The sequence below is a fragment of the Oncorhynchus keta genome, chromosome 3, assembly GCF_023373465.1.
Source record: "Oncorhynchus keta strain PuntledgeMale-10-30-2019 chromosome 3, Oket_V2, whole genome shotgun sequence".
NCBI lineage: Eukaryota > Metazoa > Chordata > Actinopteri > Salmoniformes > Salmonidae > Oncorhynchus > Oncorhynchus keta.
The window spans coordinates 12,325,634-12,575,042 of record NC_068423.1 but is presented as its reverse complement, the minus strand read 5'-3'; the positions used below and the strand labels follow the sequence as shown (position 1 = coordinate 12,575,042).

The window sequence follows — 249,409 nt, the reverse complement described above, 5'->3', positions numbered from 1 at the left end:
AAGTTTTAAGTCCCTCGGCGTACACATCACGGACAAACTGAAATGGTCCACCCGAACAGACAGTGTGGTGAAGAAGGTGCAACAGCGCCCCTTCAACCTCAGAAGGCTGAAGAAATTTGGTTTGTCACCCAAAACCCTACAGATGCACAATTGAGAGCATCCTGTCGGGCTGCATCACTGCCGGGTACGGCAACTGCACCGCCCATAACCGCAGGGCTCTCCAGAGGGTGGTGTGGTCTGCACAACGGATCTCTGGGGGCAAACTACCTGCCCTCCAGTACACCTACAGCACCCGATGTCACAGAAAGGCTAAAAAGATAATCAAGGACAACAACCACCTGAGCCACTACCTGTTCACTCCACGACCATCCAGAAGGCTAGGTCAGTACAGGTGCATCAAAGCTGGGACCGAGAGACTGAAAAAAAGCTTCTATCTCAGGGAGGCTGCTGCCTACATACAGACTTGAAATCATTTGCCACATTAATAAATGGATCACTAGTCACTTTAATAATGCCACTTTAATAATGATTACATATTTTGCATTACTGATCGCATATGTATATACTGTATTTTATACCATCTACTGCATCTTGCCTATGCTGCTCGGTCATTGCTCATCCATATATTTATATGTGTATATTCTTATTCCATTCCTTTACTTAGATTTGTGTGTATTAGGTAGTTGTTGTGGCATTATTAGATTACTTGTAAGATATTACTGCACTGTCGGAACTAGAAGCACAAGCATTTCGCTACACTCGCAATAACATCTGCTGACCATGTGTATGTGACCAATCAAATTTGATTTGATTCAACTTAAGTTTTTGCCGCAGGTTTGCAGGGATTATATGAAAGGCTTCTTGTACATCTGAAATCTATGGATACTGGTTAACTGCTGAGCAATTTATTCTGTGGGGAAATGCAATGGCAAGCAGAACTGCAAAGTTAATGAAGAAGATCTGTGTGTGTGTGTGTGTGTGTGTGTGTGTGTGTGTGTGTGTGTGTGTGTGTGTGTGTGTGTGTGTGTGTGTGTGTGTGTGTGTGTGTGTGTGTGTGTGTGTGTGTGTGTGTGTGTGTGTGTACACGGTACTGTGTCTATAGGTGGGTCGTTCCATGAAATAAGTGCCTTTTTTCGGTGCTGTTTTTTAAGTAGAATTTGTGAACAAATATTGGATTTTAAAATGCTGTATTATTAAATGAAGTGCCCATTAATATAAACCATATGGACATTTCAATAAATCTGATTTGTAATATGAATAAGGACTTGCTAAAGTGCCAAAATTCATCATTTTGACATGTCCTTCTGTGCATCCTCTGTGACTTCTAGGAATATTTAAACCCACTTAACCCTGCATTTCTTCAAGTTTTTGCCATCATTGTGAACCCGTAGCTATTTTTTGTTGCTGTTGACAAAGCCATTTCTGAAGATTATTATTTATTTTATTAGTGCTTCATTTTATCGTCAAAAAAACCCTAGACCTAATGTTTAGGTCAACCCTGTTACGTGAACTGAACTCTCGTTTTAATATGGTGAAACTATTCCTTAATTAAAAACAAATGTAAAGAGACACTGAACAACTTATAGTCAAATCATAGTGTAAAAGCAGGTGAGCTGGTTCTACTCATTTTGGCCATTTTATGGTGGGAAACTGAGTTGGTAGAACATAACATGTCAACTCGGTTAACCATATATGGACAGTCTAGAAATGTTTTAACAATTTCATTGTTTTAACAATGTCAATGTTTTAGTGGAGCTTGCATTCAATTGCCCCTCCCTGCTGACACAACAAGCATCCATTCCCCCTGTCACAAGGGGATTTTTAGGTGATGAAGTCGTCAACCCTGTTATGGTCAACCCTGTTCCTTTATTAGGCACTTAGTAACCTCCTAAAATGGGAAAATGTGTTTTTTTAGTTGATTATGACAGAATGTTAAAATAAGCTGAAAGAAAATACATTTTTCTACCAAGTTACACTACTTATTGTTGGAAAAACCAAGGTATGTAGGAGGTGAGGAGGACAATAACATTGGGAATACAGTGATACAGTTGCATTGTGACAGAGCAAGAGCAAGAGCAAGAGAGAGGAGCCTGGTGGAAGAACCCAGGGAAAGTTGCAACCTGGTCTCAGAGCATTTCGTATCATTCTGTGTGTAAATCCAAGACACTCCATTCTGTATGATATGTTATGTTTCGTATGGTATGTAGTAATTTGTGGATGTCCATCATCCATTGCGTATGATATGTTGTGAATACAATTTGAATGATATGTTACGAATTGCAATTCGTACAAATGTTGCAAATTGCAAATTCGTACAATATGTTATGAATTTGCGAAACTTATGATATGTTATGAATTACAATTTCTTTTTGCTAACGTTAGCTAGGTACATAGACGCAGAAAGTAGGGGTACTGAGGGCGCTGCAGCCTGAAAAATCTGAAATTTAAAAAATATTGTAAAACAATATGTATTAAATATATATATATATATATTTTTTTTTATTCCAGAAAACTAGTGCACTGGGCCTTTACTTGGATAGCAAACCGATATAGACATCTGTCGCATCTCAGCTTTGGCAAAAAAGATAGTTGTATAATTAAGAACAGTATCTTGCAATATTCAATATTTGGAATTGTAAGAAAAGAACAAAACCCTGTCCTCAAACATTTACATCAAAATGTGCAACGTTATGGGCAAAGACACAAAACATCCACATCAAATAACATGGAAAACAGCCACTTTTTATGCAGTATTAATTTGACATCCTTACAAACCACTTAATGTAAATGTACATTACCGTATTGTACATAGGTTGTTCATCTAGGTTTGTACCTGTAGACTTTCCATCGCCATTAAAAAAAGCAACGCACAATACAGTAATTGAGCACATTGATACATCAAGTGGTACTTGCAATGGTACTTGCAATGCTAGGGTTGTGGGTTTGATTCCCACAGGAGACCAGTACAAAAATGTATGCACACAATACTGTACGTTTCTCTAGATAAGTTGCATTTGCAAAATATTTAAAGAAACTGAAAAACATATATCAAGCAAATATTGGTATATTCCACAAGTATTATCAGATTAACTATTTTGTACAGGTAATCTGGTAAACACTCAAATATATTTAGTTTAAAATATTTCACAAAAGTAGTGCACTGGGCCTTTACTAGTCCTGTATTAGTGGACCAATATAGATGCTTTCAGCACGGGCAACACCCCCACCCCCACCCCCAAACTACTTCCCAGTGCTATGGCTACGTGGCTAACGTTAGCTAGGCTAGGGGTTAGGTTAGGGGTTAGGGTTAAGGTTAGATTTAAGGTTACAAGTTAGGTTTAAAGGGTTAAGGCTAGTTGAAGGGTTAGCTAAAAGGATTAAGGTTAAGGTTACGGTTAAGGTTAGGGTTAGCTAACAGGCTGAGTAGTTGTAAAGTTACTAAAGTTGTCTGTGACGTTTGCATTATACGCCCACCCATCCAGTCCTTTCGTTTTTGCCTAAAGTAACCTTCTGTCTTATGTAACCCTACCAAACGTAACATATCATACTAATTTAAGTGTCTTGGATTGACATTTATTTATACACTATGTTATGTCTAGTCTATGAGATCAGGCTGGGCGAACGTGCTTCATAAAGTGCAACAAATGAAGACAGATACTTTCAGCTGGCTGTAGTAGTAGGGGAAAGAGGCATTTGACAGTGGTCCTGGAATGGTCATGTAGCCTTCTCCCCTAAGGCAGCTGCAGTAGTGAGCAGTCTCTGCAGTATAATTCATCATCATCAGCATACATCATCATACATTATGTGAAATATTGTGTATCTACTAGGCCTCTCTACATGCTAAGTTATAGCAAGACCTCATCTGATGTAGAACTAATTCAATATTCCATGTAGACTAGTAATGTCTGTAATGTATGTTGACAATAGAAATTTGACAATCACAGAAACTCATGCCACTCACTGTGGCAATTTCTGAAAATGCAGTTGTCAAATGTTACACAGGTATTTCTCACTAAATTAAACAATTATGTGTATCTACACAGATTTAATACAAAATATTTCATGTCAATATTTTCTGCTTCAAAATACTCTATTATATTGAGTAGATATTATAAACTCTCAATTAGCCTGGCCTGCCTGATACAGACATCCGGATGGTAAAAGTATTCATTTACATTCTCCTCACGTAGCTCACAATCAATATGCCACAGTCGTCAATCACACATAACTTTTCCACGTAAGACCAAAACTTAATACCAATGTGTATGACTAAAATATGCAATTCGATAAAAAAAAGAATGGTGAAAGATAGATACAGTTAAATTACAGCAACGTCGACGACACTTCACGACCTTTTTTAGAGGTTGCACATTTTACAGGTACACCACGAAAACATGGTTCAATGAATGTCCCGAGCGTCAAGTTATTCGTAATTGATATTAGTCATTGATATTTTTGAGTAGAAGGCTACTTTTCACATTTGATATTTCACATATTAACAATAACAATGACTTGCACAGGAACGTGACGTCCTGTTGATTAATTACATGCGAAGGTGTAAAACATGACACTTGCTGGACACTTACCGGGACATTTGGAAGGCTAAACGTTGCAGAAGGACAGCACGGTATCGGTGAGTCGGTCTGACGGCATGTTACTGTAGCATAGCCCACGGATGGGCGATGGGTAGCCTATTACACCAGCGTACTGCAGGCAACACGCTGTTATTGGCATGCAGACGCTGTTATCCGCATACAGACGAGCTCATCTTCGAGCTGATCGTCGAGCTTCCCAAGTCGAGTCCCATCAGGTATGGGGTCGTCAGGTTGAAATAGACGTGACCTGAAATAGATACGCAAAGGCGATGGTATGTGGTTCTGAAATGGACAGCTCCTTCAGGTTTTTTTTAATGGGAAGGAAAGATGCTGGAAGAGCAGGGTTCCCCAACTGGTGGCCCGCATGCCGAATTTGGTCAGTGGGTAAAAAAAATTGGGGGAAATAACCCAGCTAGCACATTTGGTTCCTTATACGTTTTTGTTGTCCCATTGGTTCTGGGAATGAAGCCATGAGTTTCCTGACAGGTAAAATTCAATGTTTTTTTAAACGTTCTGAGAATGAAAGTGAAAATTCCTGCCTCTTCTGGGAAAATTATTTTATAGGTTGCAGGGAGGTTCTATTGTTCTGTTTTACTATGGTTCCCAAAAAGTTTTCCAGGGAGGTTTTTATTAAAGATGCACTATGCAGAAATCGCTCTGCCATTTCCTGTTTGCAAAAATTCTCATTGTTTGCCTAATTTCAGTTTGTGATAAAACAAGAAAGTATAGTGTAGGGAATCATTATACCATCTAAACCACTGTGAAAAATATTTTCCATAACCAAACACACCACCAGGATGGAGCTACCATGCCATGTTTTTTTTTAACTGATACAAAGCTGCTCATTTTAGTCTACTCCAACAGGTTCCATTTCAAAGGAAACAAACACTGTTAAGATCAGGTGTGGCCAATTAGTACACACGTGAACACACTTAACAAGATAGAGGATAGAGGAAGTTTTGTTGATGCTAAGAATGGAATGTACAGTTGAAGTCGGAAGTTTACATACACCTTTGCTAAATACATTTAAACTCAGTTTTTCACAATCCCTGATGTTTATTCTGAGTAAAAAGTCCCTGTCTTAGGCCAGTTAGGATCACCACTTTATTTTAAGAATGTGAAATGTCAGAATAATAGTAGAGAGAATAATTGTTTTCAGCTTTTATTTCTTTCATCACATTCCCAGTGGGTCAGAAGTTTACATACACTCTCTTAGTATTTGGTAGCAGTGCCTTGAAATTGTTTAACATGGGTCAAACGTTTTGGCTAGCCTTCCACAAGCTTCCCACAATAAGTTGGGTGAATTTTGTCCAATTCCTCGTGACAGAGCTGGTGTAACTGAGTCAGGTTTGTAGGCCTCCTTGCTTGCACATGTTTTTTCAGTTCTGCCCACAGATTGTCTATAGGATTGAGGTCAGGGCTTTGTGATGGCCACTCCAATAACTTGACTTTGTTGTCCTTAAGCCATTTTGCCACAACTTTGGAAGTATGCTTGGGGTCATTGTTCATTTGAAAGACCCATTTGCGACCAAGCTTTAACTTCCTGACTGATGTCTTGAGATGTTGCTTCAATATATCCACATAATTTTCCTACCTCATGATGCCATCTATTTTGTGAAGTGCACCAGTCCCTCCTGCAGCAAGGCACCCCCCACAACATGATGCTGCCAGCCCCATGCTTCATGGTTGGGATGGTGTTCTTCAGCTTGCAAGCATCCCCCTTTTTCCTCCAAACATAACAATGGTCATTATGGCCAAACAATTCTATTTTTGTTTCATCAGACCAGAGGAAATTTCTCCAAAAAGTACGATCTTTGTCCCCATGTGCAGTTGCAAACCATGGTCTGGCTTTTTTTATGGCGGTTTTGGAGCAGTGGCTTGTTCCTTGCTGAGCGGCCTTTCAGGTTATGTTGATATAGGACTCGTTTTACTGTGGATATAGATTATTTTGTACTTGTTTCCTCCAGCATCTTCACAAGGTCCTTTGCTGTTCTTCTGTGATTGATTTGCACTTTTCGCACCAAAGTACGTTCATCTCTAGGAGACAGAACGCGTCTCCTTCCTGAGCGGTATGACGGCTGCGTGGTCCCATGGTATTTATACATGCGTACTATTGTTTGTACAGATGAACGTGGTACCTTCAGGTGTTTGGAAATTTCTCCCATGGATGAACCAGACTCTTTGAGGTCCACAATCTTTTTTCTGAGGTTTTTGCTGATTTCTTTTGATTTTCCCATGATGTCAAGCAAAGGCACTGATTTTGAAGGTAGGCTTTGAAATACATCCACAGGTACACCTCCAATTGACTCAAATGGTGTCAATTAGCCTATCAGAAGCTTCAAAAGCCATGACATAATTTTTTGAATTTTCCAAGCTATTTAAAGGCACAGTCAACTTAGTGTATGTAAACTTCTGACCCACTGGAATTGTGATACAGTGAATTATAAGTGAAATAATCTGTCTGTAAACAATTGTTGGAAAAATGAATTGTGTCATGCACAAAGTAGATGTCCTAACTGACTTGCCAAAACTATAGTTTGTTAACAAGACATTTGTGGAGTGGTTGAAAAATGAGTTTTAATGACTCCAACATAAGTGTATGTAACCATGTTTGAACTTTTACGTACTGAAATACCAATAATATAATGTTATTTTGTCAAGTTCCTTAAATGTGGTGAGAATGTTCCAAAGCCAAGCAACTATCCCGCACCACTCTCAGAACGTTGTGGGAAGGTTGTGTGCAAAATATATGTGTGATCGTATACAACTGTAAGCAAGGTTTGAAATTATGATGTTTTAGTCAAGTATTATATCTGTTTGGGCTTCTTGCGGTCAATTTGCAGTCTATAATTAAGTTCCGTCCCCCTGACCATCCCCTCAAGAAATTGTCCCTCTGTTGAATCTAGTTGACGATCCCAGCAGTAGAGCATCTACTGCAACATTCAGTAGGATCATCTATCCTTCCAGACTAGATCACGCTCACACCATATCACACCCTCCCTACCTCGAGCCTATGCTCAGTCACTGCAGCCAAGACTGTTATTAGTTTGCAGGTATGACAAATTATTCAGGTGTTGTGCGGAGGGGATCAGTGAACAGTAGACTCGCTAGACTACAGCATGATGTCATTTGATGGCAATGCTGTTGGCAAAGATTTGTCTGACACTGAGAGACTGGGGATATTCTGGGACTCACAGGCTTTATCCAAACCACTGATAAGGGGATGTCACATAGATGTACAGATGTAGGATCTTAATTTGATTACTATTTTACTGCTGAGAATTGTTTTCCTGCACAGGTAATGCAAAATTCTAGTGTATTCGAGGTTTAACAAGGCTTCTATAGTTTGTAATTTCCACTTAAAAATGACAGACTTGATTTTCCCTAACGAAAAATGTATAAACCCCTACAATTTTTTTTACATTAAATATAATCCACACAATAATTCACATTTCATGTTGCTGCATGATTTTTTCCCCTGCTGTAGCAAACTGGTTCAAATTAAGATCCTACATATGTATGACATGATTTTGCTTATGGGTACAATAGGTGTTACTCATATTTCTATTGATTTACACAACATACTCCTGGATGAAAACCTGAGATAAGCAAAATATGTATTTGAATTTCATATAGACTTTCTATGGAAAGTTCCTGATGAGAGTGTGGCAGCAAAGGTCTGCTCCATGTAGAAGTCAAAAGAGCAACCCACTTTCAAAATGAGCACCTCCCTTTGGCCTCCACCACAACAACAATATCTGGTATATTTGGTATACAAGTAAACAAATCATCAATATCAAATCAGCCTCAGACAACTAAATGTTGGTGAATATGCACTGATGGTGGTACTGCCTGTCTCACCTCTGACACACACACACACACACACACACACACACACACACACACACACACACACACACACACACACACACACACACACACACACACACACACACACACACACACGCACACTCACACACACACACACACACACACACACACACACACACACACACACACACACACACACACACACACACACACACACACACACACACACACACACACACACACACACACACACACACACACACACACACACACACACACACACACACACCTCGATATAGGTATTTTTGAAAATTATGGACGTGACAGGCAACTGCAAATAATGGAATGCTGCTTCACTGGTTTCCCTGGTAATGAGTGACCGACCCATCTCTGCAAGGCGATGCAGGTAAGGAATTGGTTAAAAAAATAAAAAAATAAAAACGCTGTAATTACAGTAATACATTCTACTGAAAAATATAATAATTGACACCAAGTTGAAACTGGTGTGTTAGTGTTGGGATAGAAGAAAATGTGCACTGCGCAGGTGGATCATCATGTCCCCAGGTAACTGAGCAGTAACTCTCACTGTCTCGGTCAGTGTGTGGCACTGCTTACCGCCACCCGTTTGCTTCAGGGGATAATGTAATAAGTAAACCAAAGGGCAGGGAGGTTGGTTGAGAGCAGAGAGACTCATGCCAGCAGCCCTGGCGCCATGCCTGGTAAAAAGCACACCACGAGGCCTTGTTCTAACTTTCACATCCTGTTCTTCACTTTGTCCTCAAACGAACAATATTCGTTCTATTCCATGAGAACTCCTCTGTGGAATGTGCATCTAGGTTATTTCTAAAATTGTTTTTAATTAATTTGGGATGACATCTGTCTGCTGTTGTTGTACTGTTAGTGTAAGTGATTTATTTATTATGCTTTGTTTTATGTGTTTAATTCTTGAGTTATAACATAATGTATCTGCAGACACATTATCCCACACTACCCTAACACAGTGGTACCCAACCAGGGGTACTAGGACCCCTGGGGGTACTTGGCCTATCCACGTGGGGTACTTGAGAAGAGTCATGAGACCATAGTCCTACTGGTAAAATGCACATGAGGGGGTACTTCAGGGGTACTCCGGGCAGAGATAAATTCAGTTGGTGGTACAATAACTGAAAAAGGTTGGGAACCACTGCCCTAGCACGTCTTAGTTTTGTCCAGAAGATGGCATCATTCTCCTACCAGTAGGTTATTAGCCAGTCTTCTAAACATGGGTTGGTGAATGTGACCGAACTCAAATTCCCACAGCATTATTGGATAAACTGTTGGCCACATCTTCTGGCTACATCATTCTGGTTGAACATGTATTATGTCAATTGTGTGGGAATACTTTAAAGCTTTTACAATTACAATTTTAGTGATTTAGCAGAAGCTCTCATCCAGAGCAATTTACAGTTAGTGCATTCATCTTAAGATAGCTAGGTGGGACACACATATCACAGTCATAGTAAGTACATTTTTCTTCAATAAAGTAGCTATCAGAATAGTCAGAGTGTGAACAAAGTCAAGTGCGAGTATTAGTTCACAAATGAGGGGTAGCCATGGGGGAGTCGGGTGCTGTGGGATTATTTAAGATACTCTTTGAAGAGGTAGGGTCTCAGATGTTTTCGGGAGATGGGCTAGGACTCTGCTGTCCTAGCTTCAGGGGGAAGCTCGTTCCACAATTGGGGTGCCATGACAGAGAAGAGCTTGGACTTGGCTGATTGGGAGCTGCCCTCCCATAGGTGTTGGGGTGTTGGGTTTGAGCATAGCCTGAAGGTAGGGAGGGGCAGTTCCTCTTGCTGTTCTGCTGTAGTGGATGCAAGCTTAGACTGGAAATAATGATTCAGTAATCCCTATCAGTGGTGGACTGGAACTGGGACTGGGGAGCAAGGCGCAGCCAATCAGAATGAGTTTTCATCCCCACAAAAGGCTTCATTCGAAACAGAAATACTCCTCAGTTTCATCATCTGTCTGGGTGGCTGGTCTCAGATGATCCCGCAGATGAAGAAGCCGGATGTGGTGGTCTTGGGCTGGTGTGGTTACATGTGGTCTGGTTGGACATACTGCCAAATTCTCAAAAATTATGTTGGAGGCAGTTTATTGTAGAGAAATTAACATTACATTATCTGGCAACAGAGATATGGTCTACCTCATCTTTTCTAACCAGCTGGAGATACAACTCACAACTCACCACTATAACTGGGCCTCTGCTCTAGCCATTATGTTCACCTCCCTGTTATGCTGTCTATCTGTCTCAGCATCTTCTCTGCTGTCACTCTGTGCTTCTTGTCTGTCTGTCTGTCTGTCTGTCTGTCTGTCTGTCTGTCTGTCTGTCTGTCTGTCTGTCTGTCTTATTCTCCGGTGGAATGTTTTTAGAATGTGGTTGCAACTGTCGGTTACCTTGTCGCACAGACATGAAAAAAGTTGAAAGTCTCTGCGACTGTTGCAAGGTTTGTTGTCATGGTTATCGGACTGCCACAGCAACCAGACCAAATCCTTCTGTGACAAGATGATGTAGGAGTTCTAAAAGTCTCTGATAGAATTATCTACTTTTATTTTGCTGCACTGTGGCGGTAAGCTATTTTCTGTAAGCTTGCATTAACTTGTAAATAATAATGTTGTTGTGGATTTATTTTCCTGTAATAATTCATAAAAAGTAACTAAAGTTAAGATGTTGTCAGCTATACTCATTATTTGAACTGGCTAGCCAGCTAGCTAGCTCGCTAACAAGGTAGCAACAAACCAAAAGATTGTTTCGAAAATTGCTTTTAGTTGCCTGGCTTGCTAGGTTGACATTTGCTAAATTCATTTTTAAACAGATGGGTTTATTGGTGTTAAAATACAAAAGAATGCTATTTGGAGCTGATGCCACGCAGAGGATGTCGTTTTGTGTACCTTTTCCTAGCGACGACGACAAGTTTGATGTCAGGCGACAATAGAATGTTCATGATGTCTCTACGACAATCGACTGTAAAACCAGCCTTTATGCTATATTGCAAATAAGTGTGTGGTGTGTGTGTTTCCCTGAATCAACACCTACCCTAAGTGCTAATTACTACAGGATTCCAGACTAACATTTTCCCCTGGTGTCACTGGTGCCTCTAACTTTTACTGTTGGGGGCACTAGTCCATGATTTGGTGATTTGGTTGGACCCAATTCATGAGTAATCATCTTATAAAGTAATTCATAGTGATTTATTAAGAAGTGTAGTAATAACTCTGCTGAGGTATTAAAGAAATTGTCACGCCCTAGCCTTAGTTATCTTTGTTTTCTTTATTATTTTGGTTAGGCCAGGGTGTGATATGGGTGATTTATGCATTTTGTCTTGTCTAGGGGTTTTTGTAGATTTATGGGGTTGTGTTCAGTGTCTAGTTAAGTCTATGGTTGCCTAGATTGGTCCTCAATCAGAGGCAGGTGTTTATTGTTGTCTCTGATTGGGAACCATATTTAGGCAGCCATATTCTTTGGGTATTTTGTGGGTGATTGTTTCCTGTCTTTGTGTTTACTGCACCAGATAGGGCTGTTTCGGTTTTCACGTTTTGTAGTTTGTTCATAGTTGAGTTTTCTTATTAAAGAACCATGAACTATAAAATAAAAAAAACGTGACAGAAATAAGTTGTTTCATCTAACACGCCCAAGCAGGAATGCATGACTCAAGATATTTTGGATGTTCAACCTAATCCAGTGCTTGACATGAATTTTGGGTTGACAATTAAACTATAGTTGCTATATTATATAGTCTAAATAGGACTCCAGAATTTTCAATAGACATGAATTGCATACATCTTTATATGCACTAACTAATATAATAACCAAATTAATTTGGTGTTCAACACCGAAAAAAATGGAAACTCAAAACCCATTAACTAGATCGCTAACTCTAAATATAATACCCACTGCTAGTAGCCATGTATTCAACCTACAATAAATGTAATGTCCTAAAAAAAACTGCAGTTGTAGACTACTATCTATGAGACCTATAAGCCTATGCCCTCGCAATGGCCGGTTCGCATATCGCTCATGTGCCGCTCCATATCCACATCAAATAGTTGGTTGTAAAATAATTGCTATTAAGCTGAATATGGAAAGTTGAGAAATAAACATTTTACCAACAGAAAGCTGAGATCCTCCTCTCTTCAACAGGGACAAGGAGACGAAGCTTCCAAAACTGTGTTTTTCTTCCAAAGCTGTGCAATTGCATTTTGAAATGTTATATGTTCAGAATGCATTTCTGCTCTCTCATCACAGCAGCAGCCCCCTCAAAATATGATATTTTGAGTGAGGTGACAATGTAGAATGTGCTCTTTCTACTTTTATAGGCAACCTTTCAGTTTTTTTACGATCTATGATCGTGGCTGTCTAACTGATGAAGGCAGCAAAGGCTGCTCAGAGGAGGACGGCTCATAATAATGGCTGGAACGGCGCGGATGGAATGGCATCAAGCACATAGAAACCATGTGTTTGATGTACTTGATACCATTCCACTCATTCTCTCCAGCTATTACCACGAGCCCGTTCTCCCCAATTAACTTTGGGCTAGGCCCCTTTTTTCTCAATTTCCGCCTGAATGACGTGCCCAAAGTAAACTGCCTGTTGCTCAGGCCCTGAAGCCAGGATATGCATATAATTGGTACTATCGGAAAGAAAACACTTAGAGTTTTGTAGAAATGTTAAAATAATGTAGGAGAATATAACACAATAGATATGGTAGGAGAAAGTCCAAAGAAAAACCAACTGGAATATTTGTTTTTTGAGAGACCATCTTAGAATGGCAAGTATAAGGTCATACTGAAAATTAGCCCTGGATGCAATTCCTATGGCTTCCACAGGGTGTCAGCAATCTATGTTCAAGGTTTCAGGCTTGAAGAACGAATAAGAAATATCAGTTTTAGTCCAGGGACACAGTCTTGGAAATTCGTGTTTGCACGCGCCATGAAGACAGGATGCACCCGCTAAAATCGATTTTCAGATTCCTTCCTCGAGTGGATTACTCAATTCGATGGCGCCAACTAAACAGACTTTTTGGGATATAAAGAACGATTTTATCTAACAAATGACACTACATGTTATATCTGAGACCCTTTGGATAACAAATCAGTGGAAATTTTTCAAAAAGGAAGTGAATATTTAATCACTATTTGAGAATTTATGAAACCTGTGCCGGTGGAAAAATATTTTGATGTGGGGGCACCGTCCTCAAACAATCGCATGGCATGTTTTTGCTGTAATAGCTACTGTAAATCGGACAGAGCAGTTAGATTAACAAGAATTTAAGCTTTCAACCGATATAAGACACTTATATGTACCTACATGTCTAATATCCATCATTTTTATGATTATTTATTTGAATTGCGCGCCCTCCAGCTTCCCCCGGAAGTTGTCCCGCTAGCAGGACGCCTAGCCCTAAAAGTTTTACGGTGCCACAAACCTCCTGTGGAGTCGGAGCAGGTCTCTTTGCTAATGCCGCGTTTGACTTTGAATGTGAGTTTGAACACCGGGATGGTCCATCTTTGTAGCAGGGACAGTCGTTGCCCACGGATCAGCCAAAGGCTCTTTATACGTAGATTAGTATATTTAAAAAAATGACCAGGCCAAAATATTTTTGGGTGTGTCAATTTCAACCAGCCCACTCCCCCCAAACATATTTCCGGCCCATCTGGCATTTGCCAGAATTGCCAGATGGCCAATCTGCCCCTGATCAATATGCTGATTTTCTTTTTCTTACTCATATTTAAAAATGACTCAGCACCCTTTTACTCAAATCAGGGAGTACTTACAGATTGGAATATGTGGGACATAGTTTGACTACACAAACCTTGCAGGTGCTGCTGATAAGACACCATTGTATTCAATGGTTTATTTGTCTTTGATTAGGTGTGAACAGAATTGTACATGCACTTTTGAAATGCAACAGAATTTCAATTTGGTGCATAGGTGCAAACTATCAACAGATGGCATGGCAAACGTCCCCACATTTGAATGTGTATTTCTGTTATATTATGCAGTGATAAAATGACAGGCCTGGGCATATTGATTTTGTAATAATTATTCAGTAATCCCTATGCACCATTTTACTCAAATCAAGGACTAAATGCAAATTGGGATATGCAGGACATAGTATGATTACACAAACCCTGCAGGTGCTGCTGATAAGTCACCATTGTAATTAATGCATTGGTCTCTGTGGGCAATTAGTAGGCAGTGTAATTTCTATAGAACTACCTTTGACAATAGTTGCCAAGTGTATGCAGTTCTTGACAGTTCATTCAATGTTTATTAATAGTGCATAACTGATAATATAACTAACTATTCCCTGTCTGACTGGCCAACGCATCCCTAGAGGGGACTCAATATGTTTGGCATAGGGTAGCCTACTTTCAGACAGGTAGGTCGTTGTGTGTGAATGAAACATGTGAACAATTTGGCCTATGTTTCAATCATGAGGCAAATCCTAGTTATTTATTGACCATCATCCAGTCGAGAGCACCACGAGAGCACGACTAGACGTCTGATTCAAGCTCCGCCTTCTCTCCTTCCATCACTTTACGTTTCAGTCCGTGAGACAGAGGGGACGTGCCATACACATAGACATTATAACAAGGCCAAACAGTCACCGGGACGTGCTCGCGCTCGGCCACCGTGCGTGAGTGACAGTCGGGAAGTACATCTGAAACTGAGAGAATTCAGTTGCAATCTGTTGGTTTGTTAAATTAATTGTGGGCTTTTTAAGCAGTTTGATGAATGTTAAAAGGGTGAAAACATAGACCAGGAGTTTTAACGGGAAGAAACGGACATTGTTACGAAAATGAACGAGACAGAGAACATCCCACTTGCAGAATACGATTTCGAAAGAAAATTCGATGAAAAGGGGGCTCTCGAATGGATGCAAGAAAACTGGTAAGTAGACTACCAATTCAACCAAACACATCTAGATAAAAGAGAAGCCTAGCTAGCCTACGTGGTCTAAAGCCGGCGAATTCTCCCCCCGTCGCCGCCAATGTTGGCTGAGCTCTCATCCACACACAATGTCATTATTTAGCCTACACGCCATGCAGGCACATTTTTTTATTGCCCACATTCGTCAATTTGATTCCTAACGGTCGCTTACTTTTTCCATTCATAGGCTACCGAAGAGTGCATACAATGTGTTGTGTGGGTTTTGATTATGCTACAAAGTAACGTATAGTCAATAATGTATACATAAGGCTACTACAGATATAAGTATCTTTGAGGATACTGTACAGGGGGAGACTGGGACAAGAATTCGACCCTGGCATTTTACTAGACTACATCACTGGGTGTGCCACCAACTCACCACCAACCATGCACACACAACCCATCAGGACAAATACACTCTACTACACTCTGACCCTACAAACCCTACTTAGACACATGTAGTAATGCTAACACATAACATTGGCGGTGCAGTACAGCGTTTCTCAGCTATTTCTGTTCCAGTGACTGGCGGGACATGCTTATAAAAGCCCAGCTAATGACTTAGGTCATAGTTGCTATATTATACTTTCAAAATATGACTAATTTCCAGATTTGTTTGTGGTCAATAGAGATGAATTACATACATCTTTATGTGCACTAACTAATATCATTGGCTAATTAATTTGGGGCTCAACACCTGAGGAAATGGAAACACAAAACACATGAACTAGATTAATATGATACCCACTGCTAATAGCCATGGATTCATCCATTAGAAATAACATTGATACCTACAGAAAGCTGAAGCCCTCCTCTCTTTGACAGGGACAAGGGGACGAAGCATCCGAAGCTGTGTTTTCCCCCACAATTGCGTCTTGAAATGTTATACGATCAGAACACATTTTTCTCTCTAGCGCACAGGAAAGAGGATAGTGGCTAGCTTATTACAGCAGCAGGCCCCAGTGAAACAGGGGCAGGGCAGACACTTTCATTACAGGAATCATGAGGATAATTGTTTGACCAAATCATGGTTTTAGCCACCCCAAAAAAGGAAGCTGAAATTGTAGAATGTGCTCTTTCTACTTTATAGGCACTGTTTCCATTTTTTGTTTTACAATCCATGAGCTTGGCTATCTAACTGATGAGTTGGAACAGTTCTCTTTGCTGATGCCACATTTTACTTTGAATATGAGTTTGAGTGACCTCAGCTCAGCCTGTCAGAAAAACGGGCTGGCCCATCTGGGTATGGGTGCAGGCCGTTGCCCACTGATCAGCCAAAGGCTCATTATAGATTAATATAATAGAGAAATTGCTCAATCTTTTAAAAATAACATAGGCTGCAGGCCATGCCCCAAAAAAGTATAATATATGCACACTACCGTTCAAAAGTTTGGGGTCACTTCAGAAGATAGTTCTTTGTTTCTGGCCATTTTGAGCCTGTAATTGAACCCACAAATGCTGATGCTCCAGATACTCAACTAGTCTAAAGAAGGCCAGTTTGATTACTTCTTTAATTAGAACAACAGTTTTCAGCTGTGCTAACATAATTGCAAAAGGCTTTTCTAATGATCAATTAGCCTTTTAAAATTATAAACTTGGATTAGCTAACACAATTCGCCATTGGAACACAGGAGTGATGGTTGCTGATAATGGGCCTATGTAGATTTCCATGACAAATCTGTCATTTCCAGCTACAATAGTCATTTACAACATTAACAATGTCTACACTCTATTTCTGATCAATTTGATGTTATTTTAATAGACCAAATATGTGCTTTTCTTTCAAAAACAAGGACATTTCTAAGTGACCTCAAACTTTTGAACGGTAGTGTATATATTTTTTGTGTGTGTGTCAATTTCGACCAGCCCACCCAACGAGAAAATGGTCCAGCCCACCTGGCATTTGCCAGAATTGCCAGATGGCCCTGCTACTGTAAATTGATATACTTATTATTGTTCTCCCGCCCATTTTCAGATGTCATTGAGGATGCGACTGTCTGAACTACAGTTTTCATGTGCATGGTGTGTTGATAACCGGCTATGTTTTATGAACGTTAAAACAACCTTCGATCCATCGCATGATGCGGAAGCCATCCCTTTCAACGCCTACAGTACATTGGACGCTTTCCTCTGCCCAGGTGTTGCTGATGCATGCCTAACCTAACGTAGCAGGCGGAAAATAAGCTAGATCCCCCTACAGAAGGTTCTCTTCTGCACTGTTCAACCAATCCAGTAAATGTGGAGGAGGAGTTAAGATGGGAGTGTCTCCTTGTTAACGTCCAAAAGCAGAAGTCTCTTTACTAGCTGTCTTTTCATTTCCCCTGATAAACATAACAACCAGTTGTTAGGGACTCGGCATGGCTAACACATGCCAGATCTTACAACGCCTGGATAGGTATCAGATAATTGTGGTCCTTCTGTAGCTCAGTTGGTAGAGCATGGCGCTTGTAACGCCAGGGTAGTGGGTTCGCTTCCCGGGACCACCCATACGTAGAATGTATGCACACATGACTGTAAGTCGCTTTGGATAAAAGCGTCTGCTAAATGGCATATATTATTATTATATTATTATTATATTATTATATTATATTATTATATTATATTATTATTATAGATAACCACGTCATATGTTATCGCAATCTGGTGCCCGAAAGCACATTTTATGACATGGCACGTAACCATTGGTTGATGAATGCAACGTCTGAGCAGGGGAACACGACCAATGGGCGAGTTCCACAGCGAAAGGCAAGGTGACGCAACAACCTATGGTTCTGGCCACGTCATCGACTGTGTCATCAACTGAGAAATTGCTATAACATATCATGTGGTCAGCTGGTACTTTCGAGTAACTATCTGGGCGTTGTTAGATCTGTCAGGCGTCAGCAAAGTCTAAGCATAGGAACGCGGCCATCGGTACTACAATATGACGGGAAACTCGATGCATAGCCTGTCATACTGCTGTTCACTTCAGTTTGTGTAACATGTACATGCAGTCACATGCAATGAATGATTACTAAATATCAAATGTGATGATTACTGTTAAATACATAGGTGTAAATACATTATAGGATATCAATAGGCCTACATTTTGTAACTGTTTTAATATCATATTTATATTTAATATAACCCAAAGGCATGTCACTTCTCCCCATCAAATTAGTATAGGTCTCAAGTGTTTCTCTTTGTGTCCAATGGAAATGTGTATGGAAAAAGGGAGTAATTTGTCTGTGGATACCATATCACTAAGGAAACTTAGAGACCTAGTAAGACCGCATTCTTGCACAGACTTACTCTGGCTCCTTGTTTGCATTTTCTGACTGAGAGACAGTGTTGTGTTTCAGTTTCAGTGGCAAGCAAGCTGTCAAATGTGTATTGTAAAAGTCCAGGGGTGTATTCAAGAAACGTTTTGCTGCTGCACAACTCTAAAACAGAACGAAACGGGGAAGGACCTATCTGAATTTGTCCAATAGGAACTCTTGTTTTGCTCTGTCTGCTTCCGTTTCATTCTTAAACGGTAAACCGTTTCCCGTAGTGAATACACCCCTGTAGATGTGCAGTGCTGGCCAAGTAAATTCACCCTGTTTCACCCTGCCCATGCATTCCTCAGATCGCGCTGATGTGTGTAGGCTACAGCAAAGCATCAAGGGGAGGAGCCAGAGAAGCTTAAAACCACAACTAGTGCAGCACAGGGAAACCAATGCTTTGATTGCATGTGACATCGAGGCCTACGACTGTAATTAATGGGCTAGACTTCTGCTTTCTGGGAACATTTGCTCCCACATGACTCCCCCCTTTCTCTCTTTCGAGGAGTAAAAGATGGTGGCCCACACATTGTATTTGTCCTGAGTCCTTCACCTCAAAAGGATACAATGACTGCTTCTTGTCGCTTCATTATCTCTCTCTCCCTCGGTATTGGCCATCACACATTCCCTCGCTGTAATGCATAGACACAGTGGTGTTATTGCTCTTAATGCTTCCCTATAGAATACTTCATCAGTCTAATGACAGTCTCATCCTCCCTTTGGGACAGACAGAGAATGACCACTGAAGCCCTACTGTATTTAGCGATGTATATAGCCCTACTAAACTGGGTCAAACAACAACATCTTCCTAGTCTAATATGCTCTGCCAATCTGGATTGGTCATCTGGTCTGTCCTCAAAGTAAACCCCCTCTGCAGTACACACATCATCGCTTTTTAGTATTCAGCCCTTTTCGACCTCAATTGAACTTTTTGGTAAAAACAAATTGTCCAGTCAGTGATCTGTCTAGTATTCTTACTGCAACCCGCTCCCATCTGTTTTCACATAGCCTCACAGTTGATTTTAGATCGGAGTGATGTTTACTCAATCTAATTGCCTCAATACCCACGGGCTGCAGTAGTAGAAGTTCTGGTCAGTATGTCAACATCTCAGCTCGGTTAGTCCTCGGCTCCATGACTACGAATGGGGATGGGGACTGTAAAATAGCGCCTTGGCATGGATGGACAGAAGTTGGAGTGGTCTACAGGCCATGTCACTGCCATGTGCCCAGTGGACCAGCCCAATCCTGATCTCTGTAATCTTTTTGAATAGTATGAATTTAAATACAGTTGAAGTCGGAAGTTTACATACACTTAGGTTGGAGTTATTAAAAGTTGATTTTCAACCACTCCACACATTTCTTGAGGACATCTACTTTGTAAATGACACAAGTATTTTTTCCAACCATTGTTTGCAGACAGATTATTTCACTTATAATTCACTGTATCACATGTCCAGTGGGTCAGACGTTTACATACACTAAGTTGACTGGGCCTTTAAACAGCTTGGGAAATTCCAGAAAATGATGTCATGGCTATAGAAGCTTCTGATAGGCTAATTGACATAATTTGAGTCAATTGGAGGTGTACCTGTGGATGTTTTTCAAGGCCTACCTTCAAACTCAGTGTCTCTTTGCTTGACATCATGGGAAAATCAAAAGAAATCAGCCAAGACCTTTTTTTTTTTTTTTATCATTGGGAGCAATTCCCAAACGCCTGAAGGTACCACGTTCATCTGTACAAACAACAGTATGCATGGGACCACGCAGTACCATGGGACCACGCAGCTATCATACTGCTCAGGAAGGAGACTCGTTCTGTCTCCTAGAGATTAACGTACTTTGATGCGAAAAGTGCAAATTAATCCCAGAACAACAGCAAAGGATCTTGTGAAGATGCTGGAGGAAACAGGTAAAAAGGTATCTATATCCACAGTAAAACGAGTCCCATATTGACATAACCTAACCCGGGAGGCAAAGTTAAACAATTTAAAAGCAATGTTACCAAATACTAATTGAGTGTATGTAAACCTCTGACCCACTGGGAATGTAATGAAAGAAATTAAAGCTGAAATAAATAATTCTCTCTAATATTATTCTGACAGTTCACATTATTAAAATAAAGTGGTGATCCCAACTGACCTAAAACAGGAAATTGTGAAACACCTTAGCCAAATACATTTAAACTCAGTTTATGTAAACTTCCGACTTCAACTGTCGATGATTGAGTTTAGCCAAATACATTTAAACTCAGTTTATGTAAACTTCCGACTTCAACTGTCGATGATTGAGTTTAGCTTAGCTCGCCTCGTGGCTTGCTGTGTACATTCAGCGTACTGACACCAGGCAAAAGGTACTAGAAATGTCAACTGCAGTGCCAATCCCAAAAGTCTGCTAAAGACTGACTCATCCATTCACAATGATCATTGATCACATACAGGCATTGTTGGAGTTTAAACTCGATTAAAGCTTGTTTGCATTTCCACCCTGCTCTCATCTAAATCATGACCTACACTGGTAGTTACAGTAATCACTTGTGAACTGGTTCGTGACATGTTTTTAATATTTTCTCCTTAATAGGAGCAAGTCCTTTATGTTCTGTGGGCTGTATGCTGCGATCATCTTCGGGGGCCAACACTTCATGAGAGAGAGGCCCAAGCTAAACCTGCGTCGACCCCTCGTCCTCTGGTCACTCAGTCTGGCCATCTTCAGGTGAGTGACACACTGACCCCTGTGTTTCAGTATATCACTTTATGTGTTTTTTTTTAGGCATCATCAAACCAATCAATCATTGTGATTGAAGCTCTTTCTGAACGTTGGTGGTGGATAGCCTCGTTATCCTCCCTCATCCTTGCAAACCTCAGCAAGGGAAATGTTGTCCACAAAAATGTTTGTATATATACTCCATTTTTCAGGACCCTGTCTTTCAAAGATAATTCGTAAAAATCCAAATATCTTCACAGATCTTCATTGTAAAGGGTTTAAACACTGTTTCCCATGCTTGTTCAATGAACCATAACCAGTTAGTGAACATGCACCTGTGGAACGGTCGTTAGGACACTAACAGATTACAGGCGGTAGGCAATTAAGGTAACAGTTATGAAAACTTAGGACACTAAAAGAGGCACCACCACTGAAAGATCTCCCATGGGGTTTTTGAATGTGCCTAGGCATACTGCAATAGGCATGAGGACTGCAGATACCAATGATGATGTTGGTGTTAGTTACCATAGATCATGTATTGAGACAGGAGGACCAATGATGATGTTGGTGTTAGTTAACAACACCTAGATCATGTATTGAACATCAACCTACAGGTACCAAGATGAAAACAACTGTTGGTGTTACACCAGGTAGTTCCATCAGTGATAGACTGTCCACAATAGGCTAGAGAGGCAATTGAGGGCTGATGTTGTTGTATTAGGTAGTCCTACCATTGATACTGCCTATTGGCACAAACCCACCGTAGCTGGACCAGATGGACTGGCAAAATACTTTTTTAGTACAGTTACCAGTGATACTGTATTGATAGGTAAAGACCTAAACTACATTCCATGTATCTATGTTGGTGTTACTTACCATAGATACAGTGTAATTGATAGGGTTAAATTGAAAAATAGCTGAACTTGATAGGTAGTTACCAATGATGATGTTGGTGATTAGGTAGTTACCATTGAGGACGGTTGATTGAAGGTAATGAATTCCAATGATGATGTTGGCTTTAATGGATTTCACCTTAGATAATGTATTGAAAGGTTCTTACTCTTTGAAATGACTGCTCAACTTGTTGACTTACCAATGCAGATTGTTGGCTAGGTTAGGAATGCAGTTTACAACATTTAACGTGGCGTTACTGTAGCTTTGACATTGGTTTTTAACATCGTTAAACTAAACATGATGATTTTGGTTTTTACCATAGATAATGTATTGATTTCGTATGTTACCATTGATACTCCCTATTGAAGCCCTTAACCAACAATGCTTCAACAAGTTAAGTAAAAACTAAGAAAATGTTTGAAAATAAAATAGTTAAACAGCAGCAGTAAAATAACTGGAGGCTGAGACAGGAGGGGTCAGAGTCAATGTGGCCCCATCCGGTTAGTCACCCCGGTAATTTAGGTAATATGTACATGTAGGTCCAGTTAAAATAACTATGCATAGATAATAAACAGACTAGCAGCAGTGTAAATCTTAGCCACTTTGATTAGCTGTTCAGGGGTCTTATGGCTTGGGGGTAGAATTGATACTGTATCCTGACTTGGTAGCTACCAATGGTGATGTTGCCGCACGGAAGCAGATAGATAAGTCTATGACTAGGTGGTTACCTTTGATGATTTTGGGCCTTCCTCTGACACCACCTGGTATAGATGTCCTGGATGGCAGGAAGTTGGCCAGTGATGATGTTGGTGTTAGTTACCCTCTGAGTGCCTTGTGGTAGAGGCCGGTAGTGCCATTCTAATGATGATGTCAGAATGTCTTGATGGTGCAGCTGTGAACCTTTTGAGGATCTGAGGTAAATCTTTTCAGTCTCCTGAGGGTGTTAGGCTTTGTCATGCCCTAGATCTGTCATTAGACTGCTGAACAATTAATAAAATCACCACTGGACAATTTACCATTGATACCCCCCCTCTTTGTACACTGCTGCTACCAATGTTTATTATCTATTAGTCACTTCACCCCTACCTACATGTATTGACCTCAACCAACCTGTAACCCCGCAATGACCTGGTACCTGTTGCCGTGTCTATATAGCCTCGTTATTGTTATTCTTATTGTAGTTACTTTTAATTATGACTTTTGGTATTAGTCTACTTAGAAATATTTTTTTAAACTCTTACCAATGACTGATGTTGGTGTAACCTCCTGAATACCACTATTTTTATGTTTGGAAAAATAACGTTCCCAATGATGATTTTGGTATGCTAGAATATGCATATAATTGACAGATTATTGATAGAAAACACTCTAAAGTTCCCAAAACTGTCAAACTGTTGTCTGTTAGTTACCAGGAGTCATACTGTTTTAGGTGTGCCAATGATGATCATCATCATCCGTGCCCATGATCTGCTGAGCCAGCTAGTTAATCCAATCACAGATGTTGGTTTAACCTGCCCATTGATACTGCTGCTGGCTGGAGGTAACGTTACCAATGAAACACTTCATGTGTTCTACCACATGGGGTTTTTAAAAGTAGGCTACTGGCCTGCAATAGATAGGTAGTTACCAATGATGATGTTGGTATTAGGTAGTTACCATTGATGTATTGATAGGTAGTTACCATTGATGTATTGATAGGTAGTTACCAATGATGATGTTGGTGTTAGTTACCATAGATCATGTATTGATAAGTAGTTACCAATGATGATGTTGGTGTTAGGTAGTCACCATAGATAATGTATAGATAGGTAGTGACCAATGATGATGTTGGTATTAGGTAGTTACCATTGATACTGTATTGATAGGTAGTTACCAATGATGATGTTGGTGTTAGTTACCATAGATAATGTATTGATAGGTAGTTACCAATGATGATGTTGGTGTTTGGTAATTACCATAGATAATGTATAGATAGGTAGTTACCAATGATGATGTTGGTGTTAGGTAGATACCATAGATAATGTATAGATAGGTAGTTACCAATGATGATGTTGGTGTTAGGTAGTCACCATAGATAATGTATAGATGGGTAGTTACCAATGATGATGTTGGTGTTAGGTAGATACCATAGATAATGTATAGATAGGTAGTTACCAATGATGATGTTGGTATTAGGTAGTTACCATTGATACTGTATTGATAGGTAGTTACCATTGATGTATTGATAGGTAGTTACCAATGATGATGTTGGTATTAGGTAGTTACCATTCAAATCAAATCAAATTTATTTATATAGCCCTTCGTACATCAGCTGATATCTCAAAGTGCTGTACAGAAACCCAGCCTAAAACCCCAAACAGCAAACAATGCAGGTGTAAAAGCACGGTGGCTAGGAAAAACTCCCTAGAAAGGCCAAAACCTAGGAAGAAACCTAGAGAGGAACCGGGCTATGTGGGGTGTCCTCTTCTGGCTGTGCCGGGTAGAGATTATAACAGAACATGACCAAGATGTTCAAATGTTCATAAATGACCAGCATGGTCGAATAATAATAAGGCAGAACAGTTGAAACTGGAGCAGCAGCAGTCAGGTGGAATGGGGACAGCAAGGAGCCATCATGTCAGGTAGTCCTGGGGCACGGTCCTAGGACATGGTCCAGTCCTCTTCTGGCTGTGCCGGGTGGAGATTATAACAGAACGCCCAAATGTTCATAAATGACCAGCATGGTTGAAAATAGTAAGGCTGAAACTGAGCAGCAGCATGGCCAGGTGGACTGGGGACAGCAAGGAGTCATCATGTCAGGTAGTCCTGGGACATGGTCCTGGGGGCCAGTTGAAACTGGAGCAGCAGCATGGCCAGGTGGACTGGGGACAGCAGGAGTCATCATGAGGTAGTCCTGGGGCATGGTCCTGGGGCTCAGGTCCTCCGAGAAGAAAAGAAAGAGAAGGAGAGAATTAGAGAACGCACACTTAGATTCACACAGGACACTGAATAGGACAGGAGAAGTACTCCAGATATAACAAACTGACCCTAGCCCCCCGACACATAAACTACTGCAGCATAAATACTGGAGGCTGAGACAGGAGGGGTCAGGAGACACTGTGGCCCCATCCGAGGACACCCCCGGACAGGGCCAAACAGGAAGGATATAACCCCACCCACTTTGCCAAAGCACAGCCCCCACACCACTAGAGGGATATCTTCAACCACCAACTTACCATCCTGAGACAAGGCCGAGTTTAGCCCACAAAGATCTCCGCCACGGAGATACCATTGATGTATTGATAGGTAGTTACCAATGATGATGTTGGTATTAGGTAGTTACCATTGATGTATTGATAGGTAGTTGCCAATGATGATGTTGGTATTAGGTAGTTACCATTGATAATGTATTGATAGGTAGTTACCAATGATGTTGGTATTAGGTAGTTACCATTGATAATGTATTGATAGGTAGTTACCAATGATGTTGGTATTAGGTAGTTACCATTGATGTATTGATAGGTAGTTACCAATGATGATGTTGGTGTTAGTTACCATAGATAATGTATAGATAGGTAGTTACCAATGATGATGTTGGTATTAGGTAGTTACCATTGATACTGTATTGATAGGTAGTTACCAATGATGATGTTGGTGTTAGTTAGATCATACCATGATGATGTTGGTGTTAGTTACCATTGATGTATTGATAGGTAGTTACCAATGATGATGTTGGTGTTAGTTACCATTGATGTATTGATGTTGATGATGTTTGTGTTAGTTACCATTGATACTGTATTGATAGGTAGTTACCAATGATGATGTTGGTGTTAGTTACCATTGATGTATTGATAGGTAGTTACCAATGATGATGTTGGTGTTAGTTACCATAGATAATGTATAGATAGGTAGTTACCAATGATGATGTTGGTATTAGGTAGTTACCATTGATACTGTATTGATAGGTAGTTACCAATGATGATGTTGGTGTTAGTTACCATAGATCATGTATTGATAGGTAGTTACCAATGATGATGTTGGTGTTAGTTACCATTGATGTATTGATAGGTAGTTACCAATGATGATGTTGGTGTTAGTTACCATTGATGTATTGATAGGTAGTTACCAATGATGATGTTTGTGTTAGTTACCATTGATACTGTATTGATAGGTAGTTACCAATGATGATGTTGGTGTTAGTTACCATTGATGTATTGATAGGTAGTTACCAATGATGATGTTGGTGTTAGTTACCATAGATAATGTATTGATAGGTAGTTACCAATGATGATGTTTGTGTTAGTTACCATTGATACTGTATTGATAGGTAGTTACCAATGATGATGTTGGTGTTAGGTAGTTACCATAGATAATGTATAGGTAGGTAGTTACCATTGATAAGATAGTTATAGGTAATGAATTACCACGTCTGACACCAACTGACACTGACAGGTACCAACACACTCTTGAACAGCTTCTATCCCCAAGCAATACGACTGATAAATACCTAGCAAAATAGCTACACGGACCGAGTTTACCTTGTATCTTTATTGACCTTTTATTTCAGTATTTACACTGTCTCTATGCACACTCACAGGGCCCTACACACTCACAGGGCCCTACACACTCACAGGGCCCTACACACTCACAGGGCCCTACACACTCACAGGGCCCTACACACTCACAGGGCCCTACACACTCACAGGGCCCTACACACTCGGTCACTCAAACACACACACAAACACTCACGCCATCATTTTCTCACTCACACATAATATGCACATACATTTATACTGACACACATCCGCACACACCCTCTCACACACCCTCTCACATGCAAGCTGCTGCTACTCTGTTTATCTTATATCCTGTTGCCTCGTCACCTTACCCCTATACATATCTACCTCCATCACTCCAGTATCCTTGCACAGTACTGTAAATATGGTATTGGAACTGACTTTTTAAATATTTCCTGTATATTGTCTGCTTACCTACTTACTTTATTGTGTATTTCATATTTCTTATTCTGGGGACATCCAGCTGGAGATGTGACCCACTGATATGTCTTATCTCGTTTGTCTTGGTTTCAGATTTCGAGCGCCATGGCAACCGCAACAGTGACCGTTCATATAGTTGAGAGCTATATCACTTTGCATCATGGCACCGCAAAGCTGACAGTATAAAATATAGTTGAGCGACGTATTTTGCATTACATTATGACAACCACAAAGCTCACAGTTCAGGTGTATCGTATAGCAGCAAGATAAAAATATGAGCTGAATTCGTGTACAAAAATACTTACTTATAGTCAACTCTAATCGACCATGGGCATTATACTTGTGTTGAAGTTTTTTCCTATACCAATTACTTGAATACAACAGTGAATTCCCTATAGTTAGACTGAGCAAATCAAATACACTTTTATTTTATCCCATGCGCCGAATACAACAGGTATACAATGAATACAACCTTACCTTGAAATGCTAGCCCTTAACCAACAATGCAGTTCAAGAAATAGTGCTAAGAAAATATTTACTAAATATACTAAAGTAAATTTTTTAAATAAAAAGTAACACAATAAAATAACAATACCGAGGCTATATACAGGGGTTATCGGTACCTAGTCAATGTGTGGGGGATACATGTTAGTTGAGGTAGTTTGTACATGTAAGTAAAGTGACTATGCACAGATAATAAATAGAGAGTATCAGCAGTGTTAAATCTAAGGGGGGGAGTCCATGTAAATAGTCTGTGTAGCCATTTGATTCATTGTTCAGCAGTCTGATGGCTTGGGGGTAGAAGCTGTTAATAAGGAGCCTTTTGGACCTAGATTTGGCGCTCCGGTACTGCTTGCTGTGCGGTAGCAGAGAGAACAGTCTATGATTTGGGTGACTGAAGACTTTGACGATTTTTAAGGCCTTCGTCTGACACCGCTTAGTAAATACAGTTGAAGTCGGACGTTTACATACACTTAGGTTGGAGTCATTAAAACTCGTTTTTCAACCACTCCACAAATTTCTGGTTATAGTTTTGGCAAGTCGGTTCGGACATCTACTTTGTGCAATGACACAAGTAATTTTTCCAACAATTGTTTACAGACAGATTATTTCACTTATGTACTTATTTCACTGTATACAATTCCAGTGGGTCAGAAGTTTACATACACTAAATTGTCTGTGCCTTTAAACAGCTTGGAAAATTCCAGAAAATTAAGTCATGGCTTTAGAAGCTTCTGATAGGATAATTGACATAATTTGAGTCAACTGGAGGTGTACCTGTGGATGTATTTCAAGGCCTACCTTCAAACTCAGTGCCTCTTTGCTTGACATCATGGGAAAATCAAAAGAAATCAAAAGAAGTCTGGTTCATCATTGGGAGCAATTTCTAAATGCCTGAAGGTACCACGTTCATCTGTACAAACAATAGTACGCAAGTATAAACACCATGGGACCACGCATCCATCATACCGCTCAGGAAGGAGACGGGTTCTGTCTCCAAGAGATGAACATACTTTGGTGCAAAAAGTGCAAATCAATCCCAGAAGAACAGCAAAGGACCTTGTGAAGATGCTGGAGGAAACAGGTACAAAGTATCAATATCCACAGTAAAACGAGTCCTATATCGACATAACCTGAAAGGCCGCTCAGCAAGGAAGAAGCCACTGCTCCAAAACCGTCATAAAAAAGCCAGACTACGGTTTGCAACTGAACATGGGGACAAATATCGTACTTTTTGGAGAAATGTCCTCTGGTCTGATGAAACAAAAATAGAACTGTTTGGCCATAATGACCATTGTTATATTTGGAGGAAAAGGGGGAGGCTTGCAAGCTGAAGAACACCATCCCAACCGTGAAGCATGGGGGTGGAAGCATCATGTTGTGGGGGTGCTTTGCTGCAGGAGGGACTGGTGCACTTCACAAAATAGCTGGCATCATGAGGAAGGGAAATGATGTGGATATATTGAAGCAACATCTCAAGACATCAGTCAGGAAGTTAAACCTTGGTCGCAAATGGGTCTTCCAAATGGACAATGACCCCAAGCATACTTCCAAAGTTGTGGAAAATGGCTTTAAGGACAACAAAGCCAAGGTATTGGAGTGGCCATCACAAAGCCCTGACCTCAATCCCATAGAAAATCTGTGGGCAGAACTGAAAAAGCGTGTGCGAGCAAGGAGGCCTACAAACCTGACTCAGTTACACCAGCTTTGTCAGGAGCAATGGGCCAAAATTCACCCAACTTATTGTGGGACGCTTGTGGAAGGCTCCCCGAAATGTTTGACCCAAGTTAAACAATTTAAAGACAATGCTACCGAATACTAATTGAGTGTATGTAAACTTCTGACCCACTGGGAATGTGATGAAAGAAATAAAAGCTGAAATAAATAATTCTCTCTACTGTTATTCTGACATTTCACATTCTTAAAATAAAGTGGTGATCCTAACTGACCTAAGACAGGGAATTGTTACTTGGGTTAAATGTTAGGAATTGTAAAAAACTTGAGTTTAAATGTAATTGGCTAAGGTGTATGTAAACTTCCAACTTCAACTGTAGGTCCTGGATTGCAGGAAGCTTGGCCCCAGTGATGTACTGGGCCTTACGCACTACCCTCTGTAGTGCCATATAGTCAGTTGCCATACCAGGCGGTGATGCACTTGACACTATCTCTTTAGTAAATCTATGTGCTTCATTCCACAGTATCATCGGAGCGGTCAGAACCGGTTGGTACATGATCCATGTCCTCAACAAAAGTGGTTTTAAGCAGTCGGTGTGTGACACCAGCTTCTACAGCGCCCCTGTCAGCAAGTTCTGGGCCTACGCCTTCGTCCTGAGCAAGGCCCCAGAGCTGGGTAAGGAATGTCCCAAATAGGGTCCCGTTCTGAATGCTTCAGATAGATATATGTCATGTGGAACAGACATACTTTGTCATGCAGTGTAGAATAATCAGCTCGCCTCGAGCTGATCTATACAAGACAATTCTATATACTCATTGTGACCCTGGCCCACGAATGGGAGAGATGGAGGGGGTTGTAATTGGTCAATTATGTCAGAGGGCAAATCAGAGAGAAGGAGGCTGGTGCAGGACAAAAAAACAAACTTGAAACAATTTGTCTATTTATGTGATTCCGGAAGCACTTGGAAGTTTCTAGTGCACTTACATTGATCAGCGGCCTATTACCTCAAGGGCTATGTGACTGCAAGGTGATGCCATTTCCCCTCCCAGAGCAGTAATCTAGTCACTTATGCCTATCTGTCAGTCAAACAGGGGATGCAAAAGCGCTGGTAAATGGACAGAGATTCTGACTGACAGGAAGGACATGCTCGCGTTCTAGAATGGGACCGATGTTCAGTATATTAAGCCCGTATAGTTTGGACTGTACAGGGTGTGCGGTTTGAGTGTATTGGTGTGTGTCAGGATGTTGTTGTATGCTTCCTAATATTGTGTGTGTGTGTGTGTGTGTGCAGGTGCAGTGCTTTACTGTACTTTTTGAGGACCACAAACAGTCATCCCATCTTTCCAGGTCATTTTTGGAAGTGAGGTCCAAATATCCATTCCTCACAATGTTTGTCTTCTACTGTGTGTAGTCACTAGTGTTTGAGAGAGAGTGAAAGTGATCAAACATCAGAGTATAACTAAGTGATTTCTCCCTGCCTCCCTCCCTCCCTCCCTCAGGTGACACGGTGTTCATCGTGCTCCGTAAGCAGCGCCTCATCTTCCTCCATTGGTACCACCACATCACAGTGCTGGTCTACTCCTGGTACTCCTACAAGGACCAGGTGGCAGGCGGCGGCTGGTTCATGACCATGAACTACCTGGTCCACTCCCTCATGTACACCTACTACGCTGCCCGGGCTGCGGGCTACCGGGTGCCGCGACCCTGCGCCATGGTCATCACGGCCACCCAGATCATGCAGATGATGATGGGGCTTGCTGTCTTAGGCTTGGTCTACCACTGGATGCACGAAGTGCGCTGTCCCTCCTACATGCCCAACATCGCCTGGGGCTCGCTCATGTACCTCAGCTACCTGGTCCTGTTCGCCTCGTTCTTCTACAAGTCCTACCTCAAGGGCGCCACTTACAAGGTTGGCAAGGGATCCAAGGCCGAGTAGGGGCCGGATTCGTCAGAGGCAAGTTGCACACTGGGCAAGTCACATTAGAGTGTGTGCCTAATTGAGAAGAATATCGACGTTGTGCCATGATGCGAGTCACAACTGGTTTTAATGGTTGCTGGGTCCACGGCAATTGTGACAAGCCATTTTTTTCCCCCACCCACGACTTTGTATAGTTGTAGCTTATCTAACGAACTAGAACCATGGATTACATGACAATAGAATGGTCGTTGAGAGTGGACCGGGGAACCAGTGCATGGTCAACACAGTTTAATATACTATGATCCATGGATGAAAGGGAGTAGACAGATAGAGAGAGGGAGGTCAGTTTGTTTTTGACTAATGTACTACTCGCTTCATTTTGATTTCTTGGCTTCGTTAATCAATCTCTTTGACCAGCTGCTTCAGTCAGAGTCCAGTGAAAAACGACCATATGTGGCCTGAGGCGTCTCCAAGGGCAGTTTACAACCGCGTTTGCAGTCTGCACGGTCATTGAATTTGACAGTCACAGGTGTTCATTCATACAGAAAGACAGACTCCTTTTGAAATCTGGTGCTTTTTAGACCAGCACTGAGAATTCTCTCACTAACTTATAGGAAGTATATTGAAGTGATGATAAAAAGGCATGAATGAAGGATAATTTTTCTGTTTTAGTTGTAGGGAATTTTCTGGGAATGGGTGGGAGGAGATGAGCGCACTGAAGGGATTGACACCCAGAACAATGTGTCCATTGTAAATACTATATCTTAAGAATGTATTTATTTTCTTAAAATATCAAGTCTCTGGTGGTACTTAGTGTACCAGGAAATAGTGTGACTCACTAAGTTCTGCCTGTCTTAAATTGTGCATTTGGAGTTTTGCACTTTTGTATTTTAAACAGTTTTCTTTACATCACAACAATGCACTATATTGTTTTTTGTTTTTTTAAAGTCTTTCTACAGCTGTTCATTAAAGAAAGGGAAGTCCCCTGGCACCACATTGCTTCTTAAAGGGAAAGGTCATGGAGGTTCTTTGCTTCTTAAAGGGAAGGTCATGAAGGTTATCATAATGTCTGTGTGATAAGAGTTGCATTGTCATGTAAGAACTATTTGAGTCTAAGAGGTCAACTTTTTTGATTTTCACATTTGATAGATATTCCTTTACTACATGGTAGAAGAAAATATCCATATTGTTATATACCAGTATGAAAGCCAAGGATAGCAGGATAGGTTATAACGTTACACAAAAAGACACATTCCTTTTTCTTTCCTCCTATTTTAAATATGACCACCGGTGTAGATTGGATAGGGGCTCAGGTCAAGACAGCGAAATAGTTTTTGTTGTTGTCTAGAAATCTAGTAGATGCAGAAAGTAGTGTCTTGTAAGCACACCTAACCACTCGTGAGTTTTAACCCTTGGCAGCTTGTGTGTGTCTTCCTTTATGTTTATTATAGAGCTGTACTGTAATATCTCCCTCCTACCCATAATCCTAGAGCCATACTGGTGTGAGCACATGTTCTTTAATGTATGTTTGTATCACACTGAGAGTAGTTACCACAGGGACTCTTTTGAAGGGTAATGGTAACTACTAACACTTGCCTAACACTTGCCTTCATAAGCCCTACTTATAACCCCCATAACCCAAGCTGTGACTTCAAGTGTCATAGATCTCATACTCTATCTGTGAGTTTATTAGCTTCCAACACAAAGTGAGGCAGTCTAGCCTTTACACAACTGGTAGTCGCCAAATGTCTTAAAGGGGAATTTCAAAATTGTTCAACTTCATATCTATAATTTCCAGCACTAATCCAACATCATGCATCATCTGGTGTGCATCGTGTGATTTTTAACTAAGCAGTAGGCAATGCCTACTCATCATTGGTTGAAATCACACCAGATGATGCCATTGGAAAAACGTACCTTCCTTCATCTTTTTGACTACAAAACATAGAAACATACCATTTTCACGTATGTTGATGTTGGGATAGTGCTGAATGTGAAGTTGACATTTTTTTTCAATCATTTCCTTGAAATAGTGCTTCTAATCCTATTATAATGTTGTGTTTTATGAAGGAGTTACACTGCCCTTATGTAATACGCATCATATGACTCTGTAACACCTGATGCTGGAGCAGGGACATACTGTACTACCATTATTATAGACTAGTCCAATGAGCTTAGCAGTGTTTAGAAGTGTGAATATTTTTTTAAGGCCGTACTAAATCTGCAAAGTACATTTCTTTCACTTGGCTGTTGTTGTGTCAATAATGCTGATATTATGATCATGATGTGATATTATAAATATTGTCCACCCTCCACCTTGAAGCCGACGGTTGCATTTTAGTTGTAAAATATCACAACGATAAAACACAGGGTATGAACTCAGTTTCTAATACATTGATTCGTGTGCCAAATGATGCTTCTGCAGATTTCTACTCTGTTAGGTAAATGTGAGCAGAGTTATTGTTTGTGTATTGTCTTTGCTGATGCAGAGTGTAAGAAAACATGCTTATGCATCCCTGTGAGTATGCTGTCTAGTACGTAACTGATATGGAAGGGCAAAAAGCAACTGTCTTAAGGGCTTTAATGTTTAAATGTGCAGATTTTAAATGTCAAAACAATAAATTCATGTCTGTTTTGAAAGACTTGTTTCATTCTTGCTGAAATCTGAAATACATCTGTGCGTCTTTGTTAGATGCATATGCACATGTACAGTCAGATCCAAAAGGATTGGCACCTTTGAGAAAGATGAGCCAAAAAGACGGTGTAAAATTAATTCTACAAATACTGAGCTACAGGTAAAAGGAAACACTTGAGTAAATGAGGGATATAAAGTATATTGAAAGCAGGTGCTTCCACACAGGTGTGGTTCCTGAGTTAATTAAACAATTAACATCCCATCATGCTTAGGGTCATGTATAAAAATTCACAGTTGCCCATTATTTTGGCTACCATGGCTAGAAGAATAGATCTCAGTGACTTTGAAAGAGGGGTCACAAAGGAGCATAGGGGGTTTAAAGTGTGTGTGTGTGTCTCAGTCATCAGATCTCAACCCAATTGAACACTTATGGGAGATTCTGGGATGGCAACAGACAGTGTTTTCCACCACCATCAACAAAACACCAAATTATGAAATTTCTTGTGTAAGAATGATGTCACATCCATCCAATAGCGTTCCAGACACTTCTATGCCAAGGTGTATTGAAGTAGTTCTTGCTCATGGTGTTACTGGAATGCCCACCCTAGTCACACCCTGGCCTAACCAAAATAGAGAATAAAAACCTCTATGGCCAGGGCGTGACTAGGGTGGGCATTCTAGTTTCTTTATTTCTATGTTTTCTATTTCTTTGTTTTTGGCCGAGTGTGGTTCCCAATCAGAGGCACCTGTCTATCGTTGTCTCTGATTGGGAATCATACTTAGGTAGCCTTTTTCCCACCTGTGTTTTGTGGGTAGTTGTTTTCTGTTTCATGTCATTATCTGACAGAAATGGTCTCTTTTTTTTCACTTTGTTATTTTGTTTGTGTTTTTTTGGTAACTAAATAATCATGAACACTTTCCACGCTGTGCTTTGGTCCACTCCTTCCGACGACAGGTGTGACATGGTGACCTAACGTGCTATTAAGACACTCTACAGTATGTTGGATGTTTCCTTTATTTGACAGTTACCTGTATATTGTATTCTCAAAAACATTATTTTATACTAAAAAATAGATATTGTTTAACAGGTAATCTTTTTTTCTCTCAAATATGTTAAATTGACTGCACCCCTGTTTTCAATACTTTTCAATACCTCACCTTGTGAGGATAACGGCACTGAGCCTTTTTCTCAAATGTTTTATGAGATTGGAGAACACATGGGGAGGGATCTTAGACCATTTTTCCAGATCCTTGATATCCTTTGTCTGCGCTTCTGGACTGCCCTCTTCAATTCAAGTCTGGATACAGATGGCCGTTGCAAAATGTTGATTTGGTGGTCAATTAACCATTTCTTTGTGGATTTTAATTGTCTTGTTGGAAGATACACTTGCGGCCAAGGTTTTGGGCTAACATGTAAAGGTACTGGGTAAAGTTCATGATGCAGTTGACCTTAACAAGGGCCCCAGGACCAGTGGAAGCAAAATAGCCCCATAATATCAAAGATCCACCAGCATATTTTACAGTAGGTATGGGGTTATTTTCTCTAATGCTGATGATAGCCTCTTGGGAGTGAACAAGATGGTAGCCAAGCTGGCAGAGCTGCTGATATCTGCTGCTACCAAAACAGAAAATGCAAATGAAGTTGTTCCAAATCCCTGACACAGAGGGAACATCACTCAGATACAATTCCTGAGTGAGACCGGTCCAGTTGTTTCTTACTGAGGAATTCTCACAATGGCTTACCTAACAACATTTCATGTGACACCCCAAAACGCTACACAAAGCACAAAACTGCAAAGGCTGCTCCTCTCAAAAACTTCAGGGAAGCTTATTACTACCAGATCCTCTGTGTGCCTGGGTTTACTGTGACATGTCCTACAGCACTTTGTCTGTTACTTTCTGGCTTCTTCCATGTAATCCAAACTGTCTAATTCCTCATCACCCTTGGATTTGAGTTTCTTTACAGGAAGATGGGATTCATGATGTGATTAAAGTCCAGCTGAGTAGTTACTGCCCTCCTGTGGAAACAATGGGATTAGTCTTCCATTATAATAGTCTGGTCTATGCCATGGAGAGGGGTCAAAAGGGGACTTTGGGATGAATCGGAGGATACTATATGAAAGGGAGGAGATACATTACGTGGATACATCATGCGATTATGAGATTCTGTTTATGACTTTCAGTACAAACAATAGCAGCTTTCCATGCTAGTCATTACATTTCAGTCCACAGAAGCTTCTGGAGGATTTAAACTGTGTAGAATCCTTACTGTACAATACGTTTAGCAAGTAGGGTAGTGGGCCTGTAGCTGCACACAGTCAGAGTGACATACTCTATTGTAGGCCTACACTCTAGATCAACATTCATCATGTATTTATTGAATTAATTAAGTTTATTTTCATAATCATTTAGGCCTACATTACCAAGCAGTGCACAAAAAAGTATTAAATCAAAATGAGTCAATATGAATTTAATTGGCATTGACTTCCTGTCTGTGGCAGCACTGCGCATACACCCTTTTTGTGGGTCTCCTTAGATAACAAAAGACAGGTGTCAACCACAGACAGGTGTGCGCGCAAAGTGAGAATGCAACATTGGTATCCCAATAATAATGTATATAATTATTTTATTTTAAAAATGTTACTATACTGAACAAAAATTTAAACACAACATGTAGTGGTCCCATGTTTCACAAGCTGAAATAAAAGATCCCACACAAAAAATGTATTACTCTCCAATTTTGTGCACAAATTTGTTTACATCCCTGTTAGTGAGCATTTCTCCTTTGCCAAGACAATCCATCCGCTTTACAGGTGTGGCATTTCAAGAAGGTGATCCAACGTTGTTTTAGAGAATTTGGCAGCATGTCCAACCAGCCTCACAACCGCAGACCACGTGTAACCACTCCAGCCCAGGACCTCCACATCCGGCTTCTTCACCTGCGGGATCGTCTGAGACCAGCCACTCAGACAGCTGATGAAACTGAGGAGTGTTTCTGTCTATAATAAAGCCCTTTTGTGGGGAAAAACTCATTCTGGCTGCACCCCTGCCCAGTCATTTGAAATTCATAGATTAGGGCACAATGAATTTATTCAATTGACTGATTTCCTTACATGAACTGTAGGTCAGTAAAAGTTTATACTGTTACATGTTGAGTTGATATTTTTGTTCAGTATGCATTGGCATCCATGTTTGATTTAGGTAGAGGGTAGCATCTGAAAACGGGATTTAGGCCTAATACATTCTTCTTGTGCACTGCTTGGAACTGTCCACCGATTATGGATAGCCCCCTAGGGCTAGGGCCTTGGCTACCTTCTGACATGGGAACGTGTGCTAAAGAGGTAGGCCCAGCCAGTCATTTTAGCGTAATATGTCGACGAGATCTAATGTTTGGGCAAGGGATAGCTTCAGGACGGCATCTAAGGGATTCTGTTGGGACATTAATTTGGCCTGGTACAAATCATTCCAATGTCCCAACAGAATCCCGTAGTTGTGGTGGCCCTGAAGTTAGGCAATGGGCACATGGACTAAAAATGGCATAAAACATGTCTTAGGCCTACACACTTAGAAAAGAGAGTTCCAAATGGGTTCCTCAGTTGTCCCCATAGGAGAACCCTTTTTGGTTTCAGGTAGAACCCTTTTGGGGTCCATGTAGAACCCTCTGTAGAAAATGTTCTAATTGGGCTCCACCTGCAACAAAAAAGGGTTCATCAAAGGATTCTCCTGTGGGGACAGCCGAATAAACCTTTAAGCTTTTGTATACCCCCCCCCACACACACCCCTAAGAGTGTATACACAAAACTGTCTGTAAGATGTCTAACCTTCTTCTGACTCTTCAGTCATCTCTCTTTCATGGCTAGACTACTCTGAATTTTGTGTTCTGTTGTCTCCTGATCTTTCATTTCTTTTAAAAAAGTGTTTAAATGCAGCGCGGTGCTCACGCGGCCATATTCAATCAAGCGTGTTAGTTAACCACCGTGCACGTGAGTTACCGCCGCTGCCGCGTGAGCCCCCACAGTCACACTGTATTGTATTTACCCGCGAAACACCACTGCACCAAACTCATTCAAGAAAAATGAATAGAAAAGAAAACGACATAAACCGCTATTCTCGGGTGGCAGGTCTGTTGTAGTGCTCTGCGGACTAAGTAAAAGCATTGAATGCAGTTGTGACAACGATTCTCAGAACTAGTGGCGATCCAAGAACTTCACCTCATCTCACAACAGCAACGAGTCATCTGTAGATGTGCTTATAAACAAAGCCACATATCAGTGACTTATGAAGAGCATGTACAGAGCTTTTAATTAATGATGAACGGACATTTTGCATCTTTACGACAAGCAAGTAGGTAGAGTACCACTCTCTGACGTCCGAGAATGATGATAGTCTCACACACACCACACGCACGTTTACTCTTGTTTATTTATCTTATCGCACTATTTTGATAGGTTTGAATAACTGCATCTGTTTTTACAATGGCATATGTGGAGATTGCATGGGAGAGAGACACTTTATTGTAGTATTGTAGTGAGGCAGTATTTGGAAAAACAAGAGTACAGCACATTTAGAAATAGAGAAGAAAATAACAAAAATATGTCGCAGATCACTGATAAGCTACTGGGATGTGTTGTCTTGTCATTTTATTCTTTTTTTCTCCCTTCAAAAAGCTCTCCTTCGTGGGAGGAGTTAGGTGCAACAGCTGGCTCTCTTTACATACTTTTTCGCAGCAGAGACAGACACATCTCCCGAAGCAAAAAAAAAAAGGCGGACGAATGAACAGCAGCATTAAATCTGATCTTGCCTCTATTTAACACAGGAATTGTATATGATTTGCTTCGAAACACGTTAAGCAAACGACCAGAGAAGAAATCTACACTTCTGGAAAATGTTCTGGGACATATCTTTTTCCGGATTTGGGAGAACTAGCTACAGATCTTGAACGATTTCCTAGAAAGGTGCAAAGCTATGATGGAAACTCCGTCTGCCCTTGCCCTCCTACTGTACGCTACCTTTATCCATACGTCTATGTTATTACGTTATAATGCAATAACCATAATACACGTGTTTCATTACAGATTCTTAATCAGTCCTGATGTTTGCTATGGAAGGCATGCCTGTTATGGACTGCCTGAAGGACTTCAATCACTGAAGTTGAAGAGGGAGAGAGAAGTGGATTTATCCCATTTTTTCATCGGGAGGTACAGGTACCTAGTGGACCACATAGACCAAAGTGATCAACATGTCTATTTGGGTGATCATACCCATCAGCCTTCCTGTCCTCACCATCACTGGGATATGGGTTGTGTAAGTATAACTTAACTAAGAAGTACAAGTAAAAGTGTTCTGTTGTTTTTTTCTTCGGATCTCAACAAGACAAGTATTGTATTGTGTATTCTTGAGGAACCCCAGTCAGATTTCCCTATTGTGTTGTGAGTATATATAGAGGGTAGGGTATGCTGTCCCAAGGTCTTCCACAATGTGCATAACTGCAGATTGTACCAAATTGTCACCTTTGATACAGTTACAATTTTACAAGACTGAAACCTTAGTGATCTTCGGTCAAGTTGTCTGTAAAGACAAAGAAAAAAACATGGAACTACACCTGAGACTGTTTGAAAGACTGTGTCGAAAAAAGTAGGAACTTCGTTGAGTTCGAGAAGCCTTAAGTTAAATTAAGTTCAGCTGAAAAATAAGGTGATGGAAAGCCAACATTTCTCTCTATTGCCATGGATTACTTGCTGACTGATATGAATCAAACATCTAAATTCAAGCGAATCCTGTTGGGCCTCCCCATCCCTCTATTCAGCTAGTGTCTTAATTGCACTCCTGCCACAAAAGTGTTAATTACCCTTTACATTGAAACAACTGGCAATAAAGGCAGCCTGTATGGATGAAATGAGCTAGAAGACCTGTTATTATGGGTTGATTTACCCTTTGGCATCTGTCTGTGGGTTGGATTGAGGTAGTCAGATGGTATCAGGTTCCCTTGACTGTCATTTTAGAGATGGTTATTGCGAAATATTCATTGGGGATTTATCAGGCCTCTTGAGAATCTATTCCCCCTGCATATTACAAATGTAGTTTGTGAGAAAAGGCAATGCAAAAGCCAAGAAGATGGCCAAAAAAGAGTGAGAGGGACAGCTGAGTTGGAGATTGAGTGGAAGAGTAAGGAAAGGGATAATAGGTTAAAGAAAGGGAGGGTAAATCAATAAAAAGGCTGTGTACCGTCTCACGTGTTAGCGCCAGCTGTGTGTGACTGGTGTTCAGGCGGAGGGGATGCCTGGGCTTGCTGTGATCACTGCTACAGTGGAATGCACCGCCAGAGGGCCAGAGCAGTAGAGACCCATACCTCTTATTTAACCTTTATTTTACCAGGTTAGTCTCATTGAGACTAGACATCTCTTTTACAAGAGAGACCTCCTGAACATAATATTAGTTCCAGGGAAGTCTCAGAATAGTCATGAGTCAAGCACACCAAGGGCGGACTGGCCATCTGGCATTTTGGGAAAATGCCAGATGAACTGGTCCATTTTTATCCCAGTGGGCCTATGTAACTCTGATTTTTCGCGTGCAAAATGATCATTGTTTGGCTAATAATGGAGGCCTCAAGGGGGAAAAATTGCCTGTGTGGAGGACTCAACTAAAAAAAATGGGCCAGTGTGTCAGAAATGCCAGGACTGATTTCTGGTCCCAGTCTGCTCCTGAAGCAAACTCTGGTCGAGAGACTAACCTAGTTCTAATCTAGAGGCTCTTTCTTGAACCTCCTCTTTCAATTGTACTGTACAGTAGTAACCCCACATCTCACTTTATCTATCGCATTATTGAGCGGAGCTGAAAGGCTTGATGTTATACAATAGTTTGGTATCACAAAGATAGTAGAACTCTACCTGTAAGACACTTCACCAGACGCGCTCTTCAACTAAACTGGAACAGATCAACTGCAGGACGGAGCTTTTCCTCTGCTATGGTTGGCCTGCTGAACATTTGACAATGAACATGTATTTATGTTTGTATTGCCATTTTCATTTTTATTTTATGTAAGTTGAACTCATAATTCAGCACGTTGCTGTCATTTGTACAATGTTCCGTTAAAAAAACAACAGCACACATAAAAACATTCTCTCTCTCAGAGGAGATTTGTGCTGTGTAGCCTCACACACAGGAGTTGTCACACGTTAGTTGTCTGCTCAGAGAGCTTCTGAGATAGATAGGATACATTATGTTTGTCTGCTACCTTATCTGGCAAAGCCACCATGCTTGGGAAGATCATGTGTTTGGACATCTCCTCTCACCTGCCCGTCTTAAGATAAGAAGTTGTTATCCTCGAAAAGTGCTGAGTGACTGGTTACACTTGATGGAATCCCCCCCCAAAACACACAGACACAAACATCTACACCACAGGCAATAGATACAATAGTTTTGAACAAATACATATAAAATCTTTACAGAATGTCCTAGTTATTTTTTCCCAGGGACCCAGTGGAGTATCAGGTTATACTTGTGAGGTGTGTGGCTTTGCCAGCACTCTCTAGTGCTCCTTGAAATGAAAGAGTGTTTTTGTTGAGGTCATTAAACTCTGGGAATTTCACAGAAGCGCTAGATAACACAACTCTCTAGCTAACTGTTGACTTCAGGTCCTTGCAAATGAGAGAGCGACTCTACAGTAAACCCCTGGATGAGGCCAAGGTCCACAGGCACACCAAATAGAATGGACATTGCAACCCAGCCAAGTCAAGAATGTCACCTCTCAGATCTAGGATCAGATAACCCAAGCCCAAATCGAGGACAAATAATATCTGACCCTGTACCAGCAGTTAGGTGCAACTTCTATCAACTCAGAATTGGGGACTGTGTGTTGCACACAGTCCGATTATTCGTCTGTCACCATTAGATAACCCTTTTTGGTTCCAGGTAGTAACTTTTTGGGGATTCAGATTGAGTCCTTTTGGGTTCCATGGAGATCCCTCCGTGGAAAGGGTTCCTCATGGAACCCTAAAGGGTTATTCTACCTGGACCCAAAAGGGTTCTTTCTACCTGGAACTTTTTAGTTTCTAGATACTGTAGGACCTTTTTTTTCTTCTAAAATTACAGCATAAAGGCTTCCTTGTATTCCAAAGGGTGCAGAGAGATCTCAGGTATGCAGGCTGCAATGAGTTTCCATGAGAGATGAGGCACACCCATTTTTTCATACACATTTTAGGTCGGTTACTGTTTATGTCCACCCTCAACCCTCTCTCTCTCTCTCTCTCTCTCTCTCTCTCTCCAGTGTGAAAAAACATAGTACATTCTACTGTACTGTACTGTACCTTATGGAACCCCTGTATCGTGGGCGCTCAATTTTTCTTCACAACCACTATCAAAAGTTTCCCTGTCTCTCCTGTCTGAGACTGCGATAGTAACCCTGCTTGGCAACCCCTGGCCAGGCTGTTTCCAGACCTGCTGTTTCATAGACACTTAACACCTGCCTGCCTGTGGGTTTATGGGTCTACTATTGCCGTACGTAACCCAGAGACCTACACTATAGTATGTTTAGCTTGGGCACAACATGAGTCCTTTGTCAAAAAGGGTCGTGTATTTACTGTCGGAGAGATGTCTTCAGAGAAGGTCTTATAAAGATTTAATCTGAGTAACTAAGTTAAGCACAACAGAAGTATGCTATTCAATGTGATGTGATGTGTGATCATTAGGGTCCCAAGTTTTCCTAACCAATTATATAGGGAGTTATTACTGGTTAGGCCACATGGCCTCAGCCAATGAGTTTTTTGTTTGTTTTGTTTTGTTATATTTGTTTGCTCACCTAAGCGGAGGAGGTATCGATAGGCATGACCTAAGCATTGCCGCATTATCATCCCCTGCAATCAATAGATATTGAATAGAGGTTCTCAAACGGTATGGTGAAACCTTTAAACGTCTGTTGCTGTGTCAGCATGTTTTTTTGGGGGTGATCCTCTATGTGATCTCATCAGAACCCAGTGCCCCATCAGTGTCAGACTATTATGCAACTCTGTTTTGCGTACATTATGATAGCGAGTGTCCAAGAGAACACCGCGTGATCTGATCCTGATATGTAGTGGTTGACACCCAATGTTCTCACTTCAGTAGCCTATTGTCCACCGTCAGATAAGAGACTGCTGCCCCGAGGGCTGAACTCTCTGGAGTCGTGGTCGTGTTGTGTTTGGAGCCGGTTAGCGGTTGACAGATAACCTTCAGAGAAAGAGGAATTCATAGTGCAGACCCAGTTTGCTACAGTCAAAGGATGTCCACAAGACATGTACAATTAGACCACTTGGCCATGGAGGTGGCTGTGCACTAATTCATGCTGTACCCAGCAAACTGGGTCTGGAAACTCGAAACTATGACCCTAATTAATATGTTAATTCATATGTTATTAAGTGACAAAGGCATCGGAACCACCAACTGATGAGTCTGCAGAACCGTTGTGGGGTTCATAGCGTTGGGATGTATCTATTGCATGAAACGAAGATTAACATCTAGTTTTGTATTAAGGCTAGTGCAATTACACTCCTAGATTTTTTTGCTATTCTACTCGTTCTGAGCACTCTAACTTGTACCTTGTCGTTCTATTGACTATGTAACACTTGGATAAAAACGTGTCTCTATTTTATTTTCAGATATGCCATGGCCCTCTACAACCAGCATGTCTGCCCCGTGGATAACTGGTACTGTACTTTATGATCAACTCTCTAATGATAATGTTGACTCACCCATAATCAGTGTCATTATCTATAGCAGAAAGGGGAAAGGGGGATACCTTGTAAGTTATACAACTGGATTCATTCAACTGAAATGCGTGAGCTCACCACATGTCATCCACAACCAAGAGAACTGATACTCTTTCAGTTGATGTCATTTTTTTGGGGCTCGGTGATAGAGAAGGATCCCAGTGTGGCACACCACGTCATTTCAACATGGATAATTGGGTAATATTTGGTTGAGACGTTGATCAATGAGATTAAAACCTATTCACCCACTCAAAGGAAAAAAGTCTGTAGAATTTCCATCCAACCATTTAAAAGCACAGCACAGTTCAAATGGGAATACATTGTCAGATATTGTGTTTATTTGGTTGAATTGGTTGAATTTGTGAACCCGTTAATAGGCTATTTATTGTATTTCAAAAGTTCTATTGAATTGTGTTTGGTTGTCAACGCAAACAAATGTCAACATTTGAAGGAGGTGTATCTTCTGCTTGGATAGTTCCACTGTCCCACTAACTTAGTCTGCTTTTTATTCCAGTTAGTCTACAAATGAAAAATTGATATGTTGGATTCACGTCTCCATTTCAACCAAACATCTAAGTTAAAGAATAGTACTAAATCAAACTTTAAATGCACTTTCAATCAAGTTTGATTTGATTTAGTCCTATGTGACAGGATGCTCTCGATTGTGCATCGGTAGAAGTTTGTGAGTGTTTTTGGTGACAAGCCGAATTTCTTCAGCCTCCTGGGGTCCTCCCTGTAGGCCGTCTCGTCGTTGTTGGTAATCAAGCCTACTACTGTGGTGTCGTCCGCAAACTTGATGATTGAGTTAGAGGCGTGCATGGCCACGTAGTCGTGGGTGAACAGGGAGTACAGGAGAGGGCTCAGAACGCACCCTTGTGGGGCCCCAGTGTTGAGGATCAGCGGGGTGAAGATGTTGTTACCTACCCTCACCACCTGGGGGCGGCCCGTCAGGAAGTCCAGTACCCAGTTGCACAGGGCGGGGTCGAAACCCAGGGTCTCGAGCTTAATGACGAGTTTGGAGAGTACTATGGTGTTAAATGCTGAGCTGTAGTCGATGAACAGCATTCTCACATAGGTATTCCTCTTGTCCAGATGGATTAGGGCAGTGTGCAGTGTGGTTGCGATTGCGCCGTCTGTGGACTTATTGGGGCGGTAAGCAAATTGGTGTGGGTCTAGGGTGTCAGGTAGGGTGGAGGTGATATGGTCCTTGACTAGTCTCTCAAAGCACTTCATGATGACGGAAGTGAGTGCTACGGGGCGGTAGTCATTTAGCTTAGTTACCTTTGCTTTCTTGGGAACAGGAACAATGGTGGCCCTCTTGAAGCATGTGGGAACAGCAGACTGGGATAAGGATGATCAGACTGGGAAAAGGGTTGATGTTAATCCACGTAGATATACGTTGATATTTGGTTGCGTTGTCAACCAAAAATAATTCAATATCACAAAATATCATTACATTTCAAATCAACTAGAGCTTTAAACTCTAGGCCTACGTGTTGTCTATTTCCTGGGTTGAATTGAAACGATAGTTGTTGATGACTTTGTATGTGCTATATAGGCGTAAATAGCATAATTTATGAAATGAGTGACAAAGTATGGTCACATTTCATTTGTTCTGTTTAACCTACCCTTTTGAAATCAACAGTGAATCTATTTACTTTATAAGTGGAGACCTCTCAACAATCATTCTCACAATAGCACAATGTTACTAGTAACTGACGAATATCAAATCAAATCAAATTTTATTTGTCACATACACATGGTTAGCAGATGTTAATGCGAGTGTAGCTAAATGCTTGTGCTTCTAGTTCCGACAATGCAGTAATAACCAACAAGTAATCTAGCTAACAATTCCAAAACTACTACCTTATAGACACAAGTGTAAGGGGATAAAGAATATGTACATAAAGATATATGAATGAGTGATGGTACAGAGCGGCATAGGCAAGATACAGTAGATGGTATTGAGTACAGTATATACATATGAGATGAGTATGTAAACAAAGTGGCATAGTTAAAGTGGCTAGTGATACATGTATTACATAAAGATGCAGTAGATGATATAGAGTACAGTATATACGTATACCCTACATTATTCATCTCATATGTATACGCATATACTGTACTCTATATCATCTACTGCATCTTTATGTAATACATGTATCACTAGCCACTTTAAACAATGCTACCGAATATAATGTTTACATACCCTACATTATTCATCTCATATGTATGTAAACATTATATTCGGTAGCATTGTTTAAAGTGGCTAGTGATATATTTTACATAATTTCCCATCAATTCACATTATTAAAGTGGCTGGAGTTGAGTCAGTGTGTTGGCAGCAGCCACTCAATGTTAGTGGTGACTGTTTAACAGTCTGATGGCCTTGAGATAGAAGCTGTTTTTCAGTCTCTCGGTCCCAGCTTTGATGCACCTGTACTGACCTCGCCTTCTGGATGATAGCGGGGTGAACAGGCAGTGGCTCGGGTGGTTGTTGTCCTTGATGATCTTTATGGTCTTCCTGTGACATCGAGTGGTGTAGGTGTCCTGGAGGGCAGGTAGTTTGCCCCCGGTGATGCGTTGTGCAGACCTCACTACCCTCTGGAGAGCCTTACGGTTGTGGGCGGAGCAGTTGCCGTACCAGGCGATGATACAGCCCGACAGGATGCTCTCGATTGTGCATCTGTAGAAGTTTGTGAGTGCTTTTGGTGACAAGCCAAATTTCTTCAGCCTCCTGAGGTTGAAGAGGCGCTGCTGCGCCTTCTTCACGATGCTGTCTGTGTGGGTGGACCAATTCAGTTTGTCTGTGATGTGTACGCCGAGGAACTTAAAACTTACTACCCTCTCCACTACTGTTCCATCGATGTGGATAGGGGGGGTGTTCCGTCTGCTGTTTCCTGAAGTCCACAATCATCTCCTTAGTTTTGTTGACGTTGAGTGTGAGGTTATTTTCCGTTGTTGGTAATCAAGCCTACCACTGTTGTGTCGTCTGCAAACTTGATGATTGAGTTGGAGGCGTGCGTGGCCACGCAGTCGTGGGTGAACAGGGAGTACAGGAGAGGGCTCAGAACGCACCCTTGTGGGGCCCCAGTGTTGAGGATCAGCAGGGTGGAGATGTTGTTGCCTACCCTCACCACCTGGGGGCGGCCCGTTAGGAAGTGCAGTACCCAGTTGCACAGGGCGGGGTCGAGACCCAGGGTCTTGAGCTTGATGACGAGCTTGGAGGGCACTATGGTGTTAAATGCCGAGCTGTAGTCGGTGAACAGCATTCTCACATAGGTATTCCTCTTGTCCAGATGGGTTAGGGCAGTGTGCAGTGTGGTTGAGATTGCATCGTCTGTGGACCTATTTGGGCGGTAAGCAAATTGGAGTGGGTCTAGGGTGTCAGGTAGGGTGGAGGTGATATGGTCCTTGACTAGTCTCTCAAAGCACTTCATGATGACGGAAGTGAGTACTACGGGGCGGTAGTCGTTTAGCTCAGTTACCTTAGCTTTCTTGGGAACAGGAACAATGGTGGCCCTCTTGAAGCAATTGGGAACAACAGACTATCATACAGTAGCTAAGCAGGGCTGGGCTTGGTTTAAACCTTGGATGGGAGACCTAAAGGTAGCTGTAGATAGATCCATTTTCCAAACGTTGAAGATCAGTCGTTGTTTTAGGTTTGTCTATGTTGAAATTTGGTTACGATTATGACATAATCCTGTGGTTGAAATGTCACCCTCAAAAGACTCGCATAACAACAGTTGATTACTTTTTTCAAATTCAATGTATTTTCCACATAGATTCCACGTTGCAATACGTTGACAATTTACGTTGAAACAACGTTGATTCAATCAGTTTGTGCCTAGTGGGATAACGGTTGCCCAAACTTTAACTGTTGTGTCGTCACTGATTTGGTTTGTTATTGAAAATTGATTTATTTGTAAAGGTGATAACCCCAGAAAAGGTATTGTTGTTATCCTCGCAGGCTTGTAGGGTATGATGTTACGGCATAGTTTGTATCTACATGGATAAACATCACACTAGGTACATGATGTGTTCAGCAGGTCCTAAACACACCATGAATCAAATCAAAATCAAATTATATTTGTCACATGCGCCGAATACAACAGGTGTAGACTTAACCATGAAATCCTTACGACCCCTTCCCAACGACGCAGAGTTAAAAATGAATAATTAAATCAAACTAAAAATAGTAACATTAGAGGAATAAAATACTCAAGAATGGCGTTATATACAGGAAGTACCAGTACAAGATCAATGAGCAGGGGGTCGAGATATTTGAGGTAGATACAGTTGAAGTCGGAAGTTTACAATCACCTTAGACAAATACATTTAAACTCAGTTTTTCACAATTCCTGACATTTAATCCTAGTAAAAATTCCCCGTATTAGGTCAGTTAGGATCACCACTTTATTTTAAGAATGTGAAATGTCAGAATAATAGTAGAGAGAATGATTTATTTCAGCTTTTATTTCTTTCATCACATTCCCAGTGGGTCAGAAGTTTACATACACTCAATTATTATTTGGTAGCATTGCCTTCTTGCCTCCTTGCTAGCACACACTTTTTCAGTTCTGCCCACACATTTTCTCTAGGATTGAGGTCAGGGGTTTGTGATGGCCTCTCCAATACCTTGACTTTGTTGTCCTTAAGCCATTTTGCCACAACTTTGGAAGTATCCTTGTGAGTCATTGTCCATTTGGAAGACCCATTTGCGACCAAGTTTTAACTTCCTGACTGATGTCTTGAGATGTTGCTTCAATATATCCACATCATTTTCCTACCTCATGATGCCATCTATTTTGTGAAGTGCACCAGTCCCTCCTGCAGCAAAGCACCCCCACAACAATGTGCTGCCACCCCTGTGCTTCACAGTTGGGATGGTGTTCTTCGGCTTGCAAGCCTCCCCCTTTTTCGTCCAAACATAACAATGGTCATTATGGCCAAACAGTTCTATTTTTGTTTCACCAGACCAGAGGACATTTCTCCAAAAAGTACGATCTTTGTCCAGTTGCAAACCGTAGTCTGGCTTTTTTATGGCGGTTTTGGATTATGTCAATCGCCTGTTTAAAGGCACAGTCAACTTAGTGTATGTAAACTTCTGACCCACTGGCATTTTAATACAGTGAATTATAAGTGAAATAATCTGTCTGTAAACAACTGTTGGGAAAATTACATGTGTCATGAACGTAGCAGATGTCCAAACCGACTTGCCAAAACTATAGTTTGTTAATAAGACATTTGTGGAGTGGTTGAAAAACGAGTTTTAAGGACTCCAACATAAGTGTATGTAAACTTCTGACTTCAACTGTACGTGAAGGCAGGGTAAAGTGACTAGGCACCTAGATAGATAATAATAGGAGTAAAATAAAAACAGAGTAGGAGCAGCATATGATGAGTGTGTGTGTAGGTCTGTTTGTGTTTTGTCGGTATGCGTGTGTGTTTTATGTGTGCATATGTAGTGAATGTGTGTTGGTTTGTGTGGGAGTGTCAGTGTAATGTGTGTGAGTGAGTGTGTATGTAGTGTGCATATAATCTTGTGAGTGTGCATAGAATCACTGCAAGATAAGGTCAGTACAGATAGTTTGGTTAACCTTTTAATGAACTATTTAGCAGTCTTATGGCTTGGGGGTAGAAGCTGTCTCGGAGAGAGAGCCGTCTTGGTCTGAGAGCCGATGCGGTATTGTTTTCTGGACAGTAGCAGAGTGAACAGTTTATGACTGGGGTGGCAGGAGTCTTTCGCAATTCTTCGGACCTTCCTCTGACACCACCTGATCTAGAGTTCCTGGATTGCAGGGAGTGATTTACTGGGTTGTCCTCACCACCCTCTGTAGCGCTTTGTGGTCGAGGATGGTGCAATACCAAACGGTGATGCAATACTGTATGTCAAGATGCTCTTGATGGTGCAGCTGTAGAACTTTTGAGGATCTGAGGGCCCATGACAAATCTTTTCAGCCTCTTAGGGGGGAAGAAGCGCTGTCGTGTCCTCTTCACGACTGTGCATGTGTTTGGACAAGATATAATTGTACTGGAGGGGATGGCCGCCATTTTATGGGCTCCTGACCAATTGTGCTATTTTGTGTGTGTTTTTGTGCTGTTTTTAATTTTTTTTGTAGATAATGTTTCCGCCATCTTTTTCTATGATGAAAAAGAGCGTCTGGACATCAGAACAGTGATAACTCACCTCAAACTGGACGAGGATTTTTTATTTAATAAGTTGGACACTAAGGATATACTGCCCTTCCCGGACCAGGCCCAAATCCCCATCATTCGTATGAAGAGGAGACGCCATTACAGAGGTCGAAGAGCTGGATGCCTGGCGAGACTGCGTAGGCGAGTGGTTAATCTGCCTTTACCCTCTGTTCTACAGGCGAACGCTGGAGAATAAACTGGATGAGCCCCGTTCAAGACTATCCTATCAAAGGGATATTCAAAATTGTAATATCCTATGTTTCACAGAGTCGTGGCTGAACAAGGACATGGACAATATACATTTGGCTGGGTTTTCCGTGCCTTCGGCAAGACAGAACAGCAGCCACTGGTAAGATCGTAGGCGGTGGTGTGCGTCTCTTTGTCAACAACAACTGGTGCACGATCTTTAATATTAAGGTTTTGCTCGCCTGAGTTAGTGTACCTCCTGATAAACTGTAGACCATATTATTTACCAAGAGAGTTTTCATCTATATTCTTTGTAGAGGTCTATTTACCACCACAACCAGATGCTGGCACTAAGACCGCACTCAATGAGCTGTATAAGACCATAAGCAAACAAGAAGGTGCTAATCCAGAAACTGCGCTCTTAGTAGCCAGAGACTTTAATGCAGGACAACTGAAATCCGTTTTACCTCATTAAATTTTTTTTTTTATATGGATCACCTTTACTCCCCACAGAGACATGTACAAAGCTCTCTCTTGTCCTCCATTTGGCAAATCTGACAATACCTATCCTCTATTCTATTCTGTCCTCCTGATTCCTGTTTAGAAGCGAAAACTCAAACAGGAAGTACCAATGACGCCCTCAATACGGAAGTGGTCCGATGAAGCAGATGCTAAGCTACTGGACTCTTTCGCTAGCACAGACTATATGTTCCGGGATTCCTCCATTGACATTGAGGAGTACACCCCATCAGTCACTGGCTTCATAAATAAGTGCATCGACGACAACGTCCCCACAGTGAACGTAAGTACATATCCCAACCAGAAGCCATGGATTACAGGCAGCCTCCGCACTGAGCTAAAGGCTAGAGCTGCCGCTTTCAAGGAGCGGGACACTAATCTATCTCATAAAAAAATCCCGCTTACGTCCTCCGATGAACTACCAAACAAGCAAAGCATCAATACAGGACTAAGATCAAATCCTACTACACCGGCTCTGACGCTCGTCGGATGTGGCAGGGCTTGCAAACTATCGAGCTACCCAGTGACGCAAGCCTACCATATGAGCTAAATGTCTTCTATGAACACTACAGCTCCATCAATGCGGATGGGGGTGTGCTCTACCTTCTTTCTCCTGTAGTCTATGATCAGCTCCTTAGTCTTACTGACATTGAGGGAGAGGTTGTTGTCCTGGCACCACACTGCTAAGTCTATGACCTCCTCCCTGTAGGCTGTCTCATCGCCGTCGGTGATCAGGCCTACCCCCGTTGTGTCATCAGAAAACTTGATGGTGTTCAAGTCGTGCATGGCCAAGTAGTTGTGGAGAACAGGGAGTACAGGAGGGAACTAGGCACACACCCCCGAGGGGCCCCCTTATTGTGGGTCAGCGTGGCGGAGGTGTTGTTGCCTACCCTCATCACCTGGGCTCGGTCGTCAGGAAGTCCAGGATTCACTTGCAGTGGGAGATGTTCTGTTCTAGGGTCCCCAGCTTGGTGTTGAGCTTGGAGTGGACTATAGTGGTGAACGCTGAGCTGTAGTCTATGAACAGCATTCTCACATAGTTATTTATCCTCTTGTCCAGGTGGGAGAAGGCAGTGTGAAGTGCACTTGAGTTTTCATCAGCTGTGGATCTGTTGACGCGGTATAAAAATTGGAGTGGGTCCAAGGTGTCTGGGATGATGGTGTTTATATGTGGCATGACCAGCCTTTTCAAAGCACTTCATAATTACAGGTGTGAGTGCTTCAGGGCAATAGTATTTTAGGCAGGTTAGCTTGGAGTTCTTGGGAACAGGGACAATGGTGATGAACTTGAAACATGTTGGGATTACAGACTGGGACAAGGATATACATTTAGAGTCTAGACACATGCCACTTGATCTGTGCCTGCTTTGAGAATGCACCCTGGTATTCCATCTTGCCCGGCGGCCTTGCGAGTGTGAACCTGTTTAAACGTTTTACTCATATCGGCCATGGAGAAAGAGAACACACAGTCGTCTGGACCAGCAGGGGCTTTCACGCAAGACCCCGTATTGTATTCCTCGAAGCGAGCTTAAGAGGCATTTAGCTTGTTGAGGAGTTCTTCATCACTGGGAATCTCACGTCTGGGTTTCCCTTTGTAATCTGTTGACGTCTGCTAGCCCTGCCTCATACGATAACCGTTGAAGCAGGTTTAATACGATTCCACCTTCCTCCTATATTGTCATTTTGCTTGTTTGATGTCTCGTTGGAGGTCATAGCGGGCTTTCTTGTATGCACCATATCTGTGTCTCGTTCCTTGTAAGCTGAGCATGGATATTGCCAAGCATGGATATTGTCTGTAATCCAAGGTTTTTGATTTGTATATGTTCGATGAAGCCTGTGACTGATGTGGTAAACTCCTCAATGTTATTGGATGAATCCCGGAACATATTCCAGTCTGTACTAGCAAAACAGTCTTGTAGCCTTGCGTCTGCTTCATCGGAAGCAGGAGTATAGAGTCGTGGTCAGATTAGCCGAAAGGAGAACGAGGGAGGGCCTGTGTTTCTGTGTGTAGAATTAAGTAAACTAGTGGCGCAGGAGATGTGATGATAAAGTGACGTAGAATGTTTTTAAGTCTCCCCATGCGGACACAGGGGACCATTATGTTATTTCGGCCAAAAGTGCCACACACAGTTGTAGACTTCCACTCAAGACAATCAGAAGCAATTTCAGTAATTCTATCATCTTTATCAAAACCCCAAAATTCCTGCAAACTGATTTTGAATGGTTATGAACCAGCTCTTGCAAAAGGGCAAGAGAAACCGTACCTTCTCAACAAGTCTGCTTGTTCAACATTAATTCGGGAGAAATTTGATAATTTATGGCTGGCTCGTTTCACAAGAGGGAATAGTCCATCTTTTCTCAGCCTACATCAACAAGGCCCCTCTCTAGACTTCCTGAGCCCGACTGCCTTATTCAAACATAGTGAGGCATGAGAGAAACTGGGTGAGGGAGAAATGGAGAGAGGAGGGAGATGGAGACAAATTTGGAGAACATAGAGAGAAATAATATGGGAGAGGGGAGAAACGAGAGCATGTGGAGAGAGAGAGAGGAGTAATGGGTTAATTATGGGAAAGCAGGGATGGGAAGCAACGTTTTGGGGAAAGGCAATAGCATGCAAATTCTTTTAGGAGTGGGAGAATTACTTCTGTGGTATGTGTGAAGTAAACAGGGATTAAACATGCCAGGGTGCTACATTAATTCCAAGCTATTCCCACAAGCAGCAAGCTAAAACAAACAACTATTCCAAACCCATACCTGCACTATACCTGGACTATACCTGGACATACCACTATACCTGGACTATACCTGGACTATACCTGGACATACCACTATACCTGGACATTTGACTGTAAGGAGCATTCTACTGACAGTCCTTAATCAGGGAATTCCAATCAAAGTTCATTGGTCGCGTACACAGTTTAGTGGATGTTATAGCGGGTGCGGTGAAATGCTTAAGTAGCGAGTTCTTAACAATCCAATAAGATGCCAAACAAGTACACAAATAATCACTTTAAAATGTTTTCGATGGGCCTCTCGGGTGACGCAGTGGTTAAGGGCGCTGTACCGCAGCGCCAGCTGCGCCATCACCTGCAACCGGGAGGTCCGTGGGGCGACGCACAATTGGCCTAGCGTCGTCCGGGTTAGGGACGGTTTGGCCGGTAGGGATATCCTTGTCTCATCGTGCACCAGCGAAATAAATTAAATTTGTATAAATATTCTAGAAATCATACAAGATAAAGTGTACTCTGATCAGTAGACAGACACATGTAATACAACAGTACCTGCCTCAGTACCTGCGTCAATGTTCTTCAAAGCACCCATCAACAAATACAGTCATCCATCAAGTGGGAGGCTGCCTCAGCTGGCTCATCTGGCTCCCATGCTCCCATCCCATGTCATGCCTCAGCCGGGTTGTCAGGCTCCCATGCTCCCATGTCATGCCTCAGCCGGGTTGTCAGGCTCCCATGCCTCAGCCGGCTCATCACGCTCACATCCCAAGTCATGCCTCAGACGGCTCGTCAGGCTCCCACGCCTCAGCCGGCTCGTCAGGCTCCCACACCTCAGCAGGATCGTCAGGCTCCCATGCCTCAACCGACTCGTCAGACTCCCATGTCTCAGCCGGCCCGTCAGGCTTGCCCAGGTGGGACGGGGGTACTGTCACGCCTGCTCCCGCTCGCTCAAGGGCGCCAGACTCACCATCATTACGTGCACCAGCGCGTCTTTGGATTCACCTGGACTCCATTACTTTATTGATTGCCCTTGTCAGTTATTTATTAAATGTTCACTCCCTGTACTTGCTTCTCGTCTCCCAGTGTCTGTCCTCACAATAGTGTTATGCGAGATGTGTTTACTTTAGTAGTGGTGGGTGTTCGGTGGGGACGCATTCTGATCAAGACTTTGCATGTGTCGAAGCATAACTAATGAGTGACTTTATGTTCTCATCTCACCTCACAAAGGTCACACAGTCCATTCAGGATAGCCACCTGTCTTATGCGGATTATGCAATAGTTCCATCTGCAAATATGCCTTAATAAGGAACAATTATACAAACAATTATTATATTATAAACAATTCCCTCAGAAAAGTTATCCACTGGGCACAGATGTCAGTTCAACGTCTAGTTTTGATTTACATTTGGTTGAGTTGTCAACTAACATGAATTTAACGTGAAATCAACAAAAAAAGTTGGGTGAAAAAAAGTCTAAATTCCCTTACGTTGATTACTTTTTGCAAATCCAATTAGTTTTCCTTGTTGATGCAACTTCATCAAATTGTATTATTTTGTTGAAATGACATGGAAACAACGTTGATTCACCTAGTTTTTGCCCAGTGGGTAAAGTATGTTCCATTTGATAGCAAAAGTGTAAAGTAAAGGTCTATGTTTTTTTCTTTCATCCAGGCTGTATAATCAGTCGTGTGAGGAGAAGCTGTCTCTACAGAGGGGTCCTGAGCTGTGCTGTACCCTGGACAATGTCCCACTCATCAGGTCAGTACCGTATTAGACTGTCTGTACTAGAGGTCGACCGATTATGATTTTTCAATACCGATACCGATTATTGGAGGCCCAAAAAGGCAGCTACCGATTAATCGGCCGATTATTATTTTATTTTTTTAACGTTTGTAATAATGACAATTACAATACTGAATTAACACTTATTTTAACTTAATATAAAACATCAATAAAATCAATTTAGCCTCAAATAAATAATGAAACATGTTCAATTTGGTTTAAATAATGCAAAAACAAAGTGTTGGAGAAGAAAGTAATATGTGCCATGTAAAAAAGCTAACGTTTAAGTTCCTTGCTCAGAACATGAGAACATATGAAAGTTGGTGGTTCCTTTTAACATGAGACTTCAATATTCCAAGGTAAGAGGTTTTAGGTTCTAGTTAATATAGTATTTATAGGACTATTTCTCTCTATACCATTTGTATTTCATATATCTTTGACTACTGGATGTTCTTATAGGCACTATAGTATTGCCAGTGTAACAATATAGCTTCCGTCCCCCTCCTCGCCCCTACCTGGGCTCGAACCAGGAACACATCGACAACAGCCACACCCGAAGCATCGTTACCCATCGCTCCACAAAAGCCACGGCACTTGCAGCTCAAGGTGAATAACTACTCTAAATCTAAAAGCGAGTGACGTTTGAAACAGTATTAGCGCACACCCAGCTAACTAGCTACCCATTTCACATTGGTTACACCAGCCATTAGGCTGATAGGCTTGAAGTCATAAACAGCGCTGTGCTTGCGAAGAGTTGCTGGCAAAACGCACCAAAGTGCTGTTTGAATGAATGATTACGGGCCTGCTGCTGCTTAGTCAGACTGCTCTATCAAATCAGACTTAATTATAACATAATGACACACAGAAATACGAGCCTTTGGTCATTAATATGATCGAATCCGGAAACTATCATTTTGAAAACAAAGAGTTTATTATTTCAGTGAAATACGGAACCGTTCGGTATTTTATCTATGGGTGGCATCCCTAAGTCTAAATATTCTTGTTACATTGCACAACCTTCAATGTATGTCATAATTATGTAAAATTCTGGCAAATTAGTTCGCAATGAGCCAGGCAGCCCAAACTGTTGCATATACCCTGACTCTGCGTGCAATGAACGCAAGAGAAATGACACAATTTCACCTGGTTAATATTGCCTGCTGAACTGGATTAGTAGTTATAACTAGTGATTATGATTGATTGTTTTTTATAAGATAAGTTTAATGCTAGCTAGCAATTTACCTTGGCTTCTACTGCATTCGCGTAACAGGCAGCCTACTCGTGGAGTGCAATGGTTAGACCGTTGGACTAGTTAACTCTGCGGTTGCAAGATTGGAACCCTGAGCTGACAAGGTCAAAATCTGTCATTCTGCCCCTGAACAAGGCAGTTAACCCACAGTTCCTAGGCAGTCATTGAAAATAAGAATGTGTTCTTAACTGACTTGCCTAGTTAAATAAAAGGTATAAAAAAATATTTAAAAATAATCTGAAATCGGCGAATACCGATTTCCGATTGTTATGAAAACTTGAAAATCGGCCCTAATTAATCGTCCATTCCGATTAATCGGTTGACCTCTAGTCTGTACCATGCTGTACTGTTTCATTCATATTTACCTCCGCACACTAACAGAAGCCTACACTGCATATGTACACAGTACCAGTAAACAACTATGCTACACTATATACAATTTGCCCTGTGAGTTGAGCTGCATGTTGTTTGGTTGAGGTCGAGGTCATCCATTGTGTTTAAACGAATGATCAATGCATCTGCCATTTACCATTACAGAAAGCAAGCGCATGGTGTACATGAAGTGAATGTACATAACAGGCAGCAAGGAGAGCAAGGTCTTCATGGCCTGTTGCTGCTGTCATTAAATATCCCCTATTGTCTTTTTCATCTTTCTGTTTTCCTTCTTATGTAGCCTGGGTTTCACTAGTCTGGCTAACACCTAACTCTCAAAGTCCTCCTGACGTCAGAGTCTGGGATGGCTATTTGATGTTGTCGGCACAAAGTGTCAATGACGAAGGGGGCTGTGCTTTTACTGGTTTGCTCTCTGTGTTTTCCTCAATCAAACACGCACAGCAAAACACAGACCTCGAGCACCGCCCCCCTTCCATTACAACTGTTAGATTTTAAAATTCAAACAAAGAGAGGTCTAAAATATTTGAGAGAGCCAATCAAACCCGCCGCACAATTTCTGAGCGAATATTGCATGAACAAACGGACTCCTTTCCAGACTAGTGTGTTCACAGCTCTCCCTGCGCCGTGAGTCACGTGGGTCGCGTCTGCCAGGCTAAGTTTTCACCCCCTTCATCTACAGAATAACAGGAATATGTCTACACAACACACAGCTTGTCCTTGGCTGTGTGGTTTGTGTGTGTGTGTTTGTTAATTGTGTGCACACACTTACTGGCCTGGCACTGGCAGGAAGTGAAACATTTTGTTTTGTGGATCCTCTGTGAGCCTTTGAAACGTCACAATGGTGACAAGACAAATGTCAACAAGAAGTGTTATGCTTGATGTCGACTAGTCACTTTGTATGTGTGATCTTTTATGAAGGCTTTAGTCTGTGGGTGGGTGACTGGGTTTCTGTGCACTGGTCACGGGTTTTGTACTGTGAAATGTTTTGACCTGTGTGTGGGAAAGTGAGATCTTTTTTTTCCCATGTTCGGATTCTCTCAATGATCTACACATGCTCCTTGATCCATGCATGTTTTCCTCAATAACCTCTCATCTGCACGGATCTGAAAACACAGGATAGGTGAATGCAATGCGGTGGACACCTACGGGGACTTTTACATATACAGTTGAAGTCTGACGTTGACATACACTTAGGTTGGAGTCAATAAAACTCGTTTTTCAACCACTCTACAAATTGATTTTTAACAAACTATAGTTTTGGCAAGTCGGTTAGGACATCTACTTTGTGCATGACACAAGTAATTTTTCCAACAATTGTTTACAGACAGATTATTTCACTTATAATTCACTGTATCACAATTCCAGTGGGTCAGAAGTTGACTGTGCCTTTAAACAGCTCGGAAAATTCCAGAAAATGATGTCATGACTTTAGAAGCTTCTGATAGGCTAATTGACATCATTTGAGTCAATTGGAGGTGTACCTGTGGATGTATCTCAAGACCTACCTTCAAACTCAGTGCCTCTTTGCTTGACATCATGAGAAAATCAAAAGAAATCAGCCAAGGCCCCAGAAAAAAATTGTAGACCTCCATAAGTCTGGTTCAATTTCCAAACTCCTGAAGGTACCACGTTCATCTGTACAAACAATAGTACGCAAGTATAAACAACCTGAGACCATGCAGCCGTCATACTGCTCAGGAAGGAGACGCGTTCTGTCTCCTAGAGAAGAACGTACTTTGTTTGCGAAAAGTGCAAATCAATCCCAGAACAACAGCAAAGGACCTTGTGAAGATGCTGGAGGAAACAGGTACAAAAGTATCTATATCCACAGTAAAACGAGTCCTATATCGACATAACCTGAAAGGCCGCTCAGCGAGGAAGAAACCACTGCTCCAAAACCGCCATAAAAAAGCCAGACTACGGTTTGAAACTGCACATGGGGACAAAGATCGTACTTTTTGGAGAAGTGTCCTCTGGTCTGATGAAACAAAAATAGAACTGCTTGGCCATAATGACCATTGTTATATATGGAGGAAAAAGAGGGAGGCTTGCAAGCCGAAGAACACCATCCCAACCGTGAAGCACGGGGTGGCAGCATCATGTTGTGGAGGTGCTTTGCTGCAGGAGGGACTGGTGCACTTCACAAAATATATGGCATCATGAGGCAGGAAAATTATATGGATATATTGAAGCAGCATCTCAAGACATCAGTCAGGAAGTTAAAGCTTGGTTGCAAATGGCTCTTCCAAATCGACAATGACCCCAAGCATACTTCCAAAGTTGTGGCAAAATGGTTTAAGGAAAACAAAGTCAAGGTTTTGTAGTGGCCATCGCAAAGCCCTGACCTCAATCCTATAGAACATTCGTGGGCAGAACTGAAAAAGCGTGTGTGAGCAAGGAGGCCTACAAACCTGACTCAGTCACACCAGCTCTGTCAGGAGCAATGGGCCAAAATTCACCCAATTTATTATGGGAAGCTTGTGGACGGCTACCCGAAACGTTTGACCCAAGCTAAACAATTTAAAGGCAATGCTACCAAATACTAATTGAGTGTATGTAAACTTCTGACCCACTGGGAATGTGATGAAAGGAATAAAAGCTGGAATAAATAATTATTTCAAATATTATTCTGACATTTCACATTTTTTAAATAAAGTGGTGATCCTAACTGGCCTAAGACAGGGAATTTTTACTCTGATTAAATGTCAGGAATTGTGAAACTGAGTTTAAATGTATTTGGCTAAGGTGTATGTAAATTTCCGACTTCAACTGTAAGTGCAGACTACGGAAAGAAGAGAAGGAACGAGTTTGAGAGTTTGATTTGATTATTTAGGATCCTTATTAGCCAAAGCCAATGGAGACAGCTAGTCTTACAGGGGTCCAACACATAACGAAAAAGACATTACAGACTAAAGACTTTAAAATGTACATACATTTAAAAACATTAACATGTTTGTGTGTGTGTGTGTGTGTGTGTGTGTGTGTGTGTGTGTGTGTGTGTGTGTGTGTGTGTGTGTGTGTGTGTGTGTGTGTGTGTGTGTGTGTGTGTGTGTGTGTGTGTCTATCAGTTACATCAGTTACACATACGTGTCAGTACATACACACCACAAGTAGGTCACATGTGGGAGAGGCGTTGTGTATGTTTTTTTGGAAACCAGATTTGCTGTTCACTTGCGGCTTTATTGCATGGAAGGGTGCCACAGAAGGAGGGAGGAATCAGTTGTAGTACTGAGGGTACTGAAATGCAGCCAATATTACCAGCTGTGTGGTCGAGCTTGGCTTCCAGAGAATCTGCTCACCATGTTACCCATCTACATGAAGTTGGTCTGTTGCTTTTGCCAAGGGAAACATGGCCGGGTCTATTTCAGTACCGCAGAGTTCAGACACTAACTGATCCCTCCCTCCCTCTGTTTTCATTGCAGTAAGTGTGGCACCCTTCCCCCTGAGAGTTGCTTCTTCAGCCTCATCTGCAGTACCGGATCCTTCATGGGTATGTACCAGTGAAACTCATGTTTCTTTTGAATAGGAAGGGTGATGCATCATAGGTCCATTATCAGCATGTGGTGTCGTCATCTTAATGCAACTCTTGTGTCAGATTTCAAAAAATCTTTACAGCGGAAGCACACCATGGAATAATCTGAGTACAACGCTCAGCGACCAAAACAAACCATACGGATACACGCCATGTTGTGGAGTAAACAGAAGTCAGAAATAGCATTATAAATATTCACTTACCTTTGATGATCTTCATCGGAATGCACACCCAGGAATCCCAGTTCCACAATAAATGTTTGTTTGTTTGAGCGTTTAGTTCACAAATCCAAAATCACAAGGCGCAGGCACTTAGTTCAGACGACAGTTCCATTACAGTTCGTAGAAACATGTCAAACGATGTATAGAATCAATCTTTAGGATGTTTTTATCATAAATCTGCAATAATATTCCGACCGAAAAGGAACAGAGCTCATGCTCACGGCCGCGCGCGAGACTTAGCTCATGGCATTCTGCCAGACACCTGACTCAAACAGCTTTTATTCGCTCCCCCTTCACAGTAGAAGCCTGAAACAAGGTAACTAAAGGCTGTTGACATCTAGTGGAAGCCTTAGGAAGTGCAATCGGACCAAATTTTACACTATATATTGGATAGGCAAAGGCTTGAAAACCTACACACCTCAGATTTCCCACTTCCTGGTTGGATTTTTCAGGTTTTTGCCTGCCATATGAGTTCTGTTATAGTCACAGACATCATTCAAATAGTTTTAGAAACATCAGAGTGTTTTCTATCCTAATCTACTAATGATATGCATATCTTAGCTTCTGGGCATGAGTAGCAGGCAGTTTACTCTGGGCACCTTATTCATCCAAGCTGCTCAATACTGCCCCCCAGGCATAAGAAGTTAATGCACTGACGGCACTGAGACCAGATAAAATGATTTGGTGGCAAAATGGCGGCAAATTGTTCGAGTTTGGATTACGATGCAGATCGATGACTACTCTGTTAGCTATCCACTCACTCATAGTCATACCCAGTACACTGTACATAACTGTCAGGGATGTCTGTAGTTCTGTCATCCTCTTTCACTGTAAAAGTAAAATAGTTTGTCTCACTGGGCATCCCTAAATGTAGTTGTTTAAGCTAGATAGTTTGTGTTTATGTATTGATATGTAGGCTACGTGTGCCTTTTTAAAATGTAGTTCTGATGTAGTTCTTGATGTAGCTCTGTCCTTGAGCTGTTCTTGTCTATTAATGTTCTGTATTCATGTTTTGTGTGGACTCCAGGAAGAGTAGCTGCTGCTTTTTGCAACAGCTAATGGGGATCCTAATAGAATATCAAAAATACCAAAAGCTCCAGGTCGATGTTTTTCCAGCTGTGGCTGTGAATCTAACAAGGTCTCTGTTCCACAAACAGAAGTCTATGCCCCCCATGCCCCCCCCCGCCCCTTTTACTCCACCCCCTGAAAGGATAACTTTCTGTGTGTGTGTCCCACTCCGACACCACATGAACTAACCGCAGCAGCCCGATCACGGGCAATTACAGCAGTGCTGTTTCTCTGCCACAACCTCTTGAAACCAGCTATTTTGGTTGTTTTGTTTGTGCTTCAAAGCCAATCATGGACGCAGAGTGTACTGGCTTTTTTGGAATATTCATCCTTAGAAACCTTAACTGTCAAGGAATGTTCCCTATAAGGACTGCATTGGAGACCTAAAAAACTATGATTAGCTTATTATACCCTGTTCAAATGGTCTCTTTTCAGATTGATTTATGTGCCAAAATGTTTGCCAAAGGGCATACAGTATGAACATGGATATATCACATATCTGGATCCATTACAGTGCATGTACAGTATTTGCAATTGTATAATTTGTTCTGTCCTTACCAGTTTGAAGTTAGAACAAAGTTAGAATGGACAGGTTTTGAAGTGATTATTACATAACAGTCTTATCAAACAGTGCATTTTAATACCCCCCACGGTTCAGTTTGTTTGAACAGGGCTCTCTTATGTCGGGGAGCGGTTAGAGGCACTGCTTGGGGGATTGAATGCAACACAAAGTGCTAGCGATCACGTACTCAAACACGTGAACAAAGCACACCACCAGAAGCCACAAAGGGATGGCGCGTTTTTGTTTGAGCACACACACTGCGAGAGCGTTTACTTAACTCTGGCGCTTGGTGTGGAGTTGCGATGAGAAGAATGGTAACGTCTGAAACCCCGGCCACAAAGTAGATCCCTCACTGTGTCCTAACTAGTGAATTTGCTAAAGAATCACTAGCAAACAGGGATTTTTTATTGCATTATCTGCTGTATTATCACTGTATTGACAACACGCACGTCAAAACACTCGCTTGGTGGTGAGATGGACACCAGATGTGAACCCATTTCCATCCAATGGATTTTTGGGAGAACAGTTTGCTGCTCTTGGAAGTGCTGCACGGCTGCAGCGAAGCCTTCACTGGCCAGTTTGGTACAGAGCCATTAGGAATCTGCACACAACTTGGTTTCCAGTTCTTAACAACTCGGCAGAGACGGCACTTCTTGGCATAGTGTTATGCACATTCTATCTGCTTTTCCATCTTGCAACTCAATATCCAAGAGTGGACTACTCCCTACTCTGCAAGAGGTACATGTAGAGTGTTGTTTCTTGTTGATTCCATGCTCTGGCAGATTTTATAGTGAGCCGTCACCAGATGAGTGGTTCTGTCTGCTTGATAGATAGGTGAAAATAAAAATGTTTGTTTTGTTTCTCCTCCTCCCTCCCTCAGTGATTTTGATAGGGCTGCTGCGGTATGCCCACGTCATAGAGAAGCACCAGAACTGTGTCCTTAACACTGCCGGCCTTTCCACTGGCTGGATCTGTGCTGCAGGACTCATTATGGTGGGCAACTTCCAGGTAAGAACAGAACTGACGTCACTCCCACAGTGGAGCATCTCTGTCACTAAATGGCTCTTGTGAAGTGTTTGAAGAAGGTGGAATGTGCTCAACTCTTAGAGGCCTGTGTTCAGGTTCTACCACTATGTAGGCTGTGTAGGCTACTGGTGTGGTCGATAGTAACAAGATGCAACTCCACATTTCTTAACTAAGGCAGCAAGTCCATTGTTTGTATGATTGCATAAGATTTCACTACTGTATTACATAAATTTAAAATAACTGATCACTATCTTAGCCTGTGGGATTTTCACTACATCCGGACATTGTAATTCACAATGACTTTATTGAAACCGTGCTAGTTGTTTGATGTTCCCAGTAAGTCCTCAAAAACAGGGAAATTGTCCTCTGTGGGTGCTCTGTAGTCTGTCGAAAACATTCACCTTGACAGCTAGTTAATCCAAGTGCAGGTTGATGAGCAGCAATTGAAAGACCACTGAGAGATCACTGTTTTGTAGGTGGGTGCCATGGCAAACCAAGGTCTCCTTGGCCTCTTTCTAAGATAGGGAAACAACCTTCTCTTCAACATCACATGCTGATTCTGTCAAATATCCGTAGACGTCTGTTTTCTTTGAACCAATGCCCATCTTTCTGGTGCGAAGCGCACCACTAAACCATTCCACTTCAAGTTGTGATTTACTGGGAGGGTTTGGCCGGTAGGGAAATCCTTGTCTCATCGCGCACCAGCGACTCCTGTGGCGGGCCAGGCGCAGTGCGCGCTAACTAATGTTGCCAGGTGCACGGTGTTTCCTCCGACACATGGGTTGTGTTAAGAAGCAGTGCGGCTTGGTTGGGTTGTGTATCGGAGGACGCATGACTTTCAACCTTCGTCTCTCCCGAGCCCGTACGGGAGTTGTAGCGATGAGACAAGATAGTAGCTACTAAAACAATTGGATACCACGAAATTGGGGAGAAAAAAGGGGTAAAATTCACACACACACAAAAATAAAAAAGTTGTGATTTACTGATTGTAGAATGACAGAGGGGAGGAAAAAATGAATGTTCCGCCTACTATCTTCCAAATATTTAAAGACAGTGCCTTCAGAAAGTATTTAGACCCCTTGATTTTTTCCACATTCTTTTTGCCCACTTAACCCAGAAGCCACCTGCACAAATGTGTCGGAGGAAACACCATACACCTTGCGCCCGTGTCAGCGTGCACTGCACCCAGCCTGCCACAGGGGTCACTAGTACGCGATGGAACAAGGACATCCCTGCCAGCTAAACCCTCCCCTAACCCAGACGACGCTGGGCCAATTTTACGCCACCCCATGGGTCTCCCGGTCGCAGCTCGCAGCCCACAGAGCCTGGACTCAAACCCAGAAACTCTAGTGGCATAAAATAATTAAAATAAGGCTGAAACATAACACACTGTGGAAAAAGTTGACCTCCCAAGTTGGGAACCACCAAGACTCTTCCTAGAGCTGGCCGCCCAGCCAAACTGAGCAATCGGGGGAGAAGGGCCTTGGTCAGGGAGGTGACCAAGAACCCGAATGTCTCTCCGACAGAGCTCTAGAGTTCCTCTGTGGAGATGGGAGAACCTTCCAGAAGGACAGCCATCTCTGCAGCACTCCACCAATAATGCTTTTATGGTAGAATGTCCAGACGGAAGCCACTCCTCAGTAAAGGGCACATGACAGCCCACACAAAGGACTCTCAGACCATGAGAAACAAGATTCTCTGGTCTGTTGAAACCAAGATTGGCCAAATGCCAAGGTTCAAGTCTGGAGGAAACCTGGCACCATCCCTACGTTGAAGCATGGTGGTGGCAGCATCATGCTGCGGGGATGTTTTTCAGCGGCAGGGACTGGGAGACTAGTCAGGATCGAGGGAAAGATGAACGGAGCAAAGTACAGAGAGATCCTTGATAAAAACCTGCTCCAGAGCGCTCAAGACCTCAGACTGGGGCGAAGGTTACCCTTCCAACAGGACAACGACCCTAAGCACACAGCCAAGACAATGCAGGAGTTGTTTCGGGACAAGTCTCTGAATGTCCTTGAGTGGCCCAGCCAGAGCCTGGTCATGAACCCGATGAAACATCTCTAGAGAGACCTGATAATAGCTGTGCAACGCCACTCCCCATCCAACCTGACAGAGCTTGAGAGGATCTGCAGAGAATAATGGGAGAAACTCCCCAATACAGGTGTGCCAAGCTTGTAGCGTCAAACCCAAGAAGACTCAATGCTATTATCGCTGCCTAAGGTGCTTCAACAAAGTACTGAGTAAAGGGTCTGAATACTTATGTAAATGTTCATATTTCTGTTTTTACATTTTTATAAATTAGCAAACTTTTCTAGAATCCCGGTTTTGTTTTGTTATTATGGGTGTGTAGATTGAGGGAATATTTTTTTTAATCAATTTTAGAATAAGGCTGTAACGTAACAAAATGTGGAAAAAGTCAAGGGGTCTCAATACTTTCCGAAGGCACTGTATGCACTAGATGACTGAGAGGGGCACTGTTTTGAAGCCACTGCACCTCAATCTTGGCACTCCACTAATGTAAAAAAAATATGATATTCTATTACAGACACCATAATGCATACTTTTAATTTATATTATGTGAGCTAAGTTTTAATGTTACTGTCCCCGCTAAAACAAAAAAATACTTAAACTTATAATTTTGTTATTGAAATAATGTGGAATTCCATTAATTTCTATTCATGGTTTGCCCCTCCATGACTCTGCCACTTCGTTGCCCTTATAAGGACGCTGCAGCCGTATTGATGCTTTATTTTACTTTACTATTTATATTTTTGACAACTTTTACTTTTACTTCACTTTACATTCCTAAAGAAAATGATGTGCTTTTTACCCCATACATTTTCCCTGACACCCAAAAGTACTCGTTACATTTTGTATGCTTAGCAGGACAGAAAATGGTCAAATTCACACACTTATCAAGAGAGCATCCCTACTGCCTCTGATCTGGCAGACTCCCTAAACACAAATGCTTTGTTTTTAAACGATGTCTGAGTGTTGGATTGTGACCCTGGCTATCCATAAATAAATCAAACAAGAACATTGTGTCATCTGGTTTGCTTAATATAAGGAATTTTTAATTGTTCATACTTTTACTTTTACTTTTGATAGTTGTATATTTAAAACCAAATACGTTTAGACTTTTATTCAAGTAGTATTTTACTGGGTGACTCACTTTTACTTGAGTCATTTTCTACTAACGTATTTACTTTTACTCAAGTATGAGAATGTAGTACTTTTAACACCACTGTTCCCTAATGCCTGCAGCTCTAGCCCTGTGCACTCTGGGTACTCCACAGCCTGGCTGTGGGTGCGGTCTCGTTCAGTAACACATTGTGTTCTTTCAACGCATCTGATCTCAATCTCCCCCACAGGCAATCATCTCTTTGTAGGCCTTCCAAACACATCCCTCCTGATCATTTCTAGGCAGGCCTCTAGAAAGGCCTTTCGTAAGGTCTTGCAAACAGGAGGTTTTGGCAAGCTGCTGTGTTCCTACACTCAATAAGCTTCTGAAGGTCAATCTGAGGACTTGGACTCTTGTGACGGGAGGGAGCTGTCCCTATACTGCCTAGTGCCCTGAGGAAGAGGACCATCCCTTGGAAAAAGAGGCCCATCCCACGTGGCTAGGGCAACCGAACATGGGAGCATATATTGCAGTGAACATAGTCTTCTGGAGTTTTCTTGCTCCTCAAACTACTGGCCAATAGCCAGACAGTGTACACTACTGTACCTTCTTTTAAGCCACAATGTCTGCCTTTTGTGGCCATGAAGTAATACAGACATTCTAAATGCAGATTTAGATAGGAGAGTTTATTTTCATCACAATCACACTCTGTTCCCAGAGTTCTGAGGTTTTGTACATGTGCTGATTGCGATGGATAGAAGAGTGACTGGTCGACAGTGTTCGGGATTTCCTTATTTGAGCTGTTCTTGCCATAATATGGACTTGGTCTTTTACCAAATAGGGCTATCTTCTGTATATCAACCCTACCTTGTCACAACAACTGATTGGCTCAAATGCATTAAGTAGGAAAGAAATTCAATGAAATAACTTTTAACAAGGCACACCTATTAGTTTAAATGCATTCCAGGTGACTACCTCATGAAGCTGGTTGAGAGAATGCCAAGTGTGCAAAACTGTCATCAAGGCAAAGGGTGGCTACTTTGAAGAATCGAAAATCAAAAATATTTTTAGATTGGTTTAACTTTTTTGGGGTTACTACATAATTCCATGTGTTATTTCATAGTTGTGATGTCTTCACTATTATTCTACAATGTAGAGAAGTCAAAATAAATAATTATTGAGATAAAAACAGCTACATTGGACCTTTAACTGACAGTATTTTTGTGTGGGCATGTGCAGACAGGTCAGCAATGACAGCTCTCAAAAAAAACTTGTTTGTGAAATCAACACCTTTTCACCACACTTGGGGTATATTCAGCTGGTCAGTCTTTGTCAGAGCGGGTGTTCTTAATATGTTGTATATTCAGTGTCATTTATATGCCACTACGACTCCAGTTTGGACAATTGCTGTCCCAATTGTTGCACAATTATCTCAGAGTTATACATGTGTCTGTGTGTGTGTGTATCGGGTGTGTGATGGTGTAACAGGGAAATCCATGTGTGTTTACAAGCCATAGGGGGCCAGGTAGGGATGAGGGGTCATAGGCCAGCCTTCCGGCAGTGCCTAAAATGTGCTGTGTCTGTATATATTTGTCTTCACACTTCTGTGTCCCACCAGCCCTGGTTGTGTGTGTATTCCTCCTCTTCTTGCTGGGTCCTGATTGGCCTGTAGACTCTCCTCCCCGGCCACGAGGGAGGAGCCCTTCGCATATACAATGAACAGTGTGTGCGTGTGTAAATTACAGTCCTCACCATATGCATTTGGATAGTAAAGCTAACATTTTTATTTTGTCTCTCTACTTCAGCATTTTGGATTTTAGATAACATGATTAATATGAGTTGAAAAGAAAGAATGTCATCTTTTATTTGAGGGTTTTTCATTACATATCTGTTTAACCATTTAGAAATGAAAGCACTTTATGTATCTAGTCCCCCCATTTGAAGAAATCCTAAGTATTTTGACAAATTCACTTATAGCATATTGAAGTAGTCAAACATTTAGTATTTTGTCTAGTATTTGGTGTCTTGCGACTCTTCAAACTTGTTTTCCTTTTGTTTTGACTATGTTTTGGGTATTGCTCAATAGTAACTGTATGGTGAAAGATGTTGGGTGTCATTTTGGAGTCACTTTGTAAGTGAGGATAGAAGGCATTCATTTGGATGCTGCCATGATTCGGAAAAATCGTGAATGAATCATGAATAATGACGTGTGAGCAAGTTACAGAGGCACAAAGAGGAGAGGATAATCTGTTGTTGTAGCCTCTGTCATTTTCATACTCATGATTATTCATCATCCGTTCAGGAATTTTCTTAATCGTGGCAGCATCACAATGAATTTAGAAGTGTTCAGAAACATCATCTCTGCTCATTTAAAAAGAAAAACACTCCAGACACCATTCATTTACGTTTCAGGAAGACATACAGACAACAGATATGTATGAAAATACCCTCAAATAAAATAAGACATTCTGTACTATCATTTGATCTCAAATCCAAAATTCTAGAGTATAGAGACAAAAATTGTATTTTAGCTCCACTATCCCAATAAGTATGGTGAGGACTGTATGTACATGTACATGTGTACTATTTGGTGACAGTGTGTACCCATGAGGGTGAACGCTTTTGAACAACACTGTTTGTCACAGTGCCAACAGGGCTAAAGCCATAGTGGATGTGAGGAACTACTTCAGCACTTTTGACATATCACCCGGTGTTTGTGGATGGGATACACATACGTGGGGAGTTTATGTATAGCAGGAATCCCTTTGAGAAACAACTCCAAGCTTCTTCTGCCATAGGCACCTCTGAGAGGATTAGATACTCTTAATGCCATACAGTAGAAGCTAGGAGTCTGTTTGGTACTGGGAATAGGTTACTGTAGAATCTGTAAAGTATCTCACAAGTCACAAAAATTTGGACAACCCTACTGTCAATATTTTACCAGGTGGTTAAGTGAAGGCAGACTGTCCCCCAGCTAAAGAAAACTCTAGAAGGTTATGAACTCTAGACCTGGTGCAGGTTCCCCAACCTGTGGTTTTGGAGTGTGAACATCTCTACCACCTCAGCCTATCATACAGTTGAGGCCATGAGTAACAGAGTAGGCACAGAGTGGCCTATAGATGGCGCTGTTATAAGTAGTCTTACTTAAACCCTCATATCCGTTACCTTGTTTGACCTAGAGACTTGACCTTTTGCATGTAGGTGCTTTTCCTCATGTTGAACAAATTTGCCTCAAGGACTCATAAGGTCCGTCAGGATAGATTTTCTTCCATCTTGTAGCCCATGGTACATCTCTTAACTTAGGTTGATAAAAGCTAAGGGATTGATTAAGAGATGGCTGAGTTATTGATCAATTAGGATTTCAGATTTGACATGTCTTTCGTAAATCTTTCGTAAATCCACTCCACAAGGCCTAACAACATCAAACTTTTTAGGGTCATCAAAGCTATTGCCACGATGGACCATGTTAAGTTTGACATTGATATCTTAAAAATTAAGGAAACTATTAACAATTCACTTTTTGACTATGTAACGCTAGTGCTTGAAATAATCATTAAAAATCTCTCATGGACTAAAAGTCCGATTCACTGCAAATTTGGTCTTTGGACTAATCACAATTGCCACTAAATATTTTGAGAAAATAACATTGACGCATTCAAAGACTGCCACATTATATCAGCAGATGCATATTAGCACATGGCAGAGTTATTGACAAATAAAAAAAAAATATTTTTTTGTGTCCATTTAAACCACTGTAAATCCGCTCCATATTGACCTATCAACTTGAAACGTGTCATCGCAATCATGGACGTCACTACGATGAACCACACTGAATTTGGTATTGATATCTAAAAAAAAAAACTGTTAACAACTCATCCTTTGTATATGTAACGCTAATGCTCAAAATCATCCGCAATCATCTTCCTTGTGAGGGACTCTGCGAAAGGAGTCTGAAAACCTTTATTTGGTGAACCAGTAGAGGGCGCCCTGATCAATGGTTTTGTTGCAGTGTCATCCGATGCAGAGAAAGTGTTACAGTGAGAAAGAAAGCATCTTCTCCTCATGAGGATTCACTCCATGTGTTCTATTTAGACACATTACAATTAGACTTGAATGCTTTTGAGATTGTTGCTCCATTCAATATATAGTAGCTCAATAGATTAAGTAATGACTTTAAGAATGATTACCCGCTGCATCCAACTTACAGCATTTGTGTCATCCTTGTGCTATTGAGAGAGAAACATGGCAATGCTTTCCCTAATGGCATATAAAGGAAGATAGTTCCGACATGATAGAGTGCTCGCTTTCCTATCCAACTGATCTGCTGTTCTTTCTGTCATCCTGCTGAACCCCTGTTCGTTGCTGCTCGCAGCTGTCTTTTTGTATGGTTATACTGAAGCTCCTCTGGTTTAGTGTTATTCTGATCCATCCATTGTTCTCTTTCCCTGGAAACGAGTCCTTTTGTGTCAGATAGAGTAATACCCTGTTGACAGTGACTATACTCTCCGCATAGGAGAACCCTTTGAATAACCCTTTTTGGTTCCAGGTAGAACCCTTGGGATTCCAGGTAGAACCCTTTTGGGGTTTCATGTAGAATCTGTTCCACAGCCATAAGGATTCTCCCTGGAACCAAAAAGGGATTCTCCAATGGGGACAGTCGAAAGAACTGTTTTGGAACCCTCTTTTCTAAGAGTGTGGTGTTGTTGGGTCATGCTCACTCATGCGTGTGTGCGTGCATGCGCTTCTGTGTCCGTATGTGCGTTTGAAGTACACGTACGTCCGTCTATGTGTCGTAAATAAACATTGATGTAATTGTGTTCCAGGTGGATTATGCCAAAGTGCTTCACTACGTGGGTGCAGGGGTGGCTTTTCCCACCAGTATCCTGTTTGTGTGTCTGCAGTCAGCCCTGACCTACCGGCTGGCGAAGACCCAGAGAGAATATAACGTGGGCCACCTTCGACTGGGGATGAGCTTGCTAGCCTTCATCGCCCTGGTCTTCAGTATCCTTTACACTGGTCGTCACTGTAAGAGAGAGAGAGTCAGAGAGACATGAAGGAAGTACGTATGTGTTACATGGCCCCCTGCTGGATAAAGGCATATTTTGCATACATGCTGTTGATATAAGTGTGTGTGTGTGTGTGTGTGTGTGTGTGTGCACGCAAAGTGTGTTTCCACATGCTATCTCTCAGTAGTCCCTCTGTCTAGATAGGTGCTGTTGTTCTCCTTAACCCTCTGTCCCTCCCAGGCGGTGTCTTCTTTGTCCAGGAGAGCTTTGCCCTGCAACACGCCTCCGCCATCTTTGAGTGGCTCTTCTGCATCATCATCATGCTCTTCTTTGGGACCTTTGCCTTTGAGTTTGGGGACATGTCCGGGGATACCCTTATGGTGCTGGCCAGAGGGGGTGTCCAGGGCTTTTCCAGCAGTGACCACAAGGCCGAGGAGGCAGGAGGGGCCAACCACCACTACCAACCAGATGGCATAGCAATGCTGTAGGCCTATCAAAGGCAGGCTTCTGTGCCCACTGACCAATCACAAACAGGGTTGGAGTGGGAAGAGTGGATCACTGACCAATCATAGACCACCAAAGGGCATGAGGACGACACACCCTCCAAATGGACCTGCTCTGTATTGCACATAGCTAAAGCACCCAAAGCTTTTCTAACCATTGACCAAAGACTAATATCATGTTATTGCCATATTTGCACTGCGTTGCAGTAGACAGTACAGGGTGGATTGCAAACATATGTTACAAGTGCCTTTTGGAAGGAACACAGGCAGTTGCACACACACACACACACACCTTCCCTGTCTTTTCCTTTCATCATTAGGTAATCACTCTTGATTACGAGAACTTGTTCGCTTGCCGTGTATCAGATCCAATGTCTTGATTGAGTGCCTGAAAAATCTTTAATGACTAAGCAGAATATGACTGGGTCAGTACCTGTGTTATTATGTTTGGCCATTCAGACACTGAACTCTGCATCGCATTGTTTCTACTCAGGAAAATCTGTTACATCACCAGCTGTTCAGTGCCTTTTAACAGGAAATTAAAGGGAAGTTAAAGTCAAACAAAAGAGGTTGTTTTCTGTGCTCAGAGATATTTGTTTTATATCAGACGTTTCATTGTTGTATTGTATGAAATATAAGCAAATAGGGTAAAGGGGAGGTTCTGTTCGGGTGTAGTGACCCTTGTTGTTTAATTTTGTGAGGGACTCTGCGAAAGGAGTCTGAAAACCTTTATTTGGTGTTGTGTGTTACGCATTGAAACCAGTAGAGGGCGCCCTGATCAATGGTTTTGTTGCAGTGTCATCCGATGCAGAGAAAGTGTTACAGTGAGAAAGAAAGCAAACCAGAGAAGTGAATCACTTTGAACGTGTATCCTTGTACCAAATTGATGACAAGAAGAAGAAATGTTAATACAAACATGTTATTTTATGTATGCTGTTCAATTCTTCAGGTATTAATGCAAATATAGACACAGTTTTTACTTGATCTAAATCTGTCTATTTATCGTCTAGAACCTGTTTTTTTTTATTATTATTTTTTTTATCTCTGAGCTGTCTTCCATCTAGTCATTGGTTCATGCCAATCGGATCAATTGCTGTTCAAGCAGGCAGAGATACAAAATGTATCACACCGGCTATGACAATTAGCGTTTTGAAAGTTCCATATCTTGAAAACTTGATTTCTGACATGCAAGGCATTTTGGGACTGTGTCAACAGTGGACTAATGAAACAAATACCAAGAGATAGTTTGAGTGGATTATTACTTTAAGGTGAGCATTATCAATGCACCAGCAAAGAATAAAACCCTTTTCTGAGAATGAACTCTTATAGAGACTGATGAAAAGACGTATACATTTCATGTTTTATTGTTCAAAACCCTATTTACATTTTCCTGTTATCTATTGACAAACTGTATATGAAGGATCTGAGTTCATCTGGTTTCCGAGCAGTTACAGTAATGCAAGAGAGATGGTTATGTAGATGACGAGGCAAGCGGGACAAGGTAACAGCACTGGCACAACATTCTCAGTAGTTTTTTTCTACATTGAACCGAAATGTGGCAACATACCATTTTACTCTAAAACCTTCACGCTCAGAAAAAGCTAGCCCTGCCTCTGGTAATATCTCTACAATAAAAGCGTTCTAACATAAAAGCATGTAGAAGTCGTGTATCTTTCAAAGAGATGTTGTGTATTTGTGCCTTGATTTGAACAAAGTTTCACAAAGCACTCAACTATACTATTGAACCTCTAATTGATCAACTTTACTTGAAAACCCTTCCCTGAATTTTTTTAGAAAAAGTTTTGATACAAGGAATTAAGAATGAACACCACTTCACATGTCAATCACAGCATGTCAAATAGAGTGTAGTTAACAGATGTTCTTTGATGGTATCAATTAGTATTAAAAGACCCAGTGCAGTCAAAATAGTTCTGTGTTTTGTATCATATTGTTGAAAATACAGTTACAATACTCTCTGCCAATAACAGTAATTTTTCAGGATGCATATCCTTTCCCATTAGGCCCTTCCAATTAGGTCCCTCACTCAGACCACTGTTTTTTTGCACAAAATATTTTTTTTTTAGCCATTTTAATTTTAACTACTATAGTAAGGTGTTTAATTGTTACCCACATTCTTTTTGATATTGAGATAATAATAAAAAACAGCTGCATTGGGCCTTAAAGTAACTGCCACGTAAAGTATGGATATTCTACCTTTAGATTTGGTCATTTGCTTAATAACAACAGGCGGATTTAGCGGTTACAACAGGACAAGTGGAGTTAACCCAATTTCTTTTTTATCCAGCTTAATGTTTTAGGCATTACTGAAAACGAACAAAAATTTAAACTGCACCAAAAAGGTGGTTGTGTTTGTGAGACAAGCCACATGTATGGGGGTGTGTAGTATATGTTAAAAACACTTTGAAAATGCCATACAGCCATCTCACATATCTGATCGAGGTCATAGCCTCCGCCCCTTATCTTATGACTGAGATGTTTGGGTTTTCAGTTTTCAGCCAAAGAGAGAGCGAGAGAGAGTACACTCCCCCTTACTCCAACCTTACCCACCCTCCCCTGTACCCCTAACAGCTGCCAGCATGGCTGTCGCGTACTGGTCAACATAGACAGCTGCCCATGTCACCGTTGCCCATTGCCTACTGCACCACACACTAGAAGTTGAGGTTCTTGGCCACCTCCCAGGGAAACTCCTTCCTGCCAAAGTGGCCGTAGCAGGCCGTCTTCTGATAGATGGGCCTTTTCAGGTCCAGGTCTCTGTGGACAAATATCCAGCAAGGTATTCCAGTCAAATCCCATTGCTGCCACTTAGTGTTGACGACAGGGAAAATGTACATACACACAAGCACACAAGACTAGAACAATACGATTTAGCATGTGACCTGATCAGGAAAAACTCTGGAACCTATTTGCTGCTTATAACTAAGACCCAGAATTTCTCATGGCCTGGTTGCGTGATCAGGAAAAACTTTATGTATGACTGAGGGGAAATTGACAAGAATATTGTCCCACCTGACAATGACCCCAGGCCGGAGGTCAAAGTTCTTGTTGACAATATGCAGCAGCTCCTTCTCACTCTTCTGGGAGGACCCATAGGTGAACAGGGAAATAGACAATGGTGCTGCCACTCCAATGGCATAGGACACCTGGATCACAAACACGCACAGGATATCAACTCCTCAGTTCCAATAGAAATGACTGGCATTGTTTACTTCAGTTCGGTTGACAGTGTCCAAAGGTTAGAGAAGTATACGGTTGAATCTCTCACCTGCACCAGCACCCTCCTGCACAGATTGGACTTGACCAGGGACTTGGCGACCCAGCGTGCGGCGTAGGCGGCAGACCGGTCCACCTTGGTGTAGTCCTTACCAGAGAAGGCCCCGCCACCGTGGGCACCCCAGCCACCATATGTGTCCACAATGATCTTTCTACCGGTTACCCCAGCATCACCCTTTCATAAACAGAGATGTATGAATGTTTGAAAGTGGACAAAGACTACAGGTTGTATACTTCACGCATATGAAATGATGAACTTGTCATCAATAAAATAAAATGATTAATTCAGATACTTTGCGTGTTGACAGGCTGTGGATTCTACACGGATCACCACCCAGACACTACAAAGACCCAACCATCCTTTGTAACTGAGCTGCTGGAGAGGAAGGAACTCTTACTGATAACTTGAAATGAACTGGAAGTAGATAAAGTAAGATCAAGAAGATCTCCTCAGTGGAGGGAGGAACAGCCACCTTGGCTTAAAGAGGTGAGGGGGCGGCAGGTAGCCTAGTGGTTGAGAGCGTTGGGCCAGTAACCGGACGGTCGCTGGCTCAAATCCCCGAGCTGACTAGGTGAAAAATCTGCCGATGTGCCCTTGAGCAAGGCATTTAACCCTAAATTGGATAAGAGCATCTGCTAAATAACTAAAATGTAAAAAAAAACCTATGTGGCCTCTAATAGCTCAACCGGGATTGTTAGAACCTAACAAATGGGACCATGATAATGGTTACCTGGGGCCCGCCAATCACAAAGCGTCCGCTGGGCTGCAGGTGATAGATGGTGTTGTCGTCCAGGTACCTGGCCGGCACAACGGCCTCGATGACCTTCTCCTTCAGTATCTCCTTCTGCTCTTCCAGGCTCACGTAGTCGTCGTGCTGCACTGAGATGACCACTGTGTGAACTCTACGAGGGATCACCGCCCCGTTCTCCTGGGTGTAGTGAACTGTCACCTAGAGAGAAGGGGCGTGAGGGGAGAGTTTTCCAGCCCAGCACTAACACACCTTTAAAATAATATCTAATCAAATGACTAATCTTCATTCTGAGCCATACTTACTTATATCAGGTGTTACTGTTGGGCTGGAACAAAAGCCTGAGAACTGCGATAAAATCATTGTGTTGGGGGATTTTAATATTCATGTTGACAAAGAATGTGACTACAAGGCCATTGAATTTATTAATATTTTGAGCTCTATGGACTTCATCCAACATGGTGCTGGGCCCACCCATAACCACAGCCATACTCTGGACCTGGTTATTACCAAGGGGCTTTCTACTGACATATCCTCTATTGTTGATGTTACTTTATCTGTATTTTTTACTACCTTGTTGCCCATAGCACAGGGTATTACTGAATGCATTATTAAGAAACATTATTTTACCTCTGAAGTTGCCAAAGATTTTATTGAGTGTATGAACAATACTCCTCCACCTATTCTGCCTTCCTCTTGTGATAACTTTAATAGCAAATTAAGGGCAAACATTGATGCCATAGTTCCAGTTAAGTTGAAAAAGGACACATCCAAACGCAGCCCCTCGGATGAGTGAGGAAACTAATCAATTAAAGAGAAATTACAGGAAGGCAGAGCGCAAGTGGAGAAATTCAAAGTTGCTTGTCCATTATGATACTCTGAGAGAGCAACTTGGCACATACAGTACCAGTCAAAGGTTTGGACACACCTATTCATTCAAGGGTTTTTCTTTATTTTTACTATTTTCTACATCGTATAATAATAGTGAAGACATCAAAACTATAAAATAACACATATGGAATCATTTAGCAACCAGAAAAGTGTTAAACAAATCAAAAAAGTAGCCACCCTTTGCCTTGATGACAGTGTTGCACACTCTTGGCATTCTCTCAACCAGCTTCATGAGATAGTCACCTGGAATGCATTCCAATTAACAGGTGTCCCTTGTTAAAAGTTCATTTGTGGAATTTATTTCCTTCTTAAAAGCATTTGAGCCAATCAGTTGTGTTGTGACCAGGTAGGGGTGGTATACAGAAGATAGCCCTATTTTGTAAAATACCAAGTCCGTATTATGGCAAGTACAGCTCAAGTAAGCAAAGAGAAACAACAGACCATCATTACCCTAAGACATGAAGGTCAGACAATACTGAAAATTTCAAGAACTTTGAAAACGCTTTGATGAAACTGCCTCTCACAAGGACCGCCACAGGAAAGGAAGACCCAGAGTTACCTCTGCACAGAGGATAAGTTCATTAGAGTTACCAGCCTCAGAAATTTCAGCCCAAATAAATGCTTTAGTGTTCAAGTAACAGACACATCTCAACATCAACTGTTCAGAGGAGACTGCGTGAATCAGGGCTTCATGGTCAAATTTATCAAGAAGGAGAGTGATGGAGCGCTGCATCAGATGACCTGGCCTCCACAATCACCCGACCTCAACCCAATTGAGATGGTTTGGGATGAGTTGGACCACAGAGTGAAGGAAAAGCATCCAACAAGTGCTCAGCATATGTGGGAACGCCAAGACTGTTGGAAAAGTATTCCAGCTGAAGCTGGTTGAGAAAATGCCAAGAGTGTGCAACTGTTGTTCTACGAAGCAAGTGACAAATAAAATTAGATTTGATAGATCTCCTGCGCCAAGATGAAATGTGCCACATTCACTTGTCGCCACTGAACCCCTGGAACTCCAAATAGCACCTTGAGAGAGTTCTCAGATTAAAAAAAAAAACACTTTAGAGCTGGAGCTTTTCCCAAGGGCCCCTGTGGGACAGATGGGAAGAGCGTAAAACAGACCACGGAAGAGTCCAGGCCTCGGAATCCATGTTCTCAATGTCATCATGGTCACGGTATAAACCAATATCTATGACTGGGTTCAGTGTAAACACAAGAATAGCTTCCAGTCCATTTGACTTTAAAGGCAATCACCATGACTTGTGAGGATGTGCACATGATTGTGTGTGTGTGTGTGTGTGTGTGTGTGTGTGTGTGTGTGTGTGTGTGTGTGTGTGTGTGTGTGTGTGTGTGTGTGTGTGTGTGTGTGTGTGTGTGTGTGTGTGTTGTGTTGTGTGTGTGTGTGTGTTTATTAAAGACTGGATATTGGAAAGCAAGGGACAGTGGGTCTCCAAAAAAGGTGAGCTCCTGTTGCTTTGAGAGGGTTCAATGGCCATTTATGAAAACACCTCACTGATGTATAATGGAATGATAACAAGGATCGGCTCCAGGCTCGTCAGTCAGAACATAACCAGGGATGGTCAAAAATGACAAAATACCGGAAAGATCAATGTATCATAATAAACTACAAAATACTTGTATTTTGAAATGCATTTAATTAAAATACATGTATTTGTATGTTAAAATACACAAATACATTTGCAATTAACCGGCCAGAACAGCAACAACCTTCTCAGTAATGTCTACTTAAACCTTTGACTTGCTATGACTGTGAAATGTTGTTGTTTATCTGCCTTAGTTGAATGCACCCACCGTAAGTTACTTGTACAGTGTAATAGTGTCTGCTAAATAACCTAAATGTATATGTGAAAATGAACATATCAACATGAACTGCAAAGCACACTGGGTACTATTATTGGCCTTATAATGTCATATCTAGATGGGATACAGTTTAACTTAATTATCCTAGCCTGCTACATTAATTATCCTAACCTGCTGCGTAAGTTCTCCTTAAACCTGGTACGAAAAGTCAGTTTCGCTGTATCCATTTTAGATTCTTTTTTTTGGGGGGGGTTCAGAGCTCATTCAAGTAATACACAGCATGCTTTGCAATTGTCCATTTTTACACACACATTTATATTTAGTTAATTTTGCAGATGGTCTTATCACACCATAGTGCTATCAAACTTCTGATAACAATCATGGGTGAAAGGGGGGCCACAAAATGGTGAACCTCTGAAAAAAACTGTATAGAAAAGTATTTCGTAAATACAAATTACAGCTCTCGAAAGTATCTTGTTACAAAAAACATTGGAGTGTAGTTCAGACCATGGTAATACATTTGGCAACATACTCAAAAGTTATTGAGATGCATATTTCAAATACATGGATCCGAAATACTGCCCATCTTTGAGCTTAACCATCATCATACCTGTGTCTTGGAGTCAGGGCGGAGCCAGGGGACAGTGCCGTTCCGCCTCAATTCAGCCATCTTGGCATTGAGTTTGTGGGCGAGGACGATGGTGAGAGGCATGCACTCCTCAGTCTCATCAGTGGCATAGCCAAACATCAGACCCTGCAAACCAAGCCCAGGCAGTTTAGAATGACATCACCTCACACACCTAACGCCTCAGACCCCAATTGTTGAAGGATCTGTTTAATCACCTGGTCTCCTGCTCCAATGTCACTCTCCATCCGGTCAATGTGAACTCCCTGGGCGATGTCAGGGGACTGCTGCTCCAGAGCCACCAGCACGTTACAGGTCTTATAATCAAAACCTGAGGGGAGTGAAACATGACATGCAATAACTGCCATGTGGGCCGGATTTAACTAACTTAATCTGGCCCTGCCTGGGTGGGGGGGTGGGTATGTTGTGCACACCTGGGCTATGACAACTCATGATGAAAAGAAAAGGGTAGTGGGAGAGCAATGTCATATATACTAGGGTAGAGGAAATTATTTATCCAAGTCCAATATTACCTTTATCTGAGTTGTCATAGCCGATTTGCCTGATGGTATCCCTCACAATCGTCTGGTAGTCCACGTTGGCCCGAGATGTAATCTCCCGCAGAGTAGCACCATGCCGGTCTTACACACAGTCTCTGTTCACAACACACAATGGGTAGAATGCTGACCATATGCCTGATGATCATACAACGAGTGTACAAAACATTAGGACACCTTTTTGCACCCCCTCTTTGTCCTCAGAACAGCCTCAGCATGGACTCTACAAGGTGTAGACGTTGACTCCAATGCTTCCCACAGTTGTGTCAAGTTGACTGGTTTCCATGTGTTTGATGCCATTCCATTAGCTCTGTTCCAGCCATTATTATGTGCCGTCCTCCCCTCAGCAGCTGCCACTGCTTGATACACACCAGAAGCCGTTGAGCCTGAAAAGCCCACCAGCGTTGCAATTCTTGACAGAAACCGGTACGCCTGACACCTACTACCATACCCCATTCAAAGGCACTTAAACCTTGTCTTGCCCATTCACCCCCTGAATGGCACACATACACAATCCATGTCTCTACTGTCTTAAGGCTTAAAAATCATTATTTAACCTGTCTCCTCCCCATCATCTACACGGATTGAAGTGGATTTAACAGGTGACATCAATAAGGGATTATAGCTTTCACCTGGATTCACCTGGTCAGTCTATGTCATGTTCATAATGTTTTGTACACTCAGTGTACATTTTACTGAAAAAAGTATAACATTTTGAGAAAGACGGTCCGTCGTTTCAGTAAATAATCCATGCCCAGGCCAAAGACTGAAGAACTTCAACAGCATCTGGGTCTATATGAATCAAGCGTCTCAAAATAGGAGCGCTCATATTCATTGTGAACTATAAGCCAAAGGTGATCCTAGATCAGCACTCCTCCCACTCTGAGACGCTCAATACAGGTGTAGGATCTTAATTTGAGCAGGTTTGCTACAGCAGGAAAATAATCCTGCACCAACAGGAAATGTGACTTATTGTGTGGATTATAATGATAATTTTTGTAGAGGGTTGATACATTTTTTAAATTCTGAAAAGTGGGAATTATAAACTTCAGAAGCCTTCTTAAACCTCAAATACACTACATGTGTTAAATGTTCTGCATTGCAGGAAAGGTTCTCCTGCAAAAAGGTGATCAAGTTCTACATCGGTACATTCCTGATCAAAGGCTGAGAAGTTTGTCCTCTGCTGCTATATAGAGGTGAGATGTTCTCCTCAACTCACCACAGGCCACCTTGGCATCTGGATCCTGCTTCAGGTGAGCATCCAGCACAGCGTCACTGATCTGGTCACATATCTTATCTGGAAAAATAATGTTGTAACGTCATTCATTTGTCAATGTCAACAATGTAGCCTTGACCCTGCTTGCATAATTGTTTGGTAGTGCAACGGGATGTAGATTATTAATAAATCCGGGAGTGTATTTGGGGGATTAGCCTGATAGGAAGTCAAACCTGGGTAACTGTGGCTGAGAGGTCCAAAACTCTTGATCAGGTTGCTACTGTAGGTGTTGTACAGAAAGTATTCATACCCCTTGATTTACAATGCATTCGGAAAGTATTCAGACCCCTTCCCTTTTTCCACATTTTGTTACGTTACAAACTTATTCTAAAATAGATTTTTTTTAAAGAATAATCATCAATCTACACACAATACCCCGTAATGACAAAGCAAGAAAAAATGTTGTTTTTTTTTGTTGCAAATTTATTAAAAATAAAAAACAAAAATACCTTATTTTCAGAAGAACTCAGACCCTTTGCTATGAGAGTCAAAATTGAGCTCAGGTGCATCCTGTTTCCATTGATCATCCTTGATGTTTCTACAACTTGATTAGAGTCCACCTGTGGTCAATTAAATTGATGGGACATGATTTGGAAAGGCACACACCTGTCTATATAAGGTCCCACAGTTGACAGTGCATTTCAGAGCAAAAACCAATCCATGAGGTCGAAGGAATTGTCCATCTCTGCAGCACTCCAATCAGGCCTTCGTGGTAGAGTGGCCAGACGGAAGACACTTGTCAGTAAAAGGCACATAACAGCCCGCTTGGTTTGCCAAAAGGCACCTAAAGGACTCTCAGACCATGAGAAACAAGATTCTCTGGTCTGATGAAACCAAGATTGAACTCTTTGGCCTGAATGCCAAGCATCACGTCTGGAGGAAACCTGGCACCATCCCTACGGTAAAGAATTGTGGTGGCAGCATCATGCTGTGGGGATGTTTTTCAGCGGCAGGGACTGGGAGACTAGTCAGGATCGAGGGAAAGATAAACAGGACCCCATTAACATCGACGGGGATGTAGTGGAGCGGGTCGAGAGTGTCAAGTTCCTTAGTGTCCACATCACCAACAAACTATTATAGTCCAAACACACAAAGACAGTCGTGAAGAGGGCACAACAAAACCTATTCCCCCTCAGGAGACTGAAAAGATTTGGCATGGGCACACAGATCCTCAAAATGTTCTACAGCTGCACCATCGAGAGCATCCTGACCAGTTGCATCACCACCTGGTATGGCAACTGCTCGGCAGCTGACCGTAAGGCGCTACAGAGGGTAGTGCGTATGGCCCAGTACATCACTGGGGCCAAGCTTCCTGCCATCCAGGATCTATATAAAAGCCGGTGTCAGAGGAAAGCCCATAAAATTGTCAAAGAGTCATAGACCCAAGTCATAGACTGCTGAACAATTAATCCTTTGTACACTGCTGCTACTCGCTGTTTATTATCTATGCATAGTCACTTCACCACCACCTACATGTACAAATGACCTCAACTAACCTTTGCCCCCACACACATGGAATAAACAAGCGCACAGTCAATAACACAATAGATGAGGTAGGTAGATTGGGTGTGTAACGGCAGGTTTCCTCTTCGTCTGAAAAGGAGTAAGGATCGGACCAAGATGCAGCGTAGTAAGTGTTCATGACGATATATTAAAAACGAACTGAACACTGAAATACAAAACAATAAACGATGTGATGAAAACCGAAACAGTACCGTGTGGCGACTCACACGGAAACAAACACCCCCAAACCAACAGTGAAACCCAGGCTACCTCAGTATGATTCTCAATCAGAGACAACTAACGACACCTGCCTCTGATTGAGAACCATACTAGGCCGAAACAGAAACCAAACATAGAAAAACAAACATAGACTGCCCACCTCAACTCATGCCCTGACCATACTAAATAAAGACAAAACAAAGGAAATAAAGGTCAGAACGTGACAGGGTGGTTATTTAAAGATGGGCTATGTACAGCTGCAGCGATCGGTTAGCTGCTCAGATAGCTGATGTTTAAAGTTAGTGAGGGAAATATAAGTCTCCAGCTTCAGCGATATTTGCAATTCGTTACAGTCTTTGGCAGCAGAGAACTGGAAGGAAAGGCGGCCAAACTAAGTATTGGCTTTGGGGATGACCAATGAGATATACCAGCTGTAGAGCGTACTACGGGCGGGTGTTGCTATCGTGACCAGTGAGCTGAGATAAGGCGGAGCTTTACCTAGCATAGATATATAGATGACCTGGAGCCAGTGGGTCTGGCGACGAATATGTAGCGAGGACCAGCCGTTTAGAGCATACAGGTCGCAGTGGTGGGTGGTATAAGGGGCTTTGGTGACAAAACAGATGGCACTGTGATAGACTGCATCCAGTTTGTTGAGTAGAGTTTTGGAAGCTATTTTGTAAATGACATCGCTGAAGTCGAGGATCGGTAGGAGAGTCCGTTTTACGAAGGTATGTTTAGAGGCGTGAGTGAAGGAGGCTTTGTTGCGAAATAGGAAGCCAATTTTAGATTTAATTTTGGATTGGAGATGTTTAATATGAGTCTGGAAGGAGAGTGTAGCCAGACACCTAGGTATTTGTAGTTGTCCACATATTCTAATTCAGTACCGTATAGAGTAGTGATGCTAGTCGGGTGGGCAGGTGCGGGCAGCGAACGGTTCAAAAGCATGCATTTAGTTTTACTAGCGTTTAAGAGCAGTTGGAGGCCAAGGGAGGAGTGTTGTATGGCATTGAAGCTTGTTTGGAGGTTAGTTAACACAGTGTCCAAAGAAGGGCCAGATGTATACAGAATGGTGACGTCTGCATAGAGGTGGATCAGGGAATCACCCACAGCAAGAGCTACATCGTTGATATATACAAAGAAAAGAGTCGGCCCGAGAATTGAACCCTGTGGTACCCCCATAGAGACTGCCAGAGGTCCGGACAACAAGCCCTCCGATTTGACACACTGAACTCTGTCTGAGAAGTAGTTGGTGAACCAGGCGAGACAGTCATTTGAGAAACCAAGGCTGCTGAGTCTGCCGATAAGAATACCGTGATTGACAGAGTCTAAAGCCTTGGCCAGGTCGATGAAGACAGCTGCACAGTACTGTCTTTTATCAATGGTGGTTATGATATCGTTTAGTACCTTGAGCGTGGCTGAGGTGCACCCGTGACCAGCTCGAAAACCGGATTGCACAGCGGAGAAGGTATGGTGGGATTCGAAATGGTCAGTTATCTGTTTATTAACTTGGCTTTCGAAGACTTTTGAAAGGCAGGGCAGGATGGATATAGGTCTATAACAGTTTGGGTCTAGAGTGTCACCCCCTTATAAGATGGAGATGACCGCGGCAGAGAGGTTGAACAGACTGGTAATAGGGGTTGCAACAATGGTGGCGGATAATTTTAGAAAGAGAGGATCCAGATTGTCTAGCCCAGCTGATTTGTACGGGTCCAGGTTTTGCAGCTCTTTCAGAACATCTGCTATCTGGATTTGGGGGAAGGAGAAGCTGGGGAGGCTTGAGCAAGTAGCTGAGGGGGTTGCGGAGCTGTTGGCCTGTGTTGGGGTAGCCAGGAGGAAAGCATGGCCAGCCGTAAAGAAATGTTTATTGAAATTCTCGATTATTGTGGATTTATCAGTGGTAACAGTGTTACCTAGCCTCAGTGCAGTGGGCAGCTGGGAGGAGGTGATCTTATTCTTCATGGACTTTACAGTGTCCCAAAACATTTTGGAGTTAGAGCTACAGGATGCAAATTTCGGTTTGAAAAAGCTAGCCTTTGCTTTCCTGACTGACTGCGTGTATTGGTTCCTGACTTCCTGAAAAGTTGCATATCGCGGGGACTATTCGATGCTAGTGCAGTCCGCCATAGGATGTTTTTGTGCTGGTCGAGGGCAGTCAGGTCTGGAGTGAACCAAGGGCTATATCTGTTCTTAGTTCTACATTTTTTGAAAGGAGCATGCTTATTTTAGATGGTGAGGAAAGCACTTTTAAAGAACGACCAGGCATCCTCTACTGACGGGATGAGGTCAATATCCTTCCAGGATACCCGGGCCAGGTCGATTAGAAAAGCCTGCTCGAAGAAGTGTTTTAGGGAGCGTTTGACTGTGAGGAGGGGTGGTCATTTGACCGCGGACCCATAGCGGATGCAGGCAATGAGGCAGTGATCGCTGAGATCCTGGTTGAGGTGTATTTGGAGGGCAAGTTGGTCAGGATAATATCTATGAGGGTGCCCATGTTTACCGATTTAGGGTTGTACCTGGTGGGTTCCTTGATAATTTGTGTAAGATTGAGGGCATCTAGCTTAGATTGTAGGACTGCCGGGGTGTTAAGCATATCCCAGTTTAGGTCACCTAACAGAACATATGGTGTCCAGGGCACAGCTGGGAGCTGAGGGGGGTCTATAACAGGCGGCAACAGTGAGAGACTTATTTCTGGAGAGATTCATTTTTAAAATTAGAAGCTCGAACTGTTTGGGCATAGACCTGGAAAGTATGACAGAACTTTGCAGGCTATCTCTGGAGTAGATTGCAACTCCTCCCCCTTTGGCAGTTCTATCTTGACGGAAAATGTTGTAGTTCGGTATGGAAATCTCCGAATTTTGGGGGGTTTCCTAAGCCAGGATTCATACACGGCAAGGACATCAGGGTTGGCGGAGTGTGCTAAAGCAGTGAGTAAAACAAACTTAGTGAGGAGGTTTCTGATGTTAACATGCATGAAACCAAGGCTTTTCGGTTACAGAAGTCAAGAAATGAGAGTGCCTGGGGACACGCAGAGCCTGGGTTAACCTCCACATCATCCGAGGAACAGAGGAGGAGTAGGATGGTACGGCTAAAGGCTGTCAAAACTGGTCATCTTGTGCATTGGGGACATAGAATAAAAGGAGCAGGTTTCTGGGCGTGGTAAAATAGATTCAGAGCATAATGTACAGACAGGGGTATGGTGGGGTGCGGGTACAGTGGAGGTAAACCCAGGCACCGAGTGATGATAAGAGAGGTTGCATCTCTGGACGGGCTAGTTATGCTGGGTGAGGTCACCGCATGTGTGGGAGGTGGGACAAAGAAGGTATCTGAGGCATGTTGAGTGGGACAAGTAGCTCCACAGTAAACTAAAAACAATGATAACTATCCTAAACAACAGTGTATAAGGAATATTGACATTTGTGAGAGACATAAAGCAAGGCATAAAGCAATCACAAGTGTTGATTGGCAGAGCTAGCTAAGACAACAACGGGTAAGACAACAACAGCTAATCAGCTAAGACAACAACAGGTAAAATGGTGATGAATGGGCAGAGAGGATCGGTTAACTACACACAGGGCCTGAGTTCAAGGCTGGGGCCGACATATAAACAAAAATAAACAAAATGGAGTACCGTGATTAATGAACAGTCCAGCAGGCATCAGCTATGTAGCCAAGTGATCATAGGGTCTAGTGAACAGCAGTAGATGGAACAGGGAAGCTGCGGGGTAGTCATTACTACGCTAGCACGCAGGAGACACAGCGTTTAAAGTTAGCAGACCGGGGTAAGTAGAAGCGTCTGCTCCGACGTCCGGGAAAGGCAGGTTGAGTTACGTTGGCGGACCAGAAGTGGTGGTACGGCGGGGCGCCGTATCGACAAAGGGTCTTGGCCAGATGGCGAAAGAGGTATTGTAGTTGTACTTCATGTAAAGTAGATATTTCTGAATTTCATTTTCAATACATTTGCAAAAATGTCTAAAAACATGAAAGACTTGAAGATTGCTGTTAACCGTCACTCCCCATCTAATTTAACAGAGCTTGAGAATATCTGATAGGAAGAATGGGAAAAAATCCCCAAATGCAGATGTGCAAAGCTGATACAGACATACCCAAGATTATTCAAAGCTGTAATCACCACCGAAGGTGCATCTACCATGTATTGACTCAGGGGTGTGAATACTTATGCTACCTGACCAAGCAAAAAGGCAGTACCTGCTCATTGCATGGAACTGAGAAAAATGGCTTTTATTTACCTTAGTCTCACAGTAACTTTATTCAGTTACTTCTAACATGACCCCCATGTTCTCCAAAACACAATACAATAGAGGTAGGATACGTGTCTAAATGATTAAGCATGTAGCAAAAATGACATTAACTAATTTTCGAACAAATGAGCAGTTAGTGTCTTTTTGCTTGGTTGGGAGTATGTAAATGTAATATTTCTCTTTTCGATTTTCAATAGATTTGCAAAAAAAAATCTAAAAACATATTTTCACTTTGTCATTATGGGGTGTAGATGGGTAAGAAAAAAATCTGTAATAAATGTTGAATTCAGGCTGTAACACAACAGAATGTGGAATAAGTCAATGGGCATGAATACTTTCTGAAGACACTGTAACTGACCAGAATGAGCCTCCTGAAGTTGATGAGGTAGTTTCCTGGCTTGACCTTTTGCTGCACATGGCAGAAGCCAAGTCAAGACCTAGATTATATTTCACCCTTCCGTCAGAGTACTACTCTTGGTTGGCTCATATTAGGTGCTCCAACCCTCGGAATAGCTTTAGTTCTGTTAATGCATACCTCTGTAGCGTGCTTTCCTCCCCACCGGCAGTCAATATACACCACCATATATGTGCATATATCAACTTATTATGTAAACTTCACAAGGAGGTTGAGTGTTCAAACTATTTCATATTCACAATAATTTGTGTTATATTCTTTGATTGATGTTGATATGCCTTCATTTAAAGAGATATGAGATATTCAGTCTTCACCCATTTACACTGAACAAAAATATAAACGCAACAAGTAGTGTTAGCTCCATGATTCCTGAGCTGAAATAAAAAAATCCCAGAAATCATCCATACGCACAAAAAGCTGATTTCTCTCAAATATTGTGCACACATTTGCACCTTGTCCTGGGGACAATAAAAGGCCTCTCTAAAAATGTGCAGTTTTGTCACACAACACAATGCCACAGATGTCTTTAAGTTTTGAGGGAGCGTGCAATTGGCATGCTGACTGCAGGAATGTCCACCATAGCTGTTGCCAAATAATTTAATGTTCATTTCTCTACCAAAAGCCGCCTCCAACATCCTTTTAGAGAATCTGTTAGTACCTCCAACCGGCCTCACAACCGCAGGCCACGTGTATAGCATCGTGTGAGCGAGCAGTTTGCTGACGTTGTGAACAGTGTCCCATGGTGGCGGTGAGGTTATGGAATGGGCAGGCATAAACTAGGGACAATGAACACAATTGCATTTTAATGATGGCAATTTTAATGCACAGAGATACCGTGACGAGATCCAGAGGGGCATTGTCGTGCCAATGCTCTGCCGCCATCACCTCATGTTTCAGCATGATAATGCACAGCCCCATGTTGAAAGGATCTGTACACAATGCCTGGAAGCTGAAAATATCCCAATGCTTCCATGGCCTGCACACTCACCACTTGAGCATGTTTGGGATGCTCTGGATTGACGTGAATGGTAGCGTGTTCCAGTTCCCGCCAATATCCAGCAACTTCGCACAGCCATTGAAAAGGAGTGGGATAACATTCCACAGGCCACATTCAACAGCCTGTTCAACTCTACTTGAATGCAACGTCGCCCTGCATGAGGCAAATGGTGGTCACAGTAGATAGTGACTTGTTTTCTGATCCACGCGCCTACCTTTTTTTTTAAAGGTATCTGTGACCAACAGATATATCAAAACATGCAGATCAAAACATGTATTAACCATGTAATGAGTGGAGTGTTTTTAACGTGAGACAACATGAGAGCATACCATAATTAGTGAGGGAAAGTGTGATACAGTAATTGATATGTGAGCAGATCAAGTTGTCTCTGAACACATTGTGACATTAAATGCAGAGAAGGTACTTGGCCATCATGAGGCAGGTGTTAGGGCATATGTTGCCTAAGTTGCATGCCACTGCTCCGGGTGTATGTGTAATTATGTGTGGAGCACAGGAGGTTGGTGGTTTCTATGTGTTTGATGCCATTCCATTCCATCCGTTCTAGACATTATTATGAGCCATCCTTCCCTCAGCAGCCTCCTCTAGTTTGGAGTATACATCATACTATATTGAAGGGAGCAAGAAAGAGAGAGAGGGTGCTTTGGCAAGTATGTATCAATATTTATATTCATAATTACACATTCAGAGTAGCGGTTAGTACTGTAAGTACTGTCAGGAATATAGTAGGCCTACTGTATGTCAACAGAGGTGAAAGTATAATATACCACCGTCCCCTTCCATTTGCTTGACCCGTCCTACTGGAGTAACTGGGGAGTAACAGCAACACATGCATCCATAAATTGTTAATGGTATGTCTCTACAGCACCTCTGTAGCATGCTCCCAGTTTGATTGAATTGTGCAGGCATCCAATTCTACTGCCAACTTCTGTACTTTCTCAATATGTTTTCTCTCAATTTACATGGTGCAAACTCTTAGTGAATCCGCTCCTTTGTGTCTCCTCCTTCCGCTTCTTCCTGCATGGCATAAGCAACCATTCAAATACAAGTACAACTAATTCATAAAACCCATTGGTGTCAGTGGTGGGATCTCGAAGAAGAAAACAAACTTTCTATTGATGCAGTGCATGACACTCTATGGTTCTGTTCTGTTTCATGGGGACCATGCAAAGGCATAGTGGTGTTATGGTATCCAGACTAGAGCTGTCTACTCACCTGGGTGTCCTTCTCCCACAGACTCAGAGGTAAACATGAATGACCCATAGTGCTCAGCGTCATACAATCCGTCCACTGGCCCGTTCATTGTGATCTGAGCAGCTCAACGATGCAGAGGAAGTTAGAGTAGGCTAAAAAGCCTAAATAGAGAGATAACTATAGTAAATGACGGGTTGAGCAGAGAGGCTGCTGTACCAGCTACTGCGTCCTTCTACGCAAGAGGCTAAGAGAGAAAGAGGGAGGAGAGAGGGAATGTGGGAGACTTTACTGGAGCCACAACTTTCCTCTATATAAGGCAAGGACAACATACACACTCATGCACACACACTCATACACTCTCCGTGAAAGGGGGTGGGGGTCATGTGAACCAGTGGGTTAGACCATTCAGAAGAGGGAAAGAGGGAGAGAGGGATTACAATTTCCAGGATAAACTTGTTTTTAACTCCTCGTGTGCTGAGCAGCGGACCCTTCCATTCAACCACTGTCTTACTTGAGGTTTATTCAATGAATGCCCTGTTCATAGAAAGTCACCACATGGAGTGGTGTATTATATTACTGTGAAAAATGTATATTAATTTCATGGAGTGGCTTCTCCTGTCTTTCCCCCCTATTCTCTCTCTTTTTGTCACAAGGGGCCCCTCACTTTCCTGGCGGGATCACTGGGCCTGTGTACACAGAGTCAGACCCGGTAGAGTTATAAGCCCAGCCCTGGCAGTAGCTGCTGGAATCCATGCTTCTAATGAAGACATGCCTGATTGAAACTAGGCACTATACAGCATGATGCAATGCATTCAGTTGAGAATTAAATGATGAACCATCAAATTATTTACATGTATTTTTTTAGAATGGACAAGAAGTGTTAAGGATAAAGCATTGCTTGTTTCTTAAAAAATTAAACATATGTTTGAGTTTCATGTTTGAGCTGATTTTCTTGTCAACCCATCTGCTACAAGACATCCCTGACCCTGGCCCCATACTGTAATGACAACAGAGTGGGGTCAGTGTTCAGACAGAGGTCAAACCAAAGAATAAATACTCTCGCTCTTGGTGTACATAATTAGATTGTCTGACAAGTTATCCAACAGCCCAATTAAAGTGGGATTTGATTTTCCACTACACCGTGGACCTAAATGGTATCGGCCAATATGAATATTTGCACCTCCAAGAGCTTCCAAAGTGTGAAAAGTAAGAAATACTTTAACATGAGCTTCTCAAATATGAACTGTCCCATGATATCCATCCTGCATGGAGTACACTAGAAATATAGTAATGGATGCAACAGTCTAAATGAAGTGGTATTGTAATATTAATAAAGTGTCCAATAGCCTACAATTTCCCATTACTAATGCTAACCTTTCCAATTCAAATGTCCTCATCCAGACGTGCTCTTTGGTATGTGGTGGTGCTTGGGGATCTGGGTCAGGTGTTGGTGAGATGATTGCTGGTGTGACCGCTAAGCAGCGGCAGCGTGCATAGGGCTGAGATCCCCTTTCCTCCTCAGCTATTATGGGGAATGTGGCAGCTGCCTGCAGGGTGTGTTGGTTGGATCCCGCTGTACCTCACCGATGTGTGTGACCCTGACTATCTCTGATTACATGAACCCTAAACCCGAAAATATGTCACAACCAAAACGAGAGCATTGGATTACTGATAAACATCACAAACCGTATCTCTGCTGAGTGCAGTGAAAAAGAGTGTGTTTGTGTGTTTCAAACTTAATGCAGATGAGCAACTGAAACCTCGTAGCAACCCAAATCACTGACTCCCAGATCTTATTAAATTACTAATTACTAATAATTATATGGATTCCCTGTCCTAACGTAATGTACAGCTGTATGGTCATAGATGAATAGGTAAATACTGTAGCATGCACCCTAACTACATATAGAACAAAAGGTATAAGATACCTAGCAAACCTTTTTCTATTTCAATTAGTAATGGAATTATTTAGCTCACACAGGCCTATAAAACCATTACTGAAGTGTAAATGGGTTGAAATACAGGCTTAATATGTGGTATACCTTGTAATTGGTGACATTATGTAATTTCAATGAAATTATAGTCTTTATATTTTTTTTTATTAAATAAAATGCACGTGGTACATCTTTGCATGCTCTACTTCTTACTACAAAACGGAACCTTCTCAACAAACTTGGAGGAAATATGTGTGAAGTAGCACCGTTACCATGGAGATAAAATACATATCCGGACGCTCTAAAACGAAAAAGACAGGTGGGTCTGGTTTCAAAACAATTCTATTTGGAGTCAGTTTATCCTATTATAAAATAGTAACATTAAAGTAACAATGCTCTTTTGTGTCGACACATTTTGTTTACAAAGTATTTACAGTCAAATAGGAACGTTTTACACTGAAAACCTTGTTTTATTTTTCATAGGTTCGATAGCTAGCTTAACGACGCAACAATAACGCCTGAGCTAAAGGTAAACAATTAAGTAGAACATATTTTGTACCCCTGTTGTCTTAGCTGACATTTGTAGCTACTGTGTTCATACATTATGGCATTTTCTTGCATACAGGAAAATGGACTCAGAATACTTGAAAAGGGGTATGGGAAAATGTCTCATAGAAGGATTAGCCGAGGTGGCCGAGCTTCGCCCCATGGACCCGATCGAATTTCTTGCACAGTGGATTTACAAGTATAAAGAAAACATGGACAATGAGGAGAGAGTGAGTAATGTTCAGACTATTGCAGCCTATATCCAAATGTTGTCTAGGCATTCTCATTCAGACGAGCTCTTTGGTATGTGTTGGTGCATTAGTTTATTTAGTAAATATTTTTCTTAACTCTTATTTGTCTTGAAACTGCATTGTTGGTTACCTGTTGTATTCGGCACATGTGACAAATGGATTTTATTAACTATGTCAACGCATACTTTTCTGAGACTATACTGTCATCCAATGTTGCAAGATAACAGGACTATAAAAACACTTGAATATACAATCATTAAGCTAGTATTGTGATAGTATTGGAATATCTCTGATCATTGCAGAAAAAGGCCCTCCAGCAGCAACTGGAGCAGGAGCAGCAGAAAGCCATAGATGAGGCAGTGCACATGAGGCAGATGAAGGAGGAAGAATATAACATCACAGGGGAAGTCCCAGAAGATCCCAAAGAAACAAAAGTGTGTGTGTGTGTGTGTGTGTGCACAGCCGGCCCGTTCATTAGGCAGGATTAGGCGGCAGATTGACGAGGGCGGCATTTTCTGAGCTAAACTGACCAAGACGCACCTCCACGTAAAACCATAAAACCTCACATAATTCTGCCCAAAGACAATGACAATTTCTCAAAACCAGTGGCATATGGGCTGGAGATAAAATGTATGACAATGTAATGAGAATGACACTTTTTACATCATGCAGGTTTCTCCGATCAAATAGCCAACCTAAATGACGATAAATCAAATAAAAAATGTGCTGTCATGTTAACAAACATCATATCCTAAAAACAGGACAGGTCAAAGTTAAATGGACAATATGTCATGGACAATCTGTTGTCCAGGAGTTTCACTCCATTGTCATGATCAGTGGTTTCAAGTTTGTATCCGTACATTTTTGAAAAGCTGGTCATAGGGAAAAATAAATACTTCTGCATTTCCCACTGTGTAAACACATTGCAAATAGGCTCACGATAACTCCTGATAGAGTTGGATCGCTGATATTCAGAGATTAAATATCCAAATTCATTAGTCACAGGAACCAGGACTACTATTTGGTGCGGTCTGAACCAGCCTTGATTTGGCTCAAACATAGTTTATAAATGACTTATTTTCAACTTTCATTCAGAATTTTTTTTTTGCCTGATTTCAACATCTGGAAAATACATATTTTCAACGTCTGGAAAATACGTATTTTCAACATCTGTAAAATAAGTATTTTCAACTTTCATTCTGAACCAAAAATTAACCAGATTTCAATGTCTGGAAAATACGTATTTTTCAACATTCAGAAAATATGCCTTTTCAACATCCTGGGAAATATGTATTTTAAACATACGGAAAATACATTTACACCTGTTATTCAGAACCTAAATTGAACCTATCTTCAACGTCTGGAAAATCCGTATTTTAGACGTCTTTTCAATGTAATTTTGCTTACTGTCTCGTCTAGGGTGGCAGCACGGCGAGGACCAGCCCTGTGTGTGTGTTTGTGTGTATGATTTAAAGCCCATGAGGGTTGAAATTGTGTTGTTATCTTTTCAGGAAGTTGAGGAAATACCTGCGACGCCTCCGCCAGCTCCAGTTTCAGAAAGGCCCAAGAAATTAAACCCTCCAACGCTTGCTGCAGTGGAGGAGGGCGATGATGGGGTATGGTTTTTGTAGAATTTTAAGACTACCTCAGTTCCTCAGATATAACGTTTTCATGTGTTGTTTTCAAAATAATTTTTGATAGATTGTATGTTTTTGTGTATGCTTAATATCAGGGAATCTGTGATGCCTTTTCAATGTTGGTAGTCTTAAATTAGATTTAGCGTAATAAGCCCAGTGTAATCTCAAAATGGTAAGAAAACAAACCAAATTAGTAATATCTGTTTAGAATGTCCATGTTTTGACTAGATGTTCACAAGAGAGCTTCAACTGCATTTTGAAATATAGATTAGGAACAGCCGCTGGAGAGAGAGTTGAGAATTTTATCGTCCAGGGTTTAATCTCATCAACACATCATCAGATATTTCAAGAGGACCCTACAAGGTCTGGTCAGAGTCAGAGCACCGGGGTCATATCACCAGGTGTCAGTCATGGAGAATGAGCCGTTGAAATCAGAAGTATCCACCACCTCTAACTCTGAAAATGAGCAGGTCACTGAAGAAGTTCAAGACAAAGATAACACCAAACAGGAGGTGACATCCGTCCCAGAGCTCAAGAATACTCTGCTAAAATCTGTGTGCCTTTGGTGCTGCTATACTATCCTCTCTAGGTCACCATTTCTTTCGCACCTCTGTATCATCCGAGGGCTTTTCCGGTTCTGTCCATTGGCTGATGATGACTGTTTCGGCACATTCTTTGCATGGCTTGCCCACTCCCTGAGGTCAAGAAATTTGATTCAGAAAGGCTAGACGTGCAGGCTACAGCTGAGAGCAGGAGGACTAGAAATCTACAGATGTGGATGAATGGCTGCAATGATTCTAATATTGTTTTGTCTCACAAACTGGTCACCAGGTGACTGATCAACCTGAAACTAGTGAACCTGATGAATGTACACAAATAGAGGTAGAGTCAACCTCAGCACCAGAGAATGATGAGGGGGGACAAACTGAGGATCCACAAGACAAACACAAACCTCTTCATCAAGACCAAAATAAGGTGATGGCTCATACCAAACACAGACTGAAACGAGGGACATGAGAAATAACAAACTAGAAAAAGAGATAGAAAAGAACATGGATAAATGTGTGTCAGACAAGAGAGGGAGGAATGTCTAGACAAGACAGAAGGGATACATTGGACAAGTGCACAGTAAAGATCATAGATTACTGAAAAGAAGACAAGTCATTGTGTCTTGGGAGACAGTCAATGTTGTTTTCAGGACTGAATGAATGAAAAGATGGTAGGAGCAAGAATAAAATAATCAGGAAAGCTGAATAATCAACCCGAAAAAAATTCTTCCTTTTGAGATGCAGTGAGGACATTTTTAGCCAGACAGTCACACTATTATCGAACAACACCAGAAGACGAGAGATAATAAGTACATTCAGTGAACTGAACCCAGTCATTTTTCTTCCAAAAACATTTTCAACAGGTGACTGATGAACCTGATAAACCTGAAACTAATGAACCTGCTGATTCTACACAAGTAGAGCCAACCTCAGGACCAGAGAATGATGATGTCAAACCAGATGAGACTATGTCTGAGGAGGGACAGGAACATAAGGACCAAGAGAAGGTGATGGCTTCATGTGACACACCCAAGACAGATTAAAATGGTTGATTATGTATTTGTGTTTTTAGAGATATGCTGAGGATGTCTACCATCTGTTTTTACCCAAAGACGTAGCAATTGACAAAATAATATTCATTCAGGGAAGGAAAGACAAAATAAAGGGATGACAAACCAGGAGAAGAGAGAGGAAAGATCACGGTGAAATGAGTGCCAGAGAAGAAAATAAAATACAGTACCATTCAAAAGTTTGGACACACCTACTCATTCAAGGGCTTTTCTTTACTTTTACTATTTTTTACATTGAAAAACTATGAAATAACACATATTGAATCATGTAGTAACCAAAAAAGTGTTTAACAAATCAAAATATATTTTATATTTGAGATTCTTCAAAGTAGCCACCCTTTGCCATGATGACAGCTTTGCACACTCTTGGCATTCTCCCAACCAGCTTCACCTGGAATACTTTTCCAACAGTCTTGAAGGAGTTCCAACATATGCTGAGCACTTGTCGGCTGCTTTTCCTTCACTCTGTGTCCTCAACTCCTCACAAACCATCTCAATTGGGTTGAGGTCGGTTGACTGTGGAGGCCAGGTGGAGGCCAGGTGGAGGCCAGGTCAACTGATGCAGGACTAGATCACGCTCCTTATTTGTCAAATAGCCCTTACACAGCCTGGAGGTGTGTTGGGTCATTATACTATTGAAAAATAAATGATAGTCCAACTAAGTGCAAACCAGATGGGATGGCGTATCACTGCAAAACGCTGTGATGGCATGCTGGTTAAGTATGCTTTGAATTCTAAATAAATCACTGACAGTGTCACCAGCAAAGCAGCCCCACACATCACACCTCCCCCTCCATGCCTCACGGTTGGAACCACACATGATCAGAACATCCGTTCACCTACTCTGCGTCTCACAAAGACACGTCGGTTGGAACCAAAAATCTCAAATTTGGTACTCGTCAGACCAAAGGACAGATTTCCACCAGTCTAATGTCCATTGCTTGTGCTTCTTGGCCCAAGTCTCTTCTTATTGGTGTCCTTTAGTAGTGGTTTATTTGCAGCAATTCGACCATGAAGGCCTGTTTCACTCAGTCTCCTCTGAACAGTTGATGTTGAGATGTGTCTGTTACTTGAACCCTGTGAAGCATTTATTTGGCCTGCAATTTCTGAGTCTGGAAACTCTAATGGACTTATCCTCTGCAGCAGAGAGGCTGCATTCCAAACACTTAAAAGACCCATCCTATTCCCTTAGCCCTCAAATTATGTGGACACTTCTGATGACGTATCATGACGTGTGACGAGTATACACTTGCAGGGCGAGGGAGGAAGGAATGATTTTTATATGGACCACCCTTGCCTGGAAATTTGTCAATCGTTCATCCCGCGTTGATTGTGCTTTCAGCCAGCTTGTGGGTGGTTTATATGCGATTCAGTCAATTATGATTGCATGTCTACTTATATTAACTATATCATTATTAATATATGCCTACTGTATGATAGCTAGCAAATTAATTTCCAAAAGCTAACCAGACGTGTTTGTGCATTAGTAGCACAATCATTTATTTATTTACTCGATATTGACGTTGAGGTTTTAAGTTTTGGCAGACTTTTCTTAGTGGATGTACAAACATCGCAAGTTGAATTATGGGGCGTTTCAGGCACCGAAGTGAACATAATTGTACTCTCGCAAACTCCATTAAAAACAAGGGCTGAGGGGCTCACATTGCAAATTTCCCTTGCTTGGCTAATCATTTGGACCGACGACATATGTCTGCGGGGATTCCCCCAAAGGGCATAAGGCGAGGGTAAGTGGACGAGGGTGTGTCTTTTATGAGTTTGAAACGCAGCCTGGGTCTTTCTTTCCTGTGGTGGTCCTCATTAGAGCCAGTTTCATCATAGCGCTTGATGGTCTTTGCGACTGCACTTGAAGAAACATTAAAAGTTCTTGAAATGTTCCGTATTGACTGACCTTCATGTCTTCAAGTAATGATGGACTGTCGTTCCTCTTTGCTTATTTGAGCTGTTCTTGCCTCAGCAGAAGGCAGACGTTTTACGTGCCCCCAATCAATTGTGTTTTTTGTTTGTTTATCTGCGTTGTTTGTAACTTATGTCGTTACTATTTTTGTACATAATGTTGCCGCTACTGTCTCTTATGACCGAAAATAACTTCTAGACATCAGGACTGCGATTACTCACCATGGACTAGCAGAATCCTTTTTCTTCTTTCACGACACCGGCGAGCCCGAGGCGGAGGATATACGGCTTCCTCTGGAACAGGCTCCGACCCCAGTGATCTGCATGAAGAGGAGGTAGAGAAAGAGAGGCCAGAGAACGGGCTGTCAGAGGCGATCGAATAAACCCCCACTCCCCTAAATTCTGCTAGCAAACATACAATCTTTGGACAATAAAATGGATGGGTTATTGGGAAGATTAAACTACCAACGGGACATTAAAAACTGTAACATTTTATGCTTCACCGAGTCGTGGCTGAGTGACGACAATATCAACATACAGCTGGCTGGTTATACAATGTACTAGATAGAACAGCGGTGTCTGGTAAGACAAGGGGCTGCGGTCTATCTATTTTTGTAAACAACAGCTGGTGCATGATATTTAAGGAAATCTCGAGCTATTGCTAGCCTGAGGTAGAGTTTCTCATGATAAGCTGCAGACCTTGCTACCTACCGAGAGAGTTTTCATCTATATTATTTGTAGCTGTTTACATACCACCACAGTCAGAGGCTGGCACTAAGCATTGAATGAGCTGTATTCCGCCATAAGCAAACAAGAAAACGCTCACCCAGAGGCGGCGCCTCTAATAGCCGGGGATTTTAATGCAGGGAAACTTAAATCAGTTTTACCAAATCTCTATCAGCATGTTAAATGTGCAACCAGAGGGAAAATAACTCTGGACCATCTATACTCCACACACAGAGATGCATACAAAGCTCTCCCTTGCCCTCCATTTGGCATGTCTGATCATAATTCCATCCTCCTGATTCCTGCTTTCAAGCAACAATTAAAGCAGGAAGCACCAGTGACTAGATCAATAAAAAAGTGGTCAGATGACGCAGATGCTAAGCTACAGGACTGTTTTGCTAGCACAGACTGGAATATGTTCCGGGATACCTCTGATGGAATTGAGGAGTACACCAAGTGCATCGATGACGTCGTCCCCACAGTGACCATACGTACATACCCCAACCAGAAGCCATGGATTACAGGCAGCATCCTCACTGAGCTAAAGGCTACAGCTGCCGCTTTCAAGGAGCGGGACTCTAACCCGGAGGCTTATAAGAAATCCTACTATGCCCTCCGACGAACCATCAAACAGGCAAAACGTCAATACAGGACTAAGATTGAGTCGTACTACACCGGCACTGACGCTTGGCGGATGTGGCAGGGCCCCCAAACCATTACAGACTACAAAGGGAAGCACAGCCTAGAGCTGCCCAGTGACACAAGCCTGCCGGACGAGCTAAACTACTTCTATGCTCGCTTCGAGACAAATCACACTGAAACATGCATGAGAGCCACAGCTGTACCGGAAGACCGTGTGATCACGCTCTCCGCAGCCAATGTGAGTAAGACCTTTAGACAGGTCAACAGTCACAAGGCTGCAGGGCCAGACGGATTACCAGGACGTGTACTGCGAGCATGCGCTGACCAACTAGCAAGTGTCTTCACTGCCATTTTCAACCTCTCCCTGTCCGAGTCTGTAATACCAAGATGTTTTAAGCAGACCACCATAGTGCCTGTGCCCAAAAACACGTAAGGTAACCTGCCTAAATGACTACCGACCTGTAGCACTCACGTCTGTAGCCATGAAGTGCTTTGAAAAGCTGGTTATGATAATATATATGCCATTATGACTCACATCAACACCATCATCCCAGGAACCCTAGACCCACTCCAATTTGCATTCCGCCCTAACAGATCTACAGATGATGCTGTCTCTATTGACCTCAACACTGCTCTTTCCCACCTGGACAAAAGGAACACCTATGCGAGAATGCTATTCATTGACTACAGCTCAGCGTTCAACACCATAGTGCCCTCAAAGCTCATCAATAAGCTAAGGACCCTGGGACTAAACACCTCCCTCTGCAACTGGATCCTGGACTTCCTGACAGGCCGCACCAGGTAGTAAGGGTAGGTAACAACACATCCGCCACGCTGATCCTCAACACAGGGGGCCCCTCAGGGGTGCGTGCTCAGCCCCCTCCTGTACTCCCTGTTCACTCATGACTGCATGCCCAGGCACGACTCCAACACCATCATTACATTTGCAGATGACACCGCAGTTGGCCTGATCACCGACAACAACGAGACAGCCTATAGGGATGAGGTCAGAGACGTGGCTGTGTGGTGCCAGGACAACAACCTCTCCCTCAATATGATCAAGACAAAGGAGATGATTGTGGAGTATAGGACAAACAGGACCGAGCACACCTCCATTCTCATCGACGGGGCTGCGGTGGAGCAGGTTGAGAGCTTCAAGTTCCTTGGTGTCCACATCACAAACAAACTAACATGGTCCAAGCACACCATGACAGTAGTGACGCGGGCACGACAAATCTATTCCCCCTCGGGAGACTGAAAAGATTTGGCATGGGTCCTCAGATCATCAAAAGGTTCTACAGCTGCACCATCGAGAGCATCTGGTTGCATCACTGCCTGGTATGGCAACTGCTCGGCCTCCGATCGCAAGCACTACAGAGGGTAGTGCGAACGGCCCAGTACATCACTGGGGCCAAGCTTCCTGCCATCCAGGACCTCTATACCAGACGGTGTCAGAGGAAAGCCCTCTAAATTGTCAAAGCATCCAGCAACCCTAGTCATAGACTGTTCTCTCTGCTACCGCACGGCAAGCGGTACCGGAGTGCCAAGTCTAGGTTCAAGAGGCTTCTAAACAGCTTCTACCCCTAAGCCATAAGACTCCTGAACATCTAGTCAAATGGCTACCCAGACTATTTGCATTTCCCCCCCTCTCCACACCACTGCCACTCTCTGTGGTATCTATGCATAGTCACTTTAATTAACTACCTACATGTACATACTACATACATTTACATTTACATTTAAGTCATTTAGCAGACGCTCTTATCCAGAGCGACTTACAAATTGGTGCATTCACCTTATGACATCCAGTGGAACAGCCACTTTACAATAGTGCATCTAAATATTTTAAGGGGGGTGAGAAGGATTACTTTATCCTATCCTAGGTATTCCTTAAAGAGGTGGGGTTTCAGGTGTCTCCGGAAGGTGGTGATTGACTCCGCTGTCCTGGCGTCGTGAGGGAGTTTGTTCCACCATTGGGGGCCAGAGCAGCGAACAGTTTTGACTGGGCTGAGCGGGAACTGTACTTCCTCAGTGGTAGGGAGGCGAGCAGGCCAGAGGTGGATGAACGCAGTGCCCTTGTTTGGGTGTAGGGCCTGATCAGAGCCTGGAGGTACTGAGGTGCCGTTCACCTCACAGCTCCGTAGGCAAGCACCATGGTCTTGTAGCGGATGCGAGCTTCAACTGGAAGCCAGTGGAGTGAGCGGAGGAGCGGGGTGACGTGAGAGAACTTGGGAAGGTTGAACACCAGACGGGCTGCGGCATTCTGGATGAGTTGTAGGGGTTTAATGGCACAGGCAGGGAGCCCAGCCAACAGCGAGTTGCAGTAATCCAGACGGGAGATGACAAGTGCCTGGATTAGGACCTGCGCCGCTTCCTGTGTGAGGCAGGGTCGTACTCTGCGGATGTTGTAGAGCATGAACCTACAGGAACGGGCCACCGCCTTGATGTTAGTTGAGAACGACAGGGTGTTGTCCAGGATCACGCCAAGGTTCTTAGCGCTCTGGGAGGAGGACACAATGGAGTTGTCAACCGTGATGGCGAGATCATGGAACGGGCAGTCCTTCCCCGGGAGGAAGAGCAGCTCCGTCTTGCCGAGGTTCAGCTTGAGGTGGTGATCCGTCATCCACACTGATATGTCTGCCAGACATGCAGAGATGCGATTCGCCACCTGGTCATCAGAAGGGGAAAGGAGAAGATTAATTGTGTGTCATCTGCATAGCAATGATAGGAGAGACCATGTGAGGTTATGACAGAGCCAAGTGACTTGGTGTATAGCGAGAATAGGAGAGGGCCTAGAACACAGCCCTGGGGGACACCAGTGGTGAGAGCGCGTGGTGAGGAGACAGATTCTCGCCACGCCACCTGGTAGGAGCGACCTGTCAGGTAGGACGCAATCCAAGCGTGGGCCGCGCCGGAGATGCCCAACTCGGAGAGGGTGGAGAGGAGGATCTGATGGTTCACAGTATCGAAGGCAGCCGATAGGTCTAGAAGGATGAGTGCAGAGGAGAGAGAGTTAGCTTTAGCAGTGCGGAGCGCCTCCGTGATACAGAGAAGAGCAGTCTCAGTTGAATGACTAGTCTTGAAACCTGACTGATTTGGATCAAGAAGGTCATTCTGAGAGAGATAGCGGGAGAGCTGGCCAAGGACGGCACGTTCAAGAGTTTTGGAGAGAAAAGAAAGAAGGGATACTGGTCTGTAGTTGTTGACATCGGAGGGATCGAGTGTAGGTTTTTTCAGAAGGGGTGCAACTCTCGCTCTCTTGAAGACGGAAGGGACGTAGCCAGCGGTCAGGGATGAGTTGATGAGCGATGTGAGGTAAGGGAGAAGGTCTCCGGAAATGGTCTGGAGAAGAGAGGAGGGGATAGGGTCAAGCGGGCAGGTTGTTGGGCGGCCGGCCGTCACAAGACTCGAGATTTCATCTGGAGAGAGATTGGAGAAAGAGGTCAGAGCACAGGGTAGGGCAGTGTGAGCAGAACCAGCGGTGTCGTTTGACTTAGCAAACGAGGATCGGATGTCGTCGACCTTCTTTTCAAAATGGTTGACAAAGTCATCTGCAGAGAGGGAGGAGGGGGGGGGGGAGGATTCAGGAGGGAGGAGAAGGTGGCAAAGAGCTTCCTAGGGTTAGAGGCAGATGCTTGGAATTTAGAGTGGTAGAAAGTGGCTTTAGCAGCAGAGACAGAGGAGGAAAATGTAGAGAGGAGGGAGTGAAAGGATGCCAGGTCCGCAGGGAGGCGAGTTTTCCTCCATTTCCGCTCGGCTGCCCGGAGCCCTGTTCTGTGAGCTCGCAATGAGTCGTCGAGCCACGGAGCGGGAGGGGAGGACCGAGCCGGCCTGGAGGATAGGGGACATAGAGAGTCAAAGGATGCAGAAAGGGAGGAGAGGAGGGTTGAGGAGGCAGAATCAGGAGATAGGTTGGAGAAGGTTTGAGCAGAGGGAAGAGATGATAGGATGGAAGAGGAGAGAGTAGCGGGGAGAGAGAGCGAAGGTTGGGACGGCGCGATACCATCCGAGTAGGGGCAGTGTGGGAAGTGTTGGATGAGAGCGAGAGGGAAAAGGATACAAGGTAGTGGTCGGAGACTTGGAGGGGAGTTGCAATGAGGTTAGTGGAAGAACAGCATCTAGTAAAGATGAGGTCGAGCGTATTGCCTGCCTTGTGAGTAGGGGGAAGGTGAGAGGGTGAGGTCAAAAGAGGAGAGGAGTGGAAAGAAGGAGGCAGAGAGGAATGAGTCAAAGGTAGACGTGGGGAGGTTAAAGTCGCCCAGAACTGTGAGAGGTGAGCCGTCCTCAGGAAAGGAGCTCATCAAGGCATCAAGCTCATTGATGAACTCTCCGAGGGGACCTGGAGGGCGATAAATGATAAGGATGTTAAGCTTGAAAGGGCTGGTAACTGTGACAGCATGAAATTCAAAGGAGGTGATAGACAGATGGGTAAGGGGAGAAAGAGAGAATGACCACTTGGGAGAGATGAGGATCCCGGTGCCACCACCCCGCTGACCAGAAGCTCTCGGGGTGTGCGAGAACACGTGGGCGGACGAAGAGAGAGCAGTAGGAGTAGCAGTGTTATCTGTGGTGATCCATGTTTCCGTCAGTGCCAAGAAGTCGAGGGACTGGAGGAGGCATAGGCTGAGATGAACTCTGCCTTGTTGGCCGCAGATCGGCAGTTCCAGAGGCTACCGGAGACCTGGAACTCCACGTGGGTCGTACGCGCTGGGACCACCAGATTAGGGTGGCGCGGCCACGCGGTGTGGAGCGTTTGTATGGTCTGTGCAGAGAGGAGAGAACAGGGATAGACAGACACATAGTTGACAGGCTACAGAAGAGGCTACGCTAATGCAAGGAGATTGGAATGACAAGTGGACTACACGTCTCGAATGTTCAGAAAGTTAAGCTTATGTAGCAAGAATCTTATTGACTAAAATGATTAAAATGATACAGTACTGCTGAAGTAGGCTAGCTGGCAGTGGCTGCGTTGTTGACTTTGTAGGCTAGCTGGCAGTGGCTGCGTTGTTGACACTACACTAATCAAGTCGTTCCGTTGAGTGTAATAGTATCTACAGTGCTGCTATTCGGGGGCTAGCTGGCTAGCTAGCAGTGTTGATTACGTTACGTTGCGTTAAAAGAACGACAATAGCTGGCTAGCTAACCTAGAAAATCGCTCTAGACTACACAATTATCTTTGATACACAGACGGCTATGTAGCTAGCTATGTAGCTAGCTACGATCAAACAAATCAAACCGTTGTGCTGTAATGAAATGAAATGAAAATGTGATACTACCTGTGGAGCGAAGCGGAATGCGACCGGGTTGTTGAGTGCGGAAGTTCTATTCAGTAGACGTTGGCTAGCTGTTGGCTAGCTAGCAGTGTCTCCTACGTTAAGGACGACAAAGAGCTGGCTAGCTAACCTCGGTAAATTAAGATAATCACTCTAAGACTACACGCTCTAAACTACACAATTATCTTGGATACGAAGACAGCAAAGACAACTATGTAGCTAGCTAACACTACACTAATCAAGTCGTTCAGTTGAGTGTAATAGTTTTCTACAGTGTTGCTATTCGGTAGACGGTGGACGTTTGCTAGCTGGCTAGCTACTGGGCAGATAGCAGTGTAGACTACGTTAGGACGACGAAATACGAAGTTGCAATAGAAGTGCTGACTGTTTCACTTTGTTGTCCTCTTTCTTTTCCTTTTTCTTCTGTCCTTCTTATGTCCTTATTTTGTCTTCCTTTCTTCTGTTAACTAGATATTTTTTGTTATTATTCTTTGTAAGCTAGCTAGCTTCTTCCAGGAGATTCCCTAGCAACTGCTTAGCAACAAGTAAACAATTCTGCTAGCAATTCAGCTAGCTAAGATAACTGTACAATTTTATGAAAAATAGTTACTTTTTAAAAAGCCTGTCTTTTTTTGGTTTGTTCCTTGTTTTGTCTTCTATTGAGTCTTGCAGTTTTCTCTTGATTTTTTTCGATGTACTTCACTCTAAAAAACCATTTAAATCTCAATATATACAGGAGCTCATTTTTCAGCAGCTGCTCAATTTAGAACTCCGGAACACAGTACTACCTCAACTAACCGGCACCCTGGTTTAATTGTTGCTTTTCTCTTATTCTTATCCGTATTTTTTGAAACGGCACTGTTAGTTAGTGGCTCGTAAGTAAGCATTTCACTGTAAGACCTGTTGTATTCGGCGCATGTGACTAATAAAATTTGATTTGATTTGAAATAGTGCTATCTTCTGTGTACCACCCCTACCTTGTCACAACACAATTGATTGGCTCAAACTCATTAAGAAGGAAAGAAATTCCACAAATTAACTTTTAACAAGGCACACCTGTTAATTGAAATGCATTCTAGGTGACTACCTCATGAAGCTGGTTGAGAGAATGCCTATTGTGCAAAGCTGTCATCAAGGCAAAGGGTGGCTACTTATAAAATATATTTTGATTTGTTAAACACTTTTCTGGTTATTACATGATTCCATATGTGTTATTTCATAGTTTTGATGTCTTCACTATTATTCCACAAATGTAGAAAATACTAAAAAATAAAGAAAAACCCTTGAATGAGTAGGTGTGTCTAAACTTTTGACTGGTACTGTATGCTTAGACAAGACAGAATGAGGAGTCAAGTCTGAAGGAGGAAGGTGTTGTGAGATGTTCAGTCAACCAAGAATTAACAGACAGGGATCCGAATATCGGAGGAGAAGGCGATATTGCATGTGATGTCAGAGGCAGGCTTAAAACATGTTTTATTACTCAACCAGTTTCCCTCTGACAAACTCAACATAGGAGACCGATAACCCTGTCCCAAGTGACACTATTGATCGCACACAAGAAGGGTCAGCCTCAGAGAGTGATGATGTCAGACCCGATGTGACGCAATCTGAGGAGGGAGTGGAGGAGGGAGCGGAGATGTCACAGGGGGCACTTGAACATACAACTCCTGATGACCAAGCCAAGGAGAAGGTTAACATGGAGAAGGCTTTTGTTTCGAAAGACATTTACACTGTTCAACTACAATGATAGCATGCCTAACTTATAAGAAGACATTCTCAAGAGTGAATGACTAAGGAAAACAGGTATAAACAGTGTATCAGTTCCATCTAAACCCGGTTCTTTTTTTCAGGAGGAAGAGGAGGAAGAGGAGGACAACTAAAATGTGGAATGATTATTTTCCTACATTATCTGGACCAAGAAGTTAGTTCAAATGCAATGACAGCCTAAAGATCTATATGTTATAACATTCTACATCTTATAAATCAGTAGAGAAGCTCGACTGACGCCTAATGAAATGCATGATGTCCCCAAGAGGGAGATTTAAATGTAAATTTAACAAAATGTCTATTCAGTTTGCTTTGAATAAATGTGTGTAAAGTTGTGCTTCCAATTGTATTTATTATGAATGCCATTGAATTTTTTTAAACAGTCAAATGTTTAATTGATGTGGTGATTCTTTTTCTGCTTCTTGTAGTTAGAAACATTATGGCAGTAGGCAGGACACTAGATATGGTCAGCTTATCATGTGCTCTTTGAACGCTACAGATGGATGTGCCACATGGTTGACGGTGATAGCGCCATTCTGAGGCTGCATTTAAACAGGCAGCCCAATTCTGAAAATGTTCCACTAATTGGTATTTTGACCAATCACATCAGATCTTTCACGTCAGTTATTTTCAGAGCTGATCTGATTGGGCAAAAGACCAATAAGTGACAAAAATATCAGAATTGGGCCGCCTGTCAAATCGCATCTTTAACGCAGTGTAATTGGCCATGTCTGTGCGGCATCAATCCAATCACTTTGCTGGGGAGACAGCGACTGAATAGCTCACATGACATTTATCTATGTACTTTCGAAATAACTTGTGAAATATCAAAACAACGATTGGGCTGGATTTAATTATTCGGGGATTTAAACCCAGCCTGCAACGTGTGAGTCATAAGGGACCAATCTATGCCAAGGGTTGACCGCGTGCCTCCATTGTTGAGCGTGTTTATGGGCCAAGAGTGGTTTCGTGTTGAATTTCCGTCCTTATTTCGATACAAAGACTAATTTTGCGATGGATGTTGTGGTCCAGTCATTTGGTGCAGTTGTTACCTTAATCGCTACTGGTTTGCGCTCTTTCAGCGACTTGTTTTTGACGCAGCCATCGAGAGCCACCCTCAAACATTTAGAGGAGACTGACCTCAAACCATTGACAGGAGGTATGTTTCTAAAATACTTTCTAAATGTATTGTGTTATCTATCGGACGTATTGGTGTACAATGGATGGTCACAGAATGTATTTGTGACAATTGCAATTTTCCCCATAGGCCTATCTGAACTGAAATAGCCTTGCCTGAACCCGATTTTTTTTAATCAAATTGGACAGAAAATAGCATTTTGAATCATGCCAATTTCCCCTCATGACCTCGACGAGCCACTATTTAATAAACTTATTTTAACATACTTTACGGATTGTCAGTGAATTTGGTCCTTTTGGCGGTTGATTTAACGTATCCACAGGAAATTATAATTGTCTCCCATTCCTACCGCCAAAAGGACTAACTGTACGGACAACCGGTAATGTATGTTCAAATATAATTTTATTCAACATTCGGTCTTGTAGAGTTCTTGAGGTAACTGTCCTGATCTAAATAAGTTTTTCACCACAACGTCGTGTTTCCATGCAACCCGTGACATGAATTTGCTTAATTGTTAACCTTGCAACCTCTTTCTCACTTAGCGCGTACGCCTTTGAAGGCCAAATGTTTATGGGAGAAGTCTGGAGCAGTTATCATGGCAGTAAGGCGGCCTGGATGATTTTTGTGCAGAGAGGTATAGTTTAAGTCACTATTTACCTCTGCGTTTGTAAACACTTTATTACAGAATGTATTTTATGTTAACAGTAACACTGAGGTGTAAATCCTTATTTGCATATTTATTTCCCGGGGTGTGTTCTGAATGAATTTGAGGTACAAGTACCATGTTTGCTAGTGACAGAAATGATTGTTGCATTTGGCTTTCATCAAACAGATTTGATTAGTTTAGAATGGTTTAATATCTTAAGTATAAGATCAATTAGTCAATGTGTGTGCAGACACACAGCTATAAAAAACAACTATTGTAAACAATCTCCCTGCAACAGAGCATGCTGGGATGTGAGACAATCGTATTAATGTCAACAGTCCTAAGAACACAATGTGGTGTTGAGTCCACTGACTCAAATAATACTTAATTTGATTTGTCACACACCAGATGGCTGCAGTGAAATGTGGTGGTTTACAGGTTAGCCATAGTAGTATGGTGGCCCCGAGATAAAATTAGGGTTAATAAGTGCTTTGCTCAAGGGCTCTTTGTCAGCTTGGGTATCTGACCCAACGACCCTTCGGTTACTGGCCCAAAGCTCTAACCACTGGCTGGCTACCTGTTGCCTGCAGGTATTCACCGCAGGTGGTATCGATTTAAATCACCCCACTAGAATCAACACTCTGCCATAACTCAAATCTTTTGACCTCAACACTGGGACTTCAACGTCATTACATTTGCTGCATATTATTAATATAGGTTACTTCATGCGGATTTCTTCTTCCGGGCTGTGGTCTGATCTAGGCCCTATGTCTGTCATTTGACAATTGGCTTATGTGGTGTAATCCTCCAGGAGGCCGCTGAGCTGTCCTCTCTGAAGCCCCAGCTGGATGAGCTTGGGGTCTCTCTGTATGCCGTAGTGAAGGAGGACATCGGCACAGAGATCCAGAACTTCAGACCCTACTTCAATGGGGAGATCTTCATTGATGAAAAGGTGCATAAGGCTGAATTTCACGGTCTAATTTACAGGAAATTAATCCTCTTGTCCAATCCGTGCCATTGTGGGTCATATCTCATCTAGTTATGTATGTACCACATTATCTAATCTGACATGATTATTGCACTATGAATAGAGCAAGTTGTTGCAACTCCAAAGCCTTCTGTTTATGTCAGAGATGTTTCTATGGGCCCCGCGAGCGTAAGATGGGTCTGTTGGCGTTTCTCCGTCTGGGCGTGTGGATGAATGGTCTGCGAGCCTTCAAGAACGGCTTCTTAGGAAATGTGTTTGGAGAAGGCTTTGTGCTGGGTGGGGTGTTCGTCATTGGAGCAGGCCAGCAGGTAGGTTTTCTCAGGAAATATTCATTTTGCCATCTCACTGATGCATTCGTAGTAAAATAAGTGTTTTCAGGGAAATGCTGGCTAAATGAATCAAATGGCGCCACCGAAGCTAATATGTATTCCGTCTGCAGGGTGTACTGCTGGAGCACAGGGAGATGGAGTTCGGGGATAAGGTCAACATTCTGGATGTCCTGAAAGCTGCCAGAAAAGTACAAACTGAACTTGTCTTTGGAGAAGTAATGTGATAGAAACTGAAACATTCCACCCAATTTAGGAGGTAGATGCAGTCTTGTTTGTAGTTGCCGTGTTCTCTCTGGGATCTGCAGGGGCTTGTCCTGCTGATGTGTAGGTGCTGTGTTGGGCTGTCGGCGTGTGTTTATGATGGTCTGTGTCTAAACTCTGTTGAGTGACCAGACTTGATGCTTTACACGCAAGTCTCCCCATTTGGTCGACACACAGCAGACGGGCTACCTGAGGACCTGAAAGAACTGTTTGACAATAAAGATCTTGTTATGCATCAGTACCTCTCTGGTCTCTTTTCTCTGGCTAGGTTAATGATTGACTTGACACACATTTTCACATGTCTGTTTCAGAAATGTCTAATTTAATCATATTGACTGCTCATGTAGTAAATCTTATTGTTAATGTGACATGTTTTGGTTATATTGGCAACTACAATTAGTTAGGTTTCCAGTGTTTAATGATGTGCATTTGTCTTGACTGTTTTAATAAGACCTAGGCTAGCTCTAGGCACCTTAAAGTCAGTCACTGTATTTTTATAGTGTAAGGGCTGTGATTGGCTGAATTTGCAATCATTCAAATGACCCTCTGGCAGCCTCCTGTTTAAGTGGCGAGTATAGGGTGTGTGACATCCGGACTTCACTGTTGGACAGACTACAAACTGAAACGGAGGGAGCAACACTGCATGTCCTGTATTGTTCTATGTCCTGGGAAATCTACAGCAACAAGTTGGTATTCTTTTGTCTCTTAGGCCTTAAATATGATACTTATTAATGCATGTGCACTTATTTTCAGAACTAGAGGTAAACAAGTTGACTTGGTGACTGTCTATACAGGGATTTTGTACAATGTAAATGTATGAAGAATGGTGGATTCACTCCTTGCGCTTCAGCTTTTAAGTGCCACTTGTACATCAGCTGCCACACTGAATTGTCTCAATGCTTAGTGACTGTAGGGTTAATTACTAGTGGTAAATGCATGTATTTGTTCAACTTTGACTGTCTTGGATACAGCAGTACATCTACATTTTACGTCTTGGTTAATCTGCTCATTTTCTTTAACATACTGTGAACGCCCAATGTGTGCGCTTGTCAGTGAGACGATGGCTGTCACCTCCCCCTTCCCAAAAGGACCTTGCTCTGTTTTGCAACTGCCCAAATAACTGAGCAGAAATGTTTCAAAATTGATTCATCAGGTTTTGATATATTGGTTAATAGCCCTGTCCTGAATCAGGTGGTTTTCTGTGTGTGCGTGACATGTTGCAATGTCACAAGATGTTATCCACAGCTTACAAAATGTAGCTGTGTCCAATCGAGGGGATTGTGATGCAGTGTAAATGTCTGAAGGCCTGTATCCGTGACCTTTTTTTCTGAGAGACTGCTTTCATGAGATAATAAAAATGGAGCCTTATCAGAAGAACTGAGTCATGGTTGGGACACAATGTGCCCTTGAATCAACCAGGGCAAAGGCAACACCATGGCTCCTCAGTTAAGAAATGTACTGTTACAGAAACGGGAGGGCGGTCATCTGGAATTCTACCAGAGCAAATCAGGTTCTCATTGGCTTCAAGTACACCAATACCTTTAACATGAAACAGCTGTTCACTTGCTCTGTTGAGAACCCCCCCGAAGTATGAACTTGTACACGTCCATTCATAGATCTCAGAGGAATGGGCTGATAAATATCACCCCGCCCCAACCGATTCCTTTTAAATCCATGAGGATTTAGAAAGTGTATACTACTGACCACGCTTGTATGCGCACCGATATCCTGTTATTTGGGATATTCAAGTATTCTGTTTTTGCATAAATCTCATTTACAATTACCTGAAAAGGGGATCATGGTTGAGAAACCCTGACAAGATGCCTGGGATATGCTGTGCTTAGACTTCAAAAAGTGAGTAATTTCCAACTTTTGGGAGGCCATTTGTCTATTATAGTTAGATGCATGCAGCTTTTCTGTCAGGCCAACTTGTTGCCCCAGAAGACCAAATACAGTAGTGCTCACCAGAATGTCTTTACATTGATAGAATGAATGCGTTAATCTCCCCTCAACAAAAATATAAACACCATGTAAAGTGGTTTCATGAGCTGAAATACAAAAATCCCAAACAATTTCCATACGCACAAAAAGCTTATTTAAGAAATGTTGCGCACATTTGTTTGTCCCTGTTAGCATTTTTCTCATTTGCCAACATATGCCGCATCAGTCAAGTGGATGGATTATCAAGAAGCTGATTAAACAGCATGATCATTACACATGTGCCCCTTGTGCTGGGGACAAAAGGCCACTCTAAAATGTGTGGTTTTGTCACAACAAAATGCTACAGATGTCTCAAGTTGAGGGTGTGTGCAAATGGCATACTGACTGCAGGAATGTCCACCAGAGCTGTTGCCAAAGAATAATGTTAATTTCTCTACCATAATGTAATTTTAATGAATTTGTCAGTAATGTGGGCGAGCAGTTTGCTGATGTGAACAGAGTGCCCCATGGTGGCGGTGGGGTTAAGGTATGGGCAGGCATAAAAACAGTGGAGATTGGTCCTGTGCCAAATGTCATCAGTGCTTTTATTGTGAAGTGAAAACGTCTAGGGGCTACAATGGCTCAGCTGTGAAGTGGTAGGCCACACAAGCTCACAGAACGGGACCGTTGAGTGCTGAAGCTTGTAGCTTGTAAAAATAATCAGTCCTCGGTTGGGACACTCACTACCGAGTTTCAAACTGCCTCTGGAAGCAACATCCGCACAATAACTGTTTGGTGGGAATGTCATGAAATGTCCGAGCAGCCGCACGCACACAAGCCTAAGATCACCATGCGCAATGCCAAGCGTCAGCTGGAGTGGTGTAAAGCTCTCTGCAGCCCAATGGACAAATCTAGGTTTGGTGGATGCCAGGAGAAAGCTATCTGCCCCAATGCATAGTGGCAACTGTACATTTAGGTGGAGGGGGAATGATGGTCTGAGGTTGTTGATGATTTGGGCTAGGCCCCTTAGTTCCAGTGAAGGGAAATCTTAACGCATACAGCATACAATGACATTCTAGATTATTCTGTTTTTCCAACTTTGTGGCAACATTTTCGGGAAGGCCCTTTCCTATTTCGGCATGACATTTCCCCTGTGCACAAAGATCTGTGTGGAAGAAATTGACTGGCCTGCACAGAGCCCTGACCTCAACCCCCTCAAACACCTTTGGGATAAATTGGAACACCGACTGTGAGCCAGGCCTAATCGCCCAACATCTGTGCTCGACTTCATTAATGCTCTTGTGGCTGAATGGAAGCAAGTCCCAGTAGCAATGTTCCAACATCGAGTGGAAAGCCTTCCCAGAACAGTGGAGGCTGTTATAGCAGCAAAGGCGGGACCAAATCCATATTAATGCTCATGACTTTGGAATGTGGTTAGAGCGTTGGACTAGTAACCAGAAGGTTGCAAGTTCAAACCCCTGAGCTGACAAGGTACAAATCTGTCATTCTGCCCCTGAACAGGCAGTTAACCCACTGTTCCTAGGCCGTCATTGAAAATAAGAATTTGTTCTTAACTGACTTGTCTATTCAAATAAAGGTTAAAAAATTAAAAAATGTAAAGTCGGTGTGCTTATTTCAGTTACTGTTCTATTTAACCCTTATGAACTTAAATGAGGAATATTCTGTTTATTCATGGATACAGGGATACTTGTGAACAGGATATCAAAGGTGCATGTAAACAGCATATCCCGAATAAGACCTTAAGCTGGATATGAGCTACTAGCCGGAATACTGTGTGCATGTATATGTGGTCAATGACAAGGCAGAGAAAATTAACAGGGCTTTGGTGTGTTAAAGGCCCAGTGCAGTCAAAAACAATGTTTTTCTCTGTTTTGGCTTTCCATTGTGACCTCACCATGAAGTAAATAAGTTAATAGATCAATAAGAAAGAGTTAACCTCTCTGCCAACAACAGCAAATGTTCTGTTTTCCCCTCCCCACTCAGACCACTTCCAGACAGTCCTAGTAAGATTCTTGCTTGAGAAATGTCTCTTTGCGAAGAAGCTTTTTTTGTTTCTTTTTGACCATTTGAATTGAAAACAATCACAGTAAGCTACTTTAATTGTTACCCAGAAATGATTTGATGTTAAGATAAAAACGTCTGCATTGGACCTTTTCAATCAGTTTTGTCTGTCCCTGCAGTGCTGTCTTTCCTCCTGGAGGGGGAGCCCCTGTCCCTCAGTGTTTGGTCTGTGGGCCTCGGTGTGCTGGTTGTCTGGCTGGCTGGCCTTATCTTGGCCAACACTGACCTGTTCCTGACCAAGTCAGCCCCGTCCACTCTGGAGCACTTGGAGAACATGGAGCTCAAATCAACACCCGCAGCCGGTGAGACCAAAACAAAAGCTTCACTGATTAACTTTCATCAGCTGATTTAGCTTTCAATGGAAAAGCACTTCTAGAATAATCTCCCAGCAGTGGAGTGGTCTTTGATTCAGTGCCAGTGTTAATTTAAATATGTAACGTATATACCTGAAAGCTTCTTACTATTGTGTGCAATATTGTTGGTTGTGTCTCGGCAGATAAGACTGTTAAAGCCAGGAGTCTGTGGGAAAAGACTGGTGCGGTACTCATGGCTGTGAGGCGCCCCGGATGATCCTTATGCAGAGAGGTACAGTATATTTGTAGGGGTATGAGTGTGTATGCATGCTGTATATATGTGGCTGTGTATACTCATGGAATTGTGCACAAATATACTCTTTCTCCAGGAGGCCGCTGAGCTGTCCTCTCTGAAGCCCCAGCTTGACGAGCTTGGGGTCTCTCTGTATGCCATAGTGAAGGAGGACATCGGCACAGAGATCCAGAACTTCAGACCCTACTTCAATGGGGAGATTTTTGTGGATGAGAAGGTCAGTTATATTTGCTGAACTTTTCTCCAATCAGGTAATGTGAGAAAGACTAATGATAGGAAGTTGTCTTTTACAGCAATGTTTCTATGGTCCCAAGCCGAGGAGGATGGGACTGGGTCTTGGTCTGGCTCGTCTGGGGGTGTGGCAGAACCTCATTCGAGCCAGGAAGAAGGGTTACCAGGGTAACAAGAAGGGGGAGGGCTTCATCCTCGGTGGTGTTTATGTGATTGGAGCAGGGAAACAGGTAAGTTCCTCATTTCCCCTACTGGTTTCATCATATGAGTTTACATTTGTTTTTAGTGAATCATATATATTTCAAATGTTGTGTGTTATTCTGAAGGGTATTCTGCTGCAGCACCGGGAGAAGGAGTTTGGGGACAAAGCTGACCATCCCTCTGTCCTGCAGGCGGCAAAGAAGATCAAGAAGGGGAAATAGAAAAGATATTGAAAGATGGCCGTGAAGTCAAGGCCTCAGAAGTAGTGTACATGTACTGTATGTCACAAACTAATTTGACATATTATTGTATACTGAACAAAAATATAAATGCAACATTCAACAATTTCAAAGATTTAACTGAGTTACAGTTCATATGAGAAAAACAATCAATTTAAATATATTCATTAGGCAATATCACATGACAGGGAATATAGATATGCATATGTTGGTCACAGATACAGTACCAGTCAAAAGTTTGGACACCTTATTCAAGGGTTTTTCTTTATTTTTACTATGTTCTACATTGTAGAATAATAGTGAAGACATCAAAACTAGGAAATAACACATGAAATCATGTAGTAACCAAAAAAGTGTTGACAAAAATATATTTTAAATGTTTGATTCTTCAAAAGTAGCCACCCTTTGCCTTGATGACAGCTTTGCACACTCTTGGCATTCTCTCAACCAGCTTCATGAGGTAGTCAGTCACCTGGAATGCATTTCAATGAACAGGTGTTCATTGAGAGAATGCCAACAGTGTGCAAAGCTGTCATCAAGGCAAAGGGTGGCTACTTTGAAGAATCTAATATATTTTATATTTTGATTTGTTTAACACTTTGTTGGTTACTACATGATTCAATATGTGCTATTTCATAGTTTTGATGTTTTCACTATTATTCTACAATGTGGAAAATAGTCAAAGTAAAGAAAAACCCTTGAATGAGTAGGTGTGTCCAAACTTTTGACTGGTACTGTACCTTAAACAAAAATGGGCCTCATGATGGCAACAGGATCTTGTCAGGGTATTTTTCTGTGTTCAAATTGCCATCGATTAAAATGCAATTGCGTTCGTTGTTCTTAGTTTATGCCTGCCCATACCATAACCCCACTGCCAAATGATATATGCTCACTAACAGGGACGTAAAACAACGTTGTGCACAATATGAGAGAAATAAGCTTTTCATGGATATGGAACATTTCTGGGATCTTTTATTTCAGCTCATGAAACATGGGACCAACACTTTACATGATGCGTAAAAACGTTGTTCAGTGTATGTATGGTAGGCAAAGCAAAGACTTCAACAATATACAGAAGTTAAGAAAAATGTCTGATTTGTATACAAAGAAAACATAAAGGAAGTATATAGATCTATTTTGACCTCAGTGTTCAGTAAGGGTGTGTTGCACAAGTCACTTCGCTATGTTAGATATGTCTTCTAACACTGCTGGAGGTGTTGTAGTTCTGTGAGTGTGTTAATGATGGTCTGGGTCTAAACTGTTGAGGGACCAGAGCTGATGCATCACACTCAGTCAGTTCCACCACTCCAACCAGCTCATACCAGACAGGCTGATAAAAGTGTGTTTCATTGTACTGTATACCCTCACGGACAATAAACTGAGCCTTTTGTTTCCCCTGGAGTATCATTCAGACAATGTAATAACAAAAACATGAACAATGGGGAAAGGGGGATACAGATTTTTCCCTTGTCTGTTCGGGGATTCGATTCGACAACCTTTCGGTTACTGGCCCAACGCTCTAAATGAAGACTGCTTTCATGTCAGGACACAGTGGATTTGATCAAATACCTTTATTTGATATCGAAATGGATTATTATGGCTTTTATAAAAATATGTCTCGTAAAATTAGGATATAGTATGCCTATTTGCCATGAGTCGCCTACCTGTATTTCCTACGCAGAGGAACGATGAGCTGGTTCAGCAGCCAATCTGAAAGCAGTTTTGTGTCCCAGTCAAAACGAAGACATCCAATCACATTGATGGAGAGGGCGGGACTTCGATAGCTTTGTGCTTTTCCCAGGTGAGCTAGGTCATTCAACACAACATGGACACAGGTAATGTTCAAACTTAAACATCCGGTAAAACAATAGCCTGAGTTTATCCTAGGATACCTGTATGCTGCCGAGTGAATTACATGTAACGTTAACACCTTCCAGCAGCTTAGTAGTCAGTCATTGCTGGTGAAATGGTGCTGGTGAATATCTGCACAATATCAACGCTTTAGTTTTTATAAATGTATTTATTAGCCGTACCATTAATTTGTCGGAGTGCTTTATTTTATTTATGTCTTTTAATTAGGCTATATAGAAATGGAAAGACATGCCACGGTAGGCTATTGTACAACTCCCAGGCTGTTGTTGTTGTTGACGAACTACGCAGATAACGCATCTCTAATAAAACATATGATAGTAAGGAAAGTGTACTTTAAGTCCGGCCTACTTTACATGCCAGTAGTTTGGATGCTTGAGTAACATAATGCTGCCAACAGCGCATTATATTTACGCAGTTAGTTCAACGTCGCTGTCCAAGGTCCCAACAAGCGGTAGGCGCATGGGGGAAATCCTCCTTCATGACGACACCGGATTTATCACGCATTGGGTTAAGTTTAGTCCAAGGTATCCATGGCATCGAAAGCATGTGACATCGTGTCTGTAATTGGGTCAGGCAGGTTGATGAAAGTAATCTTAAGAACCCGTTATCAAAAAAGAGCTCAGCCGTTCATCATTGCTCAACCTACAGTCGATATGATATAAGAAATTGCAGCATGTTTGGAAATAATTGAGCAACATGTATCCTTATCAGTTAGCACATAACATTTGGTTGGTTATTCAATTGGATTAGGTATTTGATCCTGCATGATATCTGACCTACTGCATACACTGGACAGGTCTGTGTTTCTCATGGTGTTAAGGGGGAGTGAGATTCACCATGGCCAGGAATGGACCAGAGTGTGAGTCCAGGGAGGAGGAGGGTCTGCCAACATGTCACAAACCACCCATCTGCACTGGTAAGTTACCATGCTACTCAATTGTGCCAATATATTCTGCTAGTTAATGTTCTGGCTTCAGGTGCATGCATTTATGATCATTTCAAGCCATTGAATTGTACTATTATCTGGTTTCATCAACCCTGAGCCTTCATCTCCTTCTGTTCTAGGCTCCTTCATCCAGCGCTGAGCCCCTGGAGGAGTGTGTACTGGGTAGGCGTGTGTGAAAGAGGACCCAGCTCCTGGCCATGGCTCACTCGTCAGACCCCTCCCGCAGGGACGCAGCCCCCGGGACTCAGAGGTCAGGCACAGCTACGCACCACCTCCTCCGGAAGCAGCAGCAGCGCCGGGGAATCCGATCTTCCTCCCCCATGGGCCGGGTCATCCTCATCAACTCTCCTGTGGACGGTGAGGCTGCCGCTCTGATACACCACACCAGAGATTGGCTCAGATCAGATCATCGTGCCCTCTAAGGCATGACCAGTGTCTGGCATATAGGCTTCCCCTCATCACAATCCATATACTGCTACGCAGACAAGTTAAGCACCATTTGTTTTCTTAATTAATGTGTTCAGCTCTTTGAAGACAGATTATAAATTGTGGCATAAAATTTACTTCGTAAAACATACAGGCAAAAGGTGCCTTTTTGTGATCCCTTATATTATCAAAGTGTCACTCATATAACTTACAACAGAATTTCCTCTTGGAGTTCACCTGGTAGTATCTGTATTGATCTATCACGTGTTTGTCAGGTGGAGATGACAGTGAGGACATCCATACGGTCACAGTGGATAAGAGTGAGGACGGCAGGCTGGGCTTCAGCGTGCGTGGAGGCTCAGAGCACGGCCTCAGCATCTTTGTCAGCAAGGTAGAGGACAACAGCTCCGCAGGTAAGCAATACATCCAGACAACTATATATCTGTTACTCATTTAGTCTACACATGACAGGTGTGACATTACATTACATTTTGTTACGTTACAACCTTACTTATTCTAAAATGTATTAAATAATTTTTTCCCCTCATCAATCGACACACAATACCCCATAACGACAAAGCGAAAACAGGTTTTTAGAAATGTTTGCAAATAAATAAATGCAAATATTTAAGTATTCAGACCCTTTAAAATGAGACTCGAAATTGAGCTCAGGTGCATCCTGTTTCCATTGATCATCCTTGAGATTTTTCTACAACTTGATTGGAGTCCACCTGTGGTAAATTAAATTGAACATGGTTTGGAAAGGCACACACCTGTCTATATAAAGGTCCCACAGTTGACAGTCAGAGCAAAAAACAATCCATGAGGTCGGAGGAATTGTCTGAAGAGCTCCGGGACAGGATTGTGTCGAGGCACAGATCTGGGGAAGGGTACCCAAACATTTCTGCAGCATTGAAGATCCCCAAGAACAAAGTGGCCTCCATCATTCTTAAATGGAAGATGTTTGGAAACACCAAGACTCTTCCTAGAGCTGGCAATCCTGTCAAACTGAGCAATCGGGGGAGAAGGGCCTTGGTCAGGGAGGTGACTACAAACCTGATGGTTACTCTGACAGTGCTCCAGAGTTCCTTTGTGTTGATGGAAGAACCTTCCAGAAGGACAACCATCTCTGCAGCACTCCACCAATCACGCCTTTATGGTAGAGTGGCCAGAAGGAAGCCACTCCTCAGTGAAGGGCACATGACAGCATGCTTGGAGTTTGCCAAAAGGCACATAAAGGACTCTCAGACCATGAGATACAAGATTATCTGGTCTAATGAAACCAAGACTTAACTCTTTGGCCTGAATGCCAAGCTTCACGTCTGGAGGAAACCTGGCACCATCCTTACGGTGAAGCATGGTGGTGGAAGCATCATGCTGTGGGTATGTTATTCAGCGGCAGGGACTGGGAGACTAGTCAGGATCGAGGGACAGATGAACGAAGCAAAGTACAGAGAGATCCTTGTTGAAAACCTGCTCCAGAGCGCTCAGGACCTCAGACTGGGGAGAAGGTTCACCTTCCAACAGGACAACCGTCCTAAACACACAGCCAAGACAACGCAGGAGTGGCTTTGGGACAAATCAACAGTCCCTAACTGAAAGTGAAGTTTAAAAAAAACAACATGAATAAGAGATACAAGTAACAGGTAATTAAAGAGGAGCAGTAAAAAAACAATATATACAGGGATGTGCCGGTACAGAGTCAATGTGTAAGGGCACCGGTTAGTTGAGGTAGTATGTACATGTAGACAGAGTTAATTAAAGTGACTATGCATAGATGACAACAGAGAGTGGTGTGGAGAGGGGAGGGGGGCAATGTGAATAGTCTGGTTAGCCATTTGACTAGATGTTCAGGAGTCTTATGGCTTGGGGGTAGAAGCTGTTTAGAAGCCTCTTGGACCTAGACTTGGCGCTCCAGTACTGCTTGCCATGTGGTAGCAGAGAGAACTAGGGCAGCTGGAGTCTTTGACAATTTTCAGGGCCTTCCTCTGACACAGCCTGGTACAGAGGTCCTGGATGGCAGGAAGCCTGTCCCCAGTGATGTACTGGGCCGTTTACACTACCCTCTGTAGTGCCTTGCGGTCGGAGGCCGAGCAGTTGCCATACCAGGCAGTGATGCAACCAGTCAGGATGCTCTCGATGGTGCAGCTGTAGAACCTTTTGATGATCTGAGGACCCATACCAAATATTTTCAGTGTCCTGAGGGGGAATAGGTTTTGTCATGACTGCTTCATGACTGTCATAGTGTGCTTGGGCCAAGTTAGTTTGTTTGTTTGTGATGTGGACACCAAGGAACTTGAAGCTCTCAACCTGCTCCACTGCATCCCCGTCGATGAGAATGGGGGCATGCTCGGTCCTCTTTTTCCTGTAATCCTCAATCATCTCCTTTATCTTGATCACATTGAGGGAGAGGTTGTTGTCCTGGCACCACACGGCCAGGTCTCTGACCACCTCCCTATAGGCTATCCTGTTGTTGTCGGTGATCAGGCCTACTGTTGTGTCATTGCCAAATTTAATGATGGTGTTGAAGTCGTGCCTGGCCCTGCAGTCATGAGTGAACAAGAGGGGGCTGAGCACGCACCCCTGAGGGGCCACTGTGTTGAGGGTCAGCGTGGCGGATGTCTGGGGCAGCCCGTCAGAAGGTCCAGGATCCAGTTGCAGAGGGAAGTGTTTGGTCCCAGAGTCCTTAGCTTATTGATGAGCTTTGAAGGCACGACGCTGAGCTGTAGTCAATGAATAGCATTCTCACATAGGTGTTCCTTCTGTCCAGGTGGGAAAGAGCAGTGTGGAGTGCAATAGATACGGCATCATCTGTGGATCTGTTGGGGATGGGGCGGTATGCAAATTGGAGTGGGTCGAGGGTTGATGGTGTTGATGTGAGCCATGACCAGCCTTTCAAAGCAATTCATGGCTACAGACGTGAGTGCTACGGGTCGGTAGTTATTTAGGCAGGTTACCTTAGTGTTCTTGGGCACAGGCACTATGGTGGTCTGCTTAAAACATGTTGGTATTACAGACTCGGACAGGGAGAGGTTGAAAATGTCAGTGAAGACACTTTCTAGTTGGTCAGCGCATGCTCGCAGTACACGTCCTGGTAATCTGTCTGGCCCTGCAGACTTGTGACTGTTGACCTGTCTAAAGGTCTTACTCACATCGGCTGTGGAGAGCGTGATTACACAGTTTTCCAGTACAGCTGGTGGTCTCATGCATGTTTCAGTGTTATTTGCCTCAAAGCTAGCATAGAAGTAGTTTAGCTCGTCCAGTAGGCTCGTGTCACTGGGCAGCTCTCTCGGCTGTGCTTCCTTTTCTAGTCTGTAATGGTTTGCAAGCCCTGTCACATCCGACGAGCGTCAGAGCCGGTGTAGTATGACTCGATCTTAGTCCTGTATTGAAGCGTTGCCTGTTTGATGGCTCGGAGGGCATAGCGGGATTTCTTATAAGCTTCCGGGTTAGAGTCCAACTCCTTGAAATCAGCAGCAGTGGTCCTTCTGTGGCACGTGGTCCTTCTGTGGCACAGTTGGTAGAGCATGGCGCTTGTAACGCCAGGGTAGTGGGTTCGATTCCCGGGACCACCCATACGTAGAATGTATGCACACATGACTGTAAGTCGCTTTGGATAAAAGCGTCTGCTAAATGGCATATATTATTATTAATATTAGCAGCTATAGCCTTTAGCTCAGTGCGGATGCTGCCTGTAATCCATGGTTTCTGGTTGGGGTATGTACAGTTGAAGTCGGAAGTTTACATACACTTAGGTTGGAGTCATTAAAACTCGTTTTTCAACCACTCCACACATTCCTTGTTAACAAATGATAGTTTTGGCAAGTCGGTTAGGACATCTACTTTGTCATTTTTCCAACAATTGTTTAGACATATTATTTCACTTATAATTCACTGTATTACAATTCCAGTGGGTCAGAAGTTTACATACACTAAGTTGACTGTGCCTTTAAAAAGCTCGGAAAATTCCAGAAAATCATGTCATAGCTTTAGAAGCTTCTGATAGGCTAATTGACATTATTTGAGTCAATTGGAGGTGTACCTGTGGATGTATTTCAAGGCCTACCTTCAAACTCCATGCCTCTTTGCTTGACATCTTGATTTTCTCATAATAAATCAGCCAAGACCTCAGAAAAATAATTGTAGACCTCCACAAGTCTGGTTCCTCCTTGGGAGCAATGATATAACTGTTTGGCCATAATGACCATCGTTATGCTTGGAGGAAAAAAGGGGAGGCTTGCAAGCCGAAGAACACCATCCCAACCGTGAAGCACAGGGGTGGCAGCATCATGTTGTGGTGGTGCTTTGCTGAAGGAGGGACTGGTGCACTTCACGAAATAAATGGCATCACGAGGAAGGGAAATTATGTGGATATATTGAAGCAACATCTCAAGACATCAGTCAGGAACTTAAAGTTTGGTCGCAAATGGGTCTTCCAAATGGACAATGACCCCAAGCATACTTCCAAAGTTGTGGCAAAATGGCTTAAGGACAACAAAGTCAAGGTATTGGAGTGGTCTTCACAAAGCCCTGACCTCAATCCTATAGAACATTTGTGGGCAGAACTGAAAAAGTGTCCAAACAAGGAGGCCTACAAACCTGACTCTGTTACACCAGCTCTGTCAGGAGGCATGGGCCAAAATTCACCCAACTTATTGTGGGAAGCTTGTGGAAGGCTACCCGAAACGTTTGACCTAAGTGAAACAATTTAAAGGCAATGCTACCAAATACTAATTGTAAACTACTGTCCCCCTGGGAATGTGATGAAATAAATAAAAGCTGAAATAAATAATTCGCTCTACTATTAATTCGAACATTTCACATTCTTAAAATAAAGTGGTGATCCTAACTGACCAAGACCGAGTTTCAATGTATTTGGCTAAGGTGTATGTAAACTTCCGACTTCAATTGTATGTAGTCACTGTGGGGACGACGTCATCGATGCACTTATTAATGAAGTTAATGACGGATGTGGTATACTCCTCAATGCCATTGGAGGAATCCCAGAACATATTCCAGTCTTTACTAGCGAAACAGTCCTGTAGCTTAGCATCTGCTTTATCAAACCACTTTTTTATTGATCCAGTCACTGGTGCTTCCTGCTTTAATTTCTGCTTGTAAGCACGAATCAGGAGGATATAATTATGGTCAGATTTGCCAAATGGAGGGCGAGTGAGAGTGTTGTATGCATCTCTGTGTGTGGAGTATAGGTGGTCCAGAGTTCTTTTCCCTCTGGTTGCACATTTAACATGTTGATAGAAATTTGGTCAAACTGATTTAAGTTTCCCTGCATTAAAGTCCCCGTCTATTAGGAGCGCCGCCTCTGGGTGAGCGTAATCTTGTTTGCTAATGGCGGAATACAGCTCATTCAATGCTTAGTGCCAGCCTCTGACTGTGGTGGTATGTAAACAGCTACAAAGAATATAGATGAAACTCTCTCAGTAGGTAGTGTGGTCTGAAGCTTATCATGTGAAACAAAAAAATGGCTCGAGGCTTCCTTAAATATCGTGCACCAGCTGTTGTTTACAAATATACATAGTCCGCCGCCCCTCGTCTTACCAGACCCTGCTGTTCTATCCTGCCGGTACATCGTATAATCAGCCAGCTGTATGTTGATATTGCCGTCGCTCAGCCACGACTCCGTGAAGCATAAGATGTTAACGTTTTTAATGTCCCGTTGGTAGTTTAATCTTCCCAATAACTTGTCCATGTTATTGTTCAAAGATTGTATGTTTGCGAGCAGAATTGAGGGGAGTGGGGGTTTATTCGATTACCTCCGACTCCTCAGAAGGCAGCCCGCCCTCCGGCCTCTCTTTCTCCACCTCCTCTTCACGTAGATCACTGGGGTCGGAGCCTGTTCCAGAGGGAGCTGTATATCCTCCGCCTCGGGCTCGTCGGAGTTGTGAAAGAAGAAAAATGATTTTGCTAGTCCGTGGTGAGTCATCGAAGTCCTGATGTCTAGAAGTTATTTTCGGTCATAAGAGATTGTAGCGGCACAAAATAAGTACAAAAAACAAGTTAAACGCACATAAACGAACAAATACACAATCGGTTGGGGGCACGTAAAACATTTGCCTTCTGTTCCGGCACCATTTTTACAATGGCAATTTATCTCTGAATGTCCTTGAGTGGCCCAGCCAGAGTCCGGACTTGAACCCGATCGAGCATAGCTGTGCAGCGACGCTCCCCATCCAACCTGACAGAGCTTGAGAGGATCTGCAGAAAAGAAATGGGAGAAACTCCCCAAATACAGGTGTGCCAAGCTTGTAGCGTCATACCCAAGAAGACTTGAGGCTGTAATCGCTGCCATAGGGGCTTTAACAAAGTACTGAGTAAAGGGTCTGAATACTTATGGATAATTTAAAAAATAAATTTAGAATAAGGCTGTAACGTAACAAAATGTGGAAAATGTCATGGGGTCTGAATACTTTACGAATGCACTGCCTATGTCCACAGAGCAGGCAGGCCTGTGTGTGGGGGACAAGCTGGTGGAGGTGAATGGGGTGAGCTTGGAGAGCATCACTATGAGCAGTGCAGTTAAAGTCCTGACAGGGAACAACAGACTGAGGATGGTGGTGAGGCGTGTTGGCAAAGTACCCGGTATCCGCTACTCCAAAGAGAAGACAACCTGGTAAGCACAGACCTCCAATTATAAATTACACATTTTGTCTGTCAATTCAGAGCCACAGTTTGGAATTGTGAGTTCCTTTCACCCCATGAATTGTCTTACTGATTCGATTGTGTCTAGTTAGAATCCTGTCAATAAAGCTTTATCTAATTAGCAACTTAAATTCCATAGTTCTGTCTTTAAGTACTTAAATAGGTCTGATCATGTCTTTACATGTATTTGATACATGTATATATCAATGGTTCGATTACTCCTAGCCTAAATGTTAGTGAGTATAACTATTGCAGTGTATATCTTTCTGCACCAGTATACACAGAGTGTTGAGTGTAAAAAAAAACCAGCAGCGTTGCAGTTCTTGACAGACTCAAACCAGTGTGCCTGGCACCTACTACCATACCCCGTCTAAAGGCACTTCAATATTTTGTCTTGCCCATTCACCCTCTGAATGGCACATACGCAATCCATTTCTCAGTTGTCTCAAGGCTTAAAAATCCTTCTTTAACCTGTCTCCTCCCCTTCATCTACACTGATTTGAAGTGCATTTAACAAGTGACATCATTAAGGGATCATAGATTTCACCTGGTCAGTCTGTCATGGAACGAGCATAATGTTCATATTGTTTTGTACACTCAGTATATATATCAATGGTTTGATTACTCATAATAAAGCAGTGTGTATCCATATGTGCCAGTATACGTCACAAAAACATTTGACCCCATAACATATCTCCATTGCAGGGTGGATCTGATCCACGGTAGGATGGTGGTGGAGGAGAGTGGACGTACACCCTCCGCCTCGGTGGCCAGCTCAGATGGGGCCCTGCGGAGGATCATCCACATCTACACCACCTCAGATGACTACTGCCTGGGCTTCAACATCCGAGGGGGCAAGGAGTTCGGCCTGGGCATCTACGTCTCCAAGTAGGCTCATACTGCAACATCTCCGGCTTGAGAAACAAAGAAATCGTTAGAAATAAAGTTGAACCCGCTTTTTGAATTCATCATTTACATCCTTGCTTAGTATGCAGTGTCTGTATTTCCTGTGCTGTGCCGGACTCTTATGCCCTGCTCTGTTTAGTGATATTATGATGTTTGCGGTGTCAGATTGGATCCTGGCGGTTTGGGTGAACGGAACGGCATCAATATGGGCGACCAGATCCTTGCGGCCAACGGTGTAAGCTTTGAGGACATCAGCCACAGCAGTGCCGTGGAGGTGCTGAAGAGCCACACACACATCATGCTGACCATCAAGGTGAGTGAGGTTGACCTTTGACCATGAACTTCAAAGACTTTGAAAACCTGAGAGCCTGAGATTCAATATAGATCCAAATGAGACTGTTGTAGATCTCTTTTCCACCGCTGCGTTCATATTTACGCGTGGAGATCCATGCTTCTTGGTGTATTGATGACCTGGTAATGACGGTGTATCACCTTCCAGAATGAACCGTGACTACTCTCCATTGAGTAAGTGTGCAGCCCAATTGTAATGGTCAGTGAAAATGGCCCACACAGTCACTCACGGTCTCTCTCTCTCTCTCTCACACACACACACACACACACAAGAGAGCAGGTTGCGTGGCAGGTTAGACAGCTGGCGTACAGTCGTAATATTGCTCGCTCACTTTACCTGTGGCGGGTTGGGTTTCACCCTGTGAAAAATAGCCAGGCTGCATGCATTATTCACCAGGCTGCTCGGCCAGGATCAGGTGATGATCAAAAACACACAGGCGCGTTTTGTACCTTAATGTTCTCCAATTCTTTACCTCGCCTTGGCCCCTCTTTAAAAGGGAAACACTATTACCAGTACTAGGGAAAATAACAGTACGAAGCATGTCAAAGGTGGAATATGTGTTGGGAAGAAAGCGATTTCCATTGCTTGTTGTCGACGTGTGGACCTTTTTGCTGCTCTTTCTCTACGTTATATATGACTCTGTCTTTGTGGTTCTAGAGTTACTCTTGATCCTGTGAACGGGTCAAGAACTCTACTGTAACCTATTTGCATATCTCTGGCCGCATCTTTGCAGGAAGCGGGACGATACCCTGCCTACAAGGAGATGGTGGCAGAATACAGATGGCTTAACAAGTGTATGTAACCATCTTACCTCATGTAGCCTATATTATGTTTCAGGTGTGTTTTTGAATTATTTAAGAAAGCAACGTGCCACTGGTGACTTTTGCTAAATTTTATTTTTGAATATATATTTTCCGCACAAACAATCCAAAACAAATACTATCTGTACTGATGTGTGTGTCTCCTCCCTCTCAGTGGCCAGTGGCAATGGGACCCGGCAGTCTTCCTCCCAGGGCTCGGACTCCAACTCCTCTGCCTCATCCTTGTCCTCTGGGACTCCCATCTCCTCTCTGAGCGGACTGTCTCAGGTCATGTTCCCCCCCAGCCTGTCCTTCGGCATGGACATGGTGGACGTCTGTATCTCTACTGAGGACCAGACGTCTGGGTCTGGCCAGTGCATTGACACCGCCATCCAGACCGACCCCTCGCCTCACAGGATGGGTGCGGACACTAGCCACAGCCTGGGGGCCACCACCCTCCTGCAGGACTCGGCCATCCGGGGGGAGGGAGGGGAGGGAGGCAGGGGGAGAGGAGAGTCCCCCAAAACGGCCGTCCTAATGGCCCTCAGTAGACCGAGTCAGCCCATCCATCGCTCCCAGAGCCAGGTCACTGTAGCAGGTGAGGCCAGAGTGGTAGAGTGGTGGACTGGTTTAGATAGAAAGGGAGTTTACTGCAACGATTGGACAACTCAGAAGAACCTGTTTTTGTAAAATGACTGAGTGTAGTCTGGTTTGGTTGAGGCCTTGTCTCCTTCCTGTCCTGCCACAGAGGTGAAGCAGACAAAGCAGAGGAAACAGCAGAAAGGAGGGAAGAATCCTGAGAGGAGCACCCTACAGCGCTCCAAGACCTTTGTCAACCTGCTGTTCAGGGGTCGCAGGAGAGACACCTCCAAGGGGCGCTCCAAGTCCCCCCCCAAATCTGGGGCAGGCGGAGGTTAGTAGTACCTTCAATGATCCTGTAAACTATAAGAGAATAACGTTAGTCAATGGTGCAACTAGCTGTTATTTCAACCGGAGTTTTACTCTGTCATTGCGAGTCAATGTGTCTGTGAGTATAAGTATGGCTAAAACCAGGGTTAGTTTGTTATAGAGTTGAGTTGGTATTCTACAATCAGCTGGGTGTTGGTTATGTCCCTAGATGGGGAGCGCAGGCGCAGACCCAGCGGGCCGGACCCAGAGATGCTGGGGGTGGTGGAGGGCATGGCCCGCAGGCTTCTGAGTGAGGACGAGGTGGCCTCCGTCATGAAGACCTGCCGACGGGTATGGGGCCTGGGCAGGAGGGGCACCAAAAATATGAACTGTTATCATCCTTATTCCATGGCTTTTTGCATGCTGTGTGTTAGTCACTATTTTCTTGCAGTACATAACAGAGCGTGTGGTGGAGAACCTGGTGCGCCACCTGCTGGCCGTGCTGGACCGGCCTGAGAAGCTGCTGCTGCTGAGAGAGATCAGGTACACAGAGAGGCAACAATAATAGTAACAACATTCACTTTAAGGATTTAGATAGGAAGGAGAGCGACCAGTTGACGGATTTAGCATTCGGCTTAACTCACAAATCCAATTATTTGATGACTGGACAATGAAAACAATCCTGTTATTTTTATAAGCTAATAACTCTGTCTCCCGCTTTAGAATGCTGCTGCCTCCAGCTGACCTAGGGCTTTTCAACAACATGGTGGTCCCATTCGAAGTGGAGGCCTATGATATCTTGAAGTACCGTTCTGGTGAGGAAAGACATGCATATTCATAGAGTAATGTACACACTACCCATACATTCAACAATACATTTAAAGGAAAGGGTATCCATTCTTTAAATTACCCCTTTATCATGTAGTCAGATCCCCACTTCTGCGCTCCCCCCAGTCTGGACGAGCCCCCAGGCGACACCTCATCACCCCCATTCCAGGTCAGTACGGTCCCATCTACAGTATAGCAGTGTTTCTTTAATTCATTCTTGGGGGAGGAGGTGCGGGCTTTTGTTCCAGCCCAGCACCCTCACACCTGAATCAACTAATTGTGGATCAGGTTGAAGACCATGATTATTGGAAACCGGTTTTAAAGTCGTGTTGGAACACAAGTCTGCTCTCCAGGATCTTGGTTGTTACTGATTCCTGAATCCTCATGTAGACTTCCAGGGTGGCTTTGAGCTGCACAGTGCCCAGGAGGTGGAGAGGGAGAGCCAGCTGCTGGAGGAGCTAGAGCGGCTGCGTCTGTCTGCGTCCCAGAGTCCCCGGCAGCAGCACACCCATACCTCCAGAGCATTCCCCCCCCTGCTGGACGTCCCAGTGGATGGCTACGCCTCCTCAGACTCCCTCCGTCCTCTCTCCGTCAGCCCTCTGCTCCCCAACTGGCTGCTGGCCCACAGCAATACCACAGACACCCGCTCCCCGCTACGAGGACACAGTAGTACGGTCCGCTCTGTCCACTTTGATGTGTCAATGGACCAGGGAGATACCATCTCAGAGCGGGGAAGGTCTCCCTTCAGGAATGGGACTTCCAAGGGTAAAAAGGAGAAAGAAACTGTGTTCACTCTGCAGAGCGCTCCTCGACGCAGCAGGCCTCTGTTGTCCCAGGTGTTTGGCTCTGGCCTGGATGCTGACTTCACAGCAGAGGGTTTGGGAAGTGAGCGGGTGAACGGTCATCCCAGCTCCTCTGAGAATGGCCTCAATGGCAGCGCTCCGGTCATAGAGTACGAGTTCAAAACAGTCAGCATCTCCAAGACTAAGCAGTCACTGGGTGAGTTTGTGTAAAATTCTTATGTCACTTTGTCACAGTTTGCCGTCCTCATGGTTTACCAAACAGTTGCACCTCCAGTACTTCTATAATAATTAATTCATATTACAGAGAAAGGGGTCAGCAAAGTAGCTCTTACAACAGAGCTAATACAAATGTGATGTTTCACTCATACAATTCAACACATTTTTGATTGATTACGTGTGTAATAATGCCTTTGTTATTCCTGGTCCAGGGATCAGTATCTCTGGTGGGATGGAGTCTAAGGTGCAGCCGGTGGTGAAGATAGAGAAGATCTTCCCAGGAGGAGCCGCCTCCACGTGTGAAGTCCTGAAGGTACACCTGTTCTATCCTGTGTTGTGACCTGTTCTAAGCTCTAAGGCTACAACCGGTCTCATTGCAACATGACCCATAAACCACCATTCAGATAAGCATTTCACCTTATGAACATCACACCACACATTCCATTCAAATCTTTTCCAACTAATTTGAATTGACCTGATTAATGGAAATATGAATGTAGCTAGTGATGAAATCAAACAGTGATGAGAGAGGCCCAAGGTCATCTCAAGAGATCCTTGTTATAATAAGCCTTATGGAGGAGCTCTTTTATTTGAGGGCAGAGTAGACTCTGGCACCACATTATAGAAAGAGAACAGAGAGCAATGCAATCAGAATGATGTTTTTGAGCTCATATAACAACGTAACGTGATGTTGAATTGAAAGACGGCAATGTGTGTGTGTGCGTATTTGTGCACAAACTAGAGCAACAGAGCATGCACAAGACAAATGTATTCTCTCTAACCTTCCTTCCTCTGGTTGCATCCCCAGGCTGGATTTGAGCTGGTGTCAGTGGATGGAGTGTCCCTGCAGGGCGTGACTCACCCCCACGCTGTGGAGATCATCCGCAGGGCTTTCAGCAACAAGGCCAAAGACCCCATGGTGTTTATAGTCAAAGTCCCCAAAAGCCCTTGACCCAAGACTGGGTCTTTGACCTGGAGGCCCAAGACCTAAAGAGACTAGAAACAACACAAACAGAACTACAGTATGTTGGAAGAAGGGGAGAAGAGTGAGGACTGAAAAGTGACGATCTGAAGGAATTCTGTGGGTTAATAGGAAACTCCTGTTTCCTCTATGGTGAACAAGAAGGAGCTGGTCAATCAAATGAAGGGACTAAGAGACCTGCTGCCATGGGAACCAGCAGCTAGTGATGTGTGTGCTGGCCTAAAGCACCAGTTCACACAATCTTTCACTTTTCATTATTTGTTATAATGTATTAATTATCACATCAGACTTTCACAAATGATGTAAAATAAATATACACATATTTCTTAGGACAATACTTTACTTAAGTCATTTAAGCACACTGGCTAATTTATGCAAACTGTAATCCGAGTGCCTTCCAGGACCCCTGTGAACTGAACGAATGGTGTCTGTCCGAGCCATAGAGATAGACAAAGATGAGTCCTCTATGTGCCATTATAGCACCTGTGACAGCATGGGCAGCGCCATTGAGGCAATCTCCATTTTGAAGTAGTCAATTTTCTTCTTCAAGATTGGCAGATCCCTCCTGATGACTCAGTTGAACATGACTCCAGTCTCACCAGGAGGGATCAGCTCATGCTAATTACAGCCTTTTGGCCACTGGAGGCCTCTATCATTGGCTATGGTCTGAGCCAGTGTAGAGCAGTGGCTAGCACACCTGCTTGTGACCAGAAGATGACAGGCTTGGATGCACCTGTCAGTTGATGGTAATGTTATTACCATGTATAGACACACCGAGCCATAAACTGATAGTGTTCCTCTTGATTGGAAAGTCACATGTTGATATCAGGTGTAAACATGACCTGAGTTTCTCCAATTCTTGGTGAAATGTCTACAGGCCACACAATCTGGGTACAGGAGAGTGACATGTTAGCACACTGTGTAAACAGGACTTAACATAAAATAAAGAGCATCTAACAGATGTCAAATCAGTAAGCCATTTAAAAGCAGCTATGTGTTTTTCATCAACAGTTTTATTAAAAACAGTCAGTTGGTACAATAAATTTACAGCATGAAAATATACATTTAATGTCTTCATACAAATGCTGAGGATTAAAAAAAAAAATGGAATATTGAACCATGGAAGGGGCATTTACTCAAACGTCAATATGCAGACATGGTACTGTAAGGACCCAACAGGACATGGGACATTGCTTTGGTCTATTCACAGTGGCTATGTTTATTTTGAAATAGATCATATCTATATTTCCCCATATGTGATTTGTCAGTACTGGGGATATCTACAATCAAGGGTTAACAGCGATATGGGGGACATTTACAGTAAGTGTCTTTCTTTTGTGAATGGGTGTACCTCTTTATACAGAATTTGAAAAGATAAGTCATAGTTTGGCCAGTCTAATTTTACTTTATAAAAAGACCAAGCTCCTCTCACCTGTACAAAAAGCACGTTCACAAAACGGCCAGAGCTGCATACAAATATTTTCAGAGAAACAACGATCCACAGAGATGAATCCATCCATGCTATTGTACTTCTGCGAGAGACAGATCACAACAATAGAAAGCAGATCGGAGTGTGCTTTAATGACATGTTTCCTTTTGAATTTCAACACGGTCCGTTTTGCTCGCTGAAGATACTGTGCAGATTCCAAATGAAATGACATCGTGTGTGTGTGTGTGTGTGTGTGTGTGTGTGTGTGTGTGTGTGTGTGTGTGTCTGTGTGTGTGTAATAGGGAAATTCGAGATCACTAATGTCCATATTTAGATACTCAAATATGTCATGGAATGAGACCTTTGGTAATCGTAACATTGAAGCGCTTCCCTTCTTTTCTTTTGCCAATGAACCTGTAGTATTTGAGAACACTCCGAAGAAAACAAGTGTTATCAGGCTCTACACACACAGTGAATAAGGAGGAAGTACACATTTCTAGGGAATAGGAGGAGTTACATGATGTTCAGTGAATACCACAGAAAGACAGGATTTATCTCCTCCACGCTGTACGAGACTCATCTGACTCCACCATCACTCTCCCGGTCAGCGTACTCTCCCACTGTCACATCAGATCACGCTGCGTTTGTACGATTTAAAGCCAATAAGGGCTGAAATTGGGTTGCTCCAGTTCCAGAAAGGCCCAATAAATTCAACCCTCCAAAGCTGCTTGTCGCAGTGGTATGTTAGTGTGCTTAATATCAAGGTCTTAGAGATGTTGGTAGTCTTCTATTAGATTTAACACAATAAGCCCAGCTTAATCTTAAAAAGGTAAGGAAACAAACCAAATGAAAATCTGCTTAGAATGTCCATGCTCCAACTGCATTTTGAAATATAGACTAGAAACAGCCGCTGTGTGTGTGCGCATTATTTTGTGGAAGTGTGTGTGCGCGCGTGCATCGACATTAGCCAGAGGGAGTCAACCATAATAAGACATTTGTGAGACGAAGTGGAAGCGCAGGAACATAGGCAGAGTAGACCAACTATAAAAAGACTGCTACATACCATACTGACCCTGATGGAGACCTACTGAAGGATTCTGAAGTGACCTACTAAGCAATTATAGAGGCTCTCTTGGCTTCCTGTAGATGCTCCTAGTGGATCACATGCATATGGCGGATAGAGAGAGGGAGACACACAGAGAGAGAAGGTGGTGGTGTCAGATCTCAGTAGCGGTGATCTCGTCAAAGTTGATCTCATTGCCGCTGCCTTCGTCCTGCTCCTCCAGCTCGTCCCGGGTCTCCAGTTCTAGACTGAGCTCCCGCAGCATTCCCTCCAGCTCCCGGTTCTTCCGGTACATCCCCACGTAGTTCTGCTGCAGCTGTTTCTGGTACTGGATCACCTTGTCCTTTTCCTCCTGCCAGACCCTGTGCTCCTCCTCAAAGCTGCACGCCTGCTCCTCCCCCCGCTGGCGTTCTGTGGCTAACTCCGCCCTCAGACTCTCCATCTGCACCCGGAGGCTTTGGAGTGCCTCGCTCTCATAGGCCCGCTTGGCCTTGGCCTCGTCGCTCTCATAGGTCAACAAATGTGGCTCCTCCCCCTCAGGGAAGGCCTGGCACTGCCTGCCTCCACTACCATTGTGGGCGGGGCCCTGGGGGCTTGTCTGATTGGTTGCGGCGTCAGGGCGGAGGCGGGCCGTCTCCTCCTCCAGGCGGCCCACCTTCTGACGGAGGAGCTGGGCCTCACTCTTGCGGCGCTGCAGCTCGTTCTGGCACACCTCCAGCTCCAGGGTACGCAGGCGGCTGGCAGAGGTGACCTCTTGTAGCAGGGCCTGGCTTGTGGCGAGCTCGCCACGGGAGTCCCGAAGCTGGCCACGCAGAGAGACAATCTCCCCCACGCGCTGAGCCAGCTCACCCTGGACATCCTTCAGCTGCTGCTTCAGCAAGGAGATCTCCCCAGACTTCTGACACACCTGAACGAAACACAACTAGTGTCATATACACAGTGTGCACAACATTAGGAACACCTTCCTAATATTGAGTTGCACCCCCTTTCGCCCTCAGAACAGCCTACATTTTTATTTTATCTACCCTTTATTTAACTAGGCAAGTCGGTTAAGAAGTCATTCTTATTTACAATAGCGGCCTACCAAAATGCAAAAGGCCTCCTGCGGGGACATGGGCCTGGGATTAAAATATATTACACACACACACACACAATAAATATAGGACAAAACACATCACAATAAGAGAGACCACACTACATAAAGAGAGACATAAGACAACATAGCAAGGCAGAAACATGACAACACAGCATGGTAGCAACACAACATGGTAGCAGCACAAAACATGGTAAACATTATTGGGCACAGACAACAGCACAATGGGCAAAGAGGTAGAGACAACAATACATCACGCAAAGCAGCCACAACTGTCAGTAACAGTGTCCATGAGTGTTTGAATGAAGAGATTGAGATAAAACTGTCCAGTTTGAGTGTTTGTTACAGCTCGTTCCAGCCGCTAGCTGCAGCGAACTGAAAAGAGGAGCGACCCAGGGATATGTGTGCTTTGGGGACCTTTAACAGAATGTGACTGGCAGAACGGGTGTTGTATGTGGAGGATGAGAACTGCAGTAGATATCTCAGATAGGGGGGAGTGAGGCCTAAGAGGGTTTTATAAATAAGCATCAACCAGTGGGTCTTGCGATGGGCATACAGAGATGTCTGTCAGGGCATAGACAACAAGGTGTCGAAAGCGTTCCACAGGGATATGCTGGCCCATGCTGGTGTCAAGTTGGCTCGATGTCCTTTGGGTGATACGCAGCGTCAAAAAACAGCAGCGTTGCAGTTCTTGACACACTCAAACCTGTGCGCCTGGCACCTACTACCGTACCCCGTTCAAAGGCACTTAAATCTTTTGATTTTTTTCCCCCATTCACCCTCTGAATGGCACACATACACAATTCATGTCAAGGCTTAAAAATCATTCTTTCGCCGATCTCCTCCCCTTCATCTACACTGATTGAAGTGGATCAATAAGGGCTCATAGCTTTCACCTGGTTAGTTTGTCAGGGGTGGGCAACTCCAGTCCTCGAGGGCCTGATTGGTGTCACGCTTTTTCCCCAGCTAACACACCTGACTTCAATTATCAAATAATCACGATCTTCAGTTTAGAATGCAATTACTTTAAATCAGCAGTGTTTGCTAGGGATGGAGAAAAGTGTGACACCACCCCGGCCCCCTGAGGACTGGAGTTGCCCATCCCTGGTCTGCGTCATGGAAAGAGCAGGTGTTCCTAATGTTTTCTACACTCAGTGTATAGTAGTGATGGGCATTCAGAGTCTTTTTGGTGAGCCGGATCATTTGGCTCCGTTCAGCTAAAAGACCTGTCCATTTGGCTCCGTTCAGCTAAAAGACCTGTCCATTTGGCTCCGTTCAGCTAAAAGACCTGTCCATTTGGCTCCGTTCAGCTAAAAGACCTGTCCATTTGGCTCCGTTCAGCTAAAAGACCTGTCCATTTGGCTCACAAACGGCTCTTCGCTCATTAGTGCTTAGCAATGTACCATGCCATGACAAAACCATGACAAAAATAGCAAATATCTTATGTTAAACCTATAAAGTTGCCTGCCATGTCAGATAGTGACAGAGTTCAAATACATTTTTACCTGACCAAATTATTAGACGGCCACGCAAAATATAAAGAAATTTGAATACACTGAAAAAAATGCATGTGGACCAGAAGAGTCTCTCTCCTCACTTTCGATTGTTCCTGCGGTGAAGAATTACCGAATGTTTTTATAACTTATCTACAGATAAATCGTGAGCTTAAAAAGCAGTTGTAACAGTATGCTAATCAGGGAGTGAAATGAACGGCTCTTCCACAAATGCAATTCGGTTCCCGACATTCACCAAAAAGATTGTTCAAAAAGAGACGTTCCTTTGTGAACGACCCATCATTAATATATAAAGGAATCACACCACAAACTAAGTCCTATGAATATATTAAGATATATGACAATATATAGTGCATTTGGAAAGTATTCAGACCCCTTGACTTTTTCCACATTTTGTTACGTTACAGTCTTATTTTAAAATGGATTAAAATTGCCCCCCCTCATCAATCTGCATACAATACCCCATAACGACAAAGCAAAAAACATGTTTAGACATTTTTGCAAATTTACTGAAATATCACGTTTACATACAGTACCAGTCAAAAGTTTGGACACCTATCCATTCAAGGGTTTTTCTTTATTTCTCCTATTTTCTACATTGTAGAATAATAGTGAAGACATTTAAACTATGAAATAACATATGGAATCATGTAGTAACCCCCAAAAATTGCTAAACAAGTCAAAATAGATCATATATTTGAGATTCTTCAAAGTAGCCACCCTTTGCCTTGATGACAGCTTTGCACCCTCTTGGCATTCTCTCAACCAGCTTCATCTGGAATGCTTTTCCAAAAGTCTTGAAGGAGTTCCCACATTCGCTGAGCACTTGTTGGTTGCTTTTCCTTCACTCTGCGGTCCAACTAATCCCAAACAATCTCAATTGGGTTGAAGTCGGGTGATTGTGGAGCCCAGGTCATCTGATGCAGCACTCCACTACTCTCCTTTTTGGTCATCTAGCCCTTACAAGCCTGGAGGTGTGTTGGGTCAACGTCCTGCTGAAATTCAAATGAATGTCGTGCAAACCAGATGGGATGGCGTATCACTGCAGAATGCGGTGGTAGCCATGCTGGATAAGTGGTCCTTAACTTAAATAAATCACTGACAGTGTCACCAGCAAAGCACCCCCACACCATCACACCTCCTCCATGCCTCACAGTGGGAACCACACATGCGGAGATCATCCATTCACCTACTCTGCGTCTCAAGACACGGCGGTTGGAACCAAAAATCTCAAATTTGGACTCATCAGACCAAAAGGACAGATTTCCACCAATCTAATGTCCATTGCTTGTGTTTCTTGGCCCAAGCAAGTCTCTTCTTGTTGGTGTCCTTTAGTTGTGGTTTCTTTGCAGCAATTCAACCATGAAGTCCTGATTCACACAGTCTCCTCTGAACAGTTGATGTTGAGATGTGTTTGTTACTTGAACTCCAAAGCATTTATTTGGGATGCAATTTCTGAGGCTGGTTTAACTAATGAACTTATCCTCTGCAGCAGAGGTAACTCTGGGTCTTCCATTCCTGTGGTGGTCCTCCTGAGAGACAGTTTCATCATAGCGCTTGATGGTTTTTGCAATTGCACTTGAAGAAACTTGAAGTTCTTGAAATGTTGCGTATTGACTGACCTTCATGTCTTAAAGTAATGGACTGTCATTTCTCTTTGCTTATTGACCAAATAGGGCCATCTTCTTTATATTACTCCTACCTTGTCACAACACAACTGATTGTCTCAAACACATTGATGAAAGAAATTCCACAAATTCACTTTGAAAAAAATCACACCTGTTAATTGAAATGCATTCCAGGTGGCTACCTCATGAAGCTGGTTGAGAGAATGCCAAAAGTGTGCAAAGCTGTCATCAAGGCAAGGAATCTGAAAAATATATATTTTTATTTGTTTAACACTTTTTTGGTTACTAAATGATTCCATAGATGTTATTTCATATTTCATGTCTTTATAATATTATGTCTTCTTGGGTATGACGCTACAAGCTTGGCACACCTGTATTTGGGGAGTTTCTCCCATTCGTCTCTGCAGATCGCTTGGTCAGGTTGGATGGGGAGCGTCGCTGCACAGCTATTTTCAGGTCTCTCCAGAGATGTTCGATCGGGTTCAAGTCCGGAATCTGGCTGGGCCACTCAAGGACATTCAGAGACTTGTCCCAAAGCTACTCCTGCGTTGTCTCGGCTATGTGCTTAGGGTCGTTGTCCTGTTGAAAGGTGAACCTTCACCCAAGTCAGAGGTCCTGAGCAGGTTTTCATCAAGGATCTCTCTGTTCTCCCACGATTGCTCAGGTTGGCGGGCAGCCAGCTCTAGGAAGTGTTGGTGGTTCCAAACGTTTTCAATTTAAGAATGATGAGGTCACTGTGTTTTTTTATTTTACCTTTATTTAACTAGGCAAGTCAGTTAAGAACAAATTCTTATTTTCAATGACAGCCTAGGAACAGTGGGTTAACTACCTGTTCAGGGGCAGAACGACAGATTTGTACCTTGTAAGCTCGGGGGTTTAAACTTGCAACCTTCCGGTTACTAGTCCAACGCTCTAACCACTAGGCTACCCTGCCGCCCCAGGGGACCTTCAATGCTGCAGAAATGTTTGTGTACCCTTCCCCAGATTTGTGCCTCGATACAGTCCTGTCTCGGAGCACACATGTCTGCCTTTCAAAATCATGTCCAATCAATTGACTTTACCACAGGTGGACTACCAATCAAGTTGTAGAAACATCAAGTATGATCAATGAAAACAGGATGCACCTGAGCTCAATTTCGAGTCTCATAGCAAAGGGTCTGAATACTTTTTAAAATAACCTGTTTTCACTTTGTCATTATGGGGTATAGTGTGTAGATTGATGAGGAAATTAAAATATTGAATCCATTTTAGAGTAAGGCTATAATGTAACAAAAAGGAAGGGGTTGGAATACTTTCCAAATGCACTGTGTATATATACACACTACCGTTCAAAAGTTTAGGGTCACTTACAAATGGCCTTGTTATCAAATTGATCAGAAATACAGTGTAGACATTGTTAATATTGTAAATGACTGTTGTAGCTGGAAACGGCTGATTTTAATGGAATATCTACATAGGTGTACAGAGGCCCATTACTAGCAACCATCACTCCTGTGTTCCAATGGCACGTTGTGTTAGCTAATCCAAGTGGATCATTTTAAAAAGCTAATTGATCATTAGAAAACCCTTTTGAAATTATGTTAGAACACCTGAAAACTGTGGTGCTGATTAAAGAAGCAATAAAACTGGCCTTCTTCAGACTAGTTGAGTATCTGGAGCATCATCCTTTGTGGGTTCAATTACAGGCCCAAAATGGCCAGAAACAAATACCTTTCTTCTGAAACTCATCAGTGTATTCTTGTTCTGAGAATTTAAGGCTATTCCATGTGAGAAGTTGCCAAGAAACTGAAGATCTCGTACAACGCTGTCCCTTCACAGGACAGTGTAAACTAACTCTAACCAGGAAATAAAGAGGAGTGGGAGGCCCAGATGCACAACTGAACAAGAGGACAAGTACATTAGAGTGTCTAGTTTGAGAAACAGACTCCTCAACTTCAGCTTCATTAAATAGTACCAGCAAAACACCAGTCTCAACATCAACAGTGAAGAGGCGTCACCAGGATGCTGACCTTCTAGGCAGAGTTGTAAAGAAAAAGATCTCTCAGACTGACCAATAACAAGAAAAGATTAAGGGGGCAAAATAACAGACACTGGACAGAGGAACTCAGCATTCTGGTGTCTTGCCTCTTCATTGTTGACGTTGAGACTGGTGTTTTGCTGGTACTATTTAATGAACCTGAGGACTTGTTAGGCGTCTGTTTCTCAAACTAGACACTAACGTACTTGTCCTCTTGCTCAGTTGCGCACCGGGGCATCCCACTCTTTCCATTCTGGTTAGGGCCAGTTTGCGCTGATAATGTATGCCTATGTAGATATTCAATTTTTTACATTTTATTCCCAGCTACAATAGTCATTTACAACAATTAACAATGTCTACACTGTTTTTCTGATCAATTTGATGTTATTTCAAATGGACAAAAAATGTGGTTCTCTTTCAGAAACAAGGACATTTCTAAGTGACCCCAAACTTTTGAACGGTAGTGTATATATAAAGGAGAGAGAGAGAGTCTGTTATGTGATTGATGACGATGCGACACCGAGCTAGACTCTTGCCCGCCAGCATCTTACAGAGCAGACTGTTTGTACTAGACTACAACAATTACTCAAAAAGGGGTTACAGTGGTATTTATGGATTGTGTAAAATCCACTGTCTCTACCGCATCCGCTTTGTCTACAAGATATACTAAAGTGCCAAGGCCCAGGAGGTAGGGACTAGGAGTGAATTTGGAATGGGGCCGCCACAGACAGTATTAAAGGCCCACCTCACCTCCCACTTGGTCTCCTCCAGCCGGGGCCCTAGGTCGATCTTCTCATGCTCGTAAGAGGTGCAGCGCTCCTCCAGCTGCTCCCTCTCCTGCAGCAGCTGGCTGAAGTCCTCCTGGAGTTTCTTCTTCTCCTGCTGCAGCTGGAAGACCTGCAGCTGGAGCACCTGCTGGGCACGCTGGGCCTTCTGGGAGTGTGTCTGCATCCGTGTGGCGCAGGTCTGACGCAGCTCCTCCAGCTCCAGCTCACAGCGCTTCTGCTTCTCCTCATACACCTGGGGGGGAGACAGGGAGAGAGGGACCGGGTAGAAGGGGTGGGTAGGTCAGGGTGGCATTGTGTGAGGGTTGCTGCCTGCCTGCATAGTGATTGTAATGGTTTGAGTGTCCCAGTATGTCATGACATTTGTCATTTTGTGTGTGATGGTTCATGGTCTGTGTGCCAGGTGCGTGCATGTGTACGTGCGCTTGCATGCCTTCATGTGTTTTAGAATATGTGAAGGAAGAGGATTGTGTCTTAATGCTCTCTGGTCCATTTACGCCGCCATGTACCTGACAAATGGCCATCTCGTTCTCGTCCAGGTTGTCTCGGAGCTGCTGCAGCTCCACGTCTCTCTCCCTCAGCTTATCCTCCAGGTCCCTCACCACCCCCTCGTACCCCCCCTCCACAGGGGCTGGCGACCGCCCGCTTGACCCACTGTCTGACAGAGGCTGGACGCGCCCGCTCAGCGACCCCGAGCTCTTACTGGACGAGGAGCGCCCGCTATCCGAGTTGGAGTGCCCGTGCACATTGCCGGGCGCCGTCTTCATGGGCTCTAGGTGGCCACTGCCAAGCGGGGTGTCTGCGGGCGGCAGATTGTAGGGGATGCTGCCATAGGGTGGCAGGCTCGACAGGGAGTTCCGGCCCGAGTCAGACATGGAGCAGGTCTGACTGCCCCCGCCCACGTGGCGCCCGCCGCTGTGGGAGGTGCGTTTCTCCAAGCAGGGCGACAGAATGTCCGTCTGGCTACCAGGTGACAACAGGTTGAGATTGTTCTGGCTGTCTGATAGGCTGGCCCGGTCGTGGCGAGGGGAGAGGTACTGCATGGAGTTGCGGCTCTTGGGGATGACTGGTTTGAAGGCGGTGGGCCGGATTACTGTTTTCTCCATGTTCTGAGAGGTGAGACAATTGTTGGGTAAGAGGTTGTAAATAATGTATATTCAGTGAATGTTTCATTTATTTTTTCTAATTGTGTTACTGTGACAGTAGATTGATCTACTGTAAATAGAGGAAACTGAATGACTGTACCATATAGCCTGGACAGGGTCACTCACCTTCTCCAGCTTCCCCGATACGAGGACCAGTTTGGGCGGGGCTCCTCCTACATTCCCGTTGAGGCTCCCCAGCTGCCCCTCCTCAGTGTCAATCCCGGTCCTTGGGCTTCCGTTAGCCACATGGTTGTCATTCCAGTCCCCCACATAGTGCTGGTTCAGATACGAGTAATTCCCATTGGTCCCACTGTCCTTACTGGAGCCAATCACCATCAAGTGCTTTCTGTTGCCAGGCGGAGTGAGGCTACTGAGCGGTGGATCCTGGGATGTGTCAGAGGAGCCCAGGCAAGAAGTGGCCCCCAATGTGGTTCTGTGGAGCCTGGAAGTTCCCGGCTCGGGACCAATATCAACGGGCCGGTATTGACACTCCAGGTAGGCCGGGCCAGGGCGGTGGGCGATGAGGCTGCTGACGGAGCCCATGGCCTCCTGGGAGTTGGAGGCGGGTGAGGTGGAGGGGCGGTTAGTGGGCGTGTGGGAGGCAGAGGGGTGGCGGCGGGGGGATCCGTTGAGGCCGGGGGTGTGGTGTCGCTCAGCCGGCATGGGTGGAGCCTGAATCAGGGCCATGGTGGCTGCTGCTCAGTGGGACAGCCACACAATCTGGGGGGACAGAGGTAGAAACAGAGGGACACAGTCAGTCAGATTAATGGGAACTATCAATGTAGCAAAACAAAAACAAAGTGATACAGTAGAAATATTAGGAATGTACAGCTTGTCTGGACTATGGAACCATCCAGGGTCGTGTTCAGGAGGGCTCAGAGTTCTGAACGTTGCAGATAGAAATGCCTTAGAGACGGCGTGAAGAATGTTCACAGACATGCTTCTATGTCATGTAACATATTCTACATTACAGAGAAAGCGTGTCTGAACTTTCTGTGACCCTGGTAAAACCATAAAGACTGCACGACTACAAAAAAAATATGTTCTCCTCCTACAGTTAAACATCCAGTATCCACACAGAGCAAACTCATTTACATAGCCCTTTCAAGCCCTTTCAAGCAGCACAAACATGGGCTTCAGGCCTATGGCTTTCGATGCCTGAGACAGCAAAGGCACAGTCTCATCTCATGGCAAATAGCCCCTGACATGGTACTCGTGATGGGAAGCGAGGCGACTGTCTGTCTCCCTACATCCCTTCAACCTCCTTTCAAAACAATGTTAGGGGGAGTGAATGACAAAATCCTAGGGTATTCAATTGGTAATGACATCGTACACACACGCATGCGCACACCATGGCAACCATCTCCTCCCAAACGGTGATCTCATCCAAAACAGCAACACTACACTGATCGACCGTGACATCATCAGTCTCAAGGCACACCGTCTGGTGGTGAGGGGAGAACAATGGTACATGGGAAATGGCGCATGATGGCGAGGTCACGCTTCGTGTTTTGCAGGCCACCCAGCTGTGTCAGGGTTCTCCCCAAAGAACGTAAGAGAGGCGCTGCGCCACCTTGAGGACTGGCTGCGACGCTTTTCAATCATTTAAGGCTCTAGATTGCAGGAAATGGCCCCACCTTGTTAAAAAAGAAAATCTGGTGTGCATTTTAAATAAATCATCACTGCTGTAGAAGTCATCCAAAGCATAACGAGGTCCCAGGGACAGATGTGTCCTGTTGGAGACAGTTCAGTGTCAGAGCGCTGTGAAGTCAGGATCTAAATCCAGATACTGCACTAGCCCTAAACTATGTCAAGTCATTTTCCCCACACACACACACGTGTGTTAAGACCAGGACAGTGATTAAATGGGACTGTGGCGTGTCTATCAACCAGCCAACTCCTCATTAATTACAGCCAGCCAGCCAGCTTGGCACCAGATGGGCACTGCTGGCGATGCTACCTTGCCAAGACAAACAGCCTACCACTAAGGTTTATCTGTGATTATGACATTCTAATTATCACAGAGTGGAGGGGTAATAAGTGATCCCTATTTATTTGATCCGATCATAACTGAGAGTTAGGGCAGTTGTATGTCAAACAGAAATACTACATACACATACAGTAAAGTATGCAGTATACTGTAGTCTCATTGCAAAAGGGTCTGAATATTTTTGTAAATAATGTATTTCTGTTTTCGCTTTGTCATTATGGGATGTTGTGTGTAGATTGATGAGGAAAAATGTGTATTTAATCAATTTTAGAACAAGTTTGTAATGTAACAAAATTAAAAGGGGTCTGAATACTTCATTTTCTTAATACCTAGCCGCCTTAATACCTAGCCGCCTTAATACCTAGCCGCCTTAATACCTAGCCGCCTTAATACCTAGCCGCCTTAATACCTAGCCGCCTTAATACCTAGCCGGTCTCTTCAACAGTGGTCAATGCGTCTGACCAAGGACCCGGGCATGTCCTTCGTCGACAATTTTGACTCCTTCTGGAATTGGCCTGACTACTTTGTGGAAGACAGAATTCACCTGGGTGGAAATGGCTCCTGGATGTTGTCAAACATTGGGATGGTTCTTGGTCAACTAAATTGATGCGAGGGCAATATTAGCATTACATGTAAGTCCGTTTTTACCATCCCCTCTTTGGTCTCTATGAGAGTTCCACATGTTGTATCTGAAAGTGATAACATGCCAAATGGTGCTCACCGGAGAAATGTCATTGCTATTCCTACTTTGTTTCATTTTCCTAATAGGCATAATCCAATCTTTGAGTCTCCTGAAATCTCAAAGTAATCTGGCTTGTATTGAAACTCCGTATGATTTTAAACACCTTTTCTGTTTTTATTGTATCTGAGACCTGGTTAACTGATGAAACCCTGGACTCTGACATTTCTATGGATGGTTACAATGTGTTCAGGGCTGATAGGAAAGGCAAAGGTGGTGGTGTTTCTATTTACACAAGGAATATTCTTTGTCTCTGTTAAAGGCTACCTCCAGCCCTAAACCATTTGAATTGTTGGCTTTAAGTCTTCAGTTGGGTTCACACCCAACAATAACAGTTCTAGGAATCTATCGTCCACTCTCCGCCAAGAAGTGTGTACTAAACCAACTCACTGATTTAATTGCAATTATTATTACCCCAGAGGTGTTGATCGCCGAAGATTTTAATCTTGCATGGGGAACGAAGGATGCGGACTGTTTAAAATATTTTTGTACCAATTTAAAATTTGACCCAGCTGATTACAAAGCCCACTGTCCAAACTTTAACAGGAACCTACGAAATCAACTTGGTTTGACCTCATATTTACAAATAGTCCAGAGAAATATGCTGGAAGTGGGCTATTTGCTTTAGATATTAGTGACCACTGTCCCATTGTATGTATCAGGGATATACAGATGCCTCTATCCAAACCTTGTTTTATCAACAAGAAGAATTATTTCAATTTCAACGAACAGGCCTTTGTGACCTTTATTTTGGTGACTTTGATTGTATTGCATCTATACCTGACCCAGAGTTGGCTTTGAACCATTTCACAAATGTTTTCAATGGTATTGTAGATCATTCTCTGTTTTTTTAAAGGGAGCATGTTTATAAAAAAAAATAAAAAAATAAAAAAAATAAATTAAAAAAAAATCGGTCTTGCCCTTGGTTCAGTCCAGAGCTATCTGAAGTCATACACAACAGAGATGCTGTCTGGGCCAAAGCTAGATTCACAGACTCGGGCCCAGACTGGCAGTCTTTTAGGCAATTGAGAAATCTGTGTGTAAAACTAGTGTTAAAAAAAGCCAAATCAGATTATTATGTTAACACACTATCTTAATGTACAGGGAACCCAACTAAATTCTGGAAAGCTGTTAAATCACTGAAGGGTTATGTCTCCTCATCTCTCCCCCAAGAAATTAATTTAGGTTCTGGCCCTATTACTGACAAATTGATATCATTAATGCATTTAAGGACCATTTTATCTCCACAGGCTTTATATTTGAATGTATTTCAAAGCCAGCTCTTGAAAAGAGTAGTTTGGATGTAGATGGTGAAAATCTATTGAAATGTTACTGAAAATGCTGGTCAGGAGTTTTCTTTTCGGAAATTCACTGATAAAGAAGTCCTGGATGCTTTGTTAACATTAGCCACACAAAAAAAAAATCAACAGGGGCTAATCATTTGGAGCCTGGTCTGCTTATGTGTGCAGCACCCCTTATTGCTGGCTCAGTAGCCAACATTTTTTATTTAACATTGTTATCAGGAAGTATTCCAAAGGCATGGAAATCTGCATATCTTGAAAATAGAGTCTCATCTCAATGTGACTCCCTGTTTAAATAAAGTAAATCTATACTTTTATTGTAAAAAAAAAAAAATCCCTCTCGCACACGAATTTGTGTTTGCAGTAGTGCACTAAACCTTCAACACAACATTTGTTAGGATATATGTTTGCAGGTTGCCCTTTTCCATGCTCATTACAGAGGTGCACCTTGTGCTGGAGACAAAAGGCCACTAAAATGTTACATTTTCTCCAACAACCCAATGCCACAGATTTCTCAAGTTGAGGGAGTGTGCAATTAACTACCTCATCCCCATATTGTTATTTATTTTTGCTCTTTTGCACCCCAGTATCTATACTTGCACATCATCATCTGTACATCTATCACTCCAGTGTCATTCCTAAATTGTAATTATTTTGCCACTATGGCCTATTTATTGCCTTACCTCCCTAATCTTTCTACATTTGCACACACTGTATATAGATTTTTATATTGTGTTATTGACTGTACGTTTGTTTATCCCATGTGTAACTTTGTTGTTTTTGTCGCAATATATAAAAAATAGACAGGAATGTCCACTAAAGCTGTTGCCAGAGAACTTTGTTCATTTCTCTACCATGAGCCACCTATGTTGTGTTAAAGAATTTGGTAGTACATTCAACCAGCCTCACAACCGCGGACCATGTGTATGGCGTCGTGTGGGACGAGCGGTTTGCTGATGTCATCATTGTGAACAGAGTGCCCCATGGTGGTGGTGGGGTTATAGCATGGGCAGTGCATACGCTACGGACAACGACCACAATTGCATTTTATCGATGGCAATTTGAAAGCACAGAGATACTGTGACGAGATCCTAAGGCCCATTATCATGCCATTCATCCGCCGCCATCACGTCATGTTTCAGCATGATAATGGCTCCATGTCGCAAGGATCTGTATACAATTCCTGGAAGCTGAAAATGTCCCAGTTCTGCATACTCACCAGACATGTCACCCATTGAGCATGTTTGGGTGGCTCTGGATCGATGTGTACGGCAGCGGGTTCCTGTTCCCACCGATATCCAGCACAGCCATTGAAGATGAGTGGGACAACACTCCACAGGCCACAATCAACAGTCTGATCAACTCTATGAGAAGGAGATGTCGTGCTGCATGAGGCAAATGGTGGTCACACCAGATACTGACTGGTTTTCTGATCCACACCCCTATCTGTGTGACCAACAGATGCATATCTATATTCCCAGTCATGTGAAATCCATAGATTTGGGCCTAATGAATTTATTTCAATTTACTGATTTCTTTATATGATCTGTAAATAGGTGAAATCTTAGACATTGTTGCATATTGGGTTTATATTTTTGTTCAGTATAATTTCATTCAATGCTTTTCAGTGCTTTGTATTCCAAAGAACTGGTATCAAATTCTGATTTATTAGGCAAGGAAGTAACCAAACCTTGTCGTGTGGCGCTCTGAAGACTCAGAGCTAAGCGCTCCGAATCTACGAACGGACAATCTGACAGCGCTCTGAAGACTCCGAGAGCTAAGCGCTCCGAATCTACGAACGGACAATCTGACAGCGCTCCGAATTTACAAATGGCCCAGAGCGCTCTGACACTCCAGAGTGAATTTACGAACACACGTCTCAAAGCCTCTGAAGGAGGCCAGATAGACCGATCACACTGACTCACGTACTGTAGGCCTAGTTCAACCAATAACCATGGGAGTCAGTGCTGCTTTGTCATGGAGGAAATTGGCACCAAAATACAGGTATATTTCTCATTCATACTCAGCTGCCTGCAGTTTCGAAGACGTTCTCTGAGCAAATTGGTTGTCTCTCTGGGAAATGCCTAGGATGTATTCAGACAGGCAGTCAGACACTCCCGCAGAAATAGCCATTTACAGGCACATTGGCTAAAACCACTTGTTTCCCTGAGAGAAACAAGTGGTCAGAGAAGGTAGTGGTCAGTGGGTTCAGTATCACCGGTAGGTGGAAGAGCTCCAGTCCACCGTGATTTAATAACCACTGCATGGCAACGCTCACAGTCACATGACATGGCTATAGGGGTGCTCACTCATGGGCAATAAAGTAATGGCAGCTTACCCCTCAGGTATTTTATACAGCATAACAAGCAATTAAATTAACATGCCCATTGGCAGATTTGGTAAAAAGTGAAAACTAACTTTTCCTTCTCCAGATGCAGTGGGTTATAGACTGCTGGACTGATAGGTGCAGGCCACACCCCCAGAACAGCAGCACTTTGCTTATTTGCTACTTTCGTAAGTCGTCTCTTTGAATGCTACAACTGACATGAAATAAACATGCATGGTGTACAACTAAGCACAGGGACCAGGCACAGAAGACCAAACATGAACGCATCTCATTTAATGGGTGTTACACACAGAAACGCCATGGACACACACATATGCAGTAGGCCCAGCAGACCCTGCTTGGCTTGTATGCAACATCACGCAAACATGCTTTGATACAAACCAAGAGGTTGCAGTAAATTCCTCAGAGTCAGTTGTACACATACACACACCAACACAGCCAGAGGGATCTGGGCCCAAAAATACAGTACACACGAGGGGATGTGTCAGGACCGTGAATAAGGACAGCGCTGTTTTACTGGCTGGCTTCGAGGCCGACTGGAAGAGGCACCAGGAGCGGCACTTCTGATTCAGGATGTATGAGTGAGAGAGCGTGAGTGAGAAAGTGTGAATGAGTGAACAATGGAGAAGAGAAAAAAAATCACAGAAAGTGAGAAAAATAAGAGAGCGTGTGCATGAGCAGTTGGGAACAAACTGTCTGGAAATCCCATCCTCCACTCTACATCTCCCTCCCAATCTAATCCACTCTCTCTTCTTATCCATCTCCCTCCCCCTTTCAATCTTGATTCAGAGAGTGTCCAACACTGAAAGTAGACCACGGAGGAAAAAAGTGTGACATTGCTATTTTGGTCCAACAGACAACCTACCTATCCAAGAAAATGGACCCATTTTCCTCAGCCCCGGTCTGTATGCTAAATCCCACATTGTGAGGCCATCGTCTGATACGGACTGTCATAGTGCTTCTATGGATAATGAGGTGAGTCTTACACGTATACTTAATGCCATTCTCTCCCTCTGAGGGCTAACAAATTGAGGCAGCACAGATAATAATGAAACCACTGAGAAAAAAAAAGAAGAGGCCTCTTTTCACATGCATGCGCACACACACACACACCAGGATAACTTTTCTCTGCCTGTCACTGTCTTTGTTTCAGTGAGCAGAGAGAGAGCTCTCCCACGCTAATAGCGATCTATAGTATAGATACGATGTTGTCTTACCGTAAACTTGCTACTATCCCATTTCAGATGACTCTGGTCATCGGAATGATCACTTACTTCACATTTTAGTCATGAAGCAGACTCTCTTATTCCAACTGACTTAAAATGCATTCAACTAATGTAGGTGAGACTAAACAAAAATCGTAGAAAGAGATTAAAAAAAAACATTCACCTCGAGGAGAAGTTAATTACACCACCAGGCGTCAAGGCTTAGAGCCAACCCTCATGGCTCACACTTTGTCAACAAATGTTCTATGTCTACAGTTTTGGGAACCCCATTTCGCCTGTTTCTATTTTACATCAAACTACCTTTTTCCCCAAAGCCCCCAACGTTCCCCGTCACAGAGTTACTACTCACACGTACCCCAAGATGACCCTTGCATAACTGCTTCTGCACTGGGCCTCCTCTCGTTCACTTCAAAGTCTTTCAGCTCCCAGATAACTTGCATCCACTTTCAATGTGTTCCAATCCTCCCGCTGCTCTGTGTCGGTCTCTTGTCCTGAGGGAAACTTCTCTCCGAGTCCAAACGCGGCTTATTGCTCAGGCCAAATGCCACCAATGTGGATAGACGCTCCGGTCCCTCCTCTTCCTTTTTTCCTCTACCCCTCCTTCTCCCACTCTCAAACACACTCCCCCGCACCACCTCCTCTCTCAACTCTCTCACTCGCCCTCTCTCCTCTTCTCTCTCCTGTGTGGCTTTGACCAAACAGGCTCCACTAGGCAGTGTGCCTTGCTGCCTTTCTCAAGTAATAAAATGGAGGAAGAGAGAGACCAGTCAAAGGGGAATTCTCCCCTCCTCCAGTCTGTCTAAATAGGGATGGGAAGAAAGAAAGAAAGAAAGAAACTGGGCCAGCATGCTGATATTGGATAATTTTCCAAGTTTTATGGCTCCTGTGATGTTGCTGCAGACATGCTTTCCTAACTAGTCAGACAGCACATGTGTACAGCCAGTTATCTGAATTTGATCACTCTGTTCTTGCTGACTTATTCACATATTCATGTTTTAAAAAGGCTTTTAAAAGTTTGTAATTTCACTTAAAAATGTCTGACTTGATTTCCCCTACCGAGAAATGTATCAACCCCTATAAAAATGTCCATTAATTATAATCCAAATAATTCACATTATTTTCCTGCTGTGGGAAACTGGTTCAAATTATAGGTCAATTGCTCTTCAAAACTCCTTTTGATAACAGCCTGTATCTCATCAATACGAGTCAGAAACATTTATTCTAGTGTCAATTTACTACATAGTGTATATAGAATAATGTTGGTCATTAAGTCAGTCTCGTCCAAAACGGAGTCATGACCAACTTCAGGGTTTGGTTTGGACTCCAATAATGTCAATTCATGCCCCCTTTTGCCTATTAACACATGGTCGCATCGTGTTTTCATGGAAAAGACTGGGTGAGTTTGCTTTGCATGGCCAGGTGCCCCGGGCGAGCGGCGACCTCTCCTTAGGAGGACCAATGGAATGGTTGAAAATGAGCAAACCCCACCTGCCATGCAAACTGAATTCCCCAGACAACACGGTGTATCTTTGGCAGTAGCTTGATATGCAATGCACATATTGATCAGGAAATAACTAAGTCTAGTGAAAATGGGCTTCTGTAAAGTTGATCAAGAATCAGATGGCCAGGATATGGATTAAATGCAACGCTAGCTACAAGTTATGCAGGCTGCCAACCGTCAAACTGTGCCTGGTGGTGTTGCTGACGGTGAGTTGGTTACACTAGTTGGCTACATTATTTGATCATGCTAGCGAATAGCAAGATAATGTGTCTCATGAAACACATCCCAGACACTGGTTCTCACTACCTTTGGCATAACTGTGATTTGACAGAGAAATATCAGCTAGCTAACATTAGATAGGCTAGCCAGATGCCGCTAGCTATCCCTCAAGCTATGCCAACTAACTGCTGGCAGCTTGGCAAAACACAAGGGCAGCGCTGGCTTTACTTTCTATTTGCCTCTTCCTCTCTACTCTAGCCCACACATAGAACTGTATTAGTCCTTGTTTGTTGTGGTTGAATGGCAAAGACAAAAAAAACACCCATATGAAACCATGCCCGGAAGACAACTCTCGTTTGCCTTCAGTCATGGCCGCTAGCATTTCTTAATGAGCACTGATGAAAAAGAGGCCAAATCAGGAAGTGCAGCTCCCCTTTAACATAGTACATCTGTATCTACAGTATGTGCGCCCATGAATGCACATGTAAAAGACATAAGGTCTGTTCAACTCATATGATAAATAAGTTTCCTATTTATTCAATCCGGATTTTGACAAAGAGGCACCTTATCTACTTCCCCAGAGTCAGATGAACTGGTTGATACCATTTTTATGACCCTACGTGCAGTTTAAACCAAGTTGCTAACTAGTGCAATTGCTAACTACTGTTAGCAAAATGACTGGAAGTCTATGGTGTCTGCTAGCACTCTAGCAGATACCCATAGACACCCATAGACATCCAGTCATTGTGCTAACGCTAGTTAGCATTGGCTCATGAAACCACCTCTAACTTCCTTCATACTGGACACAGACACAACAGTTGTACCCACGAGTTCATCTGACTCCGGGGAAGAAGATAAAGGGCCTCATTTCCAGGGGAGGGGAATGTGCTACAGACAAGCAACATAACCCTTTACAGTTCATAGCAGGGTCCCACTTCAGTTAGTCACTGAGTGTGTTACAGTTTCTTAATGAAGCCTCGACAGACAGTGAGATCCAAACACCTACTGACAGTCCCTGTTTTCAGCCTGTCTGTTTCCAGATAAGTTCTACTATACTCCTCCAGGCAGACAGCGGTCAGCCTCAGCCCTGACCTGCAAATCCTCCATCTGACCACAATCAATGAAAAACTGTTTCAATCAATGTTAAGCTGTCTGACAGAGTAGACTAAAGTAGGGTAGCTAGAGAAGTAGGCTACAGCACATACTTCTCTCTCTCAAAAGTCCTACAAGTGGGTCACACACTGCTCAGTGTTCTGCTTGTGTCCTTCATACAGTTGAATAGGTAGAGCTCTTCACTCACCTTGAGGGAAACCAAAGGGAGGCTGCGAGAGGGGTGTAAAGCAAGCTGACCCCTGGTATTGGTCCAATCCAGTACTATAAGAGCTCTAAAGTTGTCTGCAGGAGACTGGACAACAAGAACCCCCCCCGTGTCCAAACCGGGTGACAATTAATCATGGGCCCAGTTGCTCACCAGCCTCTCTGGCACCATTCGACATTGTGTCTCACAGCGTTATTGAATGAGAATGTTTCTGCTGGAGCCAGACCCTACTGGAAAAATCTGACAACCCCATAGTAGAATAATTGTATCTATTTACCTAGTCAAATCCAAATCAAATCAAATTTTATTGGTCACATTCACATGGTAAGCAGATGTTATTGCGAGCGTAGCGAAATGCTTGTGCATAGAGTGCTGACAGCGCATCAATATTTAACAAATCCACAACAGATACCTAAAAAACTCACAAATCTAAGTAAAGGAATGGAATAAGAATATATAAATAGATGGATGAGCAATGAGAGCGTCATAGGCAAGATGCAATAGATGGTATAAAATACAGTATATAAATATGAGTTGAGTAATGCAAGGAATGTAAACATTATTAAAGTGGCATTATTAAAGTGACTAGTGATCCATTTATTTCAGTGGCCAATGATTTCAAGTCTGTATGTAGGCAGCAGCCTCTCTGTGTTAGTGATGGCTGTTAAACAGTCTGATGGCCTAGAGATAGAAGCTGTTTTCCATTCTCTCGGTCCCAACTTTGATGCACCTGTACGCATTCAAGTTATGAGTGCCATGGGGAGGGAATTCCCAGAATATAGTATAGTTAACTAGCCAGCTAGCTTTGTAGCCATAGATAGCTAAACAATGGAAGGTGCACTAAGTAGCTAGCTGGTTGATGTTTTCCTTTGGTAACCAGGGCAGTTGAAAGCAACATTCACCTCCACAAATGCTATTTACATTGATATCTATACTGAATGAAGCAGTTTAGGGACCTCATTGGCACCCTTAACTTTTACACTTCATTTAAGGGGGAAATTCACCTTAAAATATTTTGTGCAACTGACTTAAAGTTAAGGAAACTGCAAGGGAAAGATGAGGGGGAAATTAACTTTGGGTGTTTTATGTAACCTGGGTCCAGTTCCCGTCTCCACACACCCTCAATGTGCGCGTGGCTGGTAGGCTTAGGTCTGCCTGGCCGTAATGCAACACAACTAGCTCCTAGGTTTTTAAAAAGTGTATTATCATGATTTAAAATGTTTCCCCATCTGCAATGTAATTACTCTGAACCGTGAACCGACCCACGGGTTGACAGAATGTTTTCAGTCAACCCGCCTCAACTGTGGGCATCCAAACCGATGGAGGACTGATTAGCTCAATAGGGTAAATGCAGATTGGCAACCCCTTGCGTAAGCCTATTTATGTATAGCCATTATGCTGCGTCAGTTAGGTTAGAGGTGAGTATGCTTATTGTTGCTAATAGCATACCTGATATTATGGACCATGCAAAAGCTATATGCATGGTCCAATATGTTATAATAATAAATCATTTTACCATTGTTATTTGGCTCATTTCTGGAGGTGGAAATTATACTTTAGAAGGTGTCAGCATAATTTCATCCAACATGACTTAGTTGGGAGGAGATTTTCAATGTACTGATTCCATGGCACATGGTTTATGAGCTGATACACAAAACGACACCGAACTCAAAAACTTTAAATTATTATACAAAATTCTTGCAACCAATAGAATGTTACATATATGAGGGATACAACCATCATAGCTCTGCAGATTTTGATGCGAAGCGACAGAATCATTAGGTCACTTGTTTTGGTACTGCCCATATGTAGCTTGTTTTTGGTCGCAGGTTCAGGAATGGCTGAAAACCTTCAACATTTACTTGGAGCCAACTCTGCAGATGGCACTGCTGGGTGATTTGAAAAGTCATAGTCAATCCATCGATAATAGAATAATACTCTTAGCAAAAATGTTTCTTTAAATTTACAATCTGTAGAAACTAAGAGAAGAGAAATGTTCAGAACTTTTGTGAAAAAGTGGGAACATATGGCAGCTGGAAATGAAAACCGGAAGGTCTTCAGAAATAGATGGGAGCGGTTGAGGGTAATGAAACGATGCAGACAACTACATTGATAAAGTCACAATCTGCTATATTAAATCTGATCTACCCCTTTTTTTTTAAAAAGGAAAATTCAAAACACCCCTACACACTCTGTACTTGGCACATTTAAGGTATTACCCAGGACAAATGCGACCTGCCAACCCGGTGTACCCGTCTGGCTGTTCCTCCATTATATTTTTCATAACAAGGGCTCCTGTCTGTGGCCAACAGAAAGCTAGGTAATCCATCAGTGTCTGGTCTGCTATCGCTGCATGGGGACATCACTCCCAGGGGGAGCCAGAGCTAAACTTGCCTCAAAACTACCTCAACCAACTTTCTCCCAAAAATCCCTCTGTCACCAATCACCTAGCCTCGAAATTCAAAACTAGTGAAAATAAACTTGATTCAGTTACAATTCCAAGGCTGGTACCATAGAAATAGAATTCTATGGCTTGTAATGTACCAACAAATAAACCAAGCCAGATGTTGACCGCTTTGCACTTTTAAATCGCTTTACACTGAAGTTGACGAGAAAAAGCTATTGGCATTAGCCGGAGTTGCCCTTGTGGATATAAAAATGAGTAAATCACTATTGTAAAAGCTCTAATACATCTGTACAGTACTCACTTCGCAGATGCCTTAGTTACTCACACACACACACACACTCAGACTTACAGTATTGTGTGCCAAAGAGATTAGGGGTTACACCTCGATCTTAAGAGTTACAGCAGTTACAGGGTGGTTAAGTGACTTAGTGCTTACTTCAAACAGCTGGAATTAGGTCCTGTGCGAGGATACAATTGCTCGACTTCAAAATTGACTTGGTAACACTTTACTGAAAGCCCACAGGCATAATGCATTCTACAAAATATCCTAAGAACATATATAACACCCTTACATTGTCTTATACATAGGTCCGCAATAGCCCCAACGCTGCTGTGCCTTCTATAACGCTTCTATCCGAGAGCACCCGTCGATACAGAATGTTTCCAAACGGTTTCTGTTATGAAAGCATAAAGACAATTCAAAGCAGCTGTGAGCTCTAAAGTAACATTGCCACAGAGAGTCGATCTCAGTAGTAATTTGAGAATGTTTCCAGAGTCTAACTTCAAGGTAGAGGACAAAATGAAGATGTGTGAAAGCCAGAGAGCCATCGCTTCCTAGGAGAACCAGCTGAGTAATGGAATGGTAAATTGTCAATACAATCAGAAGCACATTGGGTTCTTGAGCTCGCTCACCTCTCAATGGCAGCCGGTCTTCAGCTTCTGGAGGCCTGAGCGAATTTGGGGGAACGGGTCGGCTGTGCATCCCAGGGACTCACTGCCGCTGTTGGGGCTCTACTCCCCCTCTGCTCCTAGACTACAGAAGCAACCAGAAAGACAAAATTGAAGTTAGCTACAACTGCTACAGTACCATCTCAGAGCTGGAAGATCTGAAAGGTCACAACTGAGTGTGTAACCTACACCAGCATGTAAGGTGGAAGTAGCCTTTCCAAGGAACATCAGAGTCATCATGTTAATACTTGAAGGGTAGGAAGCATGAGTTTCTCCTCACCAATGTAACAACACAGTGTGGTCAAAGACAACTATCTGGTTACCTAGAAGTATAAACACAGTAATATATTTTTGGGTTACAACATTTCCGGTTATCTTCTCAAAGTATTTGCTTGCAAGTTGGCTGAACATTTTATTGAAACCTGTCGTCATGAGTGCAAACAATTTTGGTTTCATTTGAAGTTAGTTTACATTATAGGGAATAGGCTGGTTTGCCGGGTCCTCCGTATTACATCACCCCCCTGAAAAACCTTTTCCGACACGACATTCTGATCGGTCTTATGTCATGACTTGAAACGGGGCGAAATGAGGTGTAACTTTGCATTGGGACGTTTGATGTGTATACTAATGCAAATCCATATGTAACATGTGGTTACGTTTTGCTGCCTACCCTGATTCGGGAGGGGTTGGGTTAAATGCAGAAGACACATTTCTGAATGCATTCAGTTGACTGACTATGTATCCCCTTTCCCCTTCCCATAAAGGAGGAATGCAGAGGGGAATTCCATGCCAACTTCAGAGAACACTTATGTTTGCCCTCATTTACGACCGAGTAATACTTCAACTTTGACCTCTCCACTATGTTCATTAGTAATTTCTAAAGCACCTCTGTTCCCTACTCTTTTGTCTTCCTCTTGAGTGCCAGAGTATGGGTGAAACTCAAGACAGTCCGGAAAAAAAAAGAGAGCTTCCAATGGTAAATAAAGCCCTCTGGTTGCCATGGCAGCCTGCTCGTGAAGCGGATTCCTCCCAGCAGCCTCTTGGACTGGGGCCACATTCCAATACTTTGATAATGCATCCTTCATTCCTTAATTTCTTTATGCGGCAACGTGGGACAAATTTACGGTTAAACTTATGCTGGACACAGCATTCATATGTAAAAGCAGCCATTTGCGACCACACTGCTCTCTGGCCGACTATGTGCTAATCAGTGCCAGGTTCATAATAGGGAGGGTATTTTAAATTATTTTACTTTTAGAATAATATGGTTAACTTTTTTCGGATATACCCCAAAGAACATTGTAAAAAATGCTCAACTAATCAAAATGATGCAAATGGCAGAGGTAAACGGAGGACATATTTTTCTCAGGTAATTTTGGCTTACAGCTACAGTGAAAGAGAAGTCCGATTTTCACCATGATGGAACGGATTCTGATACAAAAAGGTTTTCTGGTGAGTGTTTTCCATTGAACTATGTCAGGTATTGTGGAAACTCCATTAGGTGCGCGCCTGTAATTGCTATTTTAAGAGGGGAAAATAGCATACCGATGTCAGGACAGACTGGAGGGTTAAATGCCCAGCAGTAGCTCAACGCAACATTATAAAAACTACATTCAAAAGGTTTGCTGTTTTATTCAATTAAGAATTTCAAACGTTATGGTATATCCTTGTAGGTAACTGTTGGATTCTAGTTTTAAATATACTTATTCATAGTCAACTTATTACTTTACATGTACAAGGAATGTATATGTTAGGGGTCAAGGAAGGGTAAAGAGGAACTTGGTGTGTGGAAAGTTACTGAGTGAAAGTTACTGAGAGAGAAAAGGGGAACAGAGTTTATGACCCAGGTCTGTTGAGTAAGGTGAACAGGAGGTCACTGATAAACATCATGGAGAAGTCACCAGAAACTGCTCTACTGAAGACAACGCAACATTTTAAAATCAAACTTTATTAGTCACATGCACCAAATTCAACAGGTATCATAGACCTTACAGTGAAATGCTTACTTACGAGACCCTAACCAACAATGTTGTTTTAAAAAATACAGATAAGAAATAAAACTAACAAGTAATTAAATAGCAGCAGTAAAATGACAATAGTGAGACTATATACAGGGGGGTACCGGTACAGAGTCAATGTGCGGGGGCACCAGTTAGTTGCCCCCTCTTTTACACCACTGCTACTCTCTGTTATCATCTATGCAGTCACTTCAATGACTCTACCTGCATGTACAGTGGGAATAAAAAGTATGTGAACCCTTTAGAATTACCTGGATTTCGGCATAAATTGGTCATAAATGGAATGTTATCGGATCTTCATCTAAGTCAAAAATAGACAAACTATTATAATTTCTCATCTCTTTATTGATCACACCATGTAAACATTCACAGTGCAGGTTGGAAAAGTATGTGAACCCTTGGATTTAATAACAGGTGGACCCTCCTTTGGCAGCAATAATCTCAAACAAATGTTTCCTGTAGTAGCGGATCAGACCTGCACAACAGTCAGGAGTTTTGGACCACCCCGATTTACAAAACTGTTTCAGTTCCACAATATTATTGGGATGTCTGGTGTGAACCGCTCTTGAGGTCATGCCACAGCATCTCAATCAGGTTGAGGTCTGGACTCTGACTGGGCCACTCAGGTTGAGGTCAGGACTGACCACTCCAGAAGGTGTATTTTCTTCTGTTCAAGCCATTCGGTTGTTGATTTAAATCTGTCTAATGGGTTGTTGCCCTGTTGCATCACCTAACTTCTGTTGAGCTTCAATTGGTGGACAGATAGCCTTACATTCTCCTGCAAAATGTCTTGATAAACTTGGGAATTCATTTTTTCGTCTATGATAGCAAGCTGTCCTGGCCCTGAGGCAGCCCCAAACCATGATGCAGTTGGGATGGTTTGGGGCTGGACAGTTACAGTTGGGATGAGGTTGATGTTAGACATCTCTGGAAGATGCACACTAAGTCTTTAGCTGACACCCTAGGATTCTTCTTACCCTCATTGAGCATTCTGCGCTGTGCTCTTGCAGTCATCTTTGCAGGATAGCCACTCATAGGGAGAGAAGCAACAGTGCTGAACTTTCTCCATTTATAGACCATTTGTCTCACCGTGGACTGATGAACATCAAGGCTGTTAGAGATACTTTTGTAAACCTTTCCTGCTTTATGCAAGTCAACCATTCTTAATCTTAGGTCTTCTGAGATCTCTTTTGTTCAAGGCATGGTTCACATCAGGCAATGCTTCTTGTGAATAGCAAAGTCCAATTGTGAGAGGTTTTTTTTTACAGGGCAAGGCAGCTCTAACCATCTCCAATCTCATCTTATTGATTGGACTCCAGGTTATCTGATTTCTGACTCCAAATAGCTTTTGGAGAAGGTATTAGACTAGAGGTTCACATACTTTTCCTAACCTACACTGTGAATGTTAAAATTAAGTATTCAATAAAAGACAAGAAAAATACAGTGTGTGTTAGTTTAAGCACACTGTGGTTGTCTATTGTTGTGACTTAGATGAAGACCAGATCAAATTGTTGTCAAATTTATGCAGAAATCCAGGTAATTCTAAAGGGTTCACATACTTTCTTGCCACTGTACATGCAGATACAATTATTAAAGTGACTGCATAGATGATCACAACCGAGAGTGGCAGTGGTGTTAAGGGGGGCGGGGGGGCAATGCAAATAGTCTGGGTAGCCCTTTGATTAAGAATTCAGAAGTCTAATGACTTGGGGGTAGAAGCTGTTTTAGAAGCCTCTTGGACCTAGATTTGGCGCTCCGGTACCGCTTGTCATGCGGTAGCAGAGAGAATAGTCTATGACTAGGGTGGCTGGAGTCTTTGCATCACTGCCTGGTATGGCAACTGCTCGGTTGAGGCGGTGATGCAACAAGTCAGGATGCTCTCGATGGTGCAGCTGTAGAGCCTTTTGATGATCTGAGAAACCATGCCAAATATTTTCAGTCTCCTGAGGGGGGAATAGGTTTTGTCACGCCCTCTTCACGACTGACTTGGTGTGCTCGGCCCATGTTAGTTTGTTGGTGATGTGGACACCAAGGAACTTGAAGCTCTCAACCTGCTCCACTGCAGCCTTGTCGATGAGAATGGGTGTGTTCTCGGTCCTCTTTCTCCTGTAGTCCACAATCATCTCCTTTGTCTTGATCACGTTGAGAGAGAGAGGTTGTTGTCCGTGCACCACACGGCCAGGTTTCTGACCTCCTACCTATAGGCTGTCTCGTCTTTGTAAGTGATCACTGTTGTGTCATCGTCAAACTTAATGATGGGGTTGGAGTCGTGCCTGGCCGTGCAGTCATGAGTGAACAGGGAGTACAGGAGGGGACTGAGCACGCACCCCTGAGGGGCCCGTGTTGAGGATCAGTGTGGCCGATGTGTTGTCAGGCAGTATTAGGCAACAGATAGCAGTTCTGAGAAGTTACACCCCTAATCTCATCTTGACATAAATGCCTGTTTGATTGTGTGCAAAATGTGCTTGCAACTGAGGCACCCAGTGAGGAGAATAAACTGGGTTTAAGGTTTTTCTAGTTGTCCGTTTGAGTTAACTCTGTTTGTTCAGAACCTAACGTAACAATGTCACAAGGATAATTTAAATGTAATTTAGATAAAGCTTTTTGATTGTTAAAATAGGTGTGAAAAATGTTCTCCAAAAATGAACACTCACTCAAGTAATCAAATACTGACGTCCGTGCGGATATTCTATTAATCAATTTACAGTATCCATCCCTAGTTCATAACGTTGAGGAGTGTTAGGATATCAACATGCCCAGCCCTCCCGTTCACAGGCACATAAATCTTTTGTCTTCATCTCAATTGTCTCAAGGCTTAAAAATCTTTAAAATGTCTCCTCTCCTTCATCTAAACCAATTAAAGTGGATTTCACAAGTGACATCAATAAGGGATCATAGCCGTCACCTGGATTCACCTGGTCAGTCTATGTCAGATGTTCGTAATGTTTTGTACACTCAGTGTACAGTGTATATCCTGGATATTTGCAGGATCAGAGATGTTCGCTAAGCCCTCGATTCTTATATTACAAGCGGAGGAATATTGCAATTTGTTCTTCGGCCTATTTATGGACTTTTTCCTTAAGCCAGGCAGAGTAAATATGTTGGTAGCAGATGGAAGTGTTAAGAAGACTGTGGCTTCCCACACGTAATGCAGCTCAAGCCACATGACGATATACTGGCTTCAGAAATATCACACTGTGGCAATATAATGCCCGTGTTGGGTAACACCACATTGGGTACACAGTGTGTGGGAGAGAGGTGCTACAAGACATATTGGATGATTTGACAACATAATAGTAACTCCTGGAGGTTTATAGTTGGCCCACACGGACCATTAACAGGTGCTTAGCTGTGCCAGCCCTCTCTCAACTCCTACTCTGAATCGATTGGAAGCAGTAATCCACGTTATTGCCCTACCAGCTGCCAGATAGAGGGGGATTAAACTTCATGCAGAGAGCGAGAGAGCAAAAAGAGACTGCGAACCCTCTGTTTACCATTGCATTACATTATTCATCTGCTGAACAGGTACCCTCACAGACAGCCATCGATAACACTAACCTCTCAATGACCTGTTCAGTGAGCCATTACCACCGACAGGCCTTTATTGCAGGCTACCTTGGGGTGGCAGGTAGCTTTGAGGTTAAAGAGGTGGGCTAGTAAACAGAGGGTTACCAGTTCGAATCCCAGCTCTGTCAGGAGTGTAGGATGGAGGATAGATTGCTCTCACCATCTCTAATCTGTTAAAATATATCTTATTGAAGGGAGAGGTTCACAGGTTCATATTCAAGGGTGCACTTGGATACGTAAGCTGTATTGATTGATTTAGTGAAACACTAAGGGTGTTTGCAAGGCCTTATAAACCTAAAAGGGGGAAGTATTTGGTTAATGCTCTGTTTTGCAAAGTCATGAATAATATGGTACCCAATTGCACCTTTAGTGTGAATAAGTAGCTTTGTTTCAACAAAATAATCTCTTTAGGTCATTGTCCTGTTGAAAAACAAATGAGTCCCACTAAGAACAAAGCAGAAGGGATGGGGTATTGCTGCAGAATGCTGTGGGAGCCATGCTGATTAAGTGTGTGCATTGAATTCTAAAAAAATTACAGACCGTGTCACCAGCAAAGCACCATCACACCACCTCCTCCATGCTTCACGGTGGGAACCACACATGCGGAGATCATCCGTTCACCTACTCTGCGATTCACAAAGACACAGCGGTTGGAACCAAAAATCTCAAATAGTAGTCAGTGCTTGATGGTTTTTGTGACTGCACTTGAAGAAACTTTTAAAAGTTCTTGACATTTCCCAAATTGACTGACCTTCATGTCTTAAAATAATGGACTGATGTTTGTCTCTGCTTATTTGAGCTGTTATTGCCAAAATATGGACTTTGTCTTTTATCAAATAGAGATGTCTTCTGTATACCAATGCTACCTTGTCATAACACAACTGATTGGCAAAAAATGCATTAAGGAAAGAAATTCCACAAATTAACTTTTAACAAGGCACACCTGTTAACCTCTCTGCGTATGGAACATATAGTCATTTATAGTCATGATCGCTACATAAATAGTCATTTAAACATTTATGAAAATACAAGTGTCTCACATGTATCGAAAGCCTAGAATCTTGCTAATCCAAATGCATTGTCAGATTTTTAAAAAGGATTTACTGCGAAAGATGCGATTATCTGAGGATAGAGCACCATAAAACTATTTCAACCAGCACAGGCTAACAAAATCACAAACTGCATTAAAATAGTTTACCTTTGACGATCTTCGTCTGTTTGCAATCCCAATGCTCATTGTTACACAATGAATGATCTTTTGTTTGATAAAATCCGTCTTTATAGCGTAACATGAAACATTTTGAACCGCTTGTGTCATGAATTCCGTCTCATTCCATTTGTCGACACATTCGAGGGTAAATACCCACACAAAACGTGACTTTTCCAGTCATGTTTGGTTTCATTGCAATCAACAAACCTGATGGGCCATTTCGCGGGACCGATTTGAAGACAAGTAATGACATCACTGTGCACCAATGATATGACCACTGTTTCGTTGATTGACTGTATTTTAACCCAATGACCACTGATTGTCTTGAAATCTAGCTGGGTCGATAGCCAATGAGCTGAGGTAAACGGCAATACGCAATGGTTGTGTGTTGGAAGACCAACCCATGTAGTAAACTCCGGCGTAAAGAGAGTCATTCGCTATTGAAGTTTTATACTGGAAGGAGCTACGCATATTACACACAGCATTGATTGGTAAATGTGCAGATTCAGCTGTTTATATATATATCAAATCAGTATGGCGACTAAGTCAGGGAAAGCTAAATCGAAGTCTAGATATACAGGTGTACACACAATTTTAGAAGAAATTGATCGGAAAAGTGAGACAGAGATTGGTTGTAGGACGATTAATTTAGCGATTCCCAAGTGGAGGAATATTTTTTGAACGGAGAGGACATGTTTTGGACTGGTAAGTTCTTCTCATGCTAAATCCCTTGTTTGAAATTAATCATCTAAAATATGTGATTTTATTTTATTTTAGAAGCTATATATAAAAATGTAATGTAAATTAAACGGGAGATGCGTGTGTCTGCCGCCCCAACCCAACCCACATGAAATAGCCTATTTGAGGCTGTTGAGGGGAGGGCAGGCCCACAACAATGGCCAAAGTGAAATGGAGACCGTAGATACAGCTGGTCTGTTGTAATATAGAGACAGTAGATCTAGCAGGTCTATAATAACATATTCAACCTTATGTTCCCTGTACTCATATATATATATATATATAAAATACCTGTTGATACTCACTTTACAGCAGAAAGAGACTGCTATGGCACCTGGCATCAGCAGCACAATATTGTGTAGAGCTTTGGCAAAAGTGGGTGGGGTTATATCCTTCCTGTTTGGCCCTGTCCGGGAGTCTCATCGGATGGGGCCACAGTTTCTCCTGACCCCTCCTGTCTCAGCCTCCAGTATTTATGCTGCAGTAGTTTATGTGTCGGGGGGCAAGGGTCGGTTTGTTATATCTGGAGTACTTCTTCTGTCTTATCCGGTGTCCTGTGTGAATTTAAGTATGCTCTCTCTAATTCTCTCTTTCGCTCTCTCGGAGGACCTGAGCCCTAGGACCATGCGGCAGGACTACCTGGCATGATGACTCCTTGCTGTCCCCAGTCCACCTGGCCTTGCTGCTGTTCCAGTTTCAACTGTTCTGCCTGTGGCTATGGAAGCCTAAACTGTTCATATTTACTCTAGGAGGTGCTGTCCTGTTGCATCCTCGACAACTACTGTGATTATTATTATTTGACCTTGCTGGTCATCTATGAACGTTTTAAAATCTCGGCCTTATTCTGTTATAATCTCCACCCGGCACAGCCAGAAGAGGACTGGCCACCCCTCATAGCCTGGTTCCTCTCTAGGTTTCTTCCTAGGTTTTGGCCTTTCTAGGGAGTTTTTCCTAGCCACCGTGCTTCTACACCTGCATTGCTTGCCGTTTGGGGTTTTAGGCTGGGTTTCTGTACAGCACTTTGAGATATTAGCTGATGTATGAAGGGCTATATAAATAAATGTGATTTGATAGAGTACTGTGAGTCTTCCAAATATTGAAAGTGTGTAAATAGTTACCCATGTTATTTTGTCAATTTATATTTTTCCCCCATATTTTTCTCTCAATTTTTTTGGGGGGAAGGGGGTGTGTTAGAATACCATTTTGGCATTTTGTATATAGTTATTTGTTTCAAAATGTATACCGTCGCCAATTTGGCCACATTTGGGCTACTTGTGTGGGACACCCGGGTGACTTCATGATAAATGTCATGTAGCACACTCATTTTGGAAGTTATCATTCTGAAACTTTGCACAATTCAATTGATTGAACATGATTTGGAAAGGCACATAACTGTCTATATAAGGTCCCACAGTTGACAGTGCATGTCAGAGCAAAAACCAAGCCATGAGGTCGAAGGAATTGTCCGTAGAGCTCCGAGACAGAATTGTGTCGAGGCACAGATCTGGGGAAGGGTACCAAAAAAAATGTCTGCAGCATTGAAGGTCCCCAAGAACACAGTGGCCTCCATCATTCTTAAACGGAAGAAGTTGGGAACCACCAAGACTCTCACAGAGCTGGCCGCCAGACCAAAATGAGCAATTGGGGTAGAAGGGCCTTGGTCAGGGAGGTGACCAAGAACCTGATGGTCACTGACAGAACACCAGAGTTCCTCTGTGGAGACGATTGTCCTTCTGGAAGGTTCTCCCAACTCACTCCACAAATAAGGCCTTTATGGTAGAGTGGCCAGACGGAAGCCAATCCTCAAACTCCCCAAATGCAAGTGTGCCAAGCTTGTAGCGTCATACCCAAGAAGACTCAAGGCTGTAATCGCTGCCAAAGGTGCTTAATCAAAGTACTGAGTAAAGGGTCTGAATACTTGTGTAAAATGTGATATTTCCATGTAGAGTTTTTTTATACACTTGCAAACATTTAAAAAAAAAAAAAACATTTTTGCTTTGTCATTATGGGGTATTGTGTGCAGATTTGATGAGGGGGAAAAAAACTATTTAATCCATTTTAGAATAAGGCTGTAACGTAACAAAATGTGGAAAAAGTTAAAGGGGTCTGAATACTTTCCGAATGCACTTTATAGTATTTCCGACCCGTAACTAATAACATACTGAAGGCGTGATGTACAGCAAAGGGAGAATAAGAAAAGTCTACAACTTTACAATTACTAGTTCATATCAGGCAGGGGCTTCAGATGGTCTTGCCACAAACAGCAGGTCCATGATGTCCTGATTCTTTTACATAGACCTTTTTTGTACGCGAGAGTTAGGGCTGTGACGGTAATTGACTTCTAAATATGTAATAAAATACATGTGGACATCCCTTCATTTCTGGATTTCAGCCATACCCGTTGCTGACAGGTGTATAAAAATCCAGCACACAGCCATGAAATCTCCATAGACAAACATTGGCAGTAGAATGGCCTTTACTGAAGAGCTCAGTGGCTTTCAACGTGGCACCGTCATAGGATGCCATCTTTCCAACAAGTCAGTTTCCTTAAATTCCTGCCCTGCTAGAGCTGCCCCGGTCACCTGCAAGTCATCTTATTGTGAAGAGAAAACGCCTAGGAGCAAGAACGGCAGCTGCGAAGTGGTAGGCCACACAAGCTCGTAGAACGAGACCACAGAGTGATGAAGCGTGTAAAAATTGTCTGTCCTCTGTGCAACACTCACTACCGCGTTCCAAATTGCCTCTGGAAGCAAAGTCAGCACAATAACTTTTCATCAGGCGCTTCAAGCCTAAGATCCCCATGCGCAATGCCAAGCGTCGGCTGGAGTGGTGCAAAGCTGGCCGCCATTGGACTCTGGAGCAGTGGAAATGCGTTCTCTGAAGTGATGAATCGCCCTTCACCATCGCAGTCTGATGGACGAACCTGGGTTTGGCAGATGCCAGGAGAAAGCACTATGCATTCGGGCAGGTAGCGAACTGTAAAGTTGGGTAGAGGAGGAATAATGGTCTGGGGTTGTTTTTCATGGTTTGTGCTAGGTCCTTTAGTTCCAGTGAAGGGAAATCTTAACGCTACAGCATACAATGACATTCTAGACGATTCTGTGCTTCCAACTTTGTGGCAACAGTTTGGGGGAAGGCCCTTTCCTGTTTCAGCATGACAAAAATCCTATGCACAAAGTGAGGTCCATACATAAATGGTTTGTCGAGATCAGTATGGAAGAACTTGTCTGGCCTGCACAGAGCCTGACCTCAACCCCATCAAACACCTTTGGGATAAATTGGAACGCCGACTGTGAGCCAGGCCTAATCGACCAACATCAGTGCCCAACCTCAATAATGCTCATGGCTGAATGGAAGAAAGTCCTTGCAGCAATGTTCCAACATCTAGTGGAAAGCCTTCCCAGAAGAGTGGAGGCTGTTGTAGCAGCAAAGGGGGGGACCAACTCCATATTAATGCCAATGATTTTGGAATGAGATGTTCGACAAGCAGGTTCCCACACACTTTTGGTCATGTAGTGTATGTAAATAAAACATTGGATTAACATATTTTTGGCAAACCATCAATTACCTAGATTGTGTGTGTGGGGGAATGCGTGACAAGAGCCCTCCAAAAACCAGATGTCAAGATCTTCTAAAAACAGACTGCGTTGATTGACCGCTTGGAGTTTAGAGGAACGGAGAGAAAAAGTGAGGACAGATTAAGCCCTATAATCTGCAGGAAGGACAGCCAGCAATCTATCGTCCAAAATTCACCAAAAACAGAGCCTTCAGAGTCAGATTATACCTTGTATCTCAGTTCCCCGTGTACTGCATTCCACACTATACATAGGCTACAAATCCTTTTTAAATCATGGCCATCATTCTAAAACACCCTTAAGTCTAGAGAGACAAAGTGGGCTAATAATTACCTGTTGAAAACATTTTTGTTTTGTTTTTTTATACGTCTAAGTCTGTCTATTTCACTGTTATGCATCTTCAGATGTTTAAATGCTATTTTCTTTCAATTAAGTTTGATGTAGCACAGGAAGAGGAGTAATTAGGGGGTGGGGGTCGTCTTGGCCAGGGTTCTCCACATAGTGAAGGTCTACATTCTACAACAGGATAAGAGGCGGTGGCCCACCACTTCCTCTGAGTCCAAACACTGCCGTCACACGCACCACAAGGGTTTGTTATTGTACAGCTGTGTGCCAAGGAGTTTGTTGGCTATACAGCACAAACAGATCTGGGATCAGGCTAATGGCTTCAGACAAGCAGTGATGGGACCACACCCTTACCACAGGCCACAAAGGGGGAATAAGGAAGTGATGAAACAACAGTTGGTACATGATTGTAATGTAAACACTCGTAGTAGAGGTTTTGCTAACCACCAATCTAGGATCAAGTTACTTCACCCCAAATTCTAACCTTATACATTAGGAGGATTTTCCAAATCTGAGCCTGACAAGCAGTTAGGGGTCATTTCTACCAGCTCCAATACAAACAGTTCAAACTAGGTGCCCCTGTCAAGGTTGTGTGAGCAAGTCTGAACTGTAAGTATTTGTACACATGTAGGATCTTAATTTGATTTATCTTTTGTCGCTGAAAATGTTTATGCAGATGAGCTTTGTGATTTACATAAATTCACTGAAAACCTACACTAACAGTTATATTATATTGACAGTATTACACATTTCATGTAGCCTCATTTTGACCAGATAATAGCCTAACCACAGATCAAGCAACAGTATGGACTAAATGTTCCAATCCTGTTACTGCAGGAATATTTTGCTCAAATTAAAGATCCTACATCTGTACATTTGTCATTCTGTCCAATAGAGAGCATTTGTTTATGGAAGGAATGGCACACAGATTATTCGGGCATCTGTTCAGGAGAACACTGGCATGCTTATCCTATACGAGGGAAAAGAGGGATGTCTACATGAGAAGAGCATTCTGCACCAAGATGTCCCAATCTCAGTTTATTTTTCTATGAGATCCTTCCTCATTGAGGATCGTTACAGCCAAAACCTCAGTAATTTCCCCTGTCCTGAGAACAAAGGACAGAGGAAAATTCCATTCAATTCCAATGTACATTAAAGTGGCTGGAGAGGAGGGAGGGAATATCATTAGACACAAGGACTGCGTTTCGAATTACATAGATACTCCCGTAGTTGTAGCACATGCTCATTTTAATGTACTTGAATAACTAGGATGTCTGTTACATTAGCCATAAATGGGATATGAGAACACTACACATTCTGCATCAAGGATCATGTGGAGTGTAGGACTTCCTTCCTTGGTGATTTGAGAAGAACAGATTAGAAGAATACAGGGCGGTAGTCAACAACTCAAGCCGACTTAGTTTCCACCCCACCCTGGCACAGTGGGCTACTGAAACTGTGTGTGTGTGGCAGCAGTGTAGGCAGACCGCCTCTCCAAACTAATTACTTCAGACCCAGTTCCCCTCGGTATGACACGTCTGCGCCCCATGTAGCCCTCTGCTCCGACAGGCCCTGTGCATCACCCTCTGCCTACCACCTACAACACGATTTGCTTCAATTCACCCATCAAACCTAATCTCATAAACACATTCTTCCTATAGGACAACTGCTATTAAGTTCTGCTTTTCAAAGGGTCACTTACACCTGACCAGTGTCTGTTTTTCATTGTGTGTACACACGCGCGTGTGCATGTGTTTTTTTGTTGTTGTTTAACTATCCTTGTGGGTACCAGACCTCACAAGGGTAATAAAACAAGGGAAATTCAGACCAGTGGGGACATTTTGCCAGTCCTCATGAGGAAAAATGCTATTTTAGGCTTTGGGGTTAGATTTTGGGATTTGTGTGTGTGTGTGTGTGTGTATGCTCCTTTCTATTTCAGCAGCAGGCTAATCAGGCAAGATCAATAAGTAGTGCTGAGCGATTAATGCCTTTTGAGGTCAGTTCGGTTTACATTTGATTATTAAAGACTTTTTTCCGGTTTTCTATTATTATTATTATTATTATTATTTTAAAACAATGCATTATGCGAGAATAAAACTATTAATAAAAGTCCCAAGATGGTAGTGACTGCCCATTACTGCTTATCACTTATTATAAACTGGGTGGTTCGAGCCCTGAATGCTGAAAATCGTGATAGCAGACCGTATACCACAGGTATGACAAAACATGCATTTTGACTGCTCTAATTACGTTAGTAACCATTTAATACTGTATGGCCAATATACCACACCTCCTCGGGCCTTATTGCTTAATTAACCACCATTCACAAACCAAGCCATGAGGTCTAAGGAATCATCAGTAGAACTCCGAGACAGGATTGTGTCGAGGCACAGATCTGGGAAAGGATACCAAAAAAAGTTATGCAGCATTGAAGGTCCCCAAGAACACATTGGCCTCCATCATTCCTAAATGGATGAAGTTTGGAACCACCAAGACTCGTCCTAGAGCTGACCGCCTGGTCAAACTGAGCAATCGGAGGAGACGTGCCTTGGTCAGGGGGGTGACCAAGAACCCGATGGTCACTCTGACAGAGCTCCAGAGTTCTGGTCTGATGAATCCAAGATTGAACTCTTTGGCCTGAATGCCAAGCGTCACGTCTGAAGGAAACCTGGCACCATCCCTACGATGGAGCATGGTGGTGGCAGCATCATGCTGTTGGGATGTTTTTCAGCGGCAGGGACAGAGAGACTAGTCAGGATCGAGGGAAAGATGAACTGAGCAAAGTACAGAAACATCCTTGATGAAAACCTGCTCCATTGCGCTCAGACTGGGTAAAAGGTTCACCTTCCAACACGACAACAACCCTAAGCACACAGCCAAGACGACGCAGGAGGGACTTCACGACAAGTCTCTGAATGTCCTTGAGTGGCCCAGTCAGAGTCCAGACTTGAACTGATCAAACATCTCTGGAGAGACCTGAAAATAGATGTGCAGCGACGCTCCCCATCCAACCGGACAGAGCTTGAGAGGGTCTGCAAAGAAGAATGCGAGAAACTCCCTAAATACAGGTGTGCCAAGCTTATAGCATCATACCCAAGAAGACTTGAGGCTGTAATCACTGCCAAAGGTGGTTCAACAAAGTACTGAGCAAAGGGTTTGAATACATATGTAAATGTCATATGTTTATTTGAAATACATTTGCAAAAATGTCAAACCTGTTTTTGCTTTGTCATTATGGGGTATTGTGTGTCGATTGATGAGGGGGAAAAAACAATTTAACCCTTTTTAGAATAACGCTGTAACGTAACAAAATGTGGAAAAAAGGGGATTGAATACTTTCCCAATGCACTGTACATCGCACAGTTTGGGCTTGATCTGATTTCTCTATAGAGAAACTACACAATGTGTGCGTTGAGCCACCCCCCACAAAGAAAGATGAACAAAATGGAATTTAAATAATTTAACCGAAGTCAAGTCGGCTGGTTAGTTGAATGAAAACCAAAATGTTGGTCAATTGCTCAGCACTAGCAATGAGAAAGTATATTTAAAAATAACCAAACAACCCCAGTTACGTAGGCCTAGGTAATACCTTCACAGCACCGCAGGAAACTTTAGCCAGGGGAAAAGGAGTGAGAGTAATACAGTACATGAGGGCCATCCCACACCAGCTGTGAATGTCATCACACAAACTACCACCGCCCAATCACAAAGCACTCAGGAAGAACATAACATTTATACCATGTCACACTTTAAACCAATGGGTTTTTGCCGCTGAAACAATTTGTGATGTGTTGCTTTGTTGTTGTTTTTTATTTTATAAATGTTTATTTAATTTGATCCCTTAGGTCTCGAGTGGGGTGGGATTAGGATGTGGGAGGGGTGTAACTTCATCTTGTATTCATGTTGCTGACAATTATTATTACTAAATAAAATACATTTGATCACAAAAAAAATACTATTTTGTTTTTCAACCTCAACAGTTTGTATTCATCCGAATTTACAGTAACCAGAACATACATTTAAAAAATCCCCAGACAGGGTATTAAGTAGTGTAAAAACTCATTGACTGAAATCTGCAGACCTCATTCCTTTGATTTTGGAAATATAGAAGAAAGGCTTGGGCCCAAAGAAGAAAAAAAAAACCTGTCCACTACAAACAGCCCCTGGGTCCTAGCTTTCTAGGTCTTTCTGTAATAATATCTGCAATATCAGCAAAACTGTACTGCACTGACCATCACTAAAATTGTATTTTTCTATCCATTGAATCAAATTCAATCACTACAGATAAGACTGGTGACAAAATCGACAGTCAGTGCAAAAATGCAATAAGGTAGCAAATTCCACTAGTCGCCTAGTCTAACGTCTTATCGGGAATGTTTACCAAACTGTAAATCTAATTTCCAGCTTCAGCCCAGCAGTTCCTGGGCCACTTGTCAAAGTGCTTACATGGATGCCGGGTTAAAGTCGAGCCTGAGAAGAGGGAGAGAAATCATTGGAGGAAGATAGAGGGTAATGAGGTTACAGTGGTGGTGAAGCACAGATTGTGTACAGTCAGGAGAAATTGGGGTTCGTATACTGGCTGTCTGTGACACGCTGGGAGATGACTTGGAGCCAAAAGGTTGAGGGTGCGAGAGCTCCTTACAACATGAGGCAGAGATGCACTGCGTCGGGGTACACTAGACAACCCAGACATTTCAGATGGAACTTTTTTGTTCAAGCCCATTAGTTAATCCTAACCACATTGTGACCTGACCAGGAAAAACTCCTGCCTCCTGAAGATGATACATGACAGTCAGCCTTTAATGAAAAATAAAATCTTATCTGGATCTTATACCAACATTTGGTCTCAAAATACCATCATTAACCTTTCCCAGGGAGTGAGAACCCTCATTAACCGACCCCCTTGACTGTCCCCTGTCACAGTGCCCTTCAGAAAGCTGTGTGGCCCAGCTGTTCACTTAGCTTAATGCTGAGAACATCACTAAAGCCTGAGGGTAAGACGGTGGCCCGCCTCGGTCTGTGTCATCAGGCATTGAAAAGGGATCCATTGTAAAGGAGGAAGTAGTACTGTTGACAGATCTTTTACAGACACATACATATAAAAGTAGGTAGGCGGTAGGCACACACAGAACCTTTTATTAGCCTTTAGGTTAAGGGCCGAGCCTCCCTGAAGTGCTCGTGTTTTCAGTCTGATAAAGTCCTCAGAGCTCAGCTCAGACCTCCCTTTACTCGTAGACGATTGAGGAATTTCACAGACTTCTCCCAACCCAAATATACAAAGAACATGAAGTTTCCTCCATGGCATTGTTGTTGTTTCAAACTGTTTAACATATTGTGGTGAGGTGAGTGGGAAGGAAACTATGCAACATCACTAATTACAATGAGAAACAGGAGGTTGATGCGGCAGTGGGACAGAAACAAACCAGCTAACTCACAGATCCTGAAGACAGGGAAAATTACTTGTGTAAGCACTTTACAAGATGCTCCCTTTGAAATTAACTACTGGAAACCTTGAAATAAAATGGCACTATATTCACCGTCCCTGTTATACAAACAGACAATGCTGGCAAGGCTAGAGGGACTTGACCTTCAGTTTCAATGTCTTTCGTGAGAAAAACCTAAGGATCCCTTACACAAGCAGGTCATCCACTGAACAGGAAACTGGACAAGGCCCAGGTTAAAATAAACAACACAAACCCTCTTCCTCATATTTCCCAAGCATCTTTCAGGCCCACAAGGGGAATTTCTCCATGACACAGCAAAATGCTCACAGACAAACACTGCTTTCAATTATTGACAATGCCCTCTACCTCACCCTTTGTTCTGGTCCCTATTCCAAGCAAGTGAAATGGTCAAACAAATTCTACATACAGTACAGTATTGCAGGTTACCCAAATTAACTTGATCACAGTACTAAAAATTACAGTAGTTCTCTCAGATACAGTCTCAAATTCCCTTGGGTCCTTGAGCCCGGATGAGTTATTATATTTTTAGCATCATTAATTACAAGACATGCAGCCTCTTTTGCGTGATGATTGCCTCAGTGAAGCACATCTAAAGCCTGCTCCCTGGTGTTTCATACATACAAAGCAGAACGGATACTGCTAAACCATAAAAAAAAACGCACCAACAGAAGTCAATGATTTTGCTGAGAAATAAACACAGGGGGTGTAATGGAAGGACACATTTTCAAAGTATTAAAACACTGTCTCACTGTAGTGAGGAGAATGGGGAAAAAGGGAAAGATTTCAGATAAATCATTGCATTTCCCCAGAGGTTGTACATACAGTGCATTCGGAAAGTATTTAGACCCCTTCACATTTTGTTACGTTACAGCCTTATTCTAAAAATGGATTAAATATTTTTTCCCCCCATCATTAATCTAGCAGAAACCTTATAATGACAAAGCAAAAACTTTTTAGCAAATGTATTGAAAATAAAAAACTGAAATATTACATTTACATAAGTATATAGACCCTTTACTCAGTACTTTGTTGAAGCACCTTTAGCAGCATTTACAGCCTCAAGTCTTCTTGGGTATGACGCTACAAGCTTGGCACACCTGTATTTTGGGGGTTTCTCCCATTCCTCTCTGCAGATCCTCTCAAGCTGTCAGGTTGGATGGGGAGCATCGCCGCACAGCTATTTTCAGGTCTCTCCAGAGATGTTAAATATAATATAATAATATATGCCATTTAGCTGACGCTTTTATCCAAAGCGACTTACAGTCATGTGTGCATACATTCTACGTATGGGTGGTCCCGGGAATCGAACCCACTACCCTGGCGTTACAAGCGCCATGCTCTACCAACTGAGCCACAGAAGAACCACTTCGATCGGGTTCAAGTCCGGGCTCAGGCTAGGCCACTCAAAGACATTCAGAGACTTGTCCGGAAGCCACTCCTGCTTTGTCTTGGCTGTGTGCTTAGGGTCGTTGTCCTGTTGAAAGGTGAACCTTCACCTCAGGTTGAGGTCCTGAGCGGGTTTTCATCAAGGATGTCTCTGTACTTTACTCCGTTCATCTTTCCCTCGATCCTGACTAGTCTCCCTGTCCCTGCAGCTGAAAAACATGCACACAGCATAATGCTGCCACCACGCTTCACTGTAGGGATGATGCCAGGTCTCCTCCAGACGTGACGCTTGGCATTCAGGCCAAAGAGTTGAATCTTGGTTTCATCAGGCCAGAGAATCATGTTTCTCATGGTCTGAGAGTCCATTAGGTGCCTTGGTGGTTCCAAACTTCTTCCATTTAAGAATGATGGAGGCCACTGCGTTCTTGGGGACCTTCAATGCTGCAGAAATTGTTTGGTACCCTTCCCCAGATCTCTGACATGCACTGTCAACTGTGGGACCTTAAATAGACAGTTATGTGCCTTTCCAAATCATGTCCAATCAAATTAATTTACCACAGGTGGACTCCAATCAAGTTGTAGAAATAGCTGAAGGATGATCAATGGAAACAGGATGCACCCGAGCTCAATTTTGAATCTCATAGAAAGGGTCTGAATACTTATGTAAATATGGTGATTTTTTAAAATGTAATCTAAAAACCTGTTTTTGCTTTGTATGTAGATTGATGAGGGGGAAAACATGTTTTTGCAATAGGGGTTGTGGTATCCACAATGATGATTGGTTGTAAGACATGTATAATAAGATTGTGAGAGCTGTACTATTATATTTTTGTGCAGCCTTAGATATTATTGATCATAATGTTGTTTAGAAAACTTGTGTTATGGCTTTTCAACCTCTGATTCATTTGAATCCACGATATTGCAATGTAATCAAACTCATTCATTAATGGAATCTTAACTAATGTTAAACATGTAAAGTGTGGTGTACTGCAGGGCAGCTCTCTAGGCCCTATACTCTTTTCTAATTTTACCAATGACCTGCCACAGGCATTAAACAAAGCATGTGTGTCCATGTATGCTGATGATTTAACCATATACACATCAGCAACCAAAGCTAATGAAGTCACCGAAACCCTTAACAAAGAGTTGCCGTCTGTTTTGGAATGGGTGGCCAGTAATAAACTGTTCCTGAACATCTCTGAAACTAAGAGCATTGCATTTGGTACAAATCATTCCCTATGTTCTAGAACTCAGCTGCATCTGGTAATGAATGGTGTAGCTGTTGAAGAAGTTGAGGATACTTTGACACCATACTGCACAAAGCAAGTCCTGCAGGCTCTAATTTTTATCTTATCTTGATTATTGTCCAGTCATATGGTCAAGTTCTGCAAAGAAAGACCTAGTTAAGCTGCAGCTGGCCCAGAACAGAGCGGCACGTCTTGCTCTTCATTGTAATCATAGGGCTAATATTAACACTATGCATGCCAGTCTCTCTTGGCTAAGAGCTGCGTCACTTCTCGTTTTTATAAGAAAAATTAAATGGGTTGGAAATTCCAAATTGTTTGCATAGTCAACATACACACAGCAATGACACACACACACACTTCCTCCACCAGACAGGCCACCAGGGTCTTTTCAGTGTCCCCAGGTCCAGAACAAATTCAAGGAAATGTACAGTATTATACAGAGCCACGAGTGCATGGAACTCCCTTCCACTTTATATAGGGCAAGTGAACAGCAAACCTGGTTTCAAAAAACAAATGAAGCAACACCTCACGGCACAACACCTCTTCCCCATGTGACCTACTTGTTGTGTGTATGTACTGATATGTATGTGTAACTGATAGATACATTTAAAAACATTAACGTGTGTGTATGTAAATGGTAATCTTTTGCCTGTAATGTCTTTTCGTTATTTGTCATACCCCAGTAAGACTAGCTGTTGCCATTGGCGGCATCTAATGGGGATCCTAATAAATCAAATAGAACAGTTTTGTTTAACGGAGAGCAAGGTCTGACACACGACTACAAAAGAGTACCCAAAGCCCCTGTATGGATGAATTACAAAGGAACTGTACTCAGTTCAGATCCAAGATAAGATAAAGATGGTTAACTTTTTTTCCCCCACAGGTGGCTATACAGGTAACATGGGATCAGGATGTTGCATAGTCTAAAACTCACCCAACCAGTAAAGTCTGATAAACACTAATATAAAAGTCTTAAATAATGAAAAACAAAAAAGGACCAAAATAAATAGGCCATTAATCTACCTTTAAGGTAGGTCTATCGCAGGTTCTATCCTACCTGTCAACACCACCTCTGTGCCACACAAGCATCCCAAACAACTTGACTGACAACATTATGCATCCCTGTCCAGAGACAGTTATTGACTGTGAACTTTGCATTATTAACTTATCTGCATAAGGATATTATGTGACCCTGCTGCTTCTCTATGAACATTTGAACATTGAATAACAATCTGGCCTTAATGAGCATGTACTCTTATAATCTCCACTCCACCTGGCACAGACAGATTAGGACTGGCCACCACATGCAGGAGTGGGCAACTCCAGTCCTCAAGGGCCTGATTAGTGTCACACTTTCACTTCATCCCTAGCAAACACAGCTGATTAATCAAATTGCATTCAAACCTGAAGATCATGATTAGGTGATTAGAGTCAGGTGTGTTAGCTGGGGCAAATCTGTGACACCAATCACGCCCTCAAGGACTGGAATTACCAACCCCTGAATAGAGCCTGGTTCCTCTAGGTTTCTTCCTAGGGTCCTGCCTTTGTAGAGTTTTTCCTAGCCACCATGCTTCTACATCTGCATTTTTTTTGCTCTTTAGGGTTTGTAGGCCCGGTTTCTGTATAAGCACTTTGTGACAACTTCTGATGTAAAGGGCTTTATAAATACATTTGATTGATAAAGGCAAAAGGTCAGTCAAACCTGCCATGATGAAAATGACATGCATGAAAGTATATATAGGTATGTTTATCAGAGAAGCCAAGTTCTTTTTTTTTAAGAAGCAATGTATAAATTGACAGCCTACACCTGCGTCAAAAGAAATAAAAAGGACTGAGCCTACGCTGCTGCCTTTCAACGTTTCGACTAATCCCATATGGGACTGTCTTTTGTGAACAAAAACTACGATAAACGTACATTATTACACAACATATTTGGTGTGTTATAACCAAGTCACTCTTGGTCGTTATTTTCACAAGCTCGAGAAAGAAGAGCAACGCTGGCTGCAGCATTGTACCAGTTATTAAAATAAATACAAACTTACCATGAAAAGCCTCGATGCACAGCTCAGGAGGAGGTTGTCAGTAAAGTAAATTCTTTATAAACTGTTTGGCGCGGGTGTTCTAATTTTTAATCTATAATTTGTAGCCGAAAACGATTTTTCGAGCGTAGAATTTCCGTGTCTTCCTCCTTGCGTATAGCGATGTCGCGTGTTTTTGATGTGAGCGCCTCAACACACTGTTCAGGTCAGATGCTTGTAGAAAAATTCCCGTTCGGTCTCGGTCTGACTCTGAGCCCAGCCCCCAATTGGCTGCCAACCATAGCTTCACCACTGGCTGAAGTAATGTGATGACCAGTGAATTGAAGAATGGGTCTCTTGTCTACGACTGCTGTTTTTTAGATGCTGAATGTGCAGTGAAACACAGACAAGTGGAAATTTATATGATTTCCTGACAATAACAACAGTCTCTCAGAACCATCGACAGTGACCTTCAATATAAGATATTACACTTCTAGGCACGTCACTCCAACTTCCATTGGCTACTATAAAACACAAGTAAATTAACAGGTTACGTCATTATAAAATCCAAATGGTTTGTCCTGAAGAGAAGTGACCCATTTTCCCTACCTGTTCTAGCACAACCGGTTCCCGTCTATTCTAAATATGTAAAACCAAATTTGGTAAACTAAGCCTACACTGCCAAGCGGGTTCAACGAGTTAGCCAGCTAACTTTGATAAGCAACCAGAAGAAATGTGAAATAATGTTAAAAAAGTTAAACTCTGATACCGGTATGTGTGTAAATCATCCTTAATCATGGTTTTTTAAAAATAGTGGCAATATTTCATTCAGCACTGAAATTTACCCCAAACCCGGGGTAAATTGTGCCAAGAGACCACTTTTTTTCAAAAGTGACAAGCTATTTTTCAAAACTGTAGACTTTACATGAATTCAGATTATTTCCAGGGATACACAACATCTTTAAATATGTGTAGATATTGTTAGAAATAATGCTATATTCCAATTGATGGAGTGATGCTGAATGTAAAAAATGTCTCAATTTACCCCACTCTCCCCTACAAATCAATGTAAAAAAATATAAATAAAAATCAGGGTCATTCAACCATAGGCCTACTTATTTGACCACAGGAGAATTTGAAGAGCCGTTTTGTTACCGTAATTGATAATTGTGTAGATTGAATGCACGTGTATCTATTAACAATGAGGCCCTGCAAACCACTGGATCTTCTCTATCTCAGTTGCAGTATGAGCAATGAGACTTTTTGTGTTTTTGTCTTTCCACTGCTCTCACTTTACTCTAGATGCATGCTCAAGATGTTTATCATTGCAAGACAGCCTGCTAAGCTGTAATTTGAGTGATAATGGGTTCCACTGTATCCAGTGGGTTTCTTCCTCTCAAAAATTGCTGAATGGAAATAATCATCCTAAAGTAATCGGCCAATAACTAATTTAACTCAAAATGGCCGCTCTGTGGCTTCTGCAATATTAACTCACAAAGATTCACACAGCCAATTTTTACACATGGATATGATCAGTTGAATAGGGTAAACGCACCATGCCAGCGGTGTTCTATAATGTTGATACAGGGTTTGACCATACACCCTCTTGCTGCTCTTGTTTATCACATAACATGACGTGTGTAGAACACTTAGGATGGCCACTTGCTTCACCCAATCTGGTCCCAGATCTGTTTGTGCTGTTTTGACAACTCCTATGGTTATTTTCATACCAAACATGCCATGACAACGACCAAAGGAGTTAGCTATACAGCACAAACATATCGGGGACCAGGTTACATCAGTGACCTTTCCCCTCAATGCATTCAACACTGACGCCCTGAAACCTGAACCCACCTTTTTTACCTTGCCTGGCCACTCTGACACAATGCTAGGAACTCAGGACAGCATAAAATCACCTATCATGTGATCTACTCTCCTACCAGCTTAGCAGCCTGTTTTGTCTGGCCCTGCAAGTCCCAGCCCTAGTGATACATGCTAGTGTGTAATGCTCATGTAGTGCGATCCCGTGTTAATTGGAGCATGTTATGTGGATTCCATTCCCACATCGACCAGATACAATTATGAATGTGGTAACTGTAAGTGGTTTTGGATGTAAGCTTATTACTATTATCATGCATATGATTAGGGAGACTATTTCCAACAGAATGCAAATTGTTTTTTTTATGTGGCTTTTCTTACCAGCCTGCTCTCTGAAATGGATAGGGAACATCTTAGTACATTGGAGATGATATTTTTTGTATTTTCAGCTCAGGTGGGGGCAGGTTAAATATGAAGTAACCTAAAGGTATTTACAACCAGGCATGGTGAAAGACACAACTTTATAACCAAACCAGGACTGAAGCTCAAGCTATTGCTCTGTTTACTCAAAATAAACAGAGCAAACAACATTACATAAACCCATGTCAAACCATTGGAATGTTATGACAGTGCGTTTCTTCAGCGCTCCTTAATTCATCCCTTACATACTTCCCTATTCAAAGTAAATAGAGCAAACAAGATTACATGAACCCATCTCAAACCATTAGAATGTTATGACAGGGGGGTTTCTTTAGCACTCCATAGCTCGTCCCTTACATACACTGAGTATACAAAACATGAATCACAAGACTTGTCTGAAGGTCCCCCTGTACCAGTTGAAAACATTTATGGAAGTAAAACATTACCAGGCAAACGTTGGACACAGCTACTCATTCAAGGTTTTTTCTTTATTTTTACTATTTTATACATTGTAGAATAGTAGTGAAGACATTAAAACTATGAAAAAACACATGTGGAATCATGTAGTAAGCAAAAAGTGTTATACAAATCAAAATATATTTTAGATTTGAGATTCTTCAAAGTAGCCGTACTTTGCCTTGATGACATCTTTGCACGCTCTTGGCATTCTATCAACCAGCTTCACAAGGTAGTCACCTGGAATGCATTTCAATTAACAGGTGTGCCTTGTTAAAAGTACATGTTATGCGTTTGAGCCAATCAGTTGTCATGTGACAAGGTAGGGGTGGTATACAGCAGATAGCCCTATTTGGTAAAAGACTAAGTCCATATTACAGCAAGAACAGCTCAAATAAGTGTAACGGATGTGAAACGGCTAGCTCAGTTAGCGGTGCGCGCTAAATAGCGTTTCAATTGGTAACGTCACTTGCTCTGAGACCTTGAAGTAGTGGCTTTTGTGGAGCGATGGGTAACAATGCTTCGAGGGTGACTGTTGTTGATGTGTGCAGAGGGTCCCTGGTTCGCGCCCGGGTATGGGCGAGGGGACGGTCTAAAGTTATACAGTTACATTGATGCTGTTGACCCGGATCACTGGTTGCTGCGGAAAAGGAGGAGGTCAAAAAGGGGGGTGAGTGTAACGGATGGGAAACGGCTTGCTTAGTTAGTGGTGCGTGCTAAATAGCGTTTCAATCGGTAACGTCACTTGCTCTGAGACCTTGAAGTAGTGGTTCCCCTTGCTCTGCAAGGGCCGCAGCTTTTGTGGAGCGATGTGTAACGATGCTTCGTGGGTGACTGTTGTTGATGTGTGCAGAGGGTCCCTGGTTCGCGCCTGGGTATGGGCGAGGGGACGGTCTAAAGTTATACTGTTACATAAGCAAAGAGAAACGACAGTTCATCATTACTTTAAGACAAGAAGGTCAGTCAATACGGAAAATGTAAAAAACTTTGACATTTTCATCAAGTGCAGTCGCAAAAACCATCAAGCACTATGATGAAACTGGCTCTCATGAGGACCGCCACATGAAAGGAAGAGGCAGAGTTACCTCTGCTGCAGAGGATAAGTTCAGTTAACTGCACCTCAGATTGCAGCCCAAATAAATGCGTCACAGAGTTAAAGTAACAGACACATCTCAACATCAACTGTTCAGAGGAGACTGCATGAATCTGGCCTTCATGGTCAAATTGCTGCAAAGAAACCACTACTAAAGGACACCACTAAGAAGAAGAGACTTGCTTGGGCCAAGAAACACAAGCAATGGACATTTAACCGGTAGAAATCTGTCCTTTGGTCTGATGAGTTCAAATTTGAGATTTCTGATTTCTGGTTCCAACCACCATATCTTTGTGAGATTCAGAGTAGGTGAACGAATGATCTCCGCATGTGTGGTTCCCACCGTGAAGCATGGAAGAGGATGTGTGATGGTGTGGGGGTGCTTTGCTGGTGACACTGTCAGTGATTTATTTAGAATTCAAGACACACTTAACCAGCACGGTTACCACAGCATTCTCCAGTGATACGCCATCCCATCTGGTTTGCGCTTAGTGGAACTATCATTTGTTTTTCAACAGGTCAATGACCCAACACATCTCCAGGCTTTGTAAGGGCTATTTGACCAAGAAGGAGAGTGATGGAGTGCTGCATCAGATGACCTGGACTCCACAATCACCCAACCTTTTGTGTTGAGTTGGACTACAGAGTGAAGAAAAAGCAGCCAACAAATGCTCAGCTTATGTGGGAACTCCTTCAAAACTGTTGTAAAAGTATTCCTCATGAAGATGGTTGAGAGAATGCCAAGAGTGTACAAAGCTGGCATCAAGGCAAAGGGTGGCTACTTTGAAAAATCTAAAATATATTTCGATTTTCTGACACTATTTTGGTTGCTAAATTATTCCATATGTGTTATTTCATAGTTTTTAAGTCTTCACTATTATTCTACAATGTAGAAAATAGTAAAAATAAAGAAAAACCCTTGAATGAGTAGGTGTGTCCAAACTTTTGACTGGTACTGTATATGGAGACTGTTAAATTCCCAAAGTAAGGGGTTAAAATAAACTGTTTCCTGATATTTCTTACATCTCTCAGATACAGGACAGACACTTCAGAACAAACTTCCTTTTTATTTTTTGTGATTTTCTGTTGTTCCATGTAGTGAATCTCTAATTCAGTGCTTTTGTATGGGCTAATACCAGTGTATATATTTTTTTTAAATATATTTTTGGGATGCTTCAAGGGGTCTTAAAATTCCAAATCAAATACCAAAATGATCACCCCCTCCTCCAACTGTGGGCTTCCTCACAGTGTCAAGTTGGATGGATGTCCTTTGGGTGGTGGACCATTCTTGAAACACATGGGAAACTGTTGAGTGTGGAAAAACCCAGCAGTGTTGGAGTTCTTAACACAAACCAGTGCGCCTGGCACCTACTACCATACCGCCTACACCTACTACCACAACGACAAGACAGCCTACAGGGAGGAGGTGAGGGCACTCAGAGTGTGGTGTCAGGGAAAATAACCTCTCATGTCAACAAAACAAAGGAAATTATTGTGGACTTCAGGCATCACTTCAGACATCACTGACAAACTGAAATGGTCCACCCACACAGACAGTGTGTTGAAGAAGGCGCAACAGCGCCTCTTCAACCTCAGGAGTCTGAAGAAATTTGGCTTGGCACCTAAAACCCTCACAAACTTTTACAGATGCACTATTGAGAGCATCCTGTCAGGCTGCATCACCGCCTGGTACGGCAACTGCACCTTCCACAACCGCAGGGCTCTCCAGAGGGTGGTTCAGTCTGCACAACACATCAACGGGGGTAAACTACCTGCCTTCCAGGACACCTACAGCACCTGATGTCACAGGAAGGCCAAAAAGATCATAATCATCAAGGACAACAACCACCCGAGCCACTGACTGTTCACCCCGCTACCAGAAGGCGAGGTCAGTACAAATGCATCAAAGCGGGGATCGAGAGAATGAAAAATAGCTTCTATCTCAAGGCTATCAGACAGTTAAACAGCCATCACTAGGACAGAGAGGCTGCTGCCTACATACAGACTTGAAATCATTGGCCATTTTAATCAATGGAACACTAGTCACTTTAATAATGCCGCTTTAATACTATTTACATATCTTGCATTACTCATCTCATGTGTATATATTGTTTTCCATATATTTATATATTCTTATTACATTCCATTCCTTATTCCATTAGGTATTTGTTGTGGAATTGTTAGATATTACTTGTTAGATATTGCTGCACTGTCGGTACTAGAAGCACAAGCACTTCGCAACACTCGCAATAACATCTGCAAACCATGTGTGTGTGACCAATACATATGATTTGATTTTTATGTGTCAGGGACTCCAGACAATCACGGATTACAAAGGGAAAACCAGCCACATCACGGACACCATCTTGCTTCCGAACAAGCTTAACATCTTCTTCACCCGCTTTGAGGATAACACAGTGCCACCGACGCGGGCTGTTCCCAAGGACTGTGGGGTCTCATTCTCCATGGCCAACGTGAGTAAGACATTTAAGAGTGTCAACCCTTGCAAGGCTGCCGGCCAAGACGGCATCCCTAGCCGCGTCCTCAGAGCATGCGCAGATCAGATGGCTGGAGTGTCTGCTGTCCCCACATGCTTCAAGATGTCCACCATTGTTCCTGTACCCAAGAAAGCAAAGGTAACTGAACTAAATGACTATCACTCCGTAGCACTTACTTATGTCGTCATGAAGTACTTTGAAAGACTAGTTAAGGATCATATCACCTCCACCTTACCGGCCACCCTAGAGCCAATTCAATTTGCACACCGCCCCAATAGATCCACAGATGATGCAATCGCCATCGCACTTCACACTGCCCTATCCCGTCTGGACAAGAGGAATACCTATGTAAGAATGCTTGACTCCAGTTCAGCCTTCAACACCATAGTTCTATCCAAGCCTATCATTAAGCTTGGGGCCCTGGGTTGGAACCCTGATTGGCCGACCCCAGGTGATGAAGGTAGGAAACAACACCTCCACTACGCTGATCCTCAACACAGGGGCCCCACAAGGGTGCGTGCTCAGCCCCCTCCTGTACTCCCTGTTCACCCATAACTGCGTGGCCACGCACGCCTCCAACTCAATCATCCAGTTTGCAGACAGCACAACAGTAGTAGGCCTGATTACTAGCAATGACGAGACAGCCTACAGGGAGGAGGGAGGGCCCTGGCGGAGTGGTGCCAGGAAAATAACCTCTGCCTCAACATCAACAAAACGAAGGAGCTGATCGTGGACTTCAGGACACAGCAGAGGGAGCGCGCCCCCATCCACATTGACGGGGCCACAGTAGATAAGGTGAAAAGCTCAAAGTTTCTCAGCGTACACATCACTGACAATCTGTAATTGTCCACCCACACAGAAATTTGGCTTGGCCCCTAAGACCCTTACAAACTATTATAGATGCGCTATTGAGCTCATCCTGTCGGGCTGCATCACCGCCTGGTACGGCAACTGCACCACCCACAACGCAGGGCTCTCCAAAGGGTGGTGCAGTCTGCCCAACGCATCATCCGGGGCAAACTGCCTGCCCTCCAGGACACCTAGAGCACCAGATGTCACAGGATGGCCAAAAATATCATCAAGGACATAAACCACCCGAGCCACAGCCTGTTCACCCGTTATCTTCCAGATGGTGAGGTCAGTACAGGTGGGACTGAGAGACTGAAAAACAGCTTCTATCTCAAGGCCATCAGACTGTTAAATAGCCATCACTAGCCGGCCTCCACCTAGTACCCTGCCCTGAACTTAATCCCTGTCAATAGCCGGCTACCCCACGGTTACTCAACCCTGCACCTTAGAGGTTGCTGCCCAATATACATAGACATGGAATCACTGGTCACTTTAATAATGTTTACTTACTGTTTTACTCATTTCATATGAATATACTGTATTCTAGTCAATGCCATCCTATTCAAGTCTATCTACTAGTCTATCCTACGTATTCTACAGATATACTAAATCATCTATCCACATACTGTCCATAATATCTATACATCCAATCATTTATACATATATATATATACTCCGAACTCTGACATTGCTTGTCCTAATATTTATATATTTCTTAATTCCATTCTTTTACTTTTAGATTTATGTGTATAGTTGTGAATGAGATATTACTGCAGTGTTGGAGCTAGGAACACAAGCATTTCGCTACAACCGCAATAACATCTGATAAATATGTGTATGTGACCAATAGAATTTGATTTCACCCTTTGAATGGCACACATACACAATCTCTAGGGTTTAAAAATCCTTCTTTAACCACTCTAAAGGCGGACCTAACTGATATTCCCATTATTCTGCTCCGATGTAATGTCTCACATGAGAGACTAGTCTATATAACACTGAACCATGAGGGAAATAACTACTCCAAGTTGCTTTGTCAACACTTCCAGGGAGCTTTAATGAAATGTTATTCTAATGTATTCATAGTTTGTCCTACATTTGAATTTGTAAATGCCCTGTGCCAAAATAAGACAAATGTTAATCAGCATGTGCCTGGGACGTTACAGACATAAGCATGCCTGTTTATTTTTGCCATCACGTTATGAAAAGAGAAATTAGAAGGAAAGCTGTTTCATATACTGTGAATAACCATGGCAAAACTTCTGCTAAATTGTTGTTGTTATGGTGGTTATATTCTAGAATTCATTTTCGAGGTAAGGAGGGCATATGGCATGGATCATGTCCCTAATCAGAATAAGTTGATTATAAATGAAATTTCCATCTGTTTTCCATGGAGTAAAAATAAGCTCAGTTGTGTCATTATCCATAATCCTGCATTTTAATCAATAAAGCATTGAATAACTGTGCTTTATTTGGTATTCACTAATGTGCTTGTATATTAACAATTGGGACAACAACTGGGAAGTGGGGATAGTAAAGGGGTTATTTTCAAAGTCATTGCACGGTCAGAATGTGCCATTCGATATGATAATTGACATTTTTTCTTAATCTGTGGTGATTCTACAGGCATCAGTCTTGGGATTACTGCCTGGAGCTGGAAACTTGACCGGCTTGGAGACAAAGGTGTTCTAACCGAGCCAACTTTCCCGCTTAGCCAATCAGAGGGCTAGTTAAATTGCTTTGTCATCCAGTGAATGGCGCACTTAATTTGAGGCCAGGTTTATTAGTCTTTAGGTAACTGAACTACAACACCATATGGATCTTTCTCTAACGTTTCATTTTGTACTGTGTTTCAGATCAAATGAGCTGAGGATGTTGGCCATTTTATCCAATACAGAATGACACATGATTTCAAAACAGAAAGACAAAATACCACCTTTGATGCATAGTAAAACTCCATGCATATCACAGTCTACAGTACTGCTCTCTACCTTACCAAGTCATTCTCCACAGTCCTCACTTTAGGAGACATAATGGACTGAAAGATTGCAAAATTACCCTCACTCATACATAACAGACAGGTTGGCATATTTCGTGGGTATATTTATGGGGACCATTGGGGTTGGACACTGCACTGTTAGGTAATCGGCTTCTGGGACATGGCATATGCCGATAATGCTGCAATTAACTGCTGTGCCGAGAGATCATTGGCTCTGTACATATGCTGCACACAGGCTTTCATGGTGGTGAGTAGCATATGTACAGAGCCAATGATCTCTCGGCATATGCAGCGCATGTGTTTAGGAATAGTGGATTAGGCTTACTAGGGCCCACTTTGAAGGTGCCTGTACAGATGCCTAATTTGAGAGTGAATTCAATTCGCTTTTTTTTGGCGGGGCTGGAGTATTATCTACTCTTGTTTAGCTGAGTACGCTCTCTTTCGCTACCGCTCCCCCCTCAGTCTATGAAGCCTTCTGGTGTGAGGTACAAGAGGCCTGGCGAGGTCCTCACTCATTCAGCGTGCAGTAGTCATTTTCAATGCCCCCTTATTAGTAGTATGAGGCCCCCACTCCAACCGAGAGTTAGGTGGCCCCTTCTACTCCTTGTTAAAGCCCCACTCCACAGCTTCCAGACTCATTATCCCCTTTACCCTCCCTCCCTCTCGCCATACCCCAACTCCTAAGCCTTCAATGGTCTGACCGCAGCATTTAATTACCCACCTATTATTAGCCCAATGCCAGCCCCTCTACCCTGAAATCTCCTAAACACCCCCTTTTCCACTTCTGTGGAAAAGTGGTCGTGATAGTTTGCGGGGGCCACTCACACTCCCTCTCCCACAGGGCTCGGGATTATATTGCGTCCATGTCCACCCTGAAGGTGCACACATTAAGCCTAGCAGTCTCTCTGGGTCTCGAAAAAAACATTATGTAAGACTGGTCCCAGCCCCGCTTGGCTTTCTCTCTCCAGAAGGCCTCCTGTTGTGTTCAAAGGCTAAATGCAGGCGGTCGAGTACAGTTTGTATGTGAGACAGCAGGAGTGCAGAGCACAGCGCTGTCTGTGGGAGTCCATGGCCAGGCGAACATGAAGCACTGACAACCTATGACAGCAAACCATGTGAGGCTTCAGTAAAACTGTGTGTACACTTCACAGAGTTGAAGTAACTGTAGGTCAAGATCTGTGATCTACACGGGCAATTGGTGCTAGGAAGGGAGGCTTTATGACCAGGATGTGTAGGGCAGGTAGAACGTGACCAAAGGAAATGTGTAGGGCAGGCAGAAGTAAGCATCATGCATCAGATTACCTTTTTGTCTCCAGTAACAGCCTTTTTCTAAACATTTTTCCCCCCTCAGCAATCTACACACAATACCCAATAATAGCAAAGCAAAAACAGGTTATTAGACATTTTTGCCAATTTATTTGAAATGAAAAACTGAAATACCTTATTTACATTACTTTTCAGACCCTTTGCTATGAGACTTGAAATTGAGCTCAGGTGCATCCTGTTCCATTGATCATCCTTGAGATGTTTCTACAACTTGATTGGAGTCCACCTGGGGTAAATTCGATTGATTGGACATGCTTTGGAAAGGCACAAACTGCGCAATCGAGGGAGAAGGGCCTGGGAAGTGACCAAGAACCCGATGGTCACTCTGACAGAGCTCTAGAGTTCCTCTGAGGAGATGGGAGACCCTTCCAGAAGGACAACCATCTCTGTAGCACTCCATCAATCAGGCCTTTATGGTACAGTGGCCAGACGGAAGCCTCTCCTCAGTAAAAGGCACATGACAGCCCGCTTGGAGTTTGTCAAAAGGCACCTAAAGGACTCTCAGAGATTCTCTAGTCTGATGAAACCAAGAATGAACTCTTTGGCTTGAATGCCTAGCGTCACGTCTGGAGGAAACCTGGCAAAGATGAACAGTGCAAAGTACAGAGAGATCCTTGATGAAAGCCTGCTCCAGAGTGCTCAGGAACTCTGACTGGGGTGAAGGTTCAACTTCCAACAGGACAACGACCCTAATCACACAGCCAAGACAACGCAGGACTGGCTTCGGGACAAGTCTCTGAATGTCTTTGAGTTGTCCAGCCAGAGCCTGGACTTAAACCTGATCGAACATCTCTGAAAAGACCTGACAATAGCTGTGCAGCGATGCTCCCCATCCAGCATGACAGAGCTTGAGAGGCTCTGCAGAGAAAAATGGGAAAAACTCCCCAAATACAGGTGTGCCAAGCTTGTAGCGTCATACCCAAGAAGACTCAATGCTGTAATCACTGCCCTCAATTTTAAACATCTATAGCATTGTTTTGTGTGACAAAACGGCACATTTAAGAGTAGTCTTTTGTTGTCACCAGTACAAGGTTCACCTGTGTAATGATCATGCTGTTTAATCAGCTTCTTCATATGCCACATCTTTCAGGTGGATGGATTATCTTGGCAAAAGATAAATGCTCAGTACAGGGATGTAAACTAATCTCTGCACAAAATGTGAGAAAAATAAGTATCTTTGTGCATATGGAACATTTCGGGGATCTTTTACTTCAGTTCATGAAACATGGGACCAACACTTTACATGTTGAGTTTATAATTTTGTTCAGTATGTAGTACTGTATGTATTGAGTATTTTTTTACTGCAACCGCCAACCACAGGAGGACTCAGGAGCCCGCTCTCAATGAGAGTAAACAGCCTGCTGCTGCCTGCCGCTGCTCTGCTAATCATCAGATGGGGGAGGAGAGGAGGTAGGGGGCCCACATGGGTAACTGGGGGGGCCCTGCCTTGATTGGCTAACGGATACTTCAAAAATAAACTGCATAATAAATACAAGTCTGGTCAGTGATGGAAAAAGTACACAATTCTCATACTTGAGAAAAAGTAAAGATACCTTAATAGAAAAGGACTCAAGTAAAAGTGAAAGTCACCCAGTAAAATACTACTTGAGTAAAATCCTAAAAGTATTTGGTTTTAAATATACTTTGGTATCAAAAGTAAATGTAGTTGCTAAAATATACGTAAGTATCAAAAGTAAAAGTATGAAAAAAAATTCCTTATATTAAGCACAACAGACAGCACAGTTTTGTTGTTTTTATTTATTTATGGATAGCCAGGGTCACACTACAACACTCAGACATCATTTAAAAAATAAGCATTTGTGTTTCGTGAGTCTGCCAGATTAGTAGGGATGACCTTGGATATTCTCTTGATAAGAGTGCGAATTGGACCATTTTCTGTCCCGCTAAGCATTCAAAATGTAACGAGTACTTTTGGGTTTCAGGGAAAATGTATGGAGTAAAAAGTATATAATATTCTTTAGGAATGTATTGAAGTAAAAGTAAAAGTTGTCACAAAATATAAATAGTCAAGTACAGATACCACAAAAAACGACTTCCGTAAAAATACTTTAAAGTACTACTTAAGTACTTTACACCACTGTGTCTGGTCAATTGTGAATCAGGGGCTGGGCCCAAGAATGTAGGCAACAAAATATATATGGCATACTTTTATTTGTATGATATATTTTTTAAAATCCAACCACATTCTTCAAAATACACCAGAGAGTATAATTTAGCAAGAGAGGTTTAATAGTTTAAAAAAGAATAATACAGGTACCTGTCAAAATAAAGGAAACACCAACATCAAGCGTCTTAAAGGGTTGTTTAGTCCACCACGAGCTGCCAGAACAGCTTAAATGCACCCTGGCATTGATTCTACAAGTGGCCCTAAACCATGCCATGACAATGCACCACACACCATAACATATACTTTGCCTACAGTCGGGAAAGCAGCAGTTTGGGCAGCATGCAGGGCCAAGTACACAGCTTGTTGTGTTGTGGTCATATAATCAATAGAAGGGTTCTGGAACCTCTTACCCTGGCAATTTGACTGTTAATAAACTCATGGGTACACTAGCAATGACGCAATGGCTGCCAGTCCTGACATGAAGGGGAACTGCAATCTATGGATTATATTACTATGGTTGGTTGCAGCTGTAGGTTTGCCATTTGCAGATTTCAAAATAAAATCGGAAAAACATACAGTTTGGAAAGCAAATGTGTACTGCTGAAAAGAAAAGACTAATCTGTCTGTCGACCCAATATCATTTGTTTTACCTCAACTCTCGGTTTATTGGGAACTGCAGCACTGTTTTTCAAAGTAGCTCATCTTGAGATAGGCTATTGCCATGAAGTGAGTAGTACCCTATGAGTAGTACCCTGACTCATCATTAGGTGAGTCAGTGTGCCACTGGAAATGTGATTTAGTAGCTTACTGTAGCCTACAGTGGATCTTCCTTTAAAAGTTGCGTCATGCTGCAGCACAGCTTGCGGGCATGTTATTTAACTGTCAGCCATTGTTGCCACTAGGGCTAGTTTTCCCACCAGAAGGCATCTTTGACAAGCTAAGTTATTAAAATGACATGGAGCTGTAGTCCTAAGAGTCCTGTTTACTGTAGCTGTTTTAGCGTAAAATACTTATTGGCAAAGGATACAAGTCATCCATGTCTTTTAAATATAGTCAAGCATTTGAGTTATAACATGAAATAAAAAAGTGAGCCTTGAATAATGAAACAATGAATAAACTGCAACATGTCGGCGAAAGCCATTGAATTCAGGAGTGCATTTCACTGTTTTTAATTTTGACTGTACTAAAGACTTTAAAAACTTTTTTTGTTAGAACATGGGATGGATTTTTAGAAATGTAGTTTAATTAATTAGTTTCATATTTTGGTGTTTCTATTCCAATAAAAACTCAAATGCCTTTTACAGTAGCCTATGTAGCCCTCAGGGTCTCCGTTAGGAGAATATGGTGCTGTACACCGTGACCGGTCAGGAGTAGGCCTACTGTAGGTGACTGCGAGTGAAGAGTGAAGAGTAAGTGACTGCGAGTGAAGAGCAAAATAATCCTGACATTCCACACCCCAATTGTAGGCTAACCAATACCCAAAGAGAGATTCAGTGGAAATAAAAATCTATTGATTTATCAAGACAATCCCCACGCTTGCTGAAAAAGTTGACCACACCCAGGTAGGCTATTGAGAAAGGAACCTTGAATAATTAAACAATGAATAAACCGCAACATGTCGGCTAAAGCAATTGAATTCAGGAATTCATTCAAAATATGTGAAACATATGTAGCAGAGGCTTTATGGCTTCGGCATTCCCAAAAACATAGCATCTACCGTGGTAGAAATATATTATTGAATTCAATAAAAATAAACTATTTGAAAATGCAAATATTTATTAGGCTACTGTGCAGTGTCTTTAAATACAATGCCCCACCTGTCCTCCTTTCCTACCCTCCTCCTTGATGTCCTTCTTGGCAAGAGCCTATTGTCCTGCTAATAACCCATCATGGGTTGATGGCTTCTTTTGTATTCCAATGTATTGAATGAATGTATCAATTACAGTCATTTAACATTCATTCTCAGAGTGGAAATGTTGTTCACAACCTGGTACACTTGTGAAAAACAACTGTTTCAAAACATGTTTCAAAATGCCTCCAGCTGTCCATCACTACTGTAAACCGAGAACTATATTCTAAAAATAACTACACAGCATCAACAGTGGTACAAATATGATTGAATTTGATTTAAAAAAAATACTGTTTCAATTGTATATGTTTCATAGGCTACTGTGCAGTCTGGCAAAAACCAACAGGACAATGAGATGTTTACTGTAGCCTACATAGTAAAGTGCATTAATTCTGTCTTTAATGCTTTTTCAGGTTGCATCAGTCATGGACAGAAACTTCTGAGACACAGTATTAATACTCGGAGGTTCACTGGTAAGCCACATTTTCCTCGGGATCCATCCCAGTTGGTATTTTGTGTCCACTTGTGGTATTTCTCTTCAGTTACACGTTGTCGTGACTTGACTTTAACATCCATCTGATGACTGTTATTTATCTAATCAACTAACAATGTTTAATTGTTACCCAATTAAATGAATAATGTAACAAATAACTAATTGGGATCTGGTGCACCACGGTACCATCTCCCGAATGGAACTCTAAAAGGTGACCTATCACGTCAATTAACAGTCAACTTATTAATCATAACCTTGTATCATATCATCATTCTCAGCAGTTGTAACCTTCTTGCATATGCAAAAACCAGAGCCTTACTTATGATTCAGTACTACACAAATTGGTTTCATTATTTATTCATTTATTTTAAACTTTGAAGACCGAGATCGAGTCATTGAAGGCAGACCTGCAGAATGAGAAACATTCTCAGGTTCCTAGAGGACTGACAACAATATGGCTGTTCGTTACAAAAGAGATGGAGAGGGCGAGAGAGAGGGACAGAGACGCTAATGTCTTCTGTCATGTAAATGGGGTAGAATTGCATGAAATGTGTTCTTAAAAGGCAGATTCTTTCCAAACCCTAACAAAAAAAGGCCCCTTGTGTGGAAATCCTAAAAATGCCTTTGCTCAACTGACTGTAGCCTATACCACATCACAAATGTTATTATGGCTTATTATAAATGGGCTTTTTCTTCAACAGTAAATTTACCATGCATAGAATTACATCTTGGTGCATGGATTTGTTTACAGAACATTACTGCCTATGATTTGTTAATCCGGCCCTGTAGAGGCGACATTGGGCACTGGTGCCATCAGACTTTTAGCCCATATTGTTCCTAAGTTAGAACTATCAACTCTGTTCCAATTGCATCTGAAAGATGAGACTCTGAACTTGGCATAGAGACATTGACTGGAAGCTAAGTATGTATTTAAATGTTTGAGTAATGTTTTAATATCTTATATATGTATATATATACAGTGCCTTGCGAAAGTATTCGGCCCCCTTGAACTTTGCGACCTTTTGCCACATTGCAGGCTTCAAACATAAAAATATAAAACTGTATTTTTTTGTGAAGAATCAACAACAAGTGGGACACAATCATGAAGTGGAACGACATTTATTGGATATTTCAAACCTTTTTAACAACGCAAAAACTGAAAAAATTGGGCGTGCAAAATTATTCAGCCCCCTTAAATTAATACTTTGTAGCGCCACCTTTTGCTGCGATTACAGCTGTAAGTCGCTTGGGGTATGTCTCTATCAGTTTTGCACATTGAGAGACTGACATTTTTTCCCATTCCTCCTTGCAAAACAGCTCGAGCTCAGTGAGGTTGGATGGAGAGCATTTGTGAACAGCAGTTTTCAGTTCTTTCAACAGATTCTCGATTGGATTCAGGTCTGGACTTTGACTTGGCCGTTCTAACACCTGGATATGTTTATTTTTGAACCATTCCATTGTAGATTTTGCTTTATGTTTTGGATCATTGTCTTGTTGGAAGACAAATCTCCATCCCAGTCTCAGGTCTTTTGCAGACTCCATCAGGTTTTCTTCCAGAATGGTCCTGTATTTGGCTCCATCCATCTTCCCATCAATTTTAACCATCTTCCCTGTCCCTGCTGAAGAAAAGCAGGCCCAAACCATGATGCTGCCACCACCATGTTTGACAGTGGGGATGGTGTGTTCAGGGTGATGAGCTGTGTTGCTTTTACGCCAAACATAACGTTTTGCATTGTTGCCAAAAAGTTCAATTTTGGTTTCATCTGACCAGAGCACCTTCTTCCACATGTTTGGTGTGTCTCCCAGGTGGCTTGTGGCAAACTTTAAACAACACTTTTTATGGATATCTTTAAGAAATGGCTTTCTTCTTGCCACTCTTCCATAAAGGCCAGATTTGTGCAATATACGACTGATTGTTGTCCTATGGACAGAGTCTCCCACCTCAGCTGTAGATCTCTGCTGTTCATCCAGAGTGATCATGGGCCTCTTGGCTGCATCTCTGATCAGTCTTCTCCTTGTATGAGCTGAAAGTTTAGAGGGACGGCCAGGTCTTGGTAGATTTGCAGTGGTCTGATACTCCTTCCATTTCAATATTATCGCTTGCACAGTGCTCTTTGGGATGTTTAAAGCTTGGGAAATATTTTTGTATCCAAATCCGGCTTTAAACTTCTTCACAACAGTATCTCGGACCTGCCTGGTGTGTTCCTTGTTCTTCATGATGCTCTCTGCGCTTTTAACGGACCTCTGAGACTATCACAGTGCAGGTGCATTCATACGGAGACTTGATTACACACAGGTGGATTGTATTTATCATCATTAGTCATTTAGGTCAACATTGGATCATTCAGAGATCCTCACTGAACTTCTGGAGAGAGTTTGCTGCACTGAAAGTAAAGGGGCTGAATAATTTTGCACGCCCAATTTTTCAGTTTTTGATTTGTTAAAAAAGTTTGAAATATCCAATAAATGTCATTCCACTTCATGATTGTGTCCCACTTGTTGTTGATTCTTCACAAAAAAATACAGTTTTATATCTTTATGTTTGAAGCCTGAAATGTGGCAAAAGGTCGCAAAGTTCAAGGGGACCGAATACTTTCGCAAGGCACTGTATATACCAGGGTACATTTCAGGGTACATGCATCTTCATCTACACCAAATTTGGTGCTTTTATCACAATGTGCACTACTGTGTGCATTTTCAGTTTAGCTGTGCACTACTAGTATACAAAATAGATATTATATTTCATTCCTCCATATTAACACAGATATCATGGTATCATTGTGTTTTTTTGTCGGTAACTATGCTGCCTTAAATATTTAAGTTTTGTCAACTCAGTAGATCAAGTTGAGTTGAGTAAACTTAAGTTTCAATAGATACAAGTTAGCACAACTTTAAAAAAAATAGTACTAGTATCAATAGAACTGTAATACAATCTCTGTGTCAATTAATAAGACATCAGTATAATTTTTCTGCAACATTCAATTAACAGTTTAATCTACAGATGTAGGATCTTCATTTGAATTCCCTGTTGCAGGAGAACTTTCTTGCAATGCAGGAAATGTACAACTGGTCATTTTGAAAAGGCTTCTGAAGTCTGTAATTTCCACTTTGAAATGTCAGACTTGATTTTCCCTTATGAAAAATGTGTCAACTCCTACAACAAATGTCCATGAATTATAATCCACATAATAATTCACATTTCGTGTTGTTGCAGGATCATTTTCTTGATGTAGCAAACTGCCTCAAATTAAGATCCTACATCTGTACATCTCACAGTCACACACACAGCCAGCAAACAGGAATGTCAAATTGACATAATGAGCAGAAACATGAGCCTTCCTGTGGTTGGGGACTGACCGGGAATACAGAGGGGAGGATCTCCATATGGTTAGAAATATACATAGAGAACACATACACTGCCGTTCAAAAGTTTGAAGTCACTCAGAAATGCCCTTGTTTTTAAAAGAAAAGCTATTTCTTTCTCAACTTCAACAGTGAAGCGGCGACTCCAGGATGATGGCCAGTGTCTGTGTTGTTTTGTCCATCTTAATCTTTTATTTTTATTGGCCAGTCTGATATATGGCTTTTTCTTTGCAACTCTGCCTAGGTCAGCATCTCGGAGTCACCTCTTCACTGTTGACGTTGAGACCGGTGTTTTGCAGGTACTATTTAATGAAGCCGCCAGTTGAGGTCTTGTGAGGCGTCTGTTTCTCAAACTAGACACTCTAATGTACTTGTCCTCTTGCTCAGTTGAGCACTGGGGCCTCCCACTCCTCTTTCTATTCTGGTTAAAGCCAGTTTGCACTGTACTGTGAAGGGAGTAGTACACAGCGTTATACGATATCTTCAGTTTCTTGGTAATTTCTTGCATGCAATAGCCTTCATTTCTCAGAACAAGAATAGACTGATGAGTTTCAGAAGAAAGGTATTTGTTTCTGGCCATTTTGAGCCTGTAATTGAACCCACAAAGGATGATGCTCCAGATACTCAACTAGTCTGAAGAAGGCCAGTTTTATTGCTTCTTTAATCAGCACCACAGTTTTCAGCTGTGCTAACATAACTGCAAAAGGGTTTTCGAATGATCAATTAGCCTTTTAAAATGATAAACTTGGATTAGCTAACACAACGTGCCATTGGAACACAGGAGTGATGGTTGCTGGTAATTGGCCTCTGTACACCTATGTAGATATTCCATTAAAATCAGCAGTTTCCAGCTACAACAGTCATTTACAATATTAACAATGTCTACACTGTATTTCTGATCAATTTGATAACAAGGCCATTTGTAAGTGACCCTAAACTTTTGAACGGTAGTGTGTGTATATACACAGTGCATTTGGAAAGTATTCCGACCCCTTCCTTTTTGTTACATTATAGCCTTACTCTAAAATGGATTCAATATTTTAATTTCCTCATCAATCTACACACTATACCCCATAATGAGCCTCTGTACACCTATGTAGATATTCCATTAAAAAAACAGTCATTTACAATATTAACAATGTCCACACTGTATTTCTGATCAATTTGATGTTATTTTAATGGACCAAAAATGTGCTTTTCTTTCAAAAGCAAGGAAATATTGAAGTGACCCCAAACTTTTGAACGGTTGTGTATCCTCTTCTAAAGCGCTTTCAGGATGGAGGATCACGTGGGTCAAACATGCCAAGCGCACAAGAGTTATTCAGACGGAAAGATATTATCCCCCTGATGTCTTCGCAACCAAAGGAGAGAGGAGAGTAGAGGGGAGGAGAGAATTTCTTCATCCCCATCTAATCTGAGCCAGTAGTGGCCTGTAATGTGGCTATGAGGGAGTTTAGTCATAGACCTGTCCTGCATGCTACACTAAGCATCAGAGGCATCATGCCCATAAGGGGCACATATTTGTCCTATTTAAAATATATAATATATTATTATCATTTTCAAATGTATAATTCTGTAATACTACTAGCCAATTTTATGAAGTTGGCTTTAGTTAGCCCAATCTCCCAACTTCATAATTAGGTACCAAGAAGCCATTTCAGGCTATCAATCAAGTTAGAGTAGCTAGCTTGTCTAACTATCTTAGCAGGCACGTCTTCTGGCAAGGTTGGTAGAAATACAAGAAATACGTGTACTGAATAAGATACATTCCTTTCAATCTTTTACCCAGATTTTAGCAGAGATGCAGAGAAGCATATTTTGTTTCTTTAAAACAATAACCACCAGTCAGGAGGATACAGACAGCTTGAGTGGTATGCTTAGATATGCAGAAAAATATACATGTTTTTTTTACATAGAATTAAGCATAATGATGATGTCTCTAGATTGCAGGAAAAAAAGCTGTTTCAGGTGTTGAAAAGTGCAAAATTCTCCAACTTACGGATGAGGGGCATAGCCCCCTCCGGACCATCCCCCAGCCATCCTAACGTACTTTGTGCCCCATCAAATGTTTGGGGTGCATAACGCCCTTCCTAAGCATGAAGTATACAGAGAAATAGACTAATGTAATTATGCCCCCCCAAAAAAGTGTTATTCTATATATTATATAGATGGAAGCACACAGTATGAAATAAAAACAAAATTCCCTGAAGTGTAAAGCAGAAACCAGGTTTTAATTGAAATATTAATGTCATGATGAAGAAGGAAGGATCATGAAGGAGAGAGAAATAAAAGATCTAGATGTAATGAAGGAAGGAACTCAAAGAAAGAACAGAAATGTCTTATTTACATAAGTAATCACACTCCTGAGTCAATACATGTTAGAATCACCTTTGGCAGTTATTACAGCTGTGAGTCTCTCTGGGTTAGTCTCTAAGAGCATTGCACACCTGGATTCTTGTATTAAATACTTGAAAGGTTGTGAAGTTGGTAGTTGATCATTGCTCGACAGCCATTTTCAAGTCTTTCCATAGATTTTCAAGGCAAAACTTTAACTAGGCTACTTAGGTACATTCAATGTCATTTTAGTAAGCAGCTCCTGTGTATATTTGGCCTTGTTTTAGGTTATTGTCCTGCTGAAAGATGAATTTGTCTCCCAGTGTCTGTTGGATTGCAGACTGAAATAGGAATTTACCTTGGCTCAGCTCTATTCCATTTCTTTTTATCCACCCCAAAAAACTCCCTAGTCCTTGCCGATGACAAGCATACCCATTACATGATGCAGCCACCACCATGCTTGAAAATATGAAGAGTGGTACTCATTGATGTGTTGTGTTGTATTTGCCCCAAACATAACACTTTGTATTCAGGACAAAGTTAATTTCCTTGCCACATTTTTTCCACTTTTACTTTAGTGCCTTATTGCAAACAGAATGCATGATTTGGAATATTTTTATTCTGTACAGGCTTCCTTCTTTTCACTCTGTCATTTCGGTTAATATTATGGAGTACCTACAATGTTGTTGATCCATCTTCAGTTTTCTCCTATCAGAGCCATAAACTCTGTAACTGTTTTAAAGTAACCATTGGCATCATGGTGAAATCCCTGAGCGGTTTCCTTCCTCTCCGGTAACTGAGTTAGGAAGGACGCCTGTATCTTTGAAGTGACATTTTTAAAAACCCTATCTACCAATAAGTTCACTTTCCCGCGAGGCATTGGAAAATCTCCCTGGTCTTTGTGGTTGAATCTGTGTTTGAAATTCACTGCTCGACTAAGGGACCTTACAGATGTATGTGCGAGGTACAGCGATGAGATAGTCATTCAAAAATCATGTTAAACACTATTATTTCACACAGTGTGAGTCCATACAACTTATGTGACTTTTTAAGCAAATCCTGAACTTATTAAAGCTTGCCATAACAAAGAGGTTGAATAATTATATATTCAATACTTTTCAGCTTTTCATTTTTGATTAATTTGTAAGAATTTCTAAAGACATAAATCCACTTTGACATTATGGGGTATTGTGTGTAGGCCAGTGACGCAAAATCAAAATTTCCTCCATTTTAAATTTGGGCTGTAAGGCACTGTACCTCCAGCTTTGTCCACATAGTTGCCTTGATCTCAAAATGAGTTAATGGACCGAAGAACTCTGCATATCCATCCCCACCAACCTTATATTAGAAAATAGCAGTATAGAGGCTTCATGGGGTAAACGAGATTGTTGAGACTCCTGCTATATCTGCACGGCTCTATGCTTGTGTTAGATGAAGTGTACAGTACATAACGTATAAGCTCTCTGAAGATAAACCTTTACATTTGCGTGAGGAGATTATGAGCTATTGCCAATTTCCCTTATATCCTGAAACAGTCAAGACACTTGAGTTTGATAAGTGAAATTCCTGTGGTTACAAAGATCTCGTGCTTTGCCTCCTCCATAATTAAGTTGCTGCTCTGATGTGTTCCATCCTCCTCTCCTTCTCCAGATGTCAGTAAGTTGAATGAGCACAGAGCTCAGATCAGATTTAACAAATCAGAAATCAAAACAATGAAGTATCAGGACTTTGAGGAACTGGGGATATCAATACCTGATCATAGTTCCTCTTTCAAAACGGTCCTCTTATTCACTGCTTATTGTTTCCTATGTACTCAGTCCATTCAACAGCAGGTTTCTATTCCATGTGATCTTGAGGAAATTGATAAACATGGTTGTTGAATGCAATATAGAACTGTTACGCGAAGAAGAAGAAAACATATGTGAACCATTCAGGGTTTCATGGATGTATGATTATCACAAATGCTGACTACGGTAATGACTGTTTTTTTTACCATGTGTGCGTAGAAACATGTGTATGTGACATATGCATTCAGTTGTGTTTGTGTCCGTTTCCTACCCCTTGGAGCCGATGCTGGTAAGTGATGGAGCCGCCGTCCCCATCCAGGAACGCCCAGAGAGCACAAAGGGCCTCTTTCAACCACTCTTTTAACGCCAATGTCCCACACCCACACTGTCATCCAGACACCCAGAACCACACAGCCTGGAATCATTATGGAATGTTCACTTACTGTAGCCTACTTCGACAGCAGTAAAGCATTCACATGAAAACGGCACATTAAGAAAAACCTCAGAACCGAGGGGGGAAATCATGGAATGAAAAACCTAGCACCAAATCTGCCCAGAAACTGTCTCCCCTGCTGCTGTCTCAGCAAAGCTGTGTGTCACACTAAAATGACTCCCATGTCCATCGCTTGTGTTTAGCAATGAGTGGATGATATCCTGTTGGGTTTCCCTACCTCTCAAGTACAGCATGCGACTCTGTGGCTAGACTACAAGAACACAATACCATTTTTGGAGGGGGATATGATTCACTGTGCTAAGAACAATATTTTAGTTCCAGCAGCTGCCCAGAGAGCTCAGGTGGACTATAGGCCATGTGTTTAAACAGTGTGTCTTGCCAGCCAGGAGCTTCCTAGGACTGCTCTGTGTAGGGAAGACCACTAGTGGATCTGACAGACTCCACAGTCTTATCATTTCAATCCTGAGAGAAGAGGAACAATACTATGAACCCCCGATATCCCTGTACTATACATCAATCTGAATATCATGAGAATCCCTGACATGGAATGCAAGTTAAGGAATAATTGAGTGTTCTTTAGTGAGTATTTAATGTAGAAACGCATGGTCTGCGTCGAGGTCGGTTTAAAAATGTAATGTTGTTATGACATTGGGACACAGTACATCAGGGGTGTCGGATAATATTTCAGTAGGGGGCACAAACCTGATTATTTTCATCTGGACGCTGGTATTACATAAACGTACTAAGCTGTAGGTTAGCTACATAGGCCTACTGTAAATAAATCACCCATGAGTATGCATGGCAACTCACAGCGGACACTCTTTGGATGAATCACAGACACCCTCTAGGGATCAGAATTGCACATGAGCGCTTGACGTTTTAATGAGGCAAACAAGCAGCACTATATCTGTGTTCAGTAGAGGGTAACATTCACATTCTGCAACAATCCACATACAGTGATGGTGCTTATCCTGGTGGAATACTGTACCTCAGAAGTCCTAGCTCCTGTTATGACAGTATACTTTTACTATATAGCAATACATGTAATAACATGGACAGTCAAGGGTTTGGATTAACGGAGTTTAGCTTAACGGAATTTCACCACCTTTGAGTGGGGAAAAGCAGATATAACAGTACAGTAGTAGTAGAAATATAAATACTGTCAGAACTTCATTTCGGTAAGTCAACGATCTTTCAACTATTATTTTAAAAGGAGCTGCCCAGTGAAAATATCACTTTTTTTAAAGTTAATATTCTGTTAACTCATATGCAAATAATGTTGTTGACTTGTCCTATATTTGCATTTGTGGCCAATGCATAAATTGAAGAAAAAACAAAATAAAACCATCTCAAACTTATATCTCAAACATCCAGTTTCAAAATGCTTGCTATTTCCTCATAGAATATGATGTCATCTCCCTGAGATGGATGAGCTGGCCAATCAGTGGTTTAGACGAGGATGAGCTGGCCAATCAGTGGTCTACTTGAATGAATATCTTATGACCATTATATGCCTACACCATTCCAAAAAAAAAAAGCTGCTTTTCAACCTACTTAATTACAATTTTTGTAAGGAAAACTATTTCCCTCATATTGTAAGTATTAATAATCATTTCATAGAAATCTGGAAACACTGGGTAGTTACTTCAAGTGCCAATACTGTACTCTTCAATGGTCATTCGTTGCCAACATATCAACATATCATACTAATGTTATTTTACATAGCTCTTTTCTCCTTTAGATAACATATTTCATTCCATCTTTCTGTGACATAAGTAAGCACATTTTACAATCAGGTGACAAATCATCAATATTAAGCAATACATTTTCCTTCTTTTTATGATACTGTACCATAAATTAAGGCCCAATACCTTTCTGTCATTTCAAATCATTATACACTGAGACAATGTTCTTTGCTTAGATCAACGAGTGAAGTCTTCTCTCTATGGCTGTTTCTTCCCCTCGCCCTCTGGTGTGCCCTTCCCTGCTGCAGGACTCTTAACAGCTCTGGGAGTTTTGGTAGCTTTGGGTGGCCTCTCCAACTTCACTAGTTTCTCCTTTTTAACCGTTGTCTCCTCCTTCTTTAGAGTTTGTCCTAAAGACTCCTCATTATCTGACCCCTCCCCCTTGTCACCTTTGACCTTTCTCAGCTTGTGCTTGCCCTTGACTGGGCCGGAGAAAGTGAGCGAGGCCTTGTTGAACTCCAGAGGGAAAATGCCCACGTCTCCGTCGAAGCGGTTCTTGGCCACCTGGAGGGACCTCCGGCCGGGGCATGTCACCAGCTTCTTCTCCTGCAGGATGAGCACGTTGTCTGCCTCCTGGCTGGCCTGGTAGACAGGAGTTTCAAAGGTTACTAGTACCAACACATATAGGTTAAACATACATTGGTGACAATGTGTGTTGTGGTGAATCTCTTTGATTGAAAAAGAATGCGGGCCTGTGAAACTAATACATATACAGTACATGGAACTGTTTTTGATAATGTTGTCACAAGCACCACCTATCGATCAAACATAGCGATGCGCCCAACAGAATGACAGGTGTAATGAAAGCACTCAATGCTTTAAAGAGGCAAACAAGGAAGCCACATTTATATTGACATGATTCAGTATTAGATTTAACCCTGTACTCACCTTGGCTGTTCCAAAGATGGACGCTGTCTGTAGTTCTCTGTCGTCCTCCTCTTTCCTGGGGTGAATGATCAGAGTGACGTGACAGCTGCTGTTGGTGGCAAACTTCCTGAAAGCTCCGATAATGTGGTCCTGGACGGCAAACTTGTCTACAGAGAGGTTCTCCTGGCCCATCATGAACTGCAGGTTGTCAATGATCACGTGACTGATGTCGTAAAGGTAGACAGCATGTTGCATGGTGTCCAGCACAGCTCTGCAAAGGGAGAGAGGAGGAAGTTATATACAACTCAAGCTGTACAGTACATCTACAGATTGACATATCACTCAACACTTTCAGAGGACTCACTTGATGTTCTGCTGCCCGTGAAAGGTCATGAAATAGAGGGGCAGGTCCTCGAACCTGTCGGCCCACGAGTCGTACTGGTCCAGGTTCTCCTCCAGCCTCTGCATGGCAAACTGGGTCAGCATGATCTTGGCCAGGCGCACGTTGTTGATCTCAAAGCTGCCCCACAGCGTGTTGACGCCCTGCATGCACAGGTCCAGGGCAAACTCACTGATGAAGGTGGTCTTGCCGCTGCCCGTGGGTCCTGGAGGGGAGAAGGAAAAAAAGGGAGGAGAGGTACATTAAAGTTAGAGCCACGATCAACATAGTCTGGTAGCAGATTGATAATTTGCTTTTGTTTTGACTTACACAGTAAAGCAATATTCTCAGTCTAGTGTCAGGTTAAAAATCAACCCCAATTTGAAGCATATTCTACCATAACTAGCTATATCAAATAAAATCAAATTTATTTATATAGCCCTTCGTACATCAGCTGATATCTCAAAGTGCTGTACAGAAACTATATACGTCTGTGTAGAACAACATGATCAAATGACAATATGTCATCCTACTATACGCTATACCTGTGAAGACTGTCAGTTCCCCTTTGCGATGACCCTTCATGATCCTGTTGAGCTCTGGAAACCTGGTCCATTTCACCCCAGCCACCTGTTCCGTGTTGGCAAGCTCCCCGTAGACGTCCTCCCTGAGCTGCCTGAACGACACAATGGACTTGTGGGCGGCGGGGATGGAGGCTTTGACGATGCGGGCCAGGTTCCTGCCCTGGAACAGGGCCTCCAGAGGACAGGGCTGGAACTCCCCCGGGCGCACTAGGGAGCAGCGCTTAAGACCCAGCTTCCTGGAGAAGATCTTGGAGGCCTCCCAGGAGCGCATGTCCCCTCCCAGCCACAGGGTGACCCGCTTGAACTGTTCCAGGTAGGGCAGGAGAGCTGGGGGCAGAGTGTTAACACCCCGGGGCAGAGCCACACTGGGCAGGCCTGTGGCCTGGCTCACTGCCAGGGTATCCACCTCCTGGCCTGTCAGCACCACCTCAGAGTCCATGCGTCCCACCAGAGGTAGTCCAAACAGGTTGTGGTAGGAGCCAGCCTTGGGCACTGTGGCCTCGGTATAAGCCACCGTCCCGCCCTCCATGCTCTGGGCGGATAGCAGCTTGACGCCCCGCAGGCTGGAGTCCCTTCCACCAAACCAGGGGAACACCAGGCTCTTGGTGGGCTTGAATAACCTCACCGCAAACTTTTTGAGTGTGGCGTTGGAGATCTTGCTGATCTGGAACATGGTTTTGACTAGCTGTGCCTCCTCGTCAGGGAGGTCTGAGAAGGGCACGGCACTGGACCAGATCCTCTGCACCTCCCTGAGCTCCTGTTCCTTCTCCTCCCGCTCCTCCAGGCTTTCGGGGTATCCCAGCAGCACGTGAGGGCTGAGGGAGGCCTGGCCCTCCTTCTGCATCACCTCCAGGCAGTCCTGCAGGTCCTCCCAGCTCCCCTCCACCAGCGTCTCCTTGCACAGAAATTGGCCTGTGGTTTTGTCAATGAACATTGTAAAGCTCTCCCTCCCTGTATCCGCAGGGACACCCACAGCCGAGTCCAGGAACATGCTGGGGGCGTGCAAGCAGCTGTAGCCATCATGGAATGGGATGTCTTTAGAGCGTAGATATTGTTTGATATCGGTCACTGTAATAGGGTCGACAGGAAAGTCTAGGATAGACTTGGTATCTTTTTTGTAGCTCCTGGTACAAATGATTGGCAATGACATCCCCCATAGTTGTCCCTGAGGATAGTATGAAGGAATAGCAAATCTTGGGGTGTGTGGCTTGGTTAGGACTCTGACAAGGGAGGAAGAGAGGCATCTTTGGGGAGGCAGCCTTGGGGTGCTGCGGGCTGCCACCTGCAAGAGACAGGTGGTCCCTTTCAGGAACCAGCTCATCCACATCTGTTACCTGTTCAAGACATTGGACCTGAAACATACCAAAGAAGGATTACACAACCAGCAAGGAAAAACATAGCTATGCTAATCAGTTAGCTCGCAAGCTACTAGCTACATACTGTACATTAGGGATACCAACTACATTCAGCCGCGGGACATTTTTTAAAATTGAGTGTATAGTCAGGGCCGGAACCAGGGTTTACGTTAGCCGTTAATTGCCGGCCTTTGCCCCCCCCCCCCAAAAGAAAAGCAGGTAAATAAAACCGTTGCTCGACAAAATGACCAGAAAAAAATCCATGGCAAAATAATGCTTTTTATTCATTGATGGAAATACCAGTTGATGTAAATACATTTTACCTTCATGCTTGTTGGTCTATAGGTTAATTTGCATTATTTAGTGGAATTGAATTGGTCTGTGTATTTTCGTAATTCATCATGTATCTTATTTATCCAACACAATTATCACACACACAAGCCTTCCACAACCATAAGACCCAGTAAAAATGAATTTATTTCATCAAAATAGTTTAACCTGCTTTTTATTTGGCTTTCAAGCATCTATGAAAATTCCCTTTTTTGTTACAAATTTAACTAGAACTATGCATAATGCACTAACTTCTTGTAGCAGGCATCTGGCTATAGAAAATGAACACTGGTCTCAAAAAAAATCAAGTGATTAACCAGCTAATCTTTATATTTGAAGTTTAGCCAACTTGGATCTATTTGCTAGCTAGCAAAGTTGAACTGTTATGAACACACCGTTCTGTCTGTCTCCAACTGTTTGAAAAGCATGTTAGGCTGTCCACTTCAGAACTCAGCAGTCCCGTTCTGTGAGCTTGTGTTGCCTACCACTTCACGGCTGAGACGTTGTTGCTCCTACATGTTTCCACTTCACAATAACAGCACTTACAGGTGACCGGGCAGCTCTAGCAGGAGAGAAATTTGACAAACTGACGCGTTGGAAAGGTGGCATCCTATGACGGTGCCACGATGAAAGTCATTTAGCTGTTCAGTAAGGCCATTCTACTGGCAATGTTTGTCTATGGAGATCGCATGGCTGTGTGCTCAATTTTATACACCTGTCTGCAGTGGGTGTTGCTCAATTCACTAATATGTACTTTTGTATATATAGTGTATCTCAAATGGCCGGTAAATCTAAATTTTCCGGGTCACCCAGTCTGGCGCCACATTTTCCTAATGGAAACCATGGCCAGAAAATATCATTAATTTGTACAATGCAAATTGACCACAAGAAGCCCAAACAAATATAGTTAGCTAGTATTTGAAGAAAAAAAAATGTTTTGATAACATTTGTTTACGATTCCATAGCTATGTCTCTCTATTTATGCTGGAAATACTTGAGAACAGATTTCCTAAATAAAAATGGCTTTGAACTGATTTCCTGGGGATTTCTGTCTTTTGTGTTATTTACTTTGTTCAGAAAACTTGGGGCCAAATCAAATCTATTTCGGGCCGCCAATTGGGGAACCCTGCTGTACATTAACCACTAGATCAGGGGTATGCAACTGTTCCTGGAGGGCCGCAGGTACTGCATGATTTTGTTCCAACTGGGCACCACACTTCTGACCAACTGAGACGATTGATCAGTTAAATTACTGCCTAAATGTATCCCACCTGGTCTTCCAGGTCGGTTAAATCAATAGCACGTGGCACTCCAGAACCAGGGTCACCAACCTCTGCACTAGATGCTGGTTGTTGTTAACCAGCTAACTACCGGTTTCCACTGGCTATATTGTAAACATTCATGGGGTAGCTTTCTGGTCTTAATTTAAGGTTAGTCATAAGGTTTGCTGTGTGGTTAAGTTAAAATCACATGTTAAGAAGATAAATTGTATAAATTGGTGTGGTTTATGACTTAGTGGCTGTGGTAATTAGCTAACTGACGTGAGTCATTTGTGACCTAAGCTAGCTAGCAACATTTTTACAGGGGTGTCAAACTCAAGACCTAGACAACCAGGTGAGGGGAGTTCTTAACTAATCAGTGACCTTAATTCATCAATCATGTAACGTTACTTGATTGACGAAGGGAGGAGCGACATACCGCAAACACTCGGCTTTGCATGGAATGCGTTTGACACGTGATTTAAGAGGCCAAAAAAAGGAAGACAGAAGTGGACAAAAGCGAGGTTGCGGTAGCTTTAATCTTTTATATTGATATGCATCCCCGCATACATTCTTTCAAACTAAACTAAAATTATAATGATGCACACCAACCTTTTCTTACATTTCTTCTTCCATGCATGCTTTTGCGGGCTTTTGTTGCGTTATAAAAATACGTCCGTGTGAAACAAAGCCATCAAACTAGTATTCTCATCGCATACACAAATCATACAAAGAGAACGCTTTGATTGTAAGTTTGTGATTGGTAAATCTATTTAATATTTATATTAGATTTTTTTTACATCGAAAATACAACTCAAATGTATAACATGTATAAATTAATTTAACATTTATTGATTCCTGTGTTTGTCTTTCCGCCCGGACTTTTCACTTGACGGACTGCATGTTCTTCTCATGCCCGTCAAATCGTCCTTTAGCTACTTAGTCCATGGAAGTTAAAAAACATACACATTTTACATTTATATAGAGGTCAAAGTATTTATCAATATTGAAAATGACATCTCGAGGCACCCCGAGTCGCTTCCTACAAAGTGTTCTGCAAAACGGGGTGGGTCGGTATGTTTGTCAAATGAAGCGCATTTCCCTCATCTTCTCCAAGAATGGACAGAGCTCTCTGGGAGCCAGGTTAGTGTCATAAAGCTATCTAGCATATTGTGATTAGTTACCATTTATTATCTAGTGTGCTTTCTATGCCTGTGATATGTGGTTGTCCCACCTATTTATCTTAAGATGAATGCACTAACTGTACGTCGCTCTGGATAAGAGCATCTGCTAAATTAATTCAATGTAAATGATTATCAACAAATCCTTTCTTAGGGAATTCATTGAAGAAGGAGTGGTGGATTTTGCCCAAAAGAACCCTGGAACCGTTGTCTACGTATCTCCTCAGTCCTGCAGGATCCCTAAAATTGTTGCAGAATACTGTAAGTGTGAATTAAGTGATATTTTGTATGGAGAAATGTTCACGTCGATGTATTAAATATTGTTCCGCCATATCAGAATTCACTGCTACAGTAATATGAACTCGTCACATTTTTGTGGCTGCATTACACAAACATTACGGTAGGTGGCGCTAGAGCCAAACCGTTCATGTTCTGTCATTGAGTGTGATCCAGGATCATTGTGCAGTGAACCAATGTCGTTGTATATAATTTTTTTCAAATTCATTTTTACATTACATTGTGATTATTGCAGTTTGGACATTCATGTGATGCAGATGACGTTTTATCAAAACATCCCACATCTCGAGGAATTGTGAATGTGCCTTGTGTTTTCCTGCAGTAAACGGCAATGTGAAGGAGGAAGCCATCACAAGCAAGACGTCTCAACAGATCGCAGAGTTAATAACCAAACTGACCAACCAGTCTGGCCTGGATATCATCCGTATCCGCAAGCCCATCCACACAGACAGCCCCAGCATCCAGGGCCAATGGCATCCCTTCACTAACCGACCCCTGTCCATTGGACCAATCGGACCACAGAAACAGCAGGCCAACTAAAGACTGTGAAACCTCATAATACTGGCAATATTTTTGTCTGTTATCGTCACCCTCATCAGTGGTAGAACGAATACAGGTCAGGTGTCCACTCTCCACAGAACTGTCCAGAGCAACTCCATGGCAGACCAGCCATTGTGTTTCTGAAACACCTGAATCACCAGATATGTTATAGCATATCTGCCCTTTCCGTTTGAATGAATTTTGCACAGTTATCAGAGGCTTGTCAACTGGTATCAGTGGCGTGCATACAGAACAGTTTGTGTCCAAACGAGTATTTCAAACTGCTCACTACAGCTGTGTTTTACGAATAGAATAAAGTGGTCAATGTTTTAGACTCAGAAGTGACTAAGTTGTGATCATTTGGGAGGGGCTAATTTAAGACCCTGCGAGGTATTTACGTGGATGATCATTTAAACTGTTCAAGCGTTTGAATCAGTCGACTGAGTTCTCTGAAAGACACATCAAAATAATTACAGATGACTACGACAGACAATCCTAGACACATTGTAGAGATGTTTTATTTTCCATGGCATGTAGCATATGTACTCATTTACACCAACAGCAGTGTTTCAAGTTGCCATTACACCACAGTTCAAACAGAATCTCAACTTAGAAAATGTCTGCCAATCTCCAAAACCATCTAAACATTGTGGAATGACCCAGAAACATATGGCTCTTGAACGTCTCTATCAGCTACCCAACAATAAGACTTTACTGTAAGCATGTCTTGTATGAACGCCGTGTTGATTGTCTGCCGATGACAACATAGCTGTGGGTGGTGCTGTAAAAGAAGTGGTCAGATAGGATTTCTGGTTGAACTTGATGGATGAGTTCCAGACAGGTTGCGTGTGACTGGTCACAGGAAAGGAAATAGTATAATCCGAAGGTTGATTGTGTAAAATGCAAAAGGGTGCGTGAGTCATGAGTGTGGAAGGGAAGAGGAAGTGCACCTGTGACTGCAAAGCAATTACAGTCATGTGGTCATGTGTTCTCAATTTGTTTGGTGACCAAAGAGGATGGCATTACGTTTTTCCGGCTGTGAAGTCAGTGTTCTAGATTATAGTTTAAACAATTGATAAAATGTAAAATTGTGCCTCTTCATTCGGGTATGTTTTTTGACGGTTACCTGTCAGAATGTAGAGTGGACTTAAAACAGGAGATGTTAACCTTAATAGAATCCACTTCATACTAGTTATTTAAGTTGGGAAAAATTATAGTCTGTTATCCTAAGAACATCTACTGAACAGACTGCTGTTTTTTCTATTGATTGGAGTTGGGTTGCCACTAGTATTAACATAAATAATTTATTTATCACACACTGATTACAGGCAGAGACTGACCAGAGTAGAGTTCTCAAATCACATTTTCCCCCCGATGAGAACTGTCAGAGCTTGACTGACACTATGGGTGTAAAAGCTCTAAATAAAGATTGCTGTTGCTTAGTTACGGCCCTAGACCGCCACTCAGACTTGCCTTTTTTCCCACCAGTCTTTCAGCCTGTGCTGTACCCCCATACCCTGTCACAATCATATGTGTGAATTACTCACAATGATATGTTGAGCAGTCTGTGGAGAAAACAGGGTCGTGTTCATTAGGTTCCAAAACAAATGAAAACAGACTAAAATAGGGAGGGACAACCTGTCTTTGCATTGTATAAAACGTTTTCCATTGCGTGTCCTAATGAACATGACCAAGGACTTTATCATCATCACCCAACAGCAATACTATTGGGTATCATGCTGTCGAGACAAAAGGACGCTGTTGGAACATGTTTTGCATAATGCTGTACTGTACTGACTTCGCCCTTGGGCATTGACACACAGGATTATTTCCAGTCAATCTGATGCAAAATAGTGTTTTTATCCTTTACGGGTAGTTGCACAAAATAGTTACAACATACAGTACCTTATTTGTACTATTTTCTACATTGTAGAATAATATTAAGGATATCAAAACTATGAAATAACACATGGAAGTAACTAAAAACACATGTAGTAACCAAAAATGTGTTAAACAAATTAAAATAGATTTTAGATTCTTCAATGTAGCCACCAGCTTCACCTGGAATGTTTTTCCAACAGTCTTGAGGGAGTTCCCACATATGCTGAATGACTGCTTTGCACACTATTGGCATTCTCTTAACCAGCTTCACCTGGAATGTTTTTCCAACAGTCTTGAGGGAGTTCCCACATATGCTGAACACTTGTTGGCTGCTTTTCCTTCACTCTGTGGTTTTTAACCCTTTCTCCCCAATTTCATGGTATCCAATTGATTGTTACAGTTTTGTCTCATCGCTGCAACTCCTGTATGGAGGCGAAGGTCAAGAGCCGTGCTTCCTCCGAAACACAGCCCAACCAAGCCACACTGCACACATGTCCACTTTACTCGGAAGCCAGCCGCACCCATGTGTCAGAGGAAACACCGTACACCTTGCGACCATGTCAGCATGCACTGCGCCCGGCCCGCCACAGGAGTCACTAGTGCACGATGGTACAAGGACATCCCTCTCAGGCAAACTCTCCCCTAACCCGGATGACGCTGGGTCAATCGTGCTCTGCCCCATGGGTCTCCCGGTCGCGGCCGGTTGTGACAGAGCTAGCAGTGCGATGCAGTGCCTTAGACCACTGCACCACTCGGGAGGCCTAAATTAACTTTTAACGTGGCACACCTGTTAATTGAAATGCATTCCAGGTGACTGCCTCATGAAGCTGGTTGAGAGAATGCCAAGCGTGTGCAAAGCTGTCATCAAGGCAAAGGGTGGCTACTTTGAAGAATCTCAAATATAAAATCTATTTTGATTTGTTTAACACTTTTTTTGGTGACCATGATTCTATATGTGTTATTTCATACTTTTGATGTCTTCACTACTATTTTACAATGTAGAAAATAGTGATAATAAAGAAAAACCCTGGAATGAGTAGGTGTGTCCAAACTTTTGACTGGTACTTGTATGAGAATTGTATTTTCTCCTCAAGTTCAATGATGGCCAAAGAATTACACATGACACGGCCAATTACATGGCTGATAAAATACTAAGTAGATTGTGAAGTAGTAGTCATATCTACACCGAGCCAGAAAACAACACAGAACATGTAACACATTGATGTAACACTTTACAAGGGTATACTAAATATCCTTATGTACAGAGCAAGAAAAGTCCTCGCAAGAGGTATAACACAAATGAATCATTTAGTCATTGTTAACTCAACTGTATTCTGTAGGTGATGTGGAGTTAAAGGCCCAGTGCAGTCAAAAATGTGATTTTTCTGTTTTATTTATACTGTATTTCCACACTGAGGTTTGAATAATACTGTGACATTGATGATCCTTCCCTTTTAGTGTAAGAGCTGTTTGAAAAGCCTGCCTTGAGTTTTCAGCCTATTTTGGTGGGATGGAGTTTTGGCCTGCCTGGTGACATCATAGTTACTAGACCAATAGGAAAGAGTTCCAAACCTCTCTGCCAATATCAGCTAGTTTTCAGCTAGTTTCCCCCTCCCCACTTAGACCACTCCCAGACAGTCATAGCAACATTCTTGCTTGAGAAATTGCCCTTTGCTAAGAAGCTATTTTTGTCACAGTAAGGTACTTCATTGTTACCTAGAAATGATTTGATATTGACATAAAAACGGCTGCACTGGGCCTTTGTCTAAACCTCCATTTGAACGTTGTCATGTCTGTACAGTATGACGTGAGCGAGTATGTTTGTTGAAATAAGTGTTCCACAATGTTTACGGGGGCATACAGTATATACTGGAGGTGTGTATTTGACTGTAGTAGCCAGCCTATTTTCCAATTGACCGTAAGTAGTAAGTACACTACAATAACCATATCCAAGTCCCCTGCCATTGGAGATTTCACGTGCTGATTGTCCTTCTGTGTATTTTGAGCAGTCATTGGCTCAGATCATCAGGGTTCCTCACACACTCCTTCTTCCATCCATCTTTTCCATCTCTTCTGAGATCAATGTGATCTGGCTTCTTGCATATCTAAAGACAGATGCAATATAAAACAGCAGGTATAAAGACATAATATGGCAGCAATACACTCTACATATACAGCATGTCTGTTTTTTGTAGTTTTAAACTCTTCTCTCTGTTAAAACTTTAAATGTAACGTGACAACATCAGTGAATCACCTCTAATGACAAATGACATGCCCTGCAGTTTAAATGCCCAGTTAGTCATAAATGTCCAGTTTGTTCTTTCAACTTTGAATGTTCTATTCATCCGGGTTAGTGCTCAACTACCCTCATTTGTGTGATTGCACTTTCGATACATCATTATTTATTTTACATGAAAAGATAATAAGATAAGCAAAACACATTCATCCGGCTTGCTTGAGCCCTGCTGTAGACTCGCTTTTGAACAACATTAATATAACGCTCCGGTGCCATTGTGTTTTTTTACACTTCCACCGAGACACCTTGTGAAAACTGCATGTGCGATGACACACATATCATTCTGCATAAATATTCTAAGCAACCAGGTTCTGCTCGGCTATTATAATGACCAATGGGAGATGGCACGTCTTTGTTATAGCCCAGCACTAAAACACCCGATTCAACATAAATCACTGCCAAGCCCTTGATTAGTTGAAAAGGGTGTTTTCATTAGTGCTGGGCGAGAACAAAGAATGCACACCCGGTGGGTCCTTCCAGGCACAGGGAACAGGATTTAGGAACACTGCAGTAGCCCCTTTCCAAAGACAAGGTCACAGGCACTGTTTATAGGCCAGGCTTAATGGATTGGGGTGCTATCATGGAGGTTTGTGAAATCAGCAGAGTCCTCTAGAGCAGGGTGTGTCGTCGTCGTCCCCCCCCCGGTGCACGTTTTGTTTTTTGCCCGAGCGCTACGCAGCTGATTAAGATAATCGAAGCTTGATGATGAGTTGGTTATTTGAATCAGCTGTGTAATGCTGGTCAAAAACGTGCACCCAAAGTGGGAACCCAGGACCAAGTGTGGGAAACCGTGCTCTAGGGGAGAGGGGGGATGAGAGAAAAGGAGGGCAGGAGGGGATGATGATACTGTAACGTGGAGAGGCCAGGGAATGGAAAAGGGAGGATATAACGACAGAGAGGGAGGGAATAAAGGTAGGGGGAGAGAGGGTTAGGAGGAGGAGCAGGAAACCTCTTCGGGTGCAAAGCAGTTCCTGACAGCCCCCCTCCCACACACAAATAGAGACACGCACATATGCACACACCCTCCCTCTCCTACTCTATCACCTCACTTCATCAATGCCCTGGACACACAGGTCAAATGTTTTCCTGTGCCGCTCGGCCGCCTTCGATAGAATCCACACAAAAAAGGACAACAAGCCTTCACTTGGTGTCTATGGAGTCCAGCCCATGAGCGATGCCAAGCACCGCTGTTACCGTCAGCAATGCAGTACCAGATACACAAACCGGCGCGCTGTGCTGCGAGCCACCAGGGAGCAGCCGAGCTGATTACACACTTCACTGTGATGAGGAAAGGCCTTTATTTGACACGGCAAGCCTCGACATGTTTAGAGAGTACCGACTGACTGGCTGTTTGTGATCTTGTTCCTATGCTGAATGCATATTCCACCATATGGCACCATATTCCCTATGTAGCGCACTACTTTTGGCCAGAGCCTTGTATATTCCCTATAGTGCACTAAACGTAGTGCACGTTATAGAGAAGGATGCCATTTCAGACACAACCACTACTTGCTTTGGTCAGAGTGGACTCTCCAGGAAATGGAGCAGTGGAGTAGGTCGTCGCTAGCGACATACGTTGTTTTTGCGTTGACACTGATGTCACGTAAACATTGAGAGAGCGTTGCAGGTTAAGTAACAATGACACAGGTCTTTTTTTGTGCGAAGGTCCTATAGCTCATCTGGCATGTGGCCACCAGCTTGGGACAGCAAAGGACACATAGCAGCAACATCAAACTGGGATGGAACAGGGCTCCGGGCAGCCGAGCGGAAATGGAGGAAAACTCGCCTCCCTGCGGACCTGGCATCCTTTCACTCCCTCCTCTCTACATTTTCCTCCTCTGTCTCTGCTGCTAAAGCCACTTTCTACCATTCTAAATTCCAAGCATCTGCCTCTAACCCTAGGAAGCTCTTTGCCACCTTCTCCTCCCTCCTGAAACCCCCTCCTCCTCCCTCTCTGCAGATGACTTCGTCAACCATTTTGAAAAGAAGGTCGACGACATCCGATCCTCGTTTGCTAAGTCAAACGACACCGCTGGTTCTGCTCACACTGCCCTACCCTATGCTCTGACCTCTTTCTCCCTCTCTCTCCAGATGAAATCTCACGTCTTGTGACGGCCGGCCGCCCAACAACCTGCCCGCTTGACCCTATCCCCTCCTCTCTTCTCCAGACCATTTCCGGAGACCTTCTCCCTTACCTCACCTCGCTCATCAACTCATCCCTGACCGCTGGCTACGTCCCTTCCGTCTTCAAGAGAGCGAGAGTTGCACCCTTCTGAAAAAACCTACACTCGATCCCTCCGATGTCAACAACTACAGACCAGTATCCCTTCTCTCTTTTCTCTCCAAAACTCTTGAGCGTGCCGTCCTTGGCCAACTCTACCGCTATCTCTCTCAGAATGACCTTCTTGATCCAAATCAGTCAGGTTTCAAGACTAGTCATTCAACCGAGACTGCTCTTCTCTGCATCACGGAGGCGCTCCGCACTGCTAAAGCTAACTCTCTCTCCTCTGCTCTCATCCTTCTAGACCTATCGGCTGCCTTCGATACTGTGAACCATCAGATCCTCCTCTCCACCCTCTCCGAGTTGGGCATCTCCGGCGCGGCCCACGCTTGATTGCGTCCTACCTGACAGGTCGCTCCTACCAGGTGGCGTGGCGAGAATCTGTCTCCTCACCACGCGCTCTCACCACTGGTGTCCCCAGGGCTCTGTTCTAGGCCCTCTCTTATTCTCGCTATACACCAAGTCACTTGGCTCTGTCATAACCTCACATGGTCTCTCCTATCATTGCTATGCAGACGACACACAATTAATCTTCTCCTTTCCCCCTTCTGATGACCAGGTGGCGAATCGCATCTCTGCATGTCTGGCAGACATCAGTGTGGATGACGGATCACCACCTCAAGCTGAACCTCAGCAAGACGGAGCTCCTCTTCCTCCCGGGGAAGGACTGCCCGTTCCATGATCTCGCCATCACGGTTGACAACTCCATTGTGTCTTCCTCCCAGAGCGCTAAGAACCTTGGCGTGATCCTGGACAACACCCTGTCCTTCTCAACTAACATCAAGGCGGTGTCCCGTTCCTGTAGGTTCATGCTCTACAACATCCGCAGAGTACGACCCTGCCTCACACAGGAAGCGGCGCAGGTCCTAATCCAGGCACTTGTCATCTCCCGTCTTGATTACTGCAACTCGCTGTTGGCTGGGCTCCCTGCCTGTGCCATTAAACCCCTACAACTCATCCAGAACGCCGCAGCCCGTCTGGTGTTCAACCTTCCCAAGTTCTCTCACGTCACCCCGCTCCTCCGCTCTCTCCACTGGCTTCCAGTTGAAGCTCGCATCCGCTACAAGACCATGGTGCTTGCCTACGGAGCTGTGAGGGGAACGGCACCTCAGTACCTCCAGGCTCTGATCAGGCCCTACACCCAAACAAGGGCACTGCGTTCATCCACCTCTGGCCTGCTCGCCTCCCTACCACTGAGGAAGTACAGTTCCCGCTCAGCCCAGTCAAAACTGTTCGCTGCTCTGGCCCCCCAATGGTGGAACAAACTCCCTCACGACGCCAGGACAGCGGAGTCAATCACCACCTTCCGGAGACACCTGAAACCCCACCTCTTCAAGGAATACCTAGGATAGGGTAAGTAATCCTTCTCACCCCCCCTAAAAAGATTTAGATGCACTATTGTAAAGTGGCTGTTCCACTGGATGTCATAAGGTGTATGCACCAATTTGTAAGTCGCTCTGGACAAGAGTGTCTGCTAAATGACTTAAATGTAAATGTAATGGAATCTGGACTGGACTGTTTCTTTTATACTGTTTTTCACACTGTGTATCCATATACTGTATTCTTCACGTAACTTATTTTAATACATCTACTACTGTATATATCATTCTTAGTAGATCTTTTTGGTGTACAGAGCCTTCAGAAAGTATTCACACACCTTGACTTTTTCCACATTTTGATGTGTTACAGCCTGAATTTAAATTGGATTACATTTAGATGTTGTGTCACTGGCCTACACACAATACCCCATAATGTCAAAGTGGAATGTTGTTTTTAGACATTTTTACAAATTAAGAAAAAATGAAAAGCTGAAATGTCTTGTGTCAATAAGTATTCAACCCCTTTGTTATGGCAAGCCTAAACGACTTCAGGAGTAAAAATGTGATTAACAAGTCACATAAGTTCCATGGACTCATTCGGTGTACAATAATAGTGTTTAACATGATTTTTTAATGACTACCTCATCGATGTACCCCACACATACAATTATCTGTAAGGTCCCTCAGTCGAGCAGTGACTTCCAATGGTTACTTTAAAACAGTTACAGAGTTGAATGGCTCTGATAGGAGAAAACTGAAAATGGATCAACTTTGTAGGTACTCCATAATATTAATCTAAATGACAGAGTGAAAAGAAGGAAGACTGTACAGAATAAAACGATTCCAAAAGATGAATCCTGTTTGCAACAAGACACTAAAGTAAAACTGCAAAAAATGTGGCAAAGACATGAACTTTATGTCCTGAATATAAAGTGTTATGTTTGGGGCAAATCCAACACAACACATCACTGAGTACCACTCTTCATATTTACAAGCATGGTGATGGCTGCATCATGTTATGGGTATGCTTGTCATCGGCAAGGACTATGGAGTTTTTTAAAATAAAAATAAATGGAATAAAGCTAACCGCAGGCAAAATCCTAGAGGAAAACCTGGTCCAGTCTGCTTTCCAACAGATACTGGGAGACAAATTCACCTTTCAGCAGGACAATAACCTAAAACACAAGGTCATTATACACAGGAGTTGCTTACCAAGATGAGATTGAATATTCCTGAGTGGCCTAGTTACAGTTTTGACTTAAATCGGCTTCATAATCTATGGCTGTCTATCAATGATCAACAACCAATTTGACAGAGATTGAACAATTGTAAAAATAATAATGGACAAATATTGTACAATCCAGGTGTGCTAAGCTCTTAGAGAATTACCCAGAAAGACTCGGTTATAATCACTGCCAATGGTGATTATAACATGTATTGACTCAGGGTGTGAACTCTTATGGAAATAAACTATTTCTTGTTTTTAAATTTCAATACATTTGTAAAAATGTGTAATAACATGTTTTCACTTTGTCATTATGGGGTATTGTGTGTAGATTGGTGAGAAAAAAAGTATATTTAATCCATTTTGAATTCGGGCAGTACCACAAATATGTGGAATAAGTCAAGGGGTATGAATAGTTTCTGAAAGCTCCGTACCTACGAATAGATTGCATTTGGATTACCGATACAGTGTTATTTGGGATTGTTATCTGGATTCGTTCTGACATTCGTTTCTAATTTTTAATTGTTTGATATTTGTACTGCACCGTTAGGAGCTAGTAACACAAGCATTTCACTGCACCCGCTACAACATCTGCTAAACTGTGTACATCAATATGTCTGCCGCAATCGCCTTCCTCTTTCATGGAGAGGAACATGAAAGCTGATGCTTGGTGGTTGTGGACTTTGACTTTGAAAAAAAGGTTGAAATGACAGTGACAATGTGCATGTTCATAGTAATTTGAGAAGTATTTCAACAACATGTGCAGGGCACAGCTTTCTCTCAGTCTTACCTTTGCCTTCTGGTCTCCTGTTGGGCTCACACATCTCTGGCAATCAGATCCATCATCATCATTATCACCACTCAGTTTCTCTGATCAATCTGACCAGAGATCAGTCATTAACGATTGTCTTCATTCTTTAATCATAGTCTTCATCCCGCCAAGTTTAGATAAAACCTGCCGTCTATCCATACTGCTGTTTTCCCCCTTTGACACAATCCGACACGCTAACAACACAAAGATGCTAAAAAGTTCCATTTCAATTTGGTTTCGGCGCAACCATTTCAACTGGCATTGTTGCTACTGACGGCTGCCACAGCGATACTATTGCTATTTACATAAAGCACAAAAGAAAATGAAGATAAGTGTGTGGTATTAAGTTATGACTGCAATGTATTATTTGTCCAACCATATTTGCTCTCATATGAAGTTCTGTAGGCCTGGGTCAATAAGAGCCATCTTAGACGTGTATGGCACTAAACTACCGTACCCATTGTTCTCTGAACTCAATAGTTTAGACGATGGTCTATAATGTTCATACCGGATTTGGTAGTTCCTCACAGTCTTACGTGCATCACCATCTCACTCCATGGTCGTTGGTCATATGACCTGGGCTCTCATCGTCCCGTGTCCCACGATACACCACAGCACTCGCTGTCAGTGTACCTGCTGACCAGACCATCACTGACCCTACTTCCCCAATAGGGTAAGGATCTGAGGTAGGATTGTAACTAACTTGTGTATGTATCATGTACGTGACCTTAAGTCCTTGAAAGTCAATCAAAGGGTCCATGTAATAGTAAAATGTGTGTCCAAAATGGTTACCATGACTACATCAATGACTGCTCCAGTTTGGTCAAAGTCAGAAAGTCTTCTTTACTCCAGTGTTCAGGAGGGAACGTGGGCCACTTGTCTCGAGTCACAGGAAGCTGCACATTGAGTTTTAGGGATGGATACTCCCACAAGTTGCTTTGACACTGGGTAAAGAGCAGCAGTATAATACAACAATTCGACCTTCCTGCCTCTTGGGGGCACTCTGGGGTTAATCCAATAAACAGATCAATGGGAAAGTGAGGGGGGGGGGGGCTAGACAGAGCTCTCGTCTGGCAGCTGGGGGTCCATTTGTGTGTGCTTCCTCTTCTCTAGGATGCGGTTGAGCTCTTCGGTGAACGAGTGGTAGAGGGGAGACGTGCTCCCCTCGGGGTCCGCCGTCTGCCTCAGCAGCACGTAACTGTTGCCGTTCATCTTGCGAAGGACACTGGGTAACGTGGCCGACATCCCGTTGGCGTACTCTGACGATGCGTACGCTGAGGAAGGCAGGGGCGGCGGCATTGGGAGAGGCGGGGCGGGAGGGGGCGGCGACTTTCCCGGAGACCCTCCCCCAGGCACAATCTGAAGGAAGCCGTCGCCCACGTCGTCCACGTTAGAAGCCGACAGGGAGCGGCGTCCGCGCTTGCTGTCTTGCCTGCCGTTGCAATGGATGGACATGGTCTTGAGCTCCAGATGAGAATGGGAGCTCTTCTTCCTCTCGGCTGCGGCCCCTGACTCGGGCAGCCCCACCTGGGAGTACTTGCGGCCCTGGTAGGGCCCTCGTTTGCAGAAGCTGACGTAGAGCAACACTATGGTCAGCACCAGACACAGCCCGCCCAGCACAGCCACCAGGGAGATATACATGGCCTCCATGTGCCTATAGGTCTGGAACTCGGGTCCAAAGGGGAGGGGAGCAGGTGGGGAGGGCAGGGGCTGCTCGGTGGGGGTGCTGGGGCTAAGAAAAGTGCTTTGTGGGGCGGTAGTGGCGGTGGTTGATAAAGTGTTCGTCGTGACTGTTGGCCCCACAGGGAAGGGCAGGTCAGGGTGCACCTTCACCGTGTACAGCCTCACTGGCACCCACACGTCGTTCTCCACGGCGTAGCAGTGGTAGTCTCCACTCTGGTCGGCCCGGGCGCCTATGAGGAGCAGGCCATCGGTGCCCACGCGGTGGCCCGAGTCGAGGTCATAGCCCTGGAGCTCGTGCCCATCCAGGGTCCAGTGGGGCGTGGCCAGGTTGGAGCGCAGCTCGCACTGGAGGAGGATGTCGTCCCCAGACATCACCGTACGCCTGCGGTGGACTACTGAGAGAGAGAGAGAGAGAGAGAGAGAGAGAGAGAGAGAGAGAGAGAGAGAGAGAGAGAGAGAGAGAGAGAGAGAGAGAGAGAGAGAGAGAGAGAGAGAGAGAGAGAGAGAGAGAGAGAGAGAGAGAGAGAGAGAGAGAGAGAGAGAGAGAGAGAGAGAGAGAGAGAGAGAGAGAGAGAGAGAGAGAGAGAGAGAGAGAGAGAGAGAGAGAGAGAGAGAGAGAGATGTAAAGAGATGGCAGGTCATATTATCAAAGCAGAGCTAGCAGGACATATTAACCTTTCAGCGTCACTTCTCATCTTTATTCGTAGTAAGCTTCTGAAAGCAGACAGAACCCCGCAATGCAGACAGCTCGATCATCTGACCTCTAATTTAATGTAAGAGGAACTGATTAAAGTGAGTGGAGCAGCCCAGGGGAGTAGTAAAAGCGCTGCACACCTCATGAAATCCCTTAATGGCCTTTAAATGGTTTGGGTTTGCGGGCAAAAGAGCCACATGTCGGAATATATTAATGCTGTGATATCCCTTAAAATAGAACTTGTGTGTGTGTGTGTGTGTGTGTGTGTGTGTGTGTGTGTGTGTGTGTGTGTGTGTGTGTGTGTGTGTGTGTGTGTGTGTGTGTGTGTGTGTGTGTGTGTGTGTGTGTGTGTGTGTGTGTGTGTGTGTGTGTGTGAATGTGAATGTATGATGCATGTGTTTGAGAGCGATTCGCACACGCGTGGTGTGTGAGTGTATGGTGTGTGTGTACTCAGTACATACCAGCTCCTGTGCTGTTGTCACAGCCTCTGTTGCCTTTCTGTATATCCTGGGTTAGATTGGAGCTGAATAGGAGCCAGAAGAATGTTAGTTCTCATTTATGCTTCCAGGGTAGTGGGCACCCACACATACTGTACACGCAGACAAAGTAGGAACACAGAAACGGTAGGACAATTGAACAGTGTACTTTATGTGTACTTCATTGAAGTACACATACAATAGGATGTTGGGTTGTGTATTTAAGTAATCAAACAGTCCACCCATTTTATACAGGTACCTCACGGTGTGTTCAGTTAAAGTCAACAAAAGAAAGTAAACAACGACAAAAATTCTAAGCAGAGCCTATTAGAATATGATAGCAGTTGATCTGCCAGGGTTATTTTAATTGGAATGAAACTCTCTCAAACTAATGCGGTGCTCAAAGCACATCAGCGATTCCCCAGGAAAACCACCAAACAGTCTGATATATCTGCAGCAGTAATGAAGATTCAAATGTCTGACGCTCACTCATGCAGAGTAAATGATTCCAGACACAAAACAGTCCCCAGCCTCACTCACTGGTGTCCCACTAGTGTGTGTGTGTACGTACGCGTCCGTGTGTGTGCCTGCCCTCACCTGTTTGTGCGTGAGGATATTTCCACACACAGCGCCCCGTCCCAGCCACAGTACGGGTCCCGGGCAAACACACAGTCGAAACAGGACGTGTAGCGCTGGCAGGAGGACAAGGGGACCTGGAGCACTGCAGAGTTGGAGCCCACATAGACACTTCCCTGTTGGACGAGAGCTCATGTTTCACTATTTGGTAACAATTTACTTATAAATGGCAGGCACAATGCTTTAAAACGTGTTATTAGCATGTATGAGCAACGTATAGTACCTGTGTCTGGGAGATGACCATGCTGTCTACAGGCTGAGGGTTCTCAAAAAGCTGCAGCTCCTCTATGATGTGCATTTGACCTCCGACCTCCACAGCCCTGTGCAGCCAGCCGTCGTCTGCAGGGAAAAACACAGACATATCATGTTCATCCAACGTTTATACAACGTTCAAATAACATTCATGTGATATGACATTGATATAACTCTCATATAACATTCATGTAACATTAATTCAAGAAAAGAATATGTATTATGCATTACACATCTAGCCAGACTCACCAGTTCCCAAGAAGAGCACGGTGTAGACGTGTCTGTCCAGAGCTGCCACCCGGTGCACGGCCATCTTGACGTAATTGACACTTCTCTTGAATAGTAGGGGGCGCCCTCCTATGGGGTGGACCTGTGTAGACATCAGGGGGTGGCGCCTCGCAAAGGTCAACACGTTGTCTGGGAGGTCACGGGACGAGTTGATGCCCTGGGACCGGTGTATGTTTGTGATACACTGAAGGGAGAGAAGGCAGTGAGAGAGAGAGAGAGAGAGAGAGAGAGAGAGAGAGAGAGAGAGAGAGAGAGAGAAAGAGAGAGAGAGAGACAGGAGAGGGAAAGAGAGAGCAGTCAATACAGATCAGGAGAGAGTGAGTGAGACAGAAATAGACAAGGGCTCACCTCAACAGCATTAAGTGACTTCCTCTTCTACACCCGCATATTAAAGAACTAGTCAGGTGACAGCCAAGTCTAAGTACTGCTTTCACTTATTCAGTCTTTTCAGATGAAGGAATGAAGACGAGGAAAGGAGGACACCGTGTAGAGATCATTGAGACTGATCCAAGGTGGTAAGAAACAGGGGAAAGGGGAGGAAGAGGTGATTGAGGGGTATTCCTAGAGACTTACCGAGCCAGGTCTTGGTACCGGAACCTTCCCTCTATATTCCCTCCATTTGGAATCCTGCACCTCCATGTAAGGCCCCTCGAAGGGCCTCTGAATATCTGTGAAGGAGTACTGGCACACCGCAGACACCTTGACATTTTTCCTGAGAGAAAAAAAAATGCCCCAAGACACAGAAGAAAAGTCAGAGAATAATAATTCAACCGTTATATAAAACATTGAAGCTTGTTCTTGGAAAGTAACTGCCACCGGCCACCCAAAGCGAATTTCAAACACATCAGTGATCCACTCACCGAGAGAGAAAATGTCAATAGACTTGGTCAGGTTTTAGTAGATAATTCACTGAAAGCTGTAGTGGGAAGTAGGGATGGAAGCAGTGATGTAAAGTCACACTCAAGTTTGACAACAGAGTATTTTTTTCCACCACTGGTGGGGAGGAGAGTGGGGGTTTGGTTTTGGGTAACAGTCATCTTTTCCTTGTTCTCTTCTTCCCTTTGTCTTCAACAGGGATATGGGGAGTTGGCACCAGGTCATTGACGGGTAAGCTCTCGTCTTACTGTATATCAGCACTAAGCTTGTGCTTTATTCGTATTCAATGTGCAGTTGAGTCATGTACTCTCAACTGCGTTGGCATAAGTCTTACTACCTGGGACTACGCGCTTGGGTGAAAGACTGACTGGATGATCGCATCTAAAACGATACCCGATTTCCTACAGTACCAAATAGTCTGGTCAAGGTAAGGTGTCATTTGGAACACACACTCTAAGCCACATGACATGGCTCTGTTGGGGAGTACCGAGGAGAGAAAGAGTAGTTTTGTCCTGTGTATGTGCTAGTAGATAGGAACCAGGTTAAATAACTGCCAAATGCTCATAGCTTGCAGGTAGGATTAGCCTGTATGAGTCACTGTAAAGCCTATTGTGTGTCCTCCTTAGCCCGCACAGCCAACCCATGACTTCTTCTGGTGTCTGCCCAGAGTAATACAGTGTTGCCCAAAGGCTTACTCACGTTTACTCACTCAGGTCACACACATGGTGATGGGTGTAACTCACAAAGGTGCACTTTAGCGTGCCATAAATGGGGGAGGGAGAGGGAGAGACAATTCTATATTTGTCTGTTTTTACACCATCTGATTCTCAGAACCGTGGTGACTGTTTGATACAGCATGATTATGCATATGAACACGCACACGCGCGCACACACACACACACAAAACACTGCTGCCTGCAACCCTATCTTCGCCTGACAGGGTCATTGATATGCTCCTACTTCAGCCTGCAGCCCCAATGTCAGCCTCTCTCACTCCCCATCATTCACTATCAGCTTACAATCTCCCATCTGATAACCACAACAAACTACTATCTACTTACACTGTCAACAGATCACAAATCTCTGCATACAAAGTGATGAGTGCATGACTACACAACAGTATAAAGCCAGTTGACAATTATCCAGTAGCGGTATGGTAGACAACAAATACCATTGCTCCATTCTCTTACCATTCCAGGCCAAAGATCCCGTAGAAGACGGTGCTGTGTACGTCTGGGCCCTCCAGTACGAAGACGCTACGCAGCACATTCAGGTGGAGCTCGTAGTCAGGAACGGAGCACACCAGTCTAGCCTTCAGGAAGGACGTCCACTTTCTCTGCAAGGTCCTCTGGCCACCCCAGTCACCCTGGAGGGGAGGGGGGGGGAGAGATGGCCCGAACATCAGTCACACACACAGATACACACTCATAAGGTAACACACACACACACAGATACACACTCATACAGTAACACACACACACACACAGATACACCCTCATACAGTAACACACACACACACACACATACACAGATACACCCTCATACAGTAACACACACACACACACACACATACACACATACACACTCATACAGTAACACACATACACAGATACACACTCATAAGGCAACACACACATACACAGATACACACTCATAAGGTAACACACACACACACTCATACAGTAACACACACACACACACACACACACACACACACACACACACACACACACACACACACACACACACACACACACACACACACACACACACACACACACACACACACACAGATACACACTCATACAGTAACACACACACACACACACACACAGATACACACTCATACAGTAACACACACACACACACACACACACACACACACACACACACACACACACACACACACACACACACATACACACTCATACAGTAACACACGCACACAGGTTTACTCATGATCATACGTACACATACCACAAACTCATCCACATACTGTATACACACACACTTACTCACAACCCCACTGCACACACTAGAAGCAGTACTGAGCACCATTGAATGAGAGTGTTCAGTTGAGGCTCACAGTGTGCCTCCTTGAACACATTTACTCCAATTGAATTTCGGGCAGCAGCATCCGAGGAGGTGCTGGGAGGAGAAGAAGCCTGAATAGAGTGATTTAGCACACCTCATTTAGAGCAGAGACTTCTCCCCTCTTTGTGTGGCGGGGTTTTAATACACCCATCGCTCTTCATTTCCGTCTTTCATAGACCTCTATCATCTCTCTACCCAGCCTCAGTACTGTATCCGCCGCAAAACACTGTAGTCACAGAAAACAAAGTAACCAAAACAAACACAAACAGCACACATTACTCATACATAAAAAGGGCTGATCCATCGAGAACAATAGCGTTGTTCTCAATGCAAAAAAAAAAGAGAAGATTAAGCAGAGAAATACACCCGCACTGAAGGTTAATCTTCTCCCTAGTGAATTAGACCCCTGGTGAGAGAGCTGGCAACCAGCTCTGGGCAGAGAGACAAGATGGCCGCCATCCAAAAGTAGACACAAGTAGCCGGTATAGAAGACTAAAGATGTTTTGGTTGTGATGATGTTGGTTGTGGTGCTGTTAACGACAGCCTGTCAGGTGAATTGTAATGCACACGCTCTGTGGCTAATCATGTTGTCACTTCATAATCTCTGTTAACAGACACAAGGACCCCAGCACAGCACCCTGAGGATATGCCTGTGTAAAAATAAATTGGAGGAAGTGGACCAGTGCCAAGTGGTGCACATTTTCATTCTAGCCCAACAGTAGCACACCTGATCAACCTATTAACTAACCACGCCCTTGGTTCAGGTGTGTTAGTGCTTGGCACTGGTCTAAAACAAGGGGTAGAAGCCATGCAGGGGCTATGCAGGGGCTGAGAGCTATATAGGCTGATAGCCAAGTAGGCCCGCCTCAAGCATGGATGCCACATCTGGCATCTGTGCAATAGATTGCACACCACATATGTGGGTTGCCGATGAAAAGAAGGTTGGGGATTGGCTGAGAAGCAGACCGACCAGTGGCACGCCTACAGTTGTCTCTGGCTAGCGACTAATGGGAGTTCTGTGTCTGGGGATCTGTCGCCGCTGCAACTGTCATCATCATGGGTGACTGCCACTGTGCCGAGTGCCCCCCCATTAACCCCATTCCCAGAAAGCTGCATTATTGAGAAATAGGGAGACTGCAAGCATGAAGATTACAGTTACACCAGGCACAGCCAAAGAGAAAGGAGGAGGAGTGAAATAACCATTTTCTGTATCTCCAGGAGTGGTTTCTGGGCACAGTGTCTGACAGAGAGACGCTGATCTCCAGTAAAATTAGGTAGGAGGGAGAGAGTGGGGGGAGGGAGCGAGAGGGAGAGAGAGAGAAAGTGGGGAGAGAAAGAGAGTATACCATTGCAGCGGGGGTTGGGTGGGCTTCTACCCTGCCTGGCAACTGTGAAGCCCTTCAGAAAGCAGCCAAGATGTGAGGAGAACAATAATCAACCTGAAGTTCACTCAGTGGGTGAGAGCACAACGTGAATGAAAAACACAGGCAACTCCAAGAGCAAGCTCGCTACTCCTCTCCTCAGAACTGAAAACGAGAAGTACAGTAAATTAACCCAATATAAGGTTACAACCCTCCAGGTTTGGCCTGGAGTTTTGGTGAGAAGGGAAGCTGTTCCGGGAGAATGCTGGTAGAGGGCGAAATTGGAGGACGGGCTCATAGTAATGGCTGGTTTCCTTGTGTTTGATCTATTCATTCCATTCCAGCCATTGAGCCTGTCCTCTAGGGCAACCCCAAATTAGGGCAACCCCAAATGACATAACACCTGTCCCCCTCCAGGCCTACCTTGCAGACGCGGGCAACCCGTGCCACCCTGGTCTGGCTGGGGTAGGCCATCTGCTCCTGGCTCCTCTCCGTGAAGAAGAAGTAGATCTTGTCGTCGTCGCCGAGCGAGCTGTTGACACTCTCCTTCAGCAGCGCCGAGCCCACAAAGTCCGCCTCTGCTCATACAATAGCAACACACCATTATTCTGTGCATATTCTGTCCAACTTTGGACAAAGCACATATAGAGAGATTCATGTTATTGACAACCTGCTAACATGCCACCAACTCCTATAGAGATAATGTAGGCTGAAAGCAAGGATGACCACAGTATATATATACTATATATAGTATATAGTATACAGTATATCAATTCAAGAATGCTAAAGTGAAGGAAGATCTTGTATTATGAAGGAGTGGATATTAAATGACCTATGTTATCGACCAGTACTTCACACCAGACCTGGTTTCAAATACTATTTACTGTATTTGAATTACTTTTAAATACATTTAGAAACAATTCCACTACATGACCAAAAGTATGTGGATCCCTGCTTGTCGAACATCTCATTCCAAAATCATGGGCAGTAATATGGAGGTGGTCCCCCTTTAGCTGGTATAACAGCCTCCACTCTTCTGCGAAAGGCTTTCCACTAGATGTTGGAACATTGCTGAAGGGGATTTGCTTCCATTCAACCACAAGAGCATTGGTGATGTTGGGCGATTAGGCCTGGCTCACAGTCGGCTTTCCAATTCAACCCATAGGTGTTCAATGGAGTTGAGGCCAGTCAAGTTCTTCCACACCGATCTCGACAAACCCTTACTGTATGGACCTTGCTTCGTGCACCGGGGAAATGTCATGCGGAAACATTAAAGGGCCTTCCCCAAACTGTTGCCACAAAGTTGGAAGCACAGAATCGTCTAGAATGTCATTGTGTCCTGTATCATTAAGATTTCCCTTCACTGTAACCAAGAGGCCTAGCCTGAACCATGAAAAACAACACCAGACCATTATTCCTCCACCACCAAAAGTTACAGTTGGGATTATGCATATCGGCAGGTAGCGTACTCCTGGTATTTGCCTAACTCTGATTCGTCCGTCGGACTGCCAACCGAGGACATGCGATTTTTACACGCTTCAACACTCTGCGGTCCCCTTCTGTATGCTTGTGTGGCCTACTACGTTGCGGCTGAGCCGTTGTTGCTCTTAGATGTTTCCACTTCACAATAACAGCACTTACAGTTGACCGGGGCAGCTCTAGCAGGACAGAAATTTGACACACTGACTTGTTGGAAATCTGGCATCCTATGATGGTGCCATGTTGAAAGTCACTGAGCTCTTCAGTAAGGCCATTCTAGTGATATTTTTGTCTATGGAGATTGCATGGCTGTTTGCTTTATTTTATACACCTGTCAGCAACGGGTGTGGCTGAAATAGCCAAATCAACTGATTTGAAGGGATGTCCACATACTTTTGTATATATAGTGTATTTTGACAAAGTTTATTGAATTATTTTCACAAGTAGTTGAATATTGCCATAATGTATTTGGGAATTGAAAAGTATTTGCATGTATTTACAACCATGTCTATTTGAAGTAGTTGTGCCGTATAGCTGTAGTATTTTGAATCAAAATGACAGTTTTGGTATTCCAAAATTGCATAACCGTAGGGATCAAGCCACAAAATGTGACCAGGGATGGGCCATAATCTGTCCTTACCCAGCAGCCACCTGGTCGGGGCCTCCTCCGTCCTCAGAGTGGGGAAGGGGAAGTTCCGACGAACGTCCGGAGAGCTGCGGAACTCATACTGGGTCGCTGAGAACATCTCACCGTCTGACAGACCACAGAGAGAGATATGGAGGGGTCAGAGAGAGAGGACACAGAACAGGAGATCGAAGAGTGTCTCTCAGTTTCTTCTTACTGCTTGGTTAGGACAAAATAGTGCACCCCAAGGAGTAGATTAAGGTTCTTACCCACAAGGAGGCTGGTGTAGCCCTTGGCTGGATCGTAGGGACACCTGTCCCTGCCCTCCTCGAAGCCAGAGGAGAAACTGAAGCGCTCCACATCCTGATAGAGAGAAGAAGAAGAGAGAGGGTCAATAACTCCACTACGGGAATATAAATCACACCACCAGTACGTTGGAAGCCAGAATGTAAACAGAGAAGTTTCCAGCAACAGGAAGAACAGCTCTTACTATGTAAGCACAGAGGGGCCTGAAGGCGTGCGTGCCACAGACGTACAGGTGAGTCTCATTGTACCTCTGTAGGACGCGGATGTGATTGTAACACTCTGTCTGTAGGAGAGACAACGCAGGATGGTTATACATCTATATAGCATCAGCAGGCTGACACAGGCTAACACATTCACTTGACTCCTTCTGTATGAGGACTACATTATTACATTAGAGTTGAGCGGTGTGAGCTGCATACAATGGGTTGTACCTGATTGTCTTTTCCTTTGTTGAGACACTGCTTCATCTGCTCGGCCGAAGCTTCCCAGTCAATCTGTAAGGGGGAGAAGAATGACCTCTCATGTCACCCAAATAGGTAGTGGGAGGATGGACAGTGTAACATGCCAACATTTAAATACCAGTGAATGCTGCTCTTTAATATTCCAGTGAATACTCCATTTTAATACTCCAGTTACTCCCATCAACTACATTGTGTTTTAATCTATTCTGTTGGCCCGTGAGTAAACTTGCCCCATGCATTTAATCCAATGCCTACACTGAAGAAAATGAACGTACAATAGGATTTACTGAATCTCCTTAAGGCTATTATTAGCCTGTCATGTTTAAAAGTTGTGAAAGAGAAAAAGATTTGTGAAAGAGGGTTAGTTTCGCAAATTGCAACATAACGGTCATGTGATATGATGTGCTGTACCAGCTAACCAGTTACAAATACAATACAACTTAATTGCCGATCTAAACGTTAGCAAGTTAGCATCCCGGCACTCACCGTGAGGTTGCCAGGAGTGGAGATGTTGGTGGTGTCCAGGGCATAGAGAGCCCCCCTGGCCCCCACGTATAGCACCCCATTGTCCTCCTCCAGTAGTAGTGTGCTGTAGTTTTGAGATGGGCTGCTGAAACGCTGGCAACCTAACAGGCCTGAAAACAAACACACAAATTTACTGAGTCTTTGGGGTCGATTTAACTGAACCTGCATTGTGGTATTTGCACAGTTTTCCCATGGTCAAATAAAGTCACAGAATGGTGTTGTTACTGGAAAAAAACTATACTTATTATTACTACTGCCAAGTACTAGACCCACAAGTTGATGCTTCCACTTTCAGAATAAGAAAATATAGCGCAATGACAAAACATTCCCCAAATATTACTATGTTGGATCTGGTGGAATTCCAGTCTTAGGTATGCTGTAAGTCTTGCCTCATAGAATGAAACTGTCTGTTCTTAAAGTTGTACTTACAGTTATATAGTTGGAATATACAGCTATGCACATACTTCCTCTTTCCAATGGTCTCGGTGACATTATATCAGGCTGTGTTTTCTAACGATTCATAATTTCTTCCGGTAGCTTAGCTATCTATCAGAAGTAAATGGGAAGTGCAACAGATTGACTGTGACAAGCGTGCATCCGTCCCCAGTAAATCAATATGTGGGACGTCATGCATATAAGTTCTTATTACTGCAAGCAGCCTGGGACATACTCCCATCAATTCACCAAAATAAAGGGGGGAGGAAGAGGAGAGGAGGAACCGAGGGGAAGAAGGAGGAGGAAAGGAAAACAGGGGGGAGGAGGATCGAGGAAGGAGGAAGAGGAGGCGAAGGGGAGGAGGAGAGGAGGTTAAAGAGGAGGGGAGGATGTGTGCTAAATTATTATACCCATCTTACACCACGCTGACTCATATTCCTCAGTCTATTTTCCATTATTCCTCCCTCCTTTTGTTCAACTCTCCCTCGCTCCATCTCACATTTATTCTGGTCATCTCTGTCCGCCTCTATCCCGTTCTTAATCTCTCTTTCTTTTTCCGTCCCATATTCCTCACTTTTTTTTTATCTTCAAACTCCATCAATGAACGTTCAGTGCTGCTACTCACAATTAAAATACGGTCTTATCTGCCTCACCACTAAATAAGATCACATCTTAAATATAGCAGCCTAGATGAAAACAATGACCTCCTTTTTCACCACTTCGTAGAAACAGAGCAGCTTGCCCCCATTTCAGAGGTTCCAGACTACTGATAAAATATTTAGTTTGATCCGTTTCCATGAATTAAGGTCAAAACACAAAGGAATGAAAGAAATGTGTAACCTTGTGTTGCTTGCCTGCTGTATTTGTTCAAGGGATATGAAGCTCAGGCTCTGTATAATATGCAGTGATTGAGATAACCCTAATCAACCCTTCTTGTGCACCCCTTCCCCCAATGGCACACACAGACACACGCACACTGCCCTAATTGTGGCATTTGTACGCTTATATGATTTGACAGTACTGGGGCACATCTCCTGCTGAATGGCCTTAAAATGCCCTCCCCCAATATCCCATGTCAAACACAACCATCACTTCTACTACCCCACGATATTAAGATTTACAACGTAGAAACATGCAATGGTTGTGAGCAGGTGCTATAAATCAAATTGCATGTTCAGCTAAAAGAAGACTCATCGATCGATGCTCCCATGTGGTTAAAAAAACATTCATGATATTACCCTGGAGAAGGCACTGTAATTCTGAAATATTGGTGGTTTACCCAATATTACTGGGAGCTTATATATGATGTCGACGACAGACATGGTCGCCCTGTTTCCAGCTCCTATCCAATTTTGCATATTTGATTTGTTTGTGTATGTTATTTCTTTCATTATTTGCTCAGAACGTTTCTCGCATTATTACCTCGAGCCAAAAATAACTTCTGGATATTAGATCGGCGATCACTCATCAGCATTTCGACCAGAAATTAGATTTCCCTAAATTGGATCCTTTCTTTCAACTCCCTGAGGCAATTCCTGTCATCCCGGGGGCTTCTCCAAGACGCCACCGCCGGGGAAGAGGTATAAGGAGTGGGCTCCTAGCATAGCCGCGGGAAGTAAGGGTGCTAGAGGTGCTGCGGCACCCCCTGATAAATCAAAAAAAATAATAATAATTTGACAACAGCACCCCTAACCCAAAACATCTTCCCACGGCCATGGCTCCTAGTCAGACTCAGGAGGTGTGAATATCATCCACTGCTTCCAAGTATATTACTCGCTAACGTTCAGTCCCTGGACAATAAAATAGACGAGCTCAGGGCGAGCATCTCTTTCCAGAGAGACATCAGGGACTGTAACATACTCTGTTTTATGAAATCATGTCTCTCTCCAGATATACTGTCCCCGTCCATTCAGCCAGCCGGGTTCTCCGTCCTTCACACCGAAAGGAAGAAAGAATTCTCCAGGAAAAAGAAAGGTGGAGGTGTAAAGTATGTTTCATGATTAAATACTCGTGGTGTGATTGTGGTAACGTACAGGAACTGTCACGATCGTTTAGAGATGGATTGGACTAAGGTGCAGCGTGGTAGGCGTATATTTATCTTTTATTAAATGACACCGAAAAAACAACAAAATACAAAAACGAACGTAAAGCTACATGCAGTGCAGAAAGCAACTACACACAAACAAGATCCCACAACTAAAAGGTGGGAAAAGGGCTGCCTAAGTATGATCCCCAATCCGAGACAACGATAGACAGCGGCCTCTGATTGGGAACCATACCCGGTCAACAAAGAAAAAGAAAACTAGAATGCCCACCAAAATCACACCCCGACCTAACCAAATAGAGAAATAAAAAGACTCTCTAAGTTCAGGGTGTGACAGGAACTCAAGTTCTGCTGATCTGGAAAATCTCACCATCAAATGCCGACCGCATTACCTCCCGAGGTATATCTGCCCTCTCAGGAACTAAACTTGACTATGTGCAAACTGGAAAGCGCATATCCCGAGGCAACATTTATTGTAGCTGGGGATTTTAATAAAGGAAATCTGAGGAAAATGCAACCAAAGCTCCTCGCTCATCGACGGCTACAGGCAGAAGCTTAAACAGGAAGCACCCATGTAAAGACTGTTCAACGTTGGTCTGACCAATCAGAATCTATGCTTCAAGATCGTTTTGATCACGCACTGGGAAATGTTCCGGGTTGCCTCTGAGAATAGTATTGACGTATACACTGGCTCAGTGGCTGAGTTCATCAGGAAGTGCATAGAGGATGTTGTTACCACTGTGACGATTAGAATTTATCCAAACCAATAAACATTGATGGATGGCAGCATTTGCGCAAAACTGAAATCGCAAACCACCGCATTTAAACACGGCAAGGTAACTGGGAACATGGACGTGTACAAACAGACCATCTATGCCCTCCATAAGGCAATCAAATGACAGTACAGGGGCAAAGTGACCGCAAGACATATGTGGCAGGTACTCCAGAGAATCACAGATTATAAAGATTTAGATGCACTATTGTAAAGTGGCTGTTCCACTGGATGTCATAAGGTGAATGCACCAATTTGTAAGTCGCTCTGGATAAGAGCGTCTGCTAAATGACTTAAATGTAATGTAATGTAAAGGGAAAGCCAGCCACGTCGCGGACACCAACGCCTCGCTCACGGACAACCTAAACACCTTCTTTGATGAACAGAATACTGTTCATTAATTACAGCTCAGCCTTCAACACCATAGTGCCCTCCAAGCTCATCACTAAGCTTGGGGCCCTGGGTCTTGACCCCGCTCTTTGAAACTGGGTCCTGGACTTCCTGACAGGCCGACCCCAGGTGGTGAAGGTAGACAACAACACTTCCGCCATGCTGATCCTCAACATGGGGGCCCCACAAGGGTGCGTGCTCAACACCCTCCTGTCATCAAGTTTGCTGACGACATAACAGTGTTAGGCCTGATTACCAACAACCACGAGACAGTCTACTGGAAGGAGGCGAGGGCCCTGGCAGAGTGCTGCCAGGTAAATAACCTCTCCCTCAACATCAACAAAATGAAGGAGCTGATCTCAGAGTTCAGGAGACAGCAGAGAACACGCCCCCATCCACATCAATCGGGCCGCAGTGGAGAGGGTTAAAAGCTTAAAGTTCCTCGGCGTGCACATCACTGACATCCTGAAATGGTCAATTCACACAGACAGTGTGGTGATGAAGGTGCAACAGCGCCTCTTCAACATTAGGAGAAGAAATTCAGCTTGGCCTCTAAGACCCTCACAAACTTCTACAGATGCACCATTGAGAGCATTCTATCGGGCTATATCACTACCTGGTACGGCAATTGCACCATCCGCAACTGCAGGGCTCTCTAGAGGGTGGTCTGGTGTTATGTACACCTATTGGAGGAGGGAACGCAATACCCTGCTACAACTCAACTCCCCGTGGAGTAAAGAAAAGGTATGTGATTGTAGGTGCGGGTAAGGATGACAGAGACTATTACCGTTTACAGGGAATTTATTCTTCCTTCACACGGTAAGGTGGGGAAAGGGGCTGGATGGAACCAAAGCACAGAAAGTAAAAGTGAAAGTTCTGCCCAACTCATCACCGTGGGCACAATGCCTGCCCTCCAGGACATCTCCAGCACCCGGTGTCACAGGAAGGCTATGAAGATTATCAAGGACCACAATCACCCGAGCCACGGCCTGTTCATCCCGCTACCATCTAGAAAGGCGGAGACAGTACAGGTGCATCAAAGCTGGAACCGAGAGACTCAAAAATAGCTTTTATGTCCAGGTCATCAGACTGTTAAATAGTCACCACTAGCCGGGCCTCCACCCAGTACCCTGCCCTGAACCTTAATCACTGTTACTAGCCCACTACCACTCGGGACTCTACCCAGCACCTTAGAGACTGCTGCCCTATGTACATAGTCATTAAACACTGGTCACTTTAATAATGTTTACATACTGTTTCACTCACTTCATACAGTATGTACAGTATATATTGTATTCTAGTCAAGGCTCACATACTGTCTATACACACCATTATATACATACAGTGCATTCGGAAAGTAATCAGACCCCTTGACTTTTTCCACATTTTGTTACATTATAGCCTTATCCTAAAATGTATTACATCCTCCCCCCCCTTATCAATCAACACACAGTACCGCATAATGACAAAGCAAAAACAGTTTTTTTGTAATTTTAGTAAATTTATAAAAAAATCACAAACTGAAATATCACATTCACATAAGTATCCAAACCCTTTACTCAGTACGTTGTTGAAGCACCGTTGGCAACAACTACAGCCTCGAGTCTTCTTGTGTATGATGCTACAAGCTTGGCACACCTGTATTTGTGTGCCAAATTTGGGGACCACTCAAGGACATTCAGAGACTTGTCCTAAAGCCACTTATGAGTTGTCCTGTTGGAAGGTGGACCTCCACCCAAGGCGGAGGTCCTGAGCACTCTGGAGCAGGTTTTCATCAAGGATCTCTCTGTACTTTGCTCCGTTCATCTCTCCCTCGATCTTGACTAGTCTCCCAGTCTCTGCTGCTGGAAAACATCCCCACAGCATGATGCTTCCATCACCATGCTTCCCCATAGGGATGGTGCCAGGTTTCCCCCAGAAGTGATGCTTGGCATTCAGGCCAAATAGTACAATCTTGATTTCATCAGACCAGAGAATCTTGTTTCTCAATGTCTGAGAGTCCTTTAGGTGCCTTTTGGCAAACTCCAAGTGGGCTGTCATGTGCCTTTTACTGAGGAGTGGCTTCCGTCTGGTTCTCCCATCTCCACAGAGGAACTCTAGAGTTCTGTCAGAGTGATCATGGGGTTCTTGGGGACCTCCCTGACAAAGGCCCTTCTCTCTGCAGAAATGTTTTGGTACACTTCCTCAGATCTGTGCCTCGACACAATCCTGTCTCAGAGCTCTACAGAAAATTCCTTCGACCTCATGGCTTGTTTTTTGCTCTGACATGCACTGTCAACTGTGGAACCTTATATAGACAGGTGTGTGCCTTTCCAAATCATGTCCAATCAATTGAATTTACCACAGGTGGACTCCAATCAAGTTGTAGAAACATCTCAAGGAATCAATGGAAACAAAATGCACCTGAGCTCAATTTCGAGACTCACAGCAAAGGTTCTGAATACTAATGTAAATAAGGTATTTCTGTTAAAAAAGTTATATAAATTTGCAAACATTTCTAAAAACCTGTTTCGGGGTATTGTGTGTAGATTGCTGATGTTTTTTCATCCATTTTAGAATAAGTTTGTAACGTAGCAAAATGTGACAAAAGTCAATGGGTCTGAATAATTTCCAAAGGCACTGTATTTATATATTTATATTCCGAACTTCGACATTGCTCGTTCTGATATTTCTTAATTTCTTTGTTTTGATCTGTGTGTATTGTTAGGTATTACTGCACTGTTGGAGCTAGAAACATTAGCATGTCACTACAACTGTGATAACATGAGCAGAATATATGTATGCGATTAATCAAATTTGATTTGATTTATAGAATGTGCGACTCTTTATTTTTATAGCCCATGTGGTTCATTTAAATCTTGCTTTGACTCTTTGGTCTTCTATAATGGTTGAAAAATGGTTTCAATAAACACACTAGGGAAAGACCACACTGTGCCAAGACTTATAATACACACAATCGTGCCAGTCAGATTTATTGGGTTCTTCTGATAGGGTTAATAAATGTCATCAAATGCATTACTGTAGTTTCTGACAAAAAAAGTAGTGAATGTCCTTCAATACATCTCGTTGGACAGGTGCACAATTTGCATAATTCAACCACCCTCGCAGACGGCAATGGCTTAAATGACAAAAAAAATGGGATTGCAGGTTACTACAACAAATACTACATGTTGTCACTTGTCACAGGTAAAGTCACTTCGTTATGCTGGCAAACCTGTTTGAAAACCTCCTCCCCACACAAACAGTCACTCAGGGATACAATGGTGATACTATGAGTAGCACCCATGACTAGCATGCAGGCAGGCAGGCAGGCAGGCAGGCAGGCAGGCAGAGAGATAGTCAGACAGGCAGTCAGAGAGACGGGCAGTCCGAGAGACAGGCAGAGACATGAGTGAGCCATGAGAATCTCTTCTCCACTGACCAACTCAAAGGTCAGGCCACACTCGAGGTTATGCAGAAGGGGGAGGGGGGGGGGCAGTCACGACACAGCAGGGCACACACAAACAGAACAACACACACAGACAAGAAAATCCACGCGCATACACACAAAAACGCACACACACAGAGACACACTCACCCTCTCTATCACTCTCCCTTTCTCAAAACCCGACAAGGACATTATGTTTTGTCCCAGATTATTTTATTTTGTGCAGTTATGCTAACATAATGACAACCCGTGGCAATGTAAAAACAAATCTCATTTTTCATTTGACTAATCCAAGTGTGTGCACAAGAATAGCCTTGGATTCTTCATTTAAAAAATAGTCAGACCATGATGACGATGAGGATGACGCAAAATGGCCGCCGCCCAAGGCAGTCGGGGGTGAAGTGTCCTTGATGTCTGTCAGAAGCCTGACCTATGAGCTGCTCCGAAGGCAACGTTCTAAGGCCAAACAAACACATAAGTAGGGATGTGACGATTATTGAATTTTGCTCGTAAAATTATTACCAACTTTACCCTCTTCATGTTAAAATGAAGAACTTCTATTGGGTGAATCTACTTGAAAATAAAGTTGAATCCTACAAGAACGCAATAAAATGATTATGATGATTGAATTATTTTGTTCAGTTCTTACAGTAAGTGCATTCATCTTAAGATAGCTAGGGGAGACAAACACATATCACAGAAGGTACATTTTTCTCAACACAGAAGAATAAGATTATATAGACATAAGTATTAGGACGGCCCCGGCTTCCTCCCAACTATGGAAAAACCAAGAATCTATTGGGCACAGATCCAGTCCTGCTGATTTCATATATACTTTTTTACATCAACTAGAAACTGACTTACACACAGGCAGTCAACAACAATTACTCAGAGAGAGAGAAATAGTGAGTGAGTACAGGATAGACAGAGACCAAGAGAGAGAGACAGGGAGAGAGAGAGAAAAAGAGAGAGACATATACTGGCTTACGGTTCCTGTTCTAAACCCACAGCACAAGCTGTACCTTGCGCTCGGTTAACAAATCGATGAGGAGAGTCAACAAGCGACGGAGAGTGCCAGCTGAGTCTGAGCCGACGGGGCGGTTTCTTCTATCTACCATTGTCGTGCAGCGATCTGAGGGAGGCTGTCGCTGTGACCTCTCACCCCTGTCCCTAGTGCCGCACGTGGAATGCACCCTGTGTGTAAAATGAACACACACACTTTGCACCGATGCCATTTCACCTGTCTCACAGAGCAAAGGGAAGGACGGCTCTCTCGGCATCAGAAGAGGTCTGAGGGTACATGTATGTTCATGTCAGTTCGTGTATGTGAAGAGATGATGTCCCTACAGGTGCTTTCATGGATAGAAGAACAAAGGATGTGTGTGTGTGTGTGTGTGTGTGTGTGTGTGTGTGTGTGTGTGTGTGTGTGTGTGTGTGTGTGTGTGTGTGTGTGTGTGTGTGTGTGTGTGTGTGTGTGTGTGTGTGTTGTCCTATCCTTAGGGTCGGTCCAAAAGCACAGTAAATCTAGTGTGTGTCTGTGTGGATTGAGGGAGTATAGAGCTGTACTGTGTGTGATTGCCCTTGTGACTCATTGCGCACGCCTGATCCTCTCTGACTAACTAAGACAGGCACATGACACACACACACACACATGGGTACATGGGCTGGGGGGACAACACATGACTTAACCACTGTTGACACTGGTGAGAACTGTCAGCTGTTGCTAAATTGATCAATGTTATTATGTTGCCTTGTCAGGTATTAGTCCACCAATACCTGACAAGGCAAACCGTAGGAGTTCTAGCCTTCTAGTCATCACTATCATAGATTTCTCTATAGAACATGATTGGAATAAATGTCACCCAAATGTACATCTCGAGAAGCAAGACTATGAAAGTACTGAATTTTAAAATGAAGTTTGACAAAAATAAATTATCAAGAATGCAATACTTCCTGTTCCCTATTTTCAAAAACCTCTAAAATGTCTGAGCATATCGGAAAATCGATCATTTCGACCAAGGATGGGCATAGCTGCCTCACCACTAGTGGCTTCATTTCCTTAAATCATCGGCTAGAACAGCCCACACACTGTCAACATAAACAAGTGTGTTCTCTCCATCACGAGTGGTCTTGTCATATTTACCATCATTCTTGTGATGTTTGGCAGTACTGTGGTTTTGGCCTTATGCAACTCCCATGGAACCCTGTCACAATGTAACCCATTCTATTTATCTCCATCAGCCTGACTGTTTTCCCAATATATTTTTGTTACCGTGAGTGTTCTGAAAGACAATATTACAATGAAATCAGTGCACGCACAGCGATAACAAAAAGCAGAGATATTTCTCTTATGATGGTATCAAAAACACCTACAGTTAGTGCATACATCCTGGTGCCATTTCAGGTATCTAGGCAGAGTCTGTCTCTGCTAAGATCCTGTCAACCACCAAGCTCAGGGAACACCAGAGAAAGAGATCGATCAGAGCATCACTGGATAACTCACCAGGGCTAAGATGTCCAATTCTTCTCCATTGTCACCCGAGTGTCACATTAAAAGAAGCCGTTTTCTGCAAACACTGACTGGTGAGAACAAATTGTGAGATGCTGCATCCAACAAGAAGAACAAAAGGCAGAGAGATAGACTCTAGGGGCTGAGAGAGACAAAACACTTGTTGTCAGATTGAGTCTTGTCAACTTATTAGAGTTTTTTGTTCACCTAGACACAACAACTGACTTGACTAAATAGATACAAGCATTTCACGACACCCGCAATAACATCTGCTAAATATGTGTATGTGACCAATACAATTTGATTTGAAATGTGAATTACAGATCACTATTGCCAATTATGAACCTTACTATCGCAAGCCCTGAACATAGCTACATGCCTCAGGAGTGGTATGCTAGTCTACATAAAATCTCCCCCTTTCAACTGAAGAAACTGTAATATTCTAAACCAACGAATACACAGAAATCCACTACAATCAAGACCTCCGCTGCACTCTCTCCTCATAGCAACAGTAGACAGATCTTACACATGCATCAATATTGCATGTATGTTTCCATTACTTCAGGTCTGGTTGGCACCAGCAGAGAGAGTGGGAGACAATCCCCTAGGTTCCTCCCTTGAGTTCAGACCAGAGACAGGCATTCATCTAACCATAGAGAGAGAGACACACACACACACACACACACAAACACGCATGCATACACATTTTTGGAATTTCAGTATGTCAGATATGCCCATTCTTAGTGAGTTTTATTGTGAGTCAATGTACACCCACTCCTACAGACCATCTGTAAAACACAGAGCAAATTAATGATCGCCCTCTCACCCCACCCACCAGAGGTAAATATAGCTGAGATCTCAGACTACCAAAACGGTGGTCATACAGTACCACCACTAGCACCACCCACATAGAATAGCCCTCCTTTTCATACACATTATAGTCATTTGCCCGGCGGCCATTTTTCTCTACGAGGTGCTACTCTCTCCACTCTTCATTCTGCACTGGGGCATGTTTCTCCTAAGTGAAAGTGACTGGGGGTGCATGCAAGTGCAGATTTTAGATGTGAGTAGAGATCATACATGCATGCACACACACACGCACGTGCACACACACGCACGCACACACACACACACACACACACACACACACACACACACACACACACACACACACACACACACACACACACACACACACACACACACACACACACACACACACACACACACACACACACACACACACACACACACACACACACACACAGCCCATGGGAGTCTGAATGTAGGTCACGGGTTTCCTTCTACAAGGACAAGGAGAAAAATAAGATTGACTGTGTTAGACCGACTTAGCAATAGAGGCTTTCTGAACAAAAAAAATGATTTCCATAGGGCACCCATCAAATAATCTGGAATCCATTTCCCTGATTGGGTAGAGGGAAGAAATATTCAACTAATACTTTTGGGTGGTTTATGTCACTTTTATCCCCCGCCTAAAAGTCCTGTCTATCTTATCTCTAACCATCTCTTTCCACTGTAATAGCCTGGTTTTGTGACGGCACCACTGTCCAGGAAGGCGATACACCAGGCTCTCTTTACTCCCCTCCTCTGTTAATAATATTCCTCCTCTCGAGACAGGAGTAGAGAGGAGTGGAGAGGAGAGAGTAGCCAGGTACAGTATAGTCATCTGAAGAACCTGCCAGGGCTGGGTAATCCCTTTGCTACAGTAGCTTTCTGGGTGATAGATATGCTGCAGTGGATAGACAAAGAGAGGCTGAGCTGATATGGGAGGGAAAGAGATGCTGATGCGTGTAAATGATGTACCCTAACCCCTTTGTAAAATACTATTTCATTTTCTACACAGGCACTGGTCAGGGTTCCACCGTAAAGGGGTCCTCTTCTATTCTCTAGTGTTTCATTAGAGCTGCATGGTGAACTAAGTGAACTAGGACTTGACTTGAGAGAGACGATTAATAACTCCCTGGAAGTAGGGGCTGGCTGTCTTCAGGGGAAATTTCAAAACTGTGTCACTTGCTAAAAGTCAGTTGTATTGAATCAGGACACTATGATACAAGTACACAGTAGATGTCCTATAAGTAGAGCCAGGAGTTTTCTCAGGCCATGTGATCTGACCAGGAAAAACTCCTAGGCCTATAGCTAGATCCCAGAGGTTTCTCTAGGTCAGGTGCAGTCATGTTGACAGGACAACCTTCTGGCTCAAACTAGTATACATTCTTAGGAAAAAAATGCAATCTAGAACCTTAAAGGGTTATTCGGCTGTCCCCATGATAACACTTTGAAGAACCCTATTTTGTTCCTGGTAGAACCATTTTGGTTCCATATAGAACCCTTTCCACAGAGGGTTCAACATTGAACCCCAAAGTGTTTTTCCTGCAACCAAAATTGGTTCTAACTGGGGCCAAATAAGTTTTTCTTATGGGGACAGCCAAAGAACCCTTTTGGAACCCTTTTTCTAAGAGTGTACAGCAGAGCTGGAGCCTTGGTCTGATCTTACCTTGGGAGAACACCGTGGTCCTGGGGGTGACGTCCATGTCAAGGACGGGGCCGAAGGGGAACCCCCACACCCCTGACAGGCTACAGAGGAGCAGCAGCAGGGGGGGCAGCAGTGTGACGTGGCCCTCCATGTTTGACAAATTGACCCGGGTGCAGCTGGAGCCCTGTTTGCTGTCACACACCTTGTTGCTTACACACACAAGAATGATATCCTGCTCTGCTGGGCTCAGCAGTGGTGGCTTCTAGGTCATTCTCCGTCTGTAGAAAGGCTCACTCTACACAGGAGAAAAACAGATGTTATCCCTCATAGAGATCCATAAGGATATAGCGCAACTTGCAACTATAGATGCCATTGTTTAGATGAGAGAGAGTGTGTATGTGTATGTGTGTGTGTGTGTGTGTGTGTGTGTGTGTGTGTGTGTGTGTGTGTGTGTGTGTGTGTGTGTGTGTGTGTGTGTGTGTGTGTGTGTGTGTGTGTGTGTGTGTGTGTGTGTGTGTGTGTGTGTGTGTGTGTGCGCGTGATTTCCTGGGCCTGGTTGAATTTGTGCATAATCACACTGCGTCACCCCACATTAGCATAGGAATAATTAGTACAAGACGTGTTACATAAAACACCAATTTAAAAAGTCAATGATGAAGAAGTATTGTTGTTTTCTCTCATATTTTGGCACATGGCTCCACTTCTCCACTTCCTAATTAGCAGTGTGCGTCAAGGGGCTAGGCTAGGCGGGCTAGGCTATCTGATGACTAATCTAGTGATTAGGCCCGATGCCACCAGCACAGTCTTCGCCTGGTCTCCTGCACTCACACGCTCTGTCGCTGATCAAAGGCCTCTGCCATGAATCCTGTTCTCCTCTCCTCCGCACAGTGACACAGGAGAATTCCCATAGCCTTGATCTCCCCGGCTGCCTCTCTGACAATGTTTTCACAGTAGAAGACATGATGTGGCTGATGAACTCTGTAGTAGCAGCAAGGGCACTCTAACCTCTCTATAGGATCCCACATGGAGAGAGAAAAGAGAGAGGGAGGCAACTCTTTCTGGAAGGTTGAGTCTGTTGTATGTCTGTGTGTTTCTCCAGTCCTTGTGTAGGTAGGCTACCTCCAAGGTATAACTTATTCACACGGGCTTGGTGATTAGTTGAGGAGTTTGAATGAGGTGTCCTTGTGCTAGGCTGGAACACAAACGAGCAACCTTGGGGGTATCCGAGGATCAGAGTTGAGAAACACTACTACACACGCACACAGCCTACTGTGTAAACACACCAGGGTCTCACCCATCTGCCACTATTGTGTGGATGGTGTCGCTTGTGGAAGGTGGCCAGGCGATGACGGCCTATCTGTTGTCACCATGATGACAACATGGAAACTGCACATGGAAAGGTAAAGACATCTGCCTGAGCAGTATCACGCCTGGATCATTACACACTCATGAAAGAAAGGGTCGAACAAAACAGCACAAGCAGGATTTCCCCTGAAACGCTTTGAAAAACATTTTAAATCTGGCCAAAACATATATTTTTTACATCTAATTGGAGCTCAAATATATTACATGGATTGTTGACATAGAATTAAACTATTTCTAAGGGTTTTATCTGGGACAGAAGAAGTACTGGGTTGAGTGTAACTTCTTCAGCACTACTGCTGGAGGCTACTTCCCTTGAGCGTTTTTAAACAGTTCTGACAAACTGACCTCAGTTGCCTCCCTGTTCAGAAAGAACAGTTATATTGATTGATGGCCTACAGAATGTGCAAAGATATAAAATGGCGTTATAGTCTCTCTGGATATGGCCATCTGTCAGGCAAGACATAATGATATGCAAAATATTATCCAGTCTGACATTTCTACAGATACGCTCCAATTGTCTCTTCTCTTCCTCGCTTTAATATACAAAACCAATCAAAAGTTTGGACACACCTAGTCGTTCAAGTGTTTTTCTTTATTTGTACTTTTTTCTACATTGTAGAATAATAATGAAGACATCAAAACTATGAAATAACACATATGGAATAATGTGGTAATTCTTCAAAGTAGCCACCCTTTGCCTTGATGACAACTTTGCACACTCTTGGCATTTTCTCAACCAGCTTCACCTGGAATGCTTTTCCAACAGTCTTGAAGGAGTTCCCACATATGCTGAGCACTTGTTGGCTGCTCTTCCTTCACTCTGCGGTCCAACTCATCCCAAACCATCTCAATGTGTTATTTCATAGTTTTGATGTCTTCACTATTATTCTACAATGTAGAATATAGTAAAAAAATAAAGAAAAACCCTTGAATAAGTAGGCGTGTCTAAACTTTTGACTGGTACTTTAGCTATGAGAAGAACATTTTACCAAAATTCTAATTGAAAGCAAGTCTAAGAAGCGGTAAATTGGATCTATGTGCACTATTTCTATACTTCCCAATGTTAAGTTTTGTTTTTGCTTTTACTTTCGGTTTTGTACTTTTGGTAAAATACAATATTTTTGGTTATGGTCAATATTTTCATAGAGGTTTAGATGGTACAATGATTCTCTACACAATGACTGTTTGTTTTGTCACATAAACGGGAATTAGGCAAACTATTTGAATTTTAGTAACCAGGAAACCAAGTGATTGGGTTAAGACTTACTTTTTCTGTCCCACATAGAAGGGGGAAAAGAGCTCTGCCTGCTGTCGGATACTTGTTTGGCAAGTATGAAATAAATAACCGTAACTGAAGAGATTAATCAAATGAATGAGGATGGATGAATGAAATCACCCTGTTCTGAGCAGAGACCATATCCACTCGGAGACAGCAAACATCAAATGTACCAAGGCAAAGTAGCATGAAATGGGGATTGTGTCTCAAATAATAATATAATAATAATAATAATAATAATATATGCCATTTAGCAGACGCTTTTATCCAAAGCGACTTACAGTCATGTGTGCATACATTCTACGTATGGGTGGTCCCGGGAATCGAACCCACTACCCTGGCGTTACAAGCGCCATGCTCTACCAACTGAGCTACAGAAGGACCATAATGTGTCATTCTATTCTGGATAAGTCTAAAGAACTGTACACAGAATGATTGAGTCCTTTGAACTGGATGACAATTTAACATATGACATCATTGTTAATATGCCAATTTATTTAGCCTTATCTGACACATTGCAGCCAACAACAAATACATTGGCACAACATTCTAACAACATTATCACAACGTAGTAATTAGAGGCATATTAACAATGCTTTGTAAAATACGAAACTGCATAAAAAGTGTATTTTTTAAAACTAAAGCCAATCCAGATAAGGGCATTAAAAGGTTAGTGGATAGCCATGACGCAATGTAATTAATTTCCTTCTGAGCGATGGACAAGTAGCTACGCACTTTCATTTTCACACTTTTAATTGGTTGGTGATACACAAACATGAAGAGGATGGCACTTGATGCCCATGATGTTGATGTCATTTAAAGCTTTCGTATGATATGTATTAATTTGGGGATGTCCATCATCCATTTCGTCTGATATGTTACGAATTTGCAAAACGTACAATATTTTATGAATTTTCAAAACATATGATATATTACAAATTCCATTTTTTGTTGCTCATGTTAGCTAGGTTTCTAGGTGGCTAACGCTAACATTAGCGAGCTGGCTAACGTTAGCTAGGTTAGGGTTTGGGGTTTAGAAGTTAGGTTAATGTGTTAGAAGTTAGTTGCAAAGTAGCTAAAAAGTAATAAGTACTTCAAAAGTAGCTAATTATAAAAAATGCTAAAGGTGTTCGTGATGAGATTCGAACACGCAACCCTTGGGTTGCTAGACGTTCACCCTGGACAACAATGCCACTTTTGCTTTTGCCGTAAACTGAAACCGAAAAGACGCCGTCAACAGATTCATAATATGCGTGCGAGAGAAAAGAGCGTAAATTCACGTACATTGCGTAGCGTATTCCAACCTAATTGTTATGAGAATCCATAATAAACAGTTGTATTTGTTAAGTTCGCTATGAAGCCCTTGTGAATTTTTGTTGTGTGTTACTTTTGACTCACCTTATATATCATACGAGTGCCAACATACCTGCCGCCTGTTATGTTCGCTCATGAAGGTGAGGCAAGTTGTAGCTAATACACCCTAGCATTTTATAAAGAATTTAGCTAGTCTCATTCTTTCTACATAACAGTATTTTCTCTTGAACGGAGTTCTTCAAGTTTCACACTTTTTAACTATACATGTCACCATTCCAGACGTAACGCACAGTCTATTTTCTAGCAATTTATCCGCTCACTTTACCAGCATTACTTTGCGTAGACGCACGAAAAATAGAATTGGTATTGGTATTTATTAGGATCCCCATTAGCAGCTGCAAAAGCATCAGCTACTCTTCTTGCGGTCCACATGAAACATAACATAATGCATAGTACAGCACATTATTAGTCAAAGACTGAAAAACATACATTTAAAACGTCACACATAGCCTACATATCAGTACATACACATAATATATTGGTCTAATACATAGTACAGTGGAAATTACAATACAAGATGTATAAAATGCCTGTGTCTCTTCACAGTCCCCTTTGTGCAGTAAGGTGTTCTTTTATCTGTTTAAAAAAAACTGCTTTATTGCTAGCTTGAGTTACCTGGGGAGGCAGAGAGTTCCATGTAGTCATGGCTCTATTTAATACCGAGCGTTTCCCAGACTCTGTTCTGGACCTGGGGAAGAGACCTCTGGTTGCATGTCTTGTTTTGTACCGATGAGTGTCCGGACTGTGTGTCACCTGCTTGAACAGACAGTTTCGTGCCTTCGACACATCAATACCTCGCACAAAGACCAATAGTGATGCAGTCAATCTCTCCTTAACTTTGAGCCAGGAGAGACTGACATGCATGCTACTGACACTTTCCCTCAGTGTACATCTAAGTGCGATACTGTACGTGCCTCTTTGTTCTGGACCAACTGCAATTTACCTATGTCCTTCTTTGCCGCACATATGACCACACAGCTGGGCAGTAGTCCAGGTGCGACAAAACTAGGGCCTGTAGGACCTGTCTGGTCGACTGGTCCTATCATGGACAGGCCTCTTCCCATTTTAGCACCCATTGAGTCTATATGTTTTTACCATGACAGCTTGCTACGTAGGGTTACACCCAGCAGTTCAGTCTCCTGAACTTGCTCAATAGCCACATGATTCAATTATTGAAAATCCTCTATGTTCTACTAGATATGCAACTCTCAATCCATAATAAGGCAGAGAATGCAAATCCATAACAGCTATGTTTTTTTCAGAAATAGGTTATGATCAATTACATCCAAAGCTGCACTGAAGTCTAACAAAACCGCTCCCACAATCTTCTCACAAACAATTTATTTCAGCCAATCAGTCATTTGTGTCAGTGCCGAGCATGTTGAGTGCCCTTCCCTATAAAAGCATGCTGACAGTCTGTTGTTAATTTGTTTCCTGTAAAATAGCTTTGTATTTGATCAAACACAATATTTTCCAAAAGTTTGCTAAGCACTTGTAACAGGCTGATTGGTCGGCTGTTTGAACCATTAAAGGGTGATCTGCTATTCTTGGGAAGCGGGGAATGACCTTTGTCTCCCTCCAGGCCTGAAGGCACACTCCGTCTTCTAGGCTAAGATGTGGCATATAGGAGTCAATGTATTCCGCTACCAACCTCAGTAGTTTACCATCCAGGTTGTCGGTACCAGGTGGTTTGTCCTTATTTATAGATAGCAACCATTTTCTCACCTCTTCCACACCCACTTTGTGGAACTCAAAACTACAGTGTCTTTCTGTATTTTGTTCATCATATTCATATATAAAGGCTCAGTGTTTGTTGTTTGCATGCTTTCTAATTTGTTGACACTAAGTTGACACTCGGAGTCCGTCTTTTCTCTCTCATTCTCTACCATGCATTATAATTCCAGTGTGTACACTCTCATTCACGCTCATTAAAAAAAATATTTGGGCTTTAACCTTCTGTCTTGTGTAACCATACCAAACGTAACAAATCGTACTAATTTGAATGTCCCGGATTTAAATGTGTTATGTTACGTCTAGTCTATGAGACCAGGCTGGTTCTCAATATCGTAGCAATTTTGTAGACTAAATATTTTGTATTATTTCCAAGATCAGACAAAACCATAGCTATGCTTAATTTGCATTCCGATGCCCCAATGTACACATTCCCACATAACTTCTGACGATTCTGCCACGCGTGCAAGTGTTGTTCCATGTTATTACACATTTACAGATATTGATAAAACCGTCCGATGTGCTCTGTCTAAAAAAAATGACATAGCCGAGTACACACCCGATGCAATACACATTTCCACAATGTAACCTGTTTGACGAACACTGCAGCATTTTATTAAAGAACACCTAGCAGAGCCTATTCTCATTCACCTTCACCTGCCTGCAATTTGTCCCATACCTCTTACACCACATTCAAGGCTGAATAGGTAAACGGAACGAAATACAAAATAGAGCAGTAGGCTACGGTAGAGTAGCGTACAGTACAGTACGCCTACTGTAGTTACAATGTTGTTAATCTTACCTTGAAAATCTTCTACGAAACTAGAGAATTATCTTGTGAAGAATAATTATTTGAGTCCCTCCGTGGTGAAGTGGTGCGCAAATGCCAGCCTCTGCTCTGTCAAAACCAGCGTATTTTTGCACATGTGTATTCTAGACGTACACCGGTGTCGCTCGCTCGCCCGCGCTCTCTCTCTCTCTCAAAACATGCGCAAATGGGTTCAAAACAGAATTGTAATCCCTTCTTGCCATTGTAAACAATTCTCTCTATGCTTATGTCATTGCTACTCCTGACATGATAACATGCAACTCATTGGTCAAATGTGTCACCACACATAGGTTAACGTGTTATTTTAATGGGTCTATAGTGTTACTTAATGTGTATGCCTGATGTCGAAAGCCTACAGCATATATAACTATAATAGCCGCCTACGATTAAACTATATTCAAATCGATATAATAAATGTTATTATCCCTCATAGAAATGTGTGTGTGTGTGATTGATTTCTGACAGGTTAAATTATCTTACACAGGTTATACTGTATTATTGACTGTATGTTTTTTTTACTCCATGTGTAACTCTGTGTCGTTGTATGTGTCGAACTGCTTTGCTTTATCTTGGCCAGGTCGCAATTGTAAATGAGAACTTGTTCTCAACTTGCCTACCTATAAAGGTGAAAAAATAAAAATAAATACTTGAAACTGCATCTGGCGCTCATATGTTTTTACGTGATTTCATGAATTTCTTCATGATAATAAAGATGCACCCATATCGACTGAGCGCCACCTGTTGGGGGACAATGGGAGTTGAAGTGAGAGGGACCATATGTTTCAGGGACACACTCTTTTCACGCCACTTCGATACAGCTATGACCGGAAGTGATTTTCGTAGTAAGTTAGGAGAGCAAGGTTCTCCTAACCTGCTAGTGCTACGAAAAAGTAACTTCCGGTTGTAGCTGGATCGAACTGGTGATGCTCGTACAGTACCAGTCAAAAGTTTGGACACACCTACTCATTCAAGGGTTTTTCTTTATTTTTACTATTTTCTACATTGTAGAATAATAGTGAAGAAATCAAAACTATGAAATAACACATATGGTCTCATGTAAGTAACCAAAAAAAGTGTTTTAAAAATCCTAATATATTTTATATTTTTGCCTTGATGACAGCTTTGCACATGCTTGGCATTCTCTCAACCAGCTTCATGCATTTCAATTAACAGGTGTCTTGTTAAAAGGACATTTGTATAATTTCTTTCCTTCTTAATGCGTTTGAGCCAATCACTTGTGTTGTGACAAGGTAGGGGTGGTATACAGAAGA

General features: G+C 42.9%; 8 protein-coding genes and 3 pseudogenes across 22 annotated transcripts; 7 read left to right on the top strand and 4 right to left on the bottom strand.

Annotated features, from left to right (window-relative positions):
• Positions 1 to 15,011: 15,011 nt before the first annotated feature.
• Positions 15,012 to 34,002, top strand: LOC118366565 (elongation of very long chain fatty acids protein 6-like). The gene is made up of 4 exons (XM_035749180.2): positions 15,012 to 15,357; positions 21,276 to 21,407; positions 29,968 to 30,119; positions 30,944 to 34,002. Exons 1-4 carry the CDS (start codon positions 15,266 to 15,268, stop codon positions 31,378 to 31,380), a joined length of 813 nt encoding a protein of 270 aa, XP_035605073.1. The 5' UTR covers positions 15,012 to 15,265; the 3' UTR covers positions 31,381 to 34,002.
• Positions 34,003 to 38,039: 4,037 nt separating this feature from the next.
• LOC118366516 (transmembrane protein 150A-like) lies at positions 38,040 to 73,154 on the top strand. 4 transcript variants are annotated; one of them, XM_052489637.1, is made up of 9 exons: positions 38,040 to 38,341; positions 38,814 to 38,952; positions 39,073 to 39,301; positions 43,630 to 43,677; positions 55,043 to 55,129; positions 60,218 to 60,285; positions 63,059 to 63,186; positions 71,149 to 71,326; positions 71,572 to 73,154. In XM_052489637.1, exons 3-9 carry the CDS (start codon positions 39,237 to 39,239, stop codon positions 71,817 to 71,819), a joined length of 822 nt encoding a protein of 273 aa, XP_052345597.1. In that variant the 5' UTR covers positions 38,040 to 38,341; positions 38,814 to 38,952; positions 39,073 to 39,236; the 3' UTR covers positions 71,820 to 73,154. The 4 variants fall into 4 exon arrangements, with proteins under 4 accessions (XP_052345597.1, XP_035605037.1, XP_035605042.1 ...); XM_035749144.2 differs by lacking the exon at positions 38,814 to 38,952; XM_035749149.2 differs by lacking the exons at positions 38,040 to 38,341; positions 43,630 to 43,677 and having other exon boundaries at positions 38,646 to 38,952.
• An 18-nt stretch (positions 73,155 to 73,172) lies between these two features.
• Positions 73,173 to 89,972, bottom strand: LOC118366496 (S-adenosylmethionine synthase-like; annotated as a pseudogene).
• Positions 85,596 to 106,297, top strand: dydc2 (DPY30 domain containing 2). Of its 5 annotated transcripts, none has more exons than XM_052489622.1 (9): positions 91,832 to 91,905; positions 92,070 to 92,115; positions 92,212 to 92,362; positions 92,686 to 92,817; positions 93,895 to 93,999; positions 94,852 to 94,995; positions 95,432 to 95,575; positions 105,707 to 105,883; positions 106,044 to 106,297. In XM_052489622.1, the coding sequence occupies exons 3-9, from the start codon at positions 92,216 to 92,218 to the stop codon at positions 106,071 to 106,073; spliced, it is 879 nt and encodes a 292-aa protein (XP_052345582.1). In that variant the 5' UTR covers positions 91,832 to 91,905; positions 92,070 to 92,115; positions 92,212 to 92,215; the 3' UTR covers positions 106,074 to 106,297. The 5 variants fall into 5 exon arrangements, with proteins under 5 accessions (XP_035605022.1, XP_052345582.1, XP_052345584.1 ...); XM_052489624.1 differs by having other exon boundaries at positions 91,855 to 91,905; positions 106,053 to 106,297; XM_035749129.2 differs by lacking the exons at positions 91,832 to 91,905; positions 92,070 to 92,115 and adding an exon at positions 85,596 to 85,693.
• A 368-nt stretch (positions 106,298 to 106,665) lies between these two features.
• LOC118366555 (peroxiredoxin-like 2A) lies at positions 106,666 to 109,560 on the top strand (annotated as a pseudogene). Its single transcript, XR_004821992.2, has 5 exons — positions 106,666 to 107,119; positions 107,641 to 107,732; positions 108,556 to 108,696; positions 108,876 to 109,040; positions 109,172 to 109,560. The product of XR_004821992.2 is annotated as a peroxiredoxin-like 2A (transcript).
• A 320-nt stretch (positions 109,561 to 109,880) lies between these two features.
• LOC118366545 (peroxiredoxin-like 2A) lies at positions 109,881 to 115,995 on the top strand (annotated as a pseudogene).
• A 130-nt stretch (positions 115,996 to 116,125) lies between these two features.
• LOC118366482 (PDZ domain-containing protein 7-like) lies at positions 116,126 to 131,255 on the top strand. 2 transcript variants are annotated; one of them, XM_035749111.2, is made up of 17 exons: positions 116,126 to 116,436; positions 117,270 to 117,389; positions 117,539 to 117,776; positions 118,121 to 118,258; positions 124,302 to 124,476; positions 125,211 to 125,393; positions 125,577 to 125,724; positions 126,497 to 126,557; positions 126,739 to 127,161; positions 127,312 to 127,476; positions 127,681 to 127,802; positions 127,903 to 127,994; positions 128,175 to 128,266; positions 128,377 to 128,448; positions 128,670 to 129,278; positions 129,511 to 129,611; positions 130,107 to 131,255. In XM_035749111.2, exons 3-17 carry the CDS (start codon positions 117,617 to 117,619, stop codon positions 130,248 to 130,250), a joined length of 2,685 nt encoding a protein of 894 aa, XP_035605004.1. In that variant the 5' UTR covers positions 116,126 to 116,436; positions 117,270 to 117,389; positions 117,539 to 117,616; the 3' UTR covers positions 130,251 to 131,255. The 2 variants fall into 2 exon arrangements, with proteins under 2 accessions (XP_035605004.1, XP_052345552.1); XM_052489592.1 differs by lacking the exons at positions 116,126 to 116,436; positions 117,270 to 117,389; positions 117,539 to 117,776; positions 118,121 to 118,258 and adding an exon at positions 123,069 to 124,098.
• A 20-nt stretch (positions 131,256 to 131,275) lies between these two features.
• LOC118363332 (leucine zipper putative tumor suppressor 2 homolog) lies at positions 131,276 to 176,991 on the bottom strand. Of its 3 annotated transcripts, XM_052489605.1 has the most exons (6): positions 176,544 to 176,989; positions 154,915 to 155,035; positions 141,081 to 141,674; positions 140,319 to 140,918; positions 139,775 to 140,044; positions 131,276 to 133,679 (listed from the first exon to the last, which is right to left on the bottom strand). In XM_052489605.1, the coding sequence occupies exons 3-6, from the start codon at positions 141,639 to 141,641 to the stop codon at positions 132,927 to 132,929; spliced, it is 2,184 nt and encodes a 727-aa protein (XP_052345565.1). In that variant the 5' UTR covers positions 141,642 to 141,674; positions 154,915 to 155,035; positions 176,544 to 176,989; the 3' UTR covers positions 131,276 to 132,926. The 3 variants fall into 3 exon arrangements, with proteins under 3 accessions (XP_052345565.1, XP_052345571.1, XP_052345568.1); XM_052489611.1 differs by lacking the exon at positions 154,915 to 155,035 and having other exon boundaries at positions 176,544 to 176,991; XM_052489608.1 differs by lacking the exons at positions 154,915 to 155,035; positions 176,544 to 176,989 and adding an exon at positions 148,913 to 149,098.
• A 23,013-nt stretch (positions 176,992 to 200,004) lies between these two features.
• Positions 200,005 to 206,586, bottom strand: twnk (twinkle mtDNA helicase). 2 transcript variants are annotated; one of them, XM_035749088.2, is made up of 5 exons: positions 206,518 to 206,586; positions 202,923 to 204,313; positions 202,363 to 202,603; positions 202,020 to 202,269; positions 200,005 to 201,713 (listed from the first exon to the last, which is right to left on the bottom strand). In XM_035749088.2, the coding sequence occupies exons 2-5, from the start codon at positions 204,286 to 204,288 to the stop codon at positions 201,330 to 201,332; spliced, it is 2,241 nt and encodes a 746-aa protein (XP_035604981.1). In that variant the 5' UTR covers positions 204,289 to 204,313; positions 206,518 to 206,586; the 3' UTR covers positions 200,005 to 201,329. The 2 variants fall into 2 exon arrangements, with proteins under 2 accessions (XP_035604981.1, XP_035604988.1); XM_035749095.2 differs by lacking the exon at positions 206,518 to 206,586 and adding an exon at positions 205,042 to 205,302.
• Positions 206,030 to 208,264, top strand: mrpl43 (mitochondrial ribosomal protein L43). Its single transcript, XM_035749104.2, has 4 exons — positions 206,030 to 206,653; positions 206,841 to 207,048; positions 207,241 to 207,347; positions 207,706 to 208,264. The coding sequence occupies exons 2-4, from the start codon at positions 206,918 to 206,920 to the stop codon at positions 207,921 to 207,923; spliced, it is 456 nt and encodes a 151-aa protein (XP_035604997.1). The 5' UTR covers positions 206,030 to 206,653; positions 206,841 to 206,917; the 3' UTR covers positions 207,924 to 208,264.
• A 159-nt stretch (positions 208,265 to 208,423) lies between these two features.
• LOC118366427 (semaphorin-4G-like) lies at positions 208,424 to 248,500 on the bottom strand. Of its 3 annotated transcripts, none has more exons than XM_035749078.2 (16): positions 248,112 to 248,500; positions 241,585 to 241,858; positions 229,454 to 229,602; positions 228,938 to 229,000; positions 228,691 to 228,789; positions 228,470 to 228,563; positions 228,216 to 228,329; positions 226,520 to 226,674; positions 223,832 to 224,007; positions 222,339 to 222,477; positions 221,727 to 221,949; positions 221,449 to 221,564; positions 221,187 to 221,341; positions 220,575 to 220,636; positions 217,716 to 219,814; positions 208,424 to 211,909 (listed from the first exon to the last, which is right to left on the bottom strand). In XM_035749078.2, the coding sequence occupies exons 2-15, from the start codon at positions 241,712 to 241,714 to the stop codon at positions 218,790 to 218,792; spliced, it is 2,700 nt and encodes an 899-aa protein (XP_035604971.1). In that variant the 5' UTR covers positions 241,715 to 241,858; positions 248,112 to 248,500; the 3' UTR covers positions 208,424 to 211,909; positions 217,716 to 218,789. The 3 variants fall into 3 exon arrangements, with proteins under 3 accessions (XP_035604971.1, XP_035604973.1, XP_035604974.1); XM_035749080.2 differs by having other exon boundaries at positions 217,716 to 219,811; XM_035749081.2 differs by lacking the exons at positions 241,585 to 241,858; positions 248,112 to 248,500 and adding an exon at positions 229,922 to 230,076.
• Between the last annotated feature and the right edge of the window lie 909 nt (positions 248,501 to 249,409).

What these genes read in the sequence shown, in the direction of transcription:
- LOC118366565 (XM_035749180.2), top strand. Translation starts at nt 15,266, where the DNA reads ATGAACGAGACAGAGAACATCCCACTTGCAGAATACGATTTCGAAAGA. An exon ending in GAATGGATGCAAGAAAACTG is followed by an intron (nt 15,358 to 21,275) that starts GTAAGTAGACTA and finishes TCTCCTTAATAG; the next exon opens with GAGCAAGTCCTTTATGTTCT. An exon ending in CTCAGTCTGGCCATCTTCAG is followed by an intron (nt 21,408 to 29,967) that starts GTGAGTGACACA and finishes TTCATTCCACAG; the next exon opens with TATCATCGGAGCGGTCAGAA.
- LOC118366516 (XM_035749144.2), top strand. Translation starts at nt 39,237, where the DNA reads ATGTCTATTTGGGTGATCATACCCATCAGCCTTCCTGTCCTCACCATC. An exon ending in ATCACTGGGATATGGGTTGT is followed by an intron (nt 39,302 to 43,629) that starts GTAAGTATAACT and finishes TTTTATTTTCAG; the next exon opens with ATATGCCATGGCCCTCTACA. An exon ending in GTCTGCCCCGTGGATAACTG is followed by an intron (nt 43,678 to 55,042) that starts GTACTGTACTTT and finishes TCTTTCATCCAG; the next exon opens with GCTGTATAATCAGTCGTGTG.
- dydc2 (XM_035749129.2), top strand. Translation starts at nt 92,216, where the DNA reads ATGGACTCAGAATACTTGAAAAGGGGTATGGGAAAATGTCTCATAGAA. An exon ending in AAGATCCCAAAGAAACAAAA is followed by an intron (nt 92,818 to 93,894) that starts GTGTGTGTGTGT and finishes TTATCTTTTCAG; the next exon opens with GAAGTTGAGGAAATACCTGC. An exon ending in ATGACCAAGCCAAGGAGAAG is followed by an intron (nt 105,884 to 106,043) that starts GTTAACATGGAG and finishes TCTTTTTTTCAG; the next exon opens with GAGGAAGAGGAGGAAGAGGA.
- LOC118366482 (XM_035749111.2), top strand. Translation starts at nt 117,617, where the DNA reads ATGGCTCACTCGTCAGACCCCTCCCGCAGGGACGCAGCCCCCGGGACT. An exon ending in TCATGAAGACCTGCCGACGG is followed by an intron (nt 127,803 to 127,902) that starts GTATGGGGCCTG and finishes ATTTTCTTGCAG; the next exon opens with TACATAACAGAGCGTGTGGT. An exon ending in CCACGTGTGAAGTCCTGAAG is followed by an intron (nt 129,612 to 130,106) that starts GTACACCTGTTC and finishes TTGCATCCCCAG; the next exon opens with GCTGGATTTGAGCTGGTGTC.
- LOC118363332 (XM_052489611.1), bottom strand. Translation starts at nt 141,641, where the DNA reads ATGGCCCTGATTCAGGCTCCACCCATGCCGGCTGAGCGACACCACACC. An exon ending in TATCGGGGAAGCTGGAGAAG is followed by an intron (nt 140,919 to 141,080) that starts GTGAGTGACCCT and finishes CTCACCTCTCAG; the next exon opens with AACATGGAGAAAACAGTAAT. An exon ending in TGGAGGAGACCAAGTGGGAG is followed by an intron (nt 133,680 to 139,774) that starts GTGAGGTGGGCC and finishes TGTTTCGTTCAG; the next exon opens with GTGTGTCAGAAGTCTGGGGA.
- twnk (XM_035749088.2), bottom strand. Translation starts at nt 204,288, where the DNA reads ATGTGGATGAGCTGGTTCCTGAAAGGGACCACCTGTCTCTTGCAGGTG. An exon ending in CACGGGCAGCAGAACATCAA is followed by an intron (nt 202,270 to 202,362) that starts GTGAGTCCTCTG and finishes CTCCCTTTGCAG; the next exon opens with AGCTGTGCTGGACACCATGC. An exon ending in CCATCTTTGGAACAGCCAAG is followed by an intron (nt 201,714 to 202,019) that starts GTGAGTACAGGG and finishes CCTGTCTACCAG; the next exon opens with GCCAGCCAGGAGGCAGACAA.
- mrpl43 (XM_035749104.2), top strand. Translation starts at nt 206,918, where the DNA reads ATGACATCTCGAGGCACCCCGAGTCGCTTCCTACAAAGTGTTCTGCAA. An exon ending in CAGAGCTCTCTGGGAGCCAG is followed by an intron (nt 207,049 to 207,240) that starts GTTAGTGTCATA and finishes ATCCTTTCTTAG; the next exon opens with GGAATTCATTGAAGAAGGAG. An exon ending in TAAAATTGTTGCAGAATACT is followed by an intron (nt 207,348 to 207,705) that starts GTAAGTGTGAAT and finishes GTTTTCCTGCAG; the next exon opens with TAAACGGCAATGTGAAGGAG.
- LOC118366427 (XM_035749078.2), bottom strand. Translation starts at nt 241,714, where the DNA reads ATGGAGGGCCACGTCACACTGCTGCCCCCCCTGCTGCTGCTCCTCTGT. An exon ending in ACAAAGGAAAAGACAATCAG is followed by an intron (nt 228,790 to 228,937) that starts GTACAACCCATT and finishes TCTCTCCTACAG; the next exon opens with ACAGAGTGTTACAATCACAT. An exon ending in CGTGCTCTTCTTGGGAACTG is followed by an intron (nt 221,565 to 221,726) that starts GTGAGTCTGGCT and finishes TTTTCCCTGCAG; the next exon opens with ACGACGGCTGGCTGCACAGG.